At 42.1% G+C, this 268,945-nt stretch overlaps 16 protein-coding genes, 5 non-coding genes and 2 pseudogenes across 26 annotated transcripts; 16 read left to right on the plus strand and 7 right to left on the minus strand.

The window, feature by feature from the left end:
* Nucleotides 1-34,292: 34,292 nt before the first annotated feature.
* Nucleotides 34,293-42,979, plus strand: LOC110507712 (protein NipSnap homolog 2). The gene is made up of 10 exons (XM_021587911.3): nt 34,293-34,634; nt 36,559-36,698; nt 36,925-36,970; nt 38,032-38,126; nt 39,168-39,238; nt 39,523-39,663; nt 39,967-39,998; nt 40,998-41,092; nt 41,281-41,364; nt 41,468-42,979. Exons 1-10 carry the CDS (start codon nt 34,513-34,515, stop codon nt 41,530-41,532), a joined length of 891 nt encoding a protein of 296 aa, XP_021443586.1. The 5' UTR covers nt 34,293-34,512; the 3' UTR covers nt 41,533-42,979.
* Nucleotides 42,980-45,278: 2,299 nt separating this feature from the next.
* On the minus strand, nt 45,279-62,385 carry LOC110507713 (phosphoserine phosphatase). Of its 3 annotated transcripts, none has more exons than XM_021587913.3 (6): nt 61,913-62,385; nt 48,312-48,455; nt 47,987-48,121; nt 47,616-47,761; nt 47,031-47,179; nt 45,279-45,906 (listed from the first exon to the last, which is right to left on the minus strand). In XM_021587913.3, exons 2-6 carry the CDS (start codon nt 48,449-48,451, stop codon nt 45,796-45,798), a joined length of 681 nt encoding a protein of 226 aa, XP_021443588.1. In that variant the 5' UTR covers nt 48,452-48,455; nt 61,913-62,385; the 3' UTR covers nt 45,279-45,795. The 3 variants fall into 3 exon arrangements, with proteins under 3 accessions (XP_021443588.1, XP_021443587.1, XP_090079690.1); XM_021587912.3 differs by having other exon boundaries at nt 61,784-61,981; XM_090223564.1 differs by lacking the exon at nt 61,913-62,385 and adding an exon at nt 61,090-61,124.
* Nucleotides 62,386-62,948: 563 nt separating this feature from the next.
* On the plus strand, nt 62,949-71,671 carry LOC110507714 (T-complex protein 1 subunit zeta). The gene is made up of 14 exons (XM_021587915.3): nt 62,949-63,359; nt 63,862-63,925; nt 64,177-64,311; nt 64,561-64,734; nt 67,977-68,080; nt 68,177-68,287; nt 68,688-68,847; nt 69,193-69,275; nt 69,558-69,654; nt 69,951-70,098; nt 70,672-70,805; nt 70,972-71,074; nt 71,176-71,248; nt 71,351-71,671. Exons 1-14 carry the CDS (start codon nt 63,223-63,225, stop codon nt 71,421-71,423), a joined length of 1,596 nt encoding a protein of 531 aa, XP_021443590.1. The 5' UTR covers nt 62,949-63,222; the 3' UTR covers nt 71,424-71,671.
* LOC118944794 (small nucleolar RNA SNORA22) lies at nt 63,951-64,092 on the plus strand. Its single transcript, XR_005040111.1, has one exon. It is a non-coding gene; the product is annotated as a small nucleolar RNA SNORA22 (small nucleolar RNA).
* LOC118944792 (small nucleolar RNA SNORA15) lies at nt 68,344-68,478 on the plus strand. The gene has a single exon (XR_005040109.1). It is a non-coding gene; the product is annotated as a small nucleolar RNA SNORA15 (small nucleolar RNA).
* LOC118944793 (small nucleolar RNA SNORA22) lies at nt 68,977-69,112 on the plus strand. The gene has a single exon (XR_005040110.1). It is a non-coding gene; the product is annotated as a small nucleolar RNA SNORA22 (small nucleolar RNA).
* LOC118944790 (small nucleolar RNA SNORA15) lies at nt 69,350-69,487 on the plus strand. Its single transcript, XR_005040107.1, has one exon. It is a non-coding gene; the product is annotated as a small nucleolar RNA SNORA15 (small nucleolar RNA).
* Nucleotides 70,262-70,398, plus strand: LOC118944791 (small nucleolar RNA SNORA15). Its single transcript, XR_005040108.2, has one exon. It is a non-coding gene; the product is annotated as a small nucleolar RNA SNORA15 (small nucleolar RNA).
* Nucleotides 71,672-71,728: 57 nt separating the features above from the next.
* On the minus strand, nt 71,729-85,469 carry phkg1a (phosphorylase kinase, gamma 1a (muscle)). The gene is made up of 10 exons (XM_021587916.3): nt 85,311-85,469; nt 82,573-82,715; nt 78,732-78,910; nt 78,079-78,133; nt 77,776-77,841; nt 77,351-77,514; nt 76,527-76,617; nt 75,386-75,539; nt 74,781-74,906; nt 71,729-73,058 (listed from the first exon to the last, which is right to left on the minus strand). Exons 2-10 carry the CDS (start codon nt 82,653-82,655, stop codon nt 72,792-72,794), a joined length of 1,185 nt encoding a protein of 394 aa, XP_021443591.1. The 5' UTR covers nt 82,656-82,715; nt 85,311-85,469; the 3' UTR covers nt 71,729-72,791.
* A 669-nt stretch (nt 85,470-86,138) lies between these two features.
* Nucleotides 86,139-91,173, minus strand: LOC110507717 (coiled-coil-helix-coiled-coil-helix domain-containing protein 2). Its single transcript, XM_021587917.3, is given in 5 exon segments — nt 86,139-86,149; nt 89,831-89,874; nt 89,876-90,036; nt 90,253-90,575; nt 91,010-91,173. Coding segments are annotated over 4 exon segments (387 nt in total). The 5' UTR covers nt 90,424-90,575; nt 91,010-91,173.
* Nucleotides 91,174-96,740: 5,567 nt separating this feature from the next.
* si:ch211-235m3.5 (BICD family-like cargo adapter 1) lies at nt 96,741-117,321 on the plus strand. 2 transcript variants are annotated; one of them, XM_021587918.3, is made up of 9 exons: nt 96,741-97,183; nt 101,925-102,140; nt 107,294-107,413; nt 107,819-107,965; nt 108,807-108,989; nt 112,277-112,447; nt 114,413-114,525; nt 114,820-114,940; nt 115,588-117,321. In XM_021587918.3, exons 1-9 carry the CDS (start codon nt 96,932-96,934, stop codon nt 115,831-115,833), a joined length of 1,569 nt encoding a protein of 522 aa, XP_021443593.3. In that variant the 5' UTR covers nt 96,741-96,931; the 3' UTR covers nt 115,834-117,321. The 2 variants fall into 2 exon arrangements, with proteins under 2 accessions (XP_021443593.3, XP_021443594.3); XM_021587919.3 differs by lacking the exons at nt 96,741-97,183; nt 101,925-102,140 and adding an exon at nt 103,237-103,814.
* A 3,867-nt stretch (nt 117,322-121,188) lies between these two features.
* LOC110507719 (claudin-3) lies at nt 121,189-127,282 on the minus strand. Of its 2 annotated transcripts, XM_090223566.1 has the most exons (3): nt 127,192-127,254; nt 126,989-127,082; nt 121,189-123,198 (listed from the first exon to the last, which is right to left on the minus strand). In XM_090223566.1, the coding sequence occupies exon 3, from the start codon at nt 123,099-123,101 to the stop codon at nt 122,451-122,453; it is 651 nt and encodes a 216-aa protein (XP_090079692.1). In that variant the 5' UTR covers nt 123,102-123,198; nt 126,989-127,082; nt 127,192-127,254; the 3' UTR covers nt 121,189-122,450. The 2 variants fall into 2 exon arrangements, with proteins under 2 accessions (XP_090079692.1, XP_021443595.1); XM_021587920.3 differs by having other exon boundaries at nt 126,989-127,282.
* LOC110507720 (claudin-3-like) lies at nt 124,358-126,159 on the minus strand. Its single transcript, XM_021587921.3, has one exon. The coding sequence runs from the start codon at nt 125,483-125,485 to the stop codon at nt 124,826-124,828; it is 660 nt and encodes a 219-aa protein (XP_021443596.1). The 5' UTR covers nt 125,486-126,159; the 3' UTR covers nt 124,358-124,825.
* A 342-nt stretch (nt 127,283-127,624) lies between the features above and the next one.
* Nucleotides 127,625-129,176, minus strand: LOC110507721 (claudin-4-like). Its single transcript, XM_021587922.3, has one exon. It carries the CDS (start codon nt 128,688-128,690, stop codon nt 128,016-128,018), a length of 675 nt encoding a protein of 224 aa, XP_021443597.1. The 5' UTR covers nt 128,691-129,176; the 3' UTR covers nt 127,625-128,015.
* Nucleotides 129,177-134,601: 5,425 nt separating this feature from the next.
* cldnj (claudin j) lies at nt 134,602-157,033 on the plus strand. The gene is made up of 2 exons (XM_021587924.3): nt 134,602-134,783; nt 155,730-157,033. The coding sequence occupies exon 2, from the start codon at nt 155,755-155,757 to the stop codon at nt 156,403-156,405; it is 651 nt and encodes a 216-aa protein (XP_021443599.1). The 5' UTR covers nt 134,602-134,783; nt 155,730-155,754; the 3' UTR covers nt 156,406-157,033.
* LOC118944721 (claudin-4-like) lies at nt 136,889-137,211 on the plus strand. Its single transcript, XM_090223458.1, has 2 exons — nt 136,889-137,041; nt 137,113-137,211. Exons 1-2 carry the CDS (start codon nt 136,889-136,891, stop codon nt 137,209-137,211), a joined length of 252 nt encoding a protein of 83 aa, XP_090079584.1.
* LOC110507725 (claudin-4-like) lies at nt 139,986-141,186 on the plus strand. Its single transcript, XM_021587925.3, has one exon. The coding sequence runs from the start codon at nt 140,181-140,183 to the stop codon at nt 140,814-140,816; it is 636 nt and encodes a 211-aa protein (XP_021443600.1). The 5' UTR covers nt 139,986-140,180; the 3' UTR covers nt 140,817-141,186.
* On the plus strand, nt 145,047-149,609 carry LOC110507726 (claudin-4-like). The gene has a single exon (XM_021587927.3). The coding sequence runs from the start codon at nt 145,167-145,169 to the stop codon at nt 145,932-145,934; it is 768 nt and encodes a 255-aa protein (XP_021443602.2). The 5' UTR covers nt 145,047-145,166; the 3' UTR covers nt 145,935-149,609.
* Nucleotides 148,418-149,609, plus strand: LOC149971268 (claudin-4-like). The gene has a single exon (XM_090223569.1). It carries the CDS (start codon nt 148,418-148,420, stop codon nt 149,051-149,053), a length of 636 nt encoding a protein of 211 aa, XP_090079695.1. The 3' UTR covers nt 149,054-149,609.
* On the plus strand, nt 150,938-151,790 carry LOC149971269 (claudin-4-like; annotated as a pseudogene).
* A 375-nt stretch (nt 157,034-157,408) lies between the features above and the next one.
* Nucleotides 157,409-158,176, plus strand: LOC110507119 (claudin-4-like; annotated as a pseudogene).
* A 2,065-nt stretch (nt 158,177-160,241) lies between these two features.
* On the minus strand, nt 160,242-164,516 carry LOC110507728 (ribosome maturation protein SBDS). Of its 2 annotated transcripts, XM_021587928.3 has the most exons (5): nt 164,206-164,516; nt 162,792-162,921; nt 162,471-162,671; nt 161,982-162,146; nt 160,242-160,817 (listed from the first exon to the last, which is right to left on the minus strand). In XM_021587928.3, the coding sequence occupies exons 1-5, from the start codon at nt 164,331-164,333 to the stop codon at nt 160,689-160,691; spliced, it is 753 nt and encodes a 250-aa protein (XP_021443603.1). In that variant the 5' UTR covers nt 164,334-164,516; the 3' UTR covers nt 160,242-160,688. The 2 variants fall into 2 exon arrangements, with proteins under 2 accessions (XP_021443603.1, XP_090079693.1); XM_090223567.1 differs by lacking the exon at nt 162,792-162,921 and having other exon boundaries at nt 164,206-164,415.
* A 445-nt stretch (nt 164,517-164,961) lies between these two features.
* On the plus strand, nt 164,962-239,925 carry LOC110507120 (S-adenosyl-L-methionine-dependent tRNA 4-demethylwyosine synthase TYW1). The gene is given in 19 exon segments (XM_090223459.1): nt 164,962-164,968; nt 165,946-166,076; nt 167,052-167,180; nt 170,609-170,803; nt 171,085-171,345; nt 174,085-174,330; nt 184,712-184,837; nt 194,354-194,489; nt 195,848-195,900; nt 196,001-196,119; nt 197,168-197,208; nt 197,211-197,268; nt 199,878-199,882; nt 200,173-200,290; nt 209,526-209,658; nt 217,515-217,594; nt 217,596-217,629; nt 239,091-239,157; nt 239,160-239,925. Coding segments are annotated over 19 exon segments (2,082 nt in total). The 3' UTR covers nt 239,303-239,925.
* The last annotated feature ends 29,020 nt before the right edge of the window (nt 239,926-268,945 follow it).

Genomic DNA, 268,945 nt, shown 5'->3' on the forward strand with positions numbered 1-268,945 from the left:
CCACAGAGAGAAGCACGAGGTTGAACTATACTCAACTTTCGAGAGCAGTGGTCACCAACCGATCGATCGGGATCAACTAGTTGATCGTAGTTGATTGCTAGTTGATCACCAAACATTTCTGTAAAAAACCCAACGATAAAGCCTTGTGTTCTTCTTATTATTTTGGGGTCTCGGGATGTTGGCGGTAGGTGCACCCGATTCAACTGCCCTGCACGCTGGGTAGGTGAACTGTTGCCATTTTAAACCATTTCATGTGTCTGCAGGTACAAACTATGCCTTCACAGCGGGCCGGAGGGCAAAACAAGTGCACTATAGGCCTACCGCTGGCCAATCGGATGGCTCAGATTACCCTGTCTGCAGTAACGTATCAGGCATAAAAGAAAGCTACAGCAAAGTTGATACTATGAGATTTCAAAACGTTTAAAACCATGATTAGAGAGAGACTGTCAATGAATACAGCAAAGAGCTGCTGTTTATATGACTGAGTTAAAGTTCTTACTCAGCACTGTCAACGGTTTTGTATTCAACACTTTTATAACCCATGAAATGTGCATTCTTCCTATTTCCACTTAGCGCTACAACAAGCAGTGCAGCAGCAATGAATAAGTAGGAAAGTGTATCGATAGGCTTGCGTTGTTATTATTAGTGACTTGGGTCTTTTTTAATATTGAGGAATATTTATTTAACTTTCTCTGTTCATAAGAGTAACAACATGAATGTGTGCATGAGGCAGAACTAATGCTGTGAGACTCGCATCTCGCCATCAGCTGGAAGACAGTGTCCCTTTTTGGTCAGTGTCAGTGGAGGAAAGGGATGTTGAGAGGGGGACCCTCATTCTCCTCTCTTCCCTCCGCTGAGACTGACCATCAGATGCAGGCACCATCAGCCCAGTAAAATAAAAAGCAAATTATTTAAATGTATGCTCACTCAGCTTTGCCTCACAAGTAATACAACAACAGATCTATTACCGGTGAAATCATATAGCTTACCTAAAATGTTGAAATCAAATGTAAAACAACGGCCAGAACATTAATACTTTGGTAGGGCAATTCAAGCAAAGCCAATATGCGGTGATAATGTATTGGGCCTATAGTTTACTGCACAAACCTCATTGCTACAGTACTGTTTTAAATTGGTTTATGTTGCATAGGCTTACATTTTTTAAGTCATGTTAAAACAAAACCGAGCATTAGATCTTGGCTTGCATTTTGACTCAAAAAGTGATCTTGACTCAGAAAAGGTTGGTGACCACTGTTCTAGAGATTTCCCTGATAACCCTATCAACGTTTCCCTTTACTGTGGCAATTTTGATCGAATCAACACAATATTAGTCACTTTCAATGCAACATACTGAAACAACTATGCAAACTATGCAAACGATTTTGTTGTATTAGGATTCTATTGCATTGACATGCACAACTCAGCCTGTACCCTACACAGACCTGTGCGGCATAAACAATCAGTGATGCAGTAGGCCTATATGCAAATAGACCATTGCCGTATATGCACCTGTGCCATTTACTTTGAACTGGACTGTGTTTACAGCATGAGCAGTCGTGAGTAGATGCACTTGTTTTGAGATCCAAGCCAGAGCTGCATGTAGCCACTTGTGCACATTTTGTTCATATCCTCTGCTAGTTATTGGCCCAGTTATAGATCATTTGTAGTCCGCAATAGGGAAATGATTGCTACTTTTTCTTCACTATTATTCTACAATGTAGACAATAGTAAAAATAAAGAAAAACCCTGGAATGAGTAGGTGTGTCCAAACTTTTGACTGGTACTGTAGGTGTCAAAATTATTGACACCACTAAAGATTCTTATAAATAAAGTAGTCAACAGTTTAGTATTTGGTCCCATATTCCTAGCACGCAACGCCTACATCAAGCTTGTAACTCTACAAACTTGTTGAATGCATTTGCAGTTCATTTTGGTTGTGTTTTAGATTATTTTGTGCCCAATAGAAATTAATGGTGAATAATGTATTGTCACTTTGGAGTCACTTTTATTATAAATAAGAATGATAGCATCCATATTAATGTATACGTGTTTATAAACATAGTCTATTATTTTTTGTGATAAAAGTTACTCCAAAATTACACAAAACATTATTTACTATTAATTTCTATTGGGCACAAAAAAGTATGAAACACAACCAAAACGAACTGTAAATGTATCCAACAAGTTTGTAGAGTAGAATAAGAATAAGATTAGAATAAGGTAACAAGATGTGGAAAAAGTCAAGGGGTCTGAATACTTTCCGAATGCGCTGTATGCTGACAGGATTTAAGCCTATGGGTCACCAATTAAGTGGATAAGAACGTCGTCCTGAGATTCAACCTCTGTCCTCTTCATGAGTTATGACTAACTTTACTGGCTTCATCACTTGAAAGTTATTGAACCCTTGTCTGGTATTTAAACAAGCACTTAGAGATGCACCAATGTAGAACTCAGGTTGACCTGTTTCCCTGAAGACCGTTTTATGTGATATATGGGCAGGCACTTTGTGAGATATCATGTTACCTTCACTTGAGATTTTAGGCTCCAACCGCCGTGTCTTTGTGAGATGCAGAGTAGGTGAACCGATGATCTCTGCATGTGTGGTTCCCACCATGAAGCATGGAGGAGGAGGTGTGATGGTGTAGGAGTGCTTTGCTGGTGACACTGTCTGTGATTTATTTAGAATTCAAGGATCACTTAACCAACAGTGTCATCAGCAAAGCACCCCCACACCATCACACCTCCTCCTCCACGCAGTCCAAAAATGTTTTTAATGTTGCATTATATATTTTTTGAGGGCATGGATGTCATGGACTGTTTTCAAAAGATAAAGAGGGTTTCTAACTCAGATTAGCATGGGAAGCTAATTTAGATGTTGCAGTGAATTAGTCTGATTGAGGAAGAGAGTGCAAAGCCCATGTTATTTGATACATTACAACTTTAGAGATTATTAGAGAATCCATACGTTAAAAGGAGAAAGGAAATCTAGTAGCTGGTTTGAGTTTGAAAGAATACCCTCTCTCTTCTAAGTATCTCTTTCCTAATTATATACTTGATTGAAGTGTTTGATAACATTCTTATGGTTGTTCTTGTTAGTTTGCAGATTCATGTCATTCCAGGCCGATAGGATCATCCACGGAGGTTATGGGAGGTCTCTGACATTGTCATGGAATTACGCTCTGACAGCAAATGGCAAAAAGCTGCCTCCATAAGAAAATATGTGCAAAGTCAACAAAGTCACACACAAAAGAATGTGCCCCCAAAACGTTATTGAATCCAATTATTTGATTTGTTGTGTAAATTTAACACTGACAGAGAAATATCAAATTGTGTATCTGTTTTGAAGTGTGGAAAGAATGCATTTGGTGGAAAAACTAACAAAGTGATGTTAAAATGTATTTGTAAGCCAGTGCTCCCAAGCCATTTATTGAAGGTCCTTAGAAAGCATTATACTGTTAAAAACCTGTGCAAAAAACCTAATTGAGGAATGGGATATTGTATTTTATTGCATACTTTTATTGCATACTTATTTTATTTCTCATTGTTAACTACAGACTAAACAACAAAGTGTGTACTGTCCAACAGTACATCTGATTTATAGAATTGTTTATTCTATATATAGTGTGGGAAGAAATTAGATGTGCATCAGTGAAGGCCCAAGGCCACGCTAATCATAGTGTGCAGTGAAAATACGGCCCAATTATTTTTGTTTATTTTTCAGTTCCAGTTGGTTTAAATTGGAATGCTTTTCCAACAATCTTGAATGAGTTCCCACATATGCTGAGCACTTGTTGGCTGCTTTTGCTTCACTCTGCGGTCCAACTCATCAAAAACCATCTCAATTGGGTTGAGATCGGGTGATTGTGGAGGCTAGGTCATCTGAGGCAGCAATCCATTCTCCTTCTTGGTCAAATAGCCCTGACACAGGCCTCCCGGGTGGCGCAGTGGAGCTGTGCCACCAGAGACACTGGGTTCGCGCCCAGGCTCTGTCAGAACGGGCCGCGACCGGGAGGTCCGTGGGGCGACGCACAATTGGCCTAGTGTCGTCCGGGTTAGGGAGGGCTTGGCCGGTAGGGATATCCTTGTCTCATCGCGCACCAGCGACTCCTGTGGCGGGCCGGGCGCAGTGCACGCTAACCAAGGTTGCCAGGTGCACAGTGTTTCCTCCGACACATTGGTGCGGCTGGCTTCCGGGTTGGATGCGCGCTGTGTTAAGAAGCAGTGCGGCTTGGTTGGGTTGTGTATCGGAGGATACATGACTTTCAACCTTCGTCTCTCCCGAGCCCGTACGGGAGTTGTAGCGATGAGACAAGATAGTAGCTACTAAAACAATTGGATACCACGAAATTGGGGAGAAAAAGGGGCAAAATTCAATAAATAAATAAATAAAATAGCCCTGACACAGCCTGGAGGTGTATTGGATCATTGTCCTGTTGAAAAACAAATAATACTCCCACTAAGAGCAAACCAGATGGGATGGCATATTGCTGCAGTATGCTGTGGTAGCCATGCTGATTACGTGTGTCTTGAACTCTAAATAAATCACAGACAGACAGTAACTTTAATGAATTTATCTTCTGCAGCAGAGGTAACGCTGGGTCTTCCTTTCCTGTGACCTTCCTTATGAGAGCCAGTTTCATCACAGCACGTTATGTTTTTTGCGACTGCACTTGAAGAAACTTTCAAAGTTCTTAAAATGTTCTGGATTGACTGACCTTCATATCTTAAAGTAATGATGGACTGTCATTTCTCTTTGCTTATTTGAGCTGTTCTTGCCATAATATGGACTTTGTCTTTTACCAAATAGGGCTATCTTCTGTATACCACACCTACCTTGTCACAACACAACTGATTGGCTCAAACACATTAAGAAGGAAAGAAATTCCACAAATTAACTTTTAACAAGGCACACCTGTTAATTGAAATGCATTCCAGGTGACAACATCATGAATCTGGTTGAGAGAATGCCAAGAGTATGCAAAGCTGCCATCAAGGCAAAGGGTTGTTACTATGAAAAATATCAAATATATATTTGTTTCACACGTTTTTGGTTACTACATGACTCCATATGTTTTATTTGATAGTTTTGATGTCTTAACTATTATTCTACAATGTAGAAAATAGCAAAAACAAAGAAAAACCCTGGAATGAGTAGGTGTGTCCAAACCTTTGACTGGTACTGTATATCTTTTTTTATCAACCTAATTCAGGGCAGATTCCTGAAAATTGTTTGTAGATAGGATATTATTAAAACATTAATGTTATCATTTTTTAAGCTTTTTTCTCTTCTTAAATAAAAGCCAGGAAGAGATCCTGGCACAAATGCTGCCTAACTTTTGTAACTGTTTAATGCCTCAATCTATGTGGTTTATTAAGTGATTAAAAGCAGAAATCTCAGAATAATGACACTGTCATACCCAGATGAATCTCTGAAGTGGAATGCTCTCATCTTTTTTAACTCAGATACCCTTACACAAAAAGCTGAGTATGTAGTCATCTGAGCCCTCAGCTAAAATATAAATTATTCCTATTCCCACTCACAGTTCACAGATTCAAAGGGTAAGCTTTGTCCATGTCAACTGTTATTCAGGACAAAAAGGCTATTCAAATGAAAATAATTACATTTGTGGCTCAACCCATTGGCTTGTTTGATCCAAGCTTCTTTGTTTTCCAGATCAATTGCTGGTCCAGGAAACATGCACTGATAGAAATCTTGTTATTAACAAAATGGAATAACAATGTCTCCAACCACATAAGAGATTATTCTCCGCAGACATTGAGACATTCTGCCTTCACATAAGCAAAATAACATTTTCGCAAGATTTACTTAGATGTTTCCCTCATGGCTAAGGGAACTGGGATGGCCTGATTTGGTTCATATCCTACAACAACCAGTGACATCAGTGTCTGTCGTTTTGCTTAGAGAATGTTGGAGCTAGGGACATATATACAGTCATGGCTGAAACCAGACAAGGACAAATCACAAAGGAAGACAGGCTTGAATGGGGAGGAGGACGATTCACCAAAATAGAGACATGTTAATGTACCAACACATGACCTCGTACAAACCACATTAAGTATCGGTGTGGTATACATTCATGGGACATGCTTTTCTGGTGACAACACCGGCATCATGACAGTACATCCTGGGACACCCAAGTAGATCAGTGGACCAAGGTTCGACAATCTTGTGTCCACTGGCTTGATTCAATCAAGCAGGCTATACAGTGGCTTGCGAAAGTATTCACCCCCCTTGGCATTTTTCCCATTTTGTTGCCTTACAACCTGGAATTAAAATAGATTTTTGGGGGGTTTGTATCATTTGATTTACACAACATGCCTACCACTTTGAAGATGCAAAATATATTTTATTGTGAAAAAAACAAGAAATAAGACAAAAAAAAATACTATTCACCCCCCCAAAGTCAATATTTGTAGAGCCACCTTTTGCAGCAATTACAGCTGCAAGTCTCTTGGGGTATGTCTCTATAAGCTTGGCTCATCTAGCCACTGGTATTTCTGCCCATTCTTCAAGGCAAAACTGCTCCAGCTCCTTCAAGTTGGATGGGTTCCGCTAGTGTACAGCCATCTTTAAGTCATATCACAGATTCTCAATTGGATTGAGGTCTGGGCTTTGACTAGGCCATTCCAAGGCATTTAAATGTTTCCCCTTAAACCACTCGAGTTGCTTTAGCAGTATGCTTAGGGTCATTGTCCTGCTGGAAGGCGAACCTCCGTCCCAGTCTCAAATCTCTGGAAGACTGAAACAGGTTTCCTTCAAGAATTTCCCTGTATTTAGTGGCATCCATCGTTCCTTCAATTCTGACCAGTTTCCCAGTTCCTGCTGATGAAAAACATCCCCACAGCATGACGCTGCCACCACCATGCTTCACTGTGGTGTTCTCAGGGTGATTAGAGGTGTTGGGTTTGTGCCAGATATAGCGTTTTTTTCTTAATGGCCAAAAAGCTATATTTTAGTCTCATCTGACCAGAGTACCTCATTCCATATGTTTGGGGAGTCTCCCACATGCCTTTTGGCAAACGGGTTTGCTTATTTTTTTCTTTAAGCAATGGCTGTTTTTCTGGCCACTCTTCCGTAAAGCCCAGCTCTGTGGAGTGTACAGCTTAAAGTGGTCCTATGGACAGATACACCAATCTCTGTTGTGGAGCTTTGCTGCTTCTTCAGGGTTATCTGTGGTCTCTGTGTTGCCTCTCAGATTAATGCCCTCCTTGCCTGGTCCGTGAGTTTTGATGAGTGGCCCTCTCTTGGCAGATTTGTTGTGGTGCCATATTCTTTCAATTTTTTAATAATGGATTTAACGGTACTCTGTGGGATCTTCAACGTTTCTGATACTTTTTTATAACCCAACCCTGATCTGTACTTCTCCACAACTTTGTCCCTGACCAGTTTGGAGAGCTCCTTGGTCTTCATAGTGCCGCTTGCTTGTTGGTGCCCCTTGCTTAGTGGGGCCTTTCAGAACAGGTGTATATATACTGAGATCATGTGACAGATCATGTGACACTTAGAGTGCACAAAGATGGACTTTATCGAACTAATTATGTGACTTCTGAAGGTGATTCGTTGCACCAGATCTTATTTCGGGGCTTCATAGCAAATGGGGTGAATACATATACACCCACCACTTTTCAGTTTTTATTATTTTAAACAAGTTTTTTTTATTTTTTTCACTTCACCAATTTTGACAATTTTGTTAAAGTCCATTACATGAAATCCAAATGAAAATCTATTTAAATTACAGGTTGTAATTTTAAAAAAAATGGAAAAACGCAAAGGTGGGTGAATACTTTTGCAAGGCACTATATAACCTTATGTGCCAGAACATTATACCAACCTAACCTGATTCAATTGCTCTCGTCTGCAATTGAATAACCAAGCAACCCTCATAACCCTCATGTTAAAACCCAATCAGTGACACGACATGCAGATGAGACAATGAGTTTCTGGAGAGGAGAGGAAAACGCATCGTTGTAGCCTTTGCCTGGCAAGAATGACTGAAACAATTCCCTAGAATTCCAGAACAGATTTACGAGACTCGAGAGGGCATGTTAGGGGATACTTTACCCCGACAGAACATAGAAAATGAGGTCAAACAAGAGTTTAATCCACCCAAACGTCCACACTAAGTCGAACCTCAGAGTTCCAGACTGACCTTCAACTGAATGAAAAGTATCAAACCAGAACTTTTATTAAATGCAAAAACAGATCTAAAAAGAATGTGTACCATATAAGCAATGCAGACCATCTAATGCACACCATTTATTGATCAATGTCAGTCACTGTTACCCTGGGAATGCCATCTGCTGATAATCAGAGCTTGTTAAAGGTGGGAGTAAGCACTCAATACAAAGAGTCCGTATCCAATCCACTACTGAGATGTGCATCAATGGGAAAATATCTCCCTTGAAATGACAGCAAAAAAAGTGAGAGTAAGAGAAACTAAAGAAAGAAACTATGTACCATTCATATGTCAAACCACAGCATGTTCCCTGTCAAACCCACCCAGTGGAACGAGGAAGACAAGAGCCAGTTTGGGCTACGCAACGTGTCTGCCATTTCATTGAATCAAAACACTGTAGCCGTAGCCACATTCTCATCAGCCAGGCAGCCTGTGATGCTTGGCTCTGAGAGAAAAGCACTCCGCTGCCGATCTGTTGGATACCTGTCAGTATGCCACGAGACATGATCTATAGGAGAGATTGCTCCCAGGCAAAACAGACCCTGAGCAGGAGCTGGGTATGAGGCCCATTTTCATTCCTCCACATAATCTTATTTTGGCCTTGGGACATTGACCAGTTAATTCTTCATTCGCACATCTGACCTGTTGTCTTGAGCGTTATGGAAAATGGTTGGAGCGTTTCAGCAACTCAGACAGAGAGGGTAGATTTGGACGCCATGAAAATTCCTCAGCAGTTACAAAGAACTTTGAAATCTTTGTATGACTTGTGTCATACTGTCATTCGGCATTCTCTCAGAGGAGCGAGAGATAATGTTTGTGAAAATAAATCACCATTCTTTAAACACGTTTTATGTAAGCTTTTCACTGAGCCTCTTGGTACAACGGCAAACTATGCTGCCTTTGTTCAACGCTAGGCCCAGATTGATTTATAACTGGCATTATGGCAAATATACTTACTTTTAGGGAGTGGTGATGAAGATGTAGCCTATTCATTACATTAATACATCACTACAGAGTGTTTCTAATAACCTGATCCTCCGCGACAAAATGTCATCTATGGTAATTACCAAGTTATTTATGCTCCTATGCTTCTGGAAGGCTTGCAAAGTTGGCATGATGTCATTAGCTATAGAGCCATCAGACATTCAGGGCAGAGCCCCACCTGTTTTGAGCCCCACATTTTTTTCAAAACAAAAACCCAAAAATGTTTTGCATGTTATTTTGGCATTAATAGTGTCACATATCAGTTTGCAAAAAATAAAAAATAAATATATATATCGTTGAGTTAATAAAGCTGCATACAAACTAGGTTTATTTTTTGTTTTCTTGAGCTTTCAGCTCCAAAATGTAGGTGTTTCAGCCTTGCGCAGTGCTTTCTGTGGTGGTGGGGCAAGCCAGCAGAAAATATGAAGCATTGCACCGTGATTGGCTCAATGTTCTGTCACTCATGGGGACACTATGTCACCGCCAAGTCAAATCAAATAAAATTGTATTAGTCACATGCGGCGAATACAACGGGTGTAGACCTTACAGTGAAATCCTTACTTATGAACCCCTAACCAACAATGCAGTTTAAAAAAATAAGAATAAGAAATAAAAGTGACAAGTAATTAAAGAGCAGCAGTAAAATAACAATAGCGAGACTATATACAGGGGGGTACCGGTACAGAGTCAATGTGCTGGGGCACCGGTTAGTTGAGGTAATATGTACATGTAGGTAGAGTTATTAAAGTGGCTATGCATAGATGATAACAACAGAGAGTAGCAGCGGTGTAAAATAGGTGGGGGGGGGGGGGGGGCAATGCAAATAGTCTGGGTAGCTATTTGGCTAGATGTTCAGGAGTCTTATGGCTTGGGGGTAGAAGCTGTTTAGAAGCCTCTTGGACCTAGACTTGGTGCCCCGGTACCGCTTGCCGTGTGGTAGCAGAGAGAACAGTCTATGACTAGGGTGGCTGGAGTCGTTGGCAATTTTTAGGGCCTTCCTCTGACACCGCCTGGTATAGAGGTCCTGGAAGGCAGGAAGCTTGGCCCCAGTGATGTACTGGGCTGTTCACACTACCCTCTGTAGTGCCTTGCGGTCAGAGGCCGAGCAGTTGCAATACCAGGCAGTGATGCAACCAGATGCTCTTGAGGATCTGAGGACCCATGCCAAATCTTTTCAGTCTCATGAGGGGGAATAGGTTTTGTCGTGCCCTCTTCATGACTGTCTTGGGGTGTGCTTGGACGATGTTAGTTTGCCTAAGGGTAGAGCTAGAAAATTCTAGCTCCTTGGGTGCTGCCATAGAGTTACAATAGAAGTGCCTATCCAAGAAGGCCATTGGCCACAGATAAAATTAGGTCAAATCACGTTATATGTACAGTAGCTTTGATTGGACTGATCATGTCAACATCATACTTTCATCATGAATCAAGTCGGCAATCTACTGGTAAATCATTTTTAATCCTTGTCAAATGAAGAGAAATAATGAAGAGAAATTATAGATAAAATGTATCGGTGCTCATCGGCCATTGGACATAAACATTACACAACAAGTTGGAAATCTCAAATTCAACAATGAGTGGTTTGGTAGGAATCAGTGACCGTGGCTAACTGCAAGCATTGCAAAGCAGTCAATAGCCTGCTATTCAGTGGAGTGGATGTGTGGTCCCACATTTGGGATTAAGGTACTTTTTCCCAAGTTGACTTCAGCGGGTTCAAGACAACTGGGAAATACATTTTGAACGGACATCCAACTCGGAGCTACGACCTGAAGATCAATGACGTCATCATGATTCGACTGTCATGCCCTGACCTTAGAGCATTTTATGTCTCTATATTCTGGTTTGGTCAGGGTGTGATTTGGGTGGGCATTTGGGTGGGCATGTTCTTTTCTGTATGTGTTTGTATTTCTTTGTTTTGGCCGGGTATGGTTCTCAATCAGGGACAGCTGTCTATCGTTGTCTCTAATTGGGAACCATACTTAGGTAGCTTTTGCCCACATGGTTTTTGTGGGTAGTTATTTTCTGTTTAGTGTTTGCACCTTACAGGACTGTTTCGGTTTAATTTATTCTCTTGTTATTTTGTATTAGTGTTCAGTTCAATAAAAAAAACATGAACACTTACCACGCTGCGCTTTCATCTGACGACGAAAACCGTTACATCGACCTTGTTTTTTTTCTGAGTTCCAAGTTGTTTTGAAAGCACCATAAATCCAGAAAATGTCAGACTTTGATGATAAAATTAGCCCACAAAGGACCGCCGCGCCACCTTCCTGTTTAAGTGAGTACAGCACAACAAGGTCAGTCCAAAAATGTATTGTATGCTGCTGCATAAATTATTAATGCCAGGGAGAAATGTATACTGTAGATAAGAAAGTAATACTAAGTGTATGTTGTGTAGTAAGATGTTAGTAGCCAATGTGTCTCACCCTAATCATTTGGTCTATTTATCCCTCTTAATTTTGCCTACTTCTCTGACTTGGTGGTGCACATGTAGCCTACAACTTGTTTTAGAGAAATGTAATTATTGAATATTGTAAGAGCTTTCATTGACTGCTTATATGCCCCCTTCATTTATCCTACGGTTCTGATTTGGTGTACAGAGAGAGCACTGTAAGAACGGCCATGTTTTGAATTATGTCACTGTACATTTCAAAAGTGCTAAACAAATAGTTATATTGACTACGTCCGTCCGAGCTCGCTCATTAGTGTCTTAATCGAAATTACGGATTGACTCTTCTCAGCATTTCGTCCCCTTACGCCATAGTTTGTACATCTCAAATGTCATTAGAAACCACATTTGTTTGAGCAAGTCAGCCATGTTTTTTTAAAGGCAGTAAATGAGGCTGAATGAACTGTTTTTCGCTGACAGACAAGGCTCCGCTGATAGCCAGGTGTAGCAGTGGTAAGCTTTTGGGACTGCTGTTGGGACAGCTTTATGTAGGCCCTAACAGTTTGTGTTTATAGTGGAATTAATGTATTGTTTAGTGTAGTGTAGTGGCTTTTTTGGCATGCATCCCAAAAACATTGTTTTGCCCCTCCAAGATTTACATTATAAAATCGCCACTGTATAGAGCTAAAGAGATGCAGACGGCACAATGCAACACAGGGTGATATATCCCAGATATACAGTACAGTATATCACAAAGACATATTTATGGATTCTTATTACTTTTTTTGATCGTGTAATAACATTAATAGGTCACAGGGCTATGTTCTGAGATTGATATGATCAAGCACTTGAATGTCTAGGCTAGTTCTCACAAAATCTGACAGGGTTTTGTGAACTATGGGCCAGTTACGCTGACAAAGACAAAGCCTACTCCTGGACTGGTTGATCCTGGACACGTTGCTACTTTGAAGTTTCAGAAAGGGTCCTATGATGGATGTGTATTACCATATAAACACCACAGGACTGACAAGTGAAAACATTGTTTATAGTAAAAAGTTTTGTTATAACTATGCAAATAATATATTTTATAATTTATGATTATTATCAAGTAGATCTGATATGTATTGTTAAACTACAGTGAGCAGGCCAGATCAGGCCACCAGAGATACTTTTTAACTCCTGCTGCCAGTTCCACAGCTTTCAATGAGCGAATAGATTTGCCATTAGGTACAGATGTCTGCTTCCAGAGCTCTTTGTTAAAACGAGTAATTAAAGCTAAAACAGGAATTTCTGAAGGTTACTTACTGCCACCAGAGGAGGGAGAGAGAGGGGGAGGGATAGAGAGAGCGCTTCCCACCTCCAATCCCAACAGCTTGAGCAAATCCCCTTTGGAAAACTTGAGGGTTTTCTAAAATATTGAGACTTACACAAACACTCACAAAAAACAAACAGGCCATAAGAGTAGACTCCAACAGACTGCATGAGGTTAGGGCATTGTTCTGAAATTGCATTCAAAGAAATGTACAGAAAAGGCAAAGCAGCCTTTTTGGAACAACACTCAAAACTTGAGCACTGATTTTGAAAAACTTTACTCTTGGGCCTTGAAAAGGCAGAGTGAAAGTGTTTCCTGGTGAAAGATTTTTGAAGAAAGGATGATGATGATGATGAGGAACCCCTCAGTAATTCCTGTGTGTGAGAAAGGCCAAAATGGCTGACACCCTGTCCCATCTGTTCTGTCAGACACCTCCAAGACATTTCCGTTACCTTCTCACCAGGGTGTCAAAACAAGATTCTCCTCAGTACTGTACCAGACAGGAGACACCCCATTGGGCTGTTTGTCTTAAAGCGTCTGGATGGCTGCGGTCTAATGTCGACGCTCCTCATATATATCTCACTTGTGGTTTATTTCATAATCTTAGTGTAAGGGGTGGTTAATCGGTGGCAGGGAAGTCAGTCGCAGGAGAGCAGAACTTGGTAATAGCCGGAGTAGTTTATTATCAACACCCACGGCATAAAAAGAACAAGAATAATTCGGTACAAAAACCCGTCGCGCACCAAACAACACGTGCACAAGCACTTACAATAAACAATCCCACACAAAGACATGGGGGGAACAGAGGGTTAAATATACAACAAATGATTGAGGGAATTGAAACCAGGTGTGAGGAAAAACAAGACAAAACACATGGAAAATGAAAAGTGGATCGATGATGGCTAGAAGACCGGCGATGCAGAGCGCTGCCCGTACAAGGAGAGGACCTGACTTCGGCGGAAGTCGTGACACTTAGTTGGTTTTTCTTCCGCACACTTGTGCTGTGCATTCTGGAGTTGAAGAAATCTGAATTTGACTGTGTCTGTATGAGTATCTGATCTAAAAGGGGAAGACACTAAAGCATAATGTAATTCAAAGCAAATTCTCACTATCAATATGTCACTACATAACATCAACCAAATGTTATACTTTAAAACTTGTCCCATGAGATAAAGCATAGGAATCGTCTTAGGTATCTCACATGACTGGAATCAAACAGCTCAATGGTTATTTTTCTTAACAGGTACTCACTCCCCTTGTTAGATCATTTTCGAGGTGACATTCATTGGACAAACGTGAAGTCCAGTCAGTAATGAGGCGTAGAATACTTATTTTCCGCACCGCACCCCAGCTGCAAGGCATCACCAGACGACCACAGGCTATTGAGCAATTACTTCTCAATAGATGATCCTCACCTGTAATTATGCTCTTCAAACTCCACAGTAGAAATGGTAGGTGAGAGGACTTTCATAAATAATAATCACACCCGTTTAAAGCAATTAAGAACTAAAAACCAGCAGACCAGGTAGCTAACCAAGAGACAGTTTAAAGCTAGTTAGGTTATAACTAACGGAAATGTATCAATAAATATTAACACATTTTCTTAGCCTTATAATCCATGTAGGAATTGTAAAATATAACTTTTTTTTAGATCTTGATGCCGATCTCAACCGGTTTCAATCATGTAATAAAACATTCAAAAGCACTGTGTGTGGCTATGTCAGCAGTTAGTCTCCCTATCTGATGAAGACAAAAAGACAGTCCTGAAATATTTTGTCCACAGCACTCTCGCAACTCTGACAAACATTTTTTGGGGGAGGCGATAACAGTCATCATGCGATCCATGGAACAAAGAAAACAGAAAGAAAGGATAGGGAAAATATAAAGACAGTCATGAGACATTGGACTTGGAGTTGTCCAATTTGCCCAAGATCCACCCAGGGCATCAATCAGTCAATCAAATGTATTTAGAAAACACTTTTTACATCAGCTAATGTCAAAGTGTTTACAGAAACCCAGCCTAAAAGCCCAAACAGCAAGCAATGCAGATGTAGAAGCACGGTGGCTAGGAAAAACTCCCTAGAAAGTCCAGAACCTATGATGAAACCTAGAGAGGAACAAGGCTCTGAGGGGTGGCCAGTCCTCTTCTGCTGTGCTGGGTGGAGATTATAACAGAACATGGCCAAGATGTTGAAATGTTCATAGATGACCAGCAGTGTCATGTATTGTCATGTTGTGTCTCTGTCCTTTCCTTTCACCCTGTCTCCCTCTGCTGGTCGTATTAGGTTACCTTTTCTCCCCCGCTTTCCCCCAGCTGTTCCTTGTCTCCTCCTGACTACCTCGTCACCCCGTTTCCCACCTGTTCCCTTTTTCCCTCTGATTAGTCCCCTATATCTCTCTCTGTTTTTGTTCCTGTCCTTGTCGGATTCTTGTTTGTTGTGTTTCATGCCTGAGCCAGACTATCGTCATGTTTGCTGTAACCTTGTCCTGTCCTGTCGGAATCTGCCGGTCTATCTGAGCCTACCTATGTTTGGTTATTAAAGAAGCTCTGTTTAAGTTAGTTCGCTTTTGGGTCCTCATTCACTCACCGTAACAGAAGAATCCGACCAAGAATGGACCCAGCGACTTCGGACCCTCTCCACTCAGCCGTCGAGATCCAGGGAGCGATGCTAGGCAGACACGAGCAGGAATTGTCTGCTGCTCGACATGCCGTTGAGACCCTGGCCACCCAAGTCTCCAACCTCACAGAACAGGTTCACCATCTCCGCCTCGATCCACCGGCCACTTCCAGGGCTTTCGAATCTCCGGAGCCCAGAATCAATAACCCGCCGTGTTACTCTGGGGAGCCCACTGAATGCCGCTCGTTCCTCACCCAGTGTGATATTGTGTTTTCTCTCCAGCCCAACACTTACGCCAGGAGCACTGCTCGTGTCGCCTACGTCATATCTCTCCTTACTGGACGGGCTCGTGAGTGGGGCACGGCAATCTGGGAGGCAAGGGCTGAGTGTACTAACCAGTATCAGGACTTTAAGGAGGAGATGATACGGGTTTTTGATCTATCTGTTTTTGGGGAGGAGGCTTCCAGGGCCCTGTCTTCCCTATGTCAAGGCAATCGATCCATAACAGACTACTCTATTGAGTTTCGCACTCTTGCTGCCTCCAGTGGCTGGAACGAGCCGGCTTTGCTCGCTCGTCTTCTGGAGGGTCTCCGCGCAGAGGTAAAGGATGAGATTCTCTCCCGGGAGGTCCCTTCCAGCGTGGATTCCTTGATTGAACTCGCTATTCGCATTGAGCGACGGGTTGATCTTCGTCACCGAGCTCGTGGAAAGGAGCTCGCGTTCTCCGTTGCCCCCCTCTCCGCATCACTACCATCTTCCTCTGCCGGCTCGGGAGCTGAGCCTATGCAGCTGGGAGGTATCCGCATCTCGACTAAGGAGAGGGAACGGAGAATCACCAACCGCCTCTGTCTCTATTGCGGTTCTGCTGGTCATTTTGTCACTTCATGTCCAGTAAAAGCCAGAGCTCATCAGTAAGCGGAGGGCTACTGGTGAGCGCTACTACTCCTGTCTCTCCTTCAAGATCCTGCACTACCTTGTCGGTCCATCTACGCTGGACCGGTTCGTCAGCTTCCTGCAGTGCCTTAATAGACTCTGGGGCGGAGGGCTGTTTTATGGACGAGACCTGGGCTCGGGAACATGACATTCCTCTCAGACAGTTAAGGGAGTCCACGGCCTTGTTCGCCCTGGATGGTAGTCCTCTCCCCAGGATTCAGCGTGAGACGCTACCTTTAACCCTCACTGTTTCTGGTAATCATAGCGAAACCATTTCTTTTTTGATTTTTCGTTCACCTTTTACACCTGTTGTTTTGGGCCATCCCTGGCTAGTTTGTCATAATCCTTCCATTAATTGGTCTAGTAATTCTATCCTCTCCTGGAACGTCTCTTGTCATGTGAAATGTTTAATGTCTGCTATCCCTCCTGTTTCCTCTGTCTCTTCTTCACAGGAGGAGCCTGGTGATTTGACAGGGGTGCCGGAGGAATATCACGATCTGCGCACGGTGTTCAGTCGGTCCAGGGCCACCTCTCTTCCTCCACACCGGTCGTATGATTGTAGTATTGATCTCCTTCCGGGAACCACTCCCCCCCGGGGTAGACTATACTCTCTGTCGGCTCCCGAACGTAAGGCTCTCGAGGATTATTTGTCTGTAGCTCTTGACGCCGGTACCATAGTCCCCTCCTCCTCTCCCGCCGGAGCGGGGTTTTTTTTTGTCAAGAAGAAGGACGGGTCTCTGCGCCCCTGCATAGATTATCGAGGGCTGAATGACATAACAGTTAAGAATCGTTATCCGCTTCCTCTTATGTCTTCAGCCTTCGAGATCCTGCAGGGAGCCAGGTTTTTCACTAAGTTGGACCTTCGTAACGCTTACCATCTCGTGCGCATCAGGGAGGGGGACGAGTGGAAGACGGCGTTTAACACTCCGTTAGGGCACTTTGAATACCGGGTCCTTCCTTTCGGCCTCGCTAACGCTCCAGCTGTCTTTCAGGCATTAGTCAATGATGTCCTGAGAGACATGCTGAACATCTTTGTTTTCGTTTACCTTGACGATATCCTGATTTTTTCACCGTCACTCCAGATTCATCTTCAGCACGTTCGACGTGTCCTCCAGCGCCTTTTAGAGAATTGTCTTTTTGTGAAGGCTGAGAAGTGCACTTTTCATGCCTCCTCCGTCACATTTCTCGGTTCTGTTATTTCCGCTGAAGGCATTAAGATGGATCCCGCTAAGGTCCAAGCTGTCATTGATTGGCCCGCCCCTAAGTCACGCGTCGAGCTGCAGCGCTTTCTCGGCTTCGCGAACTTCTATCGTCGTTTCATCCGTAATTTCGGTCAGGTGGCAGCTCCTCTCACAGCCCTTACTTCTGTCAAGACGTGCTTTAAGTGGTCCGTTTCCGCCCAGGGAGCTTTTGATCTCCTCAAGAATCGTTTTACATAAGCTCCTATCCTTGTTACACCTGACGTCTCTAGACAGTTCGTTGTCGAGGTTGACGCGTCAGAGGTGGGCGTGGGAGCCATTCTTTCTCAGCGCTCCCTCTCTGACGACAAGGTCCACCCATGCGCGTATTTTTCTCATCGCCTGTCCCCGTCGGAACGTAACTATGATGTGGGAAACCGCGAACTGCTCGCCATCCGGTTAGCCCTAGGCGAATGGCGACAGTGGTTGGAGGGGGCGACCGTTCCTTTTGTCGTTTGGACTGACCATAGGAACCTTGAGTACATCCGTTCTGCCAAACGACTTAATGCGCGTCAGGCGCGTTGGGCGCTGTTTTTCGCTCGTTTCGAGTTCGTGATTTCTTATCGTCCGGGCTCTAAGAACACCAAGCCTGATGCTTTATCTCGTCTCTTCAGTTCTTCAGTAGCCTCCACTGACCCCGAGGGGATTCTCCCTGAGGGGCGTGTTGTCGGGTTGACTGTCTGGGGAATTGAGAGGCAGGTAAAGCAAGCGCTCACTCACACTCCGTCGCCGCGCGCTTGTCCTAGGAACCTTCTTTTCGTTCCCGTTCCTACTCGTCTGGCCGTTCTTCAGTGGGCTCACTCTGCCAAGTTAGCCGGCCACCCTGGCGTTCGGGGTACGCTTGCTTCCATTCGCCAGCGTTTTTGGTGGCCCACCCGGGAGCATGACACGCGTCGTTTCGTGGCTGCTTGTTCGGTCTGCGCGCAGACTAAGTCCGGTAACTCCCCTCCTGCCGGCCGTCTCAGGCCGCTGCCCATTCCCTCTCGACCGTGGTCTCACATCGCCTTAGATTTTGTCACCGGACTGCCTTCGTCAGCGGGGAAGACTGTTATTCTTACGGTTGTCGATAGGTTCTCTAAGGCGGCTCATTTCATTCCCCTTGCTAAGCTTCCTTCTGCTAAAGAGACGGCACAAATCATCATCGAGAATGTTTTCAGAATTCATGGCCTTCCGTCAGACGTCGTTTCGGACAGAGGTCCGCAATTCACGTCTCAATTTTGGAGGGAGTTTTGCCGTTTGATTGGGGCTTCCGTCAGTCTCTCTTCCGGCTTTCACCCCCAGTCTAACGGTCAAGCAGAACGGGCCAATCAGACTATTGGTCGCATCTTACGCAGTCTTTTTTTTCGCAACCCTGCGTCTTGGTCAGAACAGCTCCCCTGGGCAGAATACGCCCACAACTCGCTTCCTTCGTCTGCGACCGGGCTATCTCCTTTTCAGAGTAGCCTCGGGTACCAGCCTCCGCTGTTCTCATCTCAGTTCGCCGAGTCCAGCGTCCCCTCCGCTCAGGCTTTTGTCCAACGTTGCGAGCGCACCTGGAAGAGGGTCAGGTCTGCACTTTGCCGTTATAGGACGCAGACTGTGAGGGCTGCTAATAAGCGTAGAACTAAGAGTCCTAGATATTGTCGCGGTCAGAGAGTTTGGCTCTCCACTCAGAACCTTCCCCTTAAGACGGCTTCTCGCAAGTTGACCCCGCGGTTCATTGGTCCGTTCCGTATTTCTCGGGTCATTAATCCTGTCGCAGTTCGACTTCTTCTTCCGCGATACCTTCGTCGCGTCCACCCGGTCTTCCATGTCTCCTGTATTAAGCCCGTTCTTCGCGCCCCCGCTCGTCTTCCCCCCCCCCCCCATCCTTGTCGAGGGCGCACCCATCTACAGGGTCCGCAGGATTTTGGACATGCGTCCTCGGGGCCGTGGTCACCAGTACCTCGTTGATTGGGAGGGGTACGGTCCTGAGGAGAGGAGTTGGATTCCCTCTCGGGACGTGCTGGACCGTGCGCTGATCGAGGATTTCCTCCGTTGCCGCCAGGTTTCCTCCTCGAGTGCGCCAGGAGGCGCTCGGTGAGTGGGGGGGTACTGTCATGTATTGTCATGTTGTGTCTCTGTCCTTTCCTTTCACCCTGTCTCCCTCTGCTGGTCGTATTAGGTTACCTTTTCTCCCCCGCTTTCCCCCAGCTGTTCCTTGTCTCCTCCTGACTACCTCGTCACCCCGTTTCCCACCTGTTCCCTTTTTCCCTCTGATTAGTCCCCTATATCTCTCTCTGTTTTTGTTCCTGTCCTTGTCGGATTCTTGTTTGTTGTGTTTCATGCCTGAGCCAGACTATCGTCATGTTTGCTGTAACCTTGTCCTGTCCTGTCGGAATCTGCCGGTCTATCTGAGCCTACCTATGTTTGGTTATTAAAGAAGCTCTGTTTAAGTTAGTTCGCTTTTGGGTCCTCATTCACTCACCGTAACAAGCAGGGTCAGATAATAATAACCACAGTGGTTGTAGAGGGTGCAAATGTCATGGAGTAAATGTCAGTTGGCTTTTCATAGCCGATCATTCAGAGTTAGAGACAGCAGGTAGAGAGAGAGTCCAAAACAGGACAGGGACAAGGAAGTACATCCAGTGAACAGGTCGTGGTTCCATAGCCGCAAGCAGAACAGTTGATACTAGAGCAGCAGCATGACCAGGTGGATTGGGGACATGCCAGGTATTCCTGAGGCATGGTCCTAAGGCTCAGGTCCCCTGAAAAAAAAAATGAAAAAAAAAGAGCGAGAGAGAGGAGAAATACTCCAGATATGACAGACTGACACTAGCCCCCGACACATAAACTATTGCAGCATAAATACTGGAGGCTGAGTCAGGAGGGGTCGGGAGACACTGTGGCCCCATCCGACGATACCTCCGGACAGGGCCAAACAGGCAGGATATAACCCCACCCACTTTGCCAAGGCATAGCCACCACACCACTAGAGGGATATCTTCAACCACTACTACCCTGAGACAAGGCCGAGTATAGCCCACAAAGATCTTCCCCCCGGCACGAACCCGAGGGCGCGCCAATCCGGACAGGAAGATCACGTCAGTGACTCAACCCACTCAAGGGGCGCACCCCTCCTAGGGACAGCATGAAAGAGCACTAGTAAGCCAGTGACCCATGTGTGGGGGGAACAAGAGACATCAGCAATGACCGTTTTTTTGCACCTCTTGATAGATAGCAGTCCAGACTTTCCTGTGCTCTTTTGGGGGAGTTATTGTATCAGCTGTTTTCACAGCTGTCGCTGTTTGGAGGCAAGATCTGGAGATATCCGTTTAACTCAGAAACTTAAAGATTGAAAACGAGATTTGAATATTACAAATTACTGTATATCATTCCATGTAAATCCTGGTGCAGTAAATATTTCTGATTTGAATTAATTCACTCCATTTATACCACGTCCCCTCAATAAATTGATGCCAAATCCATGTAAATCAGTTAAGAAAATAAACCAGGAAAGGCTATTCAGAGTAATGATAACATCTCTGCAAACATCTATAAAATCCAGACAACATCCCTCAGGGAGTGTTCATTAGGCTTCATTACATTTTTTTATGAATTAATACTTGCAATGACTCACCCAATGCTACACTAATATATTTTTTCAACACTGGAAAGTTTTCTCCATAGCGGCCTCGCCCATAAGGTTACCTCTACTCCTTGCCTGCTTAGTCATTTCAACTACAAAACACGATCCCCACATGAGGGAAAGAATGATGCATCTCTTCGGCTGCTATGTAAACAACAAGAGTGATGAAGAAAAAACAAGTTCAGCAAAGGACAGATCCGGCTGGCCACCTAAAGTTTGGACATATAATATCAGTAGGCTACTTAGATGAAATACACTCAGTGGTTGGTTTATTAGGTACACACAATCTAGTACCCCCTTTGCTTCCAGAACAGACACAATTCTTCGGGGAAGGGATTCTATAAGGCGTCGGAAATGTTCATTGCGCAATTGGTATTAAGGGACCTAACAAGGGCCAGGAAAAAATTCCCCACACCACCACCATCAAATCAAATCAAATCAAATCAAAATCAGTGTTGTCCAGTGTTGGTGATCGTGTGCCTGATTCTTCTTGTTTTTAGCTGATAGGAGTGGGACACGATTGTCTGTTGCAATAGCCCACTCGTAACAAGGATTGACAAGTTGTGCATTCCGAGAGGTCGTACTGCACACCACTGTTGTACTGCGCAGTTATTTGTCTGTTGTTGGCCTACCTGTTAGCTTGCACAATTCTTGACATTCTCCTTCGATCTTTCTCATCAACGAGACGTTTTCACCCACTGGACTGACGCTGACTGGATGTTTTGTTTTTTGCACCATTCTTGGTAAACGCTAGACACTGTCATGATTGAAAAGCCCAGGAGAACAGACGTTTCAGAGATACTGGATCTGGCAGGCCTGGCCTGGCACCATACCACGCTGAATGTAACATAGGTCACTAATTTTTCATGAACGGGGTGATGTACCAAATAAACCGGCCAAAGAGTGTATGTTTGTGATCATATCCATTTTGGGCGCTTTAACAGTGTGCAGGCCTTCTTGTTCTTTACTGGTATTCTTCATTAGCCTAGCACCTATGTTTTTAAGGAAGTGCTTATGACCACAAACTTTTTATCTGTTAATATCACATTGCTTAGCTTTTAATTTCTAGAACAAACCGTGTCATTCATGTGTGTGTGTGGCTGCAATACAAAGTATGGTTTTGTCTCTCCAGTTATTTGAATCTGTTAAATTAAACAGCATAAATGTGTTGAATCCTATTACTGTGATAGGGTACTTCATGAGAAAGTGTTTTATTCTGTGTCTGTGTGTTTATGTATTCCACAGAGACATAATTTGATAAGTTATTTAAAACTCTGGCAGGGGTCTGGCAAAGGACCATCCGTTATATAATTTGAATCTTTGAAACAGTCCAAATACAGATGAATTATAATGAAACTTCCTGGTTGCTAAAATTCTAATAGATTGTGTGACAAAACAAGCAAGTGTACGGTAGAGAATAGGGCTCCCGAGTGGCGCAGAGGTCAAAGGCACACGCTGAGGAGCGTCTCCAGCCTTGAGTTTGATTCCGGGCTGTGCCACAGCCGGCTGTGACCGGGAGACCCATTGGGCGGCGCACAATTGGCCCAGCGTTGTCTGGGTTAGGGGAGGGTTTGGCCGGCTGCGATTTCCTTGTTTCAATGTGCTCTAGTGACTCCTGTGGTGGGCCGGGTGCCTGCAAGCTGACTTCGTTCGTCTGTTGGACGGTGTTTCCTCCGACACATTGGTGCTTCCAGGTTAAGCAAGCAGTGCGGCTTGGCAGGGTCGGGTTTCAGAGGACGCATGGTTCTCGACCATCGCCTCCTCTGAATCCATTGGGGAGTTGTAAAGATGAGACAAGATCGTAACAACCAACTGGATACCACAAAATTGGGGAGAAAAGGGGGGTAAAAAAAAATGGTATACTGTAGAGAATTATGTACCATCTAAACCGCTGGGAAATATATTTTTCATAATCAAAAATATTGTATTTTCATCTGTTTGAAGCTGGCGTACGAAAACGAAAGTATAAGGCGCAACAACAACTTAAGAATGGGACACATAGAAATAGGACACATAGAACAGATCTACCGCTTCTTTGACTTGCTTTCAAAGAGAAAGAAATGTTAGTTATAGATCTTTCAATGTGAATTTGGTCAGGTCGCCTTACATGTTGCAGCTTTAAGATAAATTACAACTTGTTTACCACATTTGGCTGGTGCCTTGTTGTCTAGGTCTCACCCATCCTCACCCCTCTCGCCCTGGGTTGTGATGGGACAGCCAGCCCAGCCCATGCCCATGCTCCTCTGTTGGATGGTCTTTTTCCTTCCCAGTGTAATTACTTTTGAGAGTGTGGTTGGATTTCTGGCTTTATTTATGGATTTCTGGCTTTCTGGGACATGAATAAATCCTTATTTTAGAATACTCTGGAGGTTGTATTGTCGCTCTAATATGAGATAGGTGTTAGTTAGCCACAGATAAGCTGATTCTGGAGATTCTACCTCACAAAGTGGTCATTTGAGGCGGATTTGTGCCATAAAATATGGCAACCTCTAGATAGGGGTGCGACGGTAATGGTGAAAGTGCATAAAATGGCTGCCCCCATGTGCTTACCACAAATGCCTTGTTTGCTCAGTTCGACGTATTGTACATTTCTCTCCATTACTCTTTTATGTATCGGCATTAGCGCAGTATTCTTGATCCCAGTTCTAGCTCCAAGATGGCAACAATTTGAAAAAACAAAAAAGTAGGCTGTGCTGATTTACAGGCACATTAAATGATGTTTTGCATAGTAATTTATGAACTGTGGGGTAGTGCTAAAAACAATGACGTAAAATCTTAATTCCTTAGCCATTGAATAACCGTGTAACTGGTGGTTATGAATGAAGACCAGCAGGAAAATAAAATAACAGTCAAAGCCATTCAAATACACCTACACACATTTTTGGAAAAACATATATGTTTTTTAATGTAGATAAACTTTACCTAATAGCTGGACTGATTACTTACTTATGATTATAAGTAATTGTTTTGCCAACTCTGTTTATTAAACTGTACATCTCCTCTTTCCAACTGTCGTTTGATGCTAGAGCAGCTAATCCGCTAGATGCACATGGGTGTAGAAGGCAGCATTGCATTAGTGGAAACCAAGACTGTTCTCAGGGCATGCCTGGTTGTAGCTAAATGTGTTCAAGATGTGTCAGGGATAATTGTAGCATTTTAGCTAACCCTAACCTTAAACCACTTCTCCTAACCTGCCAGTTAAATTATCCTAACCTGGTGCTTAAGTTCACCTAACATGCTATGAAAAGTAACTTCTGCTAGTCAAAACCGGCAAACCTGCCCTGAAAATAGTCTTGGTTTCCACTAATGCGATACAGCGTGTACAGTTGAAGTGGGAAGTTTACATACACCTTAGCCAACTACATTTAAACTCAGTTCTTCACAATTCCTGACATTTAATCCTTGTAAAAATTCCCTTAGGTCAGTTAGGATCACCACTTTATTTTAAGAATGTGAAATGTCAGAATAGTAATAGAGAGAATGATTTATTTAGTCTTTTATTTCTTTTTCACATTCCCAGCGGGTCAGCAGTTTATATACACTCAATTAGTATTTGGTAGCATTGCCTTTTAATTGTTTAACTCGGGTCAAACGTTTCCAGTAGCCTTCCACAAGCTTCCCACAATAAGTTGGGTGAATTTTGGCCCATTCCTCCTGACAGAGCTGGTGTAACTGAGTCAGGTTTGTAGGCCTCCTTGCTCACACACTCTTTTTCTGTTCTGCCCACAAATTTTCTATAGGATTGAGGTCAGGGCTTTGTGATGGCCACTCCAATACCTTGACTGTGTTGTCTTTAAGCCATTTTGCCACAACTTTGGAAGTATGCTTGTCCATTTGGAAGACTCATTTGCGACCACACTTCAACTGATGTCTTGAGATGTTACTTGAATATATCCACATAATTTTTCTACCTCATGATGCCATCTATTTTGTGAAGTGCACTAGTCCCTCCTGCAGCAAAGCACCCCCGCAACATGATGCTGCCACCCCCGTAACATGATGCTGCCACCCCCGTGCTTCACGGTTGGGATGGTGTTGTCATGACGTTGGCCTGGGGGTAGGTTTATAACAGTCATAAATGCCTCTTCCCCCCTTTTTCCTCTCCCTACCCTACTGATGTTACATTTGCAAAACCATTGGATAACATAGAGATTCTGGGAACATCAGAAGGTGGGGGGAAATAAACTATATTCTGGTAATCCGACCAATTGAACATATGCTGTGGTACTTAATGAATGTGATGTCAGTTTGGTTGTCATCTGAGACATTCTCATCAATGATAAGATGACAAACTCTACAGTGGAAAGTCTACACATCAGAGTTATCGGATTCACATGGAATTATTGTTCAATTTAAATGTTTGAAAATGAAATTATTCGTGATTGGATGAAATGTGATTTTAGCTTCTAAAATGTGAGATTTGGGTTTTCATAAGGTTAGAGCTATGCTCAATCAGTGGCCCGCCCCTGTGAAGGGACATGGGCTATAAAACTTTTCAAACACGCCCTCCTCTCCCTTCCTATATAAAGCCTTGACAACAATATAACCATCTGTTCCGAGGATGTGAGGACGACGGTCCGATGTCAGAATGGTTCAGATAATAACTATAGAACGAAGCCAAATTCAGCGTGAGCTTTGGTTGCAAATGGTATGAACTATGAACTCTTATTCACTACAGAAGTGATACCTCCTAGCCGTTGAGTTAGCAACAGCAGCTGCAAACTAGGGTTAGGAAGGAACAAACAGAGTATCCCGTCTACCACACAACGACGTTACTACAACGTATTCACTTTACCAGCAGAGACATTCTTCAAAGGACAAAGGACTCGGTTGGGCAACACGGCCTTCCATCTACCACCAACCTTCCGAAGCGCAGCTCAGAGTAAATATTTATTGCTTCGCCCTTTGTTCCTCAGTCTCCCGCTCTTTCACTCAAACCCAGCCCTTTTCTTTTGTGTAACCAGCTGTCATATCTGTTCCGCCCGCTAGGGACGTTTTCCTTTATGACGTAATTTGTAGTCAAGTTATGATTTAAATATGTGTATGTGTAATTATGTGTGATTAGTTAGGTAAATAAATAATTAACCCCAATTTTGTATTGCTGATTCAACTTGTTAGCCAGGGTTCATGCAGATAACCAAGAAATTAAGATGACGATTAATATTGACTGCTATTGATGTAAAATATTACTAGGTCTTTAAGAGTTTATTCAGAAGATAACAGCTCTATAAATATTATTTTGTGGTGCCCGACTCTCTAGTTAATTACATTTACATGATTAGCTCAATCAGGTAATATTAATGACGGAGAAATGATTTTATAGAATAGCATGTCATATAACTTAATCCGGCATAGCCAAAGACACGACAGTGTTCTTCGGCTTGCAAGCCTCCCCTTTTTTCCTCCAAACATGACAATGGTAATTTTGGCAAAACAGTTCTATTTTAGTTTCATCAGACCAGAGGATATTTATCCAGTTGAAAACCGTGGTCTGGATTTTTTATGGCGGTTTCGGAGCAGTGGTTTCTTCCTTGATGAGCGATCTTTTAGGTTATGTCGATATAGGACTCGTTTTACTGTGGATTTAGATACTTTTGTACCTGTTTCCTCCAGCATCTTCATAAGGTCCTTTGCTGTTGTTCTGGGATTGATTTGCACTTTTCACACCAAAGTACGTTCATCTCTAGGAGACGCGTCTCCTTCCTGAGCGGTATGACGACTGTGTGTTCCCATGGTGTTTATACTTGCGTACTATTGTTTGTACAGATGGTACCTTCAGGCGTTTGGAAATTGCTCCCAAGGATGAACCAGACTTGTGGAGGTCTACATTTTTTTTCTGAGGTCTTGGCTGATTTCTTGTGATTTTCCCATGATGTCAAGCAAATAGGCACTGATTTTGAAGGTAGGCCTTGAAATACATCCACAGGTACACCTCCAGTTGACTCAAATGATGTCAATTAGCCTATCAGAAGCTTCTAATGCCATGACATAATTTTCTGGAATTTTCCAAGCTGTTTAAAGGCACAGTCAACTTTTTCTACGTAAACTTCTGACCCACTGGAATTGTGATACAGTGAATTATAAGTGAAATAATCTGTCTGTAAACAATTGTTGGAATAATTACTTGTGTCATGTACAAAGTAGATGTCCTAACCGACATGCCAAAACTATAGTTTGTTAACAAGAAATTTGTGGAGTGGTTGAAAAACAAGTGTTAATGACTCCAACCTAAGTGTATGTAAACTTCCGACTTCAACTGTAGATCTCAGGCAAATGTTAGCCAAGCGGCCCAATCTTCTGCTTAGTCCAGACATTTCTAAATTTTGCCTCAACCCGAGGCAGCTCTGGACAAAAATGTCGGCCTTTGATGCATTCACATGATTTAAATCTCGGGATTAAAAACAAATCCCTCTTAAGAGTCATGCTGAATTCCAGGAGTGGTAAGCATTCTTCTAAAGCAGAGAACACAAAATCTTCTCATTTTTTCTGTCTTTCTTCACATGATGAATTAATCTGGTTCATCCATACATCCTTTTCCACCACCCATGCCATGCCCACTCCACTCTTTCCCCCTTCACTTGCCCATATCTACAACATTTGAAACAGGTCTCTTCAACCAATAACTCCAGAAAAGGATGTAATGTAGTGTACTGAAGCAGCTGATACCAAACAAACAAAAATACGACTTCACAGCAAAAATGCAGCATGTCTGACTGAATATACCTCAGTGTTAGGTTATCTGTGCATCTCCACACAGAGGAAAGGAAACTCCACTGGAATGTGTATCTGCTGCTGGGCCTGGGCTTTTCACTCTGTTATAATCCAGTAATGCAGTGGAATGACCAGTTTTGGATTTAGTTTTGTGTGGTGCTATATACAAGTCTATGCAATTTGGGAAAGCAATTTTGAAGAAGGGAGGAAGTGGGTTGGATTTCAGCATCGCTTTTATAAAGATCATCTTCCAAACCAGTATTATTGGCTATATTGCTGTTCTGGGCACCGTCAGATGAATTTTCCATAATGTTCTGTCACAGTTTTTCAAATGCAGACTCGAATTGAAGCAAATGTAGACTCAAATTGGAGCTAAGGGCTGCTTTGAGCAATTAAAGTCCTTGTTAATTCTGTTTGCATTAAGACGAAGCAGCGTTTGGATGTTCAGAGAGCATCATGGCTTCCAGCGTTTCAGTTTAAGCACATAATCTTGAGCTGCTAACACTGGGATTCTCTATAAGGATAGGCCTACTGTACATACAGTATAGCAATAGGGTCTGGGAACATTTTAATTCACCTGCCTAGTCTAAATCTCCTGTGGTGATATTCAAATGCAGTATTGCTACAAGACCCCATCAACAAGAGGAGATAGATTTAGGTCAACTTATTTCGCAACACATCCAAAAAGACGATGGCAGAAGTTTACAGAAACCAGCATGTTTTTATGTACTGTACTGATTATTGTAATTCATCACAGATGAATCATGAGATTGATATACAAAAAAATATTCCTAAAACAAAACAATGGCATAATGAGAAAATTGCTGCACAAATTAATTGTTGAACTAGCATAGGACTACATGTAACATAAAACTAAAGGAGTAAACTACTTTAACTCACACATTTTGAAAAATAACACATGCCCTATAAATGCATCATGCATCATCATCAAACCAATTTGGCCAGTGTCTCAGCACTTTCCCCTTTGGATTTGTGCACTAATCCATTCTATACAAATCAACATTTGAATACAATACATGCAACAAAGAGGAAATACTGTAACCTATCTATCTAGGAAGTGAAGGCCAAGATCCCTGATCTTACTCACAAGACACTCCAAAAACCATCAAAGATTAGAATGACAGGAATTCTAGAATCCAGATCAAATCTCTCATACAGAAATAAAACCACAAGCAGACATGCTTCCAACAACCTATAAAACTCTATTTTATGGGGAGGTAAAATACTCAAAAATTAAAATAAAATAAAATGTATACTGAATGTTTACATGACCTTGACACCATCTCACTTTCCATGTTATGTAAACAGCCTTAACAGACAAACCATTGCTAATTTCCTCTTGGCATTGTAAAGTTGAATCACACAGAGTTTTCCATCATTTGTGGCATTCAGTCATGAGATTTGAAAACACAACCATCAGCTAAGATCTACTGTGAGTACCAAGGCTAGAGTGAACTTGAAAGCAACCACAAGGTGGGAGAAGCCAACTTGTGATCCAGTTTCCTAAAACAATTCACAGTCAGACTACAGGGTCTGTTTTGCATTTCTCCCACTGCGCCGTGCAAAACAATAGATATTTAAAAAGGTGATAATAGATCATTACTATCCACCATAACATGAATGGTAGAAGAAATAAACTGAACTCATTTTTATCCAAATGAAATATTTTTTTTATTTTTGTGTTATTTTTATTGCATTGAAAAGCATGTCACTGAATACTGAAAACATATTCCACTCGGAGAAAGAGGCAGCCTAGGCCTAACTGTTCCCAGGCTTGCAGAGAGGCCTCCATGTTTTGGGAGGGCTATGTGGGCCCTCATTCCCAACTGTGAGCTGCCTTTGGCCCCTGTCAGGACCATGATTGAGGCCACTGGTGCTATGTGCCAAGAATTACAACCGCGAGAACGCCTGGACTCAAACACCTCCCATTTCTTTTGTTAATTACACACACCAAGTGACCATACAAGGTTGAGACTCGTTCGAAAGAACCACAATATAGTTTTTTGAATGTTCAGGAGTCAAAACTGTTCACTACACAGTTGAGGTAGCATTGATAAGAAGTTAATGCATGTTTCCCAAAAACTCAACTGGGACAAACATAGTATCCCCAGGCAGACAACTTCCCTCCCACATTAACAGTGTTCCAGCATACACGTCTGGTAAAAGCTTTGGTTGGGTTAGGCGGAAATAGACGCGCAGGAAATACATCCAGAGCCTTATTCATTTGTGCCCTGGCATAAACATCCTCACCGGACACAAAATTGGTATCTAGCTAAATGGAGCTCAGAAAGGACATTTTAAATTAGTGTATTTTGCATGTACCGTGACAGCTAACTTTAGCGTAACAAGCTTTCAACTGCTGTGGCTAGCTGTGGCTATAATTATCCTAGCCAGAAATACTTTAAGAAGCTAGATCATCTTGGGCCTAGTGTCTTGGGTCTAGCTATCTGCGTCCGCATTGTGTCCTCTCTGTCATGTTGCTCTCAATTTAAGCCCCGCCTACCCAAACTTGTGATTTGCAGGGAGAGTTGTCTGTGTACTGTCAGTGTGGTTATGCAGCATATATACAGTACCAGTCAATAGTTTGGACACACCTACTCATTCAAGGGTTTTTCTTTATTTTTACAATTTTCTTCATTGTGGAATAATAGTGAAGACATCAAACTATGAAATAACACATACGGAATCATGTAAATAAAAAAGTGTTAAAGAAATGAAAATATATTTGAGATTCTTCAAAGTAGCCACCCTTTGCCTTGATGACAGCTTTGCACACGCTTGGCATTCTCTCAACCAGCTTCATGAGGTAGTCACCTGGAATGCATTTCAATTAACAGGTGTGCCTTGTTAAAAGTACATTTATTTCCGTCTTAATGCGTTTGAGCCAATCAGTTGTGTTGTGAAAAGGTAGGGGTGGTATACAGAATATAGCCCTATTTGGTAAAAGACTAAACCCATATTATGGCAAGAACAGCTCAAATAAGCAAAGAGAAACGACAGTCCAGCACTACTTTAATGGGATCTGTGTCCCTAAACCAGGACAGTTGTTGCTCAATATGCGATAATGTGACTAGAATGATGTTGTAAACATCAGCAAATTCCGGGACATAGGCATGTCCTATATGGGCAGAAAGCTTAAATTCTTGTTAATCTAACTTCAATGTCCAATTTACAGTAGCTATTACAGCAAGAAAATACCATGCTATTGTTTGAGGATAGTACACAACAACAAAACACTTTTAGCACAGCAACTGGTTTGATACATTCACCTCTGAAGGTAAGTAATGTACATACATTCAGTAATCTTGCTCTGATTTGTCATCCTGAGGGTCTCAGAGATAAAATATAGTGTAGTTTTGTTTGGAAAAAAATATATATATATTCAAATATAGGAACTCGGTTCTACAGTTTGACCTCATTGCTGTCTTTGGCTCCACATCCACCCTGCCCGGCCATCTAGATGTGTGAAGGTTAGTGTATTTTCTGTATGGAAGCTAATGATCCATCATGTATGACATTCCTGGGAGTGTGTAAACATGAAAATGTAGAAATTGACCAATTCAGCATATTTGGGCAAACTCCTGGCAGACTTGATACAAAATGTTGTGTAGTAATGTAATTCTTCTTTAGATCAGTATGAAACTTTGCACACCATCTTGTGGACAACATATAAATTATACCTTGAGTCCTATCTCAATGCATGGCACTTTTCTTGTATTTCAAAGATTATGAGAAAAACAAATGTTCAAAGCATGTTTTTTTATTTGTATAATCTTTTACCAGATCTAATGTGTTATATTCTCTTACATTAATTTCACATTTCCACAAACTTCAAAGTGTTTCCTTTCAAATGGTATGAAGAATATGCATATCCTTGCTTCAGGTCTTGAGCTACAGGCAGTTTGATTTGGGTATGTAATTTTAGGCAGAAATTGAAAAAATGGGTTTGATCATTAATTTAGACAAGGAGGTCAGTCAATAGGAAAAATTTCAAGAACTTTGAAAGTTTATTCAAGTGCAGTCACAAAAACAATCAAGTGCTATGATGAAACTGGCTCTCTTGAGGACCGCCACAGGAAAGGAAGACCCAGAGTTACCTCTGCTGCAGAGGATTGCAGCCCAAATAAATGCTTCACAGAGTTCAAGTAACAGACACATCTCAACATCAGCCGTTCAGAGGAGACTGCGTGAATCAGGCCTTGAGGGTCGAATTGCTGCAAATAAAACCATTACTAAAGGACACCAATAAGAAGAAGAGACTTTCTTGAGCCAAGAAACTTGATCAATGGACATTAGACTGGTGGAAATCTGTCCTTTGGTCTGATGAGTCCAAATTTGAATTTTTTGGTTCCAACCGCCGTGTTTTTGTGAGACGCAGAGTAGGTGAACGGATGATCTCCGCATGTGCGGTTCCCACCATAAAGCATGGAGGAGGAGGTGTGATGGTGCTTTTCTGGTGACAGGATCTGTGATTTATTTTGAATTCAAGGCACACTTAACCAGCATGGCTACCACAGCATTCTGTAGCTATACGACATCCCATCTGGTTTGCGCTTAGTGGGACTATCATTTGTTTTTCAACAAGACAATGACCCAACACACCTCCAGGCTGTGTAAGGGCTATTTGACCAAGAAGGAGAGTGATGGAGTGCTGCATCAGATGACCTGGTCTTCACAACCTCAACCCAATTGAGATGGTTTGGGATGAGTTGGACCGCAGAGTGAAGGAAAAGCCGCCAACAAGTGCTCAGCATATGTGGGAACTCCTTTAAGATGGTTGGAAAAGCATTCCAGGTAAAGCTGATTGAGAGAATGCCAAGAGTGTGCAAAGCTGTCATCAGGCAAATGGTGGTTCTCTTTGATTTAGTTCATATTGCAACTCAAACAAATGACAGAATGGATGACATACTGACTGACTGAACTGAATGAAGGATGAATTAAATGATCAAATAAGTTTGAATGATGAGTTGCACACATCATGCATGCTCTGCACTTTATTTGGCTAGTAAGCAAATAAGCCTACATTAGGGTATAATGACTATGGCTGCATGCATCCAGAAGGGGATCTTCTAAGGCTGAGGGGTGCTTTTCTGAAGACGAATGCTGCTGTGGTGCTGCATGGAGATCACAAGCTCTTCAACTGGGCAGCAGTGACATGCTGGAGGGAATAGCCCATACGGAGACGACCTAAGACCACAGCTAGCAGAGTTATTGTAAAGTGTGGCAATAAACTTATGCCAGACTTAGACTACATTTAACCTCTCCCTTGTTCATTTCAAAGTCCATATGTTCATGACCGGATTCAAATAAATCATGTCAAATTATTTTAAATTCATATTAACCCCTCCTACAGAATATGCTTTGGCAAGATTTTGAGTGATTAAATAAATGTGAAATATTCTATACAAAAACATTTTGAGTAGAAAAGACTCCAGTGGTCATACATAATTTGTAGATTTACCAAACATATATTATTCTATGTACACCTAGCAAACTGAAACTGTCCCTGTTGTAGGCATAATACAACTAGTGCTGTCTAGACAACAAATACATTACATTAGCTACCTAAATGTGAAGTAAATTCAATTCAGAAGTAATAGAGAATTGAGACTTATAACTTGAAAACGTGCAGGACAACTCTTTCCGGTTTCCCTGACTTCCGTTTGTTTTATACTGTTAGGCTTGTTCGTGTAGCACTCCTCACAGGCAGTGTGGTGTACAGCTTTTTTTGTTGGTGAGATGAAACTGCCAAAACTCTGAAAGGTATTATTGTACATCAGAATTGCAACACAAGGTTTGTTCAAGCCTAAAATGTTAGTCTGTAATCATAACATGGTTTTTGTATGCTCACAGATTAAATTTCACATTTATGTTTCACACATGGCTTTTCTTGCGATCCGAATGATACGTACCTTCAACCTTTTGGCAGCTATCTGGCTCCATAGCTTCATCTCTGGTTTTAGCCAGAGGTTGTTCTGGATCCAGTTTGCTTGCCTTGAGTTTGACATGTAGAGAACGTCATTCCCGTCAACTGATGTGAACTGTCTTGGAGGCACGGGAATTTAGAACAGGCATGTCATCAAAGATGTTAGATTGCATGAATAAAGTCTTCAATTTATCCCCAATCATAGAAAAGAAGGTAGAAATATTCAGTCAAGCAAAAAAAAGAAGTGAAGTCTACAAAGAAGAGGAACACACACATGCTCCATTTCATGGTTCTATGGAAAAACTAACAAAACTAGTACCGAGGACAAGTGGTCCTCCACTGTTCACACCATTAATTTGTTGGTGTTTTACTACCGCCTGGTGGCTACATTATAGACTCACAGACTCCACTTTGTTTTTGCATGGAGGACAGGGGTGTATTCATTATGGAAACCGTTTATCGTTTAATAGCCAAACAGAAGCAAACAGAGTAAAACGAGAGTTTCTTTTGAACAAATTCGGGTACGTCCCTCCCCGTTTGCTTCCGTTTAAGAAACGTTTTGCAACCGAATCGGCGTAATGAATACGCTCCAGTGTTATCAATGGAAAATGGCGACCCGAGTCCTTCAGAGATTTGGCAATGGCCTGAATCAGGCTAAAAACACGGCCCAGTCGACAGGACAGATCTTCGTTTTAAGCAGGTGTGACTATTATTACTTTGCACGTTTAAAGCGTTGGGGTTCTGACTTTTGTTTCATTGACGATTTTTGAGAATAGAGGTTCCTACTGACTCGTCTATGCTGCAAGTGTGCAGGAGTGAACCTGAAAAAGTGACTGTTAGCAAGCTAGCATAAATAGCTAGCCAGTCAACTATTGGCATGTAGTCGATTTTATAAACTACAAATTAGTGCAACTTCTAATTTGAGCTATTCTAAAATGGTTAAACTGTTGAAGTTAATACACAGCATATCCAGTTACTAGTGTACTTGTCTGTCTAATAGGGAATTATTATTACACTTGCTCAAGGTCATTATTATAAAGCTAGGGCTACTGTTGTGGATAAACACTACATGACCAAAAGTTTGTGGACACGTGCTCGAACATCTCGTTCCATTAATATGAAGTTTGTCCCCCCTTTACTGCTATAACAGCCTCTACTCTTCTGGGAAGTTTTTTCACTAGATGTTTGAAAATTGCTGTGGGGACTTCCATTCAGCCACAAGAGCATTAGTGAGGTTGAGCACTAATGTTGGGCAAATAGTCCCGGCTCACAGTCGGTGTTCCAATTCATCCCAAAAGTGTTCGATGGAGTTGAGGTCAGGGCTCTGTGCAGGCCAGTCAAGTTCTTCCACACCGATCTCGACAAACCATTTCTGTATGAACCTCGCTTTGTGCACTGGGACATTGTCATGCTGAAACAGGAAAGAGCCTTCCCCAAATTGTTGCCACAAAGTTGGAAGCATAGAATTGTCTAGAATGTTGTTGTAAGCTGTAGCGTTAAGATTTCCCTAAAGCGGAACTAAGGGGCCTAACCCGAACCATGGGAAAAAAAAAAAAAAAAAGCCCTCCACCAAACCTTACAGTTGGCACTATGCATTGGGGCAGGTAGCGTTCTCCTGGCATCCGCCAAACCCAGATTAGTCCGTCGGACTGCCAGCTGGTGAAGTGTGATTCATCACTCCAGAGAACACGTTTCCACTGCTCCAGAGTCCAATGGCGGCGAGCTTTACACGCTTTGCATTGCGCATGGTGATCTTAGGCTTGTGTGTGGCAGCTCGGCCATGGAAACCCATTTCATGAAGCTCCTGACGTACAGTTCTTGTGCTGACGTTGCTTCCAGAGTCAATTTAGAACTTGGTAGTGAGTGTTGCAACGAGGACAGACGATTTATACTCGCTTCAGCACTCAACTGTCCTGTTCTGAGCTTGTGTGGCCTAACACTTTGCGTTGTTGCTCCTAGATGTTTTCACTTCACAATAACAGCACTTACAGTTGACCGGGGCAGCTCTAGCAGGGAAGAAATTTGATGAACTGACTCTGATGGTGCCACGTTGAAAGTTACCGAGCTCTTCAGTAAGGCCATTCTACTGCTAATGTTTGTCTATGGAGATTGCATGGACGTGTGCTCAATTTTATACACCTGTTAGCAACCGGTGTGGCTGAAATACCCGAATCCACTCATTTGAAAGGGTGTCCACATTCTTTTGTATATGTAGTGTAGCTTACTGTATTTTACATGACATAAGTATGTTACTACATCGACATTTATTTACCTTATAACGTCAACATTAGCCAATGATATATCATTTGTATTTTAATACTGGTGCAGCAGGGGTGTTCTGTGGCTAGCTGTAACTGTCACTGCTTATTGTTTACTTTGTGAAACAGCCAGGTACATGCAAGAACTGGCACTGCATGTAGGAGACCAGTGTGCATTTTCTCAAACATTGTGTGAGCTTAGGCAACAACATCATGTTACTGTTATTATTCTGCATGGGCAGATCTGACTTCAGCTCACTACTCAGCAGTGAAATCCTTTGCTGCAGGAATAGATGAGTCACTAACTTCATAAGATGTCTCCGTTCACATATGTATTAACACTACCATCTGTATTTTTTTCTCCAGGGGCTTGTCGGCATCAAACCATAGGAATCGTGAAGATAGCTGGTTCAAGTCACTATTTGTGCGTAAAGTTGATCCCAGAAAGGATGCCCACTCCCACTTGCTTACCAAGAATGAGGAAAGCAACCTCTACAAAATCCAGTGTAAGTTGTTCTTTACTGTAACTTGTTTACTTCAATTCCAAATGACTTTTTATATTTTAGAATTGAGTGCAGTGTAATAACTATAGTGTAAGTATAATGTAGAAATTAGTAATTACAATACTTGTTTCACTGTACTTACGGACCTTGACTGTAATGTAAAGTGTGACCAATTTAACCCCTTCCAACACAGAGGCCACTATGTCTAATAGAGCTTGTTCTGTTACAGTCCATAATGTGAAGCCAGAGTGCCTGGATGCCTACAACCAGCTTTGGTAAGTAGTATGGACCCTGTTCAGTCTAGTCCTTTATACCTAAAGCCCCTCAAATGGGGCGGCAGGGTAGCCTAGTGGTTAGAGTGTTGGACTAGTTCAAACCCCCGAGCTGACAAGGTACACATCTGTCATTCTGCCCCTGAACAGGCAGTTAACCCACTAGGCCGTCATTGAAAATAAGAATTTGTTCTTAACTGACTTGCCTAGTTAAATAAAGGTAAAAAAAAAAAAAATTAAATAGTAGCCGTACTGAGGGTAGTACCGTCCCAAATTATTGTTTCATTTGGTTGTTGAGTATGTGTGATATAAAGTAAAAAGTAGTAGTGGTGATATTATGGCTGGTGTCACCAGTGGGTTGTGCATGTGAAAACATGTGTTTTTGGAACATTTCACGTGATCACATTAACTTCACATAAGATCATGTGAAATTCATGTGTTTTTTGCATAAGGGCAGAGTTTAGACAAAATGTTTTATTCCTGTGATGCAATTGATATACTGGCATGACAACGCTGTGTAGAATAATTTATCTATGCTCATACTTAAGATGACTCAGTCATAATACCTTTTACTTATCATAGAATCTGCACAACTGGTTTAGACACAACACACAGCCAAAATGCCTATTTTAAACATTTGGGATGGGGATTGTTATAGAACATTTATATTTAGCTTGGAAGTATATGTTGAAATCCTAAGAGAAATCTGACAAGAAAGCTGCAGTGGTGTCAGTGCTAACGTCAAATGATTGCATCCAGGCATCAACAATAACAGTTAAACTGTTATAGTTATAATAATGGTCATATTATATATCATACAAGTATTATTATTAGGGGAAGGCGAAAGGTGGCACCTAGTCAGTTGCAGAACTGAACACATTCAACCAAAATGTGTCTTCCGCATTTAACCCAACCTCTATGAATCAGATTCAAGGGCAGAACAGCAGGTTTTTCCAGCTTGACGGCTCAGGGATTTGAACAAGCAAGCTTTCGGTTACTGGCCAAACGCTCTTAACCGCTAGGCTCCCTAGTAGAATATGTTTGTTATTGCTTTCCCTTGACAGTGAGGAGACCCTGCCATCTATCCATAATGATAAGTACTATCCCTGTGAGCTGGTGGGTACCTGGAACACCTGGTATGGAGAGCAGGACCAGGCTGGTAAGAATGCTGGCAGCAGAGCACACACTAGTTGAAATGCACATACACTTCGAATTGACACACCTGCAGGGATAGGAAAACTTAGTTTAGGAGATATGGGCTTCATTGAACCAGTTTTGCTAATTTTCCTCATGAGATGATGATTCAATTAAGTTGGTGTTACACCTACCTGGCAATAATAACAAAAGCCTGCAAACATTAGTGCTGAGCAATTAACCTAAATGTTGGTTATTTTTTGTTTTTTAAACAACTAATTGACCGACGTTGGTTCAATTATTAGAATTCCATTTCGTTAGGTTTTTAGAGACAATCAGATCCAGCCCAAACTGTGCAATGTAGTAGGGAGTTGTAGTTTCCAACAGGCCAATATTGTACATGGTTTAGTCCTTAAAATGTGGTAGTTAACTACAATGACCATAATCCATTGTGCATATACTTGGCTGGTCTCTGATTCTTTTACGCCTGCTACAGAAGAGAGAATGTGTGATCATGAGGGGATATAGAGAGCAGCTGTTGCTTCGCGAGGTATCGCCCTAAAAATACATGAACTACGTGATTAATAGTTGATATTCAGCAGTCATAAAAGTATGCCTTGTTTACTTTGAAGAACTACAAAATAGTGATTTTGGCAGACAGCATAGGCAGCAGCGCTATAGAGATGAGATGTTTACTTGGAATTAAATAAAGTCATCATATGTTATATACACAACAACTGAAATAATTTATTCAAGTAAAGTCATGTCAATAAATGTTTATTAAGGGATAAGCATTAATGGACAGTCACTACTACCATCATAGGACTTTTATGAATTGTTTATCCTGTGTTACAGCAATTAATCGAAAGCAAAATCGAAAACCGTGATTTGTGTTGCCTAACCCTAGCCTACCCATGTCATGTTCACACATGTTGCCAATAGTTCCCTGGCTGTTAGTTTTGCATTACTGAAATAATGCCCTTACACTTCAGAAGGATTATGGATATGTCTCTGAATATGCGTATTATTGCTTTGCAAATAATGGCTGGTGTGTGTGTTTTTCCAGTCCATATGTGGCGGTATAGAGGAGGTTACCCAGCTCTGACCGAGGTCATGAGCAAACTCAGGCAGAACAAGGTAACCAAAATGTTCCATGACTGTCATTTCCTCCCCGGCAGCATCTAGAAGCCTTCACTTTGAATATAGTAGTCTTGAATATAGCTTCATATGCTAGTATTGTCTGAGGTCGCCTTTCACATTAACTCATATGGTGGCTAAGCTTCCTCCCGAAGATCTACTGGGTGTGCTGGCTTTTGCTCCAGCCCTACTATAACCCCTGGCTTATAATCTACAGCTAATGAACCCTTCCCTAGATAGACAGTGAGGGATCAGATTTGCTTATTGATGTGAGGTTGACACAGGAGTTCATGAAGTACCGGGAGGAGAGAGGAAAGATGCTGTTGTCTCGTAGGAACCAACTGCTCCTGGAGTTCAGCTTCTGGAATGAGCCCATTCCCAGGAAGGGACCCAACATCTACGAGCTCAGGTCCTACCAGCTCCGAGTGAGTACTGAGTGACTGAACCTCATTAACCATAGCACTACTAGGGGTTTAGTTTAGGATGGTGCTACATTGCTGAATAAATATGAATCACTACCAGATGATACAAAGGGTGGGCAATTGTTGACATGGACATTGGAGAGTTTGTGTAGGTTCTATGGAAACATTATGCTAAAAAATGTAGGTCTATATTGCAATCTATGTGAAAGGGCCATTATGATTCATTTTTAATCTTGGAGGAAATTGTCACACATTTATATTCCTGTGAAATACAAAAACTTTTTTTCTCATGTTTTCTTTTTTCAGCCTGGCACCATGATTGAGTGGGGTAATTACTGGTAAGGCAACCTGATTACATTTGAATTTCTCATCTTTACTTACAGCATATAGATTATTTTTAGCTTGAAACTTCCTTCCCCATTTTCTCATTAGTAAGAGCTATTCCACTGAGAGACGCTATTTTGATACTCTGTTGTTAGATCCCAGAGTGCACAGGGAGATTCTACTGCTGTCCTTGCTATTTTCAGATTAAATTTAGTTGTTTACTTTCAACAGGAGCCTATGAGCCTGGATGATTCCATTCTCTCAGGTTTATGTTGAAAACATTTTTGTTCCTTTATGACAAATATTCAATATTTCAATATTAATTCATTGTTCTGAATTCTTCAAACTTGTCTGCCAAAATAAGTTTAATTTGTGATTTGTGCATACTCTCTCTGATTATTTGGTTCAGTAATTGATCAGAATTACTCATTCTAATTGGGGGGAAAAAGTCATGCCACATTGTTAAAGCAACATGAAATGCTGACAACGGGAATTAAGTCAGTATGATTTGGCTAATCAAAATAACTGTACATGATTGTAATTTATATGATTGTATATACTATGACTAATGGGACTGGTTCAGAGCCAATAATGACATTTCTCCAACCCCACACCGTACAATTAGCAGTCTCGATGCATGAGTACATCCAATCCAACTAATCCTGGCACTGTGCAGCTACTGTCTGTATAGCCAACCAGTTCTGCTATGATAGTTTTAAAGCAAGTTCAATCAAACAGTATGAATAATAACATTTGTTGGTCAAATTATCATCAGTGGTTGAGACACCACATGGACAGTAGCCCATTATAATTGTATATGGCAGCTGTGCTTGACTCTTTGACAGGACATCATGACAAATAATATGTTCTTAATTGAATAATTGTATAAATAAAATTTAAATGGATATAACAAATCATCTGCATGGGGTGGCCTTCAGCCAATGTGAAGAAGATGAAGCATTGGTTGTGGGAAAGTGTTGTGACTGTTTTGATTGGCCTGTTGTTTTCCCAAGGGCCAGAGCTATTGGCTACCGCCAGCACAACAGTGAGGCTGTGGGAGGGTTCTTCTCCCAAATCGGAAACCTCTACATGGTGCACCACCTCTGGGGTGAGGCCAGGCAGATGAGCTTTATCGCTCTTCTCTCCTTTCCTCCAGTCTCGTTCATTCACACAGATCTAACATTCATGTAGCGTCTCATACTAGGTTTTTAGGCTATCTTATAGACAAGGCTGTTATTCTTTTTCTAAAAGAAGACTAACATTCATTTTATAATAGTGCTTCATTGTTGATTTCAGCTTACAAAGACCTTGAGGCCAGAGAAGCCACAAGGAATGCAGCTTGGCAACATGAGGGTTGGGATGAGGTTGTGTATTATACAGGTGAGCAAAATCAGTTGTTATGAAGTGTACTTTCACATAGCGTGCACATTTTTTAAGGATGAAATACTTTGAACTCTCCTCTGATCTTGTATCTCTGTTGCAGTTCCTCTCATTCAGCACATGGACTCTAGAATCATGATCCCAATGAAGGCTTCCCCACTGCAGTAACCTATGAGAGAACACAGAAGGCCGAACGCCAAGCCTCACCGGTTTTTAAATGTAACAAAAAGTCAAAAATCTCACTGCCGTGGTCTCAACCTCTTCATTATTGTTGCCAACTAACTACCCTCCGATTTGATTTGACTTTTACTTGACCCATTTCTGACTTTGTACCAGCAAGCAATATTTGGTACTTTAAAAACATCACTGAGACACAGGTGGTTAAAGTATCATCGTATCCCATATTGAGTCTGTGGGCTAAAACACTCTTTCCATAATTGGAAGATCTGTAAGGCAATGGCACAAGAGCTCACAACTGCTTTTTTGTTTTTGGGAGACAAGATGGGAAAAATCAGAATATTGAAACCTCCTGATAGTGGTTGGGTGGAGAACTGATGTCCAACATACTGGGTCATATTAACACTGGTCACATTGCCACAGTTGATCTAGTCTATTTTTACAACCAAAATGCTGTTTTGAAAGAGAGCTAGCCTAGCAGTGTGTTCTGTTTGCAGTGAATAAGAATTGAGCTTTGGGCAACTATGGCATGACTTGACAAAAAAATCACGATAGATGCACAATGTGTGATTTTGTGGTTATTTCGTTTATTTAATGTAAATATTGAATAAATATATAAATCATATTGTTAAATTGCTAAATCAAGCTTTTGGGTGAAATCTGATTTAAAAATGTTACTGACTCAAACAGAGCGCTAGAAAAACTGGTAAAATGGTATAAGTGAATTGTTACTGTATTTTGTCAGCGGAGAGAATATCTACTAAATAGTCAAATATTGAAACTTAATTGAAGTGAAGGCATTGAGCGTGAACATTATTTATTGGAATCATTTGTGTATTAGTATTGTGCTGTTAGACATTTAGTGCACTGTTGGAGCTAGAAACACAAGCATTTTGCTGCACCTGCTTTAACATCTGCTGATCTCTGTACGTGACAAACTTTGATTTATTTGAGAACTGGTATGAATACAGAGCTAAAGCCATGCCTATTTTAACCCTAAATATCCTCTGAGTTTTTAAAGGAAATGTATTGATTGCAATTGTGGGCATTCTCTCCCCATTTTTTTCCCATCATCTGCATTAAGCTTGTGTTTTTGATGTACTGGTATAGTGAACATGGCTTGTATTATCTGCATGTCCAGTTTTTCCAGACATGTTTTATCAGATTTAACATGTTTCCGGTTGGGCATAATGAATAGCCTATTCCGTAAACATTTGATCTAATACTGTCATGGAACATTTGTGTGCCCAGGTACAACTACCAATGTACTGAAATGAAAATCTAATTGTGGAGTCATGCTGCTACTCATTGTGAATTTAAAGAGGTTTCAGTGTTGGTAGTAGCATGCCTCATCCTAGTTTTATTCCCTGATTTACAGGGTATTTATGGCAAAGGTGGCAAGAATGTCAGCACATAAATAAAGTTATTCAAAGAGAAACTGTGGTAATGCTGCTCTTTGTTGCCAGATTATGTGCTAACCAGTACAGTGTGAGAGTTACAGTGAGCTCCAAAAGTATTGGGATAGTGACACAGTTTGATTGTTTTGGCTCTGTACTCCAGTGCTTTGGATTTGAAATTATATGGATATAAGATTAAAGTGCAGACTAATTTGAGGGTATTTTCATCCATATCGAGTGAAGCATATAGAAATTACAGCACTTTTTCTACAATGTCCCTCCCCATTATAGGGGACCAAAAGTATTTGGACAAATTCACTTACAGTGCCTTGCGAAAGTATTCGGCCCCCTTGAACTTTGCGACCTTTTGCCACATTTCAGGCTTCAAACATAAAGATATAAAACTGTATTTTTTTGTGAAGAATCAACAACAAGTGGGACACAATCATGAAGTGGAACGACATTTATTGGATATTTCAAACTTTTTTAACAAATCAAAAACTGAAAAATTGGGCGTGCTGTAGGTGTTCATACCAAGAGTCCTAAGCTTGGTGAAGAGCTTGGAGGGGATAATGGTGAACACTGAGCTGTAGTCAATGAAGAGCATTCTCACATAGGTATTCCTCTTATCTAGGTGGGTGAGGGCAGTGTGGAGAGCAATTGAGATCCGAGTTATTTATGGATCTGTTGGGGCGGTATACAAATTGGAGTGGGTCTAGGGTGGCAAAGTTAATGTGTGCCATAACCAGCCTCTCAAAGCACTTCATGATTACAGAAGTGAGTGCTACAGGGTGGTAGTAATTGTGGCATTAGAGTTCTTAGGAACAGGGATGCTTGTGGTCATCTTAAAATGTGGGGATTACAGCAATCGTGCTGTTTTCTGTTATTTTCTTTTCATTACACAGAAAGTCAACCGAAAGTCTTTTATTTTTTACAACCATTGTGAGTGACAACAGTTCCTCTCTCAAAAATATTTTTAACACTCCCCCTCGATAACCACCAAACCTTGGTGTGAAATAAAGCATTGTCATGCTCTGATCCCATGTCTCCACAGTTTTGCAAACAGGCGTGCGCGCATTGGACATGGTTTGATGTAGTTTACAATGGAAGTTACCTGCTGCAGTAAATCTCTGAGTTGTGCTCATCTCTCTTGCCGCCAGTTGCTCTCGGTATATCATACTATACATCCATTTGGCAGAGGAAGACACACAACTAGAGTGCAGAGGCCCACCGTCCGGTGATAGACTGAGCCCCAAATAGCCATATGGAATCTGTTTTTCGTCAATATAGCCACGCAGCAAACTGAACATCCCATATGCCATTTCATGCTTTGGAAAAATGAGACAGAACAATGTCCTCATGAATAGCATCCCCCACCATGTATAGCGAACAAAAGTCAATGCATGGGCATCTTGGCCCTCACAGCTAATGTCAATTTGGAGAGCATAAGCTAGGGAGTTGAGTCATTCAGTCAGAGTTTCCTCTTGATTGCTAGCAATAGCATAAACTATTTGTTTAACAGTGTTATCTGACAAAGGTATTGATGTGAGTTTCTGTGCCTCTGACTCCCAACACATTGTTTTCACCATATCAATTGCGTCCGGTAATAAGTCTCTGCAATAGTGTGTGGTTTCATAGCATTGAGGGCCTAGTCATTCCCCGTGGGAATTCTCATGATCTAAGGGCGCTCACTGCTTGAATTTCATCTTTTAGATTTGAATAATTTTCATTTTTAAAAAGTTAACCACATTACAATGATTTTGAGATACAGAGACAATATAATATACATACTGTATATATATTTTTTCTCAGGGTTTTGGAAATTCTCTTGCGACCCGATTTTAATATCAGGCGACCCCTAGTTTGCGAACCGTTGGGTTAGCATGTCTTGGGGGTATCATATTTGTGCCTCTAACTTTCTCACTCATCATTATTCACAATTTATTCAGGACTATCTGTAATGTACAAGTGTTTAGAAAACACTTAATGTGCTAGGAATATGGGACCAAATATTAAATTCTTGACAACTTTAATACACAAGTGAATTTGTCCCAATACTTTTGGTCCCCTAAAAATGGGGGGGACAATGTACAAAAAATGCTTTCATTTCTAAACGGTTAACTCGATATGGATGAAAATACCTTCAATTTAAAACGATCAGTCTGTACTTTAGTCATTGTATAATTTCAAATCCAAAGTGCAACAAAAACTGTGTCCCTGTCCCAATACTTTGAGCTCACTGTGTAGTTATGCCATTGTTTAGTGGATGATACTATCAGAGGCAGTTGTGCTGTTGACACAAAGAAAACAAACAAGTAAATGACCACACATACTCAGAACTGCATTTTACACTTTTACTATTATTAGTGTCAATTGCAAAACATTTACATCTATAAAGGCATTTAATGGCATATATTGTAAAATGCAGTAGTTTTATTATCCTTCCCACAAAAGTTTGACATAAGGACAAAACCACAAAAGTGCAGTTAAAAAAAACACAAATGCAGGGTTCGGTTCAATTCCAATTCAATTAATTGAATTCAGGAATTAAACGAACATACTGAAATGAAATCGAATGGACTCAAACCCTGCTCAAAACCCTCCACAAAAGGGATAACATTTAGTTAACTTTATTTTTTTTATTATTATCTAGTATAAAAATCAACAAGGGTCAAACCCAAGAAGACACTATTGTAGTGTAAACATTTATTTAAAAAAATCTATTGACTGGAAATAAAAAAATATTGTGCACTAGATAAAACCATAAAAGGCACACCAGTAGGGGGAAATAAAACACAGATGTTAGCATTAGTAACAATAGTTGTAAGAGGGTTCAGGTTATGGTATTTCCTTGTTGTTAAATCTTCTCCAGTTCTTTTAGCAGCTCTCTAAAACTTGTGACGTACCACAAACTTCTCTCCTTTACTTGCTGCCTAACCACGTTTCCACCAAATCCAATGAATGCATTCTGAAAAACAAATCAATGTGGTTAGGATAATTGTGAAAATTAATGGATCCGACCCATTTCCCCCCAATTTTCACCTAAAATGATATAACCAAATCTAACTGGCTGTAGCTCAGGACCTGAGGCAAGGATATGCATATTATTGATACCATTTGAAAGGAAACACTTCGAAGTTTGTGGAAATTAATGTAGGAGAATATAACACATTAGATCTGGTAAAAGATAACACATAGAAATAAAACACGCATTTTTCTTTTTACCATCATCTTTGAAAGGCCATAATGTATTATTTACATTTAGATTTTGGCCACTAGATGGCAGCATTGTATGTGCAACGTTTTAGACTGATCCAATGAACCATTGCATTTCTGTTCAAAATGTTGTATCAAGACTGCCCAAATGTGCCTAATTGGTTTATTAATACAATTAAGTTCATAATTGTGCACTTTCCTCAAACAATAGCATGGTATTCTTTCACTGTAATAGCTACTGTAATTTGGACCGTGTAGTTAGATTAACAAAGCTTTCTGCCCATATCAGATATGTCTATGTCCTGGGATTTTATTTTGTTACTTACAACCTCATGCGAATCACATTAGCCTATGTTTGCTCAACCGCCCCGCCAGGGGGGACCGCCCCCGTAGAGGTTAAAAGATTAAAAGACATCCAGTGTCCATTATTCCAGTGTTACTTTACATTATAGCTGCCTTTAACACCTGACAATCTAGTATTGGGATGTATTCATTAGTCGCAGACCGTAGCAAAACGTTTTGCAATGGGAACGAGTTTCTATTCGACAAATTCAGGTAAATTCCTCCCCGGTTCAATCCAGTTGCTTCTGTTTGGTTCCTAGTGAATACACCCCTGCAGCTGCGTCTTTAAAAAAGGTGCTTAAACCCCCTTAACTCCTCCAGAGGCACTGCACTGCTGTTGACTCTGTGTTCCACCTAAAATGTGTTGTGTGCGTGTTTCTGTGGTGTCTAGGGGTGTTGGGAACAGAATACAAATTTCCTCCACAAAATGGACAATAAAGTATTCCATGACAGAAAACCGGAGATGACATAAATAACAGCTATAAATACTAGCTTGCCACCTGTCTTTTAATCTATTGACAAGACAACACTTACTGCAGGGGGACAGGCCTCCAGGTCTGTGGCTCCATCACCGATCATCACCACATTCTTGAAGCCGTGCTTCTCCTTGAGCATGCTGATCACCTTCCCCTTCCCATTACTCTCAGATGTGGGCTGGGTCTCGTCAAAGCCAGCAAACTCACCTAAGGGGAAAATTGAACAACAAATTAGTAAAGAATTCCTCCCTGTAGAGGCCAATCTACCGCTTGCTTGATTGAAACCAGCCCTCTGAAGTCCAGTTCGAGTTTTATTGTCACAAGTACAGTAAAATGCTTCACTTGCAAGCTCTACCCAACAGTGCAGTAATCAATATCAAAATAGTATAACTAATACAAATAAAAAAATATATATATTAAAGCAAACGAGAATTAAGAAACAAGAGAGGAAGCTATATACAGAGTCAGTGCCAATATCAAATGTACAGGGATACCAGAGTAACAAGATGGCCACCCGTTTTTGCTTCCAGCCATCAAACCAAAATAACCAATAATATTAAAACATGAATGATCATACTGTCATCACCCACACTTCATCCCTTCCACAGTGTGAGAGGTGATTCTGATACTGCTCTGATCTTACCATTGAAGTAGAACTTGAGGCGGTTGGCATACACGTGATGGAGGGGAATGTTGAGTTGAGTGGAGACATGCTCCACGATACAGCGGAAACCGCCAGAGACCAGGAACACCTTCACATTGCGCTGGTGCAGAGTATCAACAAGCTCCCTGGACAATGTACAGAAATGTGTACATTTATTCTACAACATGCAGAAATTAGTACAGGTTTCATAAGCGATTGTGTAACTTGAGGTTAGACGCCGAGCTTGAAGAGACTACTAGTTCAACCATTTTATGTGAGTATTATGATCAAATTAACATAGCCTCTGCTAATAATCAAATAGTGTTGAGTGGGAAAAAAAGACTGACAAATTGAAATCAACAACCACTTACTTAATACCTGCCGTCAACTGAGGAGGGTGGTCAGTTATCAGTTTGTTCACTTGTTCCCTCGAGCATCGGATGATGGACAGGCGCTCTGTCAGAGCAGTTTTAAAAGTCACTGACCCCCCCATGGCCTTGCGAGTCCTGAAATGAGAAAAACTCAATGTACTCAACAAATATGTTGCAAATTTAACATTTAGAAAGAAACACGTAGAAAATTATGGCACGGGAAATGTACAGGGGAATGTAGATGGGCCTAGATAAAGAAAGGAGAGAAGAAAGAAACATGCATTTCAGCGCACTTAAAATCATTACGAATTTCTACACAACATACATTTCTGTGACAGCATCTCCAACCCCGCAGAATTTGGCTAGCTCATCAATGCCTTCTTCTCTGATAACAGTGCTGTCCACGTCGAAGCACACAGCGTCTGCTCTCCGGAAGATTTCCTTTGTCTGTGATAAAGTTGTCATTATGCTGAAGCAAAAGCACCCAGGAGAGACAAAAACATAATTGATTGTTTAACTGACAGCGGTAATTTCTATTTGGACAGGACAAGTGTATTTGAAAGTGATGAGTGCATCAGAGGACAAGTAATTACATGTGTTAATAGTAGACAGGAAAGCACAAAACCGAACTTCACTCAACTTTCTAGAATTTTTCCCCTTAGTTATTAACACTATCAACGTTTCACTGTACTGTGGGAATTGTGATCGAATCAACACAATATAAGCCACTTTCAATGTAACATACCGAAACAAAACGAACTATGCAAGACTTAGTATGCAAAACTAACTATACGATAGATTTTGTTGCAGGCAGACACATCGGAGTAGAAGTCTATTGCAATGACAGGCACGACTCAGGCATGTACTCTACACACACCGGTGTGCCATTACCAATCAGATGTGCAGTAGACATGTATGCAAATAGACCATTGCCATATATATGGATCTGTGAAATTCACTTCGAACTGGACAGTTTTTACAGGGGTCGTGAGTAGATGCGCTTGTTTTGAGATCAAGGCGAAAGCTACATGTAGCTACAGTTGAAGTCGGAAGTTTAGCCAAATACATTTAAAAACTCACAATTCCTGACATTTAATCCTTGTAAAAATTCCCTGTCTTAGGTCAGTTAGGATAACCAGTTTATTTTAGGAATGTGAAATGTCAGAATAATATTTATTTCAGCTTTTATTTATTTCATCACATTCCCAGTGGGTCTGAAGTTTATATACACTCAATTAGTATTTGGTAGCATTGTCTTTCAATTGTTTAACTTCGGTCAAATGTTTCAGGTAGCCTTCCACAAGCTTCCCACAATAAGTTGGGTGAATTTTGGCCCATTCCTCCTGACAGAGCTGGTGTAACTGAGTCAGGTTTGTAGGCCTCCATGCTTGCACACGCCTTTTCTGTTCTGCCCACAAATGTTCTATAGGATTAAGGTCAGGGATTTGTGATGGCCACTCCAATACCTTGACTTTGTTGTTCTTAAGCCATTTTGCCACGACTTTGGAAGCATGCTTGGAGTCCTTGTCCATTTGGAAGACCCATTTGTGACCAAGATGTAACTTCCTGACTGGTGTCTTGAGAAGTTGCTTCAATATATCCACATCATTTCACTGCCTCATGATGCCATCTATTTTGTGAAGTGCTTCCCGGTTGGGATGGGTGTTCTTCGGCTTGCAAGCATCCCCCTTTTTCCTCCAAACATAACTATGGTCATTATGGCCAAACAGTTCCATTTTTGTTTCATCAGACCAGAGTACATTTCTCCAAAAAGTACGATCTTTGTCCTCATGTTCAGTTGAAAACCGTAGTCTGGCTTTTTTATGGCGGCTTTGGAGCAGTGGCTTCTTCCTTGCTGAGCGGCCTTTCAGGTTATGTCAATATAAGACTCGTTTTACTGTGGATATAGATACGTCTGTACCGTTTCCTCCAACATCTTCACAAGGTCCTTTGCTGTTGTTCTGGGATTGATTTGCACTTTTCGCACCAAAGTACGTTCATCTCTAGGAGACAGAATGCGTCTCCTTCTTGAGCAGTATGACGGTTGCGTGGTCCCATGGTGTTTATACTTGCGTACTATTGTTTGTACAGATGAACATGGTACCTTCGGACGTTTGGAAATTGCTCCCAAGGATTAACCAGACTTGTGGAGGTCTACATTTTTTTCCTTGGGTCTTTTCTGAGACTGATTTCTTTAGATTTTTCCATGATGTCAAGCAAAGAGGCACTGAGTGTGAAGGTAGGCCTTAAAATACATCCACATCTCCAATTGACTCAAATGATGTCAATTAGCCTATCAGAAGCTTCTAAAGCCATGACATCAATTTCTGGAATTTTCCAAGCTGTTTAAAGGCACAGTCAACTTAGTGTATGTAAACTTCTGACCAACTGGAATTGTGATACAGTGAAATATAAGTGAAATAATCTGTCTGTAAACAATTGTTGGAAAAATAACATGTGTCATGCTCAAAGTAGATGTCCTAACCGACTTGTCAAAACTTGTTAACAAGAAATTTGTGGAGTGGTTGACAAAACGGGTTTATTGGCCCCCTTGAACTTTGCGACCTTTTGCCACATTTCAGGCTTCAAACATAAAGATATAAAACTGTATTTTTTTGTGAAGAATCAACAACAAGTGGGACACAATCATGAAGTGGAACGACATTTATTGGATATTTCAAACTTTTTTAACAAAAAAAAAAATTGGGCGTGCAAAATTATTCAGCCCCCTTAAGTTAATACTTTGTAGCGCCACCTTTTGCTGCGATTACAGCTGTAAGTCGCTTGGGGTATGTCTCTATCAGTTTTGCACATCGAGAGACTGAAATGTTTTCCCATTCCTCCTTGCAAAACAGCTCGAGCTCAGTGAGGTTGGATGGAGAGCATTTGTGAACAGCAGTTTTCAGTTCTTTCCACAGATTCTCGATTGGATTCAGGTCTGGACTTTGACTTGGCCATTCTAACACCTGAATATGTTTATTTTTTAACCATTCCATTGTAGATTTTGCTTTATGTTTTGGATCATTGTCTTGTTGGAAGACAAATCTCCGTCCCAGTCTCAGGTCTTTTGCAGACTCCATCAGGTTTTCTTCCAGAATGGTCCTGTATTTGGCTCCATCCATCTTCCCATCAATTTTAACCATCTTCCCTGTCCCTGCTGAAGAAAAGCAGGCCCAAACCATGATGCTGCCACCACCATGTTTGACAGTGGGGATGGTGTGTTCAGGGAGATGAGCTGTGTTGCTTTTACGCCAAACATAACGTCTTGCATTGTTGCCAAAAAGTTCAATTTTGGTTTCATCTGACCAGAGCACATTCTTTCACATGTTTGGTGTGTCTCCCAGGTGGCTTGTGGCAAACTTTAAACAACACTTTTTATGGATATCTTTAAGAAATGGCTTTCTTCTTGCCACTCTTCCATAAAGGCCAGATTTGTGCAATATACGACTGATTGTTGTCCTATGGACAGAGTCTCCCACCTCAGCTGTAGATCTCTGCAGTTCATCCAGAGTGATCATGGGCCTCTTGGCTGCATCTCTGATCAGTCTTCTCCTTGTATGAGCTGAAAGTTTAGAGGGACGGCCAGGTCTTGGTAGATTTGCAGTGGTCTGATACTCCTTCCATTTGAATATTATCGCTTGCACAGTGCTCCTTGGGATGTTTAAAGCTTGGGAAATCTTTTTGTTTCCAAATCCGGCTTTAAACTTCTTCACAACCGTATCTCGGACCTGCCTGGTGTGTTCCTTGTTCTTCATGATGCTCTCTGCGCTTTTAACGGACCTCTGAGACTATCACAGTGCAGGTGCATTTAAACGGAGACTTGATTACACACAGGTGGATTGTATTTATCATCATTAGTCATTTAGGTCAACATTGGATCATTCAGAGATCCTCACTGAACTTCTGGAGAGAGTTTGCTGCACTGAAAGTAAAGGGGCTGAATAATTTTGCACGCCCAATTTTTCAGTTTTTGATTTGTTAAAAAAGTTTGAAATATCCAATAAATGTTGTTCCACTTCATGATTGTGTCCCACTTGTTGTTGATTCTTCACAAAAAAACACAGTTTTATATCTTTATGTTTGAAGCCTGAAATGTGGCAAAAGGTCGCAAAGTTCAAGGGGGCCGAATACTTTCGCAAAAAAACTGTATGTAAACTTCCCAGAATAAACTGGGTAGCATAATTTGTCTGATTCTCTGTAATAATGGTAAGGGAATAATGATACATTTTATTTTGCCTGAAGGACAAGTGGTTAAACAGGTTAATGTCAAGCCCTGCGTGTTTTTTTTCTTCTCAAAACATGAAACCACACATTGGTTGCTACTGTAGGCTGAACGATAGCTGTTCTATGTCCATGTTAAAATGTTATGGGATGCATTTTCTCCATTGATGATAGGCCACTCTGGTAGGCCTGCCTTATGATCAAATAGCCACAGTAGTCTAGTTGACTCAGTGTTCACAGTAAACGCGCACCGGATGTTGCACAGAACTTTCACAACGTTCAAGTTTTGCGCTCAGCAGACCTGAAAACTACTAAGCGATTAATTTTTTTGGAGGGAACATTGGTTAGGAGAAGGGTTAACTAACATGATATGTAGCTACAAATTTGCGAAAAAGTACTAAAAGTAGTTGAAATGTTGGGTTGCTAGACATTTACGTTATATGCCACCCATTCTGACCAATCAACCCCCTTTTGTTTTTTTGTCTTATGTAACCATACCAAATGTAACATTCCATACTAATTTGAGTGTCCAGGATTTTAATTTACTATGTTACGTCTAGTCTGAAACCAGGCTGAAAATTTGGTAAAATGACTTGAAAAGTAAGATAATGTGATTGGGGTGCTATTTGCATATTGCATCCTGATTGGCCATATGCTAATGAGGACCTGGGGAATGTAGGGGTTCACGAGGAATGCATCACTCTCTCTCATGTGGCTTGTAATGTGAAGTTAGCAATAAATGTGCCTTCATAAAGATACACCGTTAGTAGTTATTTTACTCATGTACAGACAAGTTTGATTACACAACATGGTGTCAGAAGTGGACTAGAACGAGTGTATTTACTAACAGAGCTTAGCTTACAGTACCTGGTTGAAAAGTTTTGGGAAGAAAATCGAGGAGGCTATTAGGCATGGAAGACGTCGCAGTAGAAGCACAGTAGCCACCGGCAGTAGTGGGAAGAGGCAAGCCACCCATGCAAAGTGCAGCGGGAGGGTCACAGATACTCGCGCATACAGGCCCAAGCCTTACATTTAGCATATAACCGCCGGAGACGTTAGATTTTTCTAAACCTCAAGAATGGAACAAATTGCTTAGGAGGTTCAAGCGCTTTCGTCAGGCGAGTAATCTTCACACATCTACCGAGCAAAAACAGGTAAACACTCTACTGTATGTTCTGTACGGGCGACGAAGCAGATTACGTTAAACCTAAACAACACAACCTCGAGCAAAAACAGTATGGACAAATAAGAGATGGATTTCTTGCATTCTTTATTGTGCCCAGTGGATAGAGTTATGCAGAAAGGCAGCCAGTGGAAACAGAAATTCCAGCATGAGAAAGCTAGCCATGAAATGACAAAAAGCAGTCAATGTCAAAACTGTTTCAAAATCCTTGCCCATCCAAGAGCACAGTGTGCAGCTAATGAAGTAGTGCGTCACTCCTGTGGGAAAAAAGGACATCACCAACGTGTCATTAAGAGCCGTAAACAAGGGTCAAAGAAAAGGATGATAGCATTTTCCGAGGAACAATATAAGAGCAGGATGATTGACATTCAAGTGATGAACAGAAATGTGAAATTTAAAATAGACACTGTTGCCTCTGCTAGGACCAGGAAGAGTGCCGCTGGACGTGATCGGCATCGCAAGTGTGGTTCTATGAAAAGGAGAAAAGGAGACACTGGAGGACGTGTATGTCATCAGAGATCTACACACAGCTTTACTAGGCAGACCAGCGATCACAAAGCATGAGCTAGTAGCTCGACTCTGACAGCATTAATTTACAAACACTGAAAGAAAGCTATCCAAAGCTATGCAGCGGTCTTGGCACAGTACAACAACCATATACCATCAAGCTGAAACCTGGCGCAGAGCCCTATTCACTGCATGACGGATTCCTCTGACATTGCTGCCAAAAGTCAAGAAAGAGCTAGTGTGCAAGCAAGGGTTCAAGGCTGCTACCAGAGTGGAGGAGCCCACGGACTGGTGAGCCGGCATCGTGGTTGTCCCAAAGAAGACCTGGGACGTGTGGATATGTGTCGATTTTACCAGTTTCAATGAGAAAAATACATACTTCCCACTGTCGAACAGACCCTTGGCTCATTAGCCGGGGCGAAGATCTTCAGCAAGCTCAACGCGGACATGAGCTTCTGGCAGATTCCACTAGCCAAGGAGTCAGTTAAGCGAACAACCTTCATCACACCTTCTGGACATTACTACTTCAACGGTCTGCCTTTTAGCATTGCAGAAGATGGAAAAAGCAGGCTTAACTTTGAACATGGACAAATGAAATCAGATGAAATCATGGACAAATTAAATTAAATCATTTCTATCAGCACGTTAAATGTGCAACCAGAGGGAAAAAGACCACTTTAAATCCTCACACAGAGATGCGTACAAAGCTCTCCCTTGCATTCCATTTGGCAAATCTGACCATAACTCTATCCTCCTGATTCCAGCTTACAAGCTAAATTTAAAGCTGGAAGCACCAGTGACTCGGTCTATAAAAAAAAGTGGTCAGATGAAGCAGATGCTAAGCTACAGGACTGTTTTGCTAGCACAGACTGGAATATGTTCCGGGATTCTTCCGATGGCATTGAGGAGTACAAAACATCAGTCACCGGCTTTATCAATAAGGGCACCGAGGACGTCGTCCCCACAGTGACTGTTTGCACATACGCCAACCAGAAGCCGTGGATTACAGGCAACATTTGCAGTGAGCTAAAGGGGAGAGCTGTTGCTTTCAAGGAGCGGCACTCAAAGCCGGAAGCGTATAAGAAATCCCGCTATGCCCTCCAACGAACCATCAAACAAGCAAAGCGTTAATACAAGACTAAGTTCGAATCGTACCACACAGGCTCCGATGCTCGTCGGACGTGGCAGGGCTTGCAAACTATTACGGACTACAAAAGGGAAGCACGGCCGAGAGTTGCCCGGTGACACAAGCCTACCAGCCTACCATGCTCGCTTCGAGGCAGGAAGCTGTTCCGGATGACTGTGTGATCACGCTCTCATAAGACCTTTAAACAGGTCAACATTCACAAGGCCACAGGGCCAGACAGATTACCAGGATGTGTACTCCGAGCATGCGCTGACCAACCGGCAAGTGTCTTCACTGACATTTTTAACCTCTCCCTGTCTGAGTCTGTAATACCAACATGTTTCAAGCAGACCACCATAGTCCCAGTGCACAAGAACACTAAGGTAACCTGCCTAAATGACTACCGACCTGTAGCACTCACATTTGTAGCCATGAAATGCTTCGAAAGGCTGGTAATGGCTCACATCAACACCATTATCCCAGAAACCCTAGACCCACTCCAATTAGCATGCCGCCCCAACAGATCCACAGATGATGCAATCTCTATTGCACTCCACACTGCCCTTTCCCACCTGGACAAAAGGAAGACCTATGTGAAAATGCTATTCATTGACTACAGCTCAGAATTCAACACCATAGTGCCCACAAAACTCATCACTAAGCTAAGGACCCTGTGACTAAACACCTCCGTCTGCAACTGGATCCTGGACTTCCTGATGAGCCGCCCCCAGGTGGTAAGGGTAGGTAACAACACATCTGCCACGCTGATCCTCAACACGGGGGCCCCTCAGGAGTGCGTGCTCAGTCCCCTCCTGTACTCCCGGTTCACTCATGACTGCACGGGCAGGCACGACTCCAACACCATCAATAAGTTTACTGATGACACAATAGTGGTAGGCCTGATCACCGACGAGACTGCCTATAGGGAGGAGGTCAGAGAACAGGCTGTGTGGTGCCAGGACAACAACCTCTCCCTCAATGTAATCAAGACAAAAGAGATGATTGTGGACTACAGGAGAAGGAGGACTGAGCATGCCCCCATTCTCATCGATGGGGCTGTAGTGGCACAGGTTGAGAGCTTCAAGTTCCTTGGCGTCCACATCACCAAACTAACATGGTTCAAGCACACCAAGACAGTTGTGAAGAGAGCACGACAACACCTTTTCCCCCCTCAGGAGACTGAAGATTTAGCATGGGTCCAAATCGATCCCCAAAAGGATTATACAGCTGCACCATAGAGAGCATCCTAACTAGAGGTCGGCCGATTATGATTTTTCAACGCCGATACTGATTATTGAAGGACCAAAAAATCCGATACCGATTAATCGGCCAATTTTTTTTACATGTATTTGTAATAATGACAATTACAACAATACCGAATGAACACTTATTTTAACTTAATATAATACATCAATAACAATCCATTTAGCCTCAAATAAATAATGAAAAATGTTCAATTTGTTTTAAATAATACAAAAACAAAGTGTTGGAGAAGTAAAAGTACAATATGTGCCATGTAAAAAAGCTAACGTTTGAGTTCCTTGCTCAGAACATGAGAACATGAGAACATGTGAAAGTTGGTGGTTCCCTTTAACATGAGACTTCAATATTCCAAGGTAATAGGTTTTAGGTTGTAGTTAATATAGTATTTATAGGACTATTTCTCTCTATACCATTTGTATTTCATATACCTTTGTGTAACGGATGTCGTCTGGGGATAGAGCGGAGGACCAAGGTGCAGCGTGGTAAGTGTTCATGACTTTTTTAATAAACAAACTGAACACTGGAACAAAACAATAAACGATGTGAACAAAACGAAACAGTACCGTGTGACCCAAACACTCACATGGAAACAAACACCCACCCACCAAAAGTGAAACCCAGGCTACCTAAGTATGATTCTCAATCAGAGACAACTAACGACACCTGCCTCTGATTGAGAACCATACTAGGCCGAACACAAAAAACAACATAGAAAAACAAACATAGACTGCCCACCCCAACTCACACCCTGACCATACTAAAACAAATAATAAAATAACAGAACTGTGGTCAGAACGTGACACTTTGACTATTGGATGTTCTTATAGGCACTATAAGATTGCCAGTGTAACAGTATAGCTTCCGTGCCTCTCCTCACCCCTACTTGGGCTCGAACAAGGAACACATCGACAACAGCCACACTCGAAGCAGCGTTACCCATCGCTCCACAAAAGCCATGGCCCTTGCAGAGCAAGGGGAATAACTACTCCAAGTCTCAGAGTGAGTGACATTTGAAACGCTATTAGCGCACACCCAGCTAACTAGCTAGCCATTTCACATCGGTTAAACCAGCCATTAGGATGATAGGCTTGAAGTCATAAACAGCGCTGTGCTTGCGAAGAGCTGCTGGCAAAATGCACAAAAGTGTTGTTTGAATGAATGCTTACGAGCCTGCTGCTGCCTACCATTGCTCAGTCAGACTGCTCTATCAAATCATAGACTTAATTATAACATAATAACACACAGAAATTCGAACCTTTGGTCATTAATATGGTCGAATCCGGAAACGATCAATTTGAAAACAAAATGTTTATTATTTCAGTGAAATACGGAACTGTTCGATATTTTATCTAACGGGTGGCATCCCTAAGTCTAAATATTGCTGTTACATTGCACAACCTTCAATTTTATGTCATAATTACGTAAAATTCTGGCAAATTAGTTGGCAATGAGCCAGGCTGCCCAAACTGTTGCATATACCCTGACTCTGCGTGCAATGAACGCATGAGAAGTGACACAATTTCACCTGGTTAATATTGCCTGCTAACCTGGATTTCTATTAGCTAAATATGCAGGTTTTAAAAATATATACTTCTGTGTATTGATTTTAAGAAAGGCATTGGTGTTTATGGTTAGGTACAGTCTTCCAACGATTGTGCTTTTTTCGCAAACGCGCTTTTGTTAAATCATCCCCCAGCATTGCATCGATTATATGCAACGCAGGACACGCTCGATAAACAAGTAATATCATCAACCATGTGTAGTTATAACTAGTGATTATGATTGATTGATTGTTTTTTATAAGAGAAGTTTAATGCTAGCTTGCGAGTTACCTTGGCTTACTGCATTCGCGTAACAGGCAGGCTCCACGTGGAGTGCAATGAGAGGCAGGTGGTTAGAGCGTTGGACTAGTTAACTGTAAGGTTGACAAGGTGAAAAATCTGTCATTCTGCCCCTGAACAAGGCAGTTAACCCACCGTTCCTAGGCCGTCATTGAAAATAAGAATGTGTTCTTAACTGATTTGCCTAGTTAAATAAAAGGTATATAAAAAAATATTTTAAAAAAATGTAACATTTAAATCAGCGCCCAAAAATTTCAGATTGTTATGAAAACTTGAAATCGGCCCTAATTAAATCGGCCATTCCGAGTCACTGCCTGGTATGGCAACTGCTCGGCCTCCGACCACAAGGCACTACAGAGGGTAGTGCGTACAGCCCAGTACATCACCGGGGCCAAGCTTCCTACCATCCAGGACCTCTATAACAGTGTCAGAGGAAGGCGCTAAAAATTGTCAGACTCCAGCCACCCTAGTCATATGCTGTTCGCTCTGCTACCGCACAGCAAGCGGTACCGGAGCGCCAAGTCTAGGCCCAAGAGGCTTCTAAACAGCTTCTACCCCCAAGTAATAAGACTCCTGAACAGCTAATCAAATGGCTACCCAGACTATTTGCATTGCTGCCCCCCCCCCTGCTACTCTCTGTTATTATCTATGCATAGCCACTTTAATAACTCTACCTACATGTTCATAATTACCTCAACACTGGTACCCCCTGCACATAGACACTGTACCGGTAGCCCCTGTACATTGCCCATCTATTGTTACTTACTGCTGCTCTTTAATTTGATCTGTTATGCTTACTTTTTTAGGGATTTTCTTAAAACTGCATTGTTGGTTAAGGGCTTGTAAGTAAGCATTTCACTGTTGTATTCGGGACACATGTGACAAACAAAATTTGATTTGAAATGTATCCTGTCAAAAGGAGGAAGTTAAGTTCCTGGGCCACAGTATCTCAGACAAAGGAGTACAGCCCGATCCGACAAAGACAGAGGCTGTCGAGGAGATGGCAGAGCCATCCAAAGTCAGCGAGCTATGGATTTTCTAGGAATGGTGAACCAACTGGGAAAGTTCATCCTTCAGTTAGCAGAAAAGGACAAACCTCTCAGTAACCTACTCTCAAAGAAAAGCCACTGGTACTGGGGGGCCGACCAAGTCAGAGCCTTCAAAGAGCTGAAGGAGGAGCTGAAATCAACACCCGTGCTAGCCCTGTTTGACCCAAACAAAGAGACCAAGGTGTCAGCAGATGAATCTTCCTACGGACTAGGAGGAGTGCTGCTGCTGAAGAAGATCAAGGAATGGAAACCCGTTGCTTACGCTTCCAGGTCTCTCACACCGACCGAGCAGAGACACGCTCAAGTGGAAAAAGAAGCTCTGGGGCTGATATGGGCATGTGAAAGATTCAGAGACTTTCTCATTGGTCAACACTTTCAGCTGGAAACTGACCACAAACCGCTCCAAAGCCTTCTGGGGAACCAATATTGGGACAACCTTCCCCCACAAATGCAACGCTTCAGAATGAGACTTATGACATACTCTTATATGATTGCTCATGTCCCTGGAAATAGGCTGTGGAATGCAGACACGTTGTCACGTGCGCCAGTCAAAGCCAAAGCTACTGCTGCAAAAATGGAGCTCATGGAGAGAACAAATACATATGTAAATGCCATCATGGAACAGCTTCCAGCGAGTGTTTCCTACATAGACAATCTGAGAGAACAACTCAAAGCCAACAGTGTGTGCTCAAAAGTGACAATGTGTCAGAAATGATGGTCGGAGTTCAGCGGATGCGAAGGACTGAACGAACTTGTGCTTAACTGCAGGACACAGATCAGAGGGCACAAACCACATATACCGTCATAACTTCCTGAGAGACCTTGGCAAAGACTGGGAGCAGACTTGTTCACGCTGAAATGCACCACCTACCTGCTAGTGGTGGACTACTCCTCAAGGTGGAAATTGCAAACCTGTCACTAACGAAGTCTGCAGACGTCGTAGTTCATCTGAAGTCCATCTTCGCCCACCATGGGGTACCTGAGATCCTAGTTACGGACAATGGTCCTCAGTTCTCTGGAAGACCCCTTTCCGACTTCGCTGCAGAGTATGAATTTTGCCATGTCACCAATAGTCCAAAGTTCCCGCAAAGCAACATAGGGTGGAACGCGCCGTTCAGACGGTGAAGAACCTCCTCAAGAAAGCAGCTGACCCTTACCTTGCTTTGCTGGCCTATCGATCAACCCCACTCCAGAATAGCTTTAGCCCGGCGCAACTGTTGATGGGACGACAGCTTCGTACCACAGTGCCAAAACTCCCATTGCTGCTAGACCCATCAATCCCAAACAGAGGTGTGGTCAGCTCAAAGGAAAAGGAGAGAAGGAGTGCGGATCAGCAACGCTTCAACAAGCGTCACAGAGTCAGCAAGCTCAGCAGACACCCACCTGGAAAACAGGTGTTGATGAAGGACTCAAATCACAGGAACAGTGCTGAGGGAACATGCAATACCACAATCCTACATAGTGGAGACGTTCCCCACGGTTCTGTCCACAGGAACAGATATCACCTCATCCCTATGGATGGACCTGAGAACAACAACCCTATGCAGGAGAAGATTCAAGTGTCTTCATGACTCCGACACACCAACACCCAAGGTAATCCTGGATGTACCTGCTACATCCAGAACAAGGTCTGGGCGAGCAATAGTTAAACCTCAAAGGCTGAACTTTTAAATCAGAGCAACAACAAAAGACTGAGCTCAAAGTAAAAAAAACAAGACAAAACAACAGCTGTCAAGTTGTTACAGTTCTAATTTATCTGTGGGGTACATTTGTGTTAAAATAAATGAGAGATGCATTTTGGGTTAAAGTTTACAGAAAATATTTTACAATCATGACTATGTTGAAATGTTCCAGAAGAACTAGACAGGAAAAGACCTACCGACATAAAATACAGAATAATCCCTTAGACCTACCGACATAAAGACAGAATAATACCTTGAGGTTTTTTGAGACAAAGGCAGTGTACCATTTATCCTCTGAAAAGGGAGATGTGGTGTTATTTGCATATTGCATCCTGATTGGTCATATGCTAATGTCTTGGGGAACGTAGGGGTTCATGAGGAAAGCATCGCTCTCTCTCTTATGTGGCTTGTAATGTGAAGCTAGCAATAAATTTGCCTTCATAAAAGATATACTGTTAGTAGTTATTTTACTCACGTACAGACACGTTTGATTACACGACAGTGATCAGCTCAAGCATGCGATAGAAACAGTCTACCGTACATGATTGATCGACTGATGCAGTGCAAAACAATATTTAACGAGACAAAACTTTAAAATATATATTATATTGTTAAAAATTACACCGAATTAACTTAGTCGATCAGTGCAACGTTTTCTTCTAGTTGCTGGCAGTAGCAACAACTACATACAACAGCAGCCTTGGAGAAGACTATCGTGCAACTGAACTGTTGCGTCACCCTCTCCTAGCGAAAGAGTGCCCGGCATGCGCGCAAAAGGTGATGAATACCATTGCCAACTTGATCTTCCACTACGATACATTTGTGCACGGTCGGCATCACAGGGCAAAACAATAGAGTTAATTTGAAATCATGCAATGCGTTACATAATGTATCAATTCAAGGACAATATATACGTCTGTATTACCTGTGCAAAATGTCCTTGATGGTGTTAAATGTTACTCTTCATATGTATTTTTTGGCATGTGCTGGTCCTGCAAACTAAGTCTACTTTCTTCAATAAGAAAACAAGTTTGTGCAAAATGTTCTTACTTACTGGTTGCTAAAGCGTTGATATGGCACTGTTCACGGTTTCAGCATTGAAGAAGAGAAAGCCGAGCGAATCAAAAGAAAGCCGGCACGTGAGACCGCCCACTACCGTTTGCTTTTTACCAGAGACACTTTCGAGGAGATGGAAAACTCAATTGGCAGCGCATTATCGGTCATTGTGTACGATGCCCATGCTACTTCAATGAGCCGCGTGGTGCACTCTGTGATTTTGGGACAAGTAGAGGAATGAAATGGAGTCAGTTGGGCGCTAGCTCAAAAACCCAAAATTAGCATGTATTTCGTCAACAAGAAGTACATTACACACATATTCCAAGATGTGAGATGATTAACTTGCTATCTGTAATATTATATAGCTTTGGAATCGTGACATATACTTTAGAGGAAAATATGCATGTTTATCGACTCATACCCTGACTTTGAGAAGGGATTTCGTGACGATTTACTTCGACGGGGTGCTGGGTTACATTAACTGACCCATTTGATTCTTATCTCCTCCTTTCTCTAATATCTCTGCTTTTACGTAACCCAAGAGGCGAAGAGGTGAGATGCCCAACTCGGCAGAAAAAATGTCCAGCAGGTGGCGTTTTTTCGTTGCTTCGCCCACCAAGCAATGAGTTTTGTGTGGAGATCAGTGAGAGTGTCGAATTTGGTGGCTTATTTGCTACGTGAGGTTTATTTGATTTAATATACATTTCGTAATGATTAAATTGTTACGAGTGTACTGAGATAAGTAGGAAACGTGACATCCCGGCAACTTTCAGAAAAAATACTATATCGGTGTTGTCTCGAGATGGCTATATTCCGCCCCCAACTGCATTGCCTTTTTGACAGTGAGACAAATGACATCTATTTTTACATATACATTTGCTATTCATGTCCATATTAATATTTAATTTCATACAAAGTAGTTTCTCATGATGGTAGATTTTTAAAAGGAGTAGGGCATTTTTTTTATATGACTTATAAATCACATCCTCTTCTAAACAGCTGAGCATGAACATATTTGTATTATAAAGATATGTGAATTTGCGCCGCTCATTGCCAAATTGAACCTCATGAACAAAAAGGTTGACTCCGCCTTTTCTATATTTGAGTTACCTATTGTTTCACCAATCACACAGGGTAATTTGGATTTCCGCCTAACATCTGGCCAATAAGACGACAGTAAGGAGTGATCAATGTCAATTTCCGCACGTGAAGCCCAGAGAGTTCCAGAAACCGGCCTTTCTTGATTTAGCGTTAGCCTTTACAGTAAATTCTACAGCGTGGAGAAACTGAATAGCAAATGTTTACACCATGACTGCTATAAAGGCATTAAACCCGAAAGCTGAGGTAGCACGTGCTCAAGCCGCTCTGGCAGTAAATATCAGTGCTGCTCGGGGTCTTCAGGATGTGCTCAAAAGTAATTTGGGACCAAAAGGAACAATGAAAATGTGAGTGCAACTGGCCATGCTCGCTAGCAGTTAGCATGCTACTGCTGCTAGTTTAGCTAACATCGTGGTATCCTGGCAGCCAGTAGACCATTTATGGTATTATATATGTTTATTTTGTCAGATCCATTGTACGCAGTAGTTTCTCTAAGAAACTATGTTAGCGTGCTTGATAGTGGATTTCATAGCCACCTCCAAAATACGTAGCTAAATTATAGCTAGCTAATCGTAGCTATCTGAATTATCATCAGGGAGTGGTTTTACAATGGGCACTGGATTATTTGACCAATCAATGGTATTAGCTATAAAGGATAATCAGCAGATACCTAGATCATTTGGAGACTACTATAACTGAAAAGCTTACTATCAGTTTATATACAACTAGTCTCATTGTTTTCTAGCTATACTCGTGATTAGAGACATTAGTGTACAATGCATCTAGTCATGTTTTAAATATCCATTTGTTGAGCCTCTAACAAACTATGTTTTGTGTGCTTGTTTGCAGGCTTGTATCAGGGGCTGGTGACATAAAGCTGACCAAAGATGGTAATGTCTTGTTGCACGAAATGGTAAGACAAATATCCCATGAGTTTGATGTACGGTTAACACCCATGTGTGCTTTTTTTTTTGTAGTTCCCATGGATTTTACTCTGTAATATAGTAAAGTGTTGTCTGTAACCTCTGCATTGGAGGAGTTGCATTCTCCTCCACATGTATTCAGTAGACCAGTACATCTTCATCTAACATCTGTAACCTTACTAATTGTGAGATGTGTTGCCTTATATTCTTGCTTTGACACTAAAGTCTTGTCTTCAATCAGCAAATCCAGCATCCGACAGCATCCTTGATTGCCAAAGTAGCTACAGCACAGGATGACATCACAGGGGACGGTACAACATCCAATGTGCTCATCATTGGAGAGCTCCTGAAACAAGCAGACCTCTACGTGTCAGAGGTGAGATGGGGCTTGGGGGAAGCCCCCAACATGTAATTGAAATAGTTTCCTAGATAAGGGAAGGGATTTTGATGAAATTAAATGCTTTATTTTAGTAAGGTTGTGTGATGACTTAAAATTATGTAATTGATACATGTAGAATCGGTGCCAATAAAGCAGGTTGCATAATCTGCATCCCAGTACCATTAGTTAACCCCCTATTCCTGTGTTTTGTCCCAACCTGTATTTTCTGTCTTTGCCTCCAAAAAGGGTCTCCACCCACGGATAATAGCAGAAGGTTTTGAGGCAGCCAAGGATAAGGCTCTGAAGGTGCTTGAGGAGATGAAGGTGACCAGAGAGATGGACAGAGAGACCCTCATCCACGTGGCCCGCACCTCCCTCAGGACCAAGGTCCACGCCGAGCTGGCTGATCTCCTCACAGAGGTGTGTGTTTGTGACGGGAATACAGATATGCATCTGTTCTTCAGATACAGTTAAAACAAAGTAGGGGCGTGGATCAGAAAACCAGTCATTATCTGGTGTGACCACCATTTGGCTCATGCAGGGCGACATCTCATTCACAGAGAGTTGATCAAGCTGTTGATTGTGGCCTTTGGAATGTTGTCCCACTCTTCAATGGCTGTGCGAAGTTGCTGGATGTTGGCATGAACTGGAACACGCTGTTGTACATGTCGATCCAGAGCAACCCAAACATGCTCAATGGGTGACAGGTCTGGTGAGTATGCAGGCCATGGAAGAACAGGAACATTTTTAGCTTCCAGGAATTGTGTACAGATCTCTATTTTTATTTCATCTTTATTTAACCCGGTAGGCTAGTTGAGAACAAGTTCTCATTTACAACTGCGACCTGGCCAAGATAAAGCAAAGCAGTGCGACACAAACAACAGCACAGAGTTACACATGGAATAAACAAACATACAGTCAATAAAATAGAGAAGGTCTGTATACAGTGTGTGCAAATGAGGTAGGATAAGGGGGTGAGGCAATAAATGTGCCAAAATGGTGAAATTATTACAGTATGGCAAATTAAACACTGGGGTGATAGATGTGCAGAAGATGAGTTTGCAAGTAAATAACAATATGGTGATAAGGTAGTTGGATGGGCTATTTACAGATTGGCTATGTGCAGTGATCTGTGAGCTGCTCTGACAGCGGGTGCTTAAAGCTAGTGGGGGAGATATGGGTCTCCAGCTTCAGTGATTTTTGCAGTTTGTTCCAGTCATTGGCAGCAGAGAACTGGAAGGAAAGGCGGCCAAAGGAGGAATTGGCTTTGGGGGTGACCAGTGAAATATACCTGCTGGAGCGCGTGCTGCTATGATGACCAGTGAGCTGAGATAAGGCGGGGCTTTACCTAGCAACAACTTATAGATGACCTGGAGCCAGTGGGTTTGGCGATGGATATGAAGCGAGGGCCAGCCAACGAGAGCATACAGGTCGCAGTGGTGGTTAGTATATGGGGCTCTGCGTCTCTGCATTCAAATTGCCGTCCATAAAATGCAATTTGGTTTGTTTTCTGTAGCTTATGCCTGTCCATACCACAACCCCACCGCCACTATGGGTCACTCTGTTCACAACGTTGACATCAGCAAACCGCTCGCCCACACAACGGCAAACATGCTGTCTGCCACCTGCCCGGTTCATTTGAAACCAGGATTTATCTGTGAAGAGCACACTTCTCCAACGTGCCAGTCGACATCGACGGTGAGCATTTGCCCGCTGAAGTCACTGAACTGCAGTCAGGTCAAGACCCTCGTGAGGAGCATGCATACAACAAGCATGCAGATGAGCTTCTCTGAGACGGTTTCTCAAAGTTTGTGCAGAAATTCTTAGGTTGTGTAAACCCACAGTTTGATCAGCTGCCCGGGTGGCTGGTCCCAAGATCCCGCAGGTCAAAGGGCTGGATGTAGAGGTCCTGGGCTGCCGTGGTTACACGTGGTCTGCTGTTGAGGCCGGTTGGATGTACTGCCAAATTCTCTAAAACATCGTTGGAAGTTGCTTATGGTAGAGAAATTAACATTTAAATTATCTGGCAACAGCTCTGGTAGACATTCCTGTAGTCTGCATGCCAATTGCATGCTCCCTCAACTTCAGACATCTGTAGCATTTTGTTGTGACAAAACTGTACATTTTTAATGGACTTATTGTCCCGAGCACAAGGTATACCTGTGTAATCAGCTTCTTGATATGCCACAACTGTCAGGTAGATGGATTATCTTGGCAAAGGAAAAATGGTCACTAACAGGGATGTGAACAAATTGAGAGAAATAAGCTTTTTGTGCGAATGGACCATTTATGGGACGTTAGTTCAGCTCATGAAACGTGAGACCAACACTTCCATGTTGCGTTTAATTTTTTTTACTTGCACTATATATATAAAAGTTTGTAATTTCTGCCCTGCTAGAGCTGCCCCGGTCAACTAAGTGCTGTTATAGTGAAGTGGAAACGTCTACGAGCAACAACTGCTCAGCTGCGAAGTGGTAGGTCACAGAATGGGACCATCGAGTGCTGAAGCGCAAAGCGCGTAAAATAATTCTGTCCTCGGTTGAAACACTCTCAACCAAGTTCCAAACTGCCTCTGGAAGCAACGTCCGTACAATAACTGTTCGTCGGGAGTTTCATAAAATGGCTTTCCATGGCCAAGCGGCCGCACACAAGCTTAAGATCACAACGCCAAGCGTGTGTAAAGCTCGCCGCCATTGGACTCTGGAGCAATGGAAACACGTTCTCTGGAGTGATGAATCCCGCTTCACCATCTGGCAGTCCGACAGTCAACTGGGTTTGGCGGATGCCAGGAGAACGCTACCTACCCCAATGCATAGTGCCAACTGTGAAGTTTGTAGGAGGAATAATGCTTTGGGCTTTCTTGGTACAGCCTAGGACCCTTAGTTCCAGTGAAAGGAAATCATAACACTACAGCGTACAATGACATTCTAGATTCTGTCGCCACAATTTTGGAATGTCCCGTTTCAGCATTGCAGTGCACAAAGCGAGGTCCATACAGAAATGGTTTGTTGAGATCGGTGTGGAAGAACATAGCCCTGACCTCAACCCCATCTAACATCTTTGGGATTAATTGGAACGCTGACTGCGAGCCAGGTCTAATTGTCCAACATCAGTGCCCAACCTCACTAATTCTCTTGTGGCAGAATGGAAGCAAGTCTCTGCGCCAATGGTCCAACATCTATTGGAAAGCCTTCCTAGAAGAGTAGAGGCTGTAATGACAAAAGGGGGACCAACTCCATATTAATGCCCAGGATTTTGGAATGAGATGATCATACTTTTGGCCGTGTAGAGCAGGGATGGGTTAATGTAGTCCTCGGGGCCGGACTGGTCACACTTTTCCCCATCTCTAGCGCAAACAGCCTTTAAAAACAACTTTTATTTTTTATATATCTTTTTTAAAGTCAATTGCATTTTAAACTGAATATCATGATTAGTTGGTCTATTGGAGTCTGGTGTCACACTTTTGCCCCAGCTAACATACCTATCAGGCCCTCGGACTGGAGTTACGCATCCCTGACTTAGAGCATTTACTTGAGCCTGGCTGGTGTGGGACTTTTTTTGGGGGGGGGGCTCTTCCATCAACCAATGCTGTACTTGTCATTTGATTGTATGATCAGCACATCTAATAACTTCACTCCCTTTACTTGGGGGATATTCTTCAGGCTGTGGTGGATGCTGTGCTGGCTATCCACAGACCCAATGAGCCTATTGACCTGTTCATGGTAGAGATCATGGAGATGAAGCATAAGACTGACAGCGACACACAGTGAGTGTACATATCACTCTCCCTCATAAACAGTCACTGACAATGTGTACATTTGAATTGTGTCCAACATTGTGACCTTTTCTGTCCCCTCCCTAGGCTGATCCGAGGCCTGGTGTTGGACCACGGCGCCCGCCATCCAGACATGAAGAAGCGGGTAGAGGACGCCTTTGTGCTCACTTGCAATGCCTCTTTGGAATATGAGAAAACGTCAGTATAATGTTAGCAGCTATCTTTGGCTTTTACTAGGTGGACTAAATGTGTAGGCATGGATGAATTCTGTGTTACAGTCCGTAGTAGATCCAGTCAGACACCATGCAAAAGCATCCTTTCACTATTTCTTTACTAAATGTGAGTGCTGACCTGTGCCTCATCTACTCTATGGAGAAGTGAATACAGTCCTGCAGTTTAGTTAATTTCAGAGATGTGGCAAAGCTCTTTTTAAGCAGGAATAATTTTTGGTCACTGGAAAGTCAATATTATAGGACGTAACTACTACAGTAAAGGGGATTGTAGTGTGACCGCCTATGTTGTATACTTTCCCAATAGTGTCCTGTGAAAAGAGCATGGATTTCTAAACTGTCAGTTCAAACCCCTGCTTTACTTTCAGTGAGGTGAACTCTGGCTTCTTCTACAAGAGTGCTGGCGAGAGGGAGAAGCTGGTGGCTGCTGAGAGGAAGTTCATTGAGGAGCGTGTGAAGAAGATCATCGAGCTCAAGAACGCAGTTTGTGCTGATAACAGCAAGGGCTTTGTGGTCCTCAACCAGAAGGTATGACTAGGAATTTAATTTATTCACTGGTGAAAGATCACATTTCCAAAATACGTTTATCATCAATCTTTCAATAATTTTTTTTGAAGACTCTCAGGCAATACTAACTTATTAAGCAGAAGTGTCTGACAGCACAGTGAACACCCTTGTGTGCTTTTGTAGCTCCCCTGGATTTTACTCTGTGCTACAGTAAAGTGTGGTCTGTAACCTCTGCATTGGAGGAGCTGCATTCTCCTCCACATGTATTCAGCAGACCAGTACATTCAGTATTGCAGCATATTAAAAGTGATTTGAATTACATTTGGGTTCATTAAATATATATATTTTTTAAATTACTCCTTACAGGGCATTGACCCATATTCCCTGGATGCTCTGGCCAAAGAGGGCATTGTAGCTCTGCGTAGGACCAAGAGGAGGAACATGGAAAGGTACAAAAACTATATAGCCTGCCTCAATCTTTGTTTACAAGCTTGAACAGTGCATATTGGAGAGGTACTCTTGTGCATGGGTGAATTCTGTGTTACTCTTGTCAGTAGTAAAATCAGTCAGACACCATGCAAAAGCATATTTTCACTCCTACTTTACTAAATGTGAGTGCTGTCCTGTGCCTCACCTATTCAGTGGAGGAGTGATTACAATTGTGTGTGTATGTGTGTGTGTGAGACTAATTGTAATATTTGAGTGTCTTGCTGACCATTTTACCCCCCCAGACTCACCCTGGCCTGTGGAGGTATTGCCATGAACTCTTTCGAAGACCTCACCCCAGAATGCCTGGGCCAGGCTGGTCTGGTCTATGAACACACCCTGGTGAGTTAACATGCTGGGTCTTTACCACTAGACCAGGACAAACCATCAAATGGTCTGTACCAGTTTCCAAAACATTTGGTACAGAATTCCTCCTGGTGTGGGTGGGAGGAATCACTGGCCACATTCACCCCACTGAGGATACAAAAGGGGCCTATCAGCTTGCCATGCCTCTTCTTTCCAATACTATGAAAATCTATGATTTGGTAAAAATGTGTATGATATCATGGTCAAACATGTAATATTGTGGTTTATCATGAAGTTAAATATGTAACGTAATGGTTTCTCCCCCCATACAGGGTGAGGAGAAGTACACATTCATAGAGAAGTGTGGAAACCCCCTGTCAGTGACCCTGCTTGTGAAGGGACCCAACAAACACACCCTGACCCAGATCAAAGATGCAGTCAGGGATGGGCTCAGGGCCGTCAAGAACGCCATCGAGGATGGTACGTGCTGCTGCAATGGAGGTTCATCTGACACTAGGGAGGATTAATCAAACTCAGCAACTATTTGAATCCAGCTCTACTATCAGATGATATTGAGTGGGGGAAGAGTTTGGTTTTATCAAGATGGGACTGATTCTGTAACGATGCTGGAATAGATTTGTAGGCATGGACGAATTATGTGTTACTCTGTCAGTAGTAGATGCAATCAGACACCATGCAAAAACATCCTTTCACTACTTCTTTACTAAAGGTTAGTGCTGACCTGTGCCTCACCTACTCCTTGGAGAAGTGAATACAAGTAGCTAGTTTAAATGCATACTAAAACTCTTCAGGAACAGACCACTGTAAAGTCATTCCCTATGGAATGTTGAGAAGTCTGTGGTCAGATGGCATCCATTCACATTTTCAAACACCACTCTGCCTCAAATCGCTTAATTTTGTGTGTATTATACCTTTTAGAAATCCTTTTGTTTTTCAATGTGTGCCTACCCATATCAATGACTGATCTCTTCAGTATTGCTTATCAGCCAGTCAGCTGTTGTTCAGAGTCTGATCCCAGTGTTGACTTTGCAGGCTGCGTGGTGTCAGGGGCCGGGGCCTTCGAGGTGGCTGTGCATGATGCTCTGATAAAGCACAAACCCTCAGTGAAGGGCCGGGCTCAGCTGGGTGTGCAGGCTTTTGCTGATGCCCTCCTCATCATCCCTAAGGTATGTAATGAGTCTTGAAGTTATTTATTTTTGTCAATGCCTTCCGTGCTTTGGCATTCTATTGATATAACATCTATTTAACTCTTGACAATGAAGGACATCAGCTTTTAGTTAAGTCTTGGCAATAGATCTAAGTACTGCTGACTGACTGTTTCTTTCTCTCCAGGTACTAGCCCAGAACTCTGGGTATGATCCCATGGAGACCCTGGTCAAACTCCAGACTGAGTACAAAGAGAGTGGTCAGCTGGTTGGAGTTGACCTGAGCTCTGGTATGGAATTTAACCTCGAACTGAGGATATGGATTTATTTCACATTCCTATGTCAAAACAAAAATATTAAAATCTCTTTAAATGTACCTATTTTTCTTTAGGTGAACCAATGGTCGCTTCAGAAGCTGGGGTTTGGGATAACTACAGTGTTAAGAAACAACTCCTTCACTCATGGTAAGAACACACCCTTTTAATCTCAATTCAGTATGACCCTTCATATTTAAAATTCAATGACCCTTTGGATTAAACTGTTATTGATTTGTTTTCTGTCCACAGCACGGTAATAGCCAGCAACATCCTGTTGGTGGATGAGATCATGAGAGCAGGCATGTCATCCCTGAAGGGCTAGGTCAGAACTGATGACTGAGATGAGCTCTTGTGGATGACTACCACTTCAGATACTAGTTATGAGAGCAGCCTCGTAGAATAACTAGGGGAATAAATGGACCAGTATTAGGTTCTCATCCGAGGTGGTGATTGGAGAATTCTTGTTCCCCTGCTTGTTGACATGTCTGTAATGTCGTATTATACATATCCCACATGTGTTCCTTTTTTTGTTATGGTTTATACCAAGAATGAATAAACCTGTAGCTTGGCTTTGAGTTTGCAGCTCATTATAATCAATCATAAGCTATACGTTTTGCACCAATCACATACAATCAGGTTGAGATTTAATAAATATAATGAATCAATGTTAGCATACAATTAGTGTTCTCATGCTCCCTTAAACAGTTTACAGTACATGACCAAGTACAGTATGTCAAAATAAATGTACATGCCGGACTCATTGCACATACTGAGCGAAGGGAGAATCACTAGCACTAAGAAGCTTTGCATGCAGAGCAATTGTCTTTTACATAACAATGGAATTTGAGGCTCATTATATGGTTGAAATGACCTTTAACACTAAGAATATTTCAGAAGGGAGCAACATTTCAGAATACATCTATATACTAGACACCATACTCATGTTGGAAAAGAATAGAGAGCCTGGATGTGCACTATTTCCATCTCTGAATTTTCTGACACCTGCAATACTGTATAAGCCATAGAAAAATTTCACTGTGGATGTCTAGCTATTTGTTCCATTATGTACTAAACACAGACCAATATTCCTCAGTGCAGGTGTTGGAGGGTATAGTTATAGGATATTTCCTAAGTCTTGATCAATCCACAATTTAAAACAGTGGTTCCTAAACCTCTGGGACCCCCCAGACGTATCACAATTTTGTTGTATCGCTAAACTAGCTCACCTATTCAAAGGCCTGATTAGTGACGAGTTGAATCCGGTGTGGAATAGATCAAATACATGGACTGGCTGGGGGTCCCTGAGGAGAGGTTTGAGAACCACTGGTTTAAAAGACATACCAGTCAAGCGACAAATAGCTGCAATCCATTAGCATGGATTTTCACCAACCCTCCTTTTTGATACAAAGAACAAGCTATATCTCATGCTACATCTCTAAAGTGTCCAACCCAAAGTTTTTTTTGTTATTGCGTCACACCAATGCTTTAAGCCCAATTTAAGACAGATGGAGTCAAATCCTGAGCTGAGCCTAATGACATACCAGCCCAATTCTGTCCTTTCTCCAGATGTGTGCAGCCGTACACATTTAACACCATTGGATTTTAAAAGGATAGAGAATTGAGACAGATGGCAAGCTAATGTAGAGTCCCACCTCCCTCTTCTTAGGACCTGGACTGAGAAACAGCATCATTACCAGGAGTGCATGGAGGAGTCCTCGGCCTCTGCAGCCATGGACAGCAAGATGGCCTTGGGAGTGTTCTCGAACAGGGCGGCTCTGTTCTGGGTCTGGCCCTTCTTGACCCAGTGGCCATAGATCTTGAAGGCACAGGCATCGATTAGCTTGCGGATGGGCTTGATGGCGTACGGGTCACTCTTGATCACCTCCTTGGTGATCGGCTTGGCGCGGCGGTAATTACAGTAGATGCGCATCACGGCCAGCACTGTCATGCAGACGACCTGGTGACATGACGATGGGGGTGAGAATGTGTTGGTTCTATGTACAGTCATGGCCAAAAGTTTTGAGAAATACAAATTTTGCTGCCTCTGTCTTCAGATATTTTTGTCACATGTTACTATGGAATACTGAAGTATAAATACAAGCATTTCATAAGTGTCAAAGGCTTTTATTGACAATTACATGAAGTTGATGCAAAGTCAATATTTGCAGTGTTGACCCTTCTTTTTCAAAACCTCTGCGATCTGACCTAGCATTCTGTCAATTAACTTCTGGGCCACATCCTGACTGATGGCAGCCCATTCTTGCATAATCAATGCTTTGAGTTTGTCAGAATTGGTGAGTTTTTGTTTGTCCACCCACCTCTTGAGGATTGACCACAAGTTCTCAATGGGAGTAAGGTCTGGGGAGTTTCCTGGCCATGGACCCAAAATATCGATGTTTTGTTCCCCGAGCCACTTAGTTATCACTTTTGCCTTATGGCAAGGTGCTCCATCATGCTGGAAATGGCATTGTTCGTCACCAAACTGTTCCTGGATGGTTGGGAGAAGTTGCTCTCGGAGGATGTGTTGGTACCATTGTGAGTGAGCCCACTCCCTTGGCTGAGAAGCAACCCCACACATGAATGGTCTCAGGATGCTTTACTGTTGGCATGACACAGGACTAATGGTATCGCTCACCTTATCTTCTTCGGACAAGCTTTTTTACGGATGCCCCAAACAATCGGAAAGGGGATTCATCAGAGAAAATGACAACCCCAGTCCAATCCCTGTACCCTTTGCAGAATGTCAGTCTGTCCCCGATGATTTTCCTGGAGAGAAGTGGCTTCTTTGCTGCCCTTCTTGACACCAGGCCATCCCCCAAAAGTCTTCCCCTCACTGTGTGTGCAGATGCACTCACACCTGCCTGCTGCCATTCCTGAGCAAGCTCTGTACTGGTGGTTGCCAGAACTTTAGGAGACGGTCCTGGCACTTGCTGGACTTTCTAGGGTGCCCTGAAGCCTTCTTCACAACAATTGATCTGCTCTCCTTAAAGTTCTTGATCTGATAAATGGTTGATTTAGGTGCAATCTTACTGGCAGCAATATCCTTGCCTGTGAAGCCCTTTTTGTGCAAAGCAATGTGACGGCACATGTTTCCTTGCAGGTAACCATGTTTGACAGGGGAAGAACAATGATTCTAAGCACCACCCTCCTTTTGAAGCTTCCAGTCTGTTATTAGAACTCAATCAGCATGAGAGTGATCTCCAGCCTTGTCCTTGTCAACACTCACACCTGTGTTAACGAGAGAATCACTGACATGATGTCAGCTGGTCCTTTTGTGGCAGGGCTGAAATGCAGTGGAAATGTTTTTTTTGCGATTCAGTTCATTTGCATGGCAAAGAGGGACTTTGCAATTAATTGCAATTCATCTGATGACTCTTCATAACATTCTGGAGTATATGCAAATTGCCATCATACAAACTGAGGCAGTAGATTTTGAAAATTAATATTTGTGTAATTCTCAAAACTTTTGGCCACGACTGTACATCAGACTGCATGTTAGGATTTATTTGACCTATGACTGATATTACGGTGTCATATTGCCATCGATCCCAGTCAGTTCCGATATTGACATTTATTAAACTCATTTTCCATGAGGATTTCTGAACTCAAACATAAATCCCCAACCGTGGTGTTGATTCCACATCACATGGGAATCTTTGTATAGTGTTGCTGCTCTTACCTTGAACCTCCTCTTGGGGGTGAAGTGTCTTACTTCAGCCACCACATACTGCTGGAAGAAGGGGTGGTTCAGGCAGTCTTGGGCTGTATAACGCTGATCTGGGTTTACCATCAACATCCTGGAGATCTGAAAACAGAGACATGAGGCAATATTTAAGGGGCAATCAATGGATTCCCCCCTCAAAAAAAGTGTCCATTCTGACAAACAGCTGAAGGATGCGGCTGGAGAAGTGTAGGCACTCTCAAATTAGGGGGAGGAGGTAACCTCGGGGTTAGAGGGGTGGGCCGGTAACCGAAGGGTTGGAACCCCCGAGCTGCCAGCGAGGAAATCTGCAGGGAGTGAGCCTTCTTCAATATCCCGTATACATATGCCGCCGTTCTGCCATTGAGCAAGGCACTACCCCTTGTGCCCCATGGGCACTGCTCCCAGCCTGTGATGTGTGTCAGATTGGGTACTGTGACAGCAAAAAATAAACAGTATCCATGCAAATGGACCAATAAAGTGGATTAATAAACAGAGCTATGAATGCAGCTGACTATCCTTGAGATCAGAAGTATAGTTTTAACCATGTTTTGAAGCTACAGTGTTAATCCTTCCAAACCCACTAGGTCTTTGATAGTGTCAGACCGGTCGTCCCATTCAGGAGAAGATAAGTCGTAGTTCCCAGCTAGGATCATACGAAGCATCATCATCTGTTTTCTGTGCCAGAAGGGAGGGGATCCAGCCAGTAGAGTGTACAAGATCACCCCTGAACTCCATCTGGAATCACAATAAATCATCATCAGGATTATAGTGATACTTTTTCTAGGACTTTATTTCACCATATAATATAAAGGTAACTGCCAAAATAGTGGAAACATGAGTAAATGAGGAATACAAAGTATATTGACAAAAGGTGCTTCCACACAGGTGTGGTTTATGAGTTAATGAACATCACATCATGCTTAGGGTCATGTATAAAAAGCCAGGTTATTTTGTCGGCAGGTAGCCTAGTAGTTAGAGCATTGGACTCGTAACCAAAAGGTTGCAAGATTGAATCCCCGAGCTGACGAATGTAAAAAAATCTATCATTCTGCCCATGAACAAGGCAGTTAACCCACTGTTCCTAGGCCGTCATTGTAAATAAGAATTTGTTCTTAACGGACTTGCCTAGTTAAATAAAAGTAAAATAATAAATAAATACCATGGCTATGCCTCCATAGGATGACAACGCCCCCATCCACAGGGCACGAGTGGTCACTGAATGGTTTGATTTGCATGAAAACGAGGTAACCATATGCCATGACCGGATCTTGAGCCTGAGACAACGTTTTACACCACCATCAAAAAAACACAAAATTATGGCATTTCTCATGGAATAATGGTGTTGCATCCCTCCAATAGAGTTCCAGACACTTGTAGAATCTATGTCAAGGTGCATTGAACCTGTTCTGGCGGCTCGTGGTGGCACAACGCCCTATTAAGACACTATATGTTGCTGTTTCCTTTATTTTGGCAGTTAGCTGTTAGGTACCAAGTAATATTAAACTAAATAAATACTATGGAACAAGCTTAACTAAATGGATACTTTTAGAAATAAATGTTGCACTTAAATTGTGATTAGTGAAAATATTTCCATTAAAATAAATGAAGTGCTGGAGCAGTGGGACGACAGAGAAGTTTTATGTACAGTATTTAACCAAGATCTGGTATCCAGCGGGTAGATGGAAAGGTGAATGGGTAGTTGTGTGTAATCGGAGTACTCACATGTCAACTGCAGTCCCGTATCCCCTGTGGTTGGGGTCCATGGAGCACTCAATGATCTCAGGAGCCAGATAGCCAGGGGTCCCACACACCTCTGGTGTAGAAAACAGATAGAGGGGGCATTGCTAGGTGAATATTAGTAATAATTAATATTCTCATAATTATGAGTACAATAAATGTAAATGAAAGTCTCAAGCTGATACAGGAAACACATCATAGTCTACTACAGTAATTGACTGTTCTTTGCATGTTTATCATTCAACCTGAACCTATATATAGTATTTGTTGACAAACGTACAAGTGTGGATTGTATTTTACCACAAAAAAACTGACTGCAGTTCCTAGTCTGAAGTTCTGTGCATGCTGAGAGGTCTTAGCATCGCCTTTTAAAAGGTCAACACATGCTCCTAATGATTTGGGAACAGCAAATAGCTCAGCAAGTGTCCTGTTGCATCTTAACCTTTGCTTGAGCAAACGACAGGGACAGGACAGAAGGGGAGTGGGTTGTGGACGAGGATTTAGGGGCGTTGACTAGCTAGAAAGGGTTCCTCTACATAGCACTGACAGCTAGTGTTAAAACTTAGCGCCACAGCGTTCAAAACATGAGGCTTTCTTCCACTGACTGAGCAGCCAGTATGAAGCGCTCATTACCTTCCGCTATAATGCTTAATTCTATGTGGTATGCAATTATGGACATGGGGTATCCTGACAACTTTCTACAATGATTTCACTGCTAATTCAGTCAGAATGAGATTGAGTGGGACAGTAATTAACTAGATTTTCTTTGCCAGTCGTAGACCCCACATCTGTTGATAGAAACTACTAACCGTTGAGTGTCTGTCCAGGCTCAATCTGCAGGGAGAAGCCAAAGTCAGTGAGCTTGATGTCCATGTTGTCATCCAGCAGGATATTCTCAGGCTTGAGGTCTCTGTGGATGATGTTCTGGTCGTGGAGGAATTTAACCACCTCTAGCAGGGCACGCATGATCTTCCTTCAGAAAAATAGGGAAATGTTGTCCTTCTGATCTATATCTCTCACACTCCCTAAACATGCCCATTAGGGCCAAACTAACTAGTCTCAAATCACTCAAATTCTACAGCACTCACACAGCAAATCTCTCAATGTCCCTCAAATGTCTTAATGAACCCCTGAACCACAAACAGTCTTGTCCAGATATACATTTTTGAGGGGACCGAACCCAGATGTACGCAATAAGATAGTGAATGAATGTGTGTGAGGTAGAGTTTCTGACCTGGTCTCCTTCTCACTCAGAGTTACTTTTTCTGTGAGGTAGTCAAACAGCTCTCCTCTCTTCATCCTGGGAGAGAGACAGATTATATTGGTATGCATACATCCCGAGGGCCTGAAAGTATTGAGTCAAATGTACTCTGTATAATCACTGAAAAAATCACCAGTGCACTAAACATGTCACTCTTCCTTGTACCTTGATTGGATAGTGTTTTTTAAATGTTGTATAAATATTTGTAAGATTCCTTGTTAGGAAATTGACAGATTACGTGATTGTACGTGATCCAGAGTCTGTCTGGATACTTACAGGTCAAACACTAGGAAGAAGAAGGCTTTTGACTCATAGCAGTCCTTCAGCTGGACTGTGGAGAGATAATAGGCCTGTTATGATGTATGTCTACATCAGTAGAACAGATAGCCCAATTCTGATATTTGTTTCACAAATTGGTCTTTTGACCAATCAGATCAGCTCTGAAAAGATCTGCTGTGAAAAGATCTGATGTGATTGGTCAAAAGATCAATTAGTGGGGGAAAAAAATATCAGAATTTGGCTGCATGTGTAAACATAGCCATAGAGTTAAACAGATGTTATAATATCAATTTGACCTTTTCTAGCTAAACAAGTGATGCGCAGTCAATATGGTTATGAAGCAGTAGAGGAAAGCAAAAGCTAAAGTTGTCCAACCCTCTAGGATGCGTAGACATAACCTTTGAACAAAGTTATTGTAAAATAACTTTAGAGATCCACGTCAATGTGCTCCACACTCCATATTTGACCAGATGAGGGAATAATGTTTTTATCGGGCCCATTTTCCGAATTCAGATTAAGCCTACTCCAGGAATAGGCTAGATGGATGTGTGAGTTTCTTACTCAAGTTTTTTCAAGTAGTTTTGTTATTATATACATTAAGTTCCATTAAAGTGTCAATAATGTACGCATTGTGGTGTTATTTTGCTTACTGATGTTGTCCATTCCATAGACTTTCTTGAGAATATCAATCTCCTTCACTGTGGCCTCTTTGATCTCCTCGATCTCGGCAGCCGAGATCTTGTCAGAAGGAGTGACGTCAATGATTTTGACCGCATAGTCCTGTTGGGTTTGTTTATGAATACAACGTCGCACCACGCTACTCACCCCCCTGAAGCACAAGGACAGAAAAACAAACAGCGTCATATCTAAAGGTAGTAAATTACATCACACACATTTCAAGTTTTTATTTTATTTGTACAGCTGAATACTCAAGTGGAACTTATTTTGTTAGATTTGTTCCATAGCAAAAAACAACGGCAATGTGCCCCACCAGGGATTTGAATCCACAACCCTCTGATCATCACTCTTTAGGATGTTCTCTCGGACACCCAGAACTAAAATCTTGTGGAATTGCGTCAAATATTTAGATTAAATTCTGTGGGGAGTTTATATGTACTATAATTACAAGGGAGACGTTTTAGAAAATGTACTAACGGGACTAGCGAAATCTCAATCTCTCTAAATGGAAATTTAGCGAGTTTCGTGCAAATCTATGGGCAAAATGTCCCCTCTCCTACCCAAATTCAAAAGAAGACAAATCGTGATTTGTTCAAACGATAAGTGACAGAAAAATCTGCGTACCAGAACAAAGTTCGTTGTTGGTCGTCGCGTTCCACAGTCTGTCGACAGATGCTACTACCATCTATGTTACGTGCATCTGTCCACGAGAGATTATATAGGATGTAATACAACTCCAAAGAAACCAATAGAGGACACAATGTGTATCTAATGCAGAACATATACTAGAGCTAAAATCTCACAAGGCTGAGAATGATTGGCTATCCCTATCAGATAAAATATTTCAAATATCTGAAGCACAGCTTTATATATTAAGGCAGCCTCAAAAACATGTTCATCCTTACCATTTTCTTTTTGAGAATCTTCTGCACTTTGCAAGTAGGCCTATACTCCATATAATGACATTAAGCTGCATTGGGCCACAAAAACAAGTACATACCCCTCAGTAAATTAAAATACAGGTGTTCTCTCTAAAAGCATGTTGTCGCTCTCTACATGTGCAGGAAACTGATACGATAATACAGGTGATGTGTGTGTTATGCCATACTATACAGTGCACTGTTGTTTATGTGACATGTTACAGAGCCCACCAGCCCAATAAGAACAGTGGTAAAGCTTTATCAAGGTTTTATTTAAGGTAAATGGCTAACTTGTGCTGACAAGGGTAGAATGGCTCTGTTAGTTGTATGATGCTGGCAACATGTGGCCCACATACTAAATGTGTTTTTTTATGTACAAAAAACAATGATGAATTATCTCGTCTTTGATCTGGCCTGTCTTTGTTAACGTTCTGTGATACTTGTGAGAAACAATGGCAAAAAAATAAAATAAACAGGCAAAGCGTAAATACAGGACTAAGATTGAATGCTACTACACTCAGCTCTGACGCTTGTCAGATGTGGCCGGGCTTGCAAACTATTACGGACTACAAAGGGAAACCCAGCCGCGTGCGGCCCAGTGACGCGAGCCTACCAGACAAGCTAAATGCCTTTTATGCTTGCTTCGAGGCAAGCAACACTGAAGCATGCATGAGAGCACCAGCTGTTCCAGATGACTTTGTGATCATGCTCTCCGTAGCCGATGTGAGCAAGACCTTTAAACAGGTCAACATTCACAAGGCCGCAGGGTCAGACGGATTACCAGGACGTGTACTCAGAGCATGCGTGAACCAACTGGCAAGTGTCTTCACTGACATTTTCAACCTCTCCCTGACGAGTCTGTAATACCTACATGTTTCAAGCAGACCACCATAATGCCTGTGCCCAAGAACATTAAGGTAACCTGTCTAAATGACTACCGCCCCGTAGCACTCACGTCAGTAGCCATGAAGTGCTTTAAAAGGCTGGTCATGGCTCACATCAACAACATCATCCCAGGAACACCTATGTGAGAATGTTCATTGACTACAGCTCAGTGTTCAACACCATAGTGCCCACAAAGCTCATCACTAAGCTAAGGACCCTGGGACTAAACACCTCCCTCTGCAACTGGATCCTGGACTTCCTGATGGGCCGCCCCCAGGTGGTAAGGGTAGGCAACAACACATCTGCCACGCTGATCCTCAACACGGGGGCCCCTCAGGGGTGCATGTTCAGTCCCCTCCTGTATTCCCTGTTCACCCACAACTGCGTGGCCAAGCACGACTCCAACACCATCATTAAGTTTTCTGACGACACAACAGTGGTAGGCCTGATCACCAACAACGATAAAACAGCCTATAGGTAGGAGGTCAGAGACCTGGCAGTGTGGTGCCAGGACAACAACCTCTCCCTCAACGTGAGCAAGACAAAGGAGATGATTGTGGACTACAGGAAAAGGGGGGCCGAACACGCCTCCATTCACATCGATAGACTGTAGTGGAGCAGGTCAAGAGTTTCAAGTTCCTTGGTCTCCACATCACCAACAAACTATCATGGTCAAAACACCCGAAGACAGTCGTGAAGAGGGCACAACAACACGTTTTACCCTTCAGGAGACTGATTTGGCATGGGTCCCCAGATCCTCAAAAGGTTCTACAGCTGCACCATCGAGAGCATCCTGACCAGTTGCATCACCGCCTGGTATGGCAACTGCTCTGCATCCGACCGTGAGACGCTACAGAGGGTAGTGCGTACGGCCCAGTACATCACTGGGGCCAAGCATCCTGCCATCCAGGACCTATATACTAGGCGGTGACAGAGGAAGGCCCAAAAAATTGTCAGACTCCAGTCACCCCAGTCATAGACTGTTCTCTCTGCTACTGCACGGCAAGCGATACCGGAGCACCAAGTCTAGATCCAAAGGCTCCGTAACAGCTTCTACCCCCAAGCTATAAGGCTGTTGAACAATTAATCAAATGGCCACCTGGACTATTTACATTGTCATCCCCCTTTGATTTTACACAGCGGCAACTCGCTATTTATCATCTATGCATAGAAACTTTACCCCTACCTACATGAACAAATTACCTTGACTAACCTGTACCCCCGCACATTGACTCGGTACTGGTATCCCCTGTATATAGCCTCTCTATTGTTATTTTGTGTTACATTTTATTTTATTTTTTACTTTTGTTTATTTAGTGAATATTTTCTTAACTATTTTGTAAAACTGTTATTGGTTAAGGGCTTGTAAGTAAGCATTTCACGGTAAGGTCTACCTACACCTGTTGTATTCGGTGCATGTGACAAATAAAATTGGATTTGAAAATAATGCAATTTCTTTATCACACAAGTGACCCCCTGTGTGAATCCGAGTGGGATGACACAATGACTCTACTAGCTGACCAATCACTAGTACTGTTCGGTGCCAAAACCTTTGTCCTAAAACACGCTCAAATGAATGCCGCCCGGCTCAATAATACATAGTTTAGTTACGTAATGGCATACCTCTCTTGATTAACAAACCACACACAGTGATACGACACAAAGGATGTCCCTGATGACAGGGTTTAATAGTGAGTTCCCAGAACCCTAATTCCCTTCCATAAGCAGTCTAGACTGAGGGGTGGTTGATGTGTGAGTTTCTGTTTATTATTATTTCTGTTCTCCTCTGGTCCCAGATCGTTTTGGGCTGTATAGCCAACTCATATGGTCATTGTGATGCATTGCCAAACATTGTTGAGGTGACATTTGAGTTTGTTTCAGGTGTACAGCACAAACAGACCTGGGGCCAGGCTATTTTTATGCAGTGAATTAATAGAAAATACCTTCATGTTCTTTTTACCTCATGTACATGAAAACAATTCCATATGACATACAAATGATACCATACCTTCCCAGGATCTCCTTGGGGTCATATTTGCCATAGAACTCCTGAGCTCCCACCCAATCCGGGATCTCGTCCTCTTTGGTCATGTTGGCGTGACTGGTTATCCAATGAAACTAGACTATTGTACTGCTGCTGCTGATAACAAGCTGGGAACAAGAAAACACAGCAGGTCATATTCAGGGCAAACTCACTTTTTCATTAAACTGAGCTGTATTTGTGAAGTTGATTGACCTTTTAACAAAAAGTTTAATAGTATGAAATTTAAAGTAAAAATTTAATTCCCCAAAAATAATTCAATTCTAAACTCCTAACAGCAATATAGGCAAGCACATAGGAGACAATTGATGTAGGTTTTTGGTGACAGTAGCCCAATTGTTTGACAATGGTTGTGTATGTATGTACAGTTGAAGTCGGAAGTTTACATACACTGAGGTTGGAGTCATTAAAACTCGTTTTTTAACCACTCCACAAATTTCTTGTTAACAAACTATAGTTTTGGCAAGTCGGTTAGGACATCTACTTTGTGCATGACACAAGTCATTTTTCCAACAAATGTTTACAGACAGACTATTTCACTTATAATTCACTGTATCACAATTCCAGTGGGTCAGAAGTTTATATACACTAAGTTGACTGTGCCTTTAAACAGCTTGGAAAATTCCATAAATTGATGTCATGCTTTAGAAGTTTCTGATAGGCTAACTGACATAATTTGAGTCAATTGGAGGTGTACCTGTGGATGTATTTCAAGGCCTACCTTCAAACTCAGTGCCTCGTTGCTTGACATCATGGGAAAATCAAGAGAAATCAGCCAAGAACTCAGAAAAAAATGTGTACACCTCCACAAGTCTGGTTCATCCTCGGGAGCAATTTCCAAACACCTGAAGCTATCACGTTCATCTATACAAACAATAGTACGCAAGAATAAACACCATGGGACCCCTCAGCCATCATACCACTCAGGAAGGAGATGCGTTCTGTCTCCTAGAGATGAACGTACTTTGGTGCGAAAAGTGCAAATCAATCCCAGAACAACAGCAAAGGGCCTTGTGAAGATGCTGGAGGAAACGGGTACATAACCTGAAAGGCCGCTCAGCAAGTAAGAAGCCACTGCTCCAAAACAGCCATAAAAAAATCCAAACTACTGTTTGCAACTGCACATGGGGACAAAGATTGTACTTTTTGAAGAAATGTCCTCTGGCCTGATGAAACAAAAATAGAACCGTTTGGCCATAATGACCATCGTTATGATTGGAGGAAAAAGGGGGAGGCTTGCAAGTCGAAGAACACCATCCCAACCGTGAAGCACGGGGTGGCAGCATCATGTTGTGGGGGTGCTTTGCTGCAGGAGGGACTGGTGCACTTCACAAAATAGATTGCGTCATGAGGTAGGAACATTTTGGGGATATATTGAAGCAATATCTCACAACATCAGTTAAAGCTTGGTCGCAAAGGGGTCTTCCAAATGGACAATGACCCCAAGCATACTTTCAAAGTTGTGGCAAAATGGCTTAAGGACAACAAAGTCAAGGTATTGGAGTGGCCATCACAAAGCCCTGACCTCAATCCCATAGACAGTTTGTGGACAGACCTGAAAAAACGTGTGCAAGCAAGGAGGCCTACAAACCTGACTCAGTTACACCAGCTCTGTCAGGAGGAATGGGACCAAACTCACCCAACATATTGTGGGAAGCTTGTGGAAGGCTACCTGAAACGTTTGACCCAAGTTAAACAATTTAAAGGCAATGCTACAAAATGCTAATTGAGTGTATGTAAACTTCTGACCCACTGGGAATGTGATGAACGAAATAAAAGCTGAAATAAATAATTCTCTACCATTCTGACATTTCACATTCTTAAATTAAAGTGGTGATCCTAACTGACCTAAAACAGGGAAATTTTACTGTGATTAAATGTCAGGAATTGTGAGAAACTGAGTTTAAATGAATTTGGCTAAGGTGTATGTAAACTTCCGACTTCAACTGTATGTATGTGTAAACAGAACAGGTAGACCCGGTATATAGCTGCAGATGCCATGTTGAACTGGTTTAAATACGACCTATATAATGACATTTCGAAGCTCCGCCCCCGGCCCCTTCCCTAGGTGGCCATGATCAGAGGGAAAGAACAACGTGTGACAGAATATAATAGATATAGCTAGGCTATTTCTCATTACACTAGGTTGTTCATAAACCCGTGAAAATATATATATTTTAAAACAATATTGATTTAGCCTACGCATTCTGCTGCGTTCAGGTACTAATCGGAACTAGGAAATGTGCGACTTACTAACTGGTTGTAGTTATACACGTGCCGCTTCAACCAGTTAGCAAGTCGGGTATTTCTGAGTTGCCTAGTTCCGACTGGCACGTGAATGAACGCGACATTATATAATGATTACATTTTTGTTAAGTATTCCAGAAATATTTTATGGACTAATATGTAACCATTCCTATATATAATTAATCTACCATAATGCATGCGAGCATTGAATTTTGTGGAATACACAAGATACACTATTGTTCTGAGTGGGTCGAGCATCATCAATCAGCCTGTTACATACACTATTACACAATTTCCAGCATTGTTACAAATTAACCGATTGAATCGCAAGCCATTTTGGAAACAAATCTTATAAATCAGCCTTCAACTGTCGTACATTTCACTCATCACTATTTGACCTTTTAAATCGCGGTCTTGTCAAGTTGAACAAACACGAAATTCCCACGATCAACACTCACCGTATCAATCAATGCGCGTTTAGTCCTTACAATGCAGTTAAATCCATCATAATTCAAACGCTTCATAAAAATAAGGAACAAACGAGCAACTGGCTCACTAACGATATCAACACAGTTGGTAAGTCTTCATGGTGGACTGTGCTAGCATATGAAAAGGGCGAATTCTAATGTCAGATGCCAAAAATAAATCCGTGCTAGTTGAAGAGCACAGGGCCTTAACGCGTGTACACATATCTTCTTCCTATTCATGAAATAACACCCCGGTTTACATTCTAATCAGTGACATCCCCGCTAATAGTTCGCATGCAACAGGTCTCAGACAAGTGAATGGGCATAACAGGTGGCACAAATGTACTGTAGTAGTAGCACTTCAATAATAAAGAAACTGCATACAAATAACTGCATGTTCTTCTTGCTCTAGTCTAGTGTCCCTCAAATGTTCCACAAGGATGATCTGATTGATGTAAACACTTAATCACATGATCACTGTGTGCAAAAGAGCCATCAGGGTTGAGAGAACAAGAGACACCAAGATTATTTAATGTGATTCACATCAGCTTTATTAGAACCTATGCTTGTTACAAGCAAATTGTGATTGTACAACTCTAATCCAGATATGATGGAAATGGGTGGACCAAGGGAAAAATGTAAACTTGCAACAAACCAAAAAAATAAACATATACATAACATAAGCTTCACAGCATCAACCTGAGAAATGCTTTTATTGTCCATATGATTAAGTTATTTGATCAACTGCCAAAACAAATTACTTGTTTAGTGTGTGTGTGTGTGTGTGTGTGTTCAGCGTTGGGGTTGTTCGTCTCCCTCTCAGGACATCCCTGTGGAGGAAATAAATAAAAAGTAAAAGTTACATTAGGGAACATTTGACATTTTGTAGTTTTTACTTGATCGATTTAGTGAAGTCATTGAGATGGACAGATAGAGGAGAGGGAGTACAGGGAGCATGTGTGGTAGCAGCACTACCACCAGACCAGACCCCAGCACAACATTAGGGAAACATTTTTTAACTAGCAACGCCCTCACTGGAAATGGGAGGGGAGGGCAGTCCTTACAGTGAAATCAAGTGTGAGCACCTGGCATGAGCTCCTACACATTTCATGAATGTATTGCATACATTTGTAGTTAAATATCTTGGGGACCAACAATATTGAGTGCAACCCCGTAACTATTATGAACATATGACGAAATACATTAAAGTGGAACTGGCAGCCGTTTTAACTACTTTGCAGATATGAAACAAGCAATCATAGAAGTCAAATATAACATTTCCAGTTTAGGTTTGAAAAATAGGTTATATTTAACTCAATTCCATGACATAGAGAAAGCATTGTTGGCAGAATAGGTGGATGCAGTTCAATTCATGGTTAATATAATTCACCAATACATTTCTTGTTAGTCCAACAAATACTGCTATCAGATTGTAAATCACAGCTGGCCTGGTACATTGTTTGCTTCCTCCAGCCATTAGGGATGCACGGTTTCAGTTTTTAAACTCAATAGTTTGGACAAAAACTATCAAATGTAACTAAGGCTGGGAATGTTAGAATGAAACTAGCAAGTGCAATGTTCACAAATCAGTCATAACGTGGCTAATTGGCTAGCTTATTTATTTATGCAGCCATTTATTTACCAAGCTAAAAACACTGAGCCTAACGTTATCTGGCTAGCTGCTAGGAGGATGTTATGTCATTGGACGAGTGGACAACTTTTTACCCAACATGTCATTTTTCTTTGGCTACAGCTAGAAATACAGGTCTCATTTGGTTAGCTAGCATGACATGAATCACTTGCTAGCTAGCTATGCTAAACTTGGAACAACTGTAATCCACAGTTACCATATCTCTTAGTTGTCAATCGAATGTATTTGGCATCGATCAAATGGGCAAGTTCCCATTCAGTTGTCAAAACGTGGGTTGGGACAAGCATGCATTGGCAGGCAAGCTGCAGAAGGACGAGGAGGCTACTATTCCCCATCGTTTATCATTGGAATTTGACAGCCAACCACAAGCTGATAAAGTTTGAGAGGATTTTTCTACTGTTCCCTCATCTCGCTCTGACTAACAGTTGTTGATCTTGTTGTTGTGCATAGGCAATGGAGGGAGAGCGAGCCTACCTTTTCATGGTTGTTTTATCAATAGGACTGTACATTTCCCAAATGTACCACTCCTGTGGTATTTACATATTTGCAGAAATCCATTCAGGTGTATTTAGTAGCTTTTGGCGAATGCTTTCTAATGATCTGAAGTCACGCTGTTGCTACTGCTTGTAAACACAGTCCAGTGTGGCAAATGGCTTATTTGTATATAGGCCTATTGTACAGTGCCTTGCGAAAGTATTCGGCCCCCGTGAACTTTGCGACCTTTTGCCACATTTCAGGCTTCAAACATAAAGATATAAAACTGTATTTTTTTGTGAAGAATCAACAACAAGTGGGACACAATCATGAAGTGGAACGACATTTATTGGATATTTCAAACTTTTTTAACAAATCAAAAACTGAAAAATTGGGCGTGCAAAATTATTCAGCCCCCTTAAGTTAATACTTTGTAGCGCCACCTTTTGCTGCGATTACAGCTGTAAGTCGCTTGGGGTATGTCTCTATCAGTTTTGCACATCGAGAGACTGAATTTTTTTCCCATTCCTCCTTGCAAAACAGCTCGAGCTCAGTGAGGTTGGATGGAGAGCATTTGTGAACAGCAGTTTTCAGTTCTTTCCACAGATTCTCGATTGGATTCAGGTCAAGGACTTTGACTTGGCCATTCTAACACCTGGATATGTTTATTTTTGAACCATTCCATTGTAGATTTTGCTTTATGTTTTGGATCATTGTCTTGTTGGAAGACAAATCTCCGTCCCAGTCTCAGGTCTTTTGCAGACTCCATCAGGTTTTCTTCCAGAATGGTCCTGTATTTGGCTCCATCCATCTTCCCATCCATTTTAACCATCTTCCCTGTCCCTGCTGAAGAAAAGCAGGCCCAAACCATGATGCTGCCACCACCATGTTTGACAGTGGTGGTGTGTTCAGCTGTGTTGCTTTTACACCAAACATAACATTTTGCATTGTTGCCAAAAAGTTCAATTTTGGTTTCATCTGACCAGAGCACCTTCTTCCACATGTTTGGTGTGTCTCCCAGGTGGCTTGTGGCAAACTTTAAACGACACTTTTTATGGGTGGCTTTCTTCTTGCCACTCTTCCATAAAGGCCAGATTTGTGCAATATACGACTGATTGTTGTCCTATGGACAGAGTCTCCCACCTCAGCTGTAGATCTCTGCAGTTCATCCCGAGTGATCATGGGCCTCTTGGCTGCATCTCTGATCAGTCTTCTCCTTGTATGAGCTGAAAGTTTAGGGGGACGGCCAGGTCTTGGTAGATTTGCAGTGGTCTGATACTCCTTCCATTTCAATATTATCGCTTGCACAGTGCTCCTTGGGATGTTTAAAGCTTGGGAAATCTTTTTGTATCCAAATCCGGCTTTAAACTTCTTCACAACAGTATCTCGGACCTGCCTGGTGTGTTCCTTGTTCTTCATGATGCTCTCTGCGCTTTTAACAGACCTCTGAGACTATCACAGTGCAGGTGCATTTATACGGAGACTTGATTACACACAGGTGGATTGTATTTATCATCATTAGTCATTTAGGTCAACATTGGATCATTCAGAGATCCTCACTGAACTTCTGGAAAGAGTTTGCTGCACTGAAAGTAAAGGGGCTGAATAATTTTGCACGCCCAATTTTTCAGTTTTTGATTTGTTAAAAAAGTTTGAAATATCCAATAAATGTCGTTCCACTTGTTGATTCTTCACAAAAAAAAATACAGTTTTATATCTTTATGTTTGAAGCCTGAAATGTGGCAAAAGGTCGCAAAGTTCAAGGGGGCCGAATACTTTCGCAAGGCACTGTAGCTCTGATTGTCTATGACACACCAGTCTGTGTAGAGTCCAGTCCTTGGCAATATATTTTTTTTATTCGGTTTTATTTAGTGCAATGTTTATTAATTGGCCAAACGCACAGCCACTTTCACACACATGCCTTACTCTGTCATTCCCTAACATTCCATGAATGTGTGAAAATGACTCAAGTGCTCGCCTGTCAAAACAATCTAATGTATATGAACAGATTTGAATAAGATTTCATGTTGCTAAAACTCTGTCAGTTCCCCTTTAAAGTGTGCCTAGCTACATTTTGTGGGGCTTTCAACAAATTTGCTCAGTTGACTCAAGAGTCAGACTTAATTGAATGAATACCAGACACCTACAGAACACCATCCAGGAACCAGACTGAAGAACACTAGCTGCCATAAAACCTCATCTTAATCCTATTCCAAAAGGTGACACCAGGGAAGGCAAGGGATAGTCAACTGATAACATCTAACGTATGCATACAAGTCATGATACAACTATTTAACATTTTCAGGGACACAAAGCACCCTCTTTTACACAAATATTTCCAGTAACAGGTAAGATTGTATTCACACATACACACACTTAAACTCACCATTGGACAACTTGCACTGCTTGAGCACCTCGCTGAAGCCTTCAGAGTTTCAGGTCACTCTGGGTCTGAGCACACTCAATAAACTGCTTGAACTCGTAGGAGCAGGTTCCCTGCTGTGCAGCAGGCTCCTGCTGGAACATGGACTGGGGCTGATACTGTGCTGGCTGGTACATGGGAGGTGGCTGTTGGTACTGCTGGGGCTGCTCCTGAGAAACATAAAGTATTTGAGGTTAGTGTTGATTTTATTCTTAACTTTTTAGATGCCCATTCTTTAAGGACTGGCACAGGGTATAATCCTCCATGGTTTATCCTCTCTGTCTCGCTTATACTCATCACTACCATTACTAACTAGGCTACATGACAGAAAGTCACTTCAATATCATGGCCCAGTCACTCACTGTGATTAAGCAGTGATCACCTACCTGGTAGGTGACATCAGGCTTGGCAGCCTCATGGCTTCCCCCGCCTCCACCAGTCATTGCGTGGCCGATCATGTGCCCTGCGGCTGAGCCAACGGCTACCCCAGCGGCTGTGGTGGCCATCTGCGCAAACATGCCTGGCTGCCGGGGAGCAGCAGTGGCTGGGGCAGCCATGGCAGCCAGGGGCACGGGCAGGCACTGGAGCGTAGGGTGGTGGTGGGGGGGCAGGCACTGGAGCGTAGGGTGGTGGTGGGGGGGCAGGCACTGGAGCGTAGGGTGGTGGTTGGGGTGCAGCCCTGGCCATGGGAGGTGGCGGTGGGGCTACCCTGGTTTGAGAGAAAGAGAGAGATGAGCAATCAAGTGTCAATTCAATCATGCTCACTGAAGAACTTGAATTAGGTCCATTAGCAGCATCGATTTCAGTAAATTACTCTCGGCCAATTCAGTAACATATAATTAGGGTAGTGTAAAGATTAACCCACCAGATTCAGTACATTTAGTTCCTTAATTAATTATTAGTTTCACCTTTCACTTAACATCATTAGCAGGTGTCTAGCAAACTAGCTAGCTACATAACGTTATCTAGTTAACTATCATAACTTTGAAATAGATACCGTTTATCACGTATTAAAATATAGACTGGGCAACACAGGGAAAGGATGCAAGCCTTGCGAGCAAGTAATAGCAGGCAGCTTGCTTGATGCTAAATTAGCTAGCTGACAATGCGTTATTAATATCATTATTTTTCCTATTTGCATACCTGGCTCGAGTGGCCATTCTTGACGTCCGGCTTCTGCTTCCTCTTGGCATTTTCAATTTTTAAAGCTAGCTAGTGAAATATAACAAGAAAATTCCTTCGTGTTTGAAGAAACGACTCAGTACAGTAGCTAATGTGCCTATGTCTAATCGACCTTCGTAGGAATAAAAAAGACTGGTGTTCCAGAACTAACTACAGTGTCACATATTTTGTGCGTGTAACTTCCGGTGAGATGACGACTCGCTTTGAATATTTTGAAATCTGTTTTCATATGTAACGTTTTATAATCATGACTCCATGCCAAAAAAACGTTACGGTATGTAAAGCTAGTTAAGTATCCTCTGATATACACTACATGACCAAAAGTATGCTCGTTGAACATCTAATTCCAAAATCGGGGGCATTAATATGGAGTTGGTCACCCATTTACTGCTATAACAGCCTCTGCTTTTATAGGAAGTTTTTTCATTAGCTGTTGGAACATTGCTGCAGGGACTTGCTTCCATTCAGCCACAAGAGCATTAGTGAGGTCAGCACTGATCTCCACAAACCATTTCTGTATGGACCTCGCTTTGTGCTGTTGACATAAAGTTGGAAGCACAGAATTGTCTAGAATGTAAATTGTATGCTGTAGTGTTAAGATTTCCCTTCACTGGAACTAAGGAGCCCGAACCATGAAAAACAGCCCCAGACCATTATTCCTCGTCCACCAAATGTTACAGTTGGCACTGCATTCGGGCAAGTAGCGTTCTTCTGACATCTGTCAAACCCAGATTCATCCTTTGGACTGCCAGATGGTGATGCATGATTCATCACTCCAGAGAACGTGTTTCCACTGCTCCAGAGTCCAATGGCGGCTAACTTTACACCACTCCAGTAGACATTTGGCATTGTGCATGGTGAGCTTAGGCTTGTGTGCAGCTGCTTGGTCATGGAAACCCATTTCATGAAGGTCTTGACGAACAGTTCTTGTGTTGATGTTGCTTCCAGAGGCGGTTTGGTACTTGGTAGTGAGTGTTGCAATCGAGGACAGACGATTTTTACGAGCTTCAGTACTCAACGGTCTTGTTCTGTGAGCTTGTGTGGCCTAACACTTCGCGGCTGAGCCGTTGTTGTTCCTAGACGTTTCCACTTCACAATAACAGCACTTACAGTTGACCAGGGTAGGAATTTGACAAACTGACTGGAAAGGTGGTATCCTATGACGGTGCCACATTGAACGCCACTGAGCTCTTCAGTAAGGCCATTCTACTATCAATGTTTGTCTATGGAGGTTGCATGGCTGTGTGCTCGATTTTATACACCTGTCATCAATGGGTATGGCTGAAATAGCCAAATCCACTAAATTGAAGGGGTGTCCACATACTTTTGTATATGTAGTGTATGTTTTGTTTGTTTTAGCATATCAAGTTTTTGAGTGCTAAAAAAATCTACACTCCAGTGCCCAGTGAAGTAATGGACATGTTTTTATCTTTTTCCACTAGATGTTCCCCTTGGACTTTGAAATTCAGTTTCTGTAAGTGTGAAACGGTGTAACAGTGCATTTGTATTTTCAATGTCATTAACTTGAAATGGAAGAAGTAGTAGTTTGCATATTAAAATCTGTATACCTCGGAAGGGCTTTTGTTTAAAAGTGGAATTAATTCATTCTACCCTACATAGGACAAGATTTGTTTTTAAGTCAATCAAATAAAACATTGCACCCTAATGGTGGTGGAGGAGTTGGTGGTGGAGCAACCTGAACTTAACATAGTGAATTCAAATCAGATCGACTAAAATTAGTATGGTATGCTACGTTTCGTATGGTATGTACAGTAGGGCAAAAAAGTATTTAGTCAGCCACCAATTGTGCAAGTTCTCCCACTTAAAAAGATGAGAGGCCTGTAATTTTCATCATAGGTACACTTCAACTATGACAGACAAAATGAGAAAAAAATCCGGAAAATCACATTGTAGGATTTTTAATGAATTTATTTGCAAATTATGGTGGAAAATAAGTATTTGGTAACAAAAAGTTTATCTCAATACTTTGTTATAAACCCTTTGTTGGCAATGACAGAGGTCAAACGTTTTCTGTAAGTCTTCACAAGGTTTTCACACACTATTGCTGGTATTTTGGCCCATTCCTCCATGCAGATCTCCTCTAGAGCAGTGATGTTTTGGGGCTGTTGCTGGGCAACACGGACTTTCAACTCCCTCCAAAGATTTTCTATGGGGTTGAGATCTGGAGACTGGCTAGGCCACTCCAGGACCTTGAAATGCTTCTTACGAAGCCCCTCCTTCGTTGCCCGGGCGGTGTGTTTGAGATCATTGTCATGCTGAAAAACCCAGCCACGTTTCATCTTCAATGCCCTTGCTGATGGAAGGAGGTTTTTAACTCAAAATCTCACGATACATGGCCCCATTCATTCTTTCCTTTACATGGATCAGTCGTCCTGGTCCCTTTGCAGAAAAACAGCCCCAAAGCATGATGTTTCCACCCCCATGCTTCACAGTAGGTATGGTGTTCTTTGGATGCAACTCAGCATTCTTTGTCCTCCAAACATGATGAGTTAAGTTTTTACAAAAAAGTTATATTTTGGTTTCATCTGACCATATGACATTCTCCCAATCTTCTTCTGGATCATCCAAATGCTCACTAGCAAACTTCAGACGGGCCTGGACATGTACTGGCTTAAGCAGGGGGACACGTCTGGCACTGCAGGATTTGAGTCCCTGGTGGCGTAGTGTGTTACTGATGGTAGGCTTTGTTACTTTGGTCCCAGCTCTCTGCAGGTCATTCACTAGGTCCCCCCGTGTGGTTCTGGGATTTTTGCTCACCGTTCTTGTGATCATTTTGACCCCACGGGGTGAGATCTTGCGTGGAGCCCCAGATCGAGGGAGATTATCAGTGGTCTTGTATATCTTCCATTTCCTAATAATTGCTCCCACAGTTGATTTCTTCAAACCAAGCTGCTTACCTATTGCAGATTCAGTCTTCCCAGCCTGTTGCAGGTCTACAATTTTGTTTCTGGTGACCTTTGACAGCTCTTTGGTCTTGGCCGTAGTGGAGTTTGGAGTGTGACTGTTTGAGGTTGTGGACTAGGGTGGCTGGAGTCTTTGACAATTTTCAGGTCCTTCCTCTGACACAGCCTGGTATAGAGGTCCTGGATGGCAGGAAGCTTGGCTCAAGTGATGTACTGGGCCGTTCGCACTACCCTCTGTAGTGCCTTGCGGTCGGAGGCCGAGCAGTTGCCATACCAGACAGTGATGCAACCAGTCAGGATGCTCTCGATGGTGCAGCTGTAGAACTTTTTGCGGATCTGAGGACCCATACCAAACCTTTTCAGTCTCCCGAGGGGGAATAGGTTTTGTCGTGCCCGCTTCACGACTGTCATGGTGTGCTTGGACCATGTTCGTTTGTTGGTGATGTGGACACCAAGGAACTTGAAGCTCTCAACCTGCTCCACTGCAGCCCCGTCGATGAGAATGGGGGCGTGCTCAGTCCTCTTTTTCCTGTAGTCCACAGTCGCTGATCAGGACTACCACTGTTGTGTCATTGGCAAATATTATGATGGTGTTGGAGTGGTGCCTGGCCGTGCAGTCATGAGTGAACATGGAGTACAGGAGGGGGCAGAGCAAAAACCCCTGAGGGGCCCCTGTGTTGAGGATCAGCATGGCGGATGTGTTGTTACCTACCCTTCCTACCCGGAGGGCGGTCCGTCAGGAAGTCCAGGATCCAGTTGCAGAGGGAGGTGTTTAGTTATTGATGAGCTTTGAGGGCACTATGGTGTTGAACGCTGAGCTGTAGTCAATGAACAGCATTCTCACATCTCACACTAATCCATGGTTTCTGGTTGGCGTATGTACGTACGGTCACTGTGGGGATGACGTCATTGATGACCTTATTGATGAAGCCAATGACATATGTGGTGTACTCCTCAATGCCATTGGAGGAATCTCGGAACATATTCCAGTCTGTGCTAGCAAAACAGTCCTGTAGCTTAGTATCTGCTTCATTTGACCACTTTTGAATTGATGTAGTTACTGGTGGTTCCTGCTTTAATTTTTGCTTGTAAGCAGGAATCAGGAGGATATAATTATGGTCAGATTTGCCAAATGGAGGGCGAGGGAGAGCTTTGTATGCATCTCTGTGTGTGGAGTATAGGTGGTCCAGAGTTATTTTCCTCTGTTTGCACATTTAACATGTTGATAGAAATTAGGTAAAACAGATGTAAGTTTCCCTGCATTAAAGTTCCCAGCTGCCTCTGTGTGGTCGTTTTCTTGTTTGCTTATGGCGGAATACAGCTCATTCAATGCTACAGTGGGGTAAAAAAGTATTTAGTCAGCCACCAATTGTGCAAGTTCTCCCACTTAAAAAGATGAGAGAGGCCTGTAATTTTCATCATAGGTACACTTCAACTATGACAGACAAAATGAGAAGAAAAACAATCCAGAAAATCACATTGTAGGATTTTTTCTGAATTTATTTGCAAATTATATTGCCCCACTGTATCTTGGTGCCAGCCTCTGATTGTGGTGGTATGTAAACAGCTACAAAGAATATATATGAGAACTCTCTTGGTAGGTAATGTGGTCTGCAGCTTATCATGAGAAACTCTACCTCAGGCGAGCAATGGCTTGAGACTTCTTAGATATCGTGCACCAGCTGTTGTTTACAAAAATACATAGACCACCAGCTGTATGAAAATATTGTCGTCGTTCAGCCACGACTCTGTGACGCATAAGATGTTACAGTTTTTAATGTCTCGTTGGTAGTTTAATCTTCCCAATAACTCTGCCATTTTATTGTCCAAATATTGCATGTTTGCGAGCAGAATTGGGGGGAGTGGAGGTTTATTCAATCGCTGCCTACTCCTCAGAAGACAGCCCGCCCTCCGGCCTCTCTTTCTCCGCCGCCTCTTCACTTCGATCACTGGCGTCGGGGCCTGTTCCGGAGGGAGTCGTATATCCTCCGTCTTAGGCTCGTCAGAGTTGTGAAAGAAGAAAAAGGATTCTGCTAGTCCGTGGTGAGTAATCTCAGTGCTGATGTCTAGAAGTTATTTTCGGTCATAAGAGACGGTCGCGGCAACATTATGTAAAAAAATAAGTTACAAACAACGCAGATAAACAAACAAAAAAAAACACAATAGTTTGGGGGCACGTAAAACGTCTGCCTTCTGCCCTGGCGCCATTTCTCCTAACCCGGACAACGCTGGGCCAATTGTGCGGCGCCTCATGGGTCTCCCAATCACGGCCAGCTGTGACACGGACTGGGATCGATCCTGGGTCTGTAGTGACGCCTCAAGCAATGCAGTGCCTTAGACTGATGCGCCACACGAGAGGCCCTGCAAATTGATTTTAACAAACAATTGGTCCCCCAAAAAATGCGTCCCTTTGAAAATCCTGATGTGGCCCTCAAGCCAAAAAGTTTACCCACCTGTTATATATTAACAACCACGCTAAGAATACTTGTCCATGAAAAGCAGATTATTTTGTAGGAATCTTATCAATTTTACAGTTACAAAGTAACATCAAATTAAAGCAACCAAAACAGGAGAAGATATAATAAGGGATGAATTTCCAAATTGAAGTTGGAATCTTTAAGAAATGTTCAGCCCAATTTATCTTAAAAGTACTATTCAAAAACTGAGACCACCATATTCATATGTGTTCATAACGACAGATTTCCTAATATAATGTGTACGATTTGGACGCGCAGGTTTAAGATGCTATGGATTCCCTGGGGACCAGCCTACTTTCACTCGCATCATACTGGAGAGACCGGCTTGTCAAACTACAGGTTCATTCGCACATAGGCTGTGGTAAAGCATACACAGGGGCTTAGGCAACCGCTAAATAGTTATTGAAATGAAACTGAATTACAAATATGCCACAATAAATATCAAATAGTATTATTAGGCTATTTCCATAAAATCAGGAGGTATGGATCGAGTTGGTAAATGGAGTTTCAAACCGAAGAAGATGGAAGTGGAATTGGAGGATGATTTTTATTTTGATTATGATGCGTTAGAAATATCTGATTATCAAGACCCCAATGAACTTTTAGCTGCTTTGAAACAAAAGGAGAAAGACGTCATTTTGGCGGCCCAGCTGGGAAATACATTGCTTTTGGAAAATCGTCAGTTGAAGGATCAGAGCGACAAACTTCATGAACAGTATGCAGACAAACTTGAGGTAAGAGAGAAGAGTCCAAAGAAACCTATTGTGTTGTACGATTATGATGAAGTTTGTGAATGTGTCAAATGCGCGCTTGTTCCTATCTTCATATAAATTATAACATGATTCACAAGCGCATCCAATTTGGATCTTGAGAAGTAGGCCTACGCAATGAGTCAATTTGTAAAATATTGTTCAAGATTCTTTCGAAAGAGTTTATAATTGTTATTTATTTAGGGTAGGCTTTTCTAATTTTCTTTACATTTCTGTGCTGACTAAGCATCAGAAAATGTGTGACAATTAACTTAATAACTGAGAGAATTATAACATTATAGTTAAGTAGGATACTGGATTTTACTCTGGCATGCTGATAATCATTCCAGACAGAGCAAGTCACAGTATCAACCAATGTTTTGACTATGTTAACAGCCATTGATATACGGTGCATTTAGCTGCACCTGCAATTACATCGGCAAAACGTGTGCATGACCAATACTATTTTATTTTATTTGCTAGGTGTTGGCATATCAAACAAGGGAAATAACAACAAACAAGTCTTTACATCATGCAAGTCTTTTATAATAGAATATACTGTATAAATAGTACATTATAAAGCAGCACAATTTAACCCAAAATACCATACTTCAGGTTCACCTTTGATAATATTCACTAAGATATCATAGGTGGATGGATGGATCTAGTATTCTTAGTTGGCTACCACCATATGATCAGGATCTAAGGAGGCTAGCTCTTCCCTCTTCAAATGAGATGTCATAAGAATGTACTGAGTCTGAGCTTCCTCGGAAAACAAAGACCAATTTTATTACACACAATGCACTCTTTCTCTGCTCTCTGAAAAGCTCTTTTGTGTTTTTGTGATAAGCCTGAGTTCCACGAACCCGCTCCCCTCCCTTTCCCTCACAGGTTTGCCAATTAATATGGACATCTCATTAGAACAGCACAGAGATATATTCAGTAAATGGCACCCACCATGAGAGGAAAGTATATACAGTGCCTTCAGAAAATATTCACACCCTTGACTTTTTCCACATTTTGTTGCATTAGCGCCTGAATTTATAATGGCTTAAATTGATAATTTGGTCACTGGCCTATACACAATACCTCATAATACCAAAGTGGAATTATTTACACATTTAATGAAAAGCTGAAATGTAACTATAATGAGGCAATAACTATTCAATATCTTTGTTATGGCAAGCCTAAATACTTTAAGTTAAGGAGTAAAAATGTGCTTAACAAGTCACATAATGAATTGTAGGGACTCATTATGTGTGCAATAATAGTGTTTAAGTAATAGTGTTTTATGATTTTTGAATGACTACCTCATCTCTGTATCCCACACATACAATTATCTGTAATGTCCCTCAGTCGAGCAGTGAATTTCAAACACAAATTCTATCACAAAGGCCAGGGAGGTTTCCAATGACTCGCAAAGAAGGGCACCTATTGGTATATGGGTAATGGGGGAAAAAAAGCAGACATTGAATATCCCTTTGAGCATGGTGAAGTTGTTAATTACACTTTGGATGGTGTATCAATATACCCAGTCACTACAAAGATACAGGCCTCCTTCCTAACTCAGTTGTTGGAGAGGAAGAAAACCGCTCAGGGATTTTACCATAAGGCCAATGGTGACTTTAAAACAGTTACAGAGTTTAATGGCTCTGATAGGAGAAAACTGAGGATCAACATTGTAATTACTCCACAATACCAACCTAATTGACAGAGTGAACAGAAGGAAGCCTGTACAGAATAGAAAATATGTCACGTGATCGGTTCTTTCTCACAGGCTACAAGTAAAGGTGCATGTCCTTATCCAATTCTGAGGTGCATATTGAAGATATTGGAAGAACTGTCCACATTTACTTTTCGTCAGCCAACAAGATGAGTAGGCCTAACGAACAGCAAAAGCACTAGCCTATGTCAATCTACTATCACCATAGTACAAAGGTTGACCTATTCTGTGCAAGAAATACATTTTCCAAACATAGTCTGGGACTGTTGTACAACAAGTAGCATCAAAAAAATGTTTTTTACGCAACGTGACTGACGCAACAGATCATAACGTTTAGCTTAAAATGTTGTTAAACTATTAGGCTATTTCTTCACATTATAAGCACAGCAATGTGTGCATGGTAGTAGGCTATAAGCGCGAATGTTCCATTATCAGAAAACACCATTATCAAAGTGACCGCAAATGTGATTATGCATCTAATGCTTTTATTATAAAGGTGCATTTTATGGTGAAAATTATCTTCAACAAACTTGAAACTCACACGCTGCTTATGTATGCCAGTTAGATCTACACCCCTTGTAAAGTGAATTAATGTGCTTAATTTTCAGAAGTTATTTGGCCACTTTAGTTGTGATACAAACCTAATTGAATCATATAGGCCTATGGAATTGGCTACATGAGGTGTACGACTGTGATTTGATAAAGGCATTGTCTCTTATGCTGGGCATCATTCACAAGCAATAATATATAATTCACAAGTGATAGGCTAATATTGTCACCCATCAGACTTTTCTTGATTTAATCTTGTCTGTACATACACTACCATTCAAGTTTGGGGTCACTTAGAAATGTCCTTGTTTTTGAAAGAAAAACAATTTTTTTGTCCAATAAAATAACATCAAATTGATCAGAAATACAGAGTAGACATTGTTAATTTTGTAAAAGACTATTGTAGCTCGAATATGGAATATCTACATAGGCATACAGAGGCCCATTATCAGCAACCATCACTCCTGTGTTCCAATGGCACATCGTGTTAGCTAATCCAAGTTTATCCTTTTAAAAGGCTAATTGATCATTAGAAACCCCAATTATGTTAGCACAGCTGAAAACTGTTGATCTGATTAAAGAAGCAATAAAACTGGCCTCTTTTTAACTAGTTGAGTATCTGGGGCATCAGCATTTGTGGGTTTGATTACAGGCTCAAAATGGCCAGAAACAAAGAACTTTCTTCTGAAACTTGTCAGTCTATTCTTGTTCTGAGAAATGAAGGCTATTCCATGCGAGAAATTGGCAAGAAACTGAAGATCTCGTACAACGCTGTGTACTACTCCCTTCACAGAACAGTGCAAACTGGCTCTAACCAGAATAGAAAGAGGAGTGGGAGGCCCCGGTGCACAACTGAGCAAGAGGACAAGTACATTAGAGTGTCTAGTTTGAGAAACAGACGCCTCACAAGTCCTCAACTGGCAGCTTCATTAAATGGTACCCGCAAAACACCAGTCTCAACATCAACAGTGAAGAGATGACTCTGGGATGCTAGCCTTCTAAGCAGATTTCCTCTGTGTTCTTTTGCCTATCTTAATCTTTTCTTTTTATTGGCCAGTCTGAGATATGGCTTTTTCTTTGCAACTCTGCCTAGAAGGCCAGCATCCCGGAGTCGCCTCTTCACTGTTGACGTTGAGACTGATGTTTTGCCCGGTACTATTTAATGAAGCTGTCGTCCCTTTATGTCATAGTTTGTAAATCTCAATTGTCAGTAGAACCCACGTTTGTTTAAGCAAGTCAGCCATATCAGCTATGTTTTTTAGAAGGCGGTGGATGAGGCTGAATGAACTTTTTCTCTGCCAGACAAGGCTCTGCTGATAGCCAGGTGTAACAGTGGTAATGTATTAGGACTGCTGTTGGGGCAGCTTTATGTAGGCCCTAACAGTTTGTGGGCACTGTTTGTCACCGATGTAGTCCAGTTAATGCATTGCTTAGTGCTGTGTAGTGGCTTTGCTGGCATGCATCTAAAAACATTTGGAGGGAGTTTGCCCCACCAAGATTTACATGCTAAAATCACCAATGTGTGAGGGTGTTTATCTTTAAGCTCTGAGGGATGGCACATGCAGCATCTGCAGTTCGTATCCCTTTCACTCTCACAAGGTCTGAATATGTAGCAAAAAAACATTAAGCATAATATGCCCAGTCGGGTATGTGAATCCTCTCCAGATACAGTCTATAAGTATCCCTGGCTTGCTCAGTGTCGAATATTGGCCACAAAAAGAAGAGCCATATAAGTATGTTAGACCATTACTCTCGTCTTCAGGAATATTTCCCCAGTTCAGCATTGAAATTAACTGGCCATCATGAAGTAATGTAGTTGCGGTTACCACCCAGTCTCTCAGATTTACACTGTTTCTCTTACTGCTACGCTGTATGGAATTGAATAAGCTTCCCAGAGATGGCTGTAGCTCTTCTACATGTAGATCCAATAAGTGTCTGTAGCAGCCAGGGATGGATCCACATTAGGAGACAGATGTTTCAGAGACCATTTTACTGTTGTCTGTGTGGCTGGATAGATTTAATGTAGGGCTGTCTAGGCCTCGGAGGCGCAAGAACATGGATATTGATATAAGCCAGTTGCCAAGCTGTTTTATTGGTGTACTATTATGAAATAATGATAGTTTCTATTACCTTACATGAAGTATAATACAGGCCTGTGGTTATGTCATAGTCTAATCTACCATGTCTGGACTTTGATGCTATGTGCTCTAAAGAGTTTATAGATACAATAAAAAGATAGCAGGGGTGTACTAGACTGGTGAAATACCAAGTATGCATCACCTTGCTTCAATAAGTACACAGTAACAGCTACTGCACAAATACTCTTAGATTTTCTAATTTATTCATTTCATGGATTAAAATGATCGAGCAATGGTACCAGTCTCCTAATCACAGACCAAAGAGACCCCCATTGGCACGCATTAATTGTGCCCATCTGTTATGTTTTGCCCACAGGAGCTGGAGCAGGGCAGGCACGATCTGCAGGTGAAGCTGGAGGGGTGCCAGTCTGGGTGGGTGAGCCAGGTTGTGGACCTGGAGAAAGACGTGAGGGATCTGAGTGGCCAGGTGGACAGGCTGACCCAGGCCCTGACCAACGCAGACAGGGACAAGACCAGGGCCCAGGAGGAACACGCAGAACACACCCAGTGCCTCAGAGAACAGCTCAGCACAGTGAGTACATACCACCCCTTCACACCTGGGCCATGTTCATTAAGCACCAAATGGAAGAAAACAAAACTTATTTAATTCACTAGCAATAAGCCCTGCAAGGAAGGCTAATGTTTTGACGCTAGCCTTTTTAGGAATGACGTACATAAAACCCTTTTTTTTTTTTTTTTGACCATATAAAGTGACACATTAAAATATTTCTCTATTAAGGCATAAGTAAAGAAAATATAGCCATTGTAACCTAACCACTCAAGCTATGCCTGGGGTTAGAGCCAACATCAGATAAGGTGGGGTGTTACCCAATCTACCTACTGAAAATAAATGTAATGTACAAAGACCAACGCTGTATAAAGCAAGGCCACAGATATTAGGTAATACATAATAATAGTAGCTAGTAAGTAATACACAGACAGTACATATAAGCATTAATATGTAGATAAAAATCTAGATTAACCATAGATTAAGAGAAAACCCACCTCAGCAGTTCAGGATCAGTTCAGGTCAGGTTGTTATTACATTAATAAGTCATTAAGGTACTTTGCCTAAAGGCAAAACATCCAGCTGGGGGGCTATAGGAATGGACGCCAACATTTTGTAAAGAAGAATATGGAGTAGGAACTGAAATAATTTGTTTTGAGACTCAATAAGTCTTCAAAGCAGGGAGACATCAGTGGAAGGTTGAAAAAGGCTCATATCTGGAATTGGTCTTTGAATTGTATCAATCATCGCTGGAATAAGTGGGTGAGTTAATTATATACTGAGCCATGTGGCTATGACATGTAGAAAACCCCTAGACCACGTGATGGGAAAACCACAGCTGTCAATGTCCTGTACTCAGTATGCAGTCATGTCCATGCTTCAATGTGACTCATGTTTACTTTATTAGAACTATATCCACAATGATACTTAATATTAACACTATGACACCTGTTTGTACTGGTGAGGTCCTGGGTTATCCCTATAAATGCTGTACCTAAGACTGGAAGCTTGCCATTGCGATTAATAAGGTATTTTACAGTCTCTTATCAGTTTTGTAGGTACAGTTGAGCTTATTGGCTAAATTAACAGTCTCTTGTGTACTAGGCTAGCAACCTTGAGTGGGCCGCTAGACTAGTGCTCTACAAACTTACCACAAGGGTGTTGTTTTGTATTGCCGAATGTTATGATCGTGACGTAAACTTACAGTTAATGAAACACATGACTAACCACCTGGCTGTAGTAAGCATGGAAGTTGAATATCTAACTCCAGTCCAGTGCACAGACATAAGGCAATGGAAAAAAGAACAACCTCCTTTTGACTCCTCAGTAGTCTTCAGTTCAGATAGAGGAACCATAATTGTCACTCCACCCTGTGTAGAGGAAATCTCTTCTATTTATCACTCACAGTCCCCCAAAACGGGCAGGAAAAGGTCTATTTACAGGAGCTATCTCTCAATCTGAGTTCTGGAGGAGGAGGAAGTGGAGAGAAGTGGGTTCTTTCTGCTGGCTGGCTTCCACCGTGGGTGACTGAGTTCTCTGGAAATGTAAACGTAAAAGAACAGCTAGAGAGTAGTACAAACGCTGTTCTTGCGGAGAGGAAAGGTTTAAAGAGTGTTTCTCGCTGACATCTTCTTACCGGACGCGGTAGTGAACGGTGGTGGTACCCCTCTCTCCAGGTGTGCAGCACTGCCTGGCATGGTGAGTGTGTGTGTGAGAGAGGGGGGGGGGGGGTGTATATAACGATGCAATCAGTGAACCTAAAAAGAGATATCAATAGAGTCTGTGTACAGCAGTGTCTGGGTGGGACTGTATGTTTGGTAGAAGTGGTTCTATAGTACTAGGGTCTGATGGCCCTAACTCTAGTGTGTGAGCTTAGCCAGAGCATGACCGTATTCTGGGGGAGAGAGGTTACCAGACAGTCAGCCTAGGAGTGTGAGCACTCCAATATATAACCTTGACCTATGGTCACACAGCCAGGAAAACGGATATCCATTTCAGCTAATACATACACTATATATACAAAAGTATGTAGACACGCCTTCAAATGAGTGGTTTCGGCTATTTCATCCACACCCGTTTCTGACAGGTGTATAAAATTGAGCACACAGCCATGCAATATCCATAGACAAACATTGGAAACAGAATGTCCTTACTGAAGAGCTCAGTGACTTTCAACATGGCACCGTCATAGGGTGCCTACCTTTCCAACAAGTCAGTTCATCAAATTGAATCTGGGTTTGGCAGATGCCAGGAGAATGCTACCTGCCCCAATGCATAATGCCAACTGTAAAGTTTGGTGGAGAAGGAATAATGGTCTGGGGTTGTTTTTCATGGTTCGGGCTAGGCCCCTTAGTTCCAGCGAAGGAATATTTTAAGGCTACAGCATACAATGACATTCTAGACGATTCTGTGCTTCCAACTTTGTGAGAATAGTTCAGGGAAGGCCCTTTCCTGTTTCAGCATGACAATGCCCCATAAAGCGAGGTCCGTACAAAGCGAGGTCCGTACAGAAATGGTTTGTCGAGATCGGTGTAGAAGAACTTGACTGGCCTGCACAGAGCCCTGACCTCAACTCCATTGAACACCGTTGAGATTAATTGGAACACCGATTGCGCGTCAGGCCTAATCGCCCAACATCAGTGCCCTACCTCACTAATGCTCTTGTGGCTGAATGGAAGCAAGTCCCTGCAGCAATGTTCCAACATCTAGTGCAAAGCCTTCCCAGAAGAGTGGAGGGTGGACCAACTCCATATTAATGCCCAATTTTGGAATGAGAAGTAAGACAAGCAGGTGTCCACATACTTTTGGACATGTAGTGTATTTCTAAAGACCACTAGAAATGCTTACTGTTGTTGTTCACCTTGGTTGTGAAGGAAGTGTGAAAACTATGTTGATCTTCGCCAGTCAGTGACTGGTTCGTTATCAGGTTTTGCTGTATCTATGAATGTTATTCAAATAGTTGAGTGTGAGAGTAGTATTTTGACAATCTATGACTCTCTGGCAGTGTAATTGTTATTGTTTGATTCTCTATCCCATCAGCAGTTTTCAACTTGAACATGCAGATGATAGAAAAGTATTGATGGATCTTGGCCTCACTGTTCCATAGAATGCCTAATCATTATTCCTCTGTGAACAATGCTTCACCCAGAGTCTAGCATTCACTTCTGTTAGTTCTAGTGTAATTCATACATATTTTCTGTGAAAGCTCAAGTCAAACACTTGCATTGAAATAACATGATGTAGACATATTTTTAGTGAAGGGATGTGTTACTCTAAAGGGAGAACGTTTACAGTTTCATAAGCTGGAATTGAGAACAACTCTTGGTTGATTAAATGTGTAGCCTATCTCTCTGTTTGGTAGTACCTTTTCAGAAATGACATTATTGTCCAATCTAAGTTACAGGAAAAGGCCTTCAAGGAAGTCATTTATTTTTCCAACATAAGGAAATAAACCAGTGCACATGTCTCAAACAAGGAAGTGAAAAATATTTATTTTGATCACTGGTGTGATGAATCATGCCATTCTACAGGTGAAAAATATATTCAACCACTAAGGGTTTAGCTAAGGTTTTCAACTTTAGATTTAGACACCAACCAACATGATGATTTCCATGGTGATGACACCTGTTATATCCCTCACTCCTGATTTTATGTTTATGTAGAATTAGACACCCTTGTTTGACCTTTGACTCAGACAGCGTCACACCGCTTAGAGAGGGAAGCGCTAGGAAGATCCATCATTGGAGAGGGTTCATCATATGATGTTTGTGCTACTGCTATCTATGACCCCTCCCACCCCAAGGGAATGCTATACTTTGTCCCACCACTCTGAGAAGACCCTTGGGTTCTACTACTGCGGTAGAGGTCAGCTGCTATGTGCATCACAATGTAGTCTTGGAGCTGGGGGGGGTTGTTTTATTTGATTTTGTGTCCCTAACAAGTGGAGTGTCTCTCTGTGGATTCCTAATGGAACGCTCACTCCATTTTCCATAGTCTGGCCAAGATAAGCCATGGACGGGACTCTGGGGTAGATTGATGCAAACGTGCATCCTTGCCACTCCCCCTACAGTGTGTGGCTACATGCCCTCTGTTTTTGTTTCTGTCTGTCAATGGTCATTCAACTACCCCAGCCTCCATGCACCAACCCCCCCCCCCCCCCCCCCCCCCCCCCCCCAGTAACATCCCCAATGTTCTGTGCCTAACGTGGCATGGGGATGTCACTGCCAAGACCAAGAATCCCCAGTTGCTCCATCTGCTGTGGCCCTTTCATCCTGTATTGTGTGTGCGTCTGTGTGTGTGATGGGAGCTGACATGGGCCTGCCATACTGCTGAGTCAGGGGGGCCAGGGGTGTGTGTGTGGTAGGGGTTAGGGGGCCAAAGAACTGGCACAGTGCCAATACATTCCTGTCTCTCTCACTTTTGTATTTGGAAATGTTTTTGTTTTGTTCCAATGAGTTCTACATTGGAACCTATGGCATATAACCTTTTTAGTAAGGGAAAAAACTTTCCTCAAAAGTTTCGGTAAACTCTTAGAAAAAAGGGACCCGAAAGGGTTCTTCGGCTGTTCCAATAGGCAAACCATTTTTTGGTTTCAGGTAGAGCTCTTTTGGATTCCTGTAGAACCCTCTGTGCAATGGGTTCTACCTGGAACCAAAAAGGTTTCTTCAAAGGGTTATCCTATGGGGACAGCAAAAGACTCTAACCGTAACCCGTTTAGGTTCTAGATAACACTTTTTCCCCCTAAGAGTTTAGGCATATGTCAATAATTGCTTACTGTGCCATCTTGTAGTTAATGGAACAACTGTCCCACGGAGAGAAGTTTTGAGTTGTTTTGTTATGACGAAAACATAAGCACATGTGCTGGAGGCAAGAACCATTCCTCTGACTGTAGTATGTGATCTTAGTTTTCCATTTACAGCATAGCTCACAGCAACCAATAATACAGATTCACTTATTTAATATCTATGATTTTATATTACACTTCCTCATATATCTATACCTATTTACCTATATACCTATTTTAGATATTTATCTCTGGATCTAATATCTAGTAACTTAGTCTCAGATTTTTTTCGTCTCCTGAACCTGGTGCCCTTTTCTCTTGTCTGCCCTGTTTCTCTGTATGTACATCTAATACCTCTCTCCTGTTCTTGGTGTCTGTCTGTGTTGCGGTCTAGGCAATGGAGGTGGAGAGGGCGATGACCAGTGAGCTGCAGACCCTGAAACAGGAGCTTCAACAGAAAGGCCAACACAACAGACCACAGGAGGAGGAGATGCTTAGTGCCATGAGGGAGCAGGTAGGCTATGCACACACACACAGTTTTGTATTGCTATCCTTGTGGGGACCAAATAATCTATTCCCATCCAAAATCCTATTTTCTTTAACCCCTTAACCCTAACTTGAACTCTTAACCTAACCTTAACCCTAAGCCTAACCTTAACCACAAACCCTAAAACAATACCTAACCCTAACCTTAATTCTAATCCTATTTGTAAACCTACCCTTTAAGCCTAATCCGTAAACCTAAAATAGCGTTTCTCCTCTTGGCGACTGGCAACATGTTTTACTAACCTTGTAAGGACTGATACCCATAAGGATTGTTAAACACACACACACACACACACACACACACACACACACACACACACACACACACACACACACACACACTTACTTTATCTCACCCCTTGTGTGTGTCCAGGTGGTGCGTCTGTCCCAGAAGGAGCAGGCTCTAGAGGAGCAGCTGGAGAGTGTGTGTCAGGAGAACGCAGACCTACGCGACAGACTGGCCTCCCTACACACACGCTTAGCTCTACAGGACCAACACAACCAGCAGCAGAGCCAACAGGTAAACATACACAATTTTTAGTTTTGTTATCTTTCTCCTTGTTTACTCATTAATATCACGTCAATAGCGCAAAGTTGCCTAAGTGACCCTGGGATACACTGTGGTAATTGGGGTTTAATAGCAGCGTAATTTCCACTCGCTTTTTTAGCCCATAGATATTGCTGTATTTTGTTGTCACTCAAATATCACATGAATACGCATAACAGATATAAAAATGTATAGAATTGCAAGAAAATTTGCTTTAAAACTGCAACATTTTCTTTGCACCCCATGACAAAATACATTTTAAACCTGCAAAATTCTCTCCACTGACCAGAGGGGTGTGAACAGTTTGTGTCATGAACAGTGCTTTTGCCCATAGAAAGAGATGTGGTGCATGCGTGCAGAATAAAAAGTTTGGGAACCCCTGATCTATGGAAGGTTTTGCTTTAAAATAGACTCATCCCTCCCATTGTCACATGTCATTTCAACTTGTAAGGCTGGATTCCACACGTGCCGTAGTGGAGTTTCTGCACCAGGCTGGAATCTGGCATGTTAGGATTTCACAGTGGTTGAATGGCAGTTTACATTTTTTACATAGCTTTTCCAATAGCACTGTATGTTGATATAGTGCACATATTGTGTAATATGTGATTTATGGATGACATTGGCATGTTATGTATACTTGTGTGTCTCTAGAGCTACATCTGCTTTTCAATAGTCAAACTGATGGGGTCTGAATCTCAATATGTTTGCATAATGTGGTTGATTTTAGATGACGTTGTCCAGACCTTATGTATCTCTCTTTGTGTGTGTTTATCTCTATGTTTTTGTGTGTGTGTGCCCCTCTCTCTGTGTGTAGCTGGCGGAGGCATGGCAGGAGGCTGCGGCGGCGAGGGGGCGTTCCCAGCAGCTTCAGGTCCAGGTGGAGGAGCTGCAGGAGGAGGTCTACCTGCAGGACAGGAGTAACCATGGAAACACATCCCTACTGTCTGAGCTGGAGACCAGTCTAGACACCATGGGCCTGGGCCATGACAGAGAACAGGTAACACTATATAAATTAGAAGACATGGGACATAAGAGACAGGGAACCCAGGACAAAGGCAAGGGTTAGCACACTTATCCTGGGTTAATACTGTTGGTACATACATCATGGTCAGAGTTAGTGGCCAAGATTGTTATGATCTCTATCTTTATACTCTTAGAAAAAAAGGTGCTATCTAGAACCTAAAAGAGTTCTTCAGAAATAAGAGACAAAAGGTTAGCGCACATATCCTGGGTTAATACCCTTGGTACATCACATAGTCTTAGTACATACAGTACCAGTCAAAAGTTTGAACACACCTACTCATTCCAGTTTTTTTTTTTTTTTTACTATTTTTCTACATTGTAGAATAATGGTGAAGACATAAACTATTAAATAACACATATGGCATCATGAAGTAACAAAAAAAGTGTTAAACAAATCAAAATATATTTTATATTTGAGATTCTTCAAAGTAGCCACCATTTGCCTTGGTGACAGCTTTGCACTCTCTTGGTATTCTTTCAACCAGCTTCATGAGGTAGTCACCTGAAATGCATTTCAATTAACAGGTGTGCCTTGTTAAAAGTACATTTGTGGAATTTCTTTCCTTCTTAATGCGTTTGAGCCAATCAGTTGTGTTGTGACATGGTAAAGGTGATATACAGAAGATAGCCCTATTTGGTAAAAGTCCAAGTCCATATTATGGCAAAAACCATCATGCACTATGATGAAATGAAACTGGCTCTCATGAGGACTGCCACAGGAAAGGAAGACCAAAGAATTACCTCTGCTGTAGAGGATACGTTCATTAAAGTTAACTGCACCTCAGATTGCAGCCCAAATAAAGGCTTTACAGTTCAAGTAACAGACACATCTCAACATCAACTGTTCAGAGGAGACTGTGTGAATCAGGCCTTCATGGTCGAATTGCTGCAAATAAACCACTAAAGGACACCAATAAGAAGAAAAAACTTGCTTGGGGCAAAACACCTGAGTAATGGACATTAGACCAGTGGAAATCTGTCCTTTGGTCTGATGAGTCCAAATTTGAGATTTTTGGTTCCAACCGCTGTGTCTTTGAGACGCAGAGTAGGTGAACGGATGATCTCCGTATGTGTGCTTCCCACCATGACGCATGGAGGAGGTGTGGGGGTGCTTTGCTGGTAACACTGTCAGTGATTTATTTAAAATTCAAGGCACACTTAACCAGCATGGCTACCACAGCATTCTGCAGCGATACACCATCCCATCTGGTTTGTACTTAGTGGGACTATCATTTTTTTTCCCCCAGGCTGTGTAAGGGCTATTTGACCAAGAAGGAGAGTTATTGAGAGCTGCATCAGATGACCTTGCCTCCCCAATCACCCGACCTTAACCCAATTGAGATGGTTTGGGATGAGTTGGACTGCAGAGTGAAGGAAAAGCAGCCAACAAGTGCTCAGCATATGTGGGAACTCCTTCAAGACAGTTGGAAAAGCATTCCACATGAAGCTGGTTGAGAGAATGCCAAGAGTGTGCAAAGCTGTCATCAAGGCAAAGGGTGACTACTTTGAAGAATCTCATATTATATATATTTGATTTGTTTAACACTTTTTTGTTGTTGGTTACTACGTGATTCCATATGTATTATTTCATAGTTTTGATGTCTTCACTATTATTCTACAATGTAGAACATGGTAAAAATAAAGAAAACCCCTTGAATAGGTGTGTCCACACTTTTGACTGGTACTGTATATCAGGTAGAACACTTTTAGGTTCCATATAGAACCCTTTTTTTCTAAGATTATATAAAGTATGAGGTGTTAGAAAGATACAGAGAGATACACAACCATGCAATCAAAGTCCACTGCCTGTATGTAATAGACATTTCCAGGTGAACAAAAAGGAGAGCAGTCTTTTCTGGTTTATTACAAGTTGCAACAGGGAGACACCACCCAGCACAGAAGCAGAGAAAATAACTGGCCTCTTGGAGACAGGCCCTTTTATATCCTAATCACACAGCACCAAATGTTCTGTAAACATTAGCCTTGTAGGAAGTTAAAGCAAAAAGGCAGTGACTTTGTCAGCTTCTACAGAATCACATAGTGTCCATAGAATGTCATTAATACAATAAAACCGTGAATAATCCGTTTTTCCTCTGCCCTCCAGTCTGGCGTCAATCACTATCTACAGATATGAGAATAATCCATAACATTCAGCATCAAGTCTGACACCTTGAGTGTCAGAAATTGAACACTGGCAATGATGTGTATTACAGAAACTCCAAATATGTTAAACATGGAGCTCAAATATTCCCATGACACTGTAATGGAAGAATGATACATAGCAAAAGAACGTTCTAGGTATGTTATTGGTGATGGTACCTCTGTAAAGGAACACTTCTTAACTTGTGTGTCCTGACTTCAAAGAGAAAGAAACAACAAGGGGAACATTATTTGCGAGAGCTTTGCCATTAGCTACTGAGGTGTGAATGCATTACAGCTCCTACAATTTGTAGAAAACATAGTGATAATGAATGCTTGAAACCAAGCATAAAAGGTGAGAAATAAAGAGACATAAATTTTGACTGTCTGATTCTGTCATTATTTTGCTTTGTTTTCTTCCATACCTGGAAACTGTGATCTTTTAGTGCACCCATGAGTCATTCGCTAGCCTACATTTCCTGCTTGGTTGAATCACCTAAGCTAGATGGATCTTTCTACCTCTAAATGTCAGAGAGCACACACATTCAGTCAGGTTTTGTGTTAAAGTGGTTATACCTATGGAAGTCTCAAAGAAAAAAACAGTGATCTTTGACTCTTAAAAGCTCTAGGGAAGACTTAAGGTAGTGAGATGAGGTATAAAACTCAATCATTGAGAGCTATAAATAACGAACACAGCACTCTACAAAGTTCCTTCCTCTGATGTCATCTAGGCCTAGGAAGTGTCAAGTTCAAGAAAATGGGATCACCAACTTTTTAATAACGTTAACCCACTTTTATTGTTATTTTGTCTTTCTTCCTCAGTAATGAGTTTGACACTTTTGAAACCTGAGGAAACGAGTAGTCATAATGTAGGCTGAGCTACACATTCACACACTGTAGTGTTAAAATAATACAGAACTCATTGACCTAACACACCATAGTGTTATTAGTGTTAGTGTCTTTCCAATGAGTTTTTTACCACAGTGCTACTGCTTGTTATATGTGGCTGAATTTAGGTTTACCTGTGTTCAAATGTTTTTGTTATAAACACTATCCAATACAATTTGATTTAATCTCATCTCTCTCTCTTTCTCTGTTCTTTCTGCTCTCTCTCTCCAATAGATGACCCAGGAGGTTCTGTCTATCCTGGAGCTGCTGCGACCCCTGATCCAGGTAGTGAAGACTCCAGAGAGATCAGAGTTTATAGGTCAGGAGGAAGGAGACCTACAGGCCATGCTGCTCCAGTTACATGGTGTGGCTCAGGCACTGGCCAACCACACCCATATCCCTCAGGTGAGGAGTCATCCGGGAAACCAAGCCACCAACCAGGGAAAGCTAACTAACTCTAACAATAGGCCAGTGATGTGCAGACAGGGTAGGCAAGGTAGATTTTTTAAATCAAATAAATAAATAAAGCTGTTGTCAAAAGGTTTTCATGCTTAAAATCCCAAAATGTGCTAAAACTGCGTTACAAGCGCTTGTCGATCTGTGCCTACCATCCCCATCCATTCAAATCCATACATTTTTGCATGAGGCAGAGAGAACTTTACAATTTAAAAGCTTAAATTACAGTGCATTTATTGGGGGGGGGGATCACCCTCAAAGAATTGGGGGACACACGAATCGATATGCCGTTAAATGAGCAGCAAAAACAACAAGTCACCATGCACAATGCTACGGTAAAGGAAAACCGTGAGATTTTGAAGGACCTTACTAAGGGGGGGGAATTTGTTAGCGTTTCAGGGAAGCCTTATGATGAGAGTCTAGCTGCAGTAGGTATTATACGTATTACCCCCCTTGGATTGTTTCACATTTTGCTGCATGACAAAGTGGTATTGAAATAGATTTAATTGTGATTTTTTTTGTTGTCGATCTACACAAAATTATCCATATGGATGGATCAACAACATTGTAGTGACTCCACAATAATGACCTAAATGACAGCGTGAAAAGAAGAATACAAATGTACAGAATACAAATATTCAACAACAAAAAAATGCATCCTGTATGCAACAAGGCACTAAAGTAATAATGAAGAACAAAAAAACACAGCAAAGGAATAGACTTTCTGGCCTAAATCCAAAGCCTGTATTCAATTCCCCCATAGATAATATACTGTATGCTCTGTTGGGAGAAAGAAAGAAAAAACAGTCTACCTTACCTGTAAGGTGCTTTTGTGTAACGACAGATGACTTTGGAGTTATGTCAGTGCTGTGGTTTTTGGTTTGGATCTCTGTTGAGGCGTTGTTGTTAGGAGCCTGTGGCGGGGATCTGGGAGAGGACAGGTTGGTAATGTTGAATGCTTCATAGATCACAGCAGGCACAGTCTATTATTCCCACTGGGAAACCCACCTTCCCGGGAAAGTGCCTGTCAAAACAATGCAGTCTCTCCCCTAGTTTTAGTGCCTACACTGGTCATAGAGAGAAAAGGGGAAACTTGACTGGTGATATCATGATGCTATCAGACAAAACTGGAATTTAACCAAAGGATGAAACGAGAAGCACTAACAGAACATGAAAATGAACATCGTCTACTGGAGAACCGACCTGAATATTAGATGGACAACAGGTAAAGGAGCAAGGTCAACACTGATACATAGATAATACTAAATCACCTTGCACCTTGTGTGCTGGGCTGAGCTGACTGTAAGAGACCTCATTGTTCAGTTACCTGAGTCCTCAGTACTGTGTCCGGGTTCCCACATGAATTGCCGGCCCTGACAACAAAGGCTGGATTCATCCCCTAGGAGACAGACATTAACACAGAGATCAGGTGTCAGTCAGGCCTGCGTTCCATGGAGATTTAGATTTAGACACAATAAAAGGAGTTTCTGTGTTGCTGGGCTGGAGAGAGAGTGAGAGTGGTTTTTCAGTACAGTGATAGTCAGGTTACAGCTTTGAATTTCCAGTAAATACCATGAGCTACTGTTTTATAACACAACACCCACCGATCCTGTGTGTTCACTCATAGAGTAGCAGGTCAATAGAACACCCCAGGCTAGAAACAATGCCCTCTAATGTAATTTTAACCTAATTTGACAGTGTACATAACTAAGCACCACAGAAACAGAATACTCAGCTTCAGTCGTGGTTACGTTGGCTCATCTTAGTGTGGGGTTTGTGCTCTACCTTGTGGTCATGTTGGTTATGAGTTCTTGATACAGCAGAAGTTGAACCCAATACATTGGCGTTGCTAGTATTGGACTCAGACCAGGGTTTCAGTTCACTATTTCCTCTCTGACCTCTCCCCTCTTTTAGATCTCACAGCTGCAGGAAGAGAATGCTGAGCTGAGGCTGAGGCTCGGAAACAGACAGGATGAAGAAGAGGTGGCCCAACAGGCCATCAGAGACAGAGATGAGGCCATAGCTAAGTAAGTGGTTTTGCCTTTATCATTTAGTTATTTTCTGCCTTTATCGTTTAATAATTTTCACTCTTTGTAATTTCCTTCAATGTTATTTTCAAACAGCATTTAGCATTCATAAAGTGACAGTTTTCATTTATATATAGTTCTTGCCATTTTATATGTACTGTAAATGTAACATATATTCCTGTGCTGAGTTGTCGTTGGAAGATTGCCATGGGCTTTCCACATTGGTTTGCTATGAATCTATGATCATGTCACTGTGACTTAACATGTGTTTGACCCCCTGTTTCATCATGTCAGGAAGAACCTGATGGAGGCGGAGCTGGTGAGGAGTAAGAAAGACATGATGTGTCTGAACAACCAGCTGCTGGAGGCTATCCAACGCAAGCTGGAGCTGTCTCAGGAACTAGAGGCTTGGCAGGTGGGTCTCCACGGTCTCTTTGTCTGTCTCTGTTTCTATCATCCCCCTTCTCTCTCTGTCTGTCTTTTGCTCTCTTTCTGTCTCTGTGTCTCACTTTATCTATCTCTATTTCTCTCCCTTCCTCTGCCCCTCTTTCACACTCCAGTAACAGATTAGGGCACTTTCATAAGCTCTGAGTAAATATTAACATTGGTTTAATTAAGCCTATTGTCTTTAGGGCACCTCCAATAGTGAAAATGTACCGTAATCCTTGGTCACAGAGTCAGAATTCTAGTATTACATAGAGACTGCTCTTTAGCTGTAGTGTCCCCACTGGGGTTAGGGACACGGTAACCTTTAAACAGCCCCCTAAGTTTGGACTGAAGGGATCTGAACAGATTGACAGGTGGCCAAGGCTAGAAGAATCTTTCTGCTACTCTAGTCTACTGCTGAGTCATGGTGCTAGTGCGAGGCCATCTGCTGGGTGACTACCTCCCTCTATTGGTCATATGAAGACATGGCAACATTCACTGTAACTGACCAGTTCAATAGAGATGATTTGAAACGTTCCTACAATTTTCCTACAATCTCTTGCATTTAAAATGTATGTGAAGTCTAATGAGGCTCATTATCAACAGAGGTGTAATGTTTTTATTTATTTTCTTCAGGACGACATTCAGACCATCATCAACCAGCAGCTGAGGACCCAGCAGCAGTCGGAGCAGGTCCAAAGGAAACCTGCCTCCAACTCCATGTCCTTCTGGAGGAGACCCAGCATAGCTTCCTCCACCAGGCCCCACCGGCCCTCCTCCTCCCCTGCCTCCTGGACTTCTGAAGCTGGGCAAGAGAAGCCCCAGTCCCCCTGGAGAGATTGGCTCCGACCAGGCAAGGTGGCACAGTCTGGCAAACAGTGAGCTGGTATGTCTGTTGCCTCACCGTGGAGGACTGGCACATAGCACAGAACTGTCTTGACCAGCTGTCCATTGAAGAAGTTGAGTCGTCAAGGCTGGAACAAGCTGGTGGAACACTACTGAGTTGAACTATCAGTCTTGGTAGATAGAGTACCAAGCAGAACAGGACAGGCCGAACACTCGGTTATGTAGGAGACTTCAGTAGAGTATTAGAATTCAAGACCATAGTGTTTTGGAAACAAGGACCAGATAAGAGCCCTAATGGACAAAGAGCTATCAATAAGTAGATAGTAGTTTCCCCACTGTCACTGAGAAGAACCTAAGCACATAAAACGCGTGTTAGAGCGGTTAAAGACTAGCATGGTAACGACTAGCATGGCCAGGGAGTCACACACTATTATGGTGAGAGTCCCGACAAGGAAAGATAAGTTGTGCCTTCTTCTGCCTTATAATTATGTTTTTTTTTATTGTGAAGTCATTGATGCCTGAGATTGTAAATGTATGTGATAATGTCAATGTTTGTAAGAATACTGACAGTATTTGCTCAGGCTATTTATTTCATCCAACCTTTATTTAGGCAATGTAGACAGACTAGAGGAAATGAGTTGATAGATTGACTGGACTCTGATAATAAGACATAATGAAGTTAGTATTCACCTATAATCCTGTTGTAAATATTTAGCTACTTAGAAACACAGTAAGATGATGTCCGATCTAAGTGGTATTTCACTCACTACAGTCTGTTCAAAAGATGTAACAATATTACATGTTGCCTGCTGTCTATGCAAAATTGTTTCCATTATGTATCCAGAGAAAACAGCCTTTAGTAGAAAATAACCAAATATACAATAGGTGCTAATAAATAAACCCATGATATACAGTATTGCATGGGTTCTCATGTGAAATGTTATGTGAACTAGATACAATATGATTTATGTCCAAAATGCATTTCATGCATTGTATTCTTACCTTATGGGTCTTTTTGCCACATAACTGAAGGGGACATTTTGGGGGAAGGGTGCAATATAGATAAACTCTAACTAGGTTGGCCATATAAGGTCATACTTATTTTGTTCACAGTGCCAGAACAATCTTTTATTTATTTTTTTTGAATCTAATGGACAGAATGCATGCAATATGTTGTCAACACATGAAGTAAGGTCTGTTCTGTTGTTTATCGACATTTGCTATTTGTTTATTTACATTTAGGTTTTAATTGACAAAATCAGTATGTCCTCAGACTATTTGATTTAGTGAAAAACAGAACAATGCTGATTGAATGACTGAAAACATCTAGTTTATTGCAGAAGATATAATGCAAACATTTAGATTCATATTACTAATTGTTGTAATATATGAATGTTATCAAAGTGCATGCATGATGTTGTGTATCATGATGTATGTAGTTTGTATTCTACATGTAGATGGCATTTATGTATTAGTGAACACAATGTCCTTTACACTGAAAATAAAGTCATGTTTCATACTTGATATCCTATGGCCTTTGATTGATAGTTCGCTTGGACTGCATAAAATACTGTGTTGCCTGCAGCACTAGTTCTCAATCCTGGTCCTGGGGACCCGAAGGGCTGCACATTTTTGTTTTTGCCCTTGCACTACACAGCTGATTCAAATTATCAACTCATCATGAGGCTTTGATGATTTGAATCAGGTTGGTAGTGCTAGAGCAAAAATAAAAATGTGCAGCCTTTTGGGTCCCCAGGACCAAGAAAGAGAACCACTGGCCTACAGGATACAGCTGGTTATCCACATTTACTCCATATAGAAGCAGGAATGCTGCGCAGAAGAAATATCAGCCCACGGAGAGAAGCACAAGAATGAACTTCACTCAACTTTCTAGAGCAGTGGTCACCAACCGGTCGATCGCGATCAACTGGTTCGATCTCCAAGGCATTCCTAGTCGATCGCCAAGCATTTCTGTAAAAAACCCAACTAAACTCATCAATAAAATAAACGTCCCTTTTTCAGGACCCTGACTTTCAAAGATAATTTGTAAAAATCCAAATAACTTCACAGATCTTCATTGTGAAGGGTTTAAACACTGTTTCCCATGCTTGTTCAATGAACCATAAACAATTAATGAACATGCACCTGTGGAATGGTCGTTAAGGCAATTAAGGTCACAGTTATGAAAACTTAGGACACAAAAGAGGCCTTTCTACTGACTCTGATAAACACCAAATCCACAGCAAATCAGCTGTACCTTAACAGGTGAAAAAAACATTCCAAGCCAAACCTCTACAAACAGCCTACATCGTTGTCACCATATTAGCTAAAGTACACGTTAGTAAACCCGCAAAAATCTGGCAGTAACTTTAGTGTACAGTCAGTAAGCAGCTTCACCGGTGGCAATAAATGAGTAATAGCAAAAGCTTACCTTGACTTGGAAGAGTTACAGTGTTGTGTTGGAAAGTCATAGTACTACCTCTGTTTGAGCAGGATGTTTCAGTAGGCTAAACTAGCTAGCTGAATTTGCTAGCTAAGTAAGTGAAACTGGAAGTGAAAATTTCACTTTCTCTGGTCATAGGAGTAGCAACATGAATTTGTGCATGAGGCAGAAATAATGCAGTGAGACTCGAGTTTCGCCATCAGCTGGAAGATTGTGTCCCGTTTTGGACAGTGTCAATGGAGGAAAGGGAGAGTGAAGGGATGTTGAGAGGGGGACCCTCATTCTCATCTCTTCCCTCTGCTGCAACTGACAATCAGATGCAAGCACCATCAGCCCAGTTATAAAGAAAAAAGATTTAAATGTATGCTCACTCAGCTGTGCCTCACACGTAATCCAACAATGGATCTATTACCGGTGTGATCATATAGCCTACCTCAAATTAAAAATGGCCTGAACAGCAGGGCAATTCAAACAGGGCAATTCAAACAAAACCAATATTTGATGATATTGCATTTGGCCTATAGCTTACTGCACAAAAACCTCATTGCTACAGTACTGTTTTTAATTCGTTATTGTTGCATAGGTTTACATTTTTTAAGTCATGTCTGAGCGGTAGATCTCGGCTTGCATTTTGACTCAGAAAGTGATCTTGACTCAGAAAAGGTTGGTGACCGCTGTTCTAGAGTTTTCCCTGTAGCCACCAAATAGCCTACTTGGCCACTGTTAAAACTGTAACTTAAAGAGGGTACAGCCTCAGTTTACTACTGTAAACTCAAACTGGAAGTTGCACAGAATTTTCACAACTTTCAAGTCTGTGCTCAGCAGACCCTGGTGGCAGGGAGTACTCTTTGGTATTGTTTCATCTGCTGTTGGCCCTTTAAGACAGTTTGTAAACCACCCAAAAGCGATCTATAAAAATATATATTTTTAACTATAATGATTAGCTGTGTGTGGACGGACCTAGATACAGATGTTATTCTCACCTGCTTCATTATACTATTATCTGATAACTTTAGTTTGTTTTCAGTTTATTTAAGAAGATAAAGGAAGACAGAACAACACATTTAGAAATGGTTGGAGGTAGCTTCCACAGATCAGTCCTTTGTTAACTACTCTGTTCATTACACTAAATATGTAGTTTCTAAGGTTTTGTTCCTACAGAGTAGACAGGACAGGACACACAAAGGGGCTGTGTTGTTCCTTTCATGGTGGATGAATAAAGGAAGGCCTTTTCCCTCGGGACTCCAGGTGCCTAGCAACTTCTCTGTCTGTTCGGTCCCTTCATGTAGTTCAGTATCGGTCATGTGATCAGTCAGGGTTTCGCTGTCCAGAGCCAGCAGAGTAGAGCTGAGAGAGAGAGAGACATCTGAACTGCATATGTAACACAGCAGGTACCACTAAATGTGATCAGTCTAATAATAGTCTCTCACTGTTTCTGAACTCCAGTTTTATGACTCATGTCAGAGAGAGAATGCTTTGTTTACTGTGTAAACTTGACTTTCCTTAGTCCTTTCAATTTAACATGTTGCAATGACTGCTGTATAACCCCCCAAACCAAATATACTTTATGAGGCATAGAGATCTCCAGCCCACCATGGTAATACTGCTGAAATAACCCTGAGGTTGGATCAATGATTAACACCCTTCAAACACACTATACTGCCCCAGTCTTGTATAGGAAAAGCCATCTGAACTGCATATGTAGCAGGTACCACTTAACGTGATCAGTTTAATAATAGTCTCTCACCAGATCTACATCTTTTGAAACTGAAGCTTTTGGACATCACACTTCCAAGATTTCCAAACATCTTAGAAAGAGATCCCATTATCCTAACTTTCATTTAGTAGGACCATCAGTCAGCCAACAACAACAACGCAAATTAGCAAATGACAAATACATTGGTTTTGTTTTTCAACTGTATCAAATGACATTACTTTGAAATCATCATGATTGGAGTTCATACAGTTTTGTTACAGAAGTTGAATGGTTGTTGCCTTCTGTTGCAATGTCAAAAGGTTGCATTTGACTCAGTTGAAAAGTCATTTGAATAATCAACGGGAAAATGTAGGGACACCATGCTTCAATAACTATAGAGCTGCTTATTCTGTTTATATGCATATCTTAGCTTTTTAATGTACATGTGATCCCCCTTTTCGGAGGAAATAACAATGGACTATAGCCAAACTGAAACGGTACAGTAGTTAATATCACTGGATCCAGTCATGGTGATTAGATAGATATTTTGTTTGAAGTGACATTGATATGTGGAGGAAGAGACAACAGTTGGCTGGTAAGGTGCTGGTAAGGTGAGACTCCAGTCTCCAGGGACTTTTCTCTCCCATATTTACTATGAGAGCCCAATTAATATTTCAGCATTTGTAAGGTGCTACAGGAGGTGTTTTAAACATGAGACTGGACGTCTTAAAGTCACAGCCAGCATGCAGGAAACAGACTTCAAATTTGGTTTTAGAAACAATTAGACATTTGGTTCCTGTGTATTTCTTGGATTCATCTACGTCCTTAATTGAAGATGATATATGCTCTAGGCCTGCTGCTACTGAATATAATTCTACCTTTTTATCATTTATTTCAGTCTTCTTTTCCTACTCTGCTGACATAACATTTGCCACCTGCACCTGTGAGGTGATATCTTGTTGGTAATTGTTTATTGCTGTTGTGGTAAAGTTACTGATTGGTGGCGGTAACATGGCCTCTTGGATTGCATTTGAGGCTACCTTACACTGGCACATGTACTGATCCTTATCCCAGCATCCATCAACTTCTCATTGGATTACAAAAAAAACATTACAAAACTGCTGAAGTACAACAAATATATTGTTGGTAGTGTATGAACCTCTGTGTGCAGATGGTAACGAAATAAAACAAGAGGAAAATATATACATAATTGATTATTGCTTTCTGAATTAAACCAATAGAGATGCAAACCTTCATAAAATAACTGTCTTTATTAAAAAGCAGGTGATGTGCAGTTAACACTGCAGGACTAACACACACTGTAGCACTGTTCTGGCTGGACACAGGTGCACAATGCCCCCATTTCTCCTCATTGCCCCAAAACACTGAGGCCTTCAGTTCGTCTGCTCCCAACCTGTTCTCCCTTCCCTCTGTGCACCACTATCCACACTGTGTTGAATTCATCTGTCATCTATCTGGAGTGCAGTTGACAGCATTCAGTACAGTTACAGTACTCTGCATGTTAGTAGTATTTCGGATCTTATTAGGATCCCCATTAGCTGCTGCCAAGGCAGTCGTTACTCTTCCTGGCATCCAAACAGATGATTACATCACACAATCACACTGATGATAGAACATCACCATCAAACAAATGCATCTCTTTCACAAAGTCTTTTACAAAACAAAATGCAAAAATATTCCAACACAAAATTCAAATCCCACATAAAAAATAAACACAGTTCCTTAAAAAAGTATTTGTGAACATACTGATTTTGTTAAATCTTCTGTATTCTTGCAGTGAAACATTTTTTTTTCCCACCTCTGTCGTTTTATTAACGTATCAGTCAAATGTAGTATTTTTAACAGCCTTCCTTAGTTTCTGAAACCCAAGCAATGCGTCATTTATATGAGGCAATAACATAGAGAAATGCCAATGAGAAGATAATGATTGAATATTCTACATTCTATATCATTTGATGTAGCGTCGTTGCCTGAAGCTACGGAAATAATGAAATGTTAGTGATTTAAAATATGAAAGGACTCAATGACTAACATCTTAGACAGGAATAATCATAAAAGTACAAACGTTATGTCATTAATTCAATTAGGCTTGTGTATGTATTTAAATGAGCTTGATATATTTTCAATGGATATGCATAGCTCACTAATAATCCAACCCTTAAAACCTTGTAATTGAATTAATAAATGTAGAGACTACTGATCTTATTTTTAATTTCCTTTGTTCTCACTAAACCCAAATGGAAAGCATATGATCCTTCTTTCTTACACAATCCGGCCCTGGAACTTCTATGCTTTTCCTTCAGAGTAGTTATTACAGAGACAAGTACTGTACACACGTAGACAAATCCAACAAAACAATGGTGAAAAAAGCAAAAACAAACACATCCCTTCATTGCGGAGTCTCCTTGGGATTCATGAAGCCCCATTAGAAACACGTGTAGAATAATGTTTTTGGTTGCTATATAAATAGTCCTTGTCCCATCCATCGTCCCATCACACATAGTCTTTTCTCTCGAACCCGGGCCCACCTGGGGTAGAGCGTGAGACAGAGTATGCCATCCGTGAGGGGTTGTACCTCTTCTCCCGAGGGGGACAGGAACAGCAGAGGAGGCTTCCCCCGAGGATCATGAGGGCTGAAGCCCCCCAGCCAATGTAGAGCGCTGCCCCTAACTCCCTGCGCTGAGCATCAGTCAGCAGCGGGTTGTAGAAGTCCCGGATGATAGTGTTGGCTGACCAGGACACTGGTATCAGCTGCATGACTCCCGACACGATGAAGAACACCCCAGAGATGATCATGACTTTAGCTTTGGCTGCCTCGTCCTCAATACAGTTGGTGCACTTGGCCCCGGCGATGGCGATGAGCACGGCCAGGATGGCCAGGAGGATGGAGATGACCGTGAGGGCCCTGGCGGCCTGGAGGTCCTGGGAGAGGGCCAGCATGGAGTCATAGACCTTACACTGCATCTGGCCTGTGCTCTGGACAACACAGGTCATCCACAGGCCCTCCCAGATGATCTGAGCCGTGACGATGTTGCTGCCGATGAAGGCTGTTACTCGCCACATGGGCAGGGTGCAGGACACGATGGCAATGATCCATCCTAATACGCATAGAGCGATCCCCACTAACTCCAACCCTGCAGACATGGTGGTAGTTCTGTTGTTGCTGGAGCTCCTTCTGTGTTCCTTTCAGTGCGCCGTGTTCCGTCACACCTGAGATACCTGAGAGGATCTGACAGAGGATCTGTGAGAAAGAAAGAGACCAGCCAGAGTCAGAGACACTAACACCAATTGACTTAATTTAGCCCCTAGCACCTGTGAGTTTGTGATGTGTGATGTTCTGGTGCAGCCGGGAAGACAAGTATCCTTTATATCCCAGATCAGCTGAAGGGAGGAGCCCTGGAAGGTCCAAAAAAATGCTTCTCTGTGACATCACAGGGTAGGATTAAAAGTTGTTTAAAAAAAATGGTGGTTTTCAAAACCTGCAAGGAGTTACTAGCCAGAGGGAGGGTATTATCTTTCTCTTCACGTCACCACGAATCTCATAGTGTCTCATAGAGTGTGAAAATCACTCTTTTTAAAATGTTTTAGCTTTTGACATCGGTTAGAACTTTTTAACTTTATATATATATATATTTTAAACCTAAATTAAAAATGAGGTTGAAAAGTGGGGGAATTTCCCTTTACTCATTAATAATAGATTAGCCCTAATCTTGTCTCCTCAGAGCAATCATTCTCTCACAGCATTAGCTGAAGCAGCTTGTAAAATAAGAATGCCTGATCTCAATTCATCGGCAACAAGCTGTCTTGTTCACTCTATTTGACGTGGTCTAACGGTCATGTCTGTCTGTCACTGACTCCAGTGCCCTTGAATTCCTAAAAACCGGGAGGGTCTCCCCTAGTTATGCCCCAGAAACTGGGATAATAGACTTTCATGACCCGGTGTTGATAACTCTCTCCGATCCCCATCTTGCTATGAAACAGACCCATTGTTTTGGGGGCCATTTTGGAATGGCTGAAAGTGGGGGGCTGACAAAGCAAGCTCCTTGTTATCTAAGCCCAACAGATATGGTAGTCAGACAGTTAGCTAGCAGCTATGAAAGAGAATCCAACTCAACACATCATTACCATGGATAGATACCCAAGGATCAGTGAAGGAAAATGCCTGTTATTTCCTGATCTGGGTAGAATGAATGACACAGAGGCAGTTCTCTGATATAAGCTGAGAGATTCAAACATACTTTTCTTATAAACTGTATAGCGAGTAGCACAGGACCTAGTGGCACTTCCCATGTAGCAAATCACTTAATAATGTGAATGAAATGTACTGTATAAAGTAACATATAGCAACAAGTTATATTTTTCTGTCATTATATTAAAAAATATTTGAAGAAAAAATGAAGTTTTATGAAACAGTTTTTATTGTGAAATTGACACACATCGAACATCAAAATAGTTGATATTTTCACACTTAACAAAAGCTGTTAAACGGTCAGTGTTTGGCATATTGTTATCCAACATACACACAACATAAGCTGTTATTCATTCAGTCTATAGAATATAAAATGTAACAATGCAGATGGTTTCAATTCAACTCCTTTCAGATAGTAAGATTACAATACAATATTTACAACACCTTTGTATATTTTAAACAGGCATACAGTACGAAATAAAAGTACATCAAGTCCAGTTTGTTGTGTTCCCCTTCAACAGAGCACCATCAAAAATGATCCAGTAAAAAAGCAGTATTTTATTGTATTGGTAGAAATCACCACCATTTTATCTGTTCTGGAATTCAAGGTTGGTATCAAATGTCCTTCGTCCGCTGAGCAGAAAGCAGAAAGCAGCTGCTGCCAGATATCCAGGTCAGTTCAAACATAGTCTCTTTTGTCATAGCCGCTAGGGGCCACAGACCTGGTCAGGGAGTACACCATCCGCGAGGGCGGCCCTGCATACCTCTTCTCAGGTTGTGGGGGGCAACTACAGCACAGGATGCACCCCCCAATGAGGAGAAAAGCGGCTGCAGCCCAGCCCAGGTAGAGAGCCCCTCCAATCTCCCTTTTGTGAGCCTCAGGAGTGATGGGACTATAGAACTCCATGATGATACTGTTGGCTGACCAGGACACAGGGATCAGCTGCGTCAGCGCTGCTACGATGAAGGCTACCCCCGCTGCGATCATCACCCGGGCCTTGGCCGTCTCGTCCTTTACACAGTTGGTACACTTAGCCCCCACCACGGCCACCAGCACCCCCATGATTCCCACAACTATGGAGATGACTGTGAGGGCTCGGGCTGCCTGCAGGTCCGAGCTGAGGGCCAGCATGGAGTCATATACCTTACACTGCATCTGGCCCGTGCTTTGGACCACACAGGTCATCCAGATGCCCTCCCAGATGGTCTGAGCCGTGATGATGTTGACCCCAATGAAAGCGGACACCCTCCACATGGGCAGGGTGCAGGACACGATGCTCAATATCCAACCCAGGACAGCCAGGATCATCCCCAGGATCTCTAGTCCCAACACAGCCATTTTCTTGTTTTACCTTCCTCTGTAAGCAAGTCTACAGGTGTCTTCACTCTCTTCACTTCACTGTCTCAACTTCACGTACAGAACGGTTTCACTGTCTGGGTTCTGCTCTGGAATTCTCACCACCTGTATACTCCCAGTTATCTTTATAGCACTCCACCAACAGAAGGTAGAGTCTCATGGCGATTGGCCAAGGAGGTTTTCAAATGTTTTTTCTTTTCTTTCTTCTCAACGACCCCCAGAACAAGCTTTGGCATGAGAACGGCTTGGCTGCACAGATTAATGATTGAAAGGTTGGGCCATGATTGATCCCCAACTGTTTGGGCTGAGGGGAAGGTCAATAAATGGCCAAAGCGAAATAGTTAAAGGATAACGAACAGGTTAAGAATGGACAAGGTAATAATTACAAGTGGAGGAATTGGGAATAACATAAACTCATGTGTTAGTTCAACAGATGTCTACCATTGTACAATTATGTTCAGTTCAAGATACATATTTAGCTCTCTGTGGAGTGTTTACCTCAGTGTATTACTGCTAACCCTTAGAGAGAGCTGCCTAGGAGAATCTGTGTTGGCCTACTGTGTACAAGCACTATTGGCTAGTTTCCAACCCAAATACCCTAATGAAGGCCTAAGCTGAATTGCGTTGGGTTCAATAATAAATATATTTTTAAACAAACTTCCATTGTTGCTGAATATCTTTTCATCTGGTTTCCAACCCCAGCAGTAGGGCTCTTTCTTGGATCACTTTCTTTCAAAATGACATGACCTGGGTCAGGAGCCAATGACTGCTCTCTCTGGTACCTGATAACATTATTTTGGGAGATGACGTTGCACAATGAATAAATGCAAAGCTGCATTTGATCATGGTTTTCCACTGCCATGATTCAGACAACAGACAAGCCTGAATTTCATAGTAAATTGTATCTTCTTTCTGACTGCCATTGAAGATTTCTGACAAAATGTGAGACTCCGTTATCTTTTGTCTTTGTTTGGCTAACAGATTTAGAGATCACAGTTAGACAAGTTTCTATTTGGCTGTCTGTCCAGTGGACAAACATCTCCCAGTGAGTGAGTGGGATAGTGGTCATTGTGGCTTGGGAGTTGATGTGATGAGTGGGTCAGTGTTATCAGACAGTGTCCTCTCCTCAAGGTCACTCTGCACCAAAGGGTTTCACCATTATTTGAACTGTCTCAACTGTCTGCAGCACAGGAAGTCCCACACACATACACTGGACTCATGCATGGTTATAGATGGGTACTTACACTCCCCAGGTGAACAGACTGAGTAACACAATAGAGCTATTGGAGGCTATGCTTGTTTGTACGATGCTCAAACATCCCTAGGCAGTACTTTAAGTCTATGCTATAAGACTGTCTTAAAAGTGTTTTCCCCTTATCTTATTCTTAGACTATAATGTAAATAAAGCCATTGTCTTATTTTTCATCAATGGGAGCATTGTGAAAGAAGCTAGTTCACCTTATGATCACAGTGTGGGTTACCTACCTCCCCTCCCTATGAAAATGGCTGCTTTTTGTCAGGCTCAGTTTCACTCTCCCAAATGGAACAGGGGGCACAATGGAAGGCAGCAGAAGGCACCCTTCAGAAACAAAAATGACATTGTTGCTGCTCACATTAGCATTGAAATCAAAAAACGTATTTGTGAGCGGTAGACGGGCTGAGTTGTCTAGATTTCAGGCGATATGGACCTGCAGGCATTCCTTCCCTATATTTTGGTATATTTCTTCAGATCCTGTGTCTTCAATGGGATGTCCTGTCTCAGTGTTTCGTTGGTAGCCTGACCTTATTAAGCCAGTTTCATCCTTAACCATAGGCACAGTTACCCCTCCGCACATTCATAGCATTCCTGTGGTTATATCATCTGTGATAAGACCTTACTTTCAGAAGGGAATGTCCCTGCTATAAGCCAATTTAACAAAAAAGGAGTTGCTTGTCAGTATGATGTATACTATTGTATACACACATTAGCTGGCACAGTGCATGATGTACTCTCATTATGATATCATACTGCTGGATAATAATGCAAAATGCTGTAATTTCCCCGGTAAAGAGTGAACTTATCTTCATTTTTGTATCATCATTGTCAGTCGTGCTAGAAGATTCTGAGTAGACACAACTTACTTAGGGTTAAATGGGAAAGTTATTTTAATTATTTTAAACAACATTAACATTTTCATGATCTAAATCTTCATCATTGAGTAACATTCATTTGAAATTTAGTACACATTTTTGAACAGGTAAAACATGAATAGGATATTTCTCTAATTTATTTGACTCTATAAATGCATGTCTCTAGCTTCACAGAAATCATATATGTAAAACACAATCTAGCATTAATCGGCAATCATTTATACTTTATATCTGAATCAAATATCCCACATGGCTGCATTTGTTCTGCACTACCCCTATAGTGTGCAATCAGGAAAGGGGGGTCGCTAACACTAGTTATCCCATCAGTCCCATCAGTCTCAAGGGGCTGTCTCTATACTAAAGCCATTGAACATACACTCTCTCACACATAGTCCCTCCTCATATATCCATTGACAGACATGGGAGACTTGACCGCAGAGTAGTTCACCACCTTGTGGTGCCCAGACCCAGCCCCGTTCCCACCCTGGGGTGCTTTCGGGGGGCAGGAGCAGCAGAGTAGAGCTCCCCCTAGGAGAAGCAGACAGGAGGCAGTCCATCCAAAATACAGTGAGTTCCCAAACTCCCTCTTCCCCGTTTCCTCCAGCATCGGGTCGTAAAAATCCAAGACGATGGTGTTAGCCGTCCACGATACAGCCGTCAGCAGCAACAGCCCCGCCATGATGAAGGTCACCCCGGCTCCCAGCAACATGCGAGGCTTGCTGCCCGTGTCCGAGCTGCAGTTGGTGCACTTGGCCCCGGCTACAGACAGGCCGATGCCCATGATGCACAGCACCATAGAGACGATGACCAGGGCTCGGGCCGCCTGTAGGTCCACAGGGAGTCCAAGCATGGAGTCGTGGACCTTGCAGTGCATCTGGCCCGTGCTCTGGACAGAACAGTTCATCCACAGGCCCTCCCAGATCACTTGAGATATGACAATGTTCTGGCCAATGTAGGCGGCTACTCTCCACATTGGCAGGCCACAGGCTACCATGACCCCTAGCCAGCCTGACACACAAAGGATCATACCCAGGATCTCCAGGCCGGCCGAGGCCATCTCTGGAACTAGTCTCTCCCTGTCCCTGGGTGCTCTGGTCCTGGTCTGTGGCTGTCGTCTTTCTCTGTTCTTGGTGATGTGATCTTGGGCTGTGGTCTGTCCCTTGTGCAGAGCTGTTGTAGTCTCCCCTTGTCCCCTGGCACTGGGCTGTTGTCTGTCTCTGTTCCTGTGTCTTCTGGGCTGGGGTTGGGCTGCAGTAGTCACTCCCTATCCCTGGGTCTCTCAGGTTTGGTCTGGATAGAAGGCGCTCTGTGTCTCAGAGCACAGCCCTCTAAAGATGATATCAGATCTCCTTGGCTCAGAACGCCCTGGATAAGACTTTAGTCAGTTAGGGAGAAAGGGGGAAAGACAAGGAGAGTGGGATAAACATATTCTACCGTTCTTTATACTGCTAAGAAGATTGTAAAGTGGAGTCAGTTTACATTCAAATAACACCAAATATTTTAGGGTAACATTGATATTTTCGCTTCACAGCTAAATCGGGTAGTTCCAGTAACTGAATCACTGTCTCTGCATATGAGGTCAAGACACACAATGACAGGCTTTGTTCAGTCAGTTAGACAGATACATTATACCTCTTGGGAGAAACCGCTCTGCTCAGAACAGGCCTGGCACTGAACATGTGTCTTACTCTGCCTGTTTTGTTCAATTAAGTTCTATAAGTCTTATACCATGAAAAAAACATGTGAACTGAACAGGAAAACCTCTAGCCCTATCAACGTTTCACCTTGTTTGTTAGCGTATTCACTGAAGTTGTAATGGATGTTATCTGGACGTAAATAAAATGATGAAGGGTGGCTATCAGACAAACAACTGTCCTGTCCTGGTAGAGTTGTTAGGGTTGGCTGGCCAGCTCTATGTGATTTATAGTCCATTATAGGCATTTCTCTCACTAACAGGGGTCATCACTGGAGTCATAGGTCAAAACAGGGGTCACTGCTGTTTCATACCTCCCACCAGATAGTTAAAACAACACCTAACAACACATGCCATCTCACTTGGCTGATCTCCACTACAGGTTGTTGGAAGGCCAAAAACGTATTATCACTGAATCATCACTGAAAGTCCCTGAAAATCCCTGAATGACCTTATGAAATATCTTTTTATCTTTTTTTTTGAGATGCTGAATGTCCTTATCAGATCAGAACAGGGATATTGCAGCCAGAGTTGTTTATGGGTGTGTATAATGGTTGTCCAGCCAGAGGGAGCCATGTCTGTCTGTCTGTCTGTCTGTCTGTCTGTCTGTCTGTCGAAATGGTCCAACGAGGATCTGGTTTACACCTGATCTCAGGTTGACCCTATAGCTGTTTTGCCTACAGCAAGTTGTATAAAGCTCATTAAATGTGGTGTTAAATGCAAACTACAAAAATACTTAAAAAGTGTCAATTAAACATTCAACAATCTTAGTGGTTACTCCCTAATACGAAGGGGAACTGAGGAGTAATTAAACATTCAACAATCTTAGTGGTTACTCCCTAATACGAAGGGGAACTGAGGAGTAATTAAACATTCAACAATCTTAGTGGTTACTCCCTAATACGAAGGGGAACTGAGGAGTAATTAAACATTCAACAATCTTAGTGGTTACTCCCTAATACGAAGGGGAACTGAGGAGTAATTAAACATTCAACAATCTTAGTGGTTACTCCCTAATACGAAGGGGAACTGAGGAGTAATTAAACATTCAACAATCTTAGTGGTTACTCCCTAATACGAAGGGGAACTGAGGAGTAATTAAACATTCAACAATCTTAGTGGTTACTCCCTAATACGAAGGGGAACTGAGGAGTAATTAAACATTCAACAATCTTAGTGGTTACTCCCTAATACGAAGGGGAACTGAGGAGTAATTAAACATTCAACAATCTTAGTGGTTACTCCCTAATACGAAGGGGAACTGAGGAGTAATTAAACATTCAACAATCTTAGTGGTTACTCCCTAATACGAAGGGGAACTGAGGAGTAATTAAACATTCAACAATCTTAGTGGTTACTCCCTAATACGAAGGGGAACTGAGGAGTAATTAAACATTCAACAATCTTAGTGGTTACTCCCTAATACGAAGGGGAACTGAGGAGTAATTAAACATTCAACAATCTTAGTGGTTACTCCCTAATACGAAGGGGAACTGAGGAGTAATTAAACATTCAACAATCTTAGTGGTTACTCCCTAATACGAAGGGGAACTGAGGAGTAAAAATACAAAAATGATCTCTGTTTACAGAAGATTTCATTTGTTTTATCTAGAAATAAAATTAAGTTACTTCAGAGATGTGTGAGGACAAGCATCATCGATAACGCAAGCCTCATCATGAAAACAGAAGCTACGATTAAGTTCCACATAATTATATTTTATATGTTGGCTCCCGTTACTGTAGTTACTGTAATATTCCCAACCAAAATATGTATGAGCAGCTTTGTGACTCAAAATGAATCAGAAATGCATAGTTCAGTTTCTGCAAAAGACTAATTTGCCTAACAGTTGGTAGCAGCGTTGTACTAGTCTAAGATAACTCTGGGGAGACTGGCTATAATCCTAGACTCATATCACAATACAAACACACGTGTCCAGGAACACCTAGAGAAGGCTACCCACAGACAGAATACCTACAGGATAAGGTTTGAATCACAACAGGGGAGCTGATTGGTAGATTGGTACATCATCCTAAATGTAATTCTAACAGACTGCAACTCAAGGAGACACCATGTGGTGGAGAAGGGTAACTGCTGACTATGAAGGACTGTACTCTAGGATGCAAGATATTTTCTTACAAACACATTAATATCTGTGGAAATTAAATGTTTACTATTGGTATAATTTAGAGAGTCATCAGGTTTGAAGCAGGTATTTGGTAAGAGTTCTCTCTAGAAAGGGAACAAGCACAAACACTCCTCGGTTGTTCACCTGCCGTTGGAACGGGAGCAGGTTAGACCAGTTTCCAGGGTTACAGGTGCCTGGCTAGCTTGTCACTACCTCCTGCCATGTATATATATACATGGCAGGAGGTAGGTACAACCTTTTTTGGTAACAGGTAGAACTATTTTGGGTTCCATGTAGAACCCTCTGTGGAAAGGGTTTTACATGGAACCCAGAAGAGTTCTACCTAGAACCAAAAAGGGTTCTTCAAAGGGTTTTCCTATGTGGACAGCCGAAGACACATTTCAGGTCCTAGATAGCACCTTTTTTTCTAAGAGTGTAGAGAGAGAGAGAGAGAGAGAGAGAGAGAGAGAGAGAGAGAGAGAGAGAGAGAGAGTACCTTGTTGATAGATTCTCTACCTTCTCTAAATTCTTCAATTTTAAACCTTTTTTGGTGACTCTTTTTCTTCTAGTATCTGAAATAATTAAACAAAATATAGATGAAAAACTTTTAGTAACCAAAAGTAGACAGAGAGATAACTTTTGGAGAAATGTTTTCCTCTGACATTCCTGTACTGTAGTACATTCAGAGTTAATGCTAGGTTCCAGCAAATGAATAACAGAAAATCCCTGGAGACAGAATTGCTTTCTCTCCCGGTCACTTTTTGTCACTCACTATTGCACAATCCAGTCTGTAACTCTTGGTGTCTCTGATGCCACAACACACTATGGCACATTACTCAGCATTATCCCCTGAGAAAATACGATCGGACAAAAGAATTGAAAAAAGTGAAACCTGCCTCTAAATTCATCCCTTCATTAGAAAACATGAAATTACAGTGTGATACATTCAACATGTAGATTTAAAGGAACTTGTGAGTCGACTGTGTCTGGAGGACAGTCACCTAAATCTTCTGAGAATTATAAAGATTCTCATGACAAGAAATAAGGTATTATAACAACTCTTATTACACCTGATGACCCCTTTGATTTAGTTTACATGTCATTTTCCTAGCCACCGTGCTTCTACACCTGCGTTGCTTGCTGTTTGGGGTTTTAGGCTGGGTTTCTGTACAGCGCTTTGAGATATCAGCTGATGTACGAAGGGCTATATAAATACATTTTATTTGATTTGATTTGATGATGCATGTGATGCTCTGTCAATCCAGAACCACATGAGTCATTGAATTTCCTGTGCTTCTAATGGTTAATGGCTAGTTAATGTGAGATCTTTGTCGCATGTTTGGATAACCCACTGAAACTGTGACTCTGTCCCCTTCATCATGATCCCTGGGCACAGAATAATTACATCACAGATCACACACAACAACCTCCCCCTGACTCCTGCCCAACCACCCACACAGATACACACACAGATATCCGTATTTGTAGGAGAAAACCACACATCCTTATTTTCATCAACCATTATACTAAAACCAAATAAAAATTATCCCGTAATAGCATCACGGGAGTGCAACATGCCTTCTAGCCTTTCGTTAAGCCGTCATTGCAAATAAGAATTTGTTCTTAACTGACTTGCCTAGTTAAATAAAGGTTAAATCAAATTCAATAAATAAATAGTTCACACCCGCAACAATAACAATGTCTGAAAATACCACTACCTCTACATAAGCTAATTCACACTTCTAAGAATGATCAAATGTGTGGTTGGGTTATACAACCTATTATTATATAAAAAAAAAGCTATGACTATTCAACCCCAGAAGTTATAGTTCAATTAGCACTACACATAGGCTGTGTTTATACTTTCTGTGGTGTGAAAAGCACAAAAGGTACAGTTTAGACCAGGGCTGTTCAATTCCAGTTCTGCAGGGCCTAAATAGTTATGTTTTTTTGTTTCTGCTAGTTAAGTGCACTCACCTGGTGTCCCAGGTCTGAATGAGTCCCTTAATTGAAGGAGAGGATACAAACCAGAAGTGTTTCAGCCCTCCAGGGCCGACGTTGAACAGCCATGGTTTAGACAGTGGCAGGTGTTTTTGTCTCTTTGTGACCAACGTCATGTGATCCTGGGAGTAGTGTGTGCCTTTTCTTGAAACTGCATGTATCTCAACAAGCCTTTTATTTCTTACACCCAGAACAACAATAACAATATCTGGAAATACTAGCATTCAGTTTCAACTGCCTCTTTATTAGGAGTTCCACAATGTGATCAACATTACACCATAGAACCAGATGTATGCTGTTTGACCAAAAAACTACAAACAATCTAACAACATGTTACCACGTTACTAGAGTAATTACAGTGTTACTACAGCTGTATAAGAGAACACTGGACGAGAAGAAGTAATGAAAAGTGTTACCAAAATAAGAAAAACAGTAATGTTGCAAGAAGGTTCTGCTTTGTAGGTGTCTATGTTGTTTACGGCATTCCTTTCTAGGTGTCTATGTTGTTTACGGCATTCCTTTCTAGGTGTCTATGTTGTTTACGGCATTCCTTTCTAGGTGTCTATGTTGTTTACGGCATTCCTTTCTAGGTGTCTATGTTGTTTACGGCATTCCTTTCTAGGTGTCTATGTTGTTTACGGCATTCCTTTCTAGGTGTCTATGTTGTTTACGGCATTCCTTTCTAGGTGTCTATGTTGTTTATGGCATTACTGTCTAGGTGTCTATGTTGTTTACGGCATTCCTTTCTAGGTGTCTATGTTGTTTACGGCATTCCTCTCTAGGTGTCTATGTTGTTTACGGCATTCCTTTCTAGGTGTCTATGTTGTTTACGGCATTCCTGGGTAGCAGCACTGCGGGTGTTTGAGTGTTTGATTACATGTTTACTACGTGATCTGGTGTAGGACTCCTGATCCTAAAACAGTGGACCCTCTGAGGCCGATCTGAGTATAATCTCAGTTATAAGGTGATACGCTCCAAAACAATCTCTCCTCCTCAATGCGTAGTACCAGAGTGGGGAACTCAATCTTCTTGAGTTTCTCCATGCCAGGGTAAAATAGGGGCATTGTTCCTAGAGGTAATTTAAGCTCTCTAACAGTGGCCTCTTTCATATATGGAAACAATCTGTATCCCCCCCCCCCCTTCCTTTTCTCTCTACAGTCTGACAACTGCGATCACCTTCGGTTGTGTTTGTGGCTAGTCGAAGACAGACCCGTCCACAGAACTAACCAGCCAGACCCCTTGTCCATCAAAGCAGACACGTCCTCCAGGCGAACGGAAGAACAACAGGCTATAGCCCTCCAACCCCTAAGGACTGACATCTCCTTGCAAGGTCAGCTTTCAAGTATTCCTTTTCGCTCTTGCCTCTACAAAATGGTGGATGAACTGAATGACTTGTCTGATGTGCATCTATCAACTGCTCGGGTGACATAAAGAAAGATTTGATTGATTGATTGGTTGGTTGATTGGTTGGTTGATTGATACTTTAACAGACATCGCTGGAGGGGAGTTCACTTTCTCTCTCTGACTAGAGTAGAGTAACAGGACAATCATTCACTCACTCAATACGGTGGTCTTTATCAGATTTCACATGTATGTCCAATTGTAATGTTTTAATGAAATGGTGTGGTGTAGTGCAAATATTTTTGTACGGAAGTGCCCCCCCCAAAACATTTTTTTAAGTACGTCATCATTTCTCAATCAAAGTTTGTACTGACAGATGTAGCCTATTGAATATTCTTACAGAATATATGTAAAATGCATCCTCCAAATACAACGTCTGCCTATGTCGACGCACATATTGTCTCAAGAAAATGTTATATTTTGAATACCCTCAAACATCAAGTTAGGCATACCTGATTTCAAAATAGGCCATCACTGTCAATAGTAAATGATAATTCTTCACGTTTTACTGTTGAAATGTCCAAACTGCATCTGCATGCCAATCATTTGATCTCAATCAGTTTCATGAGAATACGCATTTAGATCTTCTTGAAATTCTCTTTTCTTGAGCAAATTATAGCAAATGGTGTGCTCTGTTGAGTTTTGGCCGTATGAGAAAAATAAATGCAACTATTCAGCTTCAGCTGAATCTTAAAATCTCGTTACAAATGAGGAGGTGTTTTTGGTGTAGGTCTAACAGTAACGTTATAGGCCTACTATGCTATGCAATTATATTTGGTTCTGTTATGTAAAATACTAATGAATCATTACGTGATCTTGCAATAATTGATTCAGCTTCAGAAATAATATTTTTACCAGCTCCATGTATTCTCAAATTGAAAAAGGTGAGGGAGCGTTGCAGCACTACACCCCTGATGAAATGGAACTTTAGTTTAAATATTTGTACTGTTTTTGTAAGGGATTATCTCATAGAAAGGCAACATGTCTACCTTATTTTGGCAATGTCACAAGCCTGGGAAACCAAAGAGCACCTTACATATGAACTCTTGTTGCAGTCTTGTAACATATTCTATGCAAGGGATTGTAAACTCAAGCAGGAAAATAATAAATTACAGTAGGCCTATGTATTCAAGGCGATCTGTAGGATGATATACTGGTATTTGAAATAATTAAATAAGTGGATATCCTGGTTAAACTCTGCCATTAGAGTTGTAAAAGCATGTGTGTATTCTGGCATTGTTTCAAGTCAACATGATCTGCTGGGAGTCCCAGAGCTGCAAAGGTCAGCCATGGGGTCAAAGGTGAATAGTGAATGTCAGGTAATGTAGGTAGCCGAAGTAGAATAACATTTTGTTAAAACTCTCTCATTGAAAACTCTATATAGCGACATCCCTTTCATTTGAGAAATGAAAGGGCTCTGTTCATATTAAGAGGAAAGGGGTTGGGAAGTATCTCAATCGAATGATCTAATTGTCAGATTATAATACTTTTACCTGTCTAGCATTGATATTTGAGGTTTATATAAAAGATTTGAAAAAATCCTTATTCACAGATGACCTAACATGACCAGATGTTTTTCTATTAGTTCCATTCCACATAATGTAGTGTGAAGATAAGCATAAAACTTGCAAAAGAGAGGAGAAAATACTGAAACACTGACACTGAGTTTATACTTTAAGTGTGTTGGCACACACGATTCCTCTTTAGCTCGGCTAAAACTATTTGAACACTGGTGAGTCCCAATGAGGCTGTTCCACCTATACCATTTAATAGAGAAGACAAAAAACAGCCAGCATGACGGCACATGCCCTGGGGAGGAAGCGGCAAGTCATGTCAAAGCTGTGTTTGAGCGTGTGTGTGTGCCAAGCCTCTCCCAAGTCAGGTGTATAGAAGCACCTGCTCCCAAATTGGCTTAAACATTGACACTTGGATATCTTTCAAGCAAGACATACCAAGCAACTGAATTCTAAGAAAATACTCATTTTTGGCTGATTTCCTTCATCGACTCCTCTAGGACTTAAAGAAGAAGAAAATATGGTATCTGCTATGTTTCAGATGCTGGGCGCAGCACGGGGCATCATTGGCTGGATCGGGGTCATCAATGTCTGTGTCCTGCCTCAATGGAAGGTCACAGCCTTCATCAGCGAGAACATCATGACACAAAACTTATTGGAGGGAATGTGGAAGGTCTGTGTGGTCCAGAGTAGAGGTCAGATACAGTGTAAGGAGTCTACGACTCCATGCTGGATCCACCCCAGCTCCTCCATGCCGCTCGTGCTCCCATCATCATCTCTATCATGATGGACCTGGTGGGCATCCTGCTCGCCGTGATCGGGGGCAAGTGCATGGAGGATTAGAGGGCCAAATCCGGAATTGGCAAGGGTCTAGATTGGCTGTACATTAGCTCTACATTGACTGGGGGGCCGCGCCCCTCATGATCATGGGAGGCAGCTTCCTCTGGGGGATGGGTGGTAGGGTTAGGGGAGGGGAGGGGGGATTGGGGGAGGGGTGGTAGAGTTAGGGTAGGGTTGGTAGGTTTAGGGGAGGGGTGGGAGGGAGGGAGGGTTGGGGAGGGGTGGGAGGATTGGGGGAGGGGTGGTAGGGTTAGGGGAGGGTTGGTAGGGTTAGGGGAGGGGGGGTTTGGGGAGGGGAGGGGTGGGGTGAGAGGTTTGGGGGAGGGGTGGTAGGGTTAGGGAGGGTTGTTAGGGTTAGGGGAGGGTTGGTAGGGTTAGGGGAGGGGGGGGGGGGGGTGGGGAGGGGTGGTAGGGTTAGAGGAGGGTTGGTAGGGTTAGGGGAGGGTTGGTAGGGTTGGTAGCTTTGTTCAACTGCTAAATGACAAAATGCCATTGTATTTGACTTTAGCTAAAGACAGACAGTACTTCCAGACAGTGGCGCAGAAATTACATGTTATGTCAGCTAATACTCCTTCAGATGTATATTCATATAAAATATTTCAGAATGATCTGAATGGGTTTCCCATAACATGTGTACCTTTATTTAACTAGGCAAGTCAGTTAAGAACAAATTCTTATTTTCAATGACGACCTAGGAACAGTGGGTTAACTGCCTTGTTCAGTGGCAGAACGACAGATTTTTACCTTGTCAGCTCAGGGATTTGATCTTGCAACTTTTCGGTTATTAGTCCAACGCTCTAACCACTAGGCTACCTGCCGCCCCATAACATTGCATTGAAAGTGCATATTTCATTCATAATTTCGACTAAACGTATATTTTTAATGTATATGTGATTCTGAAAATAGACATGTCAATGGTGATAAAAGTGTAAATATTTTTTTTTGTTCAACTTCAACTTCAAATTCACTGTCTCATGTTTTCTTTGACTGTACATGAGCAACGGCCTTTGATAACAATATCATAATATCCCTCTGCATGGCACTGGTTATTCTTAACTCTTCAGCAACACCTCACACCAACCGTCAAACAGACATTTTTGTTGAGAAATCACAGACTAGATATATTAGATTACTGTTTAGTTGACAGTTTCACCCTAAAATAACATCCCAATTCCATTTTAGATACTTTATATACCAGGTTAGCCAAGCTGAAATGTAGGCCTAAAGTTTTGTTTGCTACAGTAGCCTAGGTAAATTTAACATAAGAGAAAATGGACAACTGATTGATGGCTTGAGACACCCCACATTCTGTTACACCCCACATTCTGTTACACCACTCATTCTGTTACACCCCACATTCTGTTACACCACGCATTCTGTTACACCCCACATTCTGTTACACCCCACATTCTGTTACACCCCACATTCTGTTACACCACACATTCTGTTACACCACACATTCTGTTACACCCCACATTCTGTTACACCCCACATTCTGTTACACCCCACATTCTGTTACACCACACATTCTGTCACACCCCACATTCTGTTACACCCCACATTCTGTTACACCCACATTCTGTTACACCCCACATTCTGTTACACCACACATTCTGTTACACCCCACATTCTGTTACACCCCACATTCTGTTACACCCCACATTCTGTTACACCACACATTCTGTTACACCCCACATTCTGTTACACCACACATTCTGTTACACCCCACATTCTGTTACACCCCACATTCTGTTACACCACACATTCTGTTACACCCCACATTCTGTTACACCCCACATTCTGTTACACCCCACATTCTGTTACACCACACATTCTGTTACACCCCACATTCTGTTACACCACACATTCTGTTACACCACACATTCTGTTACACCACACATTCTGTTACACCCCACATTCTGTTACACCACACATTCTGTTACACCCCACATTCTGTTACACCACACATTCTGTTACACCCCACATTCTGTTACACCACACATTCTGTTACACCACACATTCTGTTACACCACACATTCTGTTACACCACACATTCTGTTACACCACACATTCTGTTACACCCCACATTCTGTTACACCCCACATTCTGTTACACCCCACATTCTGTTACACCACACATTCTGTTACACCCCACATTCTGTTACACCACACATTCTGTTACACCACACATTCTGTTACACCACACATTCTGTTACACCACACATTCTGTTACACCCCACATTCTGTTACACCCCACATTCTGTTACACCACACATTCTGTTACACCCCACATTCTGTTACACCACACATTCTGTTACACCCCACATTCTGTTACACCACACATTCTGTTACACCCCACATTCTGTTACACCACACATTCTGTTACACCCCACTTCATCTTGTATTTTGGTAGTCTTAGTGAAAACATTGTGTCCTGAATAAAGTGTCAATCAAATATTAGTGTGCAGTCATAAAAAAATGTATAGTTTAAACACCTCCAAATAACACATTTCTTAATAACTATAATCCCTATTTTTAAAACTCCATAGTCAGTTTCTTTGATATGAGTCCCATAGTAGTGAGTCAGAAGGAATAGCTGTTTTGTTTCCGTGTCAAGTGGCTACATGACCTTGAAGCTGCTCTTTTCTCTTAGGTCAGCACTGCTAGAGGTCACCGGGCTTCTGTCTGTTTGTGTATAAACATTTCTCAGCAAATGGGAGCAGAGCAGGGACTTGTAATATCATATACCTGCATCATATCTCTGTTTTTAACACATTACAAACACCACCTCCTACAACACAACTCCATAAATACTGGTCCCTTTTGTGTGAACCATCTCTGAACTCTTTGGGAATAGCTCGACTCCTCAGGACCTGTCTGTACTCAGGTTGGAGTGTGTGATACTCAGGTTGACGTGTGTGAGGTCAGGAACAATCAGTGGACAGTGTGTGTGTGAGGAACTATTCAGTCAAGATGGTTTCCCAGGGGATCCAGATCATGGGCATCATCATGTCGTTGATCGGCTGGTTGATGGTCATCATCGTGTGTGCCCTGCCTATGTGGAAGGTCACAGCCTTCATTGGAGCCAACATCGTCACGGCCCAAACCATCTGGGAGGGAATGTGGATGAACTGTGTTGTGCAGAGCACTGGCCAGATGCAGTGTAAGGTCTACGACTCCATGCTGGCACTACCCCAGGACCTCCAGGCCGCCAGAGCAATGATCATCATCTCCATCCTGACAGGTATCTTCGGCATCTGCCTGTCGATTGCAGGAGGGAAATGCACCAACTGCATAGCAGAGGAGGGATCCAAGGCTAGAGCCTGTATTGTGGCTGGAGTCCTCTACATCATCTCAGGCATCCTCTGCCTCATCCCAGTGTCCTGGTCAGCCAACACCATCATCAGGGATTTCTACAACCCCATGCTGATCGAGGCCCAGAGGAGGGAGCTGGGGGCGTCTCTGTATATAGGCTGGGGTGCTGCAGCACTGCTGCTGATGGGAGGGGGGCTGCTGTGCTGGAACTGTCCCCCCAAGCAGGACCACCACTATCCGGCCAAGTTCTCTCAGGTCAGATCCACCTCCTCCGGACCCATGCAATATGTCTGAGATGTTCATGTCAGTGTCATGTTAAGATCTACTTAATCAAATTGAATTTAAATGAGGACACTAAAGACAGTTCTCATAACAAAAACTGTGAGAGTTTTAAATCACAAAGAACTTGAATGGGTTTGTTGAGTTAAAATAATGTTACGAGTTATGTTATAATTATAATATAAGTATTTTAGTTTTTTTTAAACAGCTGATATTCTCTACTACTGAAGTACCCTGTTAATATCCTTTAATGTCAGATTAAATCCATGAGGTTAGGAATACTGTATATCAAGTTATGTCTCCATTTTGGCACTGTCTTAACATTGTTCCTGTGATTAAAACAAGTGTGTCATCATTGTAAATAAACTGTACAATATAAATATAATACGTCTGTATTATCCATTTATTTATGAAAGCTCATCAATGAATCACTCACATGTGCTTTCACTGGGTTATTAGTGAGGTGAATTGTCTTTCTGTTGCGGTAAAACATTTTATCCAGTATCAGTACAAACACCCCTATGCTCTGCTCTGTTTGGTGTGTAAACCTTGACCTATTTAGAATAACTATTCAGATGCTTGATAACGATCAGATTCATGTTGACTTGATCATAAAATAGAAAAACAATAAGAGATGAGGAAAATAAGAATTTGTCTGTATACAGGCAGCCCAATTCTGATATATTTTCCACTGATTGGTCTTTTGACAAATCACATCAGATCTTTTACAGAGATGAAAAGATTTGTCAAAAGAGCAATTAGTGGAAAAAATATCAGAATTGCTCTGTCTTTGTAAATGCAGCCTCAAAAACATCTGTAGCCTACTGTCATTGTTAGGCCTACTACATTAGGTTTCAGTTAGACCTACTGATTCGTCTATCACACCAACAGGCCAATCCGCACAGCACCAGACAATTGTTATCAGGTGTGACTCATCTAGACTCCATAGGTGCAGATAAGTGTTCTTCTTTTATAAACTTAACCACGGTTGTCATTTTAACACCATCTAGAAGTAGCCTACTGTACCATGCACTCATGTACCATGCACTCCAGGGACTCATGCTTCTGGGTGGAGGGATTCTCTGTAGCCAGTGTCCACTAAGCCAGGATCGAGGACACTCCTCCAAATACAATGTGGCAAGATATGTAAAATCCTATTCGGCAAGAGCGGCCTATGTGTGAGCACATGGCAATATTTGCTTTGAACATTGACTAGCCTAACAATGTTGCTTTGGGGCTTTTGAACTAACTTTTTGTTTTAACTCCAATAATTTAAACACATTTTCCAATAAAGTTTTTAAATTGACAAATGTATTTCATTCCACCTTTTAAAGCATTAGTGATGGGTGTGGAGTGGTTGGACTGTTGTAAGATAAAGGGCTTGTGTAGGATGGGCTACTCCATAGTCTGGACATTTACTTTGAGGCAGTGTGGTAAGATTGTCCACGAAGTAGATTAAACCAAATACCAATAACTCTTTAAGTCTCCTCCAGGGTCCACTTAATTATATCATCCATCTCACACACGCACCCTCCCTCTCCTTTACCCCTCCTTGTTAGGGTATGTCAAAGCTCGATATAGATATTTCTAAATACTGTCATACGAGGCTAGTGGTTTGGTAGCCTCATACGAGGCTAGTGGTTTGGTAGACTCATACGAGGCTAGTGGTTTGGTAGACTCATACAAGGTTAGTGGTTTGGTAGCCTCATCCGAGGCTAGTGATTTGGTAGACTCATACGAGGCTAGTGGTTTGGTAGCCTCATACGAGGCTAGTGGTTTGGTAGCCTCATCCGAGGCTAGTGATTTGGTAGACTCATACGAGGCTAGTGGTTTGGTAGCCTCATACGAGGCTAGTGGTTTGGTAGACTCATACGAGGCTAGTGGTTTGGTAGACTCATACGAGGCTAGTGGTTTGGGGTCACCATGTTAGAACCATTTCCCCAACACAATGTGTTCACATCACCTCCACCCTACCCGACACCCTAGACCCACTCCAATTTGCTTACCGCCCAAATAGGTCCACAGACGATGCAATCTCAACCACACTGCACACTGCCCTAACCCATCTGGACAAGAGGAATACCTATGTGAGAATGCTGTTCATCGACTACAGCTCGGCATTCAACACCATAGTACCCTCCAAGCTCGTCATCAAGCTCGAGACCCTGGGTCTCGACCCCGCCCTGTGCAACTGGGTACTGGACTTCCTGACGGGCCGCCCCCAGGTGGTGAGGGTAGGCAACAACATTTCCACCCCGCTGATCCTCAACACTGGGGCCCCACAAGGGTGCGTTCTGAGCCCTCTCCTGTACTCCCTGTTCACCCACGACTGCGTGGCCACGCACGCCTCCAACTCAATCATCAAATTTGCGGACGACACAACAGTGGTAGGCTTGATTACCAACAACGACGAGACGGCCTACAGGGAGGAGGTGAGGGCCCTCGGAGTGTGGTGTCAGGAAAATAACCTCACACTCAACGTCAACAAAACTAAGGAGATGATTGTGGACTTCAGGAAACAGCAGAGGGAACACCCCCCTATCCAAATCGATGGAACAGTAGTGGAGAGGGTAGCAAGTTTTAAGTTCCTCGGCATACACATCACAGACAAACTGAATTGGTCCACTCACACAGACAGCATCGTGAAGAAGGCGCAGCAGCGCCTCTTCAACCTCAGGAGGCTGAAGAAATTCGGTTTGTCACCAAAAGCACTCACAAACTTCTACAGATGCACAATCGAGAGCATCCTGGCGGGCTGTATCACCTCCTGGTACGGCAACTGCTCCGCCCACAACCGTAAGGCTCTCCAGAGGGTAGTGAGGTCTGCACAACGCATCACCGGGGGCAAACTACCTGCCCTCCAGGACACCTACACCACCCGATGTTACAGGAAGGCCATAAAGATCATCAAGGACATCAACCACCCGAGCCACTGCCTGTTCACCCCGCTATCATCCAGAAGGCGAGGTCAGTACAGGTGCATCAAAGCTGGGACCGAGAGACTGAAAAACAGCTTCTATCTCAAGGCCATCAGACTGTTAAACAGCCACCACTAACATTGAGTGGCTGCTGCTAACACACTGACACTGACACTGACTCAACTCCAGCCACTTTAATAATGGGAATTGATGGAAAATGATGTAAATATATCACTAGCCACTTTAAACAATGCTACCTTGTATAATGTTACTTACCCTACATTATTCATCTCATATGCATACGTATATACTGTACTCTATATCATCGACTGCATCCTTATGTAATACATGTATCACTAGCCACTTTAACTATGCCACTTTGTTTACATACTCACCTCATGTATATACTGTACTCGATACCATCTACTGTATCCTGCCTATGCTGCTCTGTACCATCACTCATTCATATATTCTTATGTACATATTCTTTATCCCCTTACACTGTGTAAAAGACAGTAGTGTTGGTATTGTTAGTTAGATTACTTGTTGGTTATTACTGCATTGTCGGAACTAGAAGCACAAGCATTTCGCTACACTCGCATTAACATCTGCTAACCATGTGTATGTGACAAATAAAATTTGATTTGATTTGATTTGATTCATTGTATCTTAAGCATAATCTAAATGGCTCTTGTGGTTAGGTGAAGACTTTTGGGATGAAGATAAGTTCTGATGTGGTTAGGAAGTGTCACCATTACCCTTTTCCCTAAATTGCAAGTTGTTGACAGTTTCTTGTAACCTGCAGATGATGAAACGTTAAATGATCAGACCACAGTGAGTCACTTGTGGAAACAAATGACACATTGAGTAACTGGTAGTGGAATGTGACTTTCATAACATGTCCTAACCCTACATCTTTTGAAATATAAATATACAATCCAAATGTGGATACATACAGTGATGGAAAAAACAACTTTTTATAAAATAAATAGGCCTGCATATGTGTATTTATTTACATTTTCAAAGTCACAATGAAGGTCAGGGATTTAGCATTTTGATAGATGGGTAATGCCATCATGGAAGTGCCAGTTTCAGTGTAGATGGTATCAAGTTGGAAGAAGTGTAATCCCAATGAAGTCCAGGTTGTTTTGAACCTGTTGCATATGAAAGAGAGCTTTCTGAAGATGACAGTATTGAGTGAAGTATTGTCACCACTTTGTCAGCTCTGTCTGTGTGTCACAAAGTATCTACAGTGTGATAGCCTGAGGAAACTGGTCTGTCCGGAACAACTCACCTGGTGGCAGGAAACCACTCCTCCTGCACATTCTTCCTCCTCAGCGGGCTCCAGTTGTTTCTGATCGTCAATCAGACCTCTCACATAGCTCCAGAGATCCAGACCTAGGCAGCCAGACTTCTCTTTCTCCCACTCCGGACATAACCTTTGGTCATGGGAAGGATCGGAAAGGAGGTGTTTGGCCAGGTGCTCAGCTTCATCGGCTTTGTGGGGGTGGCAGTGACCACAGGTATCCCCATGTGGAGGGTAACCACTTACATCGGTGCCAACATCGTAACAGGACAGATTGTGTGGGACGGCCTGTGGATGAACTGCGTGATGCAGAGCACGGGACAGATGCAGTGCAAGATAAACGACTCAGTGATGAGGCTAGCGACAGACCTTCAGGCAGCGAGGGCCCTGGTCATCATCTCCATCATCTTCATCTTTGTCGGCCTGATTGTCACCTTCATCGGGGGCCAGTGTACCAGCACCCTGAAGTCTGAATCCTCCAAGAGTAAAGTGACGATCCTTGGAGGCATCCTGCTGCTCATTGGTGCTCTTCTGGTCCTCATCCCCGTCTGCTGGTCGGCAGCGTTCACCATCTCAGACTTTAATAACCCTCTGACCATCGAGACCCAGAGGAGGGAGATAGGAGCCTCCATCTACATCGGCTGGGGCTCCACAGCGCTGCTCCTCATCGGAGGGATCATCCTCTGCACCTCCTGCCCGCCCCAGAAGATGTATGGGTACCCAGGCTATCCTCAAGGAGCACCCATGTACCCCTATCCAGGCCAACCAATGGTCCAGGCAGGGCCCTATGGGAGAGTTTACACCCCAGCCAGCAGACCCTACTCAGGGACAGGTTCGTATGCACCAAGCAAGCCATATGCAGCACCAATAGAATTCGCTGTACCTGGACGGCCTGGACGGTATCTGTAACAAAGTGAAATGGAAAGCGGGAATGTCTCCCTGAATATTGACTGGTATGCTGGACCTTGATGTTTTCAAGCTATTGTTTTGGTTAGCTTTGCCTCTGAGTTTAATTGCACCACCAAAATGTACTTATATCATGTACTTTTGTCCGCATTGATATGTAGATATTGTTATTGATGAGAATAACATGCAATGTATAGACATGAAAATGATTGTGTGAATGATATTCATTATGTTTATGAGTGTTTGCACTTTCACACAAGAGGAAGAATCTGTTCTTTCAAATGTTGACAATGTAAATCCTTATGTCTTGACTACTATACCAGTATGCAAACATTACAACAAATAGTTTGATAATGAGAATGGATGTAGCGTAAATTTTCATTTTAGCAGCAACCTGTGTTCTCCCATTGTGCAACCGATACTGTTGTCTTGTAAATAGCTGGCTGGTCTATGACTTGTGATGTATCTGTACACAGAAAACAACCCATTTTTCTGTAAATATGTAGTGCCTATATTTACCAAATATAAACACACACGTTATTATATAAAACAATGTGTAGGCTTAATGTGTCTTTGTGGAAAAGTTGGGAAACAATAACTGCGATTTCAAATGTTCATGAACTGTGAGCAATAATCATACCAATAATCAAAGCCTATGCATTTTCTAACTTACGATTCATGTTTTAAAAGTTGCATTTTGAATTCAACTCTGCTTTAAATCATGAATCTAAACATCTAAGTCGTTGGGGGAGGGGGTACTAAGCTAACATATGGAGTTTGTTTAAGATGGTCATACCATAGATCATTTAGCTATTTGAGTTTGAATTTCAAGACCCTTTCAGGTCTAAAAAAAATATATATATTTTTAAATTTGGCCTTTACTACTATAGCGCATAGTAGCGCATTGAATAACACATTCATAAAAGGCAAAATACATAAGGAATAAGGTTTTGAAGTGTATGTCTTATATCTAGGAGATATAAGAAAGCTCAGGGAATATATATATATATATATATTTACACATATTCAACCCCTTATTTTTGTTGACACAAAACTACATCTATACTTCCATTAATTTGTATGGGTTACCTTCAGATGTGATCCTGTGACACTTAGTTTGTAGCCAAAACGGTTTTGACGCTAGACAGAAGTTGGCACATCAGCGTTTCTGACATCAGACAAGTCCCGTGGGGCTTATAGGGGTCGTAGAGCAAAACGGAGAACACCAGCGCGTTTGTGAAAGTCTCATCTTTCTATATTAGTTTGTAGGCCAAACTGTTCAGACGCTACAGACGTTGATGTGAGTGGACCAATCTTTTTCTCATGGTTTGACAAACACCGCCGTAGCTCGGCCACTTTCCACCGCAGATGCGGAAAGCCGACATAGGGGATGTGGTGTACTGAGACACAGCCCATGCATATATCTCTAGCTTAAACTGTCGGATTTTGATAGGGTGTGTCAATAGACTTTTAAGGATTTTAAGGGATCAATATCTTTCAGTTACATGATGACGTGTATCTGTGAATCTCCTTTCATTTTGGAAATGAATGGTTGCATGGTTGTTTAAAAGCTCCCTTATATCTCCTCTCTCCAAATATACAAACATCCCACTGGGCACACAATGGTTGAATCTACATCGTTTCCACATCATTTCACTCAAATTACGTTCGTTGAACCAACGTGGAATAGATGTTGAATTGACGTCCGTGCTCAGTGGGATAGTTTTGAGAGTCTAGACTGTAACTCAAATAGGTTGTTTAATTAGATTGCCAACAGCTTTCTTTAAAATCAAGGTTTCTTAGATCTGTACCCGGGCTTAAGGCAATGTTCTGTAATATGTTCATTTAATGTATTGGTTTATTTCATGAAAGAAATGGGTTCAGGATCAAAACCAAGAAATCAGAGACTGAATATAGGCCTTAACTTACTTCTGGCTATGACAAATCAGAATTCTGGTGGTATTAGCAACCTGATTACAGAAAACAATAGTTGCAATAAAAAATGTCATCATGAAAACAGGGAACAACAGTAGCTTCGAACGTCCGGCCATGACTAATGAGAATTTAGGTGGCATTCTTGACGGTTTATCTCTCTACCCTGAAACCAATGGGCAGACAGGCCTAACCACCCAGCCAAACGGCATTCACTACAGAGGCATTTTTTTGAATGGACCAATTACTATCTCTTCTTCACAGGTCTTGAGGTGCATCTCATCGAAACCCATTGTCATTCACACATACCGACAGGGGAGGTGAAAGAATCTGGTCCGGCTTGAAAATTACCATGTCAACTGGTTTCAGGTCAGGGGGAAGGATGTTGACTCCACCCTTTCAGGAGCAGAGAGGTCCATATAACTTCAGGGGACGTGACTTAGTTATTAGTTAACAACGATTACAACCAAGCTGAGCTGACCTGCATTGACTCTCTTCTACAACTTCTGTCTGAGCTTCATTGATTTTACAACAAAAAACAAGAATTCTTTAAAATGGTGTCGATGGGAAGACAGATGCTGGGCTTCGTCCTGGCTATCATTGGGTTCCTGGGGACCATTATTGTGTGTGCCCTGCCTATGTGGAAAGTCACAGCCTTCATCGGAGCCAACATCGTGACTGCTCAGGTCATATGGGAGGGCTTGTGGATGAACTGTGTGACCCAGAGCACGGGACAGATGCAGTGCAAGATCTATGACTCCCTCCTGGCCTTACCCCAGGACCTGCAGGCTGCCAGAGCTCTAAGCGTCATCGCCATCATCGCATCATGCTTCGGCATCCTCTTGGGAATTTCTGGAGGAAAGTGCACCAACTTTGTGGAGGATGAGGCTTCCAAAGCTAAAGTAGCCATTGCCAGTGGGATCATTTTCATCGTGGCTGGCGTCCTCATCCTCGTCCCTGTCTGCTGGTCTGCCAACACCATCATCAGGGATTTTTACAACCCTCTGCTGGTCGAGGCCCAGAGGAGGGAGCTGGGGGCCTCGCTGTACATCGGCTGGGGCACCGCAGGGCTCCTGATCCTGGGAGGGGGGCTCCTCTGCAGCTCCTGCCCACCCAAGGAGGAGCGTGACGACTACCCAGTGAAGTACTCACAGGCAAGATCCACAGCTACCAGCAGAGCTTACGTTTGAGCTGGAAACTGTTGAAAGAAACTGTAAATTATTTGATTATCTTTGGCAATCTTCTGTGAAATGAAAATACCATGCAAGTTACTGGTATTATCCAGTCTTGTTCTTTTCCATTTTACGTTTTGAAAGTTATGTGAAATCAGAACAGAGTAAATATGTGAAAACAAATTAACTGAGCTCTTCAGAACTTTGCAAGAAAAAGACAAGACAGAACTGTTGCCTATAAGAAATGACGTTACAGAGAAGTAGTACTAGTCTATACGCAGTGTAGAGGGATCATCTCATGGGTCATGGGGTGATGACTGAAGTGAATTGAAGCCATTCCCATAACCCTAACTTCTCTTTTACCGTATAAGGACACTGTGCCAGAATGATAGTATTGATGTAAGAACATGGACTATATGTACATTATATATGTATAATTGACTTGTCATAACTTTGTACAGTAGATCACAGTATGTTTTGCAAACAGCCAATATATGTTGATTGATTATGTCTAAAGAACGTAATCAATTGCAAACCTTATTTCTTTTGTATAAAACATTTCCAACAAAGTTTATACATTGGTGTTAACCGTCTTTTTTAAGAAATTGACTCCAAGTTACTGTGATTTCCTTTTTCTCAGCTGAAATCTTAGCTGAAAATGTCTAATAGCATAGTATTTAGGTGAAATGACCTACTGACAATCCTCTCTCACTGTCTTCTGTTTGAATGACACCAAAAGTGGGACTTTACATCACATTGATTCGAGTAAGAAAGTGAGGAAAGTATTTAACCCTGTCACACAATCCTGAGAATACTGATTTCTTCTAAGGATTTGAAATAGATTTCCCCCATTATTAGAATTACTCACTGAGACATTTACTTTAAATACTGGCAGTGACAGATTGACAAAATCTTTGAGGGGCAAGAATGCACAGATGAACCAGTTATACAACTTAAGCTAGGTTAGATAAAAACTATTGTCTGTGAAACAAGCTCTGCTATTTAAACTGGCTTCCTCTCAGAACCAGCTATGTAGAGATGATGTGCAGAGATTGGCCAAAATGTATAGGCCTACTGGATATTTTCATAATTTATTGTTATTGTTAAATTGAACAAAATGGTAGAACCTGGTTTGTTTTCATTGTTCATTCATTGTTGAATAGACAATTGTCACTACTTTCTTGAACAAGAAGCATTAAGAACAGTATCACCTTACCACCCCTTAAACTACATCGTAATTCCTTGTGCCAAGTATACCAAAACATGTCTCGTTACATCTTCTTCTTGTGACAGTGAGACGCTGTTTACATACATTACATAATGCTTAAGTTAACAGTGCACATTATAAAAATATGTTGTATGAGTTTAAACAGATCAGATTATCTCTCGCCCCCAGCCCCACCTCTCTCTTTTCATGCCAATGCCAATGGAATGTGAATGTCTCCAAATCGGGGCATACTGCATGCTCTGAAATCTGGTGACCTCTCTAACCCAGTGAAAGTGAAGCTTGGCATAGGTGTGTCAGGAAAGCAAAACAAATCACTGTTGATTTTTAGTTGAGAATGTGTAAACTAAGAAGGTATGATGAGTTCACATAAACACAGAGGGCAAGAAGGGTACTTTACAGGGCTAGTGCTCCCCTCCTCTGTTTTCTTTTCTGTCCTCCCATGACTATTTATAAACTTATTTCAGCACTATTTGCCATCTATTGCTAACAAAGTCAAATGAATCCCATTGAAAGTTCATTTTGCTGAGCTTTCAAGCTGGTGAGTTTTCAAGCACATGCCTACATCCTCATTCCTCATAGGATGTTTGAACAATAAAAGCTTAGTAAACTGATCTACCATATCCAAAAAGGAGAATAAAATGAAACTCCCACCTTTATTATCCGCACAGAACAATGTATCCTGTAAGGCTGGTATTATTTGGCTGGCTCTCAGTTTCTTAAAGCGGGACAGGCCAGTGACACTCTTCTTTCTAGTTTTCAAATGCACCAAAACACCTGATTGCCTTCCAATATTAACTTGGAGACACAAAGAGTTAGTCAATGAGTAGAGAGAGACAGAGAGACACTGCATTCAGAATGTGTTCCATGGGCATTCAGATGCTGGGCAGTGCCCTGGCCTTGATCGTCTGTGTAGGGAACGACCATTGTCGGCGGCGTGCCCATGTAGAAGGTCATAGACTTCTTCTGAAAAAACAATGTCACCTCGCAAACCATCTGGGAGGGCATCTGGATGAGCTGTGTGGCCCAGAGCACGGGCCAGATGCATTTTAAGGTATATGACTCCATGATGTCCCTCAGCTCTAGCAGGTTGCTAGAGCGCTGGTCGTGGTGGACATCGTGGTGGGAATTGCTGGCCTCTTCATGGTGTTTGTCGGGGGGGAAGTGCACCAACTTTCTGTTGGAGGAGGTGGCCAAGGCACGGGCGACGGTGGCGGTAGGGGTGGTGCTCATCATCAGTGGGATCCTGTGTCTCATCCCTGTATCCTCGACAGCCAGTCTCATCATCCAGGACTTTTACAATCGACTCCTGGTGGATGCTCAGCGGAGAGAGCTGGGCGGCTGGGATCCTGCTACTCCTGGGAGGGGGACTCCTCTGTGGTAACTGCCACCCCAAGGAGGACGACAAAGCCCCCTCTGTGAAATATATACTGGCCAAGTCGTCAGGAAGTTAAAGAAAACCGGCAGGTTCTGTGGCAAGTTCCTCCACCCCAACAAAGACCGACATTTAATATGAAGGTTCATGGGACAAACTGGTCTGCATGAAAATGTTGTTTCTCCATCTTTTCAAAAGGTATTGATGGTATAAGAAGGTACATGGACAGACATGGGAATATAAAGGAAAAGGTACCCGTGGAAAGATGTTGTATGCAAAAAAACTGTACTATGAAGGAAAATATGCACTTAACTATTTGATTGATTAGCCAGGGAAACACTTCACTCTTAGAAAAAAGGGTTCCGAAAGGATACTTCAGCTGCCCCATAGGGTTCCAGGTAGAACCGTTTTGAGTTCTATACAGAATCCTTTCCAAAGAGATAACCGAAAAGGGTTCCCCTATGGGGCAGCTGAAGAATCCTTTTGGAACCCTTTTTTCTAAGAGTGAAGTGTTTCCCTGGCTAATCAATCAAATAGTTAAGTGCATATTTTCCTTCATAGTACAGTTTTTTTGCATACAACATCTTTCCACGGGTACCTTTTCCTTTATATTCCCATGTCTGTCCATTTCTGTCTGTAATAAAAAAAACAATTCTGATTGGCTGGGGCTGGCTCTCTAGTGGGTCGGCCTGGCTCCCAAGTGGGTGGGCCTATGCCCTCCCAGGTCCACCCATGGCTGAGCCACTGCCCAGTCATGTGAAATCCATAGATTAGGGCCTTATTCATTTATTTAAATTTACTGATTTCCTTAACTGTAATTCAGAAAAATCGTAGAAATTGTTGCATGTTGCGATTATTATTTTGTTCAGTATATGTAAATGTTATTTGTTTCTCGAATTCCTGGCAAGTTGATTATACACTGTTGCAAATTATATTAGTCAGCAACTTTTTTACTGTTGTATGTTCTCTGTTTTATTACAATAAACTATCTTTTCATATTTCAGGGTGAGTGTTTGTTGATTCAGTACTCCCACTGATGTCCTTGTTTTCACGATACGCATTCCTCATGATCATAAAATGTTCTCTGTAAGGTTCAAATAGAACACTGGTAAAACCTGTTTGACAGGAACTGGTGTCAGAGAATTCCACACATGCTTCAAACTCAATGTGTTTTTCGACCAAAATATACAATTACAAGGCTTGCAAACATTGGGTATGTCTATTGTGACAGATATTGTTGTATCAACCCACTCTCGTAATCTTTAAATCAATAAAATAATCAACTATGTTTGAGTTCATAAAAAGACTGGTGTGAGTTGAGTAGGTTTACACTAAGCTGTGAGAAAGCAGTGTTATGTTCCCCTGTTATCAGACCTGTGGATCAGGAAGAGTCTCCAGTTCCGCTGTCCTCGTGCAGAAAATATTGAGAGCTTAAAATGACTTAATCCCTTAATTGCGTCTAATTTGTCTCACCATAAAATTTTCTCTTTGCCTTAGGTGTTTTTGTTATTGTGTTATTAGGACAAAGTTTAACATCAAGTCATTGATTGTCACATTATATTCAGTAGTGTTACAGAAAGACTGTCCAGTAATATTCAGTAAGATTTGAATGATCAAATCTTCCTCATATTCCACCCAGTATCAATTTATGCATCATTGTTTCACTCTGAATGACAGTTTCACTGCTGCTCGTTCTCTTTCTATTCTATTCAAAGAAACCGGCAATATTGTGGAACACCTCAGTCATGTCCCTCCATCAAATAGGTCCGACACTGATGACACACTACTGCTATCTAGTGGTATATACAGTGCCTTCAGAAAGTATTCAGACCCCTAGACTTTTTCCACATTTTGTTATGTTACAGAGTTATTCTAAAATTGATTAAATGAAGAAAAAAAATCCCCACCAATCTACACACAATACCCCATAATGACAAAGCAAAAACTGTTTTTTTTCGATTTTTTGCAAATTTACTAAAAATAAAAAACTGAAATACCTTATTTACATAAATATTCAGGATGCTCAGGTGCATACTATTTCAATTTATCATCCTTGAGATGATTCTACAACTTGATTGGAGTCCACCTGTGGTAAATTCAATTGATTGGACATGATCTGGAAATGCAAACACCAGTCTATATAAGGTCCCACAGTTGACAGTGCATGTCAGAGCAAAAACCAAGCCATGAGGTCGAAGGAATTGTCCGTAGAGCTCCAAGGCAGGATTGTGACGAGGCACAGATCTGGGGAAGGGTACCAAAAAATGTCTGCAGCATTGAAGATCCCCAAGAACACAGTGGCCTCCATCATTCTTAAATGGAAGACATTTGTAACTTCCAAGACTCTTCCTAGAGCTGGCCACCCGGCCAAACTGAGCAATCGGTGGAGAAGGTCCTTAGTTAGGGAGGTGACCAAGAACCCTATGGTCAGTCTGACAGAGCTCTAGAGTTCCTCTGTGGAGATGGGACAACCTTTCAGAAGAACAACCATCTCAGCAGCACTCCACCAATTAGGTCTTTATGGTAAAGTGGCCAGACGGAAGCCACTCCTCAGTAAAAGGCATATGACAGCCCGCTTGGAGTTTGCCAAAAGACAACTAAAGACTCTCAGACCATGAGAAACAAGATTCTCTGGTCTAAATGAAACCAAGATTTAACTATTTGGCCTGAATGACAAGCATCACCCCCTGAGGAAACCTGGCACCATCACTACGGTGAAGCATGGTGGTGGCAGCATCATGCTGTGAGGATGTTTTGCGCCTGCAGGGAGTGGGAGACTAGTCAGGATCGAGGGAAAGATGTATGGAGCAAAGTACAGAGAGATCCTTGATGAAAACCTGCTCCAGAGCACACAGGACCTCAGATTGGGGTGAAGGTTCACCTTCCAACAGGACAACAACCCTAAGCACACAGCCAAGACAACGCATGAGGGGCTTCAGGACAATGTCCTTGAGTGGCCCAGCTGGAGCCCGGACTTGAACCTGATCGAATATCTCTGGAGAGACCTGAAAATAGCTGTGCAGCAACACCCCGCATCCAACCTGACAGAGGTTGAGAGGATCCGCAGAGAAGAATGGGAGAAACTCCCCAAGTACAGGTGGTCCAAGCTTGTAGCATCATACCCAAGAAGACTCAAGGCTGTAATTGCTGCCAAAGGTGCTTCAACATAAGGGTCTGAATACTTATGCAAACGTAATATTTCAGTTGAAACATTTCTAAAATCCTTTTTTTGCTTTGTCATTGTATGGTATTGTGTGTATATTGACTAGGAAAAAAACCAATATAATCAATTTTAGAATAAGGCTGTAAACGAACAAAATTTGGAAAAAGTCAAGCGGTCTGAATACTTTCTGAAGGCACTATACATAATGTATGTTTCCCACTGTGTCCTGTAGTGTGCCTGTTAGGAAGTAGGATGGACAATGTCCAACCTAGAACCAAACAACACATTGCATAGGCCTTCCTATCAGTCAAACGGACCATACTTATACCTTTTAAGGTGCGTAAACCGCAGTGCTTCAGCATGGACATTTGGTTAAGGGATTTCATTGACTTATTGACTATGGAATGAGCGGCATCTGCCCTCCAAGACCATGACAATGACCCAGACGGTCTCTGGAACACTAGAATAACGTGTAAACCGTAGAGCATAGCCTAGTATATCAACTGTGTATTTGTTTATGAACTATACCCCCCTTCTTGCCAGGTCCCAGAGGATGCCTAGCTTGTTGTGGCAGGGATCAATGGGTGTCCTCCCCCTTCTATTGTTTATTGTCATGTTTGGATGTTGGTTGTCTGTCCCATGTAGCTCAGTTGCACTTGCAACACCACTGTTGTGGGTTCAATTCCCACAGGGGACAAGTACGAAAATGTATGCACTCACTACTGTAAGTTGCTCTGGATAAGAATGACACACAATGTAAAAAAAAAACATCTCACTGTGTTGTTGTCTTTGTAAATGGAAAATAAAAAAGTATAAATGGGAGAGAAAAAATGTGTGGAAATTGCTAGGCTGTAATCACAGAGATAAAAGAGCCAACAGACATTTTGAGCATATTGTTAAAACATATTTTTTCTCTTTGTTTCATCCCCAGTTCTGCACAAGCTGTAGCGCCCCCCATGGCTGTGGAGGAGCTGGGCATCACCCTGTCCATGGTGGGCCTGGCAGGCACCATCCTGATCTGTGCCCTGCCCATGTGGAAGGTTACAGCGTTCATCGGCACCCACCTGGTGGTCATGCAAGTGTTCTGGGAAGGCCTGTGGATGACCTGTGTGTCTGAAACCACGGGACAGATGCAGTGTAAAATATATGATGCTCTTCTAGACCTGTCCCCTGACCTCCAGGCGGCCAGGGGCCTCATCGTCATCAGCATGGTACTGGGCTGCCTGGCATTCCTCGTCTTCCTCCTGGGAGCTAGGTGTACCAACTGCCTGAGCCATCCCAAGTTCAAAGCCAGCATGGTGCAGGCCGCAGGGGTCACCTTCGCCCTGGCTGGGTTAAGCATCATAGTGGCTGTGTCCTGGACGGCCCAGTCAATAATTAGGGACTTCTATAACCCGCGGGTCCCTGAGGTGCTCAAGAAAGAGATGGGGGCGGCCATCTATGTGGGCTGGGTGACCTCTGGGTTCCTGTTCTGTGGAGGAGGGGTGCTGTGTACCAGCTGTCCTCCAAGGGGGAGAGAGGGCAGGCATGGTTCCAGCAGTAGGTACACCCTGGCTAGGATGCCCACTCACACTCACAGCAGCTATGCCATAAAGAACTATGTGTGAGAGGGGAGTGCTTTATTTGCCTTTTAACTTCAGGCAAATAGTGTTGGCAGGTGTTGGCACTATGAAGAAACATGTCACAGCAAGTTTTTCCATGACAACATTGTTATTTTGTACATTGAATGTCCATGTCTGGTTATTCAGTGTATTGTCTGACTTTCATAGATTTAGAATTGCCCTGGAACTATTTGATAGCTTGGTGGAAGTTTAAAAAAAATAAGATCATGTTAATTGATTCTTGTTAAAAAATAAGTCTGACTTAGGTAATTGTAGCTATTAAAATGTTCACTCTAATACCATGAAATATGTTTACTGAGGAAATATCTGTTATTGAAATATAATCACTGAAAATCAATAGGTTACTAATATTGACAGTACAACTACGTCAACTGAATGAACCTGATTGTTTTTATATCCCTGTATTGTAATTCACATATTTTCATTTTCCCCCATCCTATTCAACTGTGGTTACTACTTATAATGTGTTTTTGTAACAATGTTATCACAGTTAATTTTGTGATTAGAATCTGCATGCTAAGAGAATAGAGGCAGTACTTTAGCGGGCAACAAATCATGTTCGTTGAATGATTTGCGATTTGAACTTAATAGAAATAAACATTTTGATTAGAAATGACTTTTGTTGCATCTCTTTTATTTATCTTATTGAAAAAGTGTATCAAAACTCATTAGAAGGGAGAAGATTGAACATTCAGAATGAAGTATGAAACATGCTGTACTTGGGGAGGCACACAAGGCTTATTTAACAATTACATGTTCCTATAAGACCACAGAGTCAGAGGCTGAAGTCAACAAAGCACACAGTGACATCTTTGTTTTAGCGACTGAGTGGCCAAACTGAAAAAGAGGGATTGTTGTGAAACCATGTCACAGTAAACAGAAGGAATCCCCTTTATTCCCCAGCTGTAGAGCAGGACTGCTGCCCCACGCCCTTTTCTTTTCAGGAATCTGTGAGGACCGGTTTCACATCACACAGGCTAGACTCACACACAGGCACGCATGCCCACACACAGGCACACAGACTGTGCCTGCAGCTGGTCAAGCCCTGCTTTCTGTGAGGAGCTAAGCTCAGCTCAGTCATGAAGAGGCAGTTGGAGCTAGCAGTGTTGGGCCTGGTCATTACAGGCTGGTTGTGCGTCATCCTCACCCGCTGCCTGCCCCTGGGGAGAGTCAGCGGTACTCTGGACGACTCCACAGCCACGCTGTCGGCATACTGAGACAGGGTGTGGCTGGAATGGGACCACTGTGACCTCAACCATGACGGTAGCCTCCACTGCTCCTTCTACCAGTCTTTGTTATCTCTCTGGAAACTTCTGAACATAGAGAGGCCTGATCATGGCTTGTATAGGTGGTGTGGTCATCAGTATCATTGGAGAGGTGTGGTTTCCGAAGAGGAATCATGTGAAAGTTGCCTCCGGTGTGCTGTTTCTGCTGTCTGTTTGTCCCTGTAGCCTGGACCTGCCACCACACTAACAAGCCACTGGAGGGCGCTGTGGTGCTGAGGAGAGAGTGGGGAGCTGCCCTGTACATAGGATGGATCTTCTCCTCTATAATGGTAGTAGGGGGAGGGTTTCTCAGTACTAGATTCCCCACGTTCCAGCAGCAGGAGGGGTCAGAAAGAGGGGGTTATACTCCAGATTATCCTGTGGCAGAGCAGGGGCCAACCAGCCCCCTGGATACTATTCACATTACTGAATTTAGACACAGCCAGTATGCTCGGGCAACAACACAGCCATGAGAAGATGCAATCAGGTATGATTAGGTATGAATATACCTCTAGGTACTAGTCAATGTTAGAAATCATGCTTCCACTGCAATGAAGCACTTTGAAAGATGTTGAAGAATTTAGGATAGAGGTAAAGGAGTAGCACTAACCATGGAGTAAATTGCACTTTCAACTGTAATAATTGGGTCTGAAATGTTGTCAATTTGCTTAATTTCTGTATTGGTGGTGAAGGTTTCCCATTAAAGTGTTACAGTGGCTTCAGAAAGTATTCACACCCCTGGACTTTTCCACATTTTGTTGTGGTACAGCTTGAATTTAAAATTGATTAAATTGAGATTTTATGTCACTGGCCTACACACAATACCCTATAATATCAATGTGGAATTATGTTTTTAGAAATGTTTACAAATTAATATAATGCTAAAAGCTTAAATGTCTTCAGTCAATACGTATTCAATAAACATTTGCTTAACAAGTCACATGGACTCACTCTGTGTGCAATAATAGTGTTTAACATTACTTTTGAATGACTACCCCATCTCTGCACCCCACATATACAATTATCTGTGAGGTCCCTCAGCCGAGCAGTGACCTTCAAACACAGATTCAAACACAAAGATCAAGGAGGTTTTCCACTGCCTTGCAAAGAAAGGCACCGATTGGTAGATGGGTATAAAAAAGCAGATATTGAATATCCCTTTAAGCATGGTGAAGTTATTTACTCCACATTGGATGTTGTATCAATACACCCAGTCACTACAAAGATACAGGCGTCCTTCCTAACTCAGTTGCTCGAGAGGAAGGAAACTGCTCAGGAATTTCACTGAGGCCAATGGTGACTTTAAGTTAGTGTTTAATGGCTGTAATAACAGAAAACTGAGGATGGATCAACAACATTGTAGTTACTCCACAATACTAACCTAAATGACCAAGTGAAAAGAAGGAAGCTTGTAGAGGGCAGCAGGATGGTTAGAGCGGTGGACTAGCAAGTTCAAACCCTCGAGCTGACAAGGTACAAATCTGTCGTTCTGCCCCTGAACAGGCTGTAATAACCCACTGTTCCTTATTGAAAATAAGAATTTGTTCTTAACTGACGTGCCTAGTTCAATAAAGGTAAAAAAGATAATTAAAATATTCCAAAACATGCATCCTGACTGTAAAAAGGCACTAAAGTAAAAGTGTGAAAAATGTGTCAAAGAAATTGACTTTATGTCCTGAATACAAAGCATTAGGTTTGGGGCAAATCCAACACATCACTGATTACCCCTCTTCATATTTTCAAACATGGAGGTGGCTGCATCATGTAATGGGTATATTTGTCATCGGCAAGGAGTAGGGCGTTTTTTTTTTATATAAAAAGAAATGGAATAGAGATACTGTAAGCACAGGCAAAATCCTTGAGGAAAACCTGGTTGTCTGCTTCACAAAAGACACTGGAAGACAAATTCACCTTTCAGCAGGATAATAACCTAAAACAAGGCCAAGTATACACAAGACTTGAAAATAGCTCGAGCAACAACCAACTTGAAGAATTTAAAATAGAATCATGTGCAAATATTGTACAATCCAGGTGTGCAAAGCTCTTAAGAGACTTACCCAGAAACACTCACAGCTGTAATCGCTACCAAAGTAATTCTAACATGTATTGGTATTGAGATATTTCGGTATTTGGGGCGGCAGGTATTGTTGGGCCAGTAACCGAAAGGTTGCTACATCAAATCCCTGAGCTGACAAGGTACAAATCTGTCGTTCTGCCCCTGAACAAGGCAGTTAACTCACTGTTCCTAGGCCGTCATTGTCAATAAGAATTTGTTCTTAACTGCCTTGCCTAGTTAAATAAAAGATTGAATACATTTGCAAACATTTCTAAAAACAAGTCATTATGGGATATTGTGTGTAGATGGGTGAGAAGATTTTTGTTTGGGACAAAATGTGGAATAAGTCAAAGTATGAATAGTTTCTGAAGGCACTGTATCTTACAATAATGGTATAAACGTGGGATAAAGTGTCATATCTACTGTATTGGCATAGGGCTATTGGTACCATTTTTGGAGAGACTATGCCATAGTAATCACAAAATAATGAATAAAAACAATGAAATAGATTACGTTTTTATTTGCAATTGTTTATAAGACTCATATTTAATTATGAAGAAACATATATAAATTAAGGGATTAAATAAACTATTCATAACAAAATATGCCTTTTCAAACATGGCGAAATGGTAAACTGGGTAAAATGAAAGGCAGGGTCAAAGCCATATGAATTACTTTAGAAGAAGTTGACTCACAAAATAAACTTCATTAAATTATAGTAATTTTTTGTTTACAAGCAAACATTCAAGTGGTGCATGCTCACAGCAAAAATACTGAATGTTATCAGATCTTCAACCAAAACTAATATTAGAACAGACACTGGAAATAAGAAGGGCTCCATTGGTATTGGAAATAGTGGCCTCTTTAATTAGGGGTTTGCAGTTTGTGTGGCAGTGGTGGTGGTAAGATAGTGTATGTATGTAGTCCTATAGGGCTCTGTGTGAAGGCTATTCCAGACGCTCGTCTCCCTCTTCCACATCCTTCAGACTGAGCACCTCCAGGGAACCTTTACCTTTCGTCTCACAGCGGATCAACTCATCTATCTCCCTGAAGCAGCCCGGGTCCACCAGACACACCTGGAGGATGGAGGGAGATTTTTATTTATTTATTTAATATATATATATATATATATTTAATATATATATATATTAAATATATATATATATATATATATATATATATATATATATATATTTAATATATATATTTAATATATATATATATATATTAAATATATATATATATTAAATATATATTTAATATATATATATATATATATATATATATATATATTTAATATATATATATTAAATATATATTTAATATATATATATATTTAATATATATATATATATATTAAATATATATTTAATATATATATATATTTATATATATATATATATATATATATTTAATATATATATATATATATATATATATATATATATATATATATATATATATATATATATTAAATATATATTTAATATATATATATATTTAATATATATATATATATATATATATATATATTTAATATATATATATATTAAATATATATTTAATATATATATATATATATATATATATTAAATATATATTTAATATATATATATATATATATATATATATTTAATATATATATATATTAAATATATATTTAATATATATATATATATATTAAATATATATATATATATATATATATATATATATATATATATATATATATATATAGAGAGAGAGAGAGAGAGAGAGAGAGAGAGAGAGAGAGAGAGAGAGAGAGAGAGAGAGAGAGAGAGAGAGAGAGAGAGAGAGAGAGAGAGAGAGAGAGAGAGAGAGAGAGAGAGAGAGAGAGAGAGAGAGAGAGAGAGAGAGAGAGAGAGGGAAAGCAGTGTTGTTGTTGCATTACTTGAACTATTTACTACAAGTGTATACAGTGTATTACATATTCCTTTTGTTATCAAGTCTAGATAACTATTTTAGTTTAGAGCAGGGGTGTCAAACTCATTCAATGGAGGGCCTAGTTTTCTGCAGGTTTTTGGTTTTTCCTTTCAATCAAGACCTAAACAACCAGGTGAGGGGAGCTCTTTACTAATTAGTGACCTTAATTCATCAATCAAGTACAAGGGAGGAGTGAAAACTCGCAGACACTCAGACCTTCGTGAAATGAGTTTGACACATGCGCTTTAGAGCCCTACGGTGTAGCCTAGTATAAACCAGAGGGATCTGTCTCTCACCATCTCCAGCTGGTCGTCAAAGTCTTCACTTTCCACCACCTTGAGGAGGGGTTTGAGTTTCTCCTTCAGCCTCTTGCCGTCTTTGGCCGGCAGGACCAGCCTCAGCCTCATGTGGGCCCTCTGGATCTCTATGGACTCTTTCAGCTGCCTAATCACCTCCAGAGCCTTGGAACAAACAGCAGTTAGATTCATGGGGCGTTAGTATTAGCATGACAAAGACTGTCATTAGTTGGTATGTACTGAAACCCAGTAAGTATTCTGGTTTATGTAGCTAAACAACAAACAGGTTCAATGTTTAATATGACAGACTAAACTCCTCACTTAAAGGAAAACATTTATGGCTAAATCTAGCCACTGCTTGTACACACAGTATGCACAGTGAGTGAGCATTTAAAACAAAGCTGTTCATTCATGACGTTTATATTAAAATATGGCAAATGTGTAGACTCCAGAGTGTACTGTAGCAACAACCTTTTGTCCCAGCCATACCTGCTGCTTGGTGCTTTTGTTGGCCTTGACAGAGTAGTGGATATCCTTCATGGCCCTCTCTATGAGGTTGACTGTGTATGGTCGCTTGGTCTCTGGGTTCACACACTTCTCTGCCACGATGGTAGCAATGTCTCTGAAACTCGTCTCCAATTGGCTCTGCCTCTCCTTGTCTGAAACCTGGAGTTCTCCTTTAGCTAAAATCTGACCAACAAAGGGAAAGAAAAGACATACTGAATAGGCAAATCTCACAACAATAACATAACGTTGAATGAATGTGAGTAATATTGATTACTGGTGTTCTGTTTCTGTCAATGTATTTACTTGTTTACATATCTCTGTCAGGTCATCTGTTCCAAAGGCTTTTGACAGATCATCTTTCTTGGCAACCTGACCCTTTGAAACATTATTGAAAACAGAGCTGGTCTGCAGCACTTCATCCAGGTCCTTCTCTCTGTGTAATTGGCAAATGAAAATGGCATGGCGATTTATTAAGTGTTTACATGGGGCTTTGCTATCTCAGTTTCTTAATCCTAGTCCTGGGGTGCACATTTTTGCCCTAGCACTACAGACCATATTTCACTAATCAAAGGTTTGACAATGAGTTAGATAGTGGAATGAGGTGAATAGTGCTAGGGCAGATAGTGGAATCAGGTGAATAGTGCTAGGGCAGATAGTGGAATCAGGTGAATAATGCTAGGGCAGATAGTGGAATCAGGTGAATAGTGCTAGGGCAGATAGTGGAATGAGGTGAATAGTGCTAGGGCAGATAGTGGAATCAGGTGAATAGTGCTAGGGCAGATAGTGGAATCAGGTGAATAGTGCTAGGGCAGATAGTGGAATCAGGTGAATAGTGCTAGGGTAGATAGTGGAATCAGGTGAATAATGCTAGGGCAGATAGTGGAATCAGGTGAATAGTGCTAGGGCAGATAGTGGAATCAGGTGAATAATGCTAGGGCAGATAGTGGAATCAGGTGAATAATGCTAGGGCAGATAGTGGAATGAGGTGAATAGTGCTAGGGCAGATAGTGGGATCAGGTGAATAGTGCTAGGGCAGATAGTGGAATCAGGTGAATAGTGCTAGGGTAGATAGTGGAATCAGGTGAATAATGCTAGGGCAGATAGTGGAATCAGGTGAATAGTGCTAGGGCAGATAGTGGAATCAGGTGAATAGTGCTAGGGCAAAAATAAAAATGTGCACCCCTTTGGTTCCCCAGGACAGAAACACTGTGCTAGATGATGCTTTCAATATCTATAGGTATTGATAGGCTAATCTCGATAACCTAAAAACAAATATTATGTGAACTCAGACCAGCTATTGGATTTGGTTCTGGGGGAGGTCGAGATGGTGACCCCTTTTGAAATTCAAAAAAGATGCCAGGTGTAGATGACTCAAAGTCCAAAGAATCAGTGATGCAACACACACTAGACTGTTCCTCATATCCTCATTATACCACAGCCTCTCGACTCTGGGTAAGAATATAATGCACGATACAAGACAAGTGAGCCATGATGATGACGTGAGGCATGACTTGCTACTCTGAAACAGCACATTAGATTGTATTATTTACATATTATTTATTTACATTCATAGCTAATTATAAATACACCAAAGCTGAAACCATTAGTCGTAATACTACTGGTGTTTGCTATATGCCTCGGTGGGTATCAAACAGATCCAACTAGCTAACGTTAGCTATCATAGCTACGCAGCTAGCTAAATTCCTAAAATACTCACGCTCCAGATCTCCAGCTCATCACTTTATTTTTGTAGCAGGCGATTTCAAATCGTTTTCCTCCCTTTTTCATCCTCACCACCGCCACATTTGTGAGTCGGATCTGGTTTGTTGGTGTAAATATAGACATATTTCTGCTTTACAAGACAGATGAATCTGTCAGTAACACTATTTTTTTTTAGCGGCGCTGGTGTGCTATGAGTTTCACAAAAATTCCGCCGGACTGAAACATACTATGTGCAAACGGTCCTATTTTTTGTTGGTCTCTGATGGAATTGTTTAGTATTTTTTTTTAAACGTTTAAATTTTGTTCGGTACCATGACGACTGCCACGAATAAATATAAATATGTTTACTTTTTATGTATTTGACAAACTAGATACTTTGCATAAAATATCACGTGTAAATGAAGTTGTTCCTGTACCGGTGTATTTTATCCAGAGAATATAATTGAATGCTTTAAAAACTCTGTTGCAAAGTAATGGAATAGAGGGGTGTAAACATATGGCTATGCCTATGGGATATCATCAAATATTTGTATATCTGTAATATAATTAAACCTCCAATTCCCACAATGTATTTCGTTTCATCATGATAACAATTATGGCTGCTCCCAGCTGTTGAACTTTGATGTTCCTAAAACGTTTGTCAATATTTACATTGATGATACAAAACATTGCACAGGAGAAAGAAACAATTTTGCGGGGCTCAACTTTACTGCTTTTGGATTTGATAACCCATGTTTTGACGCTGATATTGATGGTGAGTGAGTGTCGCGGAGAGAACTGGGTATCTGAAAGGTGAGATGAGGATGGTGCAGAGGTCAGTCGGCGCATTTTTTTTATATCAGTGAAATAATGTCCTCGAGCCTGGTAGCAGCTGCTAGATTCTATTTCAAAAATAACTTTTGTGCCCTTTCTGAGATCTTTAGCTGATGTGTGTATGTATAGTATAGAGATCATATTTCGCGTATGTATAGAGATACTATTAAATTACTAGAAGGGATGGTAATTGTTAGCCATATTGGTCAGGGAGAAATTCAAACCAGTCTGATTGGAATGAACGGCAGTAGAGGCGTAATCCTAATTTTACTTATGCAGGAAAATAAAAGTAAGGCATGTGATAGAATGATAAATTGTGTAATAAAATTATTGGCAACCTAAAATAGTCCGAATTAAAAATACAGTTTATAAGGGTTTCATACCAATGTTCTGTATAAATAACCTTTTATGTGTAACAGCCCATAAATGTTTAATTTGTTGTTTTCTTGGAAAGCTGTGAGTGCTATTATACAATACAATATCAATTCTTGTTGCATTTACAACTTGTCTAAGTCCTATCAACTGATTTGAGCCAGTATATGGTTGTGGATTGACTGCATTGCTTGAATGGAATGTTGGCATATTGGCAGTTAATTTGAAAAAATGTATGGAATCATTACTCTAAAACTGGTGATATACAACATCCAGGATTAGCATTAGCTACTTTAGCGTGGTGGAAAATTATGTTTCATAAAGAGAAGTATGCATACTTTCCCAGTTTTTATCACCTTTTCACCATTAAATTAAGGAACAAATTGATGTCTTTGCAGCCTGAATGGAGAATGTTCTATGCACGAATCAGTCCACAGGGGATACGAATGTATAGCCAGCTACATAGATTCCCTTTGGACTGTAAAATGAAACGACTCGATATCACCATTTGCCGGTCTTTGGGCTAATCCAGAACATAATGTCTTTGCAGGAACAAGGAAGACAGTCCGCAGCGCCTTCAAGAGTATTTTTTTGTCAGTATGGCAGAACAGGATATACTTGCACACAGCTGCCGATGTTTTGGTTGGAATTTGGTTCTCACTGAAAATGGCATTGAAAAAGGTCATTTAACTCTTCACTTATTATTTGCTCAAAGAGCAGTTCTGTTTACATTTCTATGAATTCTAATTATTTATTTGTCTACTGGTAAATGAGAGTCAAATTGAGAGCTTGGGACTATAAGGTTATATCTGCATTTATGTCAAATTGAGTTGTTGACATTAATCTGTACAATGTTCTCTACCTACTATTGAAGTCGAAAGTTTACATACATTTATGCTGGAGTCATTAAATCTTGTTTTTCAACCACAACCACTTCTTGTTAAAAAACTATCGTTTTTCCAAGTCTGTTAGGACATCTACTTTGTGCATGACACAAGTAATTCTTCCAACAATTGTTTACAGACATATTATTTCACTTATTATTCACTGTATCACAATTCCAGTGGGTTAGAAGTTGACATACACTAAGTTACTAAGTTGACTGTACCTTTAAACTGTTTGGACATTTCCAGAATATGATGTCATGGCTTTAGAAGCTTCTGATAGGCTAATTGACTCCGTTACACCAGCTCTGTCTGGTGACCAGAGTTAAACAATTTGGAGGTAATGCTACCAAATACTAATTGAGTGTATGTAAACTTCTGGGAATGGGATGAAAGAAATAAAACTGAAATAAATCATTCTCTCTACTACAATTCTGACCTTTCACATTCTTAAAATAAAGTGGTGATCCTAACTGACCTAAGACAGGGAATTTTTAATTGGAATAAATGTCAGGATTTGTGAAAACTGAGTTTAAATGTATTTGGCTAAGGTGTCTGCAAACTTCTGACTTCAACTGTATATAGTTCTCTAAATACCCCAATTCATGTTAAGTTCAAAAGAATACAATAAAAAAAATTGCTGACATCATTCAAACCAATGGGGATTTGGAACTTTAAAACCAATTATCTCAGAATCATCTTTTTGCAGATAGAACTTTGTAGTCCCAAGCTCTCCAAATGTTACACGTTATTTTTCTCTGTACCCCATTAGAATACTCTTACCAATCCAGTGACCCTCTGGCTCTACAAAGCTGTGGAGTAGGATGGTTACAGTGTTGAGAAAGTGGTTGATGTATCTAAAGCACAGATATTCTATGGATCACAGACTGGAACTGCAAAGGTAAGAGGGTGATTCTGCAACCATGTACTTTTTTTGTAATACAGAGGTATTTTTTTGGGTTTAAGAGAAAATAATAGTTTTAGGGATGCATGGTTTTTATTAACTCTTGAGAACCCAAGGGGCCATACCCAGCCATCTTATTCGAAACTTATGGAGCGCGGCCAATGTTTACTACAGTCCCAACTCTCTTTTTTTAACGATTACAAATGTTAATAGTCTTCCCTTGCGATACGGTTTTTGAAAACCTTTAGGCCTAATTTTCATATACAGTGAATTTGGAAAGTTTTTAAACCCCTTTACCTTTTCCACATTTTGTTACGTTACAGCCTTATTCTAAAATAAATGTAATCTTTTTTTCCGCCCTCTTTTCCGCCCATGAAATTGGGGAGAAAAAGGGGTAAAATTCAAAAAAAAGAAATGTTTGCAAATAAAAAAAACAGAAATATTATATTTGCATAAATATTCAGACCCTTTATTCAAAACTTTGTTGAAGCACCTTTGGCAGCGATTACAGCCTTCTTGGGTATGACAAGCTTGTATTTGGGGAGTTTCTCCCATTCTCTGCAGGTTAGATGGGGAGCGTCCCTGCACAGCTATTTTCAGGTCTCTCTAGAGATGTTCGATCGGGTTCAAGTCTGGGCTGTGGCTGGGCCACTCAAGGACATTCAGAGTCGTGTCCCAAAGCCACTCATGCGTTGTCTTGGCTGTGTGCTTAGGTTTGTTGTCCTGTTTGAAGGTGAACCTTCACCCCAGTCTGAGAACCTGCTCCAGAGCACTCAGGACTTCATCAAGGATCTCTCTGTACTTTGCTCTGTTCATCTTTCCCTTAATCCTGACTAGTCTCCCAGTCTCTGCCGCTGAAAAACATCCCCACAGCGTGATGCTGCCACCACCATGCTTGACCGTAGGGATGGTGCCAGGTTTCCTCCAGACGGGATGCTTGGCATTCAGGCCAAATAGTTAAATCTTGGTTTTATGAGACCAGAGAATCTTTTTTTCTCATGGTCTGAGAGTCTTTTAGGTGCGTTTTGGCAAACTCCAAGCGGGCTGTCATGTGGTTTTCATCTGGCTTCCATCTGTCAACCCCAAGTTTGCCTCTTTTTATTATTATTATTTATTTTTCTTATTTAAACCAATGGCTGGCACAGGTATAAATATTTTAAATGAATCCCGTTCAACCAGGAAAGATTTATTATTTTCATCAGTATTCCATTCTGTTGGGCAATACTTCACCATCTGAGAAATTAATAGGAGATTTGTCGCCTGGCAAAGCAGACACAGCAGGAAATTGCCATTTATTCAACAGAGATACTTTACAGTTCGGGGAGAGGGATTTTTATCTCCAAAGAGAAATTACCAAGGGTGCTTGGCCCGGCCTCCGGCCCAGAGATCTAGTTTTAGATGCTCAGTGCATTGACTCTTTGTGCCCAGTGTTCAATCATGATCCTCTCTTCTTCGAGCAGCATAGAGTGTTGCAGGCAGCTCTTTGCTGTAGGAAACCATAGTGCAAGGGGCACCTTACACTGGCTGCCCTGTAGGGCTTAAATCATTTACAATGTTGCTCTGCTTTGGAGATTTGTTCTGTGTTCAAATTGTTGTCCTCATACCTCATCATTGTGCTCCCTATGGAGCTGTTGTTATTGGTTCCTACTTTCACTCTGGATGTGTGTAATGCAATAAGTTGTCCATAGCTGCATCCTGTTTTTGCATCCAGAAATGGGGCCATTCCTGTATAAAGTTTCGGAGAGATCCTTATTCTATATGTACAGTGCCTTGTGAAAGTATTCGGCCCCCTTGAACTTTGCGACCTTTTGCCACATTTCAGGCTTCAAACATAAAGATATAAAACGGTATTTTTTTGTGAAGAATCAACAACAAGTGGGACACAATTATGAAGTGGAACGACATTTATTGGATATTTCAAACTTTTTTAACAAATCAAAAACTGAAAAATTGGGCGTGCAAAATTATTCAGCCCCTTTACTTTCAGTGCAGCAAACTCTCTCCAGAAGTTCAGTGAGGATCTCTGAATGATCCAATGTTGACCTAAATGACTAATGAGGATAAATACAATCCACCTGTGTGTAATCAAGTCTCCGTATAAATGCACCTGCACTGTGATAGTCTCAGAGGTCCGTTAATGAAGAACAAGGAACACACCAGGCAGGTCCGAGATACTGTTGTGAAGAAGTTTAAAGCCGGATTTGGATACAAAAAGATTTCCCAAGCTTTAAACATCCCAAGGAGCACTGTGCAAGCGATAATATTGAAATGGAAGGAGTATCAGACCACTGCAAATCTACCAAGACCTGGCCGTCCCTCTAAACTTTCAGCTCATGCAAGGAGAAGACTGATCAGAGATGCAGCCAAGAGGCCCATGATCACTCTGGATGAACTGCAGAGATCTACAGCTGAGGTGGGAGACTCTGTCCATAGGACAACAATCAGTCGTATATTGCACAAATCTGGCCTTCATGGAAGAGTGGCAAGAAAGCCATTTCTTAAAGATATCCATAAAAAGTGTTTAAAGTTTGCCACAAGCCACCTGGGAGACACCAAACATGTGGAAGAAGGTGCTCTGGTCAGATGAAACCAAAATTGAACTTTTTGGCAACAATGCAAAACGTTATGTTTGGCGTAAAAGCAACACAGCTGAACACACCATCCCCACTGTCAAACATGATGGTGGTGGCAGCATCATGGTTTGGGCCTGCTTTTCTTCAGCAGGGACAGGGAAGATGGTTAAAATTGATGGGAAGATGGATGGAGCCAAATACAGGACCATTCTGGAAGAAAACCTGATGGAGTCTGCAAAAGACCTGGGACGGAGATTTGTCTTCCAACAAGACAATGATCCAAAACATAAAGCAAAATCTATAATGGAATGGTTCAAAAATAAACATATCCAGGTGTTAGAATGGCCCAGTCAAAGTCCAGACCTGAATCCAATCGAGAATCTGTGGAAAGAACTGAACACTGCTGTTCACAAATGCTCTCCATCCAACCTCACTGAGCTCGAGCTGTTTTGCAAGGAGGAATGGGAAAAAATGTCAGTCTCTCGATGTGCAAAACTGATAGAGACATACCCCAAGCGACTTACAGCTGTAATCGCAGCAAAAGGTGGCGCTACAAAGTATTAACTTAAGGGGGCTGAATAATTTTGCACGCCCAATTTTTCAGTTTTTGATTTGTTAAAGTTTGAAATATCCAATAAATGTCGTTCCACTTCATGATTGTGTCCCACTTGTTGTTGATTCTTCACAAAAAAATACAGTTGTATATCTTTATGGTTGAAGCCTGAAATGTGGCAAAAGGTCGCAAAGTTCAAGGGGGCCGAATACAGTGCCTTGCGAAAGTATATGTCACATATTCTGCATTTGTTTATCTTGTGCCACTTTCCAGATTTTTGATGACATCTCTCTCTCCAGTGCTCCAACAAGTTGGTCTGTATGTTCCTATTGGCTGTGTACACTGACGGACATCCCACAGAAAATGCTGAATGGTTCTGTAAGTGTCTGGAGGAGGCATCCACTGACTTCAGATATGGGAACGCCTACCTGAAAGGACTGAGATATGCAGTGTTTGGCCTGGGCAACTCTGTGTATGGCTGCCATTACAATACGGTAAGAGATCTGACAAAATACTGTGTGTCTCCTATCGATATGTTTCCACCATGTGTGGTGCTGCTACTTACACTTGCAATCCGTTTCTTTGCTTATCTGATACTTTCATGGATATTTTTTGCATATTATACATTCCTCTTTTGTACACACTAGAATACTAAGCTCATTCAATCGATTATCATTACCACTATTACTGTTCTCTCCTGTCCCATAGCTAACCATCCACTTTCTCTAGACTCACTGAAAACACATCATTCAACCCCTTCTGCCCTATCCCTTAGGTGAGTAAGAATGTGGACAAGTGGCTGTGGATGCTGAGCGGCATCCGGGTTCTGTCCAGAGGAGATGGCAACTGCAACGTAGCGAATAGCCACAATGGCAGCGTGCATGCTGACTTTCTGGTCTGGAAGACCAAGTTCCTGAGCTGCCTGCAGGCCCTGGTTGCAGGGCAGAAGAAGGCCTGTAGTGGAAACTGTAATATGGGCAGCTCATGTAAGACCAGGAACAGGAAGAAACCACAGTCCTCAGTCTTCTCCTATCAGGCATTTCCAGAACAGCTCAGCTCTAAGACAAAACGTAACTACTCTTAACATGCATACCTCCCATTACTAATGCTATCTCATAGAGCTGATTCATAGTTCACGTAACTCCATGCAGGGTTATGCTGTCCACAATAAGGTATTTCTTATTACACTTTTATCTGGAGTGGATTCCTTGACACTACTGCTATTACTAAACACGCATGCATGCACATACCCTCTTTCTCATATTGTCATGGTAACGTGAGTTAGCGGTGCTACTTTCTCTTCCTGCTGTCTCCAGTGCTGTACGCAGCAGGGGTGATGTTGAGCGAGTAGAGGAGAGTGAAGAAAGAAACTACAGTATGAAGGCTAATCATTTTGATTTATCTACCATGCATCCATTTAGCTTTCATTTAATCTTGCCAATGCCGACAAACTTGTGGTGGGCAACATCATTTTAATCAGCCACGTACCCCGAGGAGTTCCTAAACTCCATAAATATGCATATGTTTTTCTTTATTTAATCAAGCAGCTCCAACAAAAGGTAATGACTTGTAATAAAATGTATCCCATATGGGATCCTGGATGTGTTTAATCATGGATGTATTTAAGATTAGTTGTGGATATATGCCTTAATAAATCAGGAGGAGGTTTGGACCCTTTAGGAGATGCTTGAAGTGAGAGAGGCAGGTCTCTCGTGTACTAGGTGTGAATGATCTCTCCGTATTTTTCATCCACTTACTCTCTCTGTTCTCACCTACAGTTGAAGTCGGAAGTTTACATACACCCTAGCCAAATACATTTAAACTCAGTTTCACAATTCCTGACATTTAATCCTAGTAGGTCAGTTAGGATCACCACTTTGTTTTAAGAATGTGAAAGGTCAGAATAATAGTAGAGAGAATGATTCATTTCAGCTTTTATTTCTTTCATCACATTCCCAGTGGGTCCGAAGTTTACATACACTCAATTAGTATTTGGTAGCATTGCCTTTAAATTGTTTAACTTTGGTCAAACGTTTAGGATAGCCTTCTACAAGCTCCCCACAATAAGTTGGGTGAATTTTGGCCCATTCTTCCTGACAGAGCTGGTGTAACGGAGTCAAGTTTGTAGGCCTCCTTGCTCGCACATGCTTTTTAAGTTCTGCCCACAAATTTTCTATAGGATTGAGGTCAGGGCTTTTTTATGGCCACTCCAATACCTTGTGTCATGTATTGTCATGTTGTGTCTTGTTTCTGTCCTTTCCCTTCACCCTGTCTCCCTCTGCTGGTCGTTATTAGGTTACCTTTTCTCCCCCTCTTTCCCCCAGCTGTTCCTTGTCTCCTCCTAACTACCTCGTCACCCCTTTTCCCACCTGTTCCCTTTTTCCCTCTGATTAGTCCTCTATATCTCTCTCTGTTTTTGTTCCTGTCTTTGTCGGATTCTTGTTTGTGTTATTCATGCCTGAACCAGACTATCGTCATGTTTGCTGCAACCTTGTCCTGTCGGAATCTGCCGGTCCATCTGAGCCTACGTTTGTTTTGTTATTAAAGAAGCTCTGTTTACGTTAATTCGCTTTTGGGTCCTCATTCACGCACCTTAACACCTTGACTTTGTTGTCCTTAAGCCATTTTGCCACAACTTTGTAAGTATGCTTGGGGTCATTGTCCATTTGGAAGACCCATTTGTGACCAAGCTTTAACTTTAGCTTTAACGACTGATGTCGTGAGATGTTGCTTCAATATATTCCCATAATTTTCTTACCTCATGACGCCATCTATTTTGTGAAGTGCACCAGTCCCCACTGCAGCAAAGCACCCCCACAACATGATGCTGCCACCCCCGTGCTTCACGGTTGGGATGGTGTTCTTCGGCTTGCAAGCCTCCCCCTTTTCCTACAAACATAACGATGGTCATTATGGCCAAACAGTTCTATTTTTGTTTCATCAGACCAGAGGACATTTCTCCAAAAAGTACGATCTTTGCCCCCATGTGCAGTTGCAAACCGTAGTCTGGCTTTTTTATGGCGGTTTTGGAGCAGTGGCTTTTTCCTTGCTGAGCGTCCTTTCAGGTTATGTCGATATAAGACTTGTTTTACTGTGGATATAGATACTTTTGTACCCGTTTCCTCCACCACCTTCACAAGGTCCTTTGCTGTTGGTCTGGGATTGATTTGCACTTTTCGCACCAGAGTACGCTCATCTCTAGGAGACAGAATGCGTCTCCTTCCTGAGCGGTATGACAGCTGCGTGGTCCCATGGTGTTTATACTTGCGTACTATTGTTTGTACAGATGAACTTGGTACCTTCATGCATTTGGAAATTGCTCCCAAGGATGAACCAGACTTGTGGAGGTCTACCATTTTTTGAGATCTTGGCTGATTTCTTGTGATTTTCCCATAATGTCAAGCAAAGAGGCACTGAGTTTGAGGTAGACCTTGAAATACATCCACAGGTACACCTCCAATTGACTCAAATGATGTCAATTAGCCTACCAGAAATTTATTCTAAAGCCATGACATCAATTTCTGGACTGTGCCTTTAAACAGCTTGGAAAATTCAACTCATTGTATGCAATCTTCTGACCCACTGGAATTGTCATACAATGAATTATAAGTGAAATAATCTGTCTGTAAACAATTTGTTGGAAGAATTACTTGTCATGCACAAAGTAGACGTCCTAACCGACTTGCTAAAACTATAGTTTGTTAACAAGACATTTGTGGAGTGGTTGAATAACGAGTTTCCATGACTCCAACCTAAGTGTATGTAAACTTAAGACTTCAACTGTACCTGTCATATTCTGTTCATCTCTCTCTCGTTCTGCCATCACCTTTCCCTATCTACTCCTCTCCCTCTCACCTGCTGTCTCCCATCCTCCTCTCTTTCCCTCTCTTTCTATCTGCAGGAGGAGCTGGTAGAGTCCAGTAGTGACGAGGAGACAACTGGGTCAGAGGAGAATAGCCCAGGCTCAGTCATCGATGTGGAGGATCTAGGAAACATCTTGAACGGCATCAAGAAAGCCAAGGTCAGTCAGATGCAAACCACACTCTGGGTTTTACACTAGCATACTACCTAGAAATGAAGCAATGTAATGGGCATGCATTATACAAGGTTTGCTGGTATGTATACTTGATTGGAACATAGCCATGGTTTCAATTTCAGTTTCGACATACAGTATTTCATGGTACTGTATCTGTGAGGCTGAAGGGTCACCATAGCATTTTATAACTTCGTACTATTGCTCCATAAGCCATTATGATGATTTTTTTTACAACTGCTTTACAACTTCTCCTGGCTGTTTTTGACATGGCATTGTACTACACCAGTCAAATCCTCTGATTTGCCGACAAGCACATACTCTATTTGGCTTCTGTGATCTCAGGCTCCATGGGGACACCAGGGTGAGTGGGGTCCTCATGGAAGGCCTCATTGCCTTGCTTTAGCAGCTAACACATAAGCTGAACGTGACTGTGGAGTAAACGTGGTTTCATTGAAGGAAAAGCAGAGCGAGCGGCAGATGGTTTGGTAGACACCAGCCTGGGCAGGAAAAGTGGGGACTTGCATAAGAGTGAGCTGTGAACGTGCTCTGGACGCCCACTCCCCAGACTTCTGGGGATGAGTGACTCAAGATGAGAAGAGGGAGAGGAGACATTTACAGTACTCCTCATCTCGTTTTAGTCACACTCACTACTGAAGAATGAAGGGATGGAGAGAAGCAGTAAGAGCTGCAAATATCCATCCCCTCCGTCTACCTTTCCATTTGATTGACATGTTGATTTGGGGAGAAGTCTGTCCACAATAAAGTGCTGCTCTGCCTTAACAACACTATCAACAAGGCAGGTCCTAGATTTGTCGCACATTGACTGCTGTTCAGTCGTGTGGTCAGGTGCTACAAAGAGGGACAATTGGCTCAGAACAGGGCAACACGGCTGGCCCTTAAATGTACAAGAAGAGCTAACATTAATAATATGCATGTAAATCTCTCATGGCTCAAAGTGGAGGAGTGATTGACTTCATCACTACTTGTTTTTATAAGAAGTGTTGACAAGCTGAATGCACCGAGCTGTCTGTTTAAACTACTAGCACACAGCTCAGACACCCATGCATACCCCACAAGACATGTCACCAGAGGTCTCTTCACAATCCCCAAGTCCAGAACACACTATGGGAGGTGCATAGTACTACATAGAGCCATGGCTACATGGAACTCTATTGCACATCAGGTAACTGATGCAAGCGGTATAATCAGATTTAAAAAACAGATTAAAATACACCTTATGGAACAGTGGGACTGTGAAGAGACACACACACACACATGTACAGACATGCATATGCACACACATCCATTGTAATATGGTGGTATTATACATTTTGTATTGTAGATGTGTAATAATGTTATATGATCTTTTGTTTTATGTTTGATGTAAGTGCCTTAATGTTGCTGGACCCCAGGAAGAGTAGCTGCTGCCTTGGCAGGAACTAATGGGGATCCATAATAAATATAAATACACATGTCCTGTACATCTGAACCAGAATGGGAACATTTTCAACGCCCACAACTAGCAAATAATTGTGTTGTTCAGTGATAAAAACATATCAAGCAGGCCCAATATTAAACATATGAATCATATCATGATACAAAGCATTTGCCTAACCAGGAGGGAAATAATACTTAGGTTGGATTCTTCAAAGTTGACTACAGATAATTATTTATGTATACAAAATAATGTAGTGCAATGTAGTGCAAAATGTTTTAAAGGTGTTTTTGTATTGATTATGAGGTGATTATGGTGTGATTATGAGGTGAAATCTGCATGCTGTAAATTATATAGGCTTTGAGGCATTTTGGCCATTTTGGCCATCTGGAACTGATACTAGTTTGTTTTGCACGTTGTGCAGTGCATACAGAATGAACATGTTTAACAGGACTTTGCTGCTAATGATGTGTGTGTGTGTGTGTTGAAAATGTAGTATCTTTCCTACAGAAAAAAACTTAAGGGTCAGCACAGCAGTGTTTAGTGCCAGACAGTTTTCTGGCATCATTCTTGTTTAGGCACCATGGGACTGATATCTCCCCTGATCCAGACTGATGTTGTTGGACAGCAAAGGAGAGGAAATGAATGTAATTGTCAGCTCTATTTGGGACAGCTGTCACTCAAGCAGAGTTTTCTGCTCTGTTCTGGTCTCCGTGATGTCACTTTCCTCCAGTGTCACCTTCCTGCTCTGACCCCACTCTGACTCCATCCTTCCTCTTATAACCAGGAAGGAGCACTTCTGTCCCAACTGTCAGTCTTCGTGTTTGCCCACGGGGGAAAGAGTGTGTGTTTGCTCAAGACGGGGTGTGAAATGAAGTTGTTTTGTGTGTTTTTAGCATCTCGGGATGGCTGAAGGGTAGTAAAGGCAATGACTTGAGTACGCATATATTTTATCCTTTCCTTCTTTCACTTTAGGTTGAACTTTAATAATTTGGACATATTCTCTTTGTTCAGAATTACCTCTGCTGCAGAGGATAAATTCATTAGAGTTACCAGCATAGAGGAGGTGTGATGGTGTGGGGGAGCTTTGCTGGGGACTTATTTACTACGGAGTAAAACTGGCCACTACCAAAAAGGCCTGATTGGTGGAGTTCTGCAGAGATGGTAGAACCTTCCAGAAGGACAACCATCTCCACATGGGAACTCTGGAGCTCTGTCAGAGTGACCATCAGGTTCTTGGTCACCTCCCTGACCAAAGCCCTTCTTCCACAATTGCTCAGTTTGGCCGGGCGGCCAGCTCTAGTAAGATTCTTGGTGGTTCCAAACTTCTTCCTTTTAAGAATGATGGAGGCCACTTTGATCTTGGGGACCTTCAATGCTGCAGACATTTATTTTGTATCCTTCTCCAGATCTGTGCCTTAACACAATCCTGTCTTAGAGGGAGGGAGAGAGTGAGTTCAGCCAGGATTTAGAACGGCTGCCATGTTATTTAATCTCGAAATCTTGATGTAAAAATACGACAATCCCCTACGTTTTTATTGACTAACATTCGGGATAATGTGTATCCAATTCTGTTTTGGTGTCAACAAATTGCATATTTGCTTTCACTGGACATCTTCATAGGTTTTGAAAACTATCAGAAATAAACTGCACAATGGTGAAGCATCAATTATCGCTTAACAACGGCAATGTAGGAGAAGGTGGCGCTCCTGGATCATTCAGACAGAAACCGCGTTAGCCAGATTGGATGACTGGTTCTACCCAGAGACATGTATTTATAGAGTTGAGCATATGCAGTTTCTGCATTGATTTATTTACTTAAACATTCTCAGACATGTTAGCGCTCCATCAGTATTAACATTACATGTGGAATATTTTTTCAAATACTATAAAAACTGAATGTGAAGAATGAGCATTATAGAGAACAAACCCCTTTTCACGTTATTTAAGATAGAATTGAAATACTGTTTTGAAATGATCAGTAAATGTAAAAACAAAAAAGCAATACGCACCATAAAAGTATTTAACACATTTAAAATGAATCTTGATATGTAATAACCCTGTCTGTCAGGTTTATGTACTCTTGTTTGTATATCTGTTTTCCTGTATGTGTTCATAAGAAAGAAGAAAAGAGCATTATGATGCGTTTACATGACACTACAACATTCTATGGCATCCACGTTAGCTCCCCATTGACATTACACAAGGATTATACCATGGCATTGTTGAATACTTGTTACTGATTGGCTTAAATGGCATTATGGCTCTACCACTAAGGGAAGTCAAAGACAGGGGTTTTCAGGTAGTCTAGTACTTACTGTACCTCCATACATCATATTCCCTCTCAAAACACCATTGAGATGGCTGGTCATCAATTGCTGTGCTCAGCTTATATTGAATTCACTGACAGGGTGTCCACCCACTCTGTAGAGTGGGTGAAAACATGCTTTAGTGAGGAAATGTCACTTCCTTATGCTATAAGATACATTAACCGAGACAAATATGAGTATTTCTCAAAAATATCTTTTAACATTATATCCAAAAAGTCAGATTTCTTAACCTAATACATCCGATAATAAGTACCGAGCTCTATTGAGAGTGGTGCCTCTTTCTCGCAGGAACCTTTGTAAAGGCTGTTGGTGGAAGGTGAGGACCAAGGTGCAGCGTGGTACGTGTCCATGATTTTTATTATAACCAAACACTAGAACAAAAATTATCGAAACGGCTCTATCTGGTGAAGACACGCGAAACAGAAAACAACTACCCACAAAACCCGTGTGGGAAAAAGCTACCTAAGTATGGTTCTCAATCAGAGACAACGATAGACAGCTGCCTCTGATTGAGAACCACAAGGCCAAACAACAAAGAAATACAAAACATAGAAACTGAATATAGAATGCCCACCTTAGTCACACCCGGGCCTAACCAAAATAGAGAATAAAAGCCTCTATGGCCAGGGCGTGACAACTTTTGAGGATTTTACATGTTGTGGTGGTAATCTGCAAAGTTGTTTCCAAGAGTCGCAAAAGACTAAATGAAACGAGCATGAAACGAGCAGAATTAAACGTTAAAAGATTTGAAAATAAAAAGCTTGCCCAGTGCTCCGTTGACATTTCACAGAAATATTCTAGTTTATGTGATAAATATTTGAAAAACAGTAATTTCGCATTAATATGAAAGTGTATACATAAATGTGAAAATACTAAGTCATGTCTCAAAATCCATATATATCTTACCTCTATATTGTTTTATGAAAGATGACGAGTTAAACAGTGATTCTTTCAGTTTAGCCTTAATTCTCACACAGCATCCAGCCTAGCTGATGCAATTCTATTTACCAGATTTTTGACCACTTTTTTTCTCTGTCCTCCATCAATTTAGTCACCCTAATTTTGGCCATCCTACAAGGGGAACAGATTATGATCGCAACATGAGGTTTGGACCATTGGTTTTCTTAGAGCAGTATCTTCACAATTGACATTGATCAAAAGATGCGTTTTTGATTGGACACCCTACTGGTAGTAAATACAGTAATTATAATAAATGCCTTATGCCTGTCTCTTGATAATGTACAGTATATAAATAAATGTAATTCAATGTCATATTATTGTGACACAGGCAGTGCTCTGGTATATCTTTGTCACAATATGCAGGAGGGCTGATTTTGTCTCTTCGTCATTGTACACAATTGAACATTTGACATCAGAAACTAAGTCAGACTATGGACTGTAGGTGTCAAACGCTGTTTTGTGTATCGACCCCTCTCTGGCTCTTGACTCTGTTGTTGACTCTGCCAGTAGGAAATACAGTATGATGCTTCACTATTGTTCCTCCTATCGATTCTCTTTGACTAATCACCTTGGAGAATAGCTTGGTCAATAGCAATTCATAACTTTACTGCCACATTAAGTCCAGTGAGCTTTTCGAAGACTGATGGCAGTGCATTAAACATTTTTGTTGTTTGCTGGGCTCTATCTGGGAACAATGCCAGACAGTGAGTGTTAAATGGATCTTTGGCCTTGCTGCTAGGCTGTTTGCTGTGTTGGGTCTGTTGTGTTGTGTGAGGACCACTGTCCTTAGTGTCCTGTTTCATTGTTGATTCCCCTCAACAAGCATCTGGACCAGGTCTGGGGGGAGGGGAATGAGGGACAGCAGCAGTTACACTCTGTGTCTGTGAGCATCACACAGGGACATGTTTGGACCATACAGAACTACAGAGATACAGTATATAGTGCTCACACTGACACTCCAGATTACAGCACTCATAGATTGATGTTGTATATCTTTTGGAAAGTCGAATCCCAGTTTATTGGTTGCATACACAGTTTAGCTCCTAACAATGCAAAAAAAATGACAATAACAAATCAAGAAACATTGGAACAAATCTAATTAACAACCCAAACAGAACTGTGACAGTAGTCACCTCCAATCTTTTATTTTACCTTTATTTAACTAGGCAAGTCAGTTAAGAACAAATTCTTATTTTCAATGACGGCCTAGGAACAGTGGGTGCCTGTTCAGGGGCAGAACGACAGATTTGTACCTTGTCAGCTCGGGGGTTTAAACTTGCAACCTTCTGGTTACTAGTCCAACCCTCTAACCACTAGGCTACCCTGCCGCCCCAAATTTGATGTCCAGAAGTGCTTGTCGGTCATAGAATATAATACAAAAAACAAATAATTCCCAATCATTCTGATTGTGTTCCGATTGTGACCTCATGTTGTAACATTTTCTCACAGCATGAAAATGTTTCCAGTTCAGTAATTGCACTGGGAAGGCTGAACTCATGTGGATGTCTCTCTCACGCCTTCTCTTGCCCTTGATTTAGCTAGCTAGCATAATTAGCTGTTAGCTGGTCGAGATGGCTTGTTCTCAGAGGTGAGCAGTTTAACCTTGTTTGTATAGCTAAATAAACTAATTTAAAAGCTAGGTTTTAGCCAAAGTATAAACAACTGTTTTACATTGAGCTATTTTTACACGACACAGGGCAAAGTACAGTAATCCCTTTACATGGTGGAGGAGGATGTGGGAGGACTGTCTGACACGTGTGAGGGGTTACTTATTTATTCTATCCTACGACAAAAGCCCCCCTCTACCAGGGATGGAGTTCCTCGCTAAACAGGGCTGAACATGGCTTGTCTGACTGAGGACATGCTTCACATTCACCCACACACAAACACATGCATTGCCACCCCTCTCTCTGCAGCATAAACCCAGCTGTAGAGAGCAGATAGAGCTGACAGATAGCTGCTGGCTGGGCTCAGAGCCTCAAACTTTAGTCAGCTACCCCAGAAGTAAGCTAAAGTACTGCACAGCCTAGGAGGTGATAAGCAGACAGAGACAGACAGTGTTCTCTGTACAGCCCCTCGAACCCAGACAGATGCCAACCAGACCTAGACTGTTGATACTTTCGGATGCACAGGCGTTGTTTTGAGACTCAACACCACTGAGGCTGTGCTGAACCAGGCTGTTGTGCTGTTTTGTTAGCCCCCGCTACAGAGAGAACATGGACTTGCTCTGCATTTAGAGAGAGACTATGGGATGTTTGGGTCACTGGCTCTAGTCAATACGTGAGTAAGTGCACTGTCTGATAAGAACAAATCCAGCCGCATGAATTGCAAAAAAGTGCAGAAAAAGACTTGAGTTTTGTTATTGGTGTATATAGTATACAGAATCTTCCAGGCCCCGGTTCTGAAAAATGTATAATTATAGGCATTCTTTAAATCATACTACTATGGTACTGTGATTAAAACAGATGTCATGCTTGATAATACGATTATTAAGATATGGACATTTTTCTGGTTAGAATGATTTTTTTCTCATATTTATTTGTGTTGTTAGGCCTAACAAAGTTGATTTACTTTCCCAAAATTCACAAGTTTTCCAGAAATCCTGGTTGAAGAATTGCAGGAAATCTGGGCCTTCCAACCAGGATTTCTGGAAACCCTGTGGTCCTTGTGACTGTCATTGCTAAAACATTATACAAAAAGACAAACATCTCTTGGAAAGGTCACTAGGTGTTGTACTAAGGCTGTCTAAGTATTTTTTGTTGTATTTTATCATATTTTAATTTGCTTGCGCACCACAATGAAATCCCTTAAAGAGTAAATCAGCTTCGTATGTCCTTATTTTATTCATAATTTGTGTACTGTCTGGTCGGGTATAATCATAATTCATATCAGATCTGTGTACAGCTTGCTCTTGTGTACAGCTGTGCTTTTACAAAGTTTTAAAAAACTTGAAGTTCAGCTAATAATCAGGACCAGTGGTTGGAGCTGTGCTGTGAACCTGCTGCAGGCAGACAGTCCCTGGTGTGAGACGTCACCTGTCTGAGAACAGAATTAGCCCTGAGCCCAATGTATGCACGCTTGAATGCAAACACACACTATCCACTCTCCCCACTTTCACACACGAACACGTCCACAACTGCTGACAGACTATATCAGCCCGGCGATAACTAGCCCTTGAAGAGCCCTGTTACTCTGCTACTCTGAGACGATGAGATATAGTACCCTGTAGTCAGGTCTGGGCAGTGGCAGCAGTACCCAATACAAGTAATTTGGTTGGACCGATAAACATGGCTACTCTCCAAGGCCAGTTGTCGATCATCATGGCGTTTGAGAACATGACTCTGTAATACCTATTCATACATTCAGGGAAACTTTCCACCAGGACTTCATTAATCTTGCGTCGGTGTTGTTAAACAGCGAGTCCCTGGAAGCGTGGTGTATTTACATGGTGTACTGTATGGTATGCCTCTCTCCCATGCAGTTTAATTTACTTCACCAGTCTGGCAGATTGACTGGGGGGAGGGAGCTGTACCTGTCTTAAAGAGCCCAGAGCGGTAGCATTGAGTCAGGTACTGGAGAGGCCTTCTACCCCTGGTCCCTGGGGCCCAACGGTGGTGTGGTTGTGCTTGATGGTTATTTAGCAGAGTTAAGTTTTGATTGATAAGCTCTGCTTAATTGATTGATTGACTGCAGGGATATTTCCCTTTGAAAGCTAGACTTTCTCATGTCTTGGCTACAGTAGCGAGTAGCTAATCTGTCAATCAACAAGATAAGTGTCAACATCAGCTTGGTTGATCAAGGTGGGAATCTGTCTTCCTGTCTGTCAGGAACTGCTTAGTAGCTGCAAGGTGAGGCTGGGGAACAGTCACTGCTCCATGGGCATCCAGTCATATAGAGATCTACAGTATATGACTCTGTGAGTGTCCATTGTCACCCAAGAAGTCATGACACTTCAGATAAAATCACTTAACCCTTGATTTTCATAGTCCAGTCAAAAATCAAAGACTGAATTTGGGAGTTATTTTATTTAAGATGAAGTGCTTTCAAATTTGCTTGAAATACCCTAGCAATTATCAAATGTCTTAATTTGCTGGGTCAGAACTCTGTTCCCTCTCCTTTGAAGAGTTATCCATCTGTTGGAGACATATTGCATCACAAAAATTCAACAGGTGTTTGAAGTAATTGTCTGCCTACTGTTGTTTGGAATCAATCTACCCTTTTGTTTTGCCAGTGTGGCACTTTTTGTTCTATTGATTTTTCCCTGTAGAAGCAGACAAGGTAACAGCCCCGAAGACCTTCTATTCTGTACTGTACATTAATTGAATCAGTATCGCCACTGTCAGCATTGCAGTGTATTACTGAGGGTCATGATTCATGTCTGTGTGATTGGTAGAGCAATGTCCTAAAGCAGGCCCCCTTTTGTCAGCATTGTTCAGGTGGTGAGATTTACAGCTGTAATATCAGTGGTGCTCAGTGACTCATAGCCTCATGGACAACCCTGTCGGGCATAGAGCAATTATCAAGGCCAAGACGGTTGATGATGCCTCAGATTGGGCATCATCACATTTGCCAAACTTATCTTACCCCATCCTGGGCCTAGTTCTGTTTAGTGTCGCATAGTCAATGTCTATGGTTCGTTGTCATGCACAAACAGATCAGGGACCATTCTAATCCTAGCCTATTCAGAGATGACACCCATATGGCCACACACAGTGACGTGACATCACACGTCATTTGGTCTATAAATAATATGTCTTGTGTAATATTTGTAAATACTGGTTTTTAAAGACATCATGTTCCCACTGCTGTCTGTGGTTTGACCTGAGACAATTGACATAATGGAATACATGTCTCACTCGTGTCTGGTATTGAAATTTGCTTGTCATGATCAGAGTTGTAGTGTTTAAAGGTAAAGTTCACCCAAATTACAAAGTTACATATTGGTTTCCTTACCATGTAAGCAGTATATGGAGAAGGTTTGACAGTAATCCATGGTTTGGTTTAGTTTGTTAGTTTTGGTTTAGTCTGGCACTGATTCTAAATACTAACGTTTTAGCATTTTTGGCAAAAATCCCATTGAAGTCATGGTACCGATATTAGCATTTTCTGTGCATCATGTTCAAATCATCGTTAAGTGACTTTGTTGAGCTCGTCCCAATACATTTTTTATACTTTCAGATGATTTGGACATAATGTGCAAAAAATGCTAGTATCGGTACCGTCCATGACTTGAATGGAATTGGTGCCACAAAATCCAAAATGTAAGCAATTTGAAAACAGTGACAGGGAAATAAAACCAAATCATAGATTCCTGTCATAACTTGTCCATTGACTGCTTACAGGGTGTGTGGTAATTTAGTAATTTGGGTGAACTTGAACTATTCCGTTAATGATCCAAGAGTGTTGTTTTTACAAGCCCTTATCAAATCACTGTCATGGGTGAAAGAAAATATATTGTTGTCCAATTGTTATTGAAGGTCAGTGTGAGAGTAGTTACGTTTATGTCAATAAAGCACCTTTTTAATGCCTTGCTATGGGGCAAACAAACTAACCCAGAGTTTTGTTTGGCCAAACAAAAACTAACCCAGACTTTGAGGGCAAACAAAAACTAACCCAGAGTTGTGTGTGTTTTGCTGCAAAGAAGAGAGAGCAGAGCCAGGAGGATGGACAGATTGTGAAGCTGTCCTGGCTGAACGGAATGATGAAGGCTGAGGAAAAGGAGGAGAGGAGAGAGTTGATCACTGCTGCCCTGAGGGAGGCCCTGACTGTAACGGGATTTGTCCTCCTCTGACGAGGAGTATGAGACATCGGACCAATATGCAGCGTGATACGTGTTCATCATGTTTTAATGAACAAAATCACTGAACACAAAAATACAAAATAACAAATAGAAAGACAGAAACGAAAACCGAAACAGTTCCGTGTGGAACACACAGACACAGAAAATAATCACCCACGAAACACTGGTGGGAAAAGGCTACCTAAGTATGATTCTCAATCAGAGACAACTAACGACACCTGCCTCTGATTGAGAACCATACCAGGCCAAACGCAAAATACAACATAGAAAAACAAACAGACTGCCCACCCCAACTCACGCCCTGACCATACTAAAACTAAGACAAAACAAAGTAACTAAGGTCAGAACGTGACACTGACTAAGCAAGGTAAGGAGCAGACCTTCAGTGCACTTCATAATCACTACAGAAATATAGTCAAGGTACTGTAACACTGGAAGCATTAGAGAAATATAATGGAATTGGGGTTGCACTTCTTTTTACCGTACTGAAGTGCCCAGGTATGCATGCACTTAAAATTTACATGGTGGAACGTTACTTCTAGCCATGTTTTATAAAACATTCTCTTTAGGACAGATGGCATCAGCAACTGATGTACCATCGTTGGTCCTATAGTTCCCTTAATAGCTGCCACTTTGGTGGATAAATTATCCAGCTTCGATAATCTGCTCTGAAACAGACCCACAGCACCAGATGCATCTGAACAGCATGTCCTTAACCTTTGTGTCTACGGAGACACTGAGGGGAAAAAGTGATAATTCACTAGAAGAATAATAAAGGGGTTATAGGGTGGGGAGGCACTGTGTGTGTGTTGTCTAACGGGATGAGGAACGGGCCAGGATGGAGTGTGTGTAGGGAGAGTGTGTGTGTGTTGCTATGCAGAGAGCAGTGGGCTAGTGCCTTGAGTGTGTGTTGCCTAATGCGGTTTAATGATGCAGCCCGTTCCAATTACCCTCTCTTCCTTCTCTCCACTGCTGCTCCTGCTGGCGCCGTCTCCGGAGACTTCACTCTCTTCTCCTCTACCCACTGCTATAGCCTTGACTCGTGGTCCTCAACATAGTGGTGAGCATCAATATGGCAGGTGTAATAGATTTATAGATTTCCTTCCTGCCTTTGTAAAAGAGCTCTAATGCCTAGAAGATGCTAATCAATCAACTGGTTGGTTGCCTCTGCTCAGCAGAAAAATAATTTTGTGCTTTCAGAAGTCTTAGTTTGGAAGACTTCCTTTTTCACCTGCATTTGGTTTGCAGTACAGCATTTGAGATTTCATTGAGCAATATCATTCTATGGTCATGTAGAATATGGTAGTAAGGTATTGTAGACTGACATACCTGTTACAATAGTTCATACCCTCTTACAATGTGTCAACATGCTGCCTGAGCATGAGTAATGAACACTACTATTTAACCCATAGACATACAGTTGAAGGCGGAAGTTTACATACATCTTAGCCAATTACATTTAAACTCACTTTCTCACAATTCCTGACATTTAATCCTAGTAACAATTCCCTGTCTTAGGTCAGTTAGGATCGCCACTTTATTTTAAGAATGTGAAATGTCAGAATAATAGTAGAGAGTGATTTATTTCAGCTTTTCTTTCTTTCATCACATTCCCAGTGGATCAGAAGTTTACATACACTCAATTATTATTTGGTAGCATTGCCTTTAAATTGTTTAACTTTGGTCAAACGTTTCGGGTAGCCTTCCACAAGCTTCCCACAATAAGTTGGGTGAATTTTGGCGCATTCCTCCTGACAGAGCTGGTGTAACTGAGTCAGATTTGTAGGCCACCTTGCTCGCACACGCTTTTTCAGTTCTGCCCACACATTTTCAATAGGATTGAGTTCAGGGCTTTGTGACTGCCACTCCAATACATTGACTTTGTTGTCTTTAAGCCATTTTGCCACAACTTTGTAAGTATGCTTGGGGTCATCCTGACTTATGTCTTGAGATGTTGCTTCAATATATCCATATAATTTTCTTACCTCATGATGCCATCTATTTTGTGAAGTGCACCAGTCCCTCCTGCAGCAAAGCACCCCCACAACATGATGCTGCCACCCCCGTGCTTCATGGTTGGGATGATGTTCTTCGGCTTGCAAGCCTCCCATTTTTTCAATGGTCATTATCGCCAAACAGTTCTATTTTTGTTTCATCAGACCAGAGGACATCTCTCCAAAAAGTACGATCTTTGTCCCCATGTGCAGTTGCAAACCGTAGTCTGGCTTTTTTATGGCAGTTTTGGAGCAGTGGCTTCTTCCTTGCTGAGTGTCCTTTCAGGTTATGTCGATATAGGACTGGTTTAACTGTGGATATAGATACTTGTTTCCTCCACCACCTTCACAAGGTCCTTTGCTGTTGTGTTCTGGGATTGACTTACACTTTTCGCACCACAGTACTGTACGTTCATTTCTAGGAGACAGAACGCGTCTCCTTCCTGAGCGGTATGATGGCTGCTTGGTCCCATGGTGTTTATACTTGCGTACTATTGTTTGTACAGATGAACGTGGTACCTTCAGGCGTTTGGAAATTGCTCCCAAGGATGAACCAGACTTGTGGAGGTCTACAATTTATTTTCTGAGGTCTTGGCTGATTTCTTGTGATTTTCCCATGATGTCAAGCAAAGAGGCACTGAGTTTGAAGGTAGGCCTCGAAATACATCCACAGGTACACTTCCAGTTGACTCAAATGATGTCAATTAGCCTATCAGAAGCTTCTAAAGCCATGACATCAATTTCTGGAATTTTCCAAGCTGTTTAAAGGCACAGTCAACTTAGTGTATGTAATCTTCTGACCCACTGGAATTGTGATATAGTGAATTATAAGTGAAATAATCGGTCTGTAAACAATTGTTGGAAAAATGACTTGTGTCATGCAAAAAGTAGATGTCTTAACCGACTTCCCAAAACTTTAGTTTGTTAACAAGACATTTGTGGAGTGGTTGAAAAATGAGTTTTAATGACTCCAACCTAAGTGTATGTAAACTTCTGACTTCAACTGTACATATATTCACATATAGTGGTGTCTGAAATTATTGACACCCTTGATAAATTATTGTATAAAAAAATAGTTGTATAAAATAAATAATGAAATATTGAGCTATATTGTATTCTTAAAAAAATGGGAAATTATAATTTTTTTACGAATTCAATTGCTCATAGAAATAGATTTAGTCTAAAAAGTAATACTTTTTTCCTCTCAAAAAGTAGGGGTCAAAATTCTGAGTGTACAGAACACCTGCACTTTCCATGACAGACTGACCAACTATGATCCCTCATTGTCACTTGTTAAATCCACTTCAATCAGTGTAGATGGATGGGAGGAGACTGGTTATAGAAGGATTTTTCAGCCTTGAGACAATCGAGACATGGATTGTGTATGTGTGCCATTCAGTGGGTGAATGGGAAAGACAAAAGATTGAAGTGCCTTTGACCGGTATATGATTGTAGGTGCCAGGCGCCCAGGTTTGAGTGTGTCAAGAACTGCAACGCTGTTTCCTGTGTGTATCAAGAATCGTACATGCAAAATATTCAGCCAACTTGACACAACTGTGGGAAGCATTGGAGAACATGGGCCAGCATCCATGTGGAATGGGGCAAAAGGGGGCACAATTCAATATTAGGAAGGTGTTCCTCATGTTGTACACTCTGGATGTTAGCTAAAGAGTCCTACCTCATTTGGAAAGGAGACTTCTCTGCCTCTAATTAAGAACATAATGTTGTGAAGGCTTAATGTGTCTGTATCAACAGAGCCAACATTTTTATTTGAGCTTTTTTCTCTACAGATTTTGTCAATATTTCATCAGTATTAGCCTAAAACTTGAGCCTTAATGAGTGAAAAGTTTGGTATTTGTCGATGTAAAATGTATTATTCATTTCAGATCTGTAGAGGAGCTCTCGGACAGGACTGAGTAGGGGAAAGAGATTGGGAAACTCAAGTGTAGCGCTGGCCTACTGGGTTTCCTAGAGAACTCAGCATTATTGATAAGGGAGGAAGATCTCAGTGTCTCTTTGAATTCTGTGGAAAGTGAAAACATTTTATTTTGTTGAAACGGTTATTTTTTTACTCTGTTTATTTAGAACCTAACGAACAACTAGTCAAATCTCAAATCAAGTTTGTTCACCCACTGGGTCAATCAGCTGAAAGGACAAAGACATGTTTCCACCAGCTCAAGTCTTTATACCCTCCTTTAGGTGGAATCTCCTCCTTGCACCTCTAAACACTGCATCTTTGTTGCTAGGCAGGAAGTTATGTAATGTGTGTAATATCTGTTCCATCTCCCTTCATCTGACCTGACCTCGGCCCACATTCCCCGCACTACTAGGTGCCTCCTGTATATAGCCTCGTTATTCTTATCGAGTTACTTTTTATTTTAGTCTACTTGGTAAATATTTTCTTAACTGTTCTTGAACTGCACTGTTGGGTTAAGGGCTTGTAAGTAAGCATTTCACGGTAAAGTCTACACTTGTTGTATTCGGCGCATGTGACAAATAAAGTTTGATTTGATTTAATCCACTGCTATCTAACCTTATCAGTGACCGCAACCAAGTGATTGCCTCTTCCCTTACTTACTTTCTAGACCCATACTTCTTATCCACCCTCCATTGACCCCACCACATACATTCCTCATACATGTAACCATTAACTTCTAGCATAGCAGTTATTTAAAACTAGAACCCAACAAAATGGACAATATATAGTGTACCTTCACATCTCAATTGTAAGGATATGGGTTACTCTTGTTTTACGGGTAGACTGGTGACTGTCTGATTACTTTCATGTAGCCATGGGAGATTAATACAGTGTGAAAGGGGGATGACTGCAGTTGGAGTGGGTGGCTATAAGCCATACAGCAGCGCAGGTTTGGAGGTCATCTCTCTCTGTGGCTGGCCTGGTGTTCACATGAGCTTCTCCAAATAGATAGGTACAGTTAATCAAATCCACTGGGAGGGAGAGGAGCAAAGCCCACCTCCCGTCTACCTCCCCCTCGCTCCTTCTCTCTCTGTGCAGACAGACATAAAAGGCAGTTGAGGCGTTTGAAGTGTAGGTTTTTACCTAATGAACACCGGAAGGGAAAGGGCCCTCAGATTAGACTCAACACTAACTCCCACTAGGCCTTGTTCTCTTCTCTGTGCTGCATCCAGCACCAGCCAGTCTTCAGCAGAATTGTAATATATCTGAGTTGGAACAACAGCCCCAGCTCCCGACACCTCCGAATTTGCCCCACGTGGGTCGACAAACAAGTAATAAACAGTAGTTAGCCTGTGCTCAGGGGGATTGTGGGTAAGAACATGATTTAGTGTGTGTGTGTGTTTCTGACTGTGTGCGTGGTACAATGGATTTCCTGTGGGTGTAAAGGAAGCGTCCTGGATCGATAGCCAGCCCCCCCGTGTTTGGGTAAATGGTAAATGCATCTTAATCCCCCATCGTGCATCATATCGTTGGGCCTTTGCTAGCATTGCAATAGACTGAGTTACATTTTATTTATTTTATTTTACAGCATAGCTCAATTACACCAGGCTTTAACCTATCCAATAACAGGAGGACACCAGTCCTGAGAACAGTGAGATCAATAATTACTCACTTTTGAAGAACATAAATCTGACACAAGATGGCTGACTTTTGTTTCCAAGGTGGGCAAGGCTATAGTTAGCTGCACAGTAACCAAAGCACACCGGGTGTCCTACTAGGATGAAAGATGACCTGTCAATGCAGCCATTATGAGCACTCAACATTTCAACACCTGAAATGTCATGTGTTTTTTTCTCTCTCATGGCGTCTATATCATGCTGTTTTACCTCACACACAGGACTGAAATAGAACTTCTCATAAATGCTGTGTCTTTTGAAAGGCATACATGGGAAGGCCCCCCTTGAATTCCTATGAAGAACCCTTGAAATAAAAGCACTGGCATGTATCACGAGGATTTAAAAGAGACAAATAAAAGTATTATGTTTGATGGGGCTGACTTCAGAGAATGGCTGTCAGAGCTTGAAACGCTGTAAATGAGTAGTCCAATCCACAGCTGGTATAGACAACCCTTCATCATCATGTACACTTATATCACACTCAGCCTCAACACCTTTTGAAGTTATGTTGCAAATTTTAATGTGTGGGCTTTGCTCTTGGGAAATCACACATCATACTTTTTTTTTAATGCTATTGGCAAATGGTCCAGTGCCTTCTCACGTATTATGCAATCAGTATTACTATGTTGTTACCATGTAACATTACAAAAGTTGCAATCTATCTACACATTTTGTTGTTAGGACAATTTGTTTTTAATTGTTTTTCTACAGAACTCAGTCAAATGGAATCTCACACAGTGTCAATATACATCTCCCTCCCTTCTCCCCCCACACACAAATCCACATACATTCATTCTCACAGAGGGATCCGCAAAGAAAAAAACTAAAGCAAAAAAATCAATCCAAAACAAACTGACATTCACAAATAGAATCAACTCAAAAACAAGACACCCACTATACAGCATATTCTCTAAGGGTGTTTTCAGACTTGGTCCCTTTCAGACAATTTTTGTGACACTAAGCTCCGCAGTTGTCTTGTCATTATTCCCACACCATACACTAGACTACTGCAACACCGTTTCCACTGCCTTTAACCCTTCAGATTGGAGAGAGAAGTTGATGATGTGCCTGTTCAGAAAAAACGTGTGCTGTTTTTGGATATTGATTAGCGGTTGTCAAGGATGCACAGAAATGCCAAAATATGTGTGGAGTTTTGTACTGACATGAGGTCCAGATTATTTGTTTGCATTATGTTGATCAATAGGCTAAGAGAGCTTCATAAACTGTTTATTCGATTGTGGGGTTTAAATAGTGTGAGAAGACAATTTATTTGGTGAGAATCACAACACATGTACAAAATCTGATCTAGCTCTTAAAGGGGCAGTAGCCTATACAATTTTCAATTAGGCCTACATGATTTATTCTGCAGTTATTCTACTGGTATTTAATATGTTACCAATAATACTTACATGTTAATATTATCTTCGCATTACAATGATTATGTCTCATCTTTAAAGAAAATGCAATCTATTAGCTTCCAAAGTATAAGTCGGTATATCTACAGTAGCTGTCTGATAGCACATTCTGATGGAATGGCTTGTCCTGTACTTTTACCCAGAGTGCATTGAGTGAATGTTGGAAAAATATCTTGGTAACTTTCTTAACATAGCAATGTGAATGCAAAGAGGACTTGGACCTCAAAAAAGGTGAAGTGAACTGGCAAATGAGTTGAGTCCTCATTCAAAGGCAAGGGCAGTGTGAATGCAAAAAGAACAGAGTATTTTTTTTTTTTTACCCCACAGGACTGAGATTGGTTATATTAAAGAGGACTATATGTAAAAACACCCTAAGATTCCAAATTTGATCAAATATGTCTAGTTTATGTTTGAAGTTATAATACATAGAGTCTAATGGGATGTATACTGTAGTTCAGTCCTCCAGTTAGTTATTGCAGGTGGATATGAGGCTTTCCAATTGATGGCCATACATTTTTTTGTAGCAATTAGACCTAGATTACAAAACGTTCTCTGATATTGATCCCTAATATTTACATTTCTCAACAGACATGATCGTGGTGATGGAGGGCTATAAATTCCTAGACACAATGAAATGAAAGCACATGCAGTACCAGTCAAAGGTTTGGACACACCTACTCATTCAAGGGTTTTTCTTTATTTTTACTATTTTCTACATTGTAGAATAATAGCGAAGACATCAAAACTATAAAATAACACATATGGAATCATATAGTAACCAAAAAAGTGTTAAACAAATAAAAATATATTTGAGATTTGAGATTGGCCACCCTTTGCCTTAATGACAACTTTGCACACATGGCATTCTCTCATCCAGCTTCATAAGGTAGTCACCTACATGGAACTCAAAAGAGTTTTACCTGGAACCAAAAAGGGTTCTCTTATGGGAACAGTCGAAGAACCCTTTTGGAACCCTTTTTTCTGAGTGTACAACGTTTCGCAAAATGACTGCATACTCTGAGGATGATGTACAGTACCAGTCAAAAGGTTGGATACACCTACTCATTCAAGGGTTTTTCTTATTTTTAAAAAACTATTTTCTACTTTGTAGAATAATAGTGTAGAATAATAGTGAAGAAATCAAAACTATGAAAGAACATATTTGGAATCATGCAGTAACCAAAAACGTGTTAAACAAATCAAAATATGTTTTACATTTGAGATGCTTCGAAGTAGCCACCCTTTTACTTGATGGCAGCTTTGCACACTCTTGACATTCTCTTAACCAGCTTCATGAGGTAGTCACCTGGAATGCATTTCAATTAACAGGTGTGCCTTGTTAAAAGTTAATTTGTGGAATTCCTTTCCTTCTTAATGTGATTAATCAGTTGTGACAAGGCAGGGTGGGTATACAGAAGATAGCCCTATTTGGTAAAAAACAAATATTGTGGCAAGAACAGCTCAAATAAGCAGAGAGAAACAACAGTCCGTCATTATTTTAAGACATGAAGGTCAGTCAATATGGAACATTTTAAGATGGAAGATTTTAAGACACCAATAAGAAGACACTTGCTTGGGCCAAGAAACATGCGCAATTTACATTAGATCGGTGGAAATCTATCCTTTTGGTCTGATGAGTTCAAATTTGAGATTTTTGGTAACAACCGCCGTGATTTGTTAGACGCAGAGTAAGTGAACAGATGATCTCTGTATGTGTGGTTCCCACCGTGAAGCTTGGAGGAAGAAGAGGTGTGATGTTGTGGGTGTGCTTTGCTGGTGACGCTGTCTGTGATTTATTTAGAATTCAAGGCACACTTAACCAGCATGGCTACCACAGCATTCTGCAGCGATACACCATCCCATCTGGTTTGCGCTTAGTGGGACTATCATTTGTTTTTCAACAGGACAATGACCCAAAACACCTCTCCAGCCTGTCTAAGGGCTATTTGACCAAGAAAGAGAGAGATGGAGTGCTGCATCAGATGACCTGGCCTCCACAATCACCCGACCTCAACCCAATTGAGATCGTTTGGGATGAGTTGGACTGCAGAGTGAAGGAAAAGCAACCAACAGGTGCTCAGCAAATGTGGGAACTCCTTCAAGACTGTTGGAAAAACATCCCTCATGAAGCTGGTTGAGAGAATGCAAAGAGTGAACAAAGCTGTCAACAACGCAAAGGGGGGCTACTTTGAAGAATCTAAAATATATTTGGATTTTCTTAACACTTTTGGTTTCTACATGATTCCATATGTGTTATTTCATAGTTTTGATGTCTTCATTATTATTCTACAATGTAGAACATAGTCAAAATAAAGAAAAACCCTTGAATGAGTAGGTGTGTTCAAACTTTTGACTGGTACTGTACATTTTCCCAAAATGGTGTCAGTTTCTCACAGGATCACAGCATAAGCTTCCTTTGTGATTTGTTTTTCTCCAACAGAGATTTACTCATTCATAATGAATTATGCTCGTGTAGACAGGTTATGATGGAATGCCTTCCAGAACGGAGACGAGAACTGAGGGCTCTGGTCAGAGAGCATGTCCACCGGGAGTCCATGGACCCGGAAGACGTGCTGCACCATGAGCCTCCTTGGCAGAGGCTCATGGCAGAGGCTAGTTTGGGGAGAGGAATGAAGTGGGCCGCTTTGGAAAACCGATCCACCACAGTCAGGATGGCGGTGTTTCCATGAGATGTTGGAAGTGGGACCAGGGACGGTGAGGGACAGGCAGAGGTTGGAGGAGACCAGCCGGAGCTTGTTAAGGAGTCTTGTTTTGTGCACACACCGTGCAAGCGGCGATGAATGCTGAGATGTCAGGGACCATGGTGGGCCACCAAAAGCGTTGTCGCACAAAAGCCAGGGTCCGGGGGGAGCCCAGTTGGCAGGCCAGTCTGAAGGAGTGGGCCTACTCCAGGACCATGGAGAGGACCGCGTCAGGCACAAACATCCGGTTATCTGTACCCTCCCGGGGTTCGTCTGGGAACGCTATGCCTCCCGGACCTGTTTCCCTATACCCCAGCTGAGTGCCGTTGCCAGGCACGAGGTGGGAAGGATGGTCTTGGGCTCAGGAGTAATAGCCGTGGGGCTATAACGGCGAGACAGTGCATCCGGCTTGACTTTCTTGGATCCCGGACGATATGAGAGGGAGAAGTTGAACCGTGTGAACAGCAGGGCCCATCTAGCTTGCCTGGAGTTGAGGCGTTTGGCGGTGTGGAGATACTCCATATTTTTGTGGTTGGTCCATACGATGTGGAGAGGCCATACGATGTGGCCTCTCCACCCGAGAAGATAAAGAGGCCACAGCCCCTCAGCTGGGTTACTGAGGGGCTGTGGGGTTAGCACCGTGGTAGCCTGCCTCCCAGCCAACGTTTGGATCCCCTCCATAAGGCCACGAAGCAGTTCCTCGTGCCTCACGATGGTGGCTCCTTGGGAGGAGACACCGTCGCGCATCTGGCCCGGGTCTGCTGGGTCAGTCATGGCCAGTTCGTACAATCAGGTTTGAAGGTAAGACCCAGATACAGACTGTGTCAGAGTAACAATGTTTATTACAGCAACAGGGCAGGCAAATGACAGGTCAAGGCAGGCAGGGGTCAATAACCAGAGTAGTGGGGGAAAGGTACAGGACGCCAGGCAGGCCCAGGAGGGGTCAGGCAGAGCTCGGTAATCCAGAGGTGGGGCAAAGGTACAGGATGGCAGGCAGGCTCATGGTCAGGGGCAGGCAAGCTCAGAGACAAGACAGGCAAGGGTCAAAATCAGGAGGACGGAAAAAAGAGAGACTGGGGAAAAGCAGGAGCTGAGACAAAAAACACTTGTTGACTTGACAAACTGGTAACAGACAAACAGAACACAGGTATAAATATACAGTGGATAATGGGGAAGATGGGCGACATCTGGAGGGGGGTGGAGACAATAACAACAACAGGTGAAACAGATCAGGGTGTGACATGACCATTTTATATATGTTCTCTTCTACAGGATACAAAGTCATAGGAAGTCACTCAGGAGGCAAGCGTTGTCGTTGGACCAAGGTAAAGTGGATAAGATTATTTCTTTCTTATATGAGTAATCTAACATTCATAAGCATGTACCTTCGAATAACTAATTAACAGGTATTATTCTTTCCACCAGTCCATGCTAAGAGGAAGAGGAGGTTGTTACAAGCCCTCCTTTTATGGCGTCGAGTCCCACAGGTGTATGGAGTCCACCCTTAGCCTCGTCTGTGCCAACAAGTGTGACTTCTGCTAGAGGTGGGTGCAGCTGAACTATCATTGTCAATGTGATTGATTAAGAGGTTTTGGAATAATTCATGCACCAGTTTATTGCAATAATTACATTATTCTCATATGCCCAGTGCAGTTGTATTCTCATCTTAACCCAATAACCAGTGCTGCATTTCACAATATGGCTAAGCACACCTAGACCCTTTTTGTTCATTGCTGAAAGTCCGGAAGAGCATATGACCCATGACCTTACCCTCCTATCATTTTAAAATGAACCATATTCCAATATTGTCATAGGCAGACTGAATACAGAACTTAGTAAAGAACCCCAGATATTCGTATCCCTCTTCACCCCGTCATTGACTGATGGCCATGCTATCGCTTAGCTAACCAAAAGCTAACGAGGCAGCTAATGATTAACGTGTGGGTGATTAATGATCGTGCTAATTAAAGGGACAGAGGTTAGAAGCTGAATTATGTGACGTGACATTGGATGTGGCTGGAGGGGGCAGATATTTCTCCTCAAGTTACATTCAAAATAGCCTGGTCCCTGATCTGTGTGTGCTGTCGGAAGACAACTCCTAATGTAACACTACACAAATAGATCTGGAACCAGGCTAACCTTTGAAAATATGAAGATAATAAAACTCCTTTGTGAAAATGTCTCTGCCAGTTCAAGCCTCTGGCGAATGGGGTGCTGTCAGTAGTGATAGTCCCGTCTGAGTTGAGGTCCCTATCTGGGACGATTGGAAACAGCAGAACCTTGTCAGACACATAGGTATTGTCTTACTGTCCTTCAGCAGCAGGGGGCACCAGAACTGATGGGTAGACTGAATGTTCTCTAGTCTAGTGAACTGTGAGTGTCTAAACAGAATTTGTGTAAACTTCTGTTAGCTTGTGCCCTTTAGGTGATCTGAGAGGGACTAAAATGGTCATGGCAGGCCGATGTAAGAGGTCACCAGACCAGTCTGGTTACTTAGCCTGACCCACTGGGGACAGACAGGCCAGGTCTGGGGCAGTGTGTGTGTGAACAGACAGAGCTGTCCTTTCTGATCTTGTCTATCTGTCCCGACAGACACCACACTAACCCGGTGGGCACAGAGTGGCGCTGGAAGATGGACCTGCTGAGAAGATACTACTGGAGGCTGTGGAGAACCACCAGAACATGTTCCGACAGTTGAGCTGAGTAACACACACACACTAAAAAAGATGATCCGACAGTAGACAGGTAACCTTAATAACACTTTGGCTTTGTTTACACTTATAACAGAAAACAAAATTGCAACCAATTCTGGAATAGGTTGGCCTAACAGCTCATCACAATACCTCATCTAGATTCAAGAGACTATACTTCACCATCAAGTTGAGAGTCACGACACATGCTTCAATGAAGCAGAGCTGTATGAGCGCTCGAACTGTGTCACAGACCTGGTCAGGCTAACAGACAGACAGACGCTGGGCCTGGGGGATATTTGGCTGACACTTCGTCCCCACAGTACAGTGTCATCATAGTTGTTGCGTCCCAAATGGCACCCTATTTCCTACATAGTGCCCTGGTCAAAAGTAGTGCACTATAAAGAAATAGGGTACAATTTGGGACACAAAAAGTGCAGTGACGCTCTGGGCTGATTCAGTCATCAGCACCCTGTCTGTCCAGCCGCTGTCACACCTCTCCTCACCGGGCCCAGAGTGTGACGCACTTGTCACTGGGCCTGTCTCTGACCTGTCTATGCTTTGTAAAGCAACAGCTCAGTTGGCCATGACAGTTCCAGCAGTTAGTAAAGAGAAAAACATGGCATCTATCTTAGTTTGTAATCAATGGATGATGGGCACACTCGGCTTGACTGCAACAGCAGCTTCTACCCCCAAGTTATAAGACTCCTGAACAGCTAATCAATGGCAACCCGGACTATATGCATGCCCCCTCCCTTCCTCTTCTACTCTGCTGCTACTCTGTTATTACCTATGCATAGTCACTTTAATAACTCTACCTACATGTACATATTATACCTCAATTACCAATACACCGGTGCCTCCGCACATTGACTCTGTACTGGTACCCCCTGTATATAGCCCGTCTATTGTTATTTACTGCTGCTCTTAAATTATTTGTTCTTATGTCTTACTTTAAAAAAACAAGTGTACTATAGGTATTTTCTTGAAACTGCATTGTTGGTTAAGGGCTTGTAAAGTAGGCATTTCACTGTTGTACTTTGCGCATGTGACAAATCATTTGATTTGAAAAAGCATCCTCTCACTATATTATTCAGTGGTTTATTAGATGGCCTTTGACTATAGCAGTTGATGATTTATTCTAGGATAACCCAAACATGTCACACATGACCCATCACAAAACAATATAAATGCCTCCCCATTGGGATCAACGGAGCTCTCTCTCCCTGCCCTCTGTCGACTGCACTGATTCAGTCAGTTTAGCCAGGAATGACTCAAGTGTCACTGTTTCTCTCTTCTTCAAGTGCCAATTCCATCCAGTCAAAGGAACATGTCATTCCAATTTGTTTCCCATACTCAGCCCTTTGATGGACATCTGGATTGGAGTAGTTAGCGACATGTCTACTGGGACTGAAATGAACCCAACCGAGTTGCATTGCTGATTAGTGAGCTTGTGGTTGAACCAGGGGGTTGCTGTTGGCAGGTGTGTGTGTGTGTGACTCCTCTCTAAAGTTCCTGATTTGCTCAGTGCTGCTTGTCACGTTCATCAGTGGTGGTGATCTGTTTTCATTTGACCACCTAGTTTAATTGAGTCATGTCGGCACAGAATAAAGCCATTTGGAGTCAGTTTGGGTTTTTAATGTTTTTTTCAATTCAACGTTCAGGGTTAATGATTGACATTAGGTCAAGTCAATCTTAGGGGCTCTCTGAGGACTTCTGATGGAAATGTAATCCGGATAGTCGGATCTGATCACTAAACCCCTTGGGATAATGGTCTTAGAGTATAAACATTTCTATTGTAGAGAGCTTTAGAGGACAATGGTAATGATGTGGATGTATTCCTGCAAGACACTAATACTCAGATTCATAACCATTTCCCTTCCTCCGTCCCGCTATCCATCGTTCTCGTTAGAATAGATACTTTAAATGGAGCACCATGTCAGCATTGATACAGTACTGTATGAACAATCCACTTTAGAGTGAATGAGTGCCCTTCCAGAGGACAGCCAGCGACCCATGTGGGAGTGTAATGTGATTCCACATCACATAATATAAATAAAATAGACACATAATGAGGCCTGAGGGACCTGTGGGGGGTATGTGTGTGTGTGTGTGTCAGCCTGGGCTGGTGATATGACTGAATTAAAGTGTGATTTCTCCAAGGGCCCTATATGAGGGCCGGGGGAATGTACAATTATCATTTTCAGTTTGATGTCTCTGTGTGAAGCTGTTCTGTGATGTGATTTACCCTTCAAATGTATCAGAGACAGCAGCCGTTTACCTGGCTTCATCAATGGAAATAATTATATGGATTTGTTGTTGCTTGCTGCCATTATTCAGGTTAATGTTGTTTCATACTGCATTGATCCACAGCATATCACTTTTTTGGGGGTCATGCAATTAGTGCATGAAATCAATATTTTTAAAACTTTACTGTTTACTTTTCGAATCAATTTTGGTTAGTTTTTTGGGCTTGTGTGAGAGTGCTTGGCATGTGCATCTGTATGTGTGCGCATCGGTGTGTTTGTGTGTGCATGCAAGGAGAAATATACTGAGTGAGTGTGCATGCAAGGAGAAATATACTGAGTGAGTGTGGCGTGTGTTGATTCTAGGCAAGGTGAGCAACGTCTAGGCACTGCCAGGAGATCCATAATGATCAGTGGTAGCTGAAGAGACTGAGACCTCCCAGTGGGAAGAGGAGAGGGACTTGGCCTGGCTCCAATGTTCTCTCTCTCTCTTTTATTTTTGTATATCTCTCTCTCTGACTGTTCTCTGTTTCTCCCACACCATATTTTCTTCCCACCAGTCCATTCCTTTTAAAGGGGAATGGGAACACAACCCTAAATAACCCCTTTCTTGCTTTTATTATTCATAATAAGACATAATGTTCCCCTTTAAATCGTTGAGGGGGAGTGAACAAGTGTACATCACAGGCAGAGGAGGTTTGTGCAGTCATTAGGCTCTCCAGCTTCATGGTCCCCAAGGCACAGTTCCCCCAGGAGATCAGGTGGGGGTGCCACTGAAGGTGTTGGAGGTGAAGAGAAGTTGTTGGCCCAACCCTAAGGGAGAGGAGAGATGGCTTCTCCAGCTTTGTCTCTTTTTTTCTTTGTGTCTCCCTTTCAGTCCTAATGCCATTTAGCCTGACAAAAACATAATCTGTTTCTTTCTTTTCTTACTGTAACCGTTCCTTTCTCTAGGGTGTGTTCGGGCGGCGCTCTTTCACTCTGACCGTCACCTCTTCTCTCTTTTGAAGTCTATACAAACACAGAAGCACATTGAGGCTTCTGACTAAGGCAGGGCCGAGCCAGGTCATAGAAGAGCCTTAATCTTGAACAGAATTGCAAATCACAGTTTCAACTGTCTGTCAGCCTAGCATCGTCTCCGTCTCGCTCTTTTTACCAGCATGGTGCCTTAGGTAAAAAAAATACATCTTCACCTTGCATGTCTTTGAGTACACACAGTCATTATACACTGAGTGTACAAAGCATTAAGAACACCAGCTGTTTCCATGACCTAGACTGACCAGGTGAAAGCTATGATCCCTTATTGATGTCACATGTTAAATCCACTTCAAAGAGAAGATGAAGGGGAGGAACAGGTTAAAGAAGGATTTTTAAGCCTGGAGTCAATTGAGACTTGGATTGTGTATGTGAGCCATTGAGAGGGTGAATGGGAAAGACAAAATATGTAAGTAACTTTGAACGGGGTATGGTAGTAGGTGCCAGGCGCACCAGTTTGTGTCAAGAAATGCAATGATGCTGGGGTTTTCACGCTCAACAGTTTCCCTTGTGTATCAACAATTGTCCACCACCCAAAGGACATCCAGCCAACTTGACACAACTGTGGAACGCTTTGGAGTCAACATGGGCCAGCATTCCTGAAGAATGCTTTCAACACCTTGCAGATTCCTTGCCCAGACAAATTGCCGCTGTTCTGCAGTGTACAGTCAATTCGGAAATTATTCAGACCCCTTGACTTTTTCACATTTGGTTATGTTACATTATTCTAAAATGGATAAAAAATAAATAACAAATCTCATCAATCTACACAAAATACCCCATAATGACAAAGCAAAAGCAGGGTTTTAAGAAATGTTTGCAAATGTATAAAAATTGAATAAAATAAATATCACATTCACACAAGTATTCAGACCTTTTACTCAGTACTTTGTTGAAGCACCTTTGGCAGAGATTACAGCCTCGAGTCTTCTTGGGTATGACACTACAAGCTTGGCACACCTGTATTTGGGGAGTTTCTCCCATTCTTCTCTGTAGATCCTCTCAAGCTCTGTCATGTTGGATGGGGAGTGTCACTGCACAGATATTTTCAGGTCTCTCCAGAGATGTTTGATCGGGTTCAAGTCCGGGCTCTGGCTAGGCCACTCAAAGACATTCAGTGACTTGTCCCAAAGCCACTCCTGCGTTGTCTTGGCTGTGTGCTTAGTTTTGTTTTCCCATTGGAAGGTGAACTGTCTTCCCAGTCTGCGGTCCTGAGCACTCTGGAGCAAGTTTTCATCAAGGATCTTTCTGTACTTTGCTCCATTCATCTTTCCCTTGATCCTGACTAGTCTCCCAGTCCCTGTCGTTGAAAAGCTTCCCCACAGCTTGATGCTGCCATTACCATGCTTTACCATAGGGATGGTGCCAGGTTTCCTGCAGACTTGACGTTTGGCATTCAGGCCAAAGAGTTCAATCTTGGTTTCATCAGACCAGAGAATCTTGTTTCTCATGGTCTAAGAGTCCTTTAGGTGATTTTTGGCAAACTCCAAGCGGGCTGTCATGTGCCTTTTACTGAGCAATGGCTTCCCTCTCGCCTCGCTACCATAAAGGCCTGATTGGAGGAGTGCTGCAGAGATTATTGTCCTTCTGGAAGGTTCTCCCATCTCCACAGAGGAGCTCTGTCAGAGAGACCCTCGTGTTCTTTGTCTTCTCCCTGACCAAGGCCCTTCTCCCCCGATTGCTCAGTTTGGCAAGGTGGCCAGCTGTAGGAAGAGTCTTGGTGGATCCAAACTTCTTCCATTTAAGAATGATGGAGGCCATTGTGTTCTTGGGGACCTTGAATGTTGCAGAATTTTTTTGTTACCATTCCCCAGATCTGTGCCTCGACACCATCGTGTCTCGGAGCTCTACGGACAATTCTTTCGATCCCATGGCTTGGTTTTTTCTCTGCCATACACTGTCAACGGTGGGACCTTAAATAGACAGGTGTGTGCCTTTATAAATAATGTCCAATCAATTGAATTGACCACAGGTGGACTTCAAGTTGTAGAAACATCTCAAGGATGATCAATGGAAACAGGAGCTAAATTTCACGTCTTATTGCAAAGGGTCTGAATACTTACGTAAATAAGGTATCTGTTTTTAATTTGTTAACATCTCTAAAAAACTGTTTTCACTTTGTCATATGGGCTATTGTGTGTAGATTGATGAGGAACATGTTTTTTTAATCCATTTTAGAATAAGGCTGTAACGTAAGAAAGTCAAGGGGTCTGAATACTTTCCGAATGCACTGTATATGCGCAGTGGTAAACGACTTACACACACAAAGCCTCTTGGTGTGTGTGTGTGTGTGTGTGTGTGTGTACACACACACACGCAGTCCCCCTTATCGACAGGAAGGGGCGTTGAGGAGCACAATAAGAGAAGCAGGTTAAGTGTCTGAGTCTGGGGAACAAGAGAACACAACAGCACACTGTCAGTTCAGAATGTCTCTCTCTCCCCTGTAGAATACACTGTTTTTCTCTGCTAAGCATTCTGAGGACAGAACAGAACACTTTGGCAACACACAATTAAAACCTCTTTGGAACTGACTGCTGAATAGATTAGAGAAGTCTTGGAGAGGCGCTGACTGCTCTGCTTGCCTGTGTCTCTGACTCAACAACCTCCCAATGTCCCTACAACGTCCCCATAACTTTTCTACAACGTCCCCCCCCCCCAATGTTTGTGCAACATTTCTCTTCTGTTCTTCTGAGAAAGCTGAAATGGCATTTGATTGAACATGTTAAAAGCAGACTTCACAGCATTGTAAGTGCATTTTTATTTGCTACCGCTACCTACAGTGCTGTAACACTCTGCTCACGTTTGTGTTATGTTAATGTTGTCATCTAAGGTGACATTGACACACAGGCACAGAGGCTCAAGACTAAGGACATTTTATTTTGATGGCATTGGGATTTTTGTAACTTCTTACCTATACAATACTAAGGTCCCTCAGTTGCCAAGTTATTGCCAAAGCACTGACCTCAAGTCACGTATCAGTTTTGGAGGTAAACATTGACACTCATGCCCACATATTTACCTTTGTGGTCCCTGATTTCAAAGCAACCTCTGACCTTTGAACCACATCCAAACAGATTATTCCTCCCAGGCAGATGCCCAACCAGACAGCTTGTTCCTTCCAGGTCATCCTATAGTGTCATTGGCTGTGGCCCTGCGTTGTCTGTCATCCTATCGTGTCAATAGTTGTGGCCCTGCCTTGTCTGTCAGAGTAGGTGATGGCACCACACGACAATACCCACAGCCACGGACAAGCTGTCTGAATTTATCGAGCCAGATGCCCAGACATGACTTTGATTGGAAAACGCAAGTGTTCACTTAGGGAAGGGGAGGTTGTGTGTGTGTGTGTGTGTGTGAAATCCTTCCAACAGTTGCTTATTTGGCTAATTGAACTCTGTCATTGCCTGTGTCCTTGCCACTCTGGGTAATTACTATGGTTGTACTGTGGGATATTTATTGGAGTGAAAAGTGTTGTTTGTCTGGTTACAACCTCTACCAAACCTCTTTGACATTGTCTGTTTCCTTTGTTTCTCATGTAGCTACATCCTCCTCCTGCTGCTGTACTGGCAGTTTACAGCCAATTGCAATCAAGCCTCCCCTCTCAAAAAAGACCTGAATACTAGTAACGACGGTGCGCTCTCTCCTTTTTTATATCCTTCTTATTCTCACTCTCTCTTACTCACTCACTCACTCCTGAAATGGCAGAGATATCAGTGTACAGCAAAGTGTTTTCAATCACTGCTGAAATAACTACTTCCTTTGCTTGGCTCTCTTACGTTGAACATAATAAACGGCTCCTTATCCTCCGGACGTGTACCAAACTCACTAAAAGGGGCAGTAATAAAGCCTCTTGAAAAAGCCAAAACTTGACCCGGAAAATAAAGAAACTATCGGCCTATATTGAATCTCTCATTCCTTTTTCAAAAATGTGAAAAAGCTGTTGCTCAGCAACTCACTGCCTTCCTGAAGACAAATAATGTATACAAAACCCTCCCATCTGGTTTTAGACCCCATCATAGAACTGATACCGCACTCGGTGAAGGGGGTAAATGATCTTTAAATGGCGTCAGACCAAGGCTCTGCATCTATTCTTGTGCTCCTAGACTGTAGTGCAGCTTTCTAGACTATCGATCACCACATTGTCACATTCTGACCTTTATTTCCTTTGTTTTGTATTTATTTAGTATGGTCAGGGCGTGAGTTGGGTGGGCAGTCTATGTTTGTTTTTCTATGATTTGGGTATTTATATATTTCGGCCTAGTATGGTTCTCAATCAGAGGCAGGTGTCATTAGTTGTCTCTGATTGAGAATCATACTTAGGTAGCCTGGGTTTCACTGTGTGTTTGTGGGTGATTGTTCCTGTCTCTGTGTTTTGCACCAGATAGGGCTGTTTTTGGTTTTCCACGTTTATTGTTTTGTAGTGTTCGTGTTTATCGTTTTTTCATTAAACATGAATCAATATAACCACGCTGCGTTTTGGTCCGCCTCTACTTCACCACAGGAAAACCCTTACACACATTATTTTGAAGAGATTGGAAACTGTAATTGGTCTACGCCAGGCCTGGTCAAAGGCCAGCCCGTATGCGGCCCGCAACCTGATTCAATATGACCCGTGGAATCATGCTCAGCTCACAAAGAATTTGCAATAGTAAAATTGAAAAACGTATTTGTTATTCAAATTAAAAGCCCAATGAATACTTGCCTTTGTGTAATGATTTAACTCCCACCGCTTGTGGGACATTTTATTTTGAAGGCTCTTATAAATCACAACTGCATGAGCACAGACAGTGACTGACAGGCTGACACGCATGTCACAAATTGCGCAAAAATTTGTTTTTTCGAAGAAAAGGAAAGTAGACGATGAATGTTGGGTGTTCCAGCAAGAGTGGACATCAAAATATTTATTCTTAGCTTCCTACTGCCTGAGCTATATTGTTGATGCAAATTGAGAAGAGCGTGGGGCCTAGGATCGAGCCTTGGGGTACTTACTCCCTTGGTGACAGGCAGTGGCTGAGACAGCAGATTTTCTGACTTTATACACTGCACTCTTTGAGAGAGGTAGTTAGCAAACCAGGTCAAAAACCCCTCAGAGACACCAATATTCCTTAGGCGGTCCACAAGAATGGAATGGTCTACCGTATCAAAAGCTTTGTCCTAGTCAATAAAAATAGCAGCACAACATTGCTTAGAATCAAGGGCAATGGTGACATCATTGAGGACCTTTTAAGATTGCAGTGACACATCCATAACCTGAGCAGAAACCAGATTGCATACCAGAGAGAATACTATAGACATCAAGAAAGCCAGTCAGTTGTTATTGAGTTTTTCCAACACTTTTGATAAACAGGGCAAAATAGAAATAGGCCTATAACAGTTAGGATCAGCTTGATCTCCCCTTTAAATAAAGTATGAACTGTGGCTGCCATCCAAGCAATGGGAACCTCCCCAGAAAGGAGAGAGAGGCTTGGTGATGATAGGGGCAGCAACCTTAAAAGAAGAAAAGGTCTAAACCATCTGACACAGATGTTTTTTGGGGTTCAAGTTTCAGGAGCTCCTCCAGCACCTCGGACTCAGTGACTGCCTGCAGGGAGAAACTTTGTAGTGGGGCAGGGGAAAAAGAGGAAGAAGCATCGAGGATAGTCACATTGAAAGGGGCGGGAGACGAGGAAATGTTGGACGGGCAAGGAGGCATGGCTGAGTCAAATAGGAATCCTGACTTAATGAAGTGGTGATTTAAAGAGCTCAGCCATGTGCTTATTGTCAGTAACAACCACATCAACTTTAAGGGACATGGGCAGCTGTGAGGAGGAGGGTTTATTCTCCAGGCCTTTAACTGTTTTCCATAATTTCTTGGTGTTAGACCCACAGAGAGAGAACTGCTCCTTTAAGTAACTAACTTTGGCCTTCTGGATAGCCTGAGTGCTCTTATTTCTAATTTGCCTGACCGAGAGCCAGTCAGCCTGAGTATGCATGTGCCGAGCCTTTCGCCAAATGCAATTCTTGAGGTGGAGTAACTCTGCAAGGTCACGGAGGCTGAACCTGTTTTTAATTCTAATTTCCTTCATGGGGGTGTGTTAACAATACCCCTGAAAATAAATTAAAAATAGGTCCAAGCGTCTTGGCATCATGGCCCTCATGAATGAACTGAATTCCAAACTACAAGGCAAAAGCCTTTTTGCACATCAGATGTACAGCCTTGTCAAAGCCTTGAAGGAAAAATTACTCCTCCTGACCCGCCAAGTAGAAGTCAACAATCTCACCCACCTTCCGATACTACTAGTCTGTTCCCTATCAGATGACAACAATCTTACCCACCTTCCGATACTACTAGTCTGTTCCCTAGCAGATGACCCGCAGGAGAAGTATACGCTGCTGCGTGCTTTGAACGGTGAGTTTTTTCCATTGTTTTGGAAAATGACATGCTGTTAGTTTCCTCTCCTTTCACCTTCAATGTGGATAACGCTCCCACTGACCTGCAACTTGAGCTTATCGGTCTTCAGTCTGATGCAGTGGTTGTTTTGAATAGTTCTCCAATGTCACTGACGATGTTCTATGCATCTCTCGATGAACAAAACTTTCCAAAGATTAGGAGTCATGCTCAGAAGATGTTTGTACTGTTTGGGTCAACCAATGTATGTGAAGACATTTTCAGATCATCTCTTACTGACTCACCTTTCAGCAATCCTGTGCATAGCAACGTCAGAAACTATACCTGATTTCACTGCTCTAGTCAATGCCCATTAGAGACTTCACTCCTCACACGGATTGAATAGTTTAATGTAATGTTGAGCTCTCTCGCTTGTGTTTTTGTGCATACCCGTTAACAAGAGTTCTGTCCGTGGTGCTGAATGCAAAGTGTACTTTTCCCTCCGTGGAGTTCATTGCATGTTTAATAATGAAAATACCTATCAAAAGGAGAACATGGTGTAACGATCTTCGTCTTCATCGGATGAGGAGTAGGAAGGATTGGACCAAAATGCAGCGTGGTAAGTGTCCATGATTATTTATTAGAACAGAACACGAACATACAAAATAACCAAGTGAATGTAAGAAATGAAAATCGAAACAGTCCTGAAAGGTGAAAACAGGAAACAACCACCCACAAACACCAGGTGGGAAAAGGTTACCTAAGTATGGTTCTCAATCAGAGACAACTAACGACACCTGCCTCTGATTGAGAACCATACCAGGCCAAACGCATAGAAAAGAAAACAACAGAATGCCCACCCCAACTCACGCCCCGACCAAACCAAAATAGAGACATAAAAAAGGAACTACGGTCAGGGTGTGACACATGGAGGGAACATTATTTCTGTGCATGTTAAAAAAGTAAAATAATTAGCATATTTGGACGTGATTTACAGTAGATGTATCTGTCAACACAGTCATACACATGATATATAATTCTGGCCCGCGATGGAAAAATATATTCTAATGTGGCCCTCATGGAAAATAATTGTCCAAGCCTGGTCTACGCGGTCAAGTTCTTGCCTGGTTTAGGTCTTATCTGTCGGAAATATATCAGTTCGTCTCTGTGGATGGTTTGTCCTCTGACAAATCAATGGTAAGTTTTGGTGATCCTCAAGGTTCCATTGTTTTCACTATATATACTACCTCTTGGTGATGTCATTCGGAATCTCGATGGATGTACAGTAGCCTTTTCCCATCTTCGTAACATTGCAAAAATCTGAAACTTTTTGTCCAAGACTTATGCAGTAAAGCTAATCCATGCTTTTGGTCCTTCCATACATACCTACACGCACACTACAGTCACAAGACGCAGGCCTCCTTATCGTTCCTAGAATTTCTAAGCAAACAGCTGGAGGCAGCGCTTTCTCCTGTAGAGTAAAATATGTATGGAATGGTCTGCCAATCCATGTCAGATGTAGACTCGGTCTAAACCTTTAAGTCTTTACTGAAGACTCATCTCTTCAGTAGGCCCTATGATTGAGTATAGTCTTGACCAGGGGTGCGAAGGTGAATGGCAAGGCACTGGAGTGACGGAACCACCCTTGCTGTCTCTGCCTGGCCGGCTCCCCTCTCTCCACTGCAATACTCTACCTCTGACCCTATTACGGGGACTGAGTCACTGGCTTGCTCCCGCTCTCCCATCCTTTCTGTCCTCGGGCTCGTACGGTGGTGGGCTATATATCTTTGTGGGCTATACTCAGCCCTGTCCGGGAGTAACTTTGGGATGGGGCCACTGACCTGCTCACCGGACTTGCTACCTTGTTGTGCTGCTGTTCCAGTTTCTGCTGTTCTGCCTTGTCCTGGACCTGCTGTTTCTACCTTGGAATGTTTGGCTATGAAAAGCCAACTGACATTTCCTCCTGAGTTGTTAACCTGCTGCACCTTATATAACCACTGTGATTATTATTTGACCCTGCTGGTCATCTATGAATGTTTTGAACATCTTGAAGAATGATCTGGCCTTAATGGCGATGTACTCTTATAATCTCCAACTGGCAGAGCCAGAAGAGGACTGGTCACCCCTCAGAGCCTAGTTCCACTCGAAGTTTCTTCCTGGGTTCCTGCCTTTCTAGAGATTTCCTTAGCCACCGTGCTTATACATCTGCATTGCTTGCTCTCTGGGGTTTTTAGGCTCGGTTTCTGTATAAGCACTTTGTGATAACTACTGGTGTAAAAAGGGCATTATAAATACATTTGATTGATCTCTCTGGAGAGAGAACCCAATCCTGTGGCGTTATTGGAGTCGACAGTAATCCAGTAACATTCACCAGTTAACATGTTGCGGTGCAAAATCGTCTTGGCATTCTGCCAAACTCAAGGAAGAGGGGAAGAGCGAGGTGGCGCAAACCAAAATGTTTCTCGCCTGCTGTGTCCCACACTGATTTCTCTCTCTCTCACTGTGATCTCTCTCTCACTATCCCCTTGTTCTCATTCTCTCCCTGTCTCCCCATTCCCTCCCCTCTCTCGCTCTCATCCCCGTATCCTATTCCTCTCTGACCTCTTCCCCTCCAAGAGTCTAGTACCGGTAACCAAGCTGTATGTGAGTGTGGGTGCCGGCACCAAGGGCAGTCTGAAAAAGATCGACCAGCTGCTCTTCAACGACTTCTGGCCGAGGTTCCTAGACAGCCTCAAGGCTCTGGGTGAAAAGGTGAATACCTCTAGTACCCTTCGTTCTAACACTACTTAGATAAACCAAGCCAAGGTAAGCTGTACTACACTGTGCTGGCCTGGATACAACACCACAACAGTTGTTGGAACCATGCTGGAAAGGACAATGGGAATGGAAAGCAACTTGTTTGTTTTATAAATACTAGTAGCCAGTTTGGACAGGCTCAGTGCTCCAACCCCAGCCCCTCAAAACTAATTGACTAAGTTGGTGTTAATAAGCCAACCACACCCTCCCCTTAATTTTTACTGAATGTTCATCCAAACATCAACATCATTGTTATAGAAAAGCCCTGATAAGTACTGTTTCTATTAGCTGAGTGACTGCTATTGTGTCCTCACATCAGGGATTCAATATTATAGCCTTTTTATTATCCAAATGAATTGTAGCATTGAGCCTCTTTCATTATCTGCCTGTTGCGCTTCAATTATACGGTAATTGGTTTCACACCACTAGCAGATATCAATGAATGGCAATTTTCCACTTTTATAACATTGTAATACAACCGATGTTCATTGGGGAACAAAGACCAATTTGATGCGTAGGTAAGTTGCCGTTTTTTCCCTTGCATGTGAGTCATGTTGCTGTTTTATACTGTGACTAGCCTGGTTCCAGATCTGTTTGTGCTGTCTTGCCAATGCATGCCAATGACTAAAGGAGTTTGGTTGAAAATGAAAATCTGTCCAATAGCATGATCATTATCATTATCCATGGAAAGTGTCCTAATTTGATGAGGCAACAGTAGAGAATTCTCATCTCCACGATTCAAAATTAAAAGCCAGGAGAGTTTAAAAAAAAACTCCAAACAGATAAGAGTGGTTGGCGTGGCGATGATGGACACCTTCTGATGCCTTACATTTTCACTCTCAAGGAGCGCAGTGCATCCTGGGAGTTTTCCTTTACCAATCAAAGCGGAGAGGGAATACAGTAGCACTCTCCCTGTCCCCTCTATGAGAAGTATCACTAGCTTTACATACTGGCTGGCATAACAGGAATATGCTACACTGTGATTTCTATTCAACAAAAATATAAACGCAACATGCAACAATTTCAAAGATTTTACTGAGTTACAATTTATATAAGGAAATCAGTCAATTGAAATAAATAGATTTGGTCCTAATCTATGGATTTCACATGACTGGGCAGAGGTGCAGCCATGGGTGGGCCTTGGAGGGCATAGGCCCAGTCACTTGGCAGCCATGCCCAACCACTGGGGAGCCAGGCCCAGCAAATCAGAATGGGGTTTTCCCCACAAGGGCTTTATTACAGACAGAAATACTTCTCAAAAACCCTCCACCCCCCTCAGACGATCCCGCAGGTGAAGAAGCCAGATGTGGAGATCCTGGGCTGGCATGGTTACACTAGGTTTGCTGTTGTGAGGTCGGTTGGACATAATGCCAAATTCTCTAAAAACTATGTTGAAGGCAGCTTGTGGTAGAGAAATGAACATTCAATTATCTGGCAACAGCTCTGGTGGACATGCAGTCAGCATGAAAATTGCCCGGCATTGTGTTGTGTGACAAAACGGCACATTTTAGAGTGGCCTTTTATTGTCCCCAGCACAAGGTGAACCTGTGTAATGATCATGCTGTTTAATCAGCTTCTTGAAATGCCAGACCTGTCAGGTGGATGGATTATCTTGGCTAAGGAGAAATGCTCACTAACAGAGATGTGTGTATATATATATATAAACATATTTGTACCCAAAATGTGAGAGAAATAAGCTTTTTGTGCATATGGAACATTTCTGGGATGTTTTATTTCAGCTCATGAAACATAGGACCAACACTTTACATATTGTGTTTATATTTTTGTCAGTGTATATGTAAATTCTGAAATTCACATTCACAGACATCGCAATGTCACTTTGCTGGATGGTTGGAAAGGTATGGTACAGTGTGATGATAATATATGTTCATACATCAGTATGCTGATCCTTTATTGTGGCTGAGGTTAGTGGAAATGTGTATTTCCTCCTGATTATAATGGTATACAGTACCAGGAGCACTGAAGTGTAATGTGGTTCCATTCATTATCATATATTTCCCTGTGCTTGAAATGAGAGAAATATCAATACGAAAGTAGGAAAGGTCTGTTTACCTCATTGGGGAACTTAGAGTGACAAATAATGCCAGTGGTCTCTGCAGCTTTCTCCTCAAGCTTTTTTAGATGGTCAACGACACATCAGTGGAATGGGAATCTCTGTTTCTTTGTAATCCATTCCAAGCCTGTTTTTAATGGTTTGTTGTTGCCAGATAGCTTCTCAGCTTCTTGAGGAACCTCAACTCAACTCTGGGACTAATTTAATGAACAGTGACCCCCAAACAAATCTCTGAAAATGCAAGTCACTGGCAAAGTCTGGAATTGAAACCGTCTTCATTTCATTGTACCCTCTGGAAAATGCAAGGAACTACAGATGTAGGCTGTTTTATGAGTCGAGTTTTACAGTAAGCCTCTCTTATTCTCCCAAGACTTATATTTCCCGTGAAATGTTTCAAAGAGAGAGACTTCATATTTTGAGAAAGTTCTATCCGCTATCATTTGCTGCCATATACAGTGCCTTGCGAAAGTATTCGGCCCCCTTGAACTTTGCGACCTTTTGCCACATTTCAGGCTTCAAACATAAAGATATAAAACTGTATATTTTTTGTGAAGAATCAACAACAAGTGGGACACCATCATGAAGTGGAACGACATTTATTGGATATTTCAAACTTTTTTAACAAATCAAAAACTGAAAAATTGGGCGTGCAAAATTATTCAGCCCCTTTACTTTCAGTGCAGCAAACTCTCTCCAGAAGAGTTTCCAGTTCTCTCCAGTTCAGTGAGGATCTCTGAATGATCCAATGTTGACCTAAATGACTAATGATGATAAATACAATCCACCTGTGTGTAATCAAGTCTCTGTATAAATGCACCTGCACTGTGATAGTCTCAGAGGTCCGTCAAAAGCGCAGAGAGCATCATGAAGAACAAGGAACACACCAGGCAGGTCCGAGATACTGTTGTGAAGAAGTTTAAAGCCGGATTTGGATACAAAAAGATTTCCCAAGCTTTAAACATCCCAAGGAGCACTGTGCAAGCGATAATATTGAAATGGAAGGAGTATCAGACCACTGCAAATCCACCAAGACCTGGCCGTCCCTCTAAACTTTCAGCTCATACAAGGAGAAGACTGATCAGAGATGCAGCCAAGAGGCCCATGATCACTCTGGATGAACTGCAGAGATCTACAGCTGAGGTGGGAGACTCTGTCCATAGGACAACAATCAGTCGTATATTGCACAAATCTGGCCTTTATGGAAGAGTGGCAAGAAGAAAGCCATTTCTTAAAGATATCCATAAAAAGTGTCGTTTAAAGTTTGCCAAAAGCCACCTGGGAGACACACCAAACATGTGGAAGAAGGTGCTCTGGTCAGATGAAATCAATGCAAATGTTATGTTTGGCGTAAAAGCAACACAGCTCATCACCCTGAACTCACCATACCCACAGTCAAACATGCTGGTGGCAGCATCATGGTTTGGGCCTGCTTTTCTTCAGCAGGGACAGGGAAGATGGTTAAAATTGATGGGAAGATGGATGGAGCCAAATACAGGACCATTCTGGAAGAAAACCTGATGGAGTCTGCAAAAGACCTGAGACTGGGACGGAGATTTGTCTTCCAACAAGACAATGATCCAAAACATAAAGCAAAATCTACAATGGAATGGTTTAAAAATAAACATATCCAGGTGTTAGAATGGCCAAGTCAAAGTCCAGACCTGAATCCAATCGAGAATATGTGGAAAAAACAAAAAACTGCTGTTCACAAATGCTCTCCATCCAACCTCACTGAGCTCGAGCTGTTTTGCAAGGAGGAATGGGAAAAAAATTCAGTCTCTCGATGTGCAAAACTGATAGAGAGATACCCCAAGCGACTTACAGCTGTAATCGCAGCAAAAGGTGGCGCTACAAAGTATTAACTTAAGGGGGCTTAATAATTTTGCACGCCCAATTTTTCAGTTTTTGATTTGTTAAAAAAGTTTGAAATATCCAATAAATGTCGTTCCACTTCATGATTGTGTCCCACTTGTTGTTGATTCTTCACAAAAAAATACAGTGTTATATCTTTATGTTTGAAGCCTGAAATGTGGTAAAAAGGTTGCAAAGTTCAAGGGGGCCAAATACTTTCGCAAGGCACTGTAAGAGTGGAAGAGAAACATTGTCTGCCATCCTGATTGAAAACAGTTCACGAAGTTCACTCTGCCCTGCAATGCACTGGAGAAGTAGAAGAGGGGGAATTTTTGTTCTAACTTCTAAGAAGAGGACCTTGAGTCTGCTTGCAGCACATGTTTTCCATCTGAATAGAATAGTTGGAACTCCAATGCTTTCATCAATGGTGACGTTCCGTAGGACTATTTATATTTAATCATGCCTTTTATTACAGACTTGCTCACTGTCTGACAGACACAGCCATTCAACACAACATTCTCTCCTTCTCCACACACACACATGCACACACGTACACATAGACACTCATTCCCGCCATATTTTTGTGTTTCTCTGACTGAGTCACCCAATGAGTGAATTCCAAGAAGTGACGTGAGGAATAATAGGAAATGTAGAGTCCACTCCTATAAGTCTTATCAGACACTGTGGATGTGTTCTTTCTTTGGAGAATTTATATGACAACATGAAGTTGCTACGTTGAAGGTGGTAACTAGAAAATGAGTCTCCTCCCCAACTCTCCCCTCCTATCCTTTCAGGGTAGCCTGATTTACCCAGTACTATAAGAATACCCAATGCATCTGTGTATCTTTCAAAGCTTCTAACAGTGTGAACACACACACACACACACACACACACACACACACACACACACACACACACACACACACACACACACACACACACACACACACTCCCTCTAACAGCGTATCTAATTTCAATCACCTTCATTAGCCCTTTTCTAGAAAGCAGTGGAAGAAAAACTGCACTCAGTGGCCTCGTAGCATAACAACCTTGAACATAGATGTGGGCTGTAAAATGTTTTATTGGGATGTCTTCACTTCCTGGCTACAATCAACCTGCCAGCTTCCCCCCCTCTGAGGCACAGTCTACTCTAGACAATGGACAGGTTTATTACAGCTTCATGTGTGAACCTCTTTTCACTGTAAATCTGGTGGTAAATGCAGCCAAATGGATTGCTGTAATTGCCGTCTGTGTCAGGCGTTTCACCAGTTATCAAAGTGATTTACTCTGCATTCGGGTAACTCATCGTTATCCACTACCTATGAATGTTTTTAACACTTAATAAAACAAATTTCATGGCAGAAAAACATTCACTATGCACCAGGAATAGTCGTGGTTAGCGTTCTTTTCATTGTCAAGTGAGCAAATTACTGGTAGACTGTATAAACTGTTGTTTACTTTTTATCACTTAGTGTTAGTACCTGTACCCGGTGGTTTTTATTCGGTTCTGCCTGGTTCGTTTTCTGCAGCTAGTAGGATAGACCAGTCAAGTTTCTTGTCTAGGAGTAGTGAGGTCTCAATCTGTCTCTGTCTCTTTCTTTCTCTAGCTCTCCTTCTCGCCTTCCCTGGCCCAGTGACTTGTGATGATGTAGATCTGTACATTCTGGTGATGGATGGTGCAATATTGGCAGATATACATGGTATATACAGTAAGGGATGGCTGAAGAAGGGGTTATCAATGTATCCTTTTACATGGTGTATAGGTATGGGATGCTTACAAGAAGGTTGCTTCTGAAGAACAAGGTAGTTGCAGACATATTTTTTGTCTGCATTCCTACGATTCTATATACAGTATATCTACATAATATACGATATATTTATATATATACAAGCTATCAATAATAGACAAAGCACCTGTCTGCCGACCAGACTCAAAATATGACCAAAAAACAGGTGTGCCTGCCTGCCAGTCTTGAACAGCCTCTCTAGGGAACAGGCAGAGACACTAACAGAGGTAGTGAGTTAGGCCATAGTGATCCCATCTCTGTGTGGCTCATAGCTTCCTCTCATGGTGGGCTCCACCCCCATCCCTGGTTGCTATTCTCTTCTCTCATTCTGACCGTTCCCTCTTTCTCTCTGCTCTGCTTTCCAACCTGGCCTCATCCCTGTGCTGAGGGACTGATGGAGCTGTGCTGTGGCTGCTCTGTTGGCTTTGGAGGGGAGGTGGCTGCAAATACCTCACCTCCCTGCCTTCCTCCCTGGCACCATGGCCCAATTATCCATACCCCACTGAGCTCAAGGGGCCAGAGCCACCACTTCTCCCTCTCTCTGAGAAGAGGATAAGGGTAGCGAGAGAGAAATGGAGTGCGATAGAGAGAGAAGTATAGGAACAGGGGAGGAGTGTGTACCCAGTTCCCATTCTTTTCTTCTCTCCCATCGCCATTTACTTAGTCTTTCTGCTAGCTCCAACCTTTTCTCCCCTCACCTATTTACTTTGAAAAAGGCAGTGTGAAGTATACTGTGCTTAGTATAGATGTGAAATATGAGGCAGTTAATCCGGGGAGAACCATTCCTTTGTCAGGGAATGGGGGTTTGCCTATTTATTTCGACCCCTATTCCATTTCCTGTTGGTGTGTTTCTGACCGTCACAGGTTAATAGATTGCCAGGGGACCTCAGCAGGTGGGATCTCGCCCCTGGATGACAGGTGTTATGGGCGATGACCGTGATGAAGGTTCCCCTGTGGGTTGACCTGTTTGACAGCCGTAAAACGACAGGAATGAGAATGATAGAGGGGCCTCTTACAGACAGTTCCATGGGTGGTTTTTCATGTCATTATACCCTACAGATATGGGGTAACAGCTCGGGAAACACCTTAGCAGTGTACAAAATCGTGGAGATCTTACGAAAAACGTAACATTTCAAATACTCTGCACAGCATTTACGACAAAATGACATTCTAAATGTGCAGCTTGTGGATGCATCATGTCTCACTCTCCCTCGATCACGACAGACAGATGGGGGTGAGGCATGAAGCATCATCACAATCTGGATAGAGACGAGTGACATTAATACATTTATTAATTCTTCTATACGTCCCAATTCTGGTACTCTCAATTGAGCAAGTATTTTACTGTGCTGTTTATAATTAACGGTGATTACATTCTAAAGGTCAATCAGCTATGGGACAGCAGGTAGCCTGGTGGGTAGGAGTGTTGGACCAGTAACTGAAAGGGTGTTGGATCGAATCCATGAGCCAACAAGGTAAAAATCTGTTGTTCTGCCTCTGAGCAAGGCAGTTAACCTCCAACAACAACTACTCCCCGGGGGATGATGACGTGGATGTTAAGGCAGCCCCCCACTGATTCAGAGGGGTTGGGTAAAATGCAGAAGACACATTTTAGTTGTGCAACTCCCTCTCTCCCTCTCCTCCCCCCACCCTCTTTCTCTCTCTCTCAACTGTTTCAATTCAATTTAAGGGGCTTTATTGGCATGGAAAACATCTGTTAACATTGCCAAAGCAAGTGAAGTAGATAATCAACAAAAGTGAAATTAACAATAAATGTACACTCACAAGTTCCAAAATAATAAAGACATTTCAAATGTCATATTATGTGCAAATAGTCAAAGTACAAAAGGGAAGTCAAATAAATATGGGTTGTATTTACAAATGTGTTTGTTTTACGCTGGTTGCCCTTTTCTTGTGGCAATAGGTCACACATCTTGCAGCTGTGATGGCACACTGGTATTTCACCCAATATATATATATATATATATATGGGAGTTTATCAAAATTTGGTTTATTTTCAAATTCTTTGTGGGTCTGTGTAATCTGAAGGAAATATGTGTCTCTAATACTGTATGTTCATATATTTGGCAGGAGGTTAGGAAGTCTCTCGACAGAGGACAGTGTACAAACTGACTCTGGTGAAGACGTGGACTGTAGACAAACTGAAGGCCTACTCAGAGCTCGCTGGGACAACCTGATTTCATTGAGGTCAAGGTAGGTGGTGACTCTTCCATCCAATCCATCTCTGCCCCCTCCATTCCTCCACCCTTATTCTTGTTCCATGGCAGGAGCTATAAAAACAACAATATCTAGAATTCAGAGCTCCTTGTGGAGTGCAGTCAAGTCATTTCTTGGAAAACCCTCTTTGGTAGTGTCTCTATCCTCACCTCATTTGCCTGGTTTGTCTGTCTCTTTCCCCCTCTTCCTCTCTCTGACAGTGCTATGTTATGTGTATATAGGGAGTAGAACCACTTAATGACCAGACTCACATTTGCTCTCCTCATTACGATGTTTGTGTGAAAGCAAACCAACCACTGACTGACTCTACTGCAAATGAACTCATATAGGGGGCATAGAAAACACACAACATATGGTTAAATACCTCAGAAATACAATACAACTCCCCCTTATATTCCCTGCAGTATGACAATAAATAATATTTAATGACAATGTAATGGTGAAACTCCCAATGAATACAGGTTTAATGAAGTCTGAGCATGTCATACCCAATTATCTGCATTTTTTGCTGCACGTTTTCTTCCGACTCAATTTACTGACGGGGTTTATCCTCTGATAACGGTCAGCTGGCCCTATTTAGATGTGCCCTTCATAAGAACTGAAGTGCTAAGAGAAAATGGCCGATGTATAATATAAAAAGGGAATTATCTGAACAACTGAGTCCGATCTGATGGCTTTTTCATGACATCCCAGATTAATCTCGCCGCACGCCAAACGCTGTACCATTAGTCATTGTTGAGTGATCTCCCACCACACGTATCCCAAGTGGCACCCTATTCTCTTTATATTGTAGGGCCTAATGTTTTTGTTCAGGTGCCTTAGTTCACTATATAGGGAATAGGGTTCCAATTGGGACACATACAGTGTGTGTGTAATTCATCTGAAGACTCACTGCAGTACAGTACATTGACCCTGGCGTAGTAATTAGACTGATAAAGTATTAATGTGATGGGAGGAGGAAGGCTGAGCCGTTCCCTTGTTGCACCACCATCATCATTTGATCCATCTGCAGTTGTCATAGTGACACACGCTGGTCTGGGGCCCCTGCCATTAATTAATTCAATACTCTTAAAGGAGATCGCTACGCCATTTCCTGGTTGCTAAAATTCGAATAGTTTGCTTGTTTGTCACAAACAAGAAATTAGGCAATGTATAGTGTAGAGAATCATTGCAGAATCTAAACCGCTGTGAAATATCCTTTCAGTAAACAAGAATATAGTATTTTCAGCTGTTTGAAGCTGGTCTACAAAACCTCAAAAGATACAAAACTTAAGAATGGGAAGCATAGAAATAGCGCACATTGAACAGATCTAACACTTCTTAGACTTGCTTTCAATGACAATAACAGATCTATAACTCGCATTTCTATGTACATTTTGTCAGGTCCCCCAAAAAGTTACATTTTGCAAGCTTAAGCTTTGTTCTTTGTAGTGCTGTGGAGATTGCCATTGTCTCAGTGACCTAAGCGTAGAGACTTGAAGGAAAAGACTGAAAGCTAGACAAAGGTCGCCTTGATTTGAAGTAAACTAAAAATGAAACCATGTAAGAACCCGGACTCTTGAGGCCACAGGTTGCCTAGTGGTCAGAGCGTTGTGCCGTAACCGAAAGGTTGCTGGATCGAATCCCCGAGCTGACAAGGTGTAAATCTGTCGTTCTGCCCCTGAACAAGGCAGTTAACCCACTGTTCACCTGTAAGCTGTAATTGTAAATAAGAATTTGTTCTTAACTGACTTGCCTAGTTTAAATAAAGGTTTCATTGAATTGTTTTTTTTGAGCAGCCTTGTCTGGCCAGCATGTGGTATGGATAGTTGCTTTGTCTTCTTCATGCCTTTTTCTTTTTTTTTCTTTCTCCCCAATTTCGTGATATCCAATTGGTAGTTACAGTCTTGTCCCATCGCTGCAACTCCCGGACGGTCTCAGAGGCGAAGAGAGCCATGCATGCTCTGAAACACAACTGCCAAGCCGCACTGCTTCTTGACACACTGCCCACTTAACCCAGAAGCCAGCCACACCAATGTGTCGGAAGAAACACTGTACAGCTGGCGACCAAAGTCAATGTGCATGTGCCTGGCCGACACATGGAGTCGTTAGAGCCCGATGGGACAAAGACATCCAAGCCGGCCAAACCCTCCCCTTACCCATCGAACGCGATGCAGTGCCTTAGACCACAGCGCCACTCGGGAGGCCCTCTGTATGCCTTTTTCAGTTGGTCTTCTAGATGCGATCATTGATATTTTCCCATTTATATTTTCTGGGTGTTTCCATTCATCCCTTGAATGGGATGCTTAACAACATCATACAACTGCAATTCACTGCAATATCCGTGAGGCATGATACAGTTTAGTTCAATAGACTCAGGAACTTGGGGGTAAACTGTTGAACCTGTAAAATCTCCTGATATTTACTTCTCACAGCTATGCTGTCCAGTGCTGTTAGGCTTTAAACTCCAAAATGAAACATCCTCAAAGAAAAGCACACAGGTAATTTTCTCATCAATGTGCTATAAGGCATTTATACCACCAACATTGAAGCAGAATTTCTGGTCTATTATATTCTATTACCTAATCTCTTCCTTTGGCAGTACAGTAATTGTCTGATGCTAGAGGTACAATACGATGGCCCCTTTCTCCTGCTCTTTATCGCATCTTCTCCTTTAGACTCACCTCCCCTGAAGGAGAGGAGGAAGATGTGAAGAGGAAGTTACGCAAGATAGGCCACTATATATTTTTTTATTTTATTTCACCTTTATTTAACCAGGTAGGCTAGTTGAGAACAAGTTCTCATTTACAACTGCGACCTGGCCAAGATAAAGCATAGCAGTATGAGCAGACAACACAGAGTTACACATGGAGTAAACAATTAACAAGTCAATAACACAGTAGAAAACAAAGGGGGAGTCTATATACAATGTGTGCAAAAGGCATGAGGAGGTAGGCGAATAATTACAATTTTGCAGATTAACACTGGAGTGATAAATGATCAGATGGTCATGTACAGGTAGAGATATTGGTGTGCAAAAGAGCAGAAAAGTAAATAAATAAAAACAGTATGGGGATGAGGTAGGTGAAAATGGGTGGGCTATTTACCAATAGACTATGTACAGCTGCAGCGATCGGTTAGCTGCTCAGATAGCTGATGTTTGAAGTTGGTGAGGGAGATAAAAGTCTCCAACTTCAGCGATTTTTGCAATTCGTTCCAGTCACAGGCAGCAGAGTACTGGAACGAAAGGCGGCCAAATGAGCTGTTGGCTTTAGGGATGATCAGTGAGATACACCTGCTGGAGCGCGTGCTACGGATGGGTGTTGCCATCGTGACCAGTGAGCTGAGATAAGGCGGAGCTTTACCTAGCATGGACTTGTAGATGACCTGGAGCCAGTGGGTCTGGCGACGAATATGCAGCGAGGGCCAGCCGACTAGAGCATACAAGTCGCAGTGGTGGGTGGTATAAGGTGCTTTAGTGACAAAACGGATGGCACTGTGATAGACTGCATCCAGTTTGCTGAGTAGAGTGTTGGAAGCCATTTTGTAGATGACATCGCCGAAGTCGAGGATCGGTAGGATAGTCAGTTTTACTAGGGTAAGCTTGGCGGCGTGAGTGAAGGAGGCTTTGTTGCGGAATAGAAAGCCAACTCTTGATTTGATTTTCGATTGGAGATGTTTGATATGAGTCTGGAAGGAGAGTTTTCAGTCTAGCCAGACACCTAGGTACTTATAGATGTCCACATATTCTAGGTCGGAACCATCCAGGGTGGTGATGCTAGGCGGGCATGCGGGTGCAGGCAGCGATCGGTTGAAAAGCATGCATTTGGTTTTACCAGCGTTTAAGAGCAGTTGGAGGCCACGGAAGGAGTGTTGTATGGCATTGAAGCTTGTTTGGAGGTTAGATAGCACAGTGTCCAATGACGGGCCGAAAGTATATAGAATGGTGTCGTCTGCGTAGAGGTGGATCAGGGAATCGCCCGCAGCAAGAGCAACATCATTGATGTATACAGAGAAAAGAGTCGGCCCGAGAATTGAACCCTGTGGCACCCCCATAGAGACTGCCAGAGGACCGGACAGCATGCCCTCCGATTTGACACACTGAACTCTGTCTGCAAAGTAATTGGTGAACCAGGCAAGGCAGTCATCCGAAAAACCGAGGCTACTGAGTCTGCCGATAAGAATATGGTGATTGACAGAGTCGAAAGCCTTGGCAAGGTCGATGAAGACGGCTGCACAGTACTGTCTTTTATCGATGGCGGTTATGATATCGTTTAGTACCTTGAGTGTGGCTGAGGTGCACCCGTGACCGGCTCGGAAACCAGATTGCACAGCGGAGAAGGTACAGTGGGATTCGAGATGGTCAGTGACCTGTTTGTTGACTTGGCTTTCGAAGACCTTAGATAGGCAGGGCAGGATGGATATAGGTCTGTAACAGTTTGGGTCCAGGGTGTCTCCCCCTTTGAAGAGGGGGATGACTGCGGCAGCTTTCCAATCCTTGGGGATCTCAGACGATATGAAAGAGAGGTTGAACAGGCTGGTAATAGGGGTTGCGACAATGGTGGCGGATAGTTTCAGAAATAGAGGGTCCAGATTGTCAAGCCCAGCTGATTTGTACGGGTCCAGGTTTTGCAGCTCTTTCAGAACATCTGCTATCTGGATTTGGGTAAAGGAGAACCTGGAGAGGCTTGGGCGAGGAGCAGCGGGGGGGGCGGGGCTGTTGGCCGAGGTTGAAGTAGCCAGGCGGAAGGCATGGCCAGCCGTTGAGAAATGCTTATTGAAGTTTTCGATAATCATGGATTTATCGGTGGTGACCGTGTTACCTAGCCTCAGTGCAGTGGGCAGCTGGGAGGAGGTGCTCTTGTTCTCCATTGACTTCACAGTGTCCCAGAACTTTTTGGAGTTGGAGCTACAGGATGCAAATTTCTGCCTGAAGAAGCTGGCCTTAGCTTTCCTGACTGACTGCGTGTATTGGTTCCGGACTTCCCTGAACAGTTGCATATCACGGGGACTATTCGATGCTATTGCAGTCCGCCACAGGATGTTTTTGTGCTGGTTGAGGGCAGTCAGGTCTGGGGTGAACCAAGGGCTGTATCTGTTCTTAGTTCTGCATTTTTTGAACGGAGCATGCTTATCTAAAATGGTGAGGAAGTTACTTTTAAAGAATGACCAGGCATCCTCAACTGACGGGATGAGGTCAATGTCCTTCCAGGATATCTCCTGTAAACTCTAAACAAGGCCGTCAGAATGGGAGGGGCCCTCTCAAAAAAAAACACACCCCTCTCATTTCAAAACCGGGAGCATGCTTCGGCCTGATAAGTTACATGTGTAACTGTTTGTCACACACTTTGATCCAACGCTGTGTCCTGGGTTTACGATTTACAGACACACACTGACTCCGGTGCTCCTCCCATTCATTCACTCTCTCAGCAATTATTACAGCTCAGTCAGTTCAACATCTGCTTCTCTCCTTGAACTTCACTTCTTCACCTCCTGCTATGGGGAAGCTGTGATCACCTGCTCTCCTCATCCACACACACACACACACACACACACACGTGTTAATGAAAATCCACCACACTTCTCACACCTTCCGTTAGCTCTCAGCTCAATCTCTCCACCAGCTGACTCAGAAGGCTCATCTCATGTGTGCTGAGTGTGTTTGTGTGCATACTAATACAATAATTTGGTGTGTATTTATATTTGTCCTGTTTCACACGTACAAGTGTGTATTATACGCATGTGTGAATTGGAAATAGTGTGTGTTTTTTTTATTTTTATATCCCATTCCCCCTGAGACACCCCCCGAAAGTGAGGTCACAGCCAGGGTCAGCCATTATCATGTCAAGGAGGCAGGAGCTGTGGATCCCTCCCAAAACACCTGACAACAGCTGAGGAGATATGTTGTTCCAGAGATTATTTGGAGATGCCGACACAAGATCTTCTTGCCAATCCAACGGCACCATGAGATATTGGCCATCGGGCACGGTGCCAGGCAGGCTGCATCATCAGGTCTGATGCCAACACTGTTGAAATGGATCGTTCGGCCAATCAGTGAGAGCCAAGGTTACCTGCAAAGATATTTCAATTGTGTTTAGTCATAGCATCAAGCCACAGAGTAAATGTATGGATCTGAGGGGGAAGCTATTGTGTCAAGGGACAGAGTAAATTTATGGATTCGGAACTGAGGAATCCTCCATACAGTTCAGGAGTTAAGAAAATAGTCCCCTTTAGGAATTACATTATTGTTGTGCAGATGTCAAGGTTGACTATAAACCTGAGTTTATAGTGCATTACCACTCCCACTCTAATCAACCTGTGTCTGGGCATTTAGAGAGGACAAACCCCAGGGATTTCCAACACAGACACATTCATCAACATTTATGCCATGCTGCATGCGCTGATATAATAGCCTACCTCAATTTTCGCTCTTTGGAAGAAAATATTCAGGAATTATTCATATATTTTGAGTTTATGCCAGGTTAATGCAGGCATTATTTGAAGCGTGTGTGTGCTGCACTGTGATGCACTGTTTATATTTGCAGAATCACTATATTGAGAGTACAGCATTAAAATATTAGGCGCTGGTCATGGTTAATATAACCATGGCTAGATAGGAAACTATCCGAACCATCAGCCCTAATAGCTAAAATGGAGTGGATTATTTTACATTTTTACACTCATGGTTACAGTTATATCCAACTATCCACCATACCTAAAGTTACTGAAGTGTCTAGAAATGCCTGCATTTCTGAGGATTGTGTCAATTTCAGTGTATATCCTAGTTCTTAGAGGAGCTGAGATTCGACAACAATGAGCTGGTCGCAGCGCAGTGACAAACTATAAAAATGATTTCCATTAGCTGGGCAGAGGGAGGTAACTGAGTGGAACATATAAAAGTTGCCCTATTTTCACCACCATGGGACAGACAATTGGGACCTACTTGATATGGGAAAGTACTTACTACGACACAGCCTAGTGACCATGGCTTTTGCACAGCTAGAGATTCTTCTGAGATCAGGGTTTGGGAGAAGGCAAAGTGGCATACAATGCAACACCTCAACTACAAATACCTAGGTGTCTTGTTAGACTGTAAACTCTCCTTCCAGACCCACATCAAACATCTCCAATCCAAAGTTAAATCTAGAATTGGCTTCCTATTTCGCAACAAAGCATCCTTCACTCATGCTGCCAAACATACCCTTGTAAAACTGACCATCCTACCAATCCTCGACTTCGGCGATGTCATTTACAAAATAGCCTCCAATACCCTACTTAACAAATTGGATGCAGTCTATCACAGTGCCATCCGTTTTGTCACTAAAGCCCCATATACTACCCACCATTGCGACCTGTACGCTCTCGTTGTCTGGTCCTCGCTTCATACTCATCGCCAAACCCACTGGCTCCATGTCATCTACAAGACCCTGCTAGGTAAAGTCCCCCCTTATCTCAGCTCGCTGGTCACCATAGCATTACTCACCTATTGCACGCGCTCCAGTAGGTATATCTCTCTGGTCACCCCCAAAACCAATTCTTTCTTTGGCCGCCTCTCCTTCCAGTTCTCTGCTGCCAATGACTGGAACGAACTACAAAAATCTCTGAAACTGGAAACACTTATCTCCCTCACTTGCTTTAAGCACCAGCTGTCAGAGCAGCTCACAGATTACTGCACCTGTACATAGCCCATCTATAATTTAGCCCAAACAACTACCTATTTCCCTACTGTATTTATTTTATTTATTTATTTATTTTGCTCCTTTGCACCCCATTATTTTTATTTCTACTTTGCACATTCTTCCACTGCAAATCTACCATTCCAGTGTTTTACTTGCTATATTGTATTTACTTTGCCACCATGGCCTTGTTTTTGCTTTTACCTCCCTCATCTCACCTCATTTGCTCACATCGTATATAGACTTGTTTCTACTGTATTATTGACTGTATGTTTGTTTTACTCCATGTGTAACTCTGTGTTGTTGTATGTGTCGAACTGCTTTGCTTTATCTTGGCCAGGTCGCAATTGTAAATGAGAACTTGTTCTCAACTTGCCTACCTGGTTAAATAAAGGTGAAATTAAAAAATAAAATTTTGAAACCCAGAAACACGCTTTGGGAGCTATCAGAGTGTTCTGTATTCACTGAATGTTTTCCTTCACAATAATTTGACTCAGAAATGAACAAAGCAATTGTAAAAAAAAATGTAAAATGTCAAAACATTTTGTCAAAAAGAAAGATGAAGATGAAGTCTCAACAGATCAAAGGAGCCATGATGTTGACAATTGACACATTTTTTAAGAGCGGTATCTTACATCACACCATTCTCATCAATTAACTTGGTTTTGTGCGTAGAACCTAGCTGTTGCTGCAACAGCTGATGACCCACCTGACTGCATTGCACTTTAGCCCAACCCAATTAATCATTGAAGCTGGAGACTTATATCTCCCTCACAAACTTTAAGCATCAACTGTCAGAGCAGCTTACCGATCACTTCACCTGTACACAGCCCATCTGTAAATAGCCCACTCAACTACCTCATTCCCCAAATTATTTATTTTTGCACCCCAGTATCTCTACTTCCACATCATCATCTGCACATACATCACTCCAGGGTTAATGCTAAATTGACACTCATAGGACATCTTGTTCGATAATGTGCATATTTATATCCAAAAATCTCAGGTTACATTGGCACCTTACTTGCAGTAATGTTTTGATTCCAAAACATCCGGTTATTTTGCAGAAATACCCATAAAACATTGATAAAAGATACTAGTGTTATTCACAGAATTAAAGAGACTTCTCCTTAATGCAAACGCTGTGTCAGATTTTCGAAAAAGCATCATCTGAGAACGGCGCTCAGAACCTAAAACAGCCAGAGGAATATCTGCCATTTTGGAATCAACAAAGTTAGAAACAACACCATAAATATTCACTTACCTTTGATGATCTTCATCAGAAGGCACTCCCAGGAATCCCAGTTCGACAATAAATGACTGATTTGTTCCATAAAGTTCCATCATTTATGTCTAAATAGCCACTTGTTGTTAGCGTGTTCAGCCCAGTAATCCATCTTCATGAGGCGCAGGCACTTCATCCAGACAAACTCGAAAAGTTCCATTACAGTCCTTTAGAAACATGTCAAACGATGTATGGAATCAATCGTTAGGATGTTTTTAACATAAAACATCAATAATGTTTCAACCGGAGAATTCCTTTGTCTTCAGAGAAGCACTGGAACGAGAGGTGACTCGGGATCGCGCATTATGAGACCAAGGCTCTCTGCCAGACCACTGACTCGAAGAGGTCTCATGAGCCCCTCCTTTATAGTAGAATCCTCATTCAAGTTTCAAAAGACGGTTGACATCTAGTGGAAGCCCTAGGAAGTGCAATCTCATCCATATCTCAATGTGTATTCGGTAGGCCAAGCTTTGAAAAACTACAAAACTCAGATGTCCCACTTCCTGGTTGGATTTTTCTCAGGTTTTCACCTGCCATATGAGTTCTGTTATACTCACAGACATCATTCAAACAGTTTTAGAAACTTCAGAGTGTTTTCTATCCAATACTAATAATAATATGCATATATTAGCATCTGGGACAGAGTAGGAGGCAGTTCACTCTGGGCATGCTATTCATCCAAAAGTGAAAATGCTGCCCCCTATCAAAAAAAGGTTAACAATATGCTGTATCTTTGTTAAAGCAGGAGGCATTTCAGTCCAGTCTTATTGCACTGGTGATGTCTTGTTAGTGGCCTCAGGAACCAGAATATAATCCATTTTATATTGCAGTTTCTTCTCTCTTTCCTCACCTTCATTTTTATTCTCTTTCAGGAATGTTAAAATTTGATTGTAAAGATACTGTATGTGAATATGCCAGCTTACCAGGTGCCACAGGTGTTCCCTGACCATGTCTAAGGGGGACAAGGAACTCTGTGACATATCATTCATATAACAGACATAACCAATGCCCCAAAAATACTTGAGAATAACCTGTCAGTAGAGCCCACTTATGCATTCAAATCAATTCACGGCAGAGCGTAGTTCAACCCGCTCTGAGTGAGTGAGAGGTCATGAAGTGTGTCTGAGACTAGAGGCTGGTAAGCATTTAACGTGCAGAACACACAGTTCACACCTTCACTTCCCCATAACCCACTGTGTCTTACTAGACACTCACATACCAATTCTAAAACCTTGCATAACTTGCTTCTTATTCAATTTTAGCTCAGTGTGAAAACGCACCGTACCTGGTTCTATGGCTGAGAGCCTATTTGCTTAGACTGCTGTAACCTGGACACTGACAGGTCTGTTTGTTCTGGAATCTGAGAACAATGTTAAATGGACACTGACAGGTCTGTTGGTTCTGGAATCTGAGAACAATGTTACATGGACACCGACAGGTCTGTTGGTTCTGGAATCTGAGAACAATGTTACATGGACACTGACAGGTCTGTTGGTTCTGGAATCCGAGAACAATGTTACATGGACACTGACAGGTCTGTTGGTTCTGGAATCTGAGAACAATGTTTCATGGACACGGACAGGTCTGTTGGTTCTGGAATCCGAGAACAATGTTACATGGACACTGACAGGTCTGTTGGTTCTGGAATCTGAGAACAATGTTACATGGAAACTGACAGGTCTGTTGGATCTGGAAACTGAGAACAGCATGGGGATGCAAAGCTGGCACCCAAACTCACCTCTCACTGTGGCGTCAGAAACCCACCTCTCACTGTGGCGTCAGAAACCCACCTCTCACTGTGGCGTCAGAAACCCACCTCTCACTGTGGCGTCAGAAACAAGCTCTTTATTTCTACATTGGTGTGATGTATCTTAATCAGTGGTGTGATTCAGCCGAGAAAGCTGCTGGCTCCTTGCCTGAGAACATGCCTGTGGGAAACATAATACCAAAACACATACTAAATCTGTACACACACAAACAGAAAAAGAAACACAGACATGCACTCATAATGGGATAATTAACACACATGGGTGCCAGAGGAGGCTGGTGGGAGGAGCAATTGGAGGACAGGCTCATTGGTTTCCATATATGTTGTGTTTGATACCGTTCTATTTATTACATTCCAGCCATTAGAATTAGCCTGTCCTCCTATGATGTGTAGAAATTGTAATTGCTGCAAACGGATTGTCCTTTGGGGACTATAAACATTTACAGAACCCACAAATCAAATCAAATCAGCAGACACAAATGCAACCATCATGTTTTAAAAGAGAACATGACGCACCCCTGCATGGGTTCACACTCCCACATGTGACTGACAGAAACAAAGAACATACAATTATCACATCTGTACTAATGAGTATGGTACCCCCGCATTCCTCTGCTTACTATTGAGAAGGAATATTTATTTATCAATTATTTATTTGGACTGCATTAGTCTGAGTTCATTATGCTGTTAAAATGCAAATCCCCTGTTCAGAAAAAAATGTATATGCCTGAGACAAAGACGTTTGATGCCTCTTTCAAACGGTGGTCATTTGGTTAATTGACTCCTCTCAGTTAACAAGATGATTAGCATTGAGGCTAATCAAGGCCATCCCCTGGGTGTGTGCCATGCCACCATGTGAAGTTGAGAGAATGCCAAGAGTTTACAAAGCTGTCATCAAGGCAAAGGGTGGCTACTTTGAAGAATTTAAAATATATATATATATTTTCATTTGCTTAACACTTTTTTGGTTACTACATGATTCCATATGTATTTTTTCATAGTTTTGATGTCTTCACTATTATTCTACAATGTAGAAAATAGTCAAAATAAAGAAAAACCCTTGAATGAGTAGGTGTCTCCAAACTTTTGACTGGTACTGTCTCAAAAGTATCTCAAAGTATGTATTTTGTGAGCAACAATCCCTGGTTAACAAGGTATTTTGACACCAATGGGACTTCCTGGCAAAATAAAGGTTAAATAATAACAGCTAAAATAAACATTACAGGCATGGCTAAAATGCTGCTTTTAAAGCAATGTTCCCGGGTAAAACGCTGCAGATGTCGGCTCAATAGAAAATTACCTTCAAAACTGCATTTTCAACCAGCAGCGATCGGATTGAATCCCGTCCTAGATTTTGTTGATCTCACCAGGCTCTAATATCATTAGTTTCCTGCTGCCAAATAATGAATGTTCCCAGATGGCAGCTCTGATTGTAAAATGCAGCAGAGTGCAGTGCAAGGTGGACGGTGTGATCCTAAATCATTTTGTAGTATCACCCGCGGTCATCATTAGAGCATCAGATTATCATTTGAGTGTTAGATTATGTGATTTTGAAGCTTTGGGTTCAGAAAGAAAATGAAGAAAATATTTACTAACTGAAAGTGTCCCCAACTCCACCACTCCCACACTCAGACACCAAGTGGCACCGAATTCTGTTAGGGTCTCCATTGGTGTCAGTGTTCTCATGCGTTTTGGGCTGTTGCTGTCATTTCCATCTATTTCCTCTTTGGCAGAGGGCAGCTTTCAGTTTGGCTCCCGTGCCCTTCAAATCTGTTTGCTTGACTGAAAGCCCAGAGTTCTGCCCCTGTGATGCTAATACACACTCACACACACACACACACACACACACACACACACACGTATGTATATTGTGCGCACAAGCATGAACTCCCACAAGCTATTCTATTCAAAGACAAGAATAGTGATATTTGCAATGAGAGGGTAAAAAAATAAGTAATTGCTATGAAGCCCCTCTTTTGCCAAAGTAAAGGCCTTAATGTATCCCCTTAACAAATGTCGTTGACACAAGCATCAAAGACCTGGCTTCAGAACGCGTGCACACACGGGCATTAGACAGTGTGTCGTCAACACAGGCCCAATGGCGGTGTGCAGAATGGGGTGTGCCTTAGGGCTCTGGTACTGCCTCAACACCCCTCCATCTCAGGCTGAGTATGCACCTGTGTGCACCAATAGCAGCCTGAGAATGAATGAGGATGCCACCTTGCCAAACACAGTGAAAAGACACCATTCTTCAACAGACCCCCCCCCCCCCCCCCATTTGAATGAAAAATAGGTCTTATAGTAACTATGAATCTGCTGAGTAACAAAATCAACCCATGGGTATAATACATTAACTGGTCCCTATATTTTGAAACCCAAAAACACTGTATTCATAAATGTTTATGGCTTTAGAGGGAGCCAGCATTATTGCTACAAATTTAGATCTCCACTCCAAACTCTCCTTAATCGTCCCCCAAATGAGAACTGGGCTACAAAATGGTTTGAACAAACCCAAGCACATTTACTTTCCATCTGTCCTTATGAATTCCTGGCCAAGCAGCCATTCTGATCATCCCCCATATGCTTTGTGTTGTTGGATAATAAAGGAAGAGAAGGGAAGGGTTGGGTCTGGATGGAACTCTGATGTTCCGTTCTGAGGGTACAAAACATTCTGAGGATGGGTTCTGATTCTGAAGCCAGGGCAGGAATGGATGTGACAATGTTGGCATCACCAGGCTCATTCTGCTACCCTGCCTCCTGTCCTATCCAGTCCTGTCCCTCTCTGTGCCTGGCTGGCTGAAGTCACAGAGACACACAATGTCTACACTAGCATTCTACCTAGAATAAAGCAATGTATTCAGCATGTATTTAAAGTTATGTGTGAATATTTGAATGTAGCCTAGCTAGCCTGAGGAGATACTTGATTATAATACCTTTTTCGGGACCAAACCTGTGCCTGCCTAGAGTGGGCCATATGTTTTCTCAAGGTTGGGTGGGTTTCCAAATCACACTGTCGTTGTTGACTAAATTAAATATAAACCGTGGCGCAGCAGGTTTTCTAAAGGCAGTGTGTGGGAGGGTGCCAGTTTAAAGCTAAATCTGTCTTTAAAAATGTATGGTAAACAAACTCAACAACTCAGAGGAGAGTGGGACTGCATTTTAGTCCAAGATAAAAACGATGTGTGTGTGTGTTTACCATAACACACACAAACATTCTAACTAATGATTCTGGTCATACCCTCTCCTTGAACTCTGTGGGCTAACTTTAGATGGAATCTACAAATTGGTTCTGAGGACTTAAGGATGGTGAGGAAGCTGGCTAAAGGATCCACATTACTATGGAGACAACTTAGATGAATGAACACATACACACACCGCACAAAAACATACTTATCTGTTGTTAAAAGCCTGAGTAATCTTTACAAAAACAAAATACACAAACAAATATCAACACATTTAGTATTTCTTCATAAACCATGATAGTGGTAGTCCATAATAATAATTCTTATGTTTTTCATTATACTTAGTTTCAACAAATTGTTCCATATGCTAAATAGCAATGCGTTGCTAAAATGAATTCAGGATGACACATCGCATACATCACTTAGAGAAATGAAGTGAACCAACCACAAAACCATTCCAATCTCACCAGCCTCTGGTAATCTGAATAGAAGTGACCATCAATCCTAGCCCACCTTCTCCATCTCACGAAGACATGCACACACTAACAAAAATGCACACACGCATACATACACGGACTAACAAACATGCTCACATACATGTGCACACACAAACCAATCAAAGAAATCACCTGCATTAATACATAATTTTGTAGATATTTTCCACTTAATTGCTCTTGCTAACAAAAAACTGACACTCCTGACAATATCCTAAGGGTTTACAGAATTTAAGGTTGTAACTGTGATGTTTAAGAACTTTGTAATTGTTGTACTTTAAATGTTAGTAAAGCGGTTAGCTTTTGGCTAGCCGCGATTAGCTTTTGGCTAGCCGCGGTTAGCTTTTGGCTAGCCGCGGTTAGTTGGTTGCTAGCTCCGGTTAGTTGGTTGCTAGCTCCGGTTAGTTGGTTGCTAGCTCCGGTTAGTTGGTTGCTAGCTCCGGTTAGTTGGTTGTTGGTTGCTAGCTCCGGTTAGTTGGTTGCTAGCTCCGGTTAGTTGGTTGCTAGCTCCGGTTAGTTGGTTGCTAGCTCCGGTTAGGAGCTATTAATCTCAGTTGCAATAGTCTTGTCTTTCTATTAGCACTCTTCTTATACGGGTTAAATGTATTTTGAGCATGGGTATAACGTACACTTCTAATGAGATATACCAGTCTTTAAAGGCTTTCATGTTTTAGAGTCTCCTATAGGGCTTTAATCTCAGTTGCAATAGTCTTGTCTTTCTATTAGCACTCTTCTTATACAGGTTAAATGTATTTTGAGCATGGGTATAACGTACACTTCTAATGAGATATACCAGTCTTGAAAGGCTTTCATGTTTTAGAGTCTCCTATAGGGCTATAGTAGGCAACAGTCTTCTACATAATTATAACCTGAACAGGTGAATTAAAGTTAAGAGTAAATGTGTTTGCGGTATAAATGTAAAGAATTTGAGGATGTGAATATGTCAGGGATTTATGAGACAGATCACTAAATACACTTTAAAGAAAACAAAAGAAAACATTGAAATACAATGAAAAGACAGTTTGCACTTGAGAAAATGTTGAATAAAATAATTGAGAGAACCTTTGAAAGAGAAGCCACGTTCTCCTGTTTCTTTATTTATCCTGTGTTACAATAACTATTATCTGCTGCACCAGTCCCAAAACTGGGACCTGTAACACTAAATTTAATTGACTGCAATTTCAGCAACAAGAATCGTTGAATCTCGATCTGACTGTGAACATTTGAAACTACAGCTGGCGAGTCTGGGGACCTTCTCCCCTGCAGACGGAAGCCCTTTTTTGACCGGCTCTGTTGGACCAGCATGTAATGCCAAAGGGACCTGTAGACTGAAGGCACTCAGCCACCCCTAACATGTAAGCATCTGTTCCCTTGAGGCCGAAGCCATTATAGTTTAGCCTCTAACCTACACTCTCTCTATAAGCAACACTCCCTCTCTCCCTAGAGGGCTGGCCAACCTGCACCTATCATTTGTCTTGCTACACACAATGCAGGAGACCTACAGTAGCCGTAGGAAAGGTATGGTGAGTGTGGTACTGTAGAGAGAGGGAGGTGTGAAAAAGATCTGTGAATAAAGAGTGAGAGCAGATGATCATTGTTCACGGCATGCCCAGAGTGAGAGGAGGGATTGATCGCTTTTCTGTCACTCCGTATGACATGTCTGTCTCGTCAGAGTGAAGTCAGCAACTCTCTAAACCTCTGAGAAACACTGAAGGAACATGACTACTTTTCAGGGGCGGCAAGGTAGCCTAGTGGTTAGAGCGTTGGACTAGTAAAAGGTTGCAAGTTCAAACCCCCGAGCTGACAAGGTACAAATCTGTCGTTCTGCCCCTGAACAGGCCCACTGTTCCTAGGCCGTCATTGAAAATAAGAATTTGTTCTTAACTGACTTGCCTAGTTAAATAAAGGTAAAATAAATAAAAAAGTAGACAAAACATTACAAACAGCTAGCAGCAAAGTAGATTGGTCACAAAAGTCAGAAAAGCAATAAAATGAATTGATGATCTTTGGATGTTTGCACTCACGAGAGTGTTACACAAGAAATGTTCCTTTTGTTCCATAAAGATTATTTTAATGTCCAAAATACCTCCATTAGGTTGGCGAGTTATGTTCAGAAATCCACAGGCTCGAGCGGTCACGACATCGCAGACTAAAATTTCAAATAGTGTCCGTAAAGTTCTTAGAAACATGTCAAATGTTTTTTATAATCAATCCTCAGGTTGTTTTTACAATATATAATCGATAATATTTCAACCGGGACTGTAGCTTCTTCAATAGGAGAGAGATAGAAATGTCTGCTCCAAGCTGTTGCACATGCAAACCGCTGCTGGCACCCAGCTATACAATGACGTGATGTGATCTTTCTCGCTCATTTTTCAAAATAAAAGCCTGAAACTTCCCCACTGTTCACACCATGGGGAAGCCATAGGAAAAGGAATCTGGTTAATATCCCTTTAAATGGAGCGAAGGCAGGCAATGGAACAGAGAGCTTTCAGGAATAACAGCACGTCCGGGTTGGATTTTCCTCAGGTTTTCACCTGCAATATCAGTTCTGTTATACTCACAGACAATATTTTGACAGTTTTGGAAACTTTAGAGTGTTTTCTATCCTAAGCTGTCAATTATATGCATATTCTATTATCTGGTCCTGAAAAATAGCCCGTTTACTTTGGGAACGTTATTTTTCCAAAAATGAAAATAGTGCCACCTAGTTTCAAGAGGTGAGTCTGGAAGGAGAGTTTACAGTCTAACCAGACACCTAGGTATTTCTAGTTGTCCACATATTCTAAGAGTAGTGATGCTGGACGGGCGGGCAGGTGTGGGCAGCGATTGTTTGAAGAGCATGCATTTAGTTTTTCTTGCATTTAAGAGCAGTTGGAGGCCACAGAAGGAGAGTTGTATGGCATTGTTAAATTACGCATTAGGCTGGAACTCAATCTGGTAGCCTAGAGGTTAAGAGTGTTGGACCAGTAACTGAAAGGGTGCTGGTTTGAATCCCAGAGCCGAGTAGGCCAAAAAATCTGCTAATGTGCCCTTGAGCAATCTGACAATTATATGCATATTCTAGATTCTGGGCCTGAGAAATAGGCAGTTTCATTTGGGTACGTTTTTCATCCAAACATCAAAATACTGCCCCCTACCCTCAAGATGTTATTAATGCTGGACTTCAGTCCCAAATGGCACTGTCACTTTCTGACCATAGTTCTGTTATTTTATCTTTGTTTTAGTATGGTCAGAGCGTGAGTTGGGTGGGCAGTCTGTTTGTTTTTCTATGTTGGTTTTTGAGTTCGGCCTAGTATGGTTCTCAATCAGAGGCAGCTGTCAATTGTTGTCCCTGATTGAGAATCATATTTAGGTAGCCTGGGTTTCAGGTTTGGGTTGTGGGTGTTTGTCTTCCATGTTAGTGTTCGTACCACACGAGACTGTATCGTTCATTTCACGTTTATTGTTTTGTATTTTCGTAGTGTTCAGTTTATGTATTATAATAAACATTATGGACACTTACCACTCTGCAAATTGGTCCTCCGATCCTTCTCGCTTCTCCTCCTCAGAAGAGAAGGACGAGGTTCGTTACAGGCACCATATTCCCTATATAGTGAACTACTTTTATGGGCTCCGGTCAAAAGAAGTACACTATATATAGAGTAGCAGAAGACTACTGAGGGGAGGACGGCTCATAACAAACCAAGCTTTAAGTTTCTGTCTTTCCATTCACACAAGTGACAGACAAATATACAGTGCATTCAGAAATTATTCCCACCCATTCATTACATTACATCCCTTCATCAATCTATGTACAATACCCCATGATGAGAGTGAATGAACAATGGAGTGAATGAATTAATGGCAGGAAACACATGGAAACCATGCATTTGATGTATTATATACCATTCCACATATTCCGCTCCAGCCATGACCACAAGCCTGTCCTCCCCAATTAAAGTGCCACCAACCTCCTGTGGAATAGTGTGCCATTTGTCCACCCTACCCTTCTCTAAACTCCTCTGTCTCAGCCTTACACCATCCAGTAGCCAGGTATAATCACCTGCATAACCAGTAGCGGTGTGTGGGTAAATTCACTGGGGAAGCCAAGCCAGGAAAAATACTGTGTTGTGATGATTGCATTGTTTGTGATATACAGTGCCTTCGGAAAGTATTCAGACCCCTTGACTTTTTCCACATTTTGTTACCTTACAGCCTTATTCTAAAAGAAAGTGTTTTAAATCCTCAGCAATCTTCGCACAATACCCCATAATTAAAAAACGAAAACAGGTTTAGCCATTTTTGCAGATTTATATATTAAAAAATGAAATACCTTTTTTACATAAGTATTCAGACCCTTTGCTATGAGACTCGAAATGAGCTCAGGTGCATCCTGTTTCCGTTGATCATCCTTGAGATGTTTTTACAACTTGATTGGGGTCCACCTGTGGTAAATGCAATTGATTGGACATGATTTGGAAAGGCACACACCCGTCTATATGAGGTCTCACAGTTGACAGTGCATGTCAGAGCAAAAACCAAGCCAGGAGGTCGAAGGAATTGTCCGTAGAGCTCCAAGACAGGATTGTGTCGAGGCACAGATCTGGGGAAGGGTACCAAAATAATGTCTGCAGCACTGAAGGTCCCCAAGAACACAGTGGCCTCCATCATTCTTAAATGGAAGATGTTTGGGACCACCAAGACTCTTCCTAGAGCTGTCCGCGTGTTCAGACTGAGCAATCGGGGGAGAATGGCCTTGGTCAGGGAGGTGACCAAGAACCCAATGGTCACTCTGACAGAGCTCTAGAGTTCCTCTGTGGAGATGGGAGAAACTTCCAGAAGGACAACCATCTCTTCAGTACTCCACCAATCAGGCCTTTATGGTAGTGGCCAGACGAAAGTCATTCCTCAGTAAAAAAAAAGAGCACGACAGCCAAAGCACATGACAGCCCGCTTGGAGTTTGTCAAGAGGCACCTGAAGACTCTCAGACCATGAGAAACGAGATTATCTTGTCTGATGAAACCAAGACTGAACTCTTTGTTCTGAATGCCAAGCATCACATCTGGAGGAAACCTGGCACCATCCCTACGGTGAAGCATGGTGGTGGTAGTATCATGCTGTGGGGATGTTTTTCAGCTGCAGGGACTGGGAGAATAGTCAGAATCGAGGGATAGATGAATGAAGCAAAAGAGATATGAATGAAGTAAAGTGAGATCCTTGATGAAACCCTGCTCCAGAGCGCTCAGAACCTCAGACTGGAGTGAGGCTTCACCTTCCAACAGGACAACGACCCTAAGCACACAGCCAAGACAATGCAGGAGTGGCTTCGGGACAAGTCTCTGAATGTCCTTGAGTGGCCCAGCCAGAGCCCGGACTTGAACCCGATCGAACATCCCTGGAGAGACCTGAAAATAGATGTGCAGCGAAGCTCCCCATCCAACCTGACATAGCTTGAGAACATCTGCAGAGAAAAATGGGAGAAACTCCCCAAATACTGGTGTGCCAAGCTTGTTGCGTCATACCCAAGAAGACTCGAGGCTGTAATCACTGCCAAAGATGCTTCAACAAAGTACTGAGTAAAGGGTCTGCATAGTTATGTAATATTTCAGTTTTTTTAAAATATATATAAATTGTCAAACATTTCTAAAAACCTGCTTTTGCTTTCTCAGCACGGGGTATTGTACATAGATTGATTAAAACATTTTTTTTTAAATAAGGCTGTAATGTAATGAATGGGTCAGAAAACTTTCCGAATGCACTGTATATTTGCCTATGTCACTTGTGTGAATGGAAAGACAGAAACTTAAAGCTTGGTCGCAAATGGATCTTCCAAATGGACAACGACCCCAAGCATACTTCCAAAGTTGTGGCAAAAGGGCTTAAGGACAACCAAATCAAAGTATTGGAGTGGCCATCCCAAGACCTCAATCCCATAGAAAATATGTGGGCAGAACTGAAAAAGCATCCGCGAGCAAGGAGGCCTACAAATCTGACTCAGTTACACCAGCTCTGTCAGGAGGAATGGGTCAAAATTCACCCAACTTATTGTGGGAAGCCTGTGGAAGGCTACCTAAAACGTTTGACCCAAATTAAACAATTTAAAGGCAATGCTACTAAATACTAATTGAGTGTATGTAAACTTCTGACCCACTGGGAATGTGATGAAAGGAATAAAAGCTGAAATAAAATCACTCTATACTATTATTCTGACATTTCACATTCTTAAAATAAAGTGACATAACTGACCTGAGATAGGGAATTTTTACTAGGGTTAAATGTCAGGAATTGTGAAAAACTGAGTTTAAATGTATCTGGCTAAGGTGTATGTAAACTTCAACTGTATATACAGGGGGTACCAGTACTGATTCAATATGCGGGGATACAGGTTAGTCGAGGTAATTTGTACATATAGATAGGGGTAAAGTGACTATGCATAGATAATAAACAGCATGTAGCTGCAGTGTAAAAACAAAGGGGGGAGCTCAATGCAAATAGTCCGGGTGGCCATTTGATTAATTGTTCAGCAGTCTTATGGCTTGGGGGTAGAAGCTGTTAAGGAGCCTTTTGGACGTAGACTTGGCGCTCCGGTACCGCTTGCCGTGTGGTAGCAGAGATAACAGTCTATGACTTGGGTGACTGAAGTCTGACAATTTTTTAGGCCTTCCTCTGACACCTCCTAGTATACCTCCGGTACCACTTGCCATGCGATAGCAGAGAGAACAGTCATTGACAGTGCACCAGCTGTTATTGACAAATAGACACACACCCCCAATCTCTCATACTCCTCCCTCCTCTCATAGATGAGTTAGCATCCAGAGGTTGATAGGTTTGATGAGTCACTGTACTTATGATTGGTTAATGAATGCTCCTGTAAGGCTGGCAGCTCATTGGAGACTGGAGACTGCTGCTCCATGAGCCCTATAGTCCCTTAGTGTGATTTATGATTGATTGAAGAGTCTCTCTGCATCTGTAATGCTCTCTCTGCGTGTGCATGTCTGCACACTGTTGTGTGCATGTGTATGCTGTATGTACTGTACTAGCAATATCCCTATGTGTGTTTCCCTATGCAGTTAAAGGTGGAGGGAGAGTGGTGGACGTGGATAGACTACGAGCGGTTCCAGGAGCTTGTCCAGGCCTATGAGGCAGCCAGACCTTCTCTGCCCAGGACCACATGGCCAAGACCCCAACCCAGGCCCTGTTTGGTGCCCAGGAGTGAGGTTTCGACCCAACAGACACACGCTACCAGAGGAGACACAAGACCAAAGATATCTCAGGATGCTGAGAAAGAGAGAGAGTAGAAGAGAGGAGAGACAGAAATTCCTCCTCTCCTTCCACACAATCTTAGACTTTTACTGTTCACAATCAGTTTTAATGTATTGAGAGAGACTTAAAGTGAGTGATAGAATGGAAGAGAGAGTATTATGGATATTAAACCATTTGGAACATACAAGTGTCTTTAACTTATATCGAACTGCACTGTCCAATTTACAATAGGCTTTAAAGCGAAAGTATGCCATGCAATTATTTGAGGATGGCGCCCCACATCAAAATATTTATCCACCAACACAGGTTTCAGAAATTCACAAATAGTGATTAAATATTCACTTACTTTTGGAAAATCTTCCTCTGATTTGTCTTCCAAAGGGTCCCAGCTACAACATGTAATGTTGTTTTGTTAGATAAAATCCTTCTTTATATCCCAAAAGGTCTGTTTAGTTGGCACCATTGATTTGAGTAATCCACTCGTTCAACATGCAGAGAAAGGAATCCAAAAGGCTACCGCAAAACTTTGTTAAAACAAGTCAAAATATGCTTCACCATATCTATTGTGTTATAGTCTCCAACATTATTTTATAATTTCTACAAACTTCAGTGTTCTTTCCAATGGTACCAATTATATGCATAACCTGGCTTCAGAGCCTGAGCAACAGGCAGTTTACTTTGTGCATGTCACTCAGGTGGAAATTGAGAAAAATAGACCCTAGCTTGAAGAAGTTGAACTTCTATTTTTCTCCACTTCCTGTCTGACTGACATGCCCAAAGTAAACTGCCTGTTACTCAGGCCTACCCCTTTTTCCTCCAAACATAACGATGGTCATTATGGCTAAAGAGTTATATTTTTGTTTCATCAGACCAGAGGACATTTCTCCAAAAAGTATGATCTTTGTCCCCATGTGCAGTTGCAAACCGTAGTCTGGCTTTTTTATGATGGTTTGGAGCAGTGGCTTCCTCCTTGCTGAGCGGCCTTTCAGTTTATGAAGATATAGGACTCGTTTACTGTGGATATAGATTATTTCGTACCCGTTTCCTCCAGCATCTTCACAAGGTCCTTTGCTGTTGTTCTGGGATTGATTTGCACTTTTCGCACCAAAGTACGTTAATCTCTAGGAGACAGAACACGTCTCCTTCCTCAGTGGTATGACGGCTGCGTGGTCCCATGGTGTTTATACTTGTGTACTATTGTTTGTACAGATGAACGTGATACCTTCAGGCGTTTGGAAATTGCTCCCAAGGATGAACCAGACTTGTGAGGTCTTGGCTGATTTCTTTTGATTTTCCCATGATGTCAAGCAAAGACGCACTGAGTTTGAAATACATCCACAGGTACACCTCCAAATGACTCAAACTATGTCAATTAGCCTATCAGAAGCTTCTAAAGCCATGACATCATTTTCTGGAATTTTCCAAGCTGTTTAAAGGCACAGTCAACTTAGTGTATGTAAACTTCTGACCCACTGGAATTGTGATACACTAAATTATAAGTGAAATAATCTGTCTGTAAACAATTGTTGGAAAAATGACTTGTGTCATGCACAAAGTATATATCCTAACCGACTTGCCAAAACTATAGTTTGTTAACAATACATTTGTGGAGTGGTTGAAGTGTATGTAAACTTCCGACTTCAACTGTAGCCTCATTGATATTTTGTGTTTCCTAATTAATTAATTTACAAACGAAGAATGTGTTTAGTGAGTCTGCCAGATCAGAGGCAGTAGGAATGACCAGGGATGTTCTCTTGATAAGTGTGTGAATTGGACCATTTTCCTGTCAAAATGTATCAAGCGCGTTTGGGTGTCAGGGAAAATGTATGGAGTAAAAAGTAAATTATTTTATTTAGGAATGTAGTGAAGTAAAAGTAAATGTTGAAAATATAAATGTCACGCCCTGTTCCTTTGATTGTCTCCACACCCTCCAGGTGTCGCTTATTTTCCCCAGTGTATTTATCTCGGTGTTTCCTGTCTCTCTGTGCCAGTTTGTCTTGTATGTTTAGTCAAGTCAACCAGCGTGTTTTTCTTGTACTCATTTTCTCTTCTCTTTTTATTGTCCTCCTGGTTCTGACCCCTGCCTGACTCTGGACTACTTTCCTGCCTGCCTGATCATCCTGCCTGCCCTGACCTTGATTCTGCCTGTCCTTCGGTACCTATTGGAGTCTGAACTGGTGTTGACCTTTATGCCTGTCCATGACCATTCTCTTGCCTACCCCTTTATATTAATAAACATTGTAAGACTCCAACCATCTGCCTCCTGTGTCTGCATCTGGGTCTCTCCTTGTGCCTTGATAGTACGAACTGGCCCTGACAGACCCAGCAGACTTGGACCAGCTCCGCCACACTGTCTCCCTGCAGGGAGCCACCATTAGGAGACATGAGGAGTCAGCATTTCACTGTTAGTCTACAGTACACCTGTTGGTTGCCAAGCATGTGACAAATACAATTTTATTTGAGCCTGTATTTAGCTTACTTACTTTCTCGTGTTCTTATTATTTTATTTCTTGTGTGTTTTTGTCCTACTTTACTTTATAATATAATATTTTGTTAGGTTCTGATTATTAGAGTAAGAACTCAATGTACTCTGTGAAAGTTCAAACCAAGTTAATTCTTTCCAAGGGATCGAACAGCTGAATCGACCAAAATATGTTTACATTAGTGGTGTATATGTACCCAACTTTGGGTGGAGTCTCCTTCTTCTTGCTAAACATTGTATCTTTATCGCTAGGCAGGAAACAAAGTGATACAGGCCATAACATTTTCCTTCTCCCTTAACGTGACCTGACCTCGACCCCCTTCATCACTAATCCATGGCTTTGTCCCCTTATCAATGCCTGCCACGTGATTGTTTTCCCTACACTCAGTACATCAAACAGAAGTTTATTTGTCACTTGCGCCAAATACAATAGTGCAAAAAGGGTATTTGGTGAACAATAGGTAGGTAAAGAAATAAAACAACAGTAAAAAGACTGGCTATATAGAGTAGCGAGGCTATAAAAGTAGTGAGGCTTCATACAGACACCGGTTAGTCAGGCTGTTCGAGGTAGTATGTACATGTAGATATGATTAAAGTGACTATGCACATATGATGAACAGAGAGTAGCAGTAGTGTAAAAGAGGGGTTGGCGTGTGTTGGGTGGCGGGACACAATGCAGATAGCCTGGTTAGCCAATGTGCTGGTTGGTCGGCCCAATTGAGGTAGTATGTACATGAATGTATAGTTAAAGTGACTATGCATATATGATAAACAGAGAGTAGCAGCAGCGTAAAAATAGTTGTTTTTTGGGGGGGGGCACACAAAGCAAATAGTCCTGGTTGCCATTTGTTTGCCTGTTCAAGAGTCTTATGGCTTGGGGGTAAAAACTGTTGAGAAGCCTTTTTGTCCTAGACTTGGCACTCCGGTACCGCTTGCCATGCGGTAGTAGAGAGAACAGTCTATGACTGGGGTGGCTGGGGTCTTTGACAATTTTTAGGGCCTTCCTCTGACACCGCCTGGTGTAGAGGTCCTGGATGGCAGGCAGCTTAGCCCCAGTGATGTACTGGGCCGTACGCACTACCCTCTGTAGTGCCTTGCGGTCAGAGGCCGAGCAATTGCCGTACCAGGCAGTGATGCCCATACATTCCAAGATAACAATTAACTTCTGGTTTAGCCCCTCGGTTATGGCACCCCTCAGGTCTCTATGACAACTAATGATCAATAACATTTAAAGTTCAGAAATCCAAACCTATCAATTTGTACGACTGATATTGATTACTGCATTGTTGGGAAAGAGCTTGCAAGAAAGGCATTTCACTGTACTTGTGCATGTGATAATAAAACTTAACTCAGCCAGTCAAGAAGATGTGTATCTTTATATAGACATAAGAAACATCTAAATCCAAATTCAAAAGCATGTTTTTGTCTTGCATGTTTACTCCCTGAGTGGAGACTGGGAATCGTTAAGGCTAGGAATGAGTGGTCAAAGTCACATAGTGCATTTCCAAGCAACTGTCTCTCCATTAATCACACTCTCTCCTCACTAACCCACCCTCCTCCTGAGAGAGGGTAAGAGAGAGAAAGAGTGGAAGAGAGAGAGAGTGAGAAAAAAAGAGAAAGAAAAGACAGAAAATGAGACAGTGTTTGAGAGAGAGATGGAGGACAGAGAGAGGTCCCTGTATTCATTCCTCCTCATCTCTTTTCTGTTTCCCGTCACAGCTGAGATGAGGATGAGGGAAGGGGATGGTGACTCCTGGTATGCCAGCTTGCATTAGTGCTCTCCAGCTGTTCTGATTGGCTTCCACAGATGCCACACGCTGAGACAAACCACAACTAACACTGCTGCAGTCCCCCAGGGTGGGAGCTGTTCTGCTCGGTAACTGTAGTATGCAATCTGTAGTGCTGCAAAGTCACTTCAGCAGGCATACATGTAGAGAGAGAGAGAGATTATTTTCCATTTTGTACTTTAACTATTTTTTCACATCGTTACAACACTGCATATAGCTAAAATATGACATTTGAAATGTCTCTATTCCTTTGGAAATCGTGAGTTTAATGATTACCTCTCGTTTTTTATGATCTATTTCACTTGCTTTGGCAATGTAAACATACAGTATGTTTCCCATGCCAATAAAGCCCTTTGAATTGAATTGAATTTACAGAGACAGAGAGCAGGAGGGAGGAAGGGAGGGGAGGGAGAGAAAGAGAGAGATCTAGGAGAGGGATGGCCGAGAAAGAGATCTGCTTCAAAAACCAAAAACCCCTGCTGTTGAAAACCCCAGCATGGTCCCTTGTCACTAGGAGAGCTGCTGTGGAACTGCACACAAATTGAACTGAACAGAACACAGCATGACAAAACACACCAAAGAGACCTGACATAAGTGACATGGAAATATATTTCACTGGAGTTTGTCTGTGTAGTGTCCAGAGTGATCTTGGGTTCGGTCTTCTAAGTGTCGAAGATTATTTGTATTATTTATTTCAATTTTTCCCCCACCTTTTTATCCCCAATTTTGTGATATCTAATTGGTAGTTACGATCTTGTCCCATCGGGCTCGGAGAGGCAAAGGTCAATGCGTCCTCAGAAACATGACCTGCTAAGCCGTGCTGCTTCTTAACAGCTGCTCACTTAAACCGGAAGCCAGCCGCACCAATGTGTCGGAGGAAACGCTGTTCAACTGATGACTGAAGTGTCTAGTGACTGTCTAGAGGAGAGCTAGCCGCTATGTAGCTACGCTAATGAAGCCTTTAAGAGAAATGTAAAAAGAACCGACTGGGCGCTAATGTTTGTGCTAATAAGGAATGAGACCATTTGTAGGGCCGACACACCAGAGCAAGAAAAAGCGAGAAAAAAGAGACAAGAAAAAATCTCAACATTTATTTATTATCCAGTCTAAAAGCAACTCACTTCTATGCTATTGTATAGAAGGCATTATGTATCCACTGTGTATTTTCCTAAACACCCTATATTTTCTGAAGATCGCTCAGGTACCATGAATAGTCACGAACTAAACCACAGAACTATTATCTAGCTATCTGTAGTCTCTGAGCTGAGCTTCATTCTTCAGCTATCTCTTCATTCTGATTCTAGAGCAGTTTCCTCACACCAACCGTTCCTCCAACACTATCTATCTCCCTGGTTATTCTCTCTAACCATTCTGCCCAGTTGCTGTCTCTGGGGAGACTGTCTGTTGGCTTGCTGTTTTCATAACACACTAATCTGCTGGTGTGAATGAAAGCACTGGGAGCCACAGAGAATAAGGCCCTGGGCTTATAGCTGCCTGGTCCTCTGGGGAAACACACCAATGCGACACAAGAGTCGTTCGAAAGTAAGGGGTTCTTCTACGTAGAAGATCATAGGAAATCCCAGGACATAGTGTCTCTAATACTGTAATAAGTTCACATAGTTGCTGTCACAAACTCCAAACTCCACACAGTTGTCACTGACTAGTTGGATATTAATTTCCCACTGAGCAAACAATGTATGTACTTACAGCACTCATATCTATTCATTTTTATCAGGTTTTTGCTTTGACAGACCTTTAAGTACCTCTAGTTCTATGGGAAAATGTACAGGATGAGAAACTCTATATAGATATAGAGGAGACTGTGGAGTCTTCAAGCCAGGACAGATTTAAAATACCAACAGAGCCATATGAGTCAGTCTACATAGAAAGTAACTGAAGGAATATAACATCTATTTGCGTAATTAATAGACTTTTCACCAATCACTGATGGGCTCTGGAGGAGTTGTTGAGCTAACTATTAGCGTGTTAGCCATTAGCTGTGCTGTCATTATCTAAACCAATAGAGGAGAGGTAACCTCTAACTATACTCATTAGCATGTTAGCTATGAACTGTGATGTTTTTGCCTTCACGGTCTAGTAACTGTCTAGAGGAGAGCTAGCCGCTATGTGGTTACACTGATGAAGTCTTTAAAAGAAATAGAAACATAACTAATTGGGAGCTAATGTTTGTGATAATGAGGAGGGAGACCATTTGTAGACATATGCGCCATTTGTAGAAGTATGCACTCTCTAACCGCTCTGTCCAGGAGCTGTCTCTGGGGAGACTGTCTGTAAGCATGCTGTTTTCATTACACACAAATCTGCTGGTGTGTATGAGAGCACTGGGGCCTGCCCACACATAGAGTGACACTTAGAGTCAGGCCCTGGGCTTACAGCAGTCTGGTCCCCTGGGGAAACACACCAATGATAGAGATCCATCACAGCTATAAGAAACTCTCATGCTCATGAGTACGCACGCACACACACACACAAACAAATTGCTTGCAGAGAGACTTAAAACAGGAGAGTTAGATGCTGTTACATAAATCCCAATTGAAGAAACGAACTAAACAACTATTCAGTTCCTCTACTGTAAAATGATGTTTCACAGCCATTACAGAAACAGCACTGCCTCCATTGTAAAACGCCACAAATAGAGATACAGCATTCAGATGCTCTGTGGATTGATGCTCTGTGGATTTTATGTACACTGATTTGATAAATTATTGAACAATCACAGATGCAGTACCACACATGCACGTTGTTGTGCACACACACCCATTTATACCGTTTTTACATTCCAGAGGTGTTAAAATAAGTCTTAAAACAGTATAATCCTCCACCAGATTAAAATCACGTGTATTTTAAAATTCCTTTCCAATGCTCAGGCTATAGAAATAACTGTTTAAAACAGGCAAACTGATGACCATACATCTTAGAGCTATAGCGCTATGGCCAGAATACTGCTTGGTCCTGTTAAAGGTGGATAATAAACTCTTGTAGACAGCATCAGAAAAAAAGCACTAAATTATGAAAATTAAGTTACACTGGATAGAGTCTAAATTGGGGTCTCGAATGAGAAAGAAAGAGAGAAGAGGGAGGGAGAAAGGGAGAGAAGGAGGGGGTAGAGAGGAATGGGGATGGAGAAAAGGGAGGAAGGGAGGAGAGAAAGAGGGAAGGAAGGGTGGAAATCAATGCAATGAAATATTGACTGTGGCCTTGTGAGAAATGCCAACTGGCTCGTGAAAAATGGAGATGAATTAAAGGAACAACTGGCTTTTTTGCTCCTTTTGCGTGTCAGGGACCTGCAACGTGCCCACCTACTCAGTCCCGCTGGAGGGATGTTGTCGGCAAGGAGACGGATGTGTCACCTGCCTTCTGAGTTGAGAACTTTTCTTCATCACCATCATCATTGCTCAGGGTCTCGTAAGTGAGCACTTTGACAGGCACCAGGGAGGGATGGAGGGGGCCAATCTGAAAGGTGAGCATTCTGTGTGTTTGTTGCGTGTGTGAATATGTGTGTTAGTGAAAAAGATCTCCCACTTCCTTTGTCTAGTATTTAGAAATGAGCAATATAATTAGCAGTGTGCGTTTTGGAATAACTGTGTGTCAGCGAATCCCCCACCTCTCTCTCCTTTCCCCGTGTTTATTCTAATTAGTGGGGTGGAACCACCTCAGACCTCTAGCAAAGCAGGTGCCTCAAGACAGATGACCAACCGGCCCACTCACTGGTGGAGGTGGCTGCCACTCACAGCTCAGGATTCCTGATGCATAGAGTGTTCAAAGAGTTTAATTTGTGTCAGAGCTAATTTTACATTCACCAGTTATGAGAGAAGCCTAGAGCTGCCCATCTCTCTGTCATAGTATTATCTTCGTTATGCCTTGTTGATCATATTATCTTTGTTGTTTCTGTGGTGACTTCCTAGAAGACTCAGTGGGGAACGATACAGATCAGAAATACACTTTTCTCAACACCCCACAGTGACTCAACACAGAAAGACAGACTGAATTAGGATCAAATCAAAGGCTGTGCCCACCCCTGTCAATTAGCTCTCCCTCTCCCTCACACAGACAGCAGGGAACCGGGACAGGCTGACTGGGGAATGAGAGAGGTAAACATAATCAATAGATCATTAATAAGCCAGGCAACATCAAATAAAAGCGGGTAAAGAACGCTAAGATTTGGGGAGGAATAAGAAGATTATTATAAGTTGGAGTTTACTTGATGGCAGCAATTTTGTGCATATTAAATAGACGACAAAGAGCATAATTATGGGCCCCAGAAGATGAATAAACAACTTTCTGTTGAGGTCGAGGAAGCTGTTTCTGTGGTGTAGAGGAGAAAAGAGACAGATGAATCCGCAACACTAGCCTACTGTCTGATGTAGCAGGGCCAGGACAGAGCCAAAAATTCACAGGTTTTCTTCCATAGTTGACATCATTAAAGTAGAAGATAGGAAAAGATAATGAGAAAAGACAACAGAAAACAACAACAAAGCCAAACCCCCTTGAGTCATGTCTTCATTCTTCCTCTTTGGCTGGAAAAGTAGTCCAAGGAAAAGATGCATATACAGTATGTGTCTGAGGCTTAACATAACGAGTCCCACCGTCGCGATATATAACTTCTAACCCCTATTAAACATTGAGTGTTTGAGCTACATAATTCTGGGTTGTACCATTGAATTTGTCTATTCCTTTTTTAACCATTAGTCTGAGTGATTAACGGGGGTTGAGCTGGAGCGGTGTTTGTGAGACAAGGGTGGATCCCGAAAGGATCGTTTTTTTCAAAAACGTCTGTAAAGTCAGATTGGCTTGCTCTTTGAGGCCTACAAGTGTCACAAGAGTCATTAGAAAGTAATGGGTTCTTCTACATAGAGGATCACAGGAAATCCCAGGACATAGTGTCTCTAATACTGTAATAAGTTCACATAGTTGCTGTCACAAACTCCAACAGTTGTCACTGACTAGTTGGATATTAATTTCCCACTGAGCAAACAATTTATGTACTTATAGCACTCATATCTATTCATTTTTAAATCAGGTTTTTGCTTTGGCAGACCTTTTTTTTATTGACATTTATCAATAAATGCAATAATGCAACTTTTTATGTAAAACAAAGTGTTCTACTTGTAGCCCTGGTTGTCCTGAAAAGAACATGGTAAAACACTTCATTGTGATGCTAAATATAAAGACTGGACATGCAGATAAATGACAGTCACATAAATTAAAAGCCAATTTGCTGGGGTCTCAGGTTTAGGTGGAATTGTGGTGTGTATATGAAGCATATTTGTTGATTGCAGGTGGCTGGTGTAGCAAGGTCAAAAAGGCCAAAGAACGCCATTATAGATGGAGGGAAAATATATCCTGTACTGCATACATGTACTCACCTTACTCACCTTTCCCTCTACCACACGATACAAAACAACATCACAATAACCAAAAAACCTCACGACTTCTACAACCGTATATCCAAAACATCTTCCCAGGCTATACAGATAGGCCCCCCAACACACCATATCTCCTGAAACATCTCCACACTTTTATCATTCTATAGAAATGAAATTCAACCCTAAGGCACTCAGAGACCATCCCATTAAATAATAGTAAAGGGTCTGTTATCCGCCCACCTTCGACCCTGTTCCTCCTTGTTAGCCAAATAGCCAACGTCGCCTGAGCAAACAGAAAATTCAACAAAACACATTTGGCCTTCTCCTTATTCGAATACCTGTATCCCATTAAACATATCCCAACAGTAACCCCCCCCCCCCCCCCCCAACCTCTCACACAGACATTCCAACAGAGACATTAATGCATTAACCTGGCGCACACAGAAAACACATGATTCACAGTTTCTTTCATAACACAGAAATGACACCCCTGCCCGATTCCCGGTTCAACCCATGCCAACCAGTTGTTAGTGGCCAGGGCTCCATGAAGAACACTCCACTGGAGGTCCCCTGACCTCTTTAGTACTGGGGGTTTGTAGAGCCCCCTCCACCTAAAACCCACCACCTAAAACCCACCACTCTCCGCCCCACATACCCCCTGCCACTGATGTGCCTTCACTCCTGTTAGGCTCCTAATGTTCCTAACCTTAACGCAGAGGTTGTAGCGTCCTTTACCTCCCACCCCTTCAAACTCCCCCAGGCTCGGAGTGTTAAAATCTAACAAGTCCTCCAGACCCCCGTGCTAGTCTCAAGTCTCTGCCGTCACCTGCAATGGAGGAAACATTGGTGCCTCCCCCTTTGGCCGCTCAAACACCCCCCCTTACCGGCTCAGACAGTGCCTCCAGGACCTCCTCCAGGAATCTCTCCAGCAGCCTAAGAGACGTTATTCCTGTTTGTTGTGCCAGGACTTCCGGGGTTTTCCACCCCTCCTCTCCCAGCAGTCGCAGGTCACCCAGCCTTTGTAAACCCGCTGCCATCAGTTGCCTCTACAGTGTGGCCGACTGAACCGATCTCAAAGGGATGGCTGGGTTGTGTAAAATAGGTTCCTCCCACACCCACAGCCCAGGCTCAACACCCTCTTCTCGTGTGGGCCTTAGAAGCTTCCAGGTCCTCAACACTGCAGAGTAAAAATATGAGAGACCTGCTGAACTCAGCCTCTCCAGCATCATGCGGAACAGCTGCCGGTCCAACCCTAATCAGCCAGCTCTCCTCAGCAGCGTGCATACTGGTTCCCTCCAGCCAACATCAGTATGGTACAGCAGTCTCTGCACCGCCTTTAGTCGGAAAGCAGCCATCCTGCTCTCCGGTTCCACCAGGCCCCGTCCTCCTTCGTGGATGGTCATGTACAACACTGCCGCCCTCAGCCAGTAATGACTCGACCAGAAAAAGTCCACCAGCTTGCGTGCAGGTCAGACCGGCGAGGGGTTGAGGACAGCCAGTTTACGCCACAGGGAAGATGCCACCAGGTTGTTGATTATCAGCACCCTCCCTCTATATGACACTTGGGACAGGAACCACCTCCACCTGGCCAGTCTTGACACCACTGCCTCTGACAGTCCCTCCCAGTTCTTCCTGACCCACCTCTCCGAGCCCAGGTACACAATACTTTAAGCCCTTCACAACCCCACTGCAAACCACCTGGAAGCAGATGAGGGGCCCTATCCCCCCATAACAGAGCTTTGCTCTTGCCCCAGTTTACCTTAGCTGACAAAGCTCCCTCATACACCTTCAGACTGGTCTCTAGTGCCTGCATATCCTGACCATCACAGAAACGTCATCTGCTGACATTGCTATGCCTGTCACCACATCCATGCCTGTCCAGCACACTCCCTGCAGTCTCCTGCGTAGCAGTCCCAAAAAAGGCTCAATGGCTAGTGTATATAACTACCCAGATAGAGGGCATCCTTGTCTAATGCCCCGTCTCACCCAGACTGGCCTACTGAGCCCCCCTCCCACCTTGACCATCCATGATGCCCCAGAATACAACAGCTTCACACAGATCAAAAAACTCTTCCCAAACATCACATTAAACAGATACTCATGGTCCACTCTATCAAAAGCCTTCTCTTAATCTAAAGAGACCAGTCCAAAGTTCACATTAGAACCTCTCGACAAGTCCAACATGTCTCTGATTAAGAACAAGTTGTCCGTGATTGAGCGTCCTGGTACGAATATGTTTGGTCCTTATGTGCTATCAAGTCCAGATGGGACTTCAGTCTGTTAGAGAGGACATTGGCAAATATCTTGTAGTCTGCACAGAGCAATACCACAGGCCTCCAGTTGTTAGGAAAAGTCCCCTTTTTTGGGTAGGAGAGTCAGAGCCGCCCAACGGCAGCTCAGCGGCAACTCTCCTACCCCGACACATTCACGCAACACGCAAAAGAAGTCCAGTCCAATTATTCCCAGAATTTTTTATAAAACTCAACTGGGAATCCATCGACCCCTGGTACATGACCAGGGGACATCTGAGTTACGGCCTCTGCCAGTTCATGGTACAACAGAGGAATGTCCATTTCATCCCTCTGTGCCAGAGAGAGCTTAGGGAGTCCTGCGAACAAGACCTGAGCACACATAGGATCACACATTTCTGCCCTATACAACTCAGTATAAAACTCCACAGTCCGCTCCCGCATCTCATCCCACCACAGAGGTCACCCGCCCATCAGACAGCCATAGACAATGCATACGTCTTTCCAAACCAAAGAAGAAGGAGCTGGGAGCATCCATCTCCTTGAGCATGGAAAACCTAGCTCTTATAAGTGCTCCCTTTGCTTTAACCTGGAAAAAACTGCCCAGGTCCCTACGTAATTCAGCTAAATTAGCCTGGAGGCCTACATTGCCTTGCCCCATTATCTCTACCTCCATCTCACTAATACAACTCTCTAGTTCCCCCAATACTCTCCTAGCCTCTGAGGATGAGAGAGCTGTATACTGTTGACAGAAAAGTCAAATTTGGACTTTCCCCACATTGCACCATTGACTCAGAGACTCATACTCCTCTCTTCGCTGCCCCCACCTTTCTCAAAAGGTCTGGAAACCTGAGCAAAAAGTGGCATCTTGAAAAAGCTTTACATTAAACTTCCAATAGGATGCTTGCCCTGGTGAAATAGACAGCTGAGCCATGGTTATGTGGTGATCTGAAACCCCCACCGAGAGAATGGTAGCACACAGCAGCCTATTCCTCTGATTCCTGGACATATAAAATGATCAAGTCGGGCTGCACTCACCTTAGCCCAAAAAACCTTTACCCATGTATACTGTATTGTGTTGGGATGTTTAGTTCTCCAAACATCCACTAGGTCGAACTGATTAATGATGTCCCTTATCACTCCCACTGACACTGAATGAGGCTCTTCCCCATTTCTGCATTTCGTAAAATACATTGTACAGTTCCAGTCCCCGCTGACCACCAGCGTCTCCTCAGGCGCTACCTGTGAGAGTTCCTGTCTAAGACACCCAAATAGAACCCCCCTCTCTCTCTCTGTGTTAGGAGCATACATATTTATAAAGACAAAACCCATGTTGTTAATTTCTGCTTTTACAACAAGCAGCCTACCACTACACAACTCCTTGGAGGAGCAAAGTTTTACAGATAGACCCAGTACAATAAGGACTGCCACCCCTGCACTAAAATTTGTCCCATGGCTCAACACACTCGCCCCTTTCCACCAGAGCCCCCAATCGACTTCATTCACCACATCATTATGCATCTCCTGCAGAAACAACACCTATACTTTTTTGTTTTACATATTCACCCAACACACTCTTTCCCACATCTCTGGCACCATTTATATTGAGCGGTCCTACCCGAAGAGTCTCCATAGGAAGTGGGAGAAAAGCTAGCAAAGAAAGAGACCAATAGCAAAGCTCAAAAATCCCCAGTGCCAGAAAGAAACTATTCATCTAAACAGTGTCTGAAGGTAGACCCTTATGCACTGTTGTGACCCAGTTCCTCAACCTAAACCATTTCCTGGGTGAGAGGACACCATGTCCCTCATTTTTCATAGCATGTTGTATTGATCTTACAAACTTTCTCGGATCTTACAAACTTTCTTGGTCTCATTCAGGAACCTGGTCAATTCCCTCAATGTGAACTTTCACCCCTCTGCTTGACTGGCTGTCAGCTCCGGACCCATTGAAGAGGAAAAAAACTCCTCATCATCCTCTTCCTCAGACTCACTTTCCTCCTCATCTCCATCTCCCATCCTGACCACGTGCCCTTCCTCTCTGGTCAGGGCCTCCCCACCAGCACCAGGCAAAGGTTCCATGGTGCCTTTGACCACACCAGCCTCTCCCCTCCCACCTCTTTTCTTCTCCCCCTTTTTCCTTTTCCTCTTGACACCCTCCCCCCTAGTCTCTTACACTTCCTCACTATACTCTCCTCATCCACTAGCATAACTTGACTAGACTCAGCCTCATCTAGACCACCCTCCATAGCATGACTAGGCCCCATCTACAACACCATCCATAGCATGACTAGACACAGCCTCAGTTACCCCAGCATCTCTAGCCTGACTAGACCCAGCCTCCACTATACCACTATCCATAGCATGACTAGACCCAACCTTCGCTACACCACCAGCCATAGCATGACTAGATCCAGCCTCATCTACACCACCATCCATAGCATGACTAGACCCAGCCTCATCTACACCACCATCCATAGCATGACTAGGCCCAGTTTCTGCTGTCTGCATCTCATTGCCCTCTGCACGTTGACCTCGATTACACCCACTGGCGCTTGTGCCCTCACCTTGTCTACGCTTTTTATGTGGGAAAGCAAAACTCTAAGGCCACAAAACCCCACACTCAAAACACAGTAGACAATCTGTGCTGGCAAACCCTGCGTAGAGCCCCTCCCCATGCCTCACTTTAAAATGCACATTTAGCTGTTGCTCATTGTTATTCAGAAACAAACACTTGCCTACGGAATGAAACAACATGCTTATCGGCATCTGCCTGAAAATATTCCAATAGCAATTAGCCTACCAACCAAATTTGCGCTTTTCATGAACACAACCACAGCTTTGTTCATTCTAGAAGCGGAACGTATAAATTCAGCTCCTACCTGTTCACCGACTGCAAGCAAAAAATAATTTCCCCTCCTCTACAAAACAAAGCGCTCCTTCGTAGGCCCACTTCTCCTCAAATAATAGGAGATCTTTTACAGCTGAAAAGAACTCAAAATCTACTTTTATTCTTGCTTTCACTAAACCTTTAAAAACACATCTTACATCCTGCCCATATCCCGTTTCTATCTTATGTTTCCTACTCAGAAAAATTGACATCTTAGCTTGTCCCAAAATAAAATTTAACATTTGACATTTTCTTTTCTGTTGTTTACTATATTGAAACCCCAAAATAAAAACAGTGTTATTGAAAAACTCCCCTACAGCTTTAAACAAAAATTCCAGCATTTCCAATAGAGGTTTTATCCTCTCACACTCCATAAAACAGTGAAAAATGGTTTCTCTTATATTACAAAAAGGACATCCATCTCTAACATCTGAGTTAATAACAGATACAAAAGCATTAACTGCAATGATGCCATGTAAAACCCTCCATTGCATATCACCAGTACCCTTTTGTAACGGTGGTTTGTACAGTGCTCTCCATGCTGGCTTTACCTTGTCATCAATGCCCAATTTTACCCTCCATGGAGTATCTTTTCTATTTTTCAATTTATCTTTATTCAACACCTTGACACACCCCCTATACAATTCCTTCCCATTCACCTCATCCAAACCCACCTCCTCCAACCCTCTCAAATCCAGCAATAACGCCTTTCTTTCTGACTCTGGGATATTTGGTGTAATCCCTAGTTTTGGAAATGAGACGTCTTCATCTTGCACCTTCTCCTTGTGGCTACTAAGCATACCCCATTCTTCCGCTGACAGAGCCTTCCTACAGCTCCCCAGCATTTGTCCGACAATCCTTTCCGACCTCATCCCCAAATGTTCTGCCACCCGTCTTCCATCCATTAAGGCGGGCCCAGCCATGGCCATTAACTGTCTTAAGGTGATGATTTTCCCCTTCACCAGAATCTTGGAGAAATGTGGAACAGCTGCAGTTGTACAATCCAGTCTTGCCCCATACACCAGAGGTTCCTCCAACAGCCAATGCACTGACTCCGCTGAAGTTCTTCTGGACACCTTCATTACGCTCCACACTCTGAGAAGGCCTCTGTAAAACGGAGGTACTCCTTCCCTAGAAATCTGGCTACTATCAACCAGAAATAAAGCCTTCTTTAAACCTAATCCTCCAACCCGCTGTAATATAAGACCTGTCACCCCTCTCCACACCACATTTTCCGGTCCATAAAGCAACCTTTGAATAAACTGAAACCGGAAAGCAGCAGCCCTACTAGCAAGATGTACAAGACCTTGTCCCCCCTCCTCTTTTGACAAATACAAAACACTTTGTGGAACCCAGTGATATTTATCCCAAAAGAAATCCACAATAATTGCCTGTATCTTAGCCAGAAGGCCAGATGGTGGTTCTAAAACTGACAACCGATGCCACAGTGCAGAGGCAATCACATTGTTAACTATAATAGTGCGCCCCCTATATGACATACGAGATAGTAACCAACGCCATCTCCTCATCCTCCCTTCCACCATTTCAACCACCCCACTCCAATTTTTTTCCATAGTCCCCTCATCTCCTAGGTACACTCCAAGATACTTAAAACCTCCCTTACACCATTCTAGCCCCCCTGGCAAAGCCATGATCCCTCCAGACCATTCTCCAATCTGTAAAGCACAACTCTTTTCCCAATTTACCTTTGCAGAGGATATTCCCCTAAAACGATCAACCATTAGACTCAAACTATCCACCTCCGCTTGATTTTTCACTAGCACAACTACATCATCAGCATAGGCTGAAAGACGAATAGGAGGAATATCCTCTGAAAGGCACACCCCTGCAATGCGACTTCTAATGCTATTTAGTAGTGGCTCTATAGCAATAGCATATAACATCCCAGACATAGAACATCCCTGCCTAATACCTCTACACACTTTAAAAGGAGCACTCAAACCACCGTTAACTTTCAATACACTTTCAATGTCACCATATATCACCTTTATCATGGCAATAAAACCAGAGCTGAACCCAAACGCCTCAAACGTTTGCCATAAATATTGATGTTCAACTCGGTCAAATGCCTTTTCCTGATCAATTGAAATTAGACCAGCATCCAACCCAATAGCCCTAGAGACGTCCAAAAAATCACGAATCAGAGAAATGTTATCCCCTATCTGCCTGCCAGGAACACAGTAGGACTGATCCATATGTATGATTTGCCCCATCACCTCCCTCAGCCTGTTGGACAAAGCCTTTGACAATATTTTATAATCAGTACACAATAAAGCCACCGGCCTCCAGTTCTTCACCTCCCTCAGGTCACCCTTTTTAGGCAGTAGGGTGAGGACAGCCCTTCTGCAGCTTATTGGTAGTAACCCTCCGGTTAAACTATCATTAGCTACTTCTAACCAATCCTCTCCCAACATAGCCCAAAAAGACTTAAAAAAGTCAACGGGAAGCCCATCAATGCCTGGTGCCCTTCCATTTTCCATGCCTTTTAATGCAGTGTATAAATCCTGCAAAGACAATGGTTGCTCAAGCTCAACCTGAGCTTCTGCAGGCACCTTTGGGAGCCCATCAAAGAACTGCTGTGTCACTGTTTTGTCCTCTTTGTACTCACACTTGTAGAGCTCAGCATAGAACTCTACTGCCCTCTTTCTAATTTCAATAGGGCTAGTGAGCTCTTGTCCAACAGCTGATTTGAGACAATGAATAATTTTTCTTTGTCCATTCTTTTTCTCTAAACCAAAGAAAAATTTGGATGAGGCATCCATTTCAGATATGCCCTGAAATGTACTTCTCACCAGTGCCCCCTGTGCTCTGATACCCAGCAGATCTGCCAATGCAGCTTTTCTCCTCTTGAGGGCCTGAGTATGGCCTCGATCTCCTGTGGTCTCAACCAACGTCATGAGTTCCACTATTTCAATCTCTAGGGCTTTCATTGATCTGGTGATATCCTTGGTGACATTCCTCGTGTATTGATTACAAAATTGTTGAATCTGGATTTTCCCTATATCCCACCATTGTTAAAGGGATACAAAACTGGCCTTTTGAGACCTCCACCTCTCCCAAAAAAAACTGAAACAATTCCTGAAGTGAGCATCACTCAATAAAGTTATATTAAAATGCCAGTATGCGCTTTTAGGTTTTACATCGTTAATGAACACCACCTCTGTTATTAAACAATGATCAGAAAATCCCACTGGAGTTATCACACTTGATTTACAGACCTGAGATTGATGCTCAAAAACATAAAACCTATCTAACCTGGCCATAGAGATGATGTTCTCTCTCACATGCGCCCAGGTGTACTGCCTTGTTCCTCCATGTTGACTCCGCCAAATATCACACAGTTCATTTGTTACAATAAGGCGTTTTAAAAACGTCCTTGAGGCTATATGAGGTTCTTGGTGATTTCTATCTAAATCACTAACTGTGCAGTTAAAATCTCCAGCAATAAACAAATAATCTTCTTTGTTACATTTCTCAATGGTATTTGATAATGTCTCTAAAAAACATACCCTCTCAACTGTCACCACTGGGGCATATACATTTATCAGACACATATTGATGTTTTCATACCTTGCTCTAACTTTTAATAACCTCCCCTCAACTACCTCTTCAACCTCATATGACAAAGGCAAAAACCCTTTTGAGAACAAGATAACCACACCCCCACTTTTTGAGTTTTTATGACTACACACCACTGTCCCCCCCCACTCCTGTTGCCACATAACTTAATTTTCCAAATTACTATGCGTTTCTTGTAGAAAAATGATGTCACTTCCCTTTCCCCTCATTAACTCATACACCATGGCTCTTTTTTTAACATCTCTTGCCCCATTTACGTTTAAAGAAGAGATCTTAAAACTGCTCATGGATAAGAAAAAAATACAGAGGAAGATACAGCCACCACATCTCTTTACAGAGTTAAAACTGCAACTGAACTCTTTCATTTTCTTTAGAATTTGCATCACTTATTACTCTCGTGACCACTTTCTTGAGTCTAGCAATTTCAGGGCTTTTCAAACCTCCCCCTGTAATTTTTGACATCAGAAACTTTGCTGATTCAATAAACAATTCACGTTCAGGGAAAAAATCAGTTACATTGTAATCCTGCATATATTTCTTCCCTTTTGTCAACTTCAGAAATTGACGTATCTTCTCGATCCCATACCTCCCTTCCACCCCATCTATCTCACTATATTGTTGTGACGCGTCAGATGACTCACTCTCGCTATCCTCCCCAGAAGAAAACCCCATCTCTACAACCTGTTCATCTTCACCTGATTTATCCATCTCTACCTTTCTCTTAGAATTAGACCCTTCACCACCCCTTAAATTCTTCCTTTTACTCCTCGGTATTTTGAAAACATCCGCTTCTTTTTCCGTTATTTCAATCTCCTCTTGACCTCCAATTTCATTTTCCAGCACCACCTCAGCGACGGCAGTCGCAATCTCACCTAGTGTTTCCCCTCCCTCTTTGTTCTGATCTACCACAATTGCCCCCGTATCCACAATGCCTTCCTCTCCTACTTTTCCAACCACATCTGCCCACCTTCTCTCTTCCCCTACACCTGTAGTATTTTCATCCCTTCGCTGTGGTACGTTAGTTGCACCCGCACTAAAGCTACTACCAGGCTCAGCGCGTTCATTCTCGGGACAATTACGCACCAAATGCCCCTCTCTTCCACATCCAAAACATTTCATTGATTCAGTAGATGCATAAAAGACATAATCAAATCCATCAATCTTAAAACTAAACGCTAAATTCAGTTCATCTCCTTCCTTTTTTAAAATCATATGCACTTGTCTCCTATGAGACACGACATGTTTCAACAACGGAGATTTGCATCCAAAAAGAACCTTCTTTATTGTAGATACGATTTGACCATGGCGAGATAACTCTCGCTCTAACACTTAATCTCTAACAAATGGTGGCACGTTAGAAAGCATAACTTTCTTCGCAGGATTCATAAGCGGAAATACCGGCGTCTGTGTCTCCCGCAACACAACACCCCTCTCAACTATCTTATTCACCTTTTCAATTGAATCTAAGAATATCACTACAGCGCTATTCATCCTTGAGGCTGATTTAATGCTATCATACCCAATGATAGCACCCACAGCCAAGCTACATTCTTCCACTGAACACCCAGCCGCAGCAGGAATTTTTACTCCATGCCTCCGACTAAGTTTTTCAAACTCTACATTTCCGCGAGTGGCCATTGCAACCAGCCCCACCCGCTGGTTGTGCCCTCGCGAAAAACCAACCTCAAAGATCCCACCACCCCTATACGTGCTTAGTGATAGTTAAACAATATACCCTTAAAACAACTAAACTAATCAATATATATATATGTACATACCAAAACCCAATAGAGTGAAAAGAAATTCCATTCGTTCTCACAATCACTCCTGCTTGACGACTCACTCCCAGCATGCACTCCGAGAGAGAGAGAGAGAGAGAGAGAGAGAGAGAGAGAGAGAGAGAGAGAGAGAGAGAGAGAGAGAGAGAGAGAGAGAGAGAGAGAGAGAGAGAGAGAGAGAGAGAGAGAGAGAGAGAGAGAGAGAGAGAGAGAGAGAGAAATATGGACCTCTCTCTTCACTCTTCCTTCTGCCTGGAATGTTACCTGCTGCACTAGGTTACTTCCTGTTCATATATCCTATTGTACCGAGAGACACTGACACACTGATTACTGCACAAAACCCACACACAACCAAACACACCGAAAATAGACCCACTCAGTCAAAACACCTCAAACTGTGTCTTTAAAGAACACATACAGACATATCGTACCACAAATGCATGCTAACACATATTTTAGTCATTTAGCAGAATCTTATCCAGAGTGCCTTACAGGATCAATTAGGGGTATTAGCAGATTTTTTGGCCTACTCGGCTCTGGGATTCAAACCAGCACCCTTTCAGTTACTGGTCCAACACTCTTAACTTCTAGGCTACCAGATTGAGTTCCAGCCTAATGCGTAATTTAACAATGCCATACAACTCTCCTTCTGTGGCCTCCAACTGCTCTTAAATGCAAGTAAAACTAAATGCATGCTCTTCAAACAATCGCTGCCCACACCTGCCCGCCCGTCCAGCATCACTACTCTTAGAATATGTGGACAACTAGAAATACCTAGGTGTCTGGTTAGACTGTAAACTCTCCTTCCAGACTCACATTAACCTCTTGAAACTCGGTGGCACTATTTTCATTTTTGGAAAAATAACGTTCCCAAAGTAATCGGGCTATTTTTCAGGACCAGATAATATAATATGCATTTAATTGACAGCTTAGGATAGAAAACACTCTAAAGTTTCCAAAACTGTCAAAATATTGTCTGTGAGTATAACAGAACTGATATTGCAGGCGAACGCCTGAGAAAAATCCAATCAGGAAGTGACTATTATTTAGAAACCTCTGCGTTCCTATGCATCCCTATTGAGCAGTGAAAGGGATATCAACCAGATTCCTTTTTCCATGGCTTCCCTAATGTGTCTAGTGTCACAAGACATAGTTTCAGGCTTTTATTTTGAAAAATGAGCGTGAGCGACAACATTGCGTCAGTGGTCAGCTGGTGGCTCTCAGAGTGATTTGTGCGTAATAGACAAATGCGGCCATTGTTTCTTTCGCTCCTACTAAGAAGCTGACCCGGTTGATATATTATCGAATAGATATTTGAAAAACACCTTGAGGATTGATTATTTAAAACGCTTGCCATGTTTCTGTCGATATTATGGTTCTAATTTGGAATATTTTTCGGCGTTGTCGTGACCGCAGTTTCCGGTGGATTTCTCAACCAAACGTGAAGAACAAACGGAGGTATTTCGGCTATAAAAATTATCTTTATGGAACAAAATGAACATTTGCTGTCTAACTGGGAGTCTCGTCAGTGAAAACATCCGAAGATCATCAAAGGTAAACGGTTAATTTGATTGCTTTTCTGATTTTCGTGACCAAGCTTCCTGCTGCTAGCTGGACATAATGCTATGCTAGGCTATCGATAAACTTACACAAATGCTTGTCTTGCTTTGGCTGTAAAGCATAATTTCAAAATCTGAGATGATAGGGTGATTAACAAAAGGCTAAGCTGTGTTTCACTATATTTCACTTGTGATTTCATGAATATGAATATTTTGTAGTAATATTTTTTGTCTGTTGCGTTATGCTAATTAGTGTCCGTTGACAATTCTCCCGGATCCGGGATGGGTAGTTCCAAGCATCTCCAATCCAAAATTAAATCTAGAATCAGCTTCCTATTTCGCAACAAAGCATCCTTCACTCATGCTGCCAAACATACCCTCGTAAAACTGACTATCCTACCGATCCTTGACTTCGGCGATGTAATTTACAAAATAGCCTCCAACACTCTACTCAGCAAATTGGATGCAGTCTATCACAGTGACATCCGTTTTGTCACCAAAGCCCCATATACTACCCACCACTGCGACCTGTATGCTCTCGTTGGCTGGCCCTCACTACATATTCGTCGCCAAACCCACTGGCTCCAGGTCATCTATAAGTCTTTGCTAGGTAAAGCCCTGCCTTATCTCAGCTCACTGGTCACCATAGCAGCACCCACCCCTAGCACGCGCTCCAGCAGGTATATTTTACTGGTCACCCCCAAAGCCAATTCCTCCTTTGTCCGGAACAAATTGGAACAAAATGCAAAAATCACTAAAGCTGGAGACTCAAATCTCCCTCTCTAACTTTAAGCACCAGCTGTCAGAGCATCTCACAGATCACTGCACCTGTACATAGCCCATCTGTAAATAGCCCATCTGTAAATAGCCCATCCAACTACAGTGAGGGAAAAAAGTATTTGATCCCTGGCTGAAATGATCAGTCTATAATTTTAATGGGAGGTTTATTTGAACAGTGAGAGACAGAATAACAACAAAAAAATCCAGAAAAACACATAACAAAAATTGTATAAATTGATTTGCATTTTAATGAGGGAAATAAGTATTCCATGTGTAACTCTGTGTTGTTGTTTGTGTCGCACTGCTTTGCTTTATCTTGGCCAGGTAGGAGTTGTAAATGAGAACTTGTTCTCAACTGGCCTACCTGGTTACATAAAGGTGAAATAAAAAATGTAAAAGTCTGAAACTCAAGCTTATGAAATCAATCAATCACATTAAAACCTGAACCCCCTTAGCTTTTAACAAACAATAAAGGCCAAGTCTTGTTGTGGTGGTGCGCCAGAGAGGAACACTATTGAGAAGAGAACAACAGTGAGACTGGCTGCGCGTCCCAAATGGTATAGGGTGCCATTTGGGACAAAGCCACTGAGTCTCAGAAGTTCACAAGGGCTGCAGGGCCAATACCAGCCAGCAATACCAGCCAGCAAGCCATCCAGCTAGCCAGCCAGCAAGTTGTGCTGCTGCTCTGAACCTTAACGCAGAACACGAGTACAGAACACACAATCTCCCAAGGCTACCACCATGCAGGAGGAGAGAAAAAGAAGAAGCAGAGTGAAGGAAAAGGAAGGAGAAAGTCAGAGGAGTAACATGTGAATCAGAGGAGTAACTATGATTTAGAGTGTGGTTAGCACGCACACACACCAGTGGTGGGTCCAACACTAGTCTAATTGTGACACTGTATAAAGAGGACTGGAAAAGTATTATCATTTAGAACTACACTGTGCAGAAACCTTTGATGTTTCATACGGAACTGCTAATAAACCCGTTTAAAAGGTCGGGAAATAAATGGACACCTGCGTTGAAAATCCAATCCCACACAGAAATGATCTGTGTTCAGATCTATCATCTGATCCCTCCCTTCTTAGCTCACGGATTGTCAGTATCATTCTTTCTGCTGCCAATACAAGACATCATTCCTCCCCACAGGAGGTCCCAGATTTAAGCCTAGCTTCATCATCCCAACTTGCTGAAACTGTTCATCCATTTCACATCCACAGAGAGGGATAAACATCTTTAATTTTAGTCTTGTCCGGCCGGTATCTAGGGCGGCCGACAGCAGCGTTAAGCAGCTAAAGAAATATAGTGTGAGGAAGGGATAGAGACTTCAACAGCTTTCCTTGCCCTCCACCTTCCAACCTCAAGGCTCAACTTCTCCACCCTCCCTCCACCTCCCTGTCTGCCTTTGGGCTATGGCCGGGTCCGGCGCCAATCTCCTGAGAACGATAAGGAGTGGGGGCATGCAGACAGGCGTCAGGGAGAATTGATGAGGAGCCTGTAGGCCTCTTATAATGATCAGAGAGAGAGAGAGACAGACAGACAGACAGGTTAAAACCAGGCTCCAATCACTCTTCTATTTCCAGTAGAACAGTGATGGTAAGGGAGGGGGTATTTATGTAGCGTTGCGTGATGATAAATCAGGAATATTACACAGCAAAGCTGGAGGGTGGAGTGCATTGCCCCCATAAGGGTGTGTGATGAGCTAATAAGTTATGTTTCAGTGATGGAGCCCCTACCTCCTGTAGCAACATGCAACATACAGTGCCTTGCGAAAGTATTCGGCCCCCTTGAACTTTGCGACCTTTTGCCACATTTCAGGCTTCAAACATAAAGATATAACACTGTATTATTTTGTGAAGAATCAACAACAAGTGGGACACAATCATGAAGTGGAACGACATTTATTGGATATTTCAAACTTTTTTAACAAATCAAAAACTGAAAAATTGGGCGTGCAAAATTATTCAGCCCCCTTAAGTTAATACTTTGTAGCGCCACCTTTTGCTGCGATTACAGCTGTAAGTCGCTTGGGGTATGTCTCTATCAGTTTTGCACATCGAGAGACTGAAATTTTTTCCCATTCCTCCTTGCAAAACAGCTCGAGCTCAGTGAGGTTGGATGGAGAGCATTTGTGAACAACAGTTTTCAGTTTTTTCCACAGATTCTCGATTGGATTCAGGTCTGGACTTTGACTTGGCCATTCTAACACCTGGATATGTTTATTTTTGAACCATTCCATTGTAGATTTTGCTTTATGTTTTGGATCATTGTCTTGTTGGAAGACAAATCTCCGTCCCAGTCTCAGGTCATTCTTCCAGAATGGTCCTGTATTTGGCTCCATCCATCTTCCCATCAATTTTAACCATCTTCCCTGTCCCTGCTGAAGAAAAGCAGGCCCAAACCATTAAAACTTTAAACTTTAAAACAAACTTTAAACACTTTTTATGGATATCTTTAAGAAATGGCTTTCTTCTTTCCACTCTTCCATAAAGGCCAGATTTGTGCAATATACGACTGACTGATTGTTGTCCTATGGACAGAGTCTCCTACCTCAGCTGTAGATCTCTGCAGTTCATCCAGAGTGATCATGGGCCTCTTGGCTGCATCTCTGATCAGTCTTCTCCTTGTATGAGCTGAAAGTTTAGAGGGACGGCCAGGTCTTGGTGGATTTGCAGTGGTCTGATACTCCTTCCATTTCAATATTATCGCTTGCACAGTGCTCCTTGGGATGTTTAAAGCTTGGGAAATCTTTTTGTATCCAAATCCGGCTTTAAACTTCTTCACAACAGTATCTCGGACCTGCCTGGTGTGTTCCTTGTTCTTCATGATGCTCTCTGCGCTTTTGACGGACCTCTGAGACTATCACAGTGCAGGTGCATTTATACGGAGACTTGATTACACACAGGTGGATTGTATTTATCATCATTAGTCATTTAGGTCAACATTGGATCATTCAGAGATCCTCACTGAACTGGAGAGAACTGGAAACTCTTCTGGAGAGAGTTTGCTGCACTGAAAGTAAAGTGGCTGAATAATTTTGCACGCCCAATTTTTCTGTTTTTGATTTGTTAAAAAAGTTTGAAATATCCAATAAATGTCGTTCCACTTCATGATTGTGTCCCACTTGTTGTTGATTCTTCACAAAAAAATACAGTTTTATATATTTTATATCTTCTATCTTCTATCTTCTATATCTGTTTGAAGCCTGAAATGTGGCAAAAGGTCGCAAAGTTCAAGGGGGCTGAATACTTTCGCAAGGCACTGTACATACCCACACACACACACATACACAAAAGACAAAGATCATCGCAAATATGCTGTTCATCACCTTCAAGCACAAACAGAGAAAGAGAGAGACAGAAAGAAACTATGAAGTTTATCGCACCCCTATAGTAAGGTATTGTTCACACAGATAAGTCCCCAAACACACACTAAAATTCCTAACTCCCCTAAAGTAAGATACCATTCTGTTCCCCAACCCCCACCTACGCTATGCAATCATTAATCAATGAACGGGGCTAATTTGAGTCCATGGTTGATGTATTATATCATGATGTCAGCTCCAATCCTCCTGTGACATACTAATTGCTAGGCTATAATGCCTTAGTCGATACATGCCCAGAGCAAAGGCTGCCCTTGGCTTCAGAGTGACACTGATCGACAGCAAGGAAGAGAGCGCGATATGGGGGGGGGGTCAGTAGAACTGAGTCACTCACAGCAGTGCTTACTGGTCAAAGGTTTGGTCTGCTTTGAGTGTATGTCATGGCCAAAATTTTTGAGAATGACACAAATATTAATTTCCACAAAGTTTGCTGCTTCAGTGGCGTTAGATATTTTTGTCAGATGTTACTATGGAATACTGAAGTATAATTACAAGCCTTTCATAAGTGTCAAAGGCTTTTATTGACAATTACATTAAGTTGATGCAAAGAGTCAATATTTGCAGTGTTGACCCTTTTTCAAGACCTCTGCAATCCACCCTGGTATGCTGTCAATTAACTTCTGGGCCACATCCTGACTGATGGCAGCCCATTCTTGCATAATCAATGCTTGGAGTTTGTCAGAATTTGTGCGTTTTTGTTTGACCACCCGCCTCTTGAGGATTGACCACAAATTCTCAATGGGATTACGGTCTGGGGAGTTTCCTGGCCATGGACCCAAAACATTTATGTTTTGTTCCCCGAGCCACTTAGTTATCACTTTTGCCTTATGGCAAGGTGCTCCATCATGCTGGAAAAGGCATCAAACTGTTCCTAGATGGTTGGGAGAAGTTGCTCTTGGAGGATGTGTTGGTACCATTCTTTATTCATGGCTGTGTTCTTAGGCAAAATTGTGAGGGAGCCCACTCCCTTGGCTGAGAAGCAACTCCACACATGAATGGTCTCAGGATGCTTTACTGTTGGCATGACACAGGACTGATGGTAGCGCTCACCTTGTCTTTTCCGGACAAGCTTTTTTCCGGATGCCCCAAACAATCGGAAAGGGGATTCATCAGAGAAAATGACTTTACCCCAGTCCTCAGTAATCCAATCCCTGTACCTTTGGCAGAATATCAGTCTGTCTCTGATGTTTTTCCTGGAGAGAAGTGGCTTCTTTGCTGTCATTCTTGACACCAGGCCATCCTCAAAGTCTTCACCTCACTGTGTGCAGATGCACTCACACCAGCCTGCTGCCATTCCTGAGCAAGCTCTGTACTGGTGGTGCCCCGATCCCGCAGCTGAATCAACTTTAGGAGACGCTCCTGCCGCTTGATGGACTTTCTTGGGCGCCCTGAAGCCTTCTTCACAACAATTGAACCGCTCTCCTTGAAGTTCTTGATGATCCGATAAATGGTTGATTTAGGTGCAATCTTACTGGCAGCAATATCCTTGCCTGTGAAGCCCTTTTTGTGCAAAGCAATGATGATGGCAGGTAACCATGGTTGACAGAGGAAGAACAATGATTCCAAGCACCACCCTCCTTTTGAAGCTTCCAGGCTGTTTTTTGAATTCAATCAGCATGACAGAGTGATCTCCAGCCTTGTCCTCGTCAACACTCACACCTGTGTTAACGAAACAATCACTGACATGATGTCAGCTGGTCCTTTTGTGGCAGGGCGGAAATGCAGTGGAAATGTTTTTGGGGGATTTAGTTAATTTGCATGGCAAAGAGGGACTTTGCAATTAATTGCAATTCATCTGATCACTCTTCATAACATTCTGGAGAATATGCAAATTGCCATCATACAAACTGAGGCAGCAGACTTTGTGAAAATTAAAAGTTGTGTCATTCTCAAAACCTTTGGCCACGATTGTAAGTACAGCGTTAATAAGGTTACTGAACATTTCTGAGGCTCTGTGTTGAGCAGTGTAGTGACCACGCCTGCAGACTACAATACACAGCGACCATAAGCCCACAGTTTTATCTGTTGTAATGAACTGTGAACTTGTAACATAAACTTGTACTTCAAAAAATGTACCTGGAGCTTTGTAGTACAGACAGATCCTGAGGCTTGCCAAAGACACACTGATACAGGAACATATGCTAGGCCACCCTAAACAAAGTGGTTCCTTAGAAGTACTTCAAGAGCTGGGGAGCTCAACATCTTGCGACAACCTCCACTGACCTGCATAGCATTAGACCAGATCAGTACTCCTACAGCATTCCGACTGGTGGAGCACAGAACACCAGAAAATAATGATAAACTGGAATGAAACAATGTAGTGAGCTTGTCTTTTTTTTCATGTACACAATGTTGAACATGGCATTTGAACTTCGGCCTAGTGGCTTTTCAAGATAAAATGAAGTACACCAGAAGCCATACAGCAGAACTCCTTCCACTGAACGACAAGGAGAATACACAGGGTTCCCGAAAAGACACAAACCTCACAATCTCACGGACTGCATGGATTGCATGGATGTACTATGCAATGTAGGGTCTGCAATTACCTGTCCCATCCAATGTACTCTGCTGCAATCTGCTCTCCCTGGTTACGGCTGCAGTCTTCATGTTCTAATGAAGTGCCATGTAACGATCAATAACAGCTCGTTCAACAGAGATTTAATAAAGACCTAGCTGGGTCTCTGGGGAGGACAAGGACTCATAGGGAGAATAGAGGATGTTGTGATGAAGTCCAAGTGTGTGTGTGTGTGTGTGTGTGTGTGTGTGTGTGTGTGTGTGTGTGTGAGAGAGAGAGAGAGCGAAGAATAGGTTATAATGATTTTTTTAAAATCTTGAATAGCAACAAAATCTCCACTGTGCTCGAACAGCATACTTAATTAGCTTTGCTGTACTCTTAATTTGTTTGAATAATTAACTATCAAGTGGCTCAGTTGCTTACTGCAAATATTCCCACAGCACAGACAACACAGTGACCAGATTCTATATGGTATGCACAATTCTATATGATATTTTACACATTTTGCCACATTTTGCCATAAGGCTCAGAGAAAGATTTGCTGATTTAAAGCTAATTTCTTGCAATTTCTACACATTTTGCCATAGCTTATGACGTGTTCATATGCTTTCTGGGGGGGCCCCGACCGACGTGTTCATAATACGATATCTGGGGGGGGGCACAACTTCCAGGGGGCCCACAACCGACGTGTTCATATGGTATCTGGGGGGGCCCCGACCTCCAGGGGTTGTTGTTGTGGGCCCCCTGGGGCACGTACCCAGCATGCTCGTTCGGTAATCCGGCCCTGTTTCAGCTACTGAATGGATTTGTGTTTTTGGTTGTTGTTGTTGTTTTCTCTATGTCTTTATGCTCTTCTGTTAATTAACTTACTCTCACAGGGGTTGTTCCATGTCATTTCAGCAGGCCATGACACCCACCATCTCAGATTGTTCTGAAAAATAGTTTCTGTAGATAGAAACAGCTAACATAAATATTGCAGGTAGCATGACAGGTAGGAGCGTTAGGCCAGTAACCGAAAGGTTGCTGGATCAAATCCTTGAGCTGACAAATAAAAAATCTGTCGTTCTGCCCCTGAGCAAGACAGTTAACCTACTGTTCCCTGGATGCCGAAGATGTGGATGTTGACTAAGGCATCCCTCCGTACCTCTCTGATTCAGAGTGGTTGGAATAAATGTGGAAAATGCATTCAGTTGTACATCTGAAAAGGTTTTCTCCTTCCGGAAACATTATTTTATTGAAATATAATTTAATCTCTGAGA

The sequence above is a fragment of the Oncorhynchus mykiss genome, chromosome 27 (genome assembly GCF_057628025.1).
Source record: "Oncorhynchus mykiss isolate SJ-2025 chromosome 27, ASM5762802v1, whole genome shotgun sequence".
Classification (NCBI taxonomy): domain Eukaryota; kingdom Metazoa; phylum Chordata; class Actinopteri; order Salmoniformes; family Salmonidae; genus Oncorhynchus; species Oncorhynchus mykiss.

Coding starts and splice junctions, on each gene's coding strand:
- LOC110507712 (XM_021587911.3), top strand. CDS start 34,513: ATGAATACGCTCCAGTGTTATCAATGGAAAATGGCGACCCGAGTCCTT. Junction 34,635..36,558: donor CAGATCTTCGTTTTAAGCAG/GTGTGACTATTA, acceptor TTTTTTCTCCAG/GGGCTTGTCGGCATCAAACC. Junction 39,239..39,522: donor GCAAACTCAGGCAGAACAAG/GTAACCAAAATG, acceptor AGGTTGACACAG/GAGTTCATGAAGTACCGGGA.
- LOC110507713 (XM_021587913.3), bottom strand. CDS start 48,451: ATGACAACTTTATCACAGACAAAGGAAATCTTCCGGAGAGCAGACGCT. Junction 48,122..48,311: donor GGAGATGCTGTCACAGAAAT/GTATGTTGTGTA, acceptor TTCTCATTTCAG/GACTCGCAAGGCCATGGGGG. Junction 47,762..47,986: donor CAGTTGACGGCAGGTATTAA/GTAAGTGGTTGT, acceptor TACATTGTCCAG/GGAGCTTGTTGATACTCTGC.
- LOC110507714 (XM_021587915.3), top strand. CDS start 63,223: ATGACTGCTATAAAGGCATTAAACCCGAAAGCTGAGGTAGCACGTGCT. Junction 70,099..70,671: donor CAAGAACGCCATCGAGGATG/GTACGTGCTGCT, acceptor TTGACTTTGCAG/GCTGCGTGGTGTCAGGGGCC. Junction 71,075..71,175: donor TGGAGTTGACCTGAGCTCTG/GTATGGAATTTA, acceptor ATTTTTCTTTAG/GTGAACCAATGGTCGCTTCA.
- phkg1a (XM_021587916.3), bottom strand. CDS start 82,655: ATGACCAAAGAGGACGAGATCCCGGATTGGGTGGGAGCTCAGGAGTTC. Junction 78,134..78,731: donor CTATGGAATGGACAACATCA/GTAAGCAAAATA, acceptor ATCTCTCCACAG/TCCAGCTGAAGGACTGCTAT. Junction 73,059..74,780: donor CCCCCAAGAGGAGGTTCAAG/GTAAGAGCAGCA, acceptor TCATGTCACCAG/GTCGTCTGCATGACAGTGCT.
- si:ch211-235m3.5 (XM_021587918.3), top strand. CDS start 96,932: ATGGATCGAGTTGGTAAATGGAGTTTCAAACCGAAGAAGATGGAAGTG. Junction 107,414..107,818: donor TTAGTGCCATGAGGGAGCAG/GTAGGCTATGCA, acceptor GTGTGTGTCCAG/GTGGTGCGTCTGTCCCAGAA. Junction 108,990..112,276: donor TGGGCCATGACAGAGAACAG/GTAACACTATAT, acceptor TCTCTCCAATAG/ATGACCCAGGAGGTTCTGTC.
- LOC110507719 (XM_021587920.3), bottom strand. CDS start 123,101: ATGTCTGCAGGGTTGGAGTTAGTGGGGATCGCTCTATGCGTATTAGGA.
- LOC110507720 (XM_021587921.3), bottom strand. CDS start 125,485: ATGGCTGTGTTGGGACTAGAGATCCTGGGGATGATCCTGGCTGTCCTG.
- LOC110507721 (XM_021587922.3), bottom strand. CDS start 128,690: ATGGCCTCGGCCGGCCTGGAGATCCTGGGTATGATCCTTTGTGTGTCA.
- LOC118944721 (XM_090223458.1), top strand. CDS start 136,889: ATGGTATCTGCTATGTTTCAGATGCTGGGCGCAGCACGGGGCATCATT. Junction 137,042..137,112: donor TATTGGAGGGAATGTGGAAG/GTCTGTGTGGTC, acceptor GATCCACCCCAG/CTCCTCCATGCCGCTCGTGC.
- LOC110507725 (XM_021587925.3), top strand. CDS start 140,181: ATGGTTTCCCAGGGGATCCAGATCATGGGCATCATCATGTCGTTGATC.
- LOC110507726 (XM_021587927.3), top strand. CDS start 145,167: ATGGGAAGGATCGGAAAGGAGGTGTTTGGCCAGGTGCTCAGCTTCATC.
- LOC149971268 (XM_090223569.1), top strand. CDS start 148,418: ATGGTGTCGATGGGAAGACAGATGCTGGGCTTCGTCCTGGCTATCATT.
- cldnj (XM_021587924.3), top strand. CDS start 155,755: ATGGCTGTGGAGGAGCTGGGCATCACCCTGTCCATGGTGGGCCTGGCA.
- LOC110507728 (XM_021587928.3), bottom strand. CDS start 164,333: ATGTCTATATTTACACCAACAAACCAGATCCGACTCACAAATGTGGCG. Junction 162,672..162,791: donor TGACAGAGATATGTAAACAA/GTAAATACATTG, acceptor TTTGTTGGTCAG/ATTTTAGCTAAAGGAGAACT. Junction 162,147..162,470: donor ACAAAAGCACCAAGCAGCAG/GTATGGCTGGGA, acceptor GTTTGTTCCAAG/GCTCTGGAGGTGATTAGGCA.